This window comes from Rhineura floridana, chromosome 1 (assembly GCF_030035675.1).
Source record: "Rhineura floridana isolate rRhiFlo1 chromosome 1, rRhiFlo1.hap2, whole genome shotgun sequence".
NCBI lineage: Eukaryota > Metazoa > Chordata > Lepidosauria > Squamata > Rhineuridae > Rhineura > Rhineura floridana.
Window position 1 is genome coordinate 107,977,305 of NC_084480.1, and position 288,358 is coordinate 108,265,662.

At 42.2% G+C, this 288,358-nt stretch overlaps 1 protein-coding gene and 1 long non-coding RNA gene across 2 annotated transcripts; one reads left to right on the forward strand and one right to left on the reverse strand.

Moving 5' to 3' along the window:
- Positions 1–94,785: 94,785 nt before the first annotated feature.
- Positions 94,786–221,588, reverse strand: LOC133379159 (uncharacterized). The gene is made up of 3 exons (XR_009761129.1): positions 221,539–221,588; positions 188,124–188,257; positions 94,786–94,874 (listed from the first exon to the last, which is right to left on the reverse strand). It is a non-coding gene; the product is annotated as an uncharacterized LOC133379159 (long non-coding RNA).
- Positions 213,639–218,007, forward strand: LOC133379107 (uncharacterized). The gene is made up of 2 exons (XM_061613751.1): positions 213,639–213,858; positions 217,757–218,007. Exons 1-2 carry the CDS (start codon positions 213,654–213,656, stop codon positions 217,774–217,776), a joined length of 225 nt encoding a protein of 74 aa, XP_061469735.1. The 5' UTR covers positions 213,639–213,653; the 3' UTR covers positions 217,777–218,007.
- Positions 221,589–288,358: the final 66,770 nt, after the last annotated feature.

Here is a 288,358-nt window from a genome sequence, read left to right on the forward strand (position 1 = left end):
AGTTCCCACGGACAGTCCTCCCGCCAAAATAGACCTCACTCCACCTACAGGCGCCCCAACAGAGCCGTTGGGGGATGACCTGGCATGCGCACCAACTCCACCCCCCCAGAACTCCCCACCTGGCACTTCAAACACTTTCCCGCCTACTGAAGCCGAGCCGGCACCTATCGAGCCTGTACTGTCAGAGGAGCAGGTGGAGGCTCACCCCCCCCTTGCGACGCCACGAGAAGCTGGTCGGCCAGGAGGTGGAACTTTGGAGAAGTCAGAGATTACAAGCAAAGACCTTTCCTACTCAAGGCGGCACCCCCCTGATTGGGGTGCTGAGTCAACTTTCTTCACACGCTGCAGAGGATGCCTAGGTAGCTTAGTTAGGGACAGTAGTGAGTTAGCATAGTCAAGTCTATGAAATGCACTGCTTTTGATGTAACCATTACTCTAATAAAACAAGTATTAATTAGAGTCTCATGTCTTTCACTCTGGGCAGGGCAGGGAGTCATCCCACCAAGTTTCAGTTATAGCTATCAAGTCATATTTACTCTCTTGTATTAAGAGTTCAGTTTGTCCTGTTTGTTTCCCATACTCTGGGCATTAGTATACAGACATCGAAGACCATGTGATTTACAGCCTGGCTTCCTTCCTACATTTTTATGTAGACTATTACTGGGCCCCATTAGAGCCATTCTCTTAGTTCCTCTTACCTTGCACAAGACTTTGTTTGTCATTACTGCCAAGTTTACATCTCCCTCCTAGTAGCATAGCGGCAAATTCAGAAGTGCAGGGTCCCTTCGTGATAGTCACAGCACACCGCCTCACAGCTACTCCTCATTCTAAGGTTATACAACCATCTAAAATTGTACAATAAAATGAGCTTTCAGTCTCTTACTTTATTTGGAGTACTTCCTTTAGAAATGCATTGCAACAATCAATGTAGATCTCCATGTGTTGCCTTTCAGCTAGATCTACTATCTACTATTTTCTGTGCACGTACATAAGCAAACATACTAAGATGCTATAAGGTAAGGAACTTCCTTTGCTGAGTTTCACTTTTTGGTTGTCATGCTAAGACTAAAGGGGAGTGTGTTAGTTACTGAGAAGAGTCTTCTCAGTGACTGACTTGCCTCCTTTCACTCTGGCTCCAATCATCAGCAAAGGACACTGAAGACACAGAGACCCTGCTGGGACCCTGATCCCAAAAAAGATAGGAGTCTAAGACACCCTAGGACCCTGAAAGACTATACCCCTGCTCCCTCCCCCTTAGGATTCAGTTTAAAGCTCTCCGGATGAATTTCTCCATGCTGTGGCCAAACACATTCTTCCCAGTCCTTGTGGGGTGCGACCCATCACTTGCCAGCAGTCCATCTTCCAGGAAGTGTAGACTGTGGTCCCAGAATCCAAATCTCTTGCATCAGCACCACCTTCATAGCCAGTCATTCACTCGGAGTGTTTTTCTTTCCTTTTCCACACCTCTTCTAAGTACTGGAAGGATGGACGAGAAAACTATCTGGGCCCCAAAGTCTTTGGGTTTCCTTCTCAGAGCTTCAAAGTCTGACATTATTTCTTCGTAGCTCCACTTGGCAGTATCATTTGTTTCCACATGGACGAGAAGAAAGGGATATCTGTCAGTGGGTTTTATGAGTCATGGCAACGCTTTCATCACATCTCTAATCTGTTCTCCAGGGAGGCAGCATACCTGGTGAGTCCATAGATATTCTTGGCATATGTCGGTTTCAATCCCACGCAGTAGGGAGTCTCCAAACACTACCACTCTTCTCTTCCTCTTGTTGTGGGGCATGGTGCCATTGCCTCTGCTTGACTGAGCTTCAGCCTATTGCTTGCTGTCGCGTGGGGTCTCTTGCAATTATTTCCCTGCAGACTGCCCTCTAGTCTTATCCTCAAGTGCCTGGAAGCAGTTCTGTAGTTCCACCAGCGAAGGGTGTCTTCAAGCTCTTCTGCTCCTAGCTGTCACACTTTTCACAGAGTTGCCTCCACTTCGTTGTTGCTCTCCACAACAGTTTCCTCTTCTGCTTCAACATGCTGTTGTTCTTCCACCTCCTGTAACCTTCTCTTTGCTGTTGTTCCAGCATTCTAAGAACATCTTCTCTTATACTCTTCAGTGTGGCCACCTGTCGTTCCAGGCCCCTCACTTTTTCTTCCAACAGCACTACCAGTTTGCACTTGTTGCACGTGTATGCCATGTTGTTCTCAGGCAAGAAAACAAACTCCTTGCAGGTCACTGCCACTGGAGTGTCCTTCCTATCCATAGTCTCTTTTGCCTTTTGTTTACATTTGAATTGGAATGGCCTGTCCTCCTTCAGGGTAAATAGGAGAGTCCCACTCGTATGTGGTGCTCTATACAATGGATTTTTTTTAGGGACCTCCTCTTTGATCTTCCTTCCCCCCACTCCTGTTAGTTCTCCCTGTTCGTTTGCTCTGTTCACTTGCTCTCTGAGAGATGGCGCACTTGTATCTCCTCTGGACCAGCTGACACAACTCCCTCTGCTCTGCTCAGTTAGGAGTCAGGATACAGAATGAAAACTCCCAGCACATACAGCTGCTCCTAGTTGCACTCAGTAGCTATCAGGCCACACCCCTTCAGCCAGCAGCTATCAGGCTATGCCCCTTCCAATCAAGCTGCTATTGAGCCCTTCAGAGCCCTCTTTGTCTTTGTCTGTCTCTTCCTCCCTACACCTCCTTGGGCTTTCAAAAGGTCTTTGACAAGGAAAGAGCTATAGCACAGTGGTAGAGCATCTACTTTTCATGCAGAAGGTCCCAGATTCAATTCCTGGCATCTTCTGCAGGTAGGACTGGGAAACATTCCCTGCCTGAAACCCTGGAGAGGCACAGCCAGTCAGGGTAGACAATGCTGAGCTAAATGGACCAATGGTGTGGCTCAACATAAGGCAGCTTCCTGTGTTCCTATCTTGCCAAAGCCTCCTTTTGGTAAATTTAGCAGTAATGGCATAACAGGATAGATCCTCTTATATTTGAGTAACTGGTTGAAGAACAAAAGACAGATGATAACAGTAAACAAGCAGTTCTCTTGATGGGGGGTTGCAAACAGAGGGATTCCATAATGGTCTGCATTAGGACAGGGGCTATTTCATCTATTCATAAATGCTCTGAAGGCAGGAGAGAACAATCAGTTGCCCAGGTTTCAGCTGATATCAGATTATTCCAGATGATGAAAACCCAAGAGACTGTGAAGACTTGCAAAATGATTTATCCAAACCCTGTGAATGGGCAACAAAATGAGAAATGAACTTCAATGTGAGTAACTGTAAAGCAATGCACATTGTGCTAGATCTCCTTATTTCATATATACTGATTAGGTCTGAACTGGCAATGACTAATTAGGAAAGAGATCGTGTTGGCTATTTCAATTAAAACTCTACTCAGAACAAAAGGAAGTCCCATTAAACTCAACCAGACTTCCTCCAAGTTGTGTGTATAGGAGGATCACAGCCTTAATATGTGGCAGCAGTGCAGAAGTCAAATACTTTGAGATTATTAGGAGAAGGACTGAAAATAAAACAGCCATTATCATAATACTTTGATCTAAATGAAATAAAATAATAAATTATATAACTTGCCTGTGCATCTCAAAAATAGTACTGCAGACTTAGAAATGGTACAAAAATGGGCAACCAAAATGCTCTAGGGATTACAGCACCTTTTTTTGAAGAACAGCTGAAATGTTTGGAGCTTTTGAATTGTTTGTTTACTATGATATTTACACCCCATTTTTCTGGTATAAATGCATCATTGTAAATGCACTTACAAATTCATAAAACACCACTATCAAGCAAAGCATGGTTGAGGCTTACAAAACAAAGAAACTGGACAGATAGTTATTTCTGTCTTCCCCCCTTGACACTAGAATTTAGTAGTCACCTACTGATTAATTTAGGGAATTTGCTGTCACAAGATGTGGTGATGGACCATGGCTTAGAAAGGGTGGCCACTTAGACATCACCAAAAAAGTGGCCAGAAGAAGACACATCTACATATGCTAATTGGTATGATATAGGTGCAAATATGGAATACAGAAGAAATACAGTACATGTCACCATAGTGGTGACCCACAAGTGTGCCTGCTCAATTTGATATTTAGGTACTATTGATGGGCAACTTCAAGGTCCCTGCTCCCCCTTCTTTTGGTTCTTTAAATCAGACTTGAATCTGGCAGTCATTCACAAAGAGTACTGATCCTCTTTCAAAATGACTACACTAGGTTTAGACAGCATTAAGGTGGATGACAAACACACAGAAGACAGGTCAAGCAACATCTATTCTCCATGATAGCTAAATGGAACCTTCATAGGCAGAATGTATCATGAGCCCCCATGGAGTGTTGCTGGAGTGAACAGGAGGGGGAGGAGCTAGACTGGGACCAAGGGAAGGGGCCCAGTGGCTTGCAACAGGCAACAGAAGGCGTGACAGATAAATCAAAACTTAAAGGCAAAATGTATTCAGCACATTGGATCCATTACATAAATTACTCTCTCACTCTCACACACACATATTTTGCTAGTAAAATATAAACCTCTGTTTTGTTAATCATAATTATGTGTATATATTTTTAAGTGATTAACAGAATCTTTATAGGGATCCAGAACAAGATTGGGTGAAGTTCTGTTTATTGCTTTGTCACCTGGAGAATAGTACTGCATTGCCAGTCACTGGAAGATTATCTAGATGTACATCGAGGAGATTAGGAATGGCACATGAATGGCCTCTGTCCCCTAATTATTGCCCCCAACCCCTGATTTATGGGGGTGCTGATTGCTTTTGTACTCATGTTACTGCTTAGAACTGAAGTCTGGGAAGCTCAAAATGCAGGATCCCTGACACAGTCACAGCATTTGGGAAGTTTCCCTGTGCCTCTGTGCTCAAAACAAACCAGTCTGGGAAGTTTTTGCTCAGTAACCAAAACAATGTAGCTTGTCCCACGCTTGCTTTGTCAGGTGGGATTGTTTGTAGTTTTCCCAAGCTTGAAGAGGAGAAGAACTAATTGGCTTACGAATGTTCTCACTTGGCTAATGTAAACAACTAGCCTGATAATCAAAACAAGCAAGCAACCTTGAGAATGCAGCTGCATTCTCAAACCCAAGATAACACGAGGACAGGATTAGGAGCCATCAACTGAGGGGAAACCAGCTACCTGAATGATGGGAAGATAATGATCTAAGAAGTGTAAGGTGCCCCCTTCCAGGGGGTCTTTGAAGGATAAATACAGGACCCTTAGATCAGGGAGATTAAGCCTCCAGGGGGCTGACATAATCTCGAATAACCATCAAGAAGCAGCATCAATAAGATTGAGGTCTCAACCCCTCCCTGGCAAAATTTACCATTGTGCTTTTAGGAGGTTTCCAGCACACAGGGAGACAGACGTGAGATAAGATCACTTAGAGACAAGGGTGGTGGTGGTAACATGTCAGCTATTTAGTTTCATTTTAGCTGTTTGCAATCCTGCTTTAATAGCTGTTTAGCTTCACTTTGAGCTGTTTGTAAGTCCTGCTGTAATAAAGCCTTCAGTTTCTCCACTGCCAGCTATGTTCATGGTCCTCTTGAAATTTCAAACTCAATAGTCTTGTGCTTGGCAAAGGCTAGGCATTTGGTGTTACAAGTACTAACATCACATAGCTTATACATATAATTTTACTAACCCTCCTTGAATAAAATACATTACTATTACTATTATTATTTATTGCATTAATATATTGCCCCATAGCCGAAGCTCTCTGGGCAGTTTACAACAATTAAAAACATTAAAAACAAATATACAATTTTTAAAAACACGTTTTTTAAAAGCAAATTAAAAACACATGCTAAAATGCCTGGGAAAAGAGGAAAGTCTTGACCTGGCACCGAAAAGATAACAGTGTTGGTGCCAGGTGCACCTCATCAGGAAGATCATTCCATAATTTGGGGACCACTACTGAGAAGGCCCTCTCCCTTGTTGCCAGACTCCCAGCTTCCCTTGGAGTAGGCACCTGGAGGAGGGCCTTTGATGTTGAGCATAGTGTACGGGTGGGTTCGTGTTGGGAGAGGCTTTCCATCAGGTATTGTGGTCCCAAGCCCTGTAAGGCTTTATAGGTTAAAACCAGCACCTTGAACTGAGCTCAGAAACATACAGCCAATGCAAGTGGGCCAGAATTGGTTTTATATGTTCAAAAAATCTGGTCCCTGTTACCAATCTGGCCACTGCATTTTGTACAAGCTGCAGTTTCCAAACCGTCTTCAAAGACAGCCCCACACAGAGCACATTGCAGTAATCTAACTTGGAGGTTACCAGAGCATGGACAACTGAAGTCAGGTTATCCCTGTCCAGATAGGGGCGTAGCTGGGCCGCCAACCAAAGTTGGTAGAAGGCACTCCCCTGAGCCTCAAGTGACAGAGATGGTTCTAGGAGAACCCTCACATTATGAACCTGCTTCTTTAGGGGGAGTGCAACCCCATCCAGGACAGGTTGGACATCCACCATCCGGTCAGAAGAACCACCCACTAACAGCATCTCAGTGTCAGGCCCAGGATGGGACTCAGGAACCAGGCTTGTGGTTGAAAGCAATTCAGTTTTTATTAAGGTAATATCCAAACATAGACTGCGCCTTCTCATGAAGCAACACAAAGTTACAGGTCCTGCGACGTGGAAGAAAGTTGACAGAGCAAGGAACCGCTTTCCCGCCTGTCTCTTAAGAGGGGGGCAAATGGGCGCAAAGCCTTTCGCTCCTCCTTACCGGACCCTCAGTCACCACCCTCCTGCCCCCCTTCCTTTCCTGTCTTTTCAACTGTCTTCGCGTACGTGGCGACGGGGGAAGCACGGGCCCCTCCTCTTCTGAAGTCTCCGACTCTGGTATGGGGGAGAGAGGGGGCTCAAGCTTCAAACTGTCTTGCAATCTCTCGCCGCTTTTCTCTGGCTCAGGAGGCAGCGTGGGAACTTCGAGGGAAGACTCCAGTTCTGTGAGACCGTCAAGGTCTCCGTTGCTATGCAATGCTATCTCTGGAATTTCCTCTCCTTCTCCAGTCCGCTCTAACGAACTGGGCCCCTCCTCCTCCATTTCTGAATCCTCATACCCCCAACCTGGCACCTGTACGTCTGACGCCCTGACATCATCCCCTCTCCCATGCTGTGCCCCCCCCCTCCTGACTGGCTTGGGGCGATGGGGAAACCTTCGGTGAAAAAGTTTTACCAAATCTGGAGCGTGCACATCAGTTTCAGCTTCCCAAGATCTGTCTGCCGGCCCATAGCCCTTCCAGTGAATCAAATACTGCAATTTGTTATGCCTCATTCGGGAGTCCAGGATTTCTTCCACTTCAAACTCAGTTTGCTCATTCACTATTAACGGAGCCCCTGGAGGCTCCTCTGGCCGCAATTCGCTGGGGGGGGCCTGCTTTTGTTAACAAGGATCGATGAAACACAGGGTGTATTTTAAACGTGTCTGGTAGCTTTAGTCGATAAGCCACGGGATTAATTTGAGCCTCTATTTCAAAGGGCCCCACCCTTTTGTCCTGTAATTTCCTACATTTGCCCCAGAATCTGAAGGAAACGAGTGGACAGCCATATCTGATCTCCTGGTTGAAGGGGGGGGGGGCTCCCTCCTGTGCAGATCAGCAGCTCGCTTGTACTCCGTCTTGGCTTCGTTTAGCTGCTGTTTCAATGTCTGTTGAACGGCCTGTAACTCCTTCAGATAGTCTTCTGCGGCCGGCACCAGCACCCCTTCTGAGCTGCTTGGGAAGGCTTTAGGATGAAATCCATAATTAGCGAAGAACGGGGTTTGCTTAGTGCTGGAGTGCAAGGAGTTGTTATAGGCAAACTCTGCAAAGTGCAAATATGACACCCAGTCAGTCTGTTGATAGGACACATAACAACGTAAATATCTTTCCAAAACAGCGTTCAGGCGTTCCGTCTGACCGTCCGTCTGGGGATGATGAGCGGAAGAGAGTTTTAGCTCCGTCTGCAACTGTTTCCACATTGCTCTCCAAAATTTAGCTGTGAACTGAGTTCCTCGATCCGAGACTACACTGTTTGGCAATCCATGCAACCGGTAGATTTCCCTGATGAATAACTTGGCTGTTTCTTTTGCCTCTAAGGCCCCTGAACAAGGGAGAAAATGCGCCATTTTGTTGAGTAAATCGACCACCACCAGGATGGCTGTCATTCCTTGTGACTTTGGTAGATCAGTTATAAAATCCATGGAAAGGTCCTTCCAGGGTTCGTTTGGGACAGGTAGCGACTGTAACAGCCCGGCTGGCTTTCCTGTTTGTGTTTTTGCCCCCACACAGACAGAACAGGATTTTACATAGTTCTCAATGTCTCGACGCATTTTAGGCCACCAAAAGTCCTTGGCCACGTTCTGAATGGTTTTATAAATACCAAAGTGCCCTGCGGTGATGGAGTCATGGCACTGACGTAGGACTCTGAGTCTTAATTCTCCTTCTGGCACATACCTGGCTGCTTTGAACCATAACAGTCCATCTCGCCAGTGGAAACTTACTTCTGGATCTTGATCTTGTCCCGCCTCCTGAATATATCGTTGCAGGTCTGCATCTGCCTGTTGTGCCCTTTTGAGTTCTTCTTCCTATGAAGGCTGACATGATCCCAACGTTAATTTCTCCGGTGGGATCACGTATTGAGGCTGGTCATTGTATTCACTTCCTTGGAATTGTGGCTGTCTGGATAAGGCGTCTGCTCTCTGGTTTTTAGCTTGAGCATGATAAGTAATCTTGAAGTTGAACCTAGTGAAGAACTGGGACCACCTTATCTGTCTCTGGTTCAGCTTCCTGGCTGTTTGCAGGCTTTCCAGGTTCTTGTGGTTGGAGCGCACTTCAATCTGATGAGAGGCCCCCTCCAAGTATTGTCTCCAGTTCTCAAAAGAATCCTTGATGGCTAGTAGTTCCTTCTCCCAAACTGTATAGTTCTTCTCTGCAGGCTTTAACTTTCTAGAGAAGTACGCGCAGGGGTGCAGCTCCTTCCCTTCTTGGTCTAATTGCAGAAGGACCCCCCCGATGGCAAAATCTGAAGCATCGGCTTCCACAACGAAGGGGCGGGTTGGATCGGCGAAGCGCAGAATGGGCTCAGTAGCAAATCTTCTTTTCAGCTCCTCAAAGGCGTTTGTGGCGTTCTCTGTCCATTGGAATTTCTTCTTTCCCCTTAAACAGTCAGTCAGGGGGGCTGTTAATTTGGAAAACCCTGGAATGAACTTTCTGTAGTAATTGGCAAACCCTAGAAAACGTTGTACATCCTTTTTGGTGACAGGTTGACCCCAGTCCAGTATACAACTCACTTTCCCTGGGTCCATCTCCACTCCCCCCGCTGAGATTCGGTACCCAAGGAAGTCCAGAGACTTGAGGTCAAATCCACATTTCTCTAGCTTAGCATACAGATGATTTTCTCTCAGTCTCCTCAACACAGTTTTTACGTGCTGGTCATGGTCTTCTTGATTCTTTGAGAACACTAGGATATCATCCAAGTAACAAATTACATACATGTCCAACAGGTCTCTAAACACGGCGTTCATGAACTTTTGAAACACGCCTGGACTCCCCGAAAGTCCGAACGGCATGACCAAATACTCAAACTGACCGTAAGAAGTCAGAAATCCTGTTTTCCATTCATGTCCCTCCTTCATCCTGACCAGATTGTACGCTCCTCTTAAATCCAGCTTCGTGAAGATTTTTGCTGAGCGCAGGCGGTCTAGTAGCTCTGAAATCAAGGGCAGTGGGTAACTGTTAGGGATGGTGATCTGATTCAATGCACGGTAGTCGTTACAAGGTCTGAGCTCCCCCCCTTCTTCTTCACAAACAACAGGGGCGCTCCAGCAGGGGACTGTGAGGGACGTATGAATCCTCGCTTCAGGTTCTTTTCCAGCAATTCCTTCAGGGCCTCCCTCTCAATCTCTGTGAGAGAGTAAATTCTCCCTGATGGGATGCTGGCTCCTGGCACGAGATCAATCGCACAGTCGTAAGGGCGGTGGGGGGGTAGAGTCTCTGCCTCTTTTTCATCAAACACATCTTTGAATTCCTCATACTTCGAAGGAAGGGTCACTTGCTCGCTCTCGTGTACTGCCCCCGCTAAGGTGTTCTTGATTCCTTCGGGTTGACAGTTCTCCTGACAATACTGAGAGGTGAACCACACCACCGCCTCCTTCCAGCTTATTTTGGGTTCGTGCTTGGCTAGCCAGGGCATTCCCAGAATCACCTCAAAGTTCGAGAGATCTGACACATACAGCGAAATGAGCTCCTCATGCCCAGGAATTTGAAGTTTCAATTCCTCCGTGGCTTGTGTCACCCCTCCTGACTTCAGGGGTCTCCCATCGATAGTCTCCACAGCTAGGGGAGCGTCCAGTTTCCACCGGGAAATTCCATAACGCTTGGCTAACTTTGCATCCATAACATTCGTGGAGGCCCCACTGTCAATTAATGCAGTAGAGTTAAACATCACTCCTTGGGAAGTTGTAATCCGAATAGGTAGAACCAACACTCCTTTGGAGGGGGGTTGGATCATTGGAGGGCCTTTATACAACACTGCCCCCAGTCCACCGGCCTGCACTTGGACTGGGTGTTCTAGTTTCCCGACGGCTCTGCCTTCCCCCCTTTCAGTCCACAATCTCTGGCCACATGGCCCGGTTTCGAACAATAAAAGCATAAACGTTCTCGGCGTCGTCTCTCTTTTTCTTCTTCGGACAGTCTCAGCCTAGCCCCTCCCTGTCCCTCGGGTGCATTACCTGCCATTCCTGAAGTGGAAAGGACCTTGCTGTGGGATGCCGAGGCTGAATATCTCGGGACCTCCTGTTTCTTTTCCAGGTGCCTTCCTTCCAGCCGGTGATTGATCTGTAAACATAGCCGGATTAGCCCTGTCAGGTCAGTGGGGGGAGAGGTCCTGGCCAGCTCATCCAGGAGCTCAGCATTTAGTCCACTCCGGTACATAAACATCAAGGCTGCCTCATTATAACCAGTTTCCTGGGACAAAATTTTAAAAGCATTAGTGTACTCGGAAACAGTTCCTTTGGCTTGTTTCAGTGCGCCTAGCTGCCGCGCTACTGTTTCAGCTCGTTGCGGGTCTTGAAACATCTCAGTCATTTCTTGTATAAATCCTCTGTATCTTCCTAGGAGGGTATCCTTTCTCACCAGGTACGGGGTCACCCATTTTGCAGCTTCTCCCTCCAGGAGGCTGATCACGAAGGCCACTTTAGCCCCATCACTCGGAAATTCTGCATTCCTGACATCCAAGTATAACTCACATTGAGCCACAAAAGTTGCCAACTGATCACTTTGCCCCGCATACTTTGGGGGTAATCCAATGGGAACCTTCACCGCCGCGGCTGGAGGGGCTGCCCGCATCCGATCGACCGTGGCTTGCAAGGCCTGATTATCCGTTTTCAGCGCCTTGACTGCTGCCAGCAAGGTTTGAACATCCGTCTGCAGATCAGCCACATTAGTCCTCAAAAGTCTCACTTCTTCCGTCTCAGAAGTGGGATTTGTTCCCCCCGCCGCTCCCTTTGACATCTTGTCACGGTCAAGTGAAGAGAGCGTAGAGGGTGAATTAGGTGGCTCTGTCAAGCTGTCAGGCCCAGGATGGGACTCAGGAACCAGGCTTGTGGTTGAAAGCAATTCAGTTTTTATTAAGGTAATATCCAAACATAGACTGCGCCTTCTCATGAAGCAACACAAAGTTACAGGTCCTGCGACGTGGAAGAAAGTTGACAGAGCAAGGGACCGCTTTCCCGCCTGTCTCTTAAGAGGGGGGCAAACGGGCGCAAAGCCTTTCGCTCCTCTTTACTGGACCCTCGGTCACCACCCTCCTGCCCCCTTCCTTTCCTGTCTTTTCAACTGTCTTCGCGTACGTGGCGACGGGGGAAGCACGGGCCCCTCCTCTTCTGAAGTCTCCGACTCTGGTATGGGGGAGAGAGGGGGGTCAAGCTTCAAACTGTCTTGCAATCTCTCGCCGCTTTTCTCTGGCTCAGGAGGCAGCGTGGGAACTTCGAGGGAAGACTCCAGTTCTGTGAGACCGTCAAGGTCTCCGTTGCTATGCAACGCTATCTCTGGAATTTCCTCTCCTTCTCCAGTCCGCTCTAACGAAGTGGGCCCCTCCTCCTCCGTTTCTGAATCCTCATACCCCCAACCTGGCACCTGGACGTCTGACGCCCTGACACCCAGTCTTGTCTGGATTGAGCCTCAGTTTATTAGCCCTCATCCAGTCCATTGTCGTAGCCAGGCACTGGTTCAGCACATTGACAGCCTCACCTGAAGAGGATGAAAAGGAGAAATAGAACTGCATGTCACCAGCGTACTGATGGCAACACACTCCAAAACTCTGGATGACCACACCCAATGGTTTCATGTAGATGTTGAACAGCATGGGGAACAGAACTGACCCCTGTGGAACCCCATACTGGAGAATCCAGGGTGCCGAGCAATGTTCCCCAAGCACCACCTTCTGCAGCCAACCCACCAAGAAGAAGCGGAACCACCATCATGCAGTCCCTCCCACTCCCAACTCAGCCAGAAGGATACCATGGTCGATGGTATCAAAAGCTGCTGAGAGATCAAGGAGAATCAACAGAGTCACACTCCCCCTGTCTCTCTCTCGACAGAGGTCATCATATAGGGTGACCAAGGCTGTTTCCGTGCCAAACCAGGCCTGAAACCTGACTGAAATGGATCCAAATAATCAGTCTAATCCAAGAGTGTCTGGAGCTGGCCTGCAGCCACTCGTTCAAGGACCTTGCCCAGAAATGGAACATTTGCCACCAGCCTATAGTTATTAAAGTTTTCTGGGTCCAGGGAGGGTCTTTTCAGGAGTGATCTCACTACCGCCTCTTTCAGGCAGCCAGGGACCACCCCGTCTCCCAGAGAGGCATTAATCACTTCCCTGGTCCAGCCAGCTGTTCCATCCCTGCTAGCTTTTATTAGTCAAGAAGGGCAAGGATCCAGCACAGAAGTGATTGCATGAACCTGTCCAAGCACATGTCAACTTCCTCAAGCTGTACCAACTGAAACTCATCCAAGAAATTGGGACAAGGCTGTGCTCTGGATACCTCGCTTGATTCGCCTGCTATAACACTGGAGACTAAGTCTTGGCAGATGCTAAAGATTTTATCCTGGAAGTGCCTAGCAAATTCATTACAGTGGGCCTCAGATGGTTCTACCATGTCCCTGGGGGCAGTGTGTAACAGCCCCCAGACAATTCTGAAGACCTCTGCTGGGCAGCAGATTGATGACTTGATAGTGGCAGCAAACTATTGTGTTTTTTTGCTGCTCTCACTGCCCCTAAATACAGCTAACCATAGGCACTTACCAGTGTATAATTGCATCCACCAGGAGTTCATCTCCATCTGCACTCAAGCCATCTCCTATATTGTTTCATCGCTCTCAGCTCTTTGGTATACCATGGAGCCGTACAAGCTCTACACAGGAGAGGGCACTCAGGAGCAATCATGTCAACCGCCCGGGTCATTTCTGTATTCCACAGTTCAATCAGAGTTTTGACAGAAGCACCAGCCCTATCAGCCGGAAAACTCCCCATAGCCCTTTGGAAACCATCCGGATCCATTAGTCTCTGGGGCTGGGCCAACTTAATTGGTCCCCCACCCTTGCAGAGGGGAAAAACCACTGTAAGTCTAAACTTCAGCAAGCAGTGATCTGTCCATGACAGAGGGACTGATGTAAGGCCCCTCACATTCAGATCACCATCTCCATGTCCAGTTGCAAAAACCAAGCCTAGAGTATGTCCTGCTACATGTTAATGGCATATTGGGACAGTCCCATGGTTGTCATGGAGACCATGGAATCCTGAGCCGCCCCGGATAAGGTGGCCTTGGCATGGATGTTGACATCCCCCAGAACCAACAGTCTGGGGCATCTCAACGGTACACCCGAGACCACTGTCAGCTCAGCTAGGGAGTCTGTTGGGTAGCAGGGTGGGCAGTACACCAACAGAATCCCCAGTCTGTTCTGCTGACCCAACACAAGGTGCAAACACTCCAGACCAGTAGTCACATGGACAGGGTGCTTGCAGAGGGAGATGGAACTCCTATAGACCACAGCAACCCCCTCCCCGACCCTCAGGTCTACCCTGATGCTGAACCAGGTACCCTGGTGGACATAGCTGGGAGAGATTGACTCCTCCCTGCTCACCTACCCAGGTCTCAGTTATACATGTCAGATAGGTTGCATCATCCACAATTAAATCATGAATGAAGGAGATCTTATTATGCATCAATCTGGCGTTTAGGAGCAGCATCCGGACGTCCGAGAGCTGGCTGATAGGGCAACCAACAAACCTGCAGGTGTGGGGAGGAATGGAACAAGGCACAGTCATTAGCTGCCTGGGCCGCGTTCCCCTTACTTGACAAGTCCTCCTCACGCCATATCTCCCTGTACCCGTCACTACACTAATTGGGGGGCCCTCAAGTCTCCCCACTTGGCTCTGAATCCTCTCTCCCAGGCACATGACTCAAGACCCACAAGTCCCACAAGAAGCCAGGCAGACGGCAGAGAATGGGTTTAAACATTAAACCATGAAACCATCAGCTATCACAATTTTTTCATTAAACTGCACAATTCTGTAGACAAACCAGTTCTTTAGGTTCACCTGTTTCCAAAGGTCCAGAAACTTTGGAAAGCTGTGATGTGCCACAATAGAGAAGGCCCTGCCCTGCACCACTGCACAATGAGCCACAACGGTTGATGGGACCACAAGAAGGGCCTCCCTTGCAGACTGGGCTGGCAGATAATGGGAAAGATGCACCATCAAATACTTGGGTCTAGGGATGGGGGAGGATATCTGCTAAATCAGACTTAGTACTGGATTCTGACTGAATTCGAGTCCATTATCTTTTCAGACCAGCAGATTTCTTGTGGCTATAATTGGCACAGATTTTTTTTAAAAAAATTCCCCCGATTTTATATAATTATCTTCGTAATTTCCTCTAAGTTGATGCATTTGTAAAAGTGTGTAGGTGTGATAAATAGGAAAATATAAACCACGCGGAACACGGTGATCATTTACATAGCTATTTATGTTAAAAATTATGCAATTTTTTTGCAACCAAAACCCCCACAAAACAGTGGATCGAATTGGCAGGTGCCAAAGCAAGCGGGAACAAAAAAAGGGCAGATTTGGATCGAAAGACGGACTATTAGAATACCAGCAGACTGGAACTAGGCAGCAAACCCCATTCCTGCTTGGGTCCCAAGTAGGGATTGAAAGATGTGGTCATTTTGTTTCTCTCTGTCTCTCATTTTTCCATTCTTAAATTCAGTTCTATGCATTTCTGCAGCAATTTGCATTTTTTTAAAAAAAAAATCCTCAGGAAAATTCTTCAGCATGTTAGTGTGAATTTCTCCTAATAAACACACTTTTGTATGCAGTTTTGACTAACATGTACCTTTTTGCAAGCATTTCCCCCTAATATAATGAATTTTGATATGTTATTTTCACTATTCATTTTTATGCACACTAAAATATGCATTTTTGTAAACTTGGGTTGGTTGGAGAACGGTATTGCAAAATTCAGATAATTGCGAATTCTTAAGGATGGCAGTATTTCTGTTCTCATATTGTTTTGGAAAGTATGGATTTGATTGATTTTGCTTTAAATGCAAACTGAATTGAATTTCTCCCCCATCCCTAGTTCCAAGCCGCATAGGGCTTTGTTCACTGGGATCAACACCTTAAATTGGGCCCTGGTAGCAGATAGGCAGCCAGTACAGCTCTTTAAGTCTCAGTAAAATATGATCCAACTTTGTTGCAGCACTCAGACTGCAGCCACTGGACTGTTTTCAAGGGCAGCTCCCTGCAAAATGCATTGCAGTAATGTAAATGTGAGATTACCAGAGCAGGAACCACTGTGACCAGGCTACCCTAGTCTAGAAATGATCATAGCTTCTGAACCAGCTGTACCTGCAGATAGGCATTCCTTTCCACTGTGGCTACCTGGGCTTCAAATGATAATGATGGCTCCAAGAGTACCTGCCAAGCTATGAACTTGTTCCCTCAGGTGGAGTGGAACTCCATTCAGAGCAGGTCTTCCTTCCCATCTCCTAGACATGGTATCTATATATGATCAGAGGGTGGGCACCCCAAAACCAAGAACTATAATTGAATGGAGTGATGAGTAGCAATATGGACTGAAAGTATTACTCACCACTATGTAACATTTGTTTAAGGTAGACTCATGACTTACCAGGCCAAATGCAGTGTAGCAGCAATTTATTCTGGTTGTTAATGCCTTTGCTGGACAAAATCTTTGTTTTTGCAGCACAAACAACAGGTTTCTTGGGCCACTAGTGGGCTGTGTTTGGCTTGATGGGTAGGTAAGAAGATATGCAGAACTGGTTCAGGGCCTACATGGTGCTAGGTGTTATGAGAGGCTGTGGCTCAGTGATAGAGTATCTGCCTTGCATGCAGAAGGTCCCAGGTTCAATCCCTGGCATCTCCAGGCAGGGCTGGGAGAGACTCCTGCCTGAAACCCCGGGTAGCAGCTGCCAGTCAGTGTAGATACTGAGCTAGATGGACCACTGGTCTGACTCAGTATAAGACAATTTCCTATGTTCCTAACAAAGAAATGACTATATCAGACAGACAAGTCAGCAGTGAGGATGGGATTAGGAGAAGAGCGTGATGCGGCTCTGGAGATGCAAGCAAGGCACTTCTAGGAAATGGGATCTATAGAGGGACCAAAGAGTTTGTTGAATATCTGTGGAAGCCTAATAAGCAAGGAGTGGGAAAGATAACTCAGCAGAATGTATCAAAAATTCAAGAAAGAAAATACCAAGCTTTGATGGCTCACAAATACAATCTCTGGTGGTGTCAAGAGTGCTGAAAACTAAGAATCCAGAGCTGTGTCAGTTTGGCCCACATGATGCACCCACATGACTGGTAGGTGTTAAGATCTCATCAAATTAAGTCTTATGCTGCAAGATTCTCTACAGTTACTCAGCATTGCTAAGATACTTTGTTCAAAGAATAAATGCTTGAAATTATTTAGTTGGGTATGCAAGCTTTCTGCCCTCTCATGCAACCACATTTGGAAATACTCCCTTTAGGATATGAGCCTGACCTTTTGCATACATGTGTAGCTTGAGCCCTCTGTGGTGCACTTTCCCCTTTGTTTGCACATACTACTGATTTACTCTCTAGATACATCGTGATAGGTAAAGTAAAACTGGTTTTATACCATAAACAGAGTAAATTATGCAAATATGCTTTGTTTATGCCAGCAGCTTACTTTTAATCTTTCCTAATCTTTCTGGAAAAAACTGCAATGTGAAGCAATAAATTGTGCAATTATTTCTGGGTAAATGTCTGGATTTAGACATCAACATATACGCCACCCAGTCATAGAGATGGTGATAAATGAACCAATGATATCTAATGGATGTCTGGGGTTTTTAATGGCTACAGTCACACTATGAATTGTAAAAGGTGGCAGCAAACACAATATCAGAAATATGGATGGAATGGGGAATTACTGCTCTAATTTTGAAAATATGCTTGCCTTCATGATAAAAATACCCTAATGCATGGGCAGTTTTTGTGAAATGTGAGAAGAGGTGTTGTGGATGGAACTATTTCATTTAGCATTGTTACCAGGGCTGCCCTTCTTAATCCCTTCTCCTTTGCTTTGATATATGTATAAGACCCAGCCTTTCTTCTGTAGCTTGACTTGACTTAACTTCTAACAGCACAGTCCTGTGTTTTCTTGGAAGTAAATTACGCTGGGTTCAGTGGAATTTACTCCAACATTAGTTTGTGCAAGACTGCAACCTAAATATGCAACAATAATTTTAAAAATCTAATATAAAAATGCAAATGGACAAATATTCTTTATTTGCATAACTGATTGCAGAATTAGGGCTTTCCCCTTGGAAATGATTGTCATAGACTTGATCTGTCTATATAATTCATAATCTTATAGGTGCACAGTCCTTCCTATTTATTGTTGGGAGTGCTTGATGAAGAAAATCTACATCGCATTTACCTAATGACAGAAATTTCCTTTCATCTTCATTTTATAGTATGGAGCACCATATCTGAGGGTTTTGAAACCCCTTAATATCAAATGTCTGAATTCTAGGGGAACATCTAGTCATCAACCAATCCAAAGTCATCCTGTTTTTTCTCATCATGAATATCTACCAGCTAGAGATTAGTTTTCTGTTTGACAAATTGTATTTTTATTCCTCTCTCTTTCCAAGCCACTCAAGGTGGTGTACATAACCCCATAGAAAAAATGCTTTATATTAGGGGAAACTGCTTTTGCAAAATTAGGTTTATTAGGCAAAATTGCATACAAAAATGTGTGTATTAGAAGAAATTCTGACTAAAATGCTGATGAATCTTCATGAGTACTTTTTCAAAAAAATTGCAAACTGATGCAGAAACACATACTTAAGATTCGACAGCTCCCATCCTAAGTCATTAAGGCAGAATTTACTGTACAGCCAGTTTTTGAGCATCAGATGCAATTGTTCCTCTGAAAGGGATTTCATACATGAATCCAATATACTGAGTAACCAATTGCTTGAGGGGGTACCGGAGAAGTGTTGTGGGGAGCAATTTTAGAAAAGCTTTCCAGGCAGTACGTACCGATCTTGTGCAACAACAAACCAACACATCTTCAGATCACCTGAACTGCAGTTTAACATTTGATCATGTTACCAACAGATTGCAAAGCAGCATAAAGACACGGGCATAATGTGTGCCATATTCCTGGTTGTCACAAGAAATCTATTATTTCATTCAAGAGAACCAGGAATATTAGGGACATTTTGGTTAAAAGTGAATTCGGGGATCACAAGCCACCGCGTTCTAGTATCTTACCAGGTCCAAAAGAACCTAAAGGCCACCACTTATGTGGTCATTGTGCTTACTGTAGATTCATGTGCAAGATAACAGAGTTCGAAAATCCTGTCAATGGCAAAAGATACATTTTAAAACACTTTTCCACCTGTAACACTGCTTGTGTAGTTTATGCCATTCAATGTAGCTGCCAAAAAATCTACATGGGAAAAACATCCAGAAATGTTAAGAAACACATAGGTGAACATCTCAGCAATATCAGCAATAAGAGATTGGGGGCCCCTTTGGTTCAGCATTTCATAGAATGTAATCATTCTCCTTCAGATCTTAAGTTTTGGATCTTAGAAAAATTAAATATGGATAATAATGTTTTGCCAAGGAAAGAGATGTCATGGATACAGGAATTAAAATCTTTGACCCCTGGTGGACTTAATGGGGAATTGGAATTTCTTCCCTTTTTGTAGTTTTAAATAATTTCAGATTATCCCTATTTTACTCTTTGCTCAGGGTCACATGTAATCCCATGATGGCAAATCAGGAACACCTGAAATTACAGATTTTGCAGTATATACTGTATATATGTATGCATTCAATTTTTTCTCTTATAGTTGCCATTAAAGATTTAAGCATTTTAGCTATTAGAGATCTCAACAGACTATGTATTTATGAAATATTTTTCAATAATTATTTAATGACATATCAAGTACCTATGTTTTAATCCTGCATCTTCTGTTGTGATTTATACTTTTTTTGTATTAATGTAGTGTATTGTCTTCTTTATAGCCTATGACAAAGGCCCAATATACTATAGGCTGAAATGTGTTAGGCTTTTCTAAGAAATAAATTTCCTCTCAGTATTATTGGGATTCTTTCCTTTTTCTTTGTGGTTCTTGGGACGCTGACCATTTTTTGTTTCCAGTATTCATATTTTTAAAGCACTTTTTTTATTTCCATGCAAGGTTTATTTAATAGAAAGATAAGTACAGTGGCTTAAGGCATTTCCTCATTTAAAATGTGTGATCTGGTTGCGCTTTCCCACAGCAGTAAGAAAAGACATTCTGCTTTATTATCAGTTTACATTACTGAAAAGACTCTTAGCACTGAAATTAGGAACTGGGAACATGCCCTAGAAAGCCCTAGCTCAAAATAAAGCCCAGATTACCAGTTTTAATAGTTTTTTTCTAGTAGAGAGTGAGTGACAATTTACTATGCCTTATGATTCAACTAAGGAATTGTGTTGGCTAAAAGGGCTACTATGTAGTTAACAAAATGGATAAGGGCAGGGCCGGCGCCAGAGGGCAGCCAGGTTGGGCCCTGGCTGAGGGCCCCTGAAGGGCCCCTCCTTAGGGTGGGTGTGTAGAACTCCCTTCTGCAATCCATAGCAGCATTGGCTTCTGAGCTTGCCGCAGATCGCAGAGAGGGAGCTCCCAGGCACCCCTCTACTACTGCACAGGTCCAAGATGCCCGCCTCCATGCCCCACCTACTTTTCCCTTGAAGCAAATGCTGGCCGTGCTGCAGGCGCATGCCTGCCATCAACCAAGATGGTGGCTGAGGTTTCCCTAAGGGACTGATGCCCCTGCTGCCATCTTGGTTTGTGGCAGGTATGTGCGCACATAGCACGTGTGCATGCCATCAACCAAGATGGCGGCAGAGGCATCAGCCCCTTAGGGATGCCTTAGCCACCATCTTGGTTGATGGCAGGCATGCATGCATAGTGCGGGCAGCATTCACTTCAAGGGAAAGGTAGGTGGGGCATGCATGCGAGTGCTGGGCCCTGCAGCAGGCTGGTGCCGGCCCTGGTTAAGGGCAGACATATCCCCTGCTGCCACTTGTTGAGAGCTTGTGGGAACGAAGGCATACAAACTGTAAAAATAGTCCTTCTTCCTCCAGGCCAATTATGAGCTGACAGCTGTGTGAAAGATATAGGAAGCAAGTAAAACGCAATGTAGGAAGGCTTCCTTGTACAGCTAGATGCTTTGGGAAAGGTGCAAGCCTCTAATATCAGTAAAAATGAGGCTTTGGAAGGTGTTGATACATGGAAATTAGTGCTGCCCCTTTAGTCTTTTTTAAAATTTACTTAGAATGGCACTGTAAATGGAATATGGTGCCCAATTAACCTGAGAACTTTCCTGGCTAGCAAGAGCACAACATCATTGACCACAGTAACCTGGAAAGCCCCTTCAGCATGACGTAGTATCCAACCTTTTGCAGGTGATATGAGGACATTTTTGTCCATGAATACTGTCTAGGCTCAGGGGCATAAACTACTTGACAATGGTGGGTCGGGGGTGGAGTCCAGAATGTCAGGGAGTGCCCCACGCACATGGCGTAAGAGAAAGTAAGTAACCACTTTCACTGAAGCCCTGTTTAGTCAGTTATCACATACATGATAATGTGGGGTGGGGGGAGAAATCTCTGTATAGAGGAGCCTGTTCTGTGCATCATGTCCCTTATGTTGTGGAACTCTTGGGGAACAGCTGGGGATAAGCCTCAAATTCACGTTATTCTCTTATGAAATATATATATTTCTTACTCCCTCAGCACAGGGCTGGAGTCATCCTTGGGCAGTTACCATGGCCCACCAATTCTGATGCCTACTCTGAATCTACCTGTTCCCCCTTGGCTCACATTTAGCAACAAGTGGATGGGCCCAATCCAGAGAAATGCTACATCCAGGTATTGTGGGAAAATTTAAATGGAGGATCCTTTACGGCAGATCACCACTGTTGCCCGCTGTTAAATTTACAGTGGTGACTGATGTTGGACATTAATGTTGGACAGGAGTCTGACCATATTGAATTTTGAAGGGATCACCTCAAACCTGGAACCACTGCTGTTAATTCTGGCCTATCTTATGTGGCTATTGTAAGGATTTCTGAGGTAATACTTATAGAGTGCTTTTAACAATTGAAATACATTATAGAAATGCTAAGCAGCATGATGATAATGACTATGACATGCAGAGAAGAAAGAAAGCAAACATGGATCCCTGCTGCTGTTTTTAATTTGTTTTCCTTGTAGAAACTGAAGCTACTACTTCTTACAGGCCTCTGAGTTGCTACAGTGGGGACAAGTTCTACAAATTGATATTTAAAACAACTGGCTCTAGAGAAGGGCTGTTTAAACTTTTGCCTGCTTCTGTTTTATTGCCTGATGGATTTGGGCTCTTGGTTTTCCTCTTTAGAGGCCTACCATCCGCACCAAATGTTTCACATTACTCAGTGTGAAAAGCCTCCTATTCTTTCAGATTTTTTACAAGTTTATACATCCACGGAAACCTGATATTTCATATTTCATTCTGCTTTGTGAATGTCATTGTGAGGGATGCTGGTTCACATGCAAAAGGCCTTGCCTGTCTTTGATCAGCTTGACCGCGGCTAATTGTAAATGGAGAACAAATGAAAGAAATATTTATAAATTTCATGGGAATTCAGGCAGGGCCTAAGCCTTTCCTAATGCCTTCATTCACAGTAAATGTTTATTGAATACTTTTAGTCTATTGCGTTCTTCTGTATTTATACTGTGTTAAGTTTAGTTTGTTCTGAGGAGAGACAAAGAATAAGTAAAGAGACCCCTTTTTTCCTTTTTCCTCTCCTTCTTTTCTTCCTTTCTTCCTGTTTTTTTTCTCTATTCCTCTCCCTTCTGCTTTAGAAAAATATGTTGTTCACTGAAAACTGCACCACAGTTGTTAGGCCCCAAGGACTACAGCTGTAAGAAGGGCAAGAGGGCGGAAGGGGGAGGGAACGTCACCGTAAAATCGAAAACAAATTTTGAAGTGCAAAGCCGAGTTGGGAAAAATCAAATAAAAATGTTAAAGATTTGTCCAAAATAAAGTCATAAATGTTTTCAGCCAAAAGAAACAACTGCTGGGTCATGCAGGCTAAGTCCTGAAAGGCAACACACTGAAAAGGTTAATATCATGAAATGAATCAGCACTTCATCATTTAAAACCTCAGCTCTTGGACTGTTGATCTTCTCACATTATGCCTCTTTTATGCCCCCTCCCCAATCTTAACAAACTTTTTTTCCTATAGGATATATAAATGGTGACTCAGCTCCCTATGGATGCAATCTGAGATTCTCCTCAGTTTCTTCCAAGACACTGTTCTGACTGGAGCCAATCCAAGGAAGTGTTGTATTTCTGTGACCGTACATGTAAGGCTGATCCATACTGCCGTTTAATGTGAATAGTAAGCTTCCTGTACACCCATTAATTATCTATTGTCCATATGATGTCCTTCTCCAGTCACTGCTGAGGGCCTTCCTATACTTTCCTCTCTTCTAATCCCATGACTTATTCATTCCAGGGATACTCTGAAAAGGAAAGAAAGAACAATTACAAACGTTTGGTAAGGAGTGGTCCCCGGTTGCTTTGGCTCACTGTTTCCTATGTGGGTAGTTCTAAGTTCACCTCCTTCCATGCTCCTGCTTCTGCTGGGTTCCCGTTGGCTTGGCTCTGTCTTCCCCTTTCTTCCTGAGCCAAAATGCAATGAGATGATATGAGTCCAACCACAAGATGACAAGAAAGCAGTATCTCAAAGCTGGATTTGCAGGCTTTCTTACTTTGCATATGTTGACAAAAGGCTGGGAAAAGGCTGTTTAATTAGCCAAAACAGACAGTGAATGAGCTCATCACATACACTGACAGAGGCTGGGAATGAGCTTACACAGCTGTATTCTCAGCCCTGGCTAGCACAAATCCAAGGCCAATGAGGGATAAACAAAGGGTAGAGGCATGAGATTCAAGAAAACTGGCCACTGGGAAAGATAAAAATCCCATAGGTATAGGTGCCACTTGTGCTCCCTCCCAGAGGGTTTTCTTTGTATAAATAAAGGGCCCTAGATCTCAGAAGATAAGCCTCAACACTGGCCTGAAGAAAAGCATGGCAAGATGTAAATCCAAATAAAGGGATTTCTTTACTGTTGCTGTCTGATGCTTCCAACAGGAAAAAGGAGAAAGATAAGATCTGTGCTAATCAGTAGCTGCTTTAAATGTTTTAGTGGCTGCCTGCCAAAAAACAACAGCTTTGCTTCAATAAAGCACTAAATTTTCTTTCTTCACAAGTGTGTTTCATGGTTTTTAAGATCCTGAACTTTCTTGCCTCTGGCAAAACTACCTTTGGCAAAACACTAATGTGTGTGATGGTTAGCTCTGTGTTTGAGGGGAGGGGGAGAAAGAAGAGAGGAGGAGTTTTTAAGCAATCCAAATACACTTGTAGACTTGATTATGCTCATTTGATCATGGAAGGATGCATAGTGGGTTCAGAGGCAAGCACACAGCAAAAAGAGCAAAGTAAACAAAAAAAGACATACCTACAAGGCTGGATAAGGAAAACGTTAAGCAAGTGCAAAGCGATCAGGTTTGGACTACTAGGGGACAATCCAAATAAAGAAAATGTGGATTTTGAACAATTTTATCTGCTAGTATGGATGAGTTCATAGTCTTTGTATTATACAGCCACAAGAGCGGCTGTACATTATAGCCAGCATGGATTTTTCTCATTCCACCATGCTCAGTTGAAAATACTCTCCTATGCCATTCTGCTGCTTCCCATAAGCTAATTTCAAAACAAAATCTTACAAAACTGATAGTCCTGAACTCAAAAACACTTGTTTAGCAACCCTCTAAGTTTCCATAGCCATACACAAAACACTGAGAGAGAACTGACAGTTTAAAGTCTAAAATAGGAGTAAAAAAATCCAGAAGCCTGGTGGAATTTTTTTTGTCAGTGGTCTCATAATTTGTTGAAATTAATTAAAAATCAGTCATGTTCACAGAGTACCTGTAATCCTATTACTGACTTTGCCCCATTCTCTGAACTTCATCTTTTGCAGTTTAAACATTTTTAAAAATGCATGGCTGATTTTAATTAATTAAAGAAAACTAACATTGGAGTCTATGATAGCGCAGGGCACGCTGAGTTAGAAACCAATTGTCAGTGTTCTAAAAACCAGACTAACAGCTGTATGCCTTGGCTAATCAATGTCAGCTTTGGTTTAAATTTGGGTGGGAGATTACATGTCTCTGCTATAGAATAAAAAGGTGGAGGAAACCCTGAAAGATGTTACTGTTAACAATCTTTTGTTTTCCTTTCGGAAATCAATGTTTTCATTTCGGAAAGGAAAAGGGCCTTTCCCTCTGCCCAGTGCCCACCCACTCAATCTTTCCCCTCCCTGCCCTTCCCCTTTCCCCTCCCGTCTGCCCTCACTTTCACCTATCCTAAGCATGATTGCATGGGAGTAAATCCCACTGAATTTAATAAGCATACAAATGGTCAACCCTGCCCTCCTCCTCCTTCCCCTCCTGCCCTTCCCCTCTCCCCTCCTCCCTCCCTCTCCTCCTCCCTTCCCTTCTTTCCCCCTCCAAACATACCAAACCTGGCATGCCCAAGATGCATGTGTTCAGCCTGCTATGTTTAAACCACTCCTCTTAAAGATAGACATGGTCAATTAAAAATATAGAACACACCTCGCACTGTTTTGTCTTGTGCAAACTGAGACACTTCTCATTTCCATTGGAGACTATTCTGCAGAATTGTCAGGGCCATTATTCCACATTTATTTTTGGAGTTTTAAAAGTGTAAATTATGCAAAGTGTTGCTGTACTTCACATATTCACAGAAAGGTGCAAAAGAAAAGAATTTGCCACAGGAAGCCTCAGTAAAATTGCAAAGTAAATCAAACATATTTAAAGGTAATATCTGAACTATATCAACTGCTTTAATATTGTTGCTTCCTCCTTGCTAAATAAGATTATGTGCTGTCTTGTTTCTGTTATTTGGGCTGACTGCAGGTGTTGCCAGCACTCACCATATGCTCAGAAGCACATGCTAACAAATTCTTCCAAGCTACAAAGGAAGTGGATTTGATTGTGAAAGACCAACCTAAATTGTGTTTGCATTTTTACAGATTTGTAGGGCAGTACAATATCTCAGAAATGAGGTCAGGTCTCTTGCTCCCATGGTGGATTCACTATAGCCGCTCAATTTCCCTGCTTTTTAAAGTTGAACAGAAATATCTGTTGGCTATAGGTACGTTCTAAAACTGCAAGGGTTTTTTGCCTATTAGTGAATCTTATCACCCCACAGGTTGGTTCTGTTGCCAGATAATGACATTCCATTCATTTTAATAGTGCTAAACATTTATTCTTTTTCTTTCTATAGAATAATGCTTTCCCCAACCTCTATTCTTCCCTAGAATAGCTCCATAATTTAACTGTGGGCAATAGTAGAGATTGGTAGAGGGGCTGCAAAGTTGTTGTGGATGATGTGATGGGATTCACACCATTCTTTAAAGACACATGGGTGAGTCAAGGATATTCCAGAGTTACCCCCTTCACTTGGCCAGTACAGGAGATTTCCAGGCAATTCACATATTAATTAATACATTGAAAATATTAATTATTATATATTTGTGAACTAGAATAATAAATTAGCTTCTTTCATCTAGCTAGTAGTATGTAACTAAGTTTTGTAGGCTATTAACTAGGCCTTTTCTTTGACCTATATGTTGATAACAGTTTGCACTGTCATTTTTCACTACCCATAACTAGCTCAAGCCACAATTTGCACACCCATTTCCAAACATGGCTGCAGAAAATTGTAACTTGGACATAATCAGCTGAATGAGCTTAGAATATTGGCCAGTTTGTGCCAATGCAAGTAGTCTTAGCAGACTATAGGATCAGGCTGTTCATCAGTAAAATAGAAAACCTCTTACATAATAGCGGAGGGTGTGTGTGTGTTTTGTTCAGTGTTACAAACCATTTTATGGATTGCGTGGAAGGGGATGCCCTGAAAATAACCAGAAAAAAGTACTTGATGTACAAGCAGCAGTCTCCTTTTTAGCAATTCTTGTGAGATATCTGTGTTACTGAATTAGCTTTAAAGTAATAATACAAGCTTCCCATCCTCTAGAAAACTCCCAATCCTGAACTCTTGTTTCCGTCTACTGTACATCAAATGAAAAGCTAAATAATCAACAAAACTTTCAGTAATTGGTATTAAATTGTATCACAGAGCTTACATTGAGAGTGATGGCAGCTATGGGTATTAGCTACCTGTCTGGACTTCACAAAGATCCTGTCTAAGCCTGTCACGTACAAAGTAAATAACCCAGCTACAATCTCACACCCACTTACCTGGATGTAAGACCCAATGAATTCAATGGGATTCACTTCTGAATAGGCATGTATAAGACTGTGCAGTAAAACTCTTAGATATTATGAAATATGAGATATAAAATTGTGTAACATTTAAATGGCTTTAAAGTCATGTACTTTATGTTATCATTAGGAAAGTGAAAGGGAAAATAGCTTGCACTTTTATGAAAGCTGCTGAGATAAAGGAACCAAACATTAATATAGGATTTTCAAGTGTGTCAGTGTAAGATACTCAAAGTTGGTTTAGATGGTCAGGTTAGCCTCTGAACTGAAAATGTTTACATACTTAAGTGGTGAAGCAGAGCCAATCTTTACCAAGATCCGGAACTGATGATTTTAACATTATTTCTTCCTATAATAACTGATTGTTTTGGGAGGGAGGCAACATAAAAAAGCTGGGTTATGCTCACTAGTGGGTAGAGTTCATTGTTCCAAAGAAAAACACCATAGCTTTTAGTCTTAACTGCCCTTCATCAAGAGGATTCCAGGGTGCTGTACATACTGTAGATATGAACAGAGCTATTCACAACATATAAATACAATATCAAACCAACATAACATTAAACAGCAAAAATAAGAGGCAGACTAAAAATACAAAACCAAAGAGCAGAGTACAGCAAAATTCCAACTTAAATGTCATCTAAAACACCCTTGCAAAGAAGAAGGTCTTACCTGGCACCAAAATGATTTTAATATCAGTACCAGATGCTCCTCCGTGGTCATTCCAAAATCAGGATGCTACCATTAGAGAAAAGGCCCTCTCCTTTGTGAATATGTAACATTTAAATGATCCAAGATTGTGTGTGTCATGTGTAACATCAATGGAATCCTTGTTCAGGCAGCTGGGATCTGTAACTTCCACAATCAATCCTGAGATAATTACCCAGAGGCAATTAGAAGCGGCCCATTCTCTTCCTAAGGCCCATGGATTGGTCCTCACTCATTTTGCCACCTCAGCCACACTGCCTGCTGAGGAAACACCCAGTGCAACCACCTCTTTTGCATAACTATTAAAGATACAGAAGCCCTGTCCTCTTTTTTAAAAAACATCTGACCACCGACCTGACAATGTTGAGGAGGGATGGAGGAATGGAGGGAAAGATAAGAGACCTGAAGCGGGGGCAGAATTCTGAGGGAAGGGAACCAATAATTTTCAATCTTCAGTGGGTTTTTTTTAACCAGTCGTGAATGTAAAAGCTCAAGTCCCATCAAGTTTGACAGGTAGAGATAGGATGGAAGACTCCAGTCCCTCCCCCCAGTCACCTGCTCCTACTGTTCCCAACCCTTCCATTTGTCATGAAGGCCATTGCCTCAGGCAGAACAAGGTCTACATTTTTCAGCCTCATCCTGTCACCTCTTTCCCCAAACATGCATTCCAGGTCCTGAGGAGGAGGTAAGGGATGCCCCACTCACCATAAATTCTTTCCTCCTCTCCCTACAATCCTGCTCCTCATTTGGTGCATACGTATGCATCAGAAGCCTCAGAGCTTCCATCAGAAGGAGGACATTGCTCCTTTGTCCCACCATATGGTAAACATACTGTACTTTCCCTTAAAATAATTAATAATGCTCAAAAGCAGGGATGGGGAACCTGTGGCCCTACCTGGACTACAGCTTCCATCAACGTTGACCATTGGCCATGCTGGATGGGGCTGATGGGAGTTGTAATCCAATAACATCTGGAGGGCCACTGGTTCCCCATCCTTTCTCAAAAGGATTGCTAGCAAAAATGTAATGCAATGAGCAGGGCCAGCACCAGAAGGCAGCCAGGTCAGGCCCTGGGCCCCTGGGTCCCAAGGAACCCCTGAAGGTCCCTTCCTTAGGGTGGGTGGGTAGCGCTCCCTTCTGCAATCCGCCGCAGCATTGGCTCCCGACCCTGCCGCAGATCACAAGAGGGAGCTCCCAGGCACCCTCCCTACTGCCACACAGGCCCACAAAGCCCGCCTGCATGCCCCACCTACCTCTCCCTTGATGTAAATGCTGGTTGTGCTGCAGGCACAAGCCTGCCATCAACCAAGATGGCGGCTGAGGTTTCCCTAAGGGGCTGATGCCCCTGCTGCCATCTTGCTTGATGGCAGGGATGCACGTGTATAGTACGCATGCGTGCCATCAACCAAGATGGTGGTGGAGGCATTAGCCCCCAGGGAAGCCTCGGCCACCATCTTGGTTGATGGCAGGCATGCGCACACAGTGCAGGCAGCATTCAAGGGAAATGTAGGTAGGTGGGTCGTGCGTGCATGCATGCGTGTGCCAGGGCAGGCTGGTGCCAGCCCTGGCAATGGGACTGGACAGGGGAGCACAAATCCTTTAGTTTATGAAGAGGGGAGGGGGAACAATCTCTCTCTGTGTGTGTGACTTGTGTAAGTCTAAGCATTCCTTCTGAGTACTTGCAAAAGCCCTTGAGGCTTTGCATGTGCGCAAATGGAGTGCTTGGAAAAAGTGATAATTTTTTCAAAACAAACGGGGATGTTTGTCTATCCCTACTGCCAAGGCTGTTTATGAAAAGCAGCCCCCTTTACAGTTAGCCTTAGCCAATTTGCAGTGAAATCATATAGGATATTAGTGCAGGTTGAAAACAGGCACTCTGTATGAATCTGGCCTCCACAGAAAGCCCTGTGCAGACATCCCTTTATTGCTGACTGTTAATCCCTGCAGGAACTGGGCTAGTTCTATACATGTATAGATCCTAATTAACTTTCATGCTGACTTTTAAATAAGTGTATTGTTGCGCGCCTCCCCCAATCTCCGAGCGGTGAGATTTTGGGGGTCCCTACACATCTCCAGGGTTTGGTTTCCTTTGGGAAGAAGGTCAGCGGAGACTGTGGTGTCTTTATGAAATATGGTTTATTTATTTACACACATTCCGACCTGAGCTTAAGGATGGAGGGGTTCAATGCAGCAGCAGTCTAATATCCAGCTTTTCCATCTGGGTACAGGGGCATCCTATAGCCATGGTGCAGAGGGATAGCCTCTCTGCGTGCATTCAGCCCCAGCCATTCTAGAACACACTAAAACTACCAGCACACCTCTGCTAGCTGCCAGGAGAGGGGAGGAGGCTCTCCTGCAGAGTTTAAATTGACAAAAGGGGTCTTCCTGGCCCATTCACCGTTGCTAGGCAACTGATCAGCCCATTATCTTACCTGGCCAATCTATTTGGTTAACAAAAGGCTCATTTGACCATCAGAGAGTTCCTCATTCCAAGGCACAGGATTCCAAATCAGAGGCTGGAAAAGTGACCCATAGAAATCTTCCATTCCAACTCCCCCCCATGCCCATAAGAGTATTTTTGCGATTGAAAAAACCTATTGTTTTTTTAAAAACTTATATAACATCAGTTCCAGCTCTCAGGTTGTAGTTCACAAGAGTTTTCTTCAAGAAAGCAATACAAAACCTTCTACAATGTGGAAAACATGCCTTGGGATGATGTTTTAATATATATTCTGGCCTGAATTTTCAAAAAAGAGATCTACAGTCCTAAATCTAAAAGTCTTATTTATTGCAATTGGCAGTTTAAATAAAAATGAAGATGTTTCTGCACTGTTGAAACAGCCACAATGTAACAAAGGTGTTGCATATGGGACTAGAAAGGCAGCAATAGATTTTTTGCTTTACTTGAAAATAAGCAATGATTGAAAATGTGTGGGCCTCCCTCAATCCATTGGAGCAGCAATGTGCGCAAGGAGACAGGTTTCACATGTGGATTGCCACCACCACACATGAACGACAGGCTGCTGGTGGGAAATGAGGAAACTCCGTGATCCACATTTGTCTAAAGATAAAGTCTTCAATTCACAACTTATATAGAGTAATGAGTAGAGAGTAGAGTATAGAGCAGGCATCTGATGCAAGAGATGGTTGCATGTATTAGCTTATGCCATACACAAAATTATCAAACTTTAGGATGCCACACCTTAGTTTATTTACCTCAGAAGCACAGAATATGGTACCTATAAAGGTTGTTTATGAACAAGGAGAGGAGCTAATAGTTTATTAAAATCTGCCTCTCTTGCTCTTGCCTTTGAGTCTGGCGTTCAGACATCATCATCATTTTTTGAGTGGTGGGGTATAAATCCCAGAGATAAAATGTCAATACATTGCTCCCAATACTCACTGTCCAGAGATCAACAGTTTTAAGGTGCACCCACAGTAATAGACTAAATCCCTGGGTAAAACAGGGTTTGCTGTTTTATATCATTGGTTATTGCAACTCTCATCATTAGGGTTGTCTGGTTTGGTAGTTTTAGTTTTTTTGAGTGTGTAATATTTCAGCATATATGACACAGAAATAAAAGACTTTCCCAGCCTTCTCTGTGGTAAACAAAGATAATATCATTAACCTTGGACAAAGGTGAGTCTCTTATTACAAGACTTGTGTAGTGTTTGACATTCCTAATCACCCCAAATATTATTGTTTTAGCCTATTGTAAAGTATATTTTTGCAGACCTACAGCTCAGAAAGAATGTACTGTTGTGTATTATACAGTAGGGAAAATTCTGTTAGGCATGAAAGACAAGTAGCTTTGTACTAATAGTAAAATTCCGGATGCAACAATAATTGAATGAGTATAAGGGACACGATGTGTAGAGAGAGCTCATCACAGTGGGCCAAGAGGAAGGAAGGTATGTCACTAGAAGAACCAGTGGGGTTTTTACAGCTCTGCTAATGCACAGAGCTCCATTAATGAATGTTGGACACATTCATTAATGGACACTTTGAATTGCAAGTTGTTGCCAGACAAGCCTGAAAGAACATAATTGTGGAGAATCAGTTATAAAATGCAACAAAGATTATGAAGTGTGATTCAATCTGTTCACACAATAATCCATGCTCATGGAGAGGGGGTGACGGTTGGAAAGGCATTTGATGAAAAAGTCACTGAATGCCTAGTCTGAACCTGAGTTTCTGTAACAGAGGGCAGAGTCCAGTCAAAGTGAAACTTTATATATATATATATATATATATATATATATATATATATATATAACAATGCATTGAATTGCATCCAAAGTAGTGTCTGTGCAAGGACACACAGAGGAAGGGAAAGCCTTGCCCCCTCCTCCCCTCTGCAGCCCCATGTGAAGGATTCCAGGAGAGAGAGGAAGTAAGGTGAAGATCACCTCAGGGCCTGTTCCAGCTAGCTCAGCCTTTCTCAACCAGTGTGCCTCCAGATGTTGTTGGACCACAACTCCCATCTTCCTGACCATTGGCAATGCTGGCTGAGGCTGATGGGAGTTGTGGTCCAACAACATCTGGAGGCACACTGGTTGGGAAAGGCTGAGCTAGACTGTCTCCTCCCCACTCCCCACTCCATTGTGATCTACCACCAATCATCATGTGGGAACAATCCTGACGTGTTTTTGATATGTTGATATTTATATTGTATTTTTAAAAATATGTAATTGAATATTACTTGTAAGACACCTTGGTAGGGTTTGTCCTGAATGGTGGGATATAAACAAATATAATAAATAATAAATGTGTCCACACAGGCAGGGCCTGGGATGTGGGGCAGGAGGTTGCATTGGAGGGTCAATTGGGGGAATCAGTTGGAGCTAGATCTCACTTATGCAAGCTGTCTCCACCCTATTTCCCCTCCCACTTTAGCAGTATCACCACAATCCAGGCATTTCCTTCAAGCCCCCCTAACCCCAGGAGAGTTTTTTGGGGGTTCAGGAGGCTGCACTGGGGAGAATGAGGCAGAAAATGCTCCTTGCCTGAGTGCTGTTTTGGATGCAACCCACTGATTTCAGAGAAAAAGAATGTACTTAAATGCGCATTGAACTTCTGGCTGGATTGTGCCCAGAGTAAATCACACTATTTCACCATTTAAATAAAATGTATACAGCTAAACTAAATATGTTTCTGATGTGTACAAAATAGTTGTGGGTTATGAAGCCTCTAATTACACTAAAGGAAGAACACAGTTAACAGTGATTACTGTTTATGTAACCTTCAAAGAAAAACACTTGTACTATTTAGTACACAGAAGCTAGCATTCTATTTAGTACAATTCTGAAGACTTCCAGTGTTGGGTCAATGTGTTAGTTGTGTGTGTATGTTTCTGTCTGGGGGCAAGAAGACTGGGGGTTGTGCAGACTTTTAAAATGAAAGAAAAAAGAGACAATTAAGAAATGTTCCTGACCTTGCAAGGTAAAGGCTTATTTGTCTAGTGTGTTCCAAGTACAATGGCCACTTTTTTCTGACAAGGCTGTTCTCCTTTTAACAGCTGGATATCCGCATGCATCAAGTAAGAAAGCAAGCAAATATTCAATGGATGAAGCTTTCTCCAATACTCCTTCTCGATGCAAAGAAGGATAACATTTGTTGAATTTCCATCTGTCAATTCATTGTTAAAGGCACAGGGGTCCTGCCAGAACGCTCAGGTGAAGGCATACCCTGTTCCATGTGGGCCTCATCTCTCAGGAGGCATGAGGCTCAGTTTACACTAGTGCAAGTGAAGACAATCCTAGTAAGAAATGCTTTCAGAGTGCATTTGATGCACATTCCCTCATCTCGGAAGTGGAACTCTTTGGAATGTAGGTAGCGGTGCACTTGGGAAAGGACTTTGGGGCAGACGTCCAGGGCCAGGGACACTTGCCCTGGGAGCAACAGAAGTAAAGTGTCCCATTTTAATCAGGGTGCTGTCACTAGCTTGAGTTGCCATGGATGTTCTGAAATGTTAATCAGATAAATATGTTCAGGAGGCCTTGGCTATTTCTCCGATAGGCCATACTTTTTCCTGTCGCACTGATAAATGACAAAGTGTGGAAATTACCCGTCTCTTCTGCAAGAATAATAGAATCATTTATAATGGCCTAATGCATTAGCACTAGACAGAAGTAAGGAAAAGGTTTATCTGCTGAATGCCTTGACTTGGAAGTATTATGCCTTCAGTCATGCAGTTTAACTGCAAGGCCCAGCACTGTTTACTTAATTGGCAAAGAAAAGGTTATATTTTATCTGTATTGTGCTTTTCACATTAATTCCTTTGGCTAGACAAGCCTCCCAGTTTCTTTCTACCACCATACCACACTTAAACAAGGACCTAACTATATTCCCACTGTAACCAACCTGAAACATATGGCTTGTGACACTTCTAACAAACTGTGAGCTTGAACATGTTGCATTGGCTAAAACAACATGTGTTAACCACTTGTCACAATGTAATGAGTGCAGAAATGCCATCTTGATGTGCATTATTGTATCTACTAGAAGTAGATGCTACTTCTGGTTAAATTACAAAGGGTTCAATACTGTTTAAAACTGGGAAACAAAAATCTTTCCCTTTCTGGAAAACAGATCTTCTTCATATGGGTACAATAAGGGTAACCAACTTTTGAACTCACCCTTTAGCTGTGCCTTCAACCACTGTTTGATCTGCAGTAATTAGAAGGTGATAATGTGGATCTTCATGGTATTAAGAGCTTCAGCAGCTAATTCCTGCATATCAAGTTGCTGTTAAAGATACAAGAACAAATCTGTCCCCCGCCTCACCCCCATCCTGGGCCTAGTCAGTTGGCAACTCTAGTTGCCATAATACTATTCTTTCTGATCAGAATGGTTACCACTTTCCCAGCATCCTGGGCATTTTTACAAGACACACTTAAATTGGATCAAGACTTATTCCCAATTTCCAGGGAACCCTTTTATGTAGTATAGTGGTTAGAGTGTGGGACTGTTCAAATCCTCACTGAGCCATGAAGCTTACTGGGTGACCTTAGGCCAGTCACTGCCTCCCAGTCTAACCTACTGCACAGGGTTGTTGTAAAGATAAAATGGGGAGGGGGAGAACCATGTATGTCACCTTGAGCTCCTTGGAGGAAAGCTGGGTTATAAATGTAAATGTAATCATAAATAAAAATAAATAAACCCTTGGAACTCTAGATTTGTGATGGGGTGGAAATGTTTAGGGATCTCTATCACAAGTTTTCTAAGCAGTTTACCAAATTATCATTCCCAGACTCCTGGGGGTTAAGCCATGACAGTTAAACTTGCATAGATCTATCCCTAGCTATTTGTTCTGTTTCTGGCAAACAATTTGTGTTTGTTTGTTGGCCTATGCTTTATACCTTTAAAAAAAAAAAACACTATAGGCTAAATTGTAAGATTTTCATTTTATAAAAAGGAACATTCCTATTCCAATTAACCTTTATTGCCATGTATTTAATTATTTGCTGTCCTTTGATTTTAGGTGTTGGTTCTCTGATCGCCCTAGGTGGGATTTATGTCAATCATCAATTCTAACACAAGGATCTTCAATTATGATATCCCTCTGATCACTCTAGGTATTGTTGAGATCCATGACACTTGATGGTTACTGTTTGTGAGCCAATGGGGGCAGAGCTTATGCCTGAACACTTTTTGTCACAAAGTTTTTCTGCCAACATTAGAAGCTGCTGACTTAATTCTGAGGACTGAAGTCCCCTCTTGGGGCTAGAGGTCCCAGGTCTAAGAGAGAAAAAACTGTCTCCATGATATAGCTGAAACACTCATTGCAATGGTTTTTCCCACTGGTGCAGAGCTAAGAACATTCTTAAATCTGTAAGTGGAACCTGTGACAAAATGGTGCAGTGTGCAGTGTTCCTGTTCAGGGTTCCAGTCAGTGAGCCATCCCCTTCCCCCCCCCCCGCTACAATCAGTCAGCATTCCATGAGGAGCAAACATGCTCTCAGCTGGCTGCTTTGAGATTCTCCCCCTCCCTCAGGATTTCTCCCCCCCCCAAAAAAAAACATTTTTTGCACTTCTGCAAACCATGGGGTTTTCTCCTGCCTGATGATATCTGCCTCTGGTTCATGGATGGTGCTATTTTGGCTACATGAGGACCAGCCCTCAAACTGAGATCACTATTGGTATATATGTTAATCGAAAGAACTGGGAGCAATATTGTTAGCACGATCCATTCTATTTTTCAGGTGGAACTAAAATGAGACCTGATGAAAGCTAGTGGCATTGCTTAGGGCAGTCAGGGCTGCTCCCCCTGTCACTTTTCTCTAAAGGATCACTACTGCTATGCATAGAAATAATATGGTCAGTATAATGATCATAATGATTACTGTTGCTGTTCAGAAGAAGAAAAATAAAAATATGTTTTCTAAGTTCTTCTTCTGTATAATTTCTCTCCCTAGAAATTCTCTGAAAGGCCAACCTGAAAAGGGATATTTTGGCACTCATAAAGTTATTAAGCCCTCATAAACCTGCCCACTTCCAGAAACTGAATCATAAGTGGCTGTGATTTACATATCAAATGGGCCTGTAATAAATTTCCACATAATTTTTTTCCAGCAGCGTGCAAACCTTTTAGTTCCACACCCATTTACCTCCTGTAATGATCCTCCACCTGGCCGTGGTTCTTTTTATGTGGGAACATTTTACTTGGAATGTGGGATGGTTTCTCAAGATGATGCACCTGATACTAAAAAGCAGTTCACAAGACCTCTTAGGAAGACAGATGGCTCCCCAGAGGTTCCTTCTGCTTTGTATTACAGATTATGGTCTTGTTTCGAGAACCAGCTCATCTTTGACAACCTTCTGCTTCACATTTGCCATCCGTGTGACATCTTACAAAATGAGTGGAGGGTCAAAAAGTCAACTGGCTTCCTCATATGCTTCTGCCATTACTACTGGCATCAGTGGGGCAGAGAGAGGGATGCCGGAGGGGTGTGGGGAACAAAGCTAAGGGATGGTGGATCTGTGTATGTGGATAAAATGTCGGGTTGACAATACAAGGAGAGATCAGGTGTTTTATTTTTAAAAAAATCTTCACTGATTTCAGCTTTATTGAAAATTCTCACCAAACAGAGCCATCCTTTGTTTGACAAAGTGCAGATTCCTGTGGCAGGTTGCTTCTTAGTCCATTCACTGCTTGTAACTTGATAAGGTCCTCCCCCGCCCCCAATAAACAATGGAGACATGTTTTTGCCTTGGCAAAGTCATATACAAGCACCGCTAAAGTATCTAATATTTCCCTGCAAGGCTGGCTCCCAGGGCTTTGCTCCATGGCTTCAGTTGAAGTGCGTTAAGGCATTTTGTCTGTCAGCCGTCAAGTCCCTCTTGGTACAGAAGCCTGAAAAAGGGATGTCTGTGAAATGCGAGCCCAGAGGTAACTTGGCATGAAGCATTTTACTTAAGGAAATATTTTTTTTAAAAAAATAACAACATGGAAGTATTAGGTTCACTATCACAAAAGAAAGTAAAACATCATTTGACATCGTTCTCTTAATTCATTTGAATTCAGCAAGCTTCACCAAATCTAAAGCTGCTACTTATGCCATGCTGAGTGTATCAGACTAAAACAAATGGATGTTATTCTCCTTGCTTATAACGAGGGTGAGTAGGTATACATGAATACAGTGGAGATGAACTGAATAGAGTTGATTACTTATTTATTATTACAGTTATGTCCCACCTTGCCTCCAAGGAGATCAAGGTGGCGTACATGGTTCTCCCTCCTCCCATTTTGTCCTCACAACAACCCTGTAAGGGAGGTTAGGCTAAGAGAGAGAGAGAGAGAGAGAGAGAGAGAGAGAGAGAGAGAGTGACTGGCCCAAGGTCACTCAGTGAGCTTCATAGTTCAGTGGGGAATCGAAATCTGGTTTCCTAGTTCCTAGTCCAACAGTCTAATCCAGATATTGCCCACCTCTTTAGGCCCATAGACACATTTGGATTCTTGAGCAAGTCATGTGTCCTGTGGGCACCATACCTCTGGTCACTTTTTTCCTCCGTTCCTTGTATCAGCCCCCTCCCAGAGAGACAGAAAGAGTGTGTACACACAAACTTCAGTTTTTCAAGGAATCTTAGTAAAAATCATATCCCTCCAGTAGAATTTATCTGAGCCTTGAAAAGCACATAGAACTCTTCTAACTTCTTCCTTTACTTCTACTGACTTTTTAAGGGAGGGAAAAATGTAATGACCCTCCTGTCTCATGACCAAGGGGGCAATGAATGTGCGGAGGGGGGCTCTGAGGCTTTGTGGGCCTCAGGAGAAGACCTCAATGACGCCATTGGTAACTCCTGCTGTAACAGCTGCAACACACTGGCTTTCTTTATAATTTAGGGTTGCCAGGTCAACAGATCCCAAACCCTGAGATTTCAGGGGTGGGCCCTAGTGATGTCATGGGGGCAGGTCACAGCGATGTCGTGGGGTCAGGCTGTAGTCATTAAATATGATACATTAAGCATCAGCCACAGTTGCTTGGAGCATACAATTAATTTCTTTTATTAGAAATTAAGACAGAAATCTTAGCTAAAAGGGAACATTTAATCTAGCCTTCATGCTTCTGGCAAAAGGGGTTTAAGTGCCCTCAGGCAAGGCCAGACACCAGAAGGCCATTGTAGCCAGAAAGTAGCCTAGTGTTGTGGAGATGTTAGATAGGAGCACTCAGGAGTAAAGATGGATGCCCCTGAAGGCTGCAATTCTAAACACATTTACTAAGCCCCATAGAACTCAATACGACTTAGATACGGTTTGGACTGTGCTGTTGGTAAAGCTTGACTAGGGATCCTCTGCAAAGATATCCATATCCAAGCAGGGCTGGCAACCCCCTGCCTGGAATGCCCTGCCTGTACCTTTTAACATGGCTACTCCAAACTTCTTTACAGATTTGACCCTTCACTTCAGAAAGAGGTTTGAGAAATGAGTAAGAGTAAGACAATTCTCTTTTCTGTCTGTCTTGTGGGCTGCTTTAAACCCACTTTGACAGCCAACCCAATTCCAGTGAATAATAATTGACAGAGACAAAACACACATGGTTTGATCAACCTTCACAGACAGCAGCTTGGGAGCAACAGCAATTGCAGCCACACTTCCCAGTATGTGAATTCTCTTTTACCACTATGGGCAAGAAACATGCTGTCATGCAAGCAACAAAGTGCATCATCAGTGGGTTTAAGGGGGTTGAGCTGACTACATGGAACTACTGTTGTTGCTTCTATGGATGTAAGGGAGTGAGGTTCAAGTTAAATGAAATGCAAACAGAAAAACAAAAACAAAAGACAGTGATGATTTCCTAAATGCAATGCCATACCAACCACAACAAAATTCCTATGAGTGAGGCAGAAAACTCAGCATCCCACAGCCAGTCAGGATTCCTAACCAAAAACCAAAACTGAAAAAATCCTGGCAGCCAGTCAGCCAAGGTCACAGAAACCCCCATGCAGCACAACCTGACTTGGGGGCTGCAGTTAGTGCAGAATGCTGTTGCACAATAGCTGACATGAGTGAGACCCTATCAGCACATAACACCTCTGCACTGGTTGCCAATTTGCTACCAAGTCAAGTTCAAAGTGTGCTTTCCATATTATGGGTGCCACATAGTACTTGTTCTGCTCTTGTAAGAAACCAGTCCTTTAGTGTGGCAGTACCCACACTTTGGGACTCCCTGCCTACGGATATTAGGCAGGTGCCTTCATTGTACTCATTTTAGCACCTGCTAAAAACATTTTTGTTTAGGCAAGCCTACCCAGGCATGTAGATTATCTAGATCCATTTCAGTCAGGCTTCAGGCCTGGACAAGGGACTGAAACGGCCTTGGTCACCTTGGTGGACGATATGAGGAGGGCGCTGGATAGGGGCAAATGTACCTTCCTTGTCCTCCTGGATCTCTCAGCGGCTTTTGATACCGTTGAGCACGGTATCTTTCTGGACCTCCTGGAGAGGTTGGGTATAGGGGGCACTGTATTGCAGTGGTTCCGTTCCTTCCTCTCTGGTAGGTGCCAGAGAGTGGAATTGGGGGATGAGGTTTCGGATCCTTGGCCTCTTATCTGTGGGGTGCCACAGGGCTCCATCCTCTCCCCAATGCTGTTTAACATCTATATAAAGCCGCTGGGGGCTATCATCAGGAGATCTGGGCTGCAACATCACCAGTATGTGGATGACATGCAGCTCTATCTCTCATTTAAATATTCACCAAGGTTGGCTGTAGAAACCCTGTCCAAGTGCCTGGAGTCGGTGAGTGGCTGGATGGGAAGGAATAAGCTGAAGTTGAATCCTGACAAAACCGAGGTACTGTTCATGGGAGACAAGAGAAGGCTGGGGGATGTTGACCTGGTGCTCAATGGGGTACAATTGCCCCTGAAAGACCAGGTCCTCAGCCTGGGGGTCATTCTTGACTCCCAGCTGTCCATGGAGGCTCAGGTCTCAGCTGTGAGCCGGGTGGCGCTGTATCAACTCCATCTGATACGAAGTCTGCACCCCTACCTTCCCAACCATCTGCTCCCATTGGTGGTACATGTCCTGGTCTCCTCTCGCCTAGACTACTGTAATGCGCTTACGTGCGGTTATCCCTGAAAATGGTCCGGAACCTGCAACTAGTACAGAATGCGGCGGCTTGCCTGATTAAAGGCAGCTGCCAGCGAGATCACATTACTCCAGTGCAACCACTGGTTATCAGTTGTTTCCTGGGCCCAATTCAAGGTGTTGGTTTTGACCTTTAAAACCCTACATGGTTTTGGCCCAGTCTATCTGAAAGAGCGCCTCCAGCATCATCAGTGATGCCGCTCAACAAGATCAGCCTCAAAAGACCTTCTCTCCATCCCACCAGACTCCTGCACACAAGAGAAAAAAAGACTTTTGGTACTGCTGAAAGCTATATACTTACTCAATTTATGAGATTTTCAGATAAACAGGAAAAACAACCGTTTTCTACATTTGCAATGGGGTCTAGGTACTGCCTGGAGGCCCAGAAATCCCTTGTCAATCACAACCCTGACTTCACTTATTGGCTACAAACCTGAAAGGGTGGGGTTAGAGCAGCCATTTAAGAGATAATTTCACAGAGGTTGCGGGGGGGGAGCAGCTGACGTTTTGGTGTATATCTCGTGAACCAGACCACCTAGAGATTTTTTTTTTAATGAAAGCTGAGAGTCCGGAGATTAAGCTGACTCACCCAGAGACTACCCCAAAAATCTGGAGTCTCCGGGTTTATTATATCACGAATCTTTGCTCCATGGAGAACTTGATGAGCGTTTTTTCAGGATGCTTACAAGCATTGTGTTTTGTAAGTGGCAAAAGCACTTTCACTGCTCTGTAACCAGTCAATACTCTGATAAAAACTGGTTCTGCACATTTGAGTTGGGATAAGGAAACTTCTCTCACTGGGGCTGCTTATTGGCTTGGGCTAGAACCCCCTCTGCCTTAATCCCCAGTGTAGAATTTATATACTTTACACAATTTTTTTGCAGGTTTAAAAAATACCAGGAAATATGGCTGTGTATACAGATATTTTTTTTAAAAAAAACCAAGTAGCTTGCCTATAGTGCAGAGGCAAGAGGCAAGACTGAGAGCTGCCAAGTGAGCATTGAGTTCACTCCTATGTGTGTGTCTGTTATGCAAACTTTGATGGCAGGATGGAGCCTGGTGCACATGGCACGTGAAGAACCTGCCATGACTTCTTTGTACAGTATTCGGAGTTCACTGTGTTCATTAAATTTGTCATTAACAGCTGTCTAATACAATAAATAAGGTATGAAATATTTTGACTCTCCCCACCTCAAAGAATAATTCAGATCATGATTATTGGTATCTTTTAAATACTTGCAGATGATAGCATTAAAAAAATAGCATGTTCACTTTTCATGATTGGGTCTGAATTTGGAAGCAGATTTCTTGCTGATAGATCTCTGCTTTCAGAAGTAAAGTTTGGAAAGAAAGGCAAAAGTTAACATGCATACCAATCTTAAACATTTGTACAGGTGTCTCTCCCTGAAATGTGCAGCTAATCTAATGCACTGTTAAAAGATGGCCAGAAGAAATCTCATGTAAGCACTTGCATTCTAGTGCAGCAAGTAACTTTATAAAGGATTTGTTCAAATTCACAGCATTGCTTCCTGTGCTAAATTTCCACATTAATTTCCCCTCTGTATGTATTGGTCACACTTCTCATACTGGATACTTGAAGTCTGTTATGGATATACTATAACACATAGAAGCTCTATTGTAATTCAGTATGTATTTGTGTTCCATGGTGGACCATGTAATTAAAGAACATATGCAGAGCACGCATAACGAAATCAAATTTGCTGACCATCGTGTTTGCTGAAGTGCCATTTATTCCAGTAATTTCTTTAGAGTTCCTTTGGACTCATGCCCTGCGCACAGGATGATTATAAATAGGGTATCAATATCAGAATTAATGGCCAGCTTGCAGGATTACAGTAATGCCCAGACATCACAGTCAGGACTGAGCCCCACTGTGTTTAACTATATTGACATGTTCCCCACTCCACAGGGGACAAGAACTGCTACTAAACTTCCACAGATGCTAAAAGACAGAAAAAACTGACAGCACATCGCTACAGATTGGAATACCGATAGAAACGTTGGGGGGGGTGATTTTATTTGAATGCTGTCCAAGCTCAGAGCCAAATGTATTAATTACAGACCAGAACCGAAAACTGACCCACAATCTTAATAATACTGCAGACATCTTATTACAATAACTGAACAAACTAAGCAAAATTGAAGAAATGTTTTTTTACCTCTGCCAGCCTGCTGCACACCGTTTGCCACCTCACTCAAAGTTCATCTCATCCCATGCACATCTTTAATGGGCCTCAATAGATGTATTCAGGCATTTGGTACCTATGGATACTGATCAGGTGAAGACAGAGGTTATTGGGAATTCACAGGCTACTGCTGCTTCGTGGATGCTGATGTGTGTGTATGTCACAACTCCCAGGTATCATGTGATCAGCATCAGGGACATATGTGTGCAAGAAGAGCTTCCTCCAGGTGAACAGGAACCCTGATTGATCTGTACTCACATAAGCTCCCTTTAAACTGACATTCTCATTGCTCATAGTCTGGGTGCATGTACTGGCATCTAGGGGGTTGGGCTAGCCCACATATTCTCAAGCCCTTTTTTTAATGCATTTGTTACCAATGGCAGTGAATGCCTGAAAAAGGCTTTTAAGAATTATACATGGGTATACTTGAAATGCTCTTGATGGAAATAGATGGGTGTGTAATATTGACAATGAATGGAAAGATGTAGCTGGGCTGAAGGTATAAAGTTAAGTTTGCTGACATAATTGTCCACATTGAGACATTACCTGAGTCCATAGCATAAAATGGATCTGGAAATCTGATTAGAAATATAGAAAATATTTGGTTTCTGAAATTAGAACTGTTCACATCAAGATATATTACTATAGCTAGCATTTTATCATTTTGAAGGATCTTTATTTACTTTAGGAGTGATACAGAGAAACAAAGTTTTACATGCACACAAAAAATGCAGTGAAACACAAGACCAAACTATATGTCAATATTTATTTATTTATTTATAAATTTATAACCTGCCCTTACTCCCAAAGGAGCCCAGGGCAGTAACATGTAAAACATATTGTTGTACGTTTGGGGGGTGGAGATGGATAATTCCTATGAGTCCCCTTCCAGCCTCTGATTTGGAATCCTGTGCCTGGGGTGAGAAACTCGCTCTGCTGGTCAGGTGAGTTTCTTTGTTAAGCAAATAGAGTGGCCAGGTGGGTTAATGGGTCCATCAGGTGCCCATCAACTGGTGAATGGGCCAGGGAGATCCTTTTGTCATTGAAACTCTTCAGGAGAGCCTCCCCTCCCCTTCTGGGGCTGAGGAGAGGCCGCTTGTGTTTTGAGTGTGTGAGAAAAAGGCTGGAACTGGAGGCAGGCAGAGAGACTGGCTCTCTGCAGCATGGCTTTAGGATGCCTCCTGTAACACTGATGGAAAACTGGATATTGGGCTTCTGATGCCTTGAACCCCCCCATCCTAAGCTCAGGTTGGAATGTGTGTAAATAAATAGACCATATTCCATAAAGACAACACTGTCTCCGCTGACTTTCTTCCCAAGGAAACCAAACCCAGGGCGAGCGCAGGGACCCCTGGAAATATCACCGCTCGGAGATTGGGGTGGCATGCAACAATATAAAATCCAAACAATTTTGCGTTCAAAAAGTGACCATGTGAACCAAGCTGTGAGCCTATGAACACTTCTTTGAGGCTTGCTCAAATTAAATCAATGAGACTTCCATTTATTTCTAAGTGATTGTGTGTTGGGCTGTTGTGCCAGAATATGACCCAGACCCAATTCACATGACCAGTTCCCCAACACCATTTTTCAAAGGCTGATGTTAATGCAGTCTGGCGAATGATTAAGATATGTTCAGATTGTGATACAGAATATGCGGGGGGGGGGGGAGACTTCCAAAATATATTGAAGAATGTGTTCACCTCCATTCTTGATGTATATTGAATTATTTAGGAATAAATATGTTTTGTTTTTATATATATTAAAGTCTGTTTTTAAGATGTTTTAAAATATTTTTAGTGTTTTGTTTGCTGTCCTGGGCTCCTTCTGGGAGGAAGAGCGGGATATAAATTTAATAAAAATAAATAAATAAAAATAAATAATTCAGTATAGTTCACTATTAGAAAATCCAGTGAAAACCATGCTGAATCAGCTTGGGAAAAATATAATTAGTCAGTGCTCAGTACATGAATTAATATAGATTTTAAAAAATATTTTTGAGTACTTATCATATAATATAAACAAGCTGATGCTAATTGTTACAGAAGGACTGTATTTATTTATTTAGAACTTTTGTATGCTGCTCTTCATCACAACAGAATCCAGGGCAGTGTACAACAACATAGGTAACACATTAATTAAAATCTAATACATACAACAATAAAACACTAACATGAGCATTATACAAATTATAATGCTTGGGTAAATAAAAATGTCTTAATGGCGCCAAAAAGATTGTAAAGTGGGCACCGATACCTCTTTAGAGAGAATATTCCAAAGCCAGGGCACCACCACTGAGAAAGTCCTCTCCTTTGTGATGACATAATGCACTTCTAACAAGGAAGGCACTTGGAGTAGGGCCTCTGAAGAAGATCTTAAAGTATAGCCAGACTGGCATGGGGAGAGGTGCTCCTTCAGGTCTCAAGCCAGTTTTAAATGGTAAGTGGCTTACCTCTAAAGTACCAACACCTGAACTGGGCCTGGAAATGAATAGCAACCATTGCAGTTCTTTCAACAACTATATGGGTGCTGCAATGGCTTTGAAAGAAAACGGAAGAGATTATTAATTTCCACTTTTAATGTTTTCAAGAATATTTGGACACTAGTTTTGACAGAGGCCTGCTGTGCAATATGTAGTATATTGGGCCAGTGTTATTATGACTGTGACTGCTTGAATACATCTTTGATCTGTTGTTCTGCCAGTGATTGTTTAGGCCTGGAAAACACATTCAGGCATGTCCCATGTGGGTTTTTCTTCTTGTTCTTTCTTCTTGTTCTAGAATATTCAGTAAGGAAAATGCTGGCAGCAAAAACTGACTCCTGTGACTTTTTTGGCTAAAGGGCAGCAGGAGGACTTAACAGTGACGATGAGGATAAAAACATTAAAGCTCTAGGCCTAACTTCATCTCTGGGGAGAGAGAGAGAAAGAGACTTGGCCCAGTGAGTAAAGAAAATAAAAACCAAGGCCACAACAGGATGGCAAGCTGTATTGGAAATACTGGTATCTTTGATTGTGCGATCAATGATTGGACACTATACACAGAGAGGACTGAACAGTATTTTGAAGCAAATGAGATTGCTGCTGAAAAAAGGGTGCCAACTTTCCCAACTGTTCTGGGAGGCAAAGCAAACAGTTTGCTGAGAAGTTTGACTGCTCCACAAAAACCTTCACTATTCAGCTTTGCAGAATTAGTGAAAATAATGCAGGAGCATTTGGCACCAAAACCATTACTGATTGCAGAGTGTTTCAGATTCCATAAACGAAACCAGAAAGAGGGAGAGTCCATTGCAACATATGCAGCTGAACTTAAAAGATTTTCTGAGTATTGCCAATTTGGTGAGAAGCTAAATGATGCTCTGAGAGACTGGCTGGTCTGTGGAATTCTGAAAGAAAGCATCCAGAAAAGACTGTTAACAGAGGCAGATTTAACATTTAAAAGAGCAATTGAAATTGCTATATCTATGGAACCTGCTGCCAAAGATGCAACAGAGTTGCAGTCAGGAGCGAAAGCAAATGTGAACAAGCTTGCAATAACGTGTAAACAGAGGACAGCAGGTTCAAATGAACTGTGCTATTGTGGCTAGGGTTCACACACACCAGCTTCATGCAGATTTAGAAGTGAAATGTGCAGAAAATGCAATAAAGTGGGACATAATCAGAGAGTCTGTCGCTCTGGTAAAAGGCAACCATTTGCTAACGACAGAGACAAAGATAATTGATCGAGCCACCACTTTAAAAAAGGTGCAGAAGTGCATGCTGTAGAGGAAAAACCTGATAATGGAGGTGAAACAGGGCTAGCTAGCCTGGAAATCTATAAAATAAAGGATGGAATAAGACAAGTAATATGGCTTACACCAGAAGTGAATGGCAAAACAATATCAATGCAACTGGACACTGGTTTGGCTGTATCAATTATATCACAGCATGAATTTGAGCAGCATTTCAGACATGCTAAACTAAAGGCTTCCAAAGTACAGTTGCAAACATATATTGGAGAAAAGATAATTCCCACTGGAATGATACCTGTAACCATGAGATATAATAACCAACAAAAGATACTGGACTTATATGTTCTGAAAACAGGTGGACGAGCACCCTGGGGTCATGACTGGCTGAGAAAGCTGCAGCTGTATTGGAGTGCCATCAACAGTCTGCACACCATGCTCCCCATGTTGGAGTTGACTGAAAGTAAGCTGGAAAAGGTGTTGGATGCTGCTGCACCTGTGTTCCAAGCTGGCATCAGCACACTAAGGTTCATCAAAGGTAAAATAGTGCTTCAGGAGGATGCCACACCCAAGTTTCACAAGGCCCATCCAGTTCCGTATGCCATATACCAAAAGGTGGAAACTGAGCTGGCTTGCATGGCAGTCAAGGGAATTCTTTCTAAAGTTGATTGGAGCCCATGGGCTACACCTGTGGCTCCTGTAGCAAAGAAGACTGGCACTGTCAGAATCTGTAGTGATTTTAAAGTTACTATTAATCCAGTATTATGTGCTGAGCTGTATCCATTGCCCTGAATTGAGGACATTTTTGCTAACCTAGCTTGGGGAAAATGTTTCAGCAAAATAGACCTAGCAGAGACATGTTTACAAATGGAAATGGAAGATGATTCTAAGATGTTTCTCACCATAAATATATTCAAAGGGCTATGCCATTATAACAGACTTGTTTTTGGAATAGCATCAGCACCAACGCTTTGGCGGAGAGCCATGGATCAGGTGCTACAAGGCTGTCCCGGCACTCAGTGCTATTTAGATGACATCACTGACACTGGAGAAAATGTTGAGATGCATCTATAAAACCTCAAGACAGTTCTGCAGAGACTGGCAGGCTACGGACTCAGAGCACGACATGATAAATGTTTTTTAATCCTAGCATTACATACTGTGGTCACACTATTGATGCACAAGGCCTACACAAGTGTACAGACAAAATCCGAGCAGTCATAAATGCTCTAAGGCCAAAAGTTGTGTCCAGCTATGATCCTTCTTAGGATTCATTAATTATTAGATTCCTACACCCCTTGAATACCTTGTTACAAGTGGGGAGAACATGGCAGTGGACGAAACAGCGTGAATAAGCTTTCAATGAAGCGAAGAAAATGGTGACATCACATACTGTGCTCATGCACTATAACCCACAGCTACCAGTGAAACTAGCTTGTGTTGCTTCGCCATATGGCATAGGTGCAGTTATATCACAGATAGACAGGGAAGCACTGAGTTTGGTTTGGGGAGTGAAACGTTTCAATCAGTACCTATATGGGAGAGAATTTACCCTCATCACTGACCACCAGCCCCTACTGTCCATCTTCAATCCACAAAAAGGGATTCCACTGACAGCAACTGCCCAAATACAGCAGTGGACATTGTTTCTGGGAGGGCATCAATACAGAATAGAATTTAAGATGATGCACAGTCATTCAAATGCAGATAGATTGTTTACCTCTAGAGGATGAAAAATCTGAGAAATACGCATCAGATGGAGATTCTTTTGACATGTTTTCTCTCATGGAGATTGAGAGTCTTCCCATCACAGCAGAGATGATACAATGAGAAACTAGGAGAGACCCTACACTGTCAAAAGTCTACACAGCAACCCAAAATGGCTGGAATGAACAGCAGAAATCTGAGTTCATGGAGCTCTATCACCACCGTGAGGAACTTACACTTGACAGTGGTTGCTCCACAGTCACCAGTACCACCAGACACATCAAGTGTTTCTGCCTGTGATGACAGGCGCTATCCCACTCGAATAAGAAAGCCACCACAGTGCCTAAATTTGTAGAGATAATATGGGTTTATATCCAGAGGGGAGGAGTGTAGTGTATTGGGTCAGTGTTATTATGACTGTGATTGTCTGAGCATGTCTTTGATCTGTTGTTCTGCCAGTGATTGTTTAGGGCCTGGAAAACACATTCAGGCCTGTGGGTTTTTCAGGAGGACTTAACAGAATACTCTTCTGGCAGAGATTCAGTGGGCATCCTCAATACCAATTTTCTGTCTTGAAGACCCTTTTTATACTGAGGGGCCTATTCAGTTGTTTAAATGTTTTCAAGATGAACAACTCATTCAACTTGTAATTTTTGTTGTATACCACCCAAATATTTTATAGAAGGGAGTGGTCTATACATATTTTTCTAAATAAATAAAATTACCTGAAGGATAGAATAATATCTTTGGCAGCTAGCCAAGTGATTTATTGGGACTTTCAGTAAGTCCTTGACTGGCTTCCAATTTTAGCTAGCATGTGTAAAAAACTTTGATAAACGTATTCCCCATGAAGCTGTCTAGACTTTTCCTAAAGCCATCATAGTTACTGGCCATCACCAATTCATATGATAATGGATCCTGTTTCAGTTAATTATGTATAGAATCAACACCTTTTATTTCCTTTTGTCTGCTCCGTATGCCTACTGCCAGTCTAATTGATTAAATTGCTTTTCATCCAAGTCCTTTGAGAGAAGGAAATATTAGGAACAGCAAATAGCTGAGAATTTGTTGTTTTGCAACCCATCTATTGTATTGTTTAACTGTACAACAGAACTTACTATTATCTTCATAAGATTTCATAGAAACCGTAACATTGCAAATGGGTGAAAGTGAAAATAAATTAGCAAGAGAATAAATCTACAACATAGTTTTGAATTGCACTACAATCAGGAAACAGGCGTATACTACATGTCAATGTTTTGTTTTTGTTTTTAAACTAGCTACAGTTGAAATGAATGCAATGTTGAGGACGCAGAAACTTTGGATGGTTTTTCTCCATAATACATTTATCCCAAGGTGCACTTGGGCATCTGTTTCATATTTAGGCATGTTTTACTAGTAGCTTTAAAGAAAGTCAAGCTGATTAACATCTACATTTAGGAGACCATATGTTAACAAGGGGTTGTTAGGTGACATGAGAGGCTATGTAAAGCATGCTCACCATATGGATTTTTAGTTTTATTAAAGCACACATACACATACTTAAATGGAAAAGTACCGTTAGGAAATTTTAAATGAAGTTTTGTCATTTGGCTGTTCCATGGCCAATAATAATGTCTTCATAGACAGATTTGATGTTCCATGGCCAATACCAATGTCTTCAGGGACAATTTCACAAGAAAGGAAAATACCTGAATCAGATAAACTCACTACAATGTCACAAATGTGCTGGGATTTACTAAAAAGCCCTAAATGGTTTGGTCCTGGATCAGGATTTTTGAAAGGTGATCTCCTCCTATATGATCCTGCCTGCCCACTGCGTTCTGCACTGGTGGCCTTACTCTGTGTCCCACCTCTGCCTGTGGCAAAGTTTGACTAGAATATAAAATGGACCCTAATGTAGGAATGGGTAAGCTGTGTCCTCAGCCCTATAGCCAGCCTTCCTGGGTAGGTGGGGTAGCCATATTTCTAGGTGGGGTATCTTTTTTGGGGGGAGCAGGCACATACCGCCAGCCAAACCCCCCCCACCCGCTCACTGGTGGAGAAGATGTGAGGCCCAATCCGGGGGAAGGGAAAGGCAGTGACCTTCCCCCTCACTCTTCCTCTATCTAGAGAGTGTCATAATGGGCTATGTAAAGGTCAAGCCAACAGAAAAATTAATATGAACACCAGGAATTAAATGACTGGCATTTTTTTCATACGAAAAAGGATATTAAGGATGCAGTGAACAAGGGCCTACAAAAAGGTGTAAAATAAACAAAAAAGTATCATGGTATAATTATTGAGCCAGTGTGATGTAATGGTTGGAGTGTTGGACTATGACCTGAGAGACCAGGGTTCGAATCCCCACTCAGCCTTCAAGCTCACTGAGTAATCTTGGACCAGTCACCGTCTCTCAGCCTAACCTACCTCACAAGGTTGTTGTGAGGGTAAAATGAGGAGAGGAAAAACCAAGTAAACCACCTTGAGCTCCTGGAAGGAAAAGGTGGTATTTATCACATTTATATGTGATAGTAAAATAAAATAAAAATAACTAAGAAGCTAAAAACTATTGTGGCGCTTGTTTTTAAAAAATTAAGTTTTAATCTTGTGTCATGAAAACACCAATTCAAGGGGAAAAACAGATTTAGAAAGGGTAAGAGCACATTACAATGCAAGCATAGTCAAGCATTTATGGAGAGTGGTGCTGAGATCAATGTGCATAACATTTTGTTGAAGTCAATGAGATCGAGCCCTTAACTTTGTAAAATGTTTACTGCATAACAGACTGCCTTTCCTAAACTTATACAAATGCTTGATAAACATGCAAGAAAGCTTTCTGAATGGTAGGTTTACAATACAAGTCAACAAGTCTGTGTTGGAATTGCTTGTTAATATGTTTTAAAACCTTTTAAAAACGTTTTTAAGATGTTCTGTTTTAATGTATTTTAAAGGCTGTTTGCAGGGCCAGCTCCAGGCATGCCAGGGCCCTTGGGCACCAGCCTGTCCCGGGCCCCTCTGCTCCCTTTCTGCGAGAGCTTCGAAGCCGCCCGCGAGCCACCCACCATGCCCCCGCTTCATCTACCTTTCTCTGCTGTTTTTTGCAGCTGCGCGAACTGTGCACACAGGGTTGCCATCAATCAAGATGGTGGCCGAGGTTTCTGTAAGGGGCTGAAGCCTCTGCCGCCATCTTGGTTGATGGCATGCAGCGCGCACATTTCTGCCATCAACCAAGATGGCGGCAGAGGCTTCAGCCCCTTACGGAAACTTCGGCCGCCATCTTGATTGATGGCAACCCTGCGCGCACTGCAAAAATAATAATAATAATAAATTTAATTTCTTCGTCGCCTATCTGGCCGATGGCCACTCTAGGCGACTTACAAATTTGTTAGAATACAATTGATAAAATATAATAATACAATATAAAAACAATACATCTGCAGCAACAATATTAAAACTGGGCAGGAGGCATTACAGTTATAACAATTAACCCTCCCCGGATACCCCGAAGGCCTGCTGAAAGAGCCAGGTCTTTAAGGCTTTCCAAAACACATTTAGGGAAGAGGCATGCCGGAGATCTTGTGGGAGGGAGTTCCAAAGAGTGGGGGCCGCCACTGAGAATGCCCTCTCTCTAGTACCCGCCAATCTGGCTGTTTTTGTTGGCGGGATTGAGAGAAGGCCCTGTGTGGCCGATCTTGTCGGGCGGCATAATTGGTGGCGTTGAAGGCGCTCCGTGAGATAAACTGGGCCGATAAACAGCAGAGAGAAAGGTAGGTGAAGCGGGGGCATGGGGCGGGGGCGCTTGGAAGCTCCTTCTGTCCTGCAATCCATTGCTTCTGCTGCGGATCACGGAAGGGGAGCAGTGGGCCCCTCAGGGGCCTCTGCAGCTCCAGGGGCCCTCGGGCCAGTGCCCCACCTGGCCGCCCTTTAGAACCGGCCCTGCATCTAGTCCAGCATCCTGTTCTCAAAGTGGCCAACCAGGTGCCTGTGGGAATTGAGAAAAAACTTGGGATCCCTTATGGAGTTCACAACAATTCTCTATAGACACTTCCGATTAATGCTGTTAACTCTAAACTTATAGCAGCATTCCATAATGAATGCTTGTGTGCACAAATGTTTTACATATTTTATTTATTTACTTACTATAATGTAGGCTGTGAACACACTAGTAGCCTACAGCAAAGCTCTAGACACACCTGGAGGGGGAATGGGTTGATGTGCCAATCAGTTGTGAAATCTCTGTGAAGCTACATTATTTTAAAAATGCAATCAGTCTGATCCCACCAGGTTTTACAGTAAAAAGTGGTGGGGTTTGATTAGCATTGTATGACCCCATTTTCAGAAGAGAGAGGTGGAGATGCACTAGAACCGGCAGAACAGTGAGAACCAGAATAAAGAACCAGTCTAACAATGATAATGCAACAGCACAATGCAGAATAAAAAACCTGCATGATTATTAAAAATTTAGATACTGTTTGAAAGGATTAACTCACATGAGAAATTTTTAAAAAATCTTTAAATTACAACAAGGTGTGCACCACACAGGCTTCTTTGGAGAAAGCATTGCACAGGGAGGGGTATCACTGGAAAGTCTCTCCACTTGTCACCATCCACCATATCTCCAATGAGAGGGGCATCCAGAGAAATGCCTCAGATGAAGATCTCAATGTACAGGAGGATGTTCTGCCCTATGCCATCTCCATTATTTTTTCTGGACTCTTCATCCCTTTTTTGTTTTAATTAAATATTCCTGCCCATTCATGTAGAGATCAATCAACATTTGTTTTCTTTGTTTTTTGTTTTTTTTAATGATTGTGCACAATGCTTCTGAGCAACAATGGATTTTCAAAACTGGGTTTCATGTCTGCAAATGGTCCTTCATGGCAAAAAAACCTCCACATCTTACAATGTGGACTACAAATTCACTGGTGCTGGATAAGCTTCACACATCCTTTCCCCCCCCACTCTAGTGTAGTCAACTTTGATGCTAGGAATCATCTCTTTGGACTCTCTGGGAAACTGAATCCAGGCTGCTGCTGCTGTTGCTATCCTCTCTTCCAACATATATTCAAAACATGCTTGCATATACAGTAGTACATGAGGATTAGTGGGTTGGGCCATTGCTTGTAAAAGGAGGACAGAAAGTCACAGAACAATGGTAAGCTATATCTCAACACACTTTGGCATGTTCAAAGCAAAACAAAGCAGAATTCTTGGTAGTGCCATCACATGAAAATATCAGTGTGAATTGCTCCTCCAGATGGTTGCAATAGATTTTCCAATATATTCTTTACCAGAGATAGGCTGTACAGTGCATAATATTTTGGACATTCACTCATTAAAGTTCTGGTCTTTTATAATTAGTTATTTATAAGTGCCACATGATGTCCGTTCTGCTTTTGCAAGTGGTCATTCCTTTAGTGTGACAGCAGCTGTGCTTTGGAACTCCCTACCTATTGCCATTAGGCAAGCATCATCGGTACACCATTTTGAATGCCTGCTGAAAACTTATTTTTGTTTTGGCAAGCCTACCCAGACATATAATTTAGTTACCTATATCTGTTTTAATAGCTTTACTTATTTTACCTGTGTTTTAATGATGATGATTTTATGGATATTTTATGATTTTATGGATTGGTAACAGGACCAGACGGTCCGAACATATAAAATCGATTCTGGCCTGCTTGCACTGGCTGCCTTTATGTTTCCAAGCTCGATTCAAGGTGCTGGGCTTGACCTATAAAGCCTTACACGGCTTGGTACCACAATACCTGATGAAACGCCTCTCCTGATACGAACCCACCCGTACACTACGCTCAACATCTAAGGCACTCCTCCGAGTGCCTACTCCAAGGGAAGCTCGGAGAATGTCAACAAGGGAGAGGGCCTTCTCAGTGGTGGCCCCCAAATTATGGAATGATTTCTCTGACGAGGTGTGCCTGGCGCCAACACTGTTATCTTTTCGGTGCCAGGTCAAGACTTTCCTCTTCTCCCAGGCATTTTAACATGTGTTTTTATATTGTTTTAAATTTTTAAATTGTGTTTTAAATTGTTTCTTAAAAGATGTATTTTAAATTGTATTTGTTTTTCGTTACTGTAAACCACCCAGAGAGCTTCGGCTATGGGGCGGTATACAAGTATAATAAATAAATAAATTGTTTTCTGGATTGTAGCTAAGTTTTAACAGCCATTTTATTTGTTCGCTACTTAGAGAGCTCTTTAATTAAGCAGCTTATAAATCTTATAAATAAATAAACTTAACTAGCCATAGAAGAAAGCTTTCTGCCTACTGTCTTCCGTTCCATAATTTCAATACTATGTAACCTAGAGCAACGGAAAGAAAAAAATTCAACAATCCTCCATTCTCTGAGATTTTTTTCAAACCACACCCAATAGTTCAAATCTGAAATGTTAGATATTTCTATAGTCTGCTCTGGCCATAAAAATATTTTCCTCCTCGTTGTGTCTGCAACTCTTAGTTCTTAAACAATCCTGAAAGTCAAGAGTTTGTTTGGAAATCCTCCAATATGAAATGCAAACGTCTATATTTAAAATACAGAAACTTTTGAAGTTTGAAGGCATTTTTATTTCAGAGCTCAGTTTATAATGACTGTTGTCCATCAACACAGAACTACTTTCTTGCCAGGGAACTTTATTGTTTCTTTCTTATTGCATGGTATAACAGTTTTTTGGTACTCATTTCCTGAAGAAGATTACTTTTCAGTATCAAACTTCACTAAAGGGCCCTTTTCAAGCCAAAGTCTGCAAACCTGTATTGCAGTGGAGCAGGGCAGCTTTCCAGTTTTGCAGACTCCTAAGGAAAAATATGATGTCTGCTGTAGCTTTTCTTTTCATATTTACTGCTGTTCATGATTGCAGGCTGTACTTACCTATGAATCAGGTTGTTTACAATGAAACATAAATCCAAGAAAAACTTGGCTGGTTTGGGGTTTCATTTACAAAATCAAACCCCAGCCAGGATTTTTCTTTTTCCTCCAAAGGTTTGCAACCTCTTTGGAGTAAGCATCAGCCCAATTTTGAGTGAACTTTAGGAGATTTATGGATTTTACAAGGAAACTAGAGATGGCCTAAATAAACACCCAAGTTTTTTAGAAGAATCTGTATACCATAATGGGTTGAGAGAGACTGTTGCAAATTATAAGAAGGGAACTTAACCAGATATTAGCTTCAGATTTGATAGTGTCTCTGTCACATGAGCTATTCTTTGTAACACCTTGATGCAAAAAGACAGAAATCACAGTCAGCCCTGGAAGGGCACAATAGTAGAGGTTTAGCAGACCTAGTTCATGCAAACAGCAGAGGCGGTACTAAAACTAGGATGCAGGTTGCCATTAGGCTGCACGTTGCCCAAGAAGGGAAAGAACTCTGCACAAACAAAACTGGCATATCACAGAGAATGAGGTATGGCCACCATACCTCGTTAGATCCGGTACAGCTGGGTGCAAACATGGACAGGCTGGAAAGGACATGGCAATCTCCAGGAGCAGCCTGAAGACACCAACTCAGCCCCCAAATGCATATAAGGTAGGACAGGGGAAGAGAGGCAAGCAGCAGTAGTAGCAAACACAACAGCAGCAGCAAGCAGTGGAGGGTTAGGGGGGGACATTGCCACAACCTCAGAGGCAACAAGGAAAGCTGACAAGTGGCTGACTTAAGGTGGGGATGGCTGAAATAGAGAACTGTGAGTGGAGCAACTACAGTATACAGTCTGGGACACCAGAGATATCCTGCGGGGAAGGAAAAGTGCCTATAGAACTTTGGAGGGTGGATTAATGCTATACAATGAAGCATCACAGGAACCTTACAATGAGAAGAGTTCTAAACATCCTTAACAAAGGAATAAGGGACTCACTAAGTTGCCTCTGTAAAGCTGAGTAGACTAGGGGCTCTGAAGGAATCCTGTTAAGCTGTTGCAACTTTCAAGGACTATAACTTAGGGCAGTGGTTCTCAAACTTTTTTGGTTTGCAGTGCACTGTAAAACATATAAAAATTTTCTGGCGCACTTCATGTACAAAATTAAAAATATATTAATATATTTTAAACTATGAATAAAAATAAAGTATAGAAAACTATTACTTACCCTATACAAATGGGTTTCTTCTCATTTTTAAAATATACTTTCATAATATTTGAGGTACACCAGACCGCACCAGGTGACACCATCAGAGAGGGGTGACTCTCAGCTTTAATTTTTTTAAAAAATCAAGTTTCTAGGTGGTCTGGTTCTCGAGATATACATAAAAATGTCAGTCGCCCCCAGTGGCGTCACTACGGGGGTGCGGGGGGTGCGGACCACACCAGGTGACACCATCAGAGGGGGTGATTCTCAGCTTTAATTTAAAAAAAATTCTCTTCCTCCATAGCCATTATTGAAATACAACAGCCTTATGGAAGAGAGACCAATTGCTCTGCTTCGCCTCCAACAGTCTGCTTGGTAGAAGTCTTTAAAAAACACCACCCTAGCCTGCTTGGAAGCTGGTAGCCTGCATTTCCATGCTGTCCATTGAGGCGATGGAGGAGGTTTCCCCTCCTCTGTGACCAACATGAAAGTGCATGCCACTAGCATCTTAGCAAATTAGTTTAAAATGTTGCAGGCTAATAACTTTTGGAGGCTTAGTTACAAGGCTAAACAGTTCTGTTTGCTCTGTCTTGAAGACTATTGTATCTAGAGGTACATTTACATCTCAGTTGTTTCATCTACTATTGGCTCAAGACTTTTAGTCCTCTGTAGATATATTCAGCTTCTTACATAGACAGCTGCATCCTAAGTCTGTCTGAGAACCCAATATGACCATGCGGTAATATGTTGCTCAGTCAGTTTTGCAGATTTCCACAGTCCATTTTGATGGATGATAATTGAGTGTCTTACTTGCAAGGGAGGTGAAGGGTTTATACCTTTGCTGTAATAATTTCCTGCTCATCTTGTCTCAATTTCTTTATGTGCCCTTTTATCCATTTAGGTACCCATTAATTCTGAAATAAGCATTATGGTTCTCAAATGTCTCCCCTTAAAAGCTCTGCAGGTGACCCTGTATCTCCTATAGGTGTGGCTTTGAAACCCTGTAGGCTAATAACGTTTGATGATCATTTATGGGATTTGCAAACCACTCTTTTTCCAGGGCTGAAAAATGCAGTGTAGCAATGAAGGAATCTCATGGTATTTCATCTGTTTCTCCCTGTGTAAACATATGTTCCAATCTTTTATTATTGTAATGAGTATATTGTTGCTTTAAATCATCGTTGGGGAAGCTGTGACCTTCCATATGTTGTTAAACTAACTCCCTTCATCCCCAAATGTTGGCCATGCTAGCTGGGGGTGATGGGAGTTGGAGTCAAACAACATCTGGAGGGCCACACAGCCCTGGAGCCATGGTGGAACAAATTGATGCACCATGCCCCCTAGAGCTGTGCTTCCCCTCTCCCTGGATTTTATTGGGAAATTGTGTTTTTTAAATTGCGGCATGACAGACAATGACAGCTTCCATTTAAAGAATGAGAGCTTGTTTTAAGAACACGAGCAATTTAAGAATAGGACCCTCTGAAAAATTCAGTAAATAAGGCAGGGTGAGTGAACCACAAAGGCCTCATCTGGAAGAGCCCTCAAACATCTGCTCACTCAAGACTTTCCCTGACTGAGGGTAGATTTTTCATGATCACAATCACCCTATAATTACTTAAGTGATCTGGAAAAAAAGCCTATATAGTAACATGATCCTTGAAGAGTTAAATATTAGACCTTTGTATTATGTGATAGAGTTAGACTCCACCCCTTGGACCTTTCTTTGCTCTGCTTTTCTGTTTCTATTTCAGTTATGTTCTCTACCCACCCAGCAATAAAGAAGCATATTTGTTTGCCTGCAGTAAGAAGTAAAGGTTTGTTTATTCTGCAGTTATTATGGTGAGTAGAGTAGGATTGGGTGCTTATTGCCAAAGGGTGAAATAAAGAGATAACTTAAAGTGATCTGGAAATAAAAAACTACCATAAGTGACCTATCACTCTTTTAACGCACTCACCATACTCACAATCATAGAGGCTGTTTTTTCTTCCTTTTCTTGAGTACTTGAAAACAGTGCTACAGGAATAGAAACACTGCTGTGCACACTCCAGACAGCAGGCTGGCTGGCCGGCCACGTAGGCTGTAACTCAAGCCTAATTTCTGGTTTTCCCAATGTGTGCTGGCTCAGCATGAGGCCTTTTCAGAGTTTCTGGGCAGAAAAATCAACCGAGCAACCAGTTAAAAAAATCCAGTTGCTTTCCACAATTAGTATCTAATTACTTTGTTAGTCTTTTATATAGCAACGTTAAAAACTTTTCCCTTGATTGTTCAACACAAAGAAAAATCTAAAGGCCAAGAACAAGACTAGAAGAAGGGACCCTAAAGTATTTATTTTCTCTCTGAAAAGTTGTATTTATTTATTTATTATTTGATTTATATCCTGCCCTTCCTCCCAGCAGGAGCCCAGGGCAGCAAATGAAACACTAAAAACACTGTAAAACATCATACAAACAGACATGACCGGTTCTAAAGGGCGGCCAGGTGGGGCACTGCCCCGAGGACCCCTGGAGCTACAGAGGCCCCTGAGGGGCCCACTGCTCCCCTTCTGCGATCCACGGCAGGAGCAGCGGATCGCAGGACAGGAGGAGCTTCCAAGTGGCCCCCCATGCCCGCACTTCACCTACCTTTCTCTCTGCTGTTTCTTGCAGTGCGCGCAGGGTTGCCATCAATCAAGATGGCGGCCGAAGTTTCCGTAAGGGGCTGAAGCCTCTGCTGCCAACTTGGTTGATGGCAGCAATGCGCGCGCTGCATGCCATCAACCAAGATGGCAGCAGAGGCTTCAGCCCCTTACAGAAACCTTGGCTGCCATCTTGATTGATGGCAACCCTGCCTGTGCAGTTCGTGCAGCTGCAAAAAACAGCAGAGAAAGGTAGATGAAGCAGGGGGATGGCTGCTGGCTCGCAGGCAGCTTCAAAGCTCTCGCGGAATGGGAGCAGAGGGGCCCGGGGCAGGCTGGTGCCCAAGGGCCCTGGCATGCCTGGAGCCGGCCCTGACTAGATGGGCCACTGGCCTGATCCAGCAGGCTCTTCTTATGTTCTTAGTGGAGTTCACAACAATTCTCCATCTTTACTAGTAGGCACAACTCAAGTGGCTTTAATTTTTTTATACTGCTGTTAAAAATCTCCTGGATATGCTAAAAACAGAGGTTGACATCTAGTGTAGCACAAACAGGCATCTGCTCACGCAGTAGGGCTCCTCCTCCTCCCTGCAGCACCCTACATGGTGCAGATTTGAGGGCATGCAAGGAGCTAGAGAGAAGAGAAACTGAAGTCCCATTGATTTCCATTGCATAAGTGGGCACACTGCATTGGATGTCACCCATATTAAAGATGCTATCTACCCAAAATTGTTCAATATTTGAGTTCTTAATTAAACTGATTAAAATGTTAAGCTCATTTACTGTCTCCTATACTTTATCTTCTTCTTTACATTTGTACATCAGAAAAAAAGAGTATTGAGACTTGATAGCATGGACACTGTTTCACAAACACATCATCCAGAAGTTAGTATCTTATTTTTCACTCTTTCATATCTACATATTTTGTTTAAAATATATACCTTTAAGCTACTTGTAGACAAACTCCCCTTGGAATTGAGTCAGAACTTAAAAGCTTTCTCCACAATCATTGGGAAGGAGGAAATTGTTTGTAATATTGGCTCAAGTGTGCTGCTGCGGATGGTCCCATGTAGATGGGCCATAGTTCCCATTGCAAACTGTAGTTCCTAAAACCAGCCATGGCAGAGAGATACTTCGAAATTCAACTGCCCACCCCTAAAACCAACACACCTGAAAACAAGAGAAGGTTTAGATTTGGACAGGGGACAACACTTTGGGAGAAAGGCCATAGCTCAGATGTAGAAGATCTGCTTTGCATGTGGATGGTTCCAGGTTCAGTCCCTGATAGCTCCAGGTATTTCTGGGAGAGACCCTTGTCTGAAACCCTAAAGATCTGCTCCCAGCCCATGTGGACAGTTTTGAGCTAGCGGGACCAATCATCTGACTATAATAAGGCAGCGTCCTATGTTCCTAAGATACAATCAAGAGAATTAAACTAAATAGAGAAAATAACAAAAAGATTTCTTGGTTGGGCAATCTGAACAAGCAACAAGAACTTTTATTATTATTATTATTTATTATTATTAAAGTCACTCTTTTCAGAAAAGTGAAACTACTTAAAAAGACATTAAAAACAAGCATGCCAGCATCATTATATTTTTATAAGAAGAATAAGAAAGGAAATACCCGCTATAAACGTTCAGTGTCATGTAACCCTTGCATTCCAAATAATGTCTTGTGGCTGAAAATGTATATCTTACAGACATTATTTTTGCTCATTTCACATGAATATTATAAAGCTGCAGTTGGAAAAAGGTCTTATAGTAAAAGGGGTTATCTCATCAATCAAGTTCTTCCCGGGTGTACATCAAAAAATAATAAACTTATGCCATATGTGTGGCTGGTGAAATAAAACTCTATTGTTATTCACTAAAAATATGGCTAGAGTAAACTCATTCCTTGTTGGCCTATTGGGTTCAGTGATGTGACCATACAATATCCATCAAATCTTATAAATACATATGAAGGGCTTTTATTTGGAAATATGATTATATTTATACTACATTTGATGTACACCTCTTGAACTTTTCCTATGAAGTTCATAGCTGTTGGTGCAAGTTGGTAATTTAAATCCAGTTTCTTTAGGGAAATATGGGATACATCTCTTCAGACATTCTAGACCTATGGGGGAATCAAGACCCTTTATTTAAAAATGCTTTTGAATTGCTTGCCATAATTTATTCTGGCATGGAATTTATGAAGAAGTTCTAAAATATATAATTTGAATGTTCATGGGGACTGATGAAATTTGGCTACAATTGCAGGAACTTTTTTAAAAGGATGAAAAATTTAATTTGATTTAAAACAAAATAAAACAATGGAAGTTGATTCAGAGATCAGTTCATCTTCTCCAGTTGTACATAGAAATGAATGGGAATTACACAAGATTATGGATATTCTCTTGCTTGTGCATGGATGTGTGTGCATACACACATGCACACTAGATGCAGACACCATGAACTCTGTCCAAGGCAGAGCTTAGAGTGCAATTCAAACCCTCACTCCCTGCTGCCAAGGCTTTGCAGAGCAGCAGAGCCATCAAACCACAGTCTAGTCACTCACAGAGGCCACAGCAGAAGGTCGGTCTGTAAGAAAACCATGCTGATCCATGATTTGGTCGTGGATGAATAGGCCAATCTGGCATGTATCACCGAGACCTGGGCAGGGTTGCTCGGCGGCCCAGTTCTGACTCAGATCTGTCCACCTGGGTACTCAGTACAACATCAGTCCAGACTGGAGGGGCAAGCGGAGGTGTTGCTATAGTCCATAGTTCACTCTCTATCACCAGGAAACTCCACTGCTGGAGCAGGACTGGGTGGCCTGAATCTGGTGTTGGGCCAAAGAGACAGATTAGGGATGCTGGTGGTGCAGTGTACACTCTGCTGCCCAGCAGCCTCCCTGACTGAGTTGGCAGAGGTTGTCTTGGGTGTGGTGTTGGAGGAACCCAGAGTGATGGTTTGGGGTGACTTCAACATCCATGCTGAGGCTACCTCAGGTCCAGCTCGGGAGCATGGCCTCCATGGCAACTGTCTGAAATGGTCATCGCTCCAACACACAGAGCAGGGAATACCCCCAATCTAGTATTCATTCCATATGGGAAGGGTGGTGGTCTGGAAATTTGTGGGATGACTATCACCCAAATGTCACAGTCAGACCACTTCCTGGTGAGGTTTGGTCTTGCAGCAGCAATTCTCCCCTGCAGGGGTGGGGGACCAGTTAGGATGGTCTGCCCCTGGAGACTGATAGAATCTGATAAAATCAGATTCCTGAATGCACTGGGGGATTTTTCCAGTGGACAGAGAAGGTGATCTGGTTGCGGTCCTAGTCTCACTATGGAATGCACATGTGATATGATTGCTCCTGAGGGTCCTCTCCATGCCATGGAGCCTGCTTTGCTCCTTGAAACAGACCAGGCATGGACCAGAGTGTAAGTGGCATAGATATTACTCTGGAGCAGCATGTGTTCAGGATCACAATGGGGCCTACCACATGGCAGTGGGGGCAGCAAAGAGATCCTATTTTGCTGCCTCCATTGTGTCCTCGAGGTGCCATCTGGCTGAGTTGTTCCATATGCTCTGGAGATTGGTCACTCTTGACCAGAGGGGTGGACCTCTGGAGCACACAGTGTCCAGCTGTAACCAGCTGGCTAAACACTTCGAGGACAATGTCACTCGGCTTTGCAGTGATTTAGATGCTACTGTTGTCACAGTGCCAGCTGAGGCGTCCAATGTAAGGTCAAACCCAGTGTTGTGGGATCAATTCCAGTTAATGTGGCCTGATGATGTGGGCAAGATGCAGTGATGCGCCCGACCACCTGCTCATTAGATTCTTGTACATCCTGGCTTATTAAAGCTAGCCAGAGTGGGGTGACTAAAAGGGTCGCAGGTGTAGTAAATGCATCTTTGCATGATGGTGTGATGCCCACTGCCCTTAAGAGGCAGTGGTGCATCCTTTTCTTAAAAAGCCCACACTGGTCCCAATGGAGTGTAACAACTATAGACCAGTCACCAACACCCCTTTCTTGGCAAAGATGATAAAGAAGGTGGTTGAGAGCAATTGCAGGTATGTCTGGATGAGACTGATAATCTAGATCCATCACAATCTGGATTCAGACCTGGTTTTGGAACAGAATCAGCCTCGGTCGCCTTGATGGATGACCTTTATTGTGTGAGAGACAGGGGGAGTGCAACCCTATTACTTCTGCTTGATCTTTCAGAGGCATTTTATACCATTGACCATGGTATCATCCTGGATCAACTCAGCATTCATCTACATGGGAGCATTTCTTTGTAGGAAATACACTGCATTTACCTTCATAATAGATTTGCACTGTCCACACTTCCTGCCCAATGTTAGCTGCCAATCACTTTTTCCCATTCACACAAGTAGGTGTTCCTTTGGAAAGGATTAGTCTTACTGTTTCCTTGTGGCCCTGCCTTTTAATTATACATTTCCACTCCCTCTGGTTGCTATGTGACCAGGTATGCTCAGTCTGTTCTACTAGCTGCAGTAGATTTCTTAAAAAACACACAACTGGAAGTGCGAATATCTGTGTTTTCATGCCTATGGTTGGTAGGATACAGCTGAAATCCAAATCTTTGAGCATTGTTATGCTTTTCTGCAGAAGTTAGGGGACAAAGAAAATAAAGGATAGGGGACAAAGAAAATAAAGGAACCATTTGCAGCAACATAAAAAAGGCCAGCAGAATGGAGGAGAGCAACCAAAAGTTGCTTGTCAGCTTACAGGAAACAAAATGAAAGAAGTGAGGAGGAGACAGTTGACATGACACACCCATCTAAAAGCATCAGAGGAAAGCATCTGCAAGCACTAGAGAAACAGAGTGGAGATGTTTTTTCCTCCACTTTTCATATTATCAGTGGATTGGGTTAGTACATATTTACAAGGGGAAAGCTCCATGATAGCTTCAGTTTGCCAGTTAACATCATGTGAATCATGCAAATTTAAAGAAGATGTGAGTAGAACCAATCACACAGTAAACCACTGTGTAGATGAATCCTCTGTGTAGAACTGTGTAGACAGCCAGCCCAATTCCAGTGAATAATAATTGACAGAGAGAAAACACACATGGTTTGGTATACCTTCACAGGCACTAGCTTGGGAACAACAGGAAACTGAAGCCACACTTTCCAGTATATGAATTCAATTTTACGACTACTGGGCAAGAAACAAACCGTCATGCAAACATCAAGGTGCATCATCAGTGGATTTAAGGGGGTTGAGCTGAGTGAATGGAACCACTGTTGTTGCTTCTATAGATATTCACTAATAGGGAAAAAACCTTGCAGTTTAAGAACATACCTATAGCCAAGAGATATTTCTATCAAACTTTACAAAGCAGGGAAATTGTGCAGCTATAGTGAATGCACCAGGGTAGGAGGAGACCTGACCTCCTCTCTGAGATATTGGACTGCCCTACAAATTTGTCAAAATGCAAACACAATTTGCTAAAAAAGAATTTGAGGAGCACATTGCTAAGAACATAAAAACCAACAACAAAAAATTCTATAAATACATTCAAAGCAGGAGACCATCTAGGGAGGCGATTGGACCCTTGGATGATAAGGGAGTCAAAGGTGTACTAAAGAACGATAAGGAGACTGCAGAGAAGCTAAATGAATTCTTTGCATCTGTCTTCACAGTGGAAGATATAGGGCAGATCCCTGAACCTGAACTAACATTTGCAGGAAGGGATTCTGAGGAACTGAGACAAACAGTGGTAACGAGAGAGGAAGTTCTAGGCTTAATGGACAATGTAAAAACTGACAAATCACCAGGCCCGGATGGCATCCACCCGAGAGTTCTCAAAGAACTCAAATGTGAAATTGCTGATCTGCTAACTAAAATATGTAACTTGTCCCTCGGGTCCTCCTCCGTGCCTGAGGACTGGAAAGTGGCAAATGTAACACCAATCTTCAAAAAGGGATCCAGAGGGGATCCTGGAAATTACAGGCCAGTTAGCTTAACTTCTGTCCCTGGAAAACTGGTAGAAAGTATTATTAAAGCTAGATTAACTAAGCACATAGAAGAACAAGCCTTGCTGAAGCAGAGCCAGCATGGCTTCTGCAAGGGAAAGTCCTGTTTCAGTAACCTATTAGAATTCTTTGAGAGTGTCAACAAGCATATAGATAGAGGTGATCCAGTGGACATAGTGTACTTAGACTTTCAAAAAGTGTTTGACAAGGTACCTCACCAAAGGCTTCTGAGGAAGCTTAGCAGTCATGGAATAAGAGGAGAGGTCCTCTTGTGGATAAGGAATTGGTTAAGAAGCAGAAAGCAGAGAGTAGGAATCAACGGACAGTTCTCCCAATGGAGGGCTGTAGAAAGTGGAGTCCCTCAAGGATCGGTATTGGGACCTGTACTTTTCAACTTGTTCATTAATGACCTAGAATTAGGAGTGAGCAGTGAAGTGGCCAAGTTTGCTGACGACACTAAATTGTTCAGGGTTGTTAAAACAAAAAGGGATTGCGAAGAGCTCCAAAAAGATCTCTCCAAACTGAGTGAATGGGCAGAAAAATGGCAAATGCAATTCAATATAAACAAGTGTAAAATTATGCATATTGGAACAAAAAAATCTTAATTTCACATATACGCTCATGGGGTCTGAACTGGCGGTGACCGACCAGGAGAGAGACCTCGGGGTTGTAGTGGACAGCACGATGAAAATGTCGACCCAGTGTGCGGCAGCTGTGAAAAAGGCAAATTCCATGCTAGCGATAATTAGGAAAGGTATTGAAAATAAAACAGCCGATATCATAATGCCGTTGTATAAATCTATGGTGCGGCCGCATTTGGAATACTGTGTACAGTTCTGGTCGCCTCATCTCAAAAAGGATATTATAGAGTTGGAAAAGGTTCAGAAGAGGGCAACCAGAATGATCAAGGGGATGGAGCGACTCCCTTACGAGGAAAGGTTGCAGCATTTGGGGCTTTTTAGTTAGAGAAAAGGCGGGTCAGAGGAGACATGATAGAAGTGTATAAAATTATGCATGGCATTGAGAAAGTGGATAGAGAAAAGTTCTTCTCCCTCTCTCATAATACTAGAACTCGTGGACATTCAAAGAAGCTGAATGTTGGAAGATTCAGGACAGACAAAAGGAAGGACTTCTTTACTCAGCGCATAGTTAAACTATGGAATTTGCTCCCACAAGATGCAGTAATGGCCACCAGCTTGGATGGCTTTAAAAGAAGATTAGACAAATTCATGGAGGACAGGGCTATCAATGGCTACTAGCCATGATGGCTGTGCTCTGCCACCCTAGTCAGAGGCAGCATGCTTCTGAAAACCACTTGCCGGAAGCCTCAGGAGGGGAGAGTGTTCTTGCACTCGGGTCCTGCTTGCGGGCTTCCCCCAGGCACCTGGTTGGCCACTGTGAGAACAGGATGCTGGACTAGATGGGCCACTGGCCTGATCCAGCAGGCTCTTCTTATGTTCTTATGTTCTTATGGTTTGGTCTTTCACAGTCCAATCCACTTCCTGTGTAGCTTGCAAGAATTAGGCATCAGGCACACCTTCCTTAAGAGGGCATTCCACAATTGGGATGCCACCACCACACAGAAGGCCCTTTCTTTTGTACATACACGATGCACTTCTAAAGATGGTATGTGGAAAACTTATAGGATTGTTGTAATGATTATAGGAAGAGTATGTGAGCATTCTAAAGTGCTATATTGTACTAAGTATTACTCTTACATGATATCAGTGTACAAATTTGACATTTGCATTTCATTTCAGTCTGAATCCCAATATCATTTGCTGATTGTATTCTGGGAATATTAATGCATATTAATTCTATCTCCAGCTGCTTGGATATCAAGGGGTCTATGAAGAGAGATGACTGTATGGCTTGTGTTTTCTTGCCAGCCACGGAAAGTCTGCAAAACCCAAGCTTGTATCACCCAGAATTTTTGAGAAATGACATCAGATATGACTGATTGTGGACATACAAGTCAAGTGGCTCATAAGCATTCCCATAGCCTCTGTTAGACAGCTGCAGAATAATTAGCAGCAAGATCAGATCAGCTATGAGTGGGAATTGTGTGTATTTCTGTTGTTCTTCTCTCCTGTGCCAAGTAATATCCTTACAGAGCTGACATCATACTGATCATCTTTCTGTATAGTTCTCTATTTATCAATTTGTTCTCATTTCTTTGGTTACATAGCAAAGCTGTTCTTTTCTCGGCAATTTTCCCAATTGAAATGCCTTTTGGTACAGTCGTGTGGCATCATACTTTGTAGCAAGAGGAAGTATCATGTAGAAGCCTTAAGAATATATTTGCCAGAGTCTTGTTCATTTAATATGCTCAAAACAATCTGCATTGGAAAGAAGCTCCCACTGGAGCGAATGGGAGCTTTCCCCCCCCAATGCAAATTGCAGGTGTCCTTCCTAGCCAGATTGGAGCCACAGTGGGCAGGGAAAGGCCCCTCATCACCATGCCAAGATCAGAATCAGGCTCCCAAACTTGTACCTAGTGCTTAAAGCATTGGACTAGGATCTGGGTTCAAATCCCACTCAGCCATTATGATCACTGAGTGATCTTGGGCCAGTCACTATCTCTTAGCCTAACCTACCTTACAGGGTCGTTGTGAGGATAACATGGGGAGGGAGAAAACCATGTATGCCACCTTGAGCTCCTTGGAGGAAAAGTGGGATATAAAATAAATAAATAAATAAATAAATAAATAAATAAATAAATAAATAAATAAATACAAATTTACTTTTAAACCGCCAATCACAGAATTCCTAATTAAGCAGTTGGTGTCTCATATGATTTGGCCCTAAGCCCCTTCATAGTTTGCTCCTTGGCAAGACATTACATGAAAAGAAGCCTCCCAATGGCTGTAGTGGTTCCTGGTTTTTAAGGCGACTATAGGCAGCCATGCCTCCAGAGGCCTCATTTTGGTCCTTTCCATGTGTGGTGCTTTGTACAAGAAGAAGGGCACAGCTCTTCCCTCAGCCTCACTGCATGAACACAGCCTTTGTAGTCTTGGTGCAGTGAGGCAGAAAGGTCCCAGACTTTCCACAAATTTCATTGATTGGAGCAATGTAACTAAGTGTGTTAGATGACATACACCAGGGCTTTTAACTACCTATAAAAAGGTACCGTTTGGCATTTTATATTAAGCCCTTCTCCTGAGGAGATGTTAAGCTTTCCCTTTTCCTGCACTTGCTGCTGGTGACAGTGGATGTGTGGTGATGGGGGAGTCAGGGTGAGGAGGGAAAGAAAATAAGTCAATTAAATGGAGAAACCAAGGCAGGCAACACTTTCTGCACAGGACATCTGGGTGTCATTACAGTGGCTAATCTGGGCTACCTAGCACTCCATTATTGGTTTCGGCCTCTAGCGGCTTGTTTTGGCTCCTGATGTAGCTGGTCAGTGGCCTCTCCAGTGTCTTTACAGGAGGCAGATGTTAGGCACCCAGGTTGAAGTGCTGGCAAGGTCCAGCCTCCACAATTGGAGGGATAGTAGAGATCGGGAGCAGAGTGGGTAACAGACCAGCAGTTTGGCATTCAGGACCAGCCCAAGACATTTTGCTGCCTGAGACAAAGAACAAGATGATGCCCACTCATTCCATGTACAGTAGCAGTTGAATCTTATGTAAACATTGACAACAGGATGACATCCTCCATTCAGCCCTGTAGCCAGGGGCAAATGGGTGCACCATCCCCCCCATGAGTTGTTGTTGTTGTTGTTATCCCACCCTTCCTTCCAGTAGGAGCCCTCTGTGCTCTCCCCCCCAAAATGTTTGGGGGGGAAATTGGTTTTTTTGGTTACATTACGGACAAGGACGGCAGGCCAGCATTAGTGGGTGACCTGGTTTGGCATGGGTTGAGGTCTTCTGCAGCTGAGAGGGGGCCCTGATGCAGGGGCTGGGCAGGTGTAGCTCCTGCTTCACTTTCCACACTAGCTTGTACTCCATGACCAGATGCTGGCGTGGATTGCAGACTGGGAGGTACCTTCCCAGGCAATACCTCCCCCTGCCATTAGTGCAGGCTGGCCACCTCCCACTTTGCTGTGCCAGTGTGCTAGCACACTGTGCTTGCCTACTTACTATTACCCAAGATGGCGGCAGAAGTATCAACACCTCCTGCCGCCATCTTGGGTTATGGCAGGTGTGCGCAGTGCACTAGCTTGCTGACACAACAGGCCTATTTAAGCCCCCAGTGGTGGCAGTGCCACCGCATCACTGCCACCTTAGAGGGCCTGCTGCAATCTGGTGCTGACCCTGAATGACAGCCTCCATTTAAAGAATAACAGCTTGTTTTAAGTATAGGAGCAATTTAAGAATAGGACCCTCTGAAAAATTCTGTGAATAAGGCAGGGAAGAGCCCCCAAACATCTGCTCACTCAGGACTTTCCCTGACTGACGTTAGATTTTTTTTAATTATCACAGTCGCCCTATAAGTAACTTAAGTGGTTCTGAAAATAAATGCCTATATAGTAACACTGCTGTACACACTCCAGTTAGCTGGCTGGCTGGCCACTTAGACTGTAGCTCAAGCCTAATTTTTTCAATGCATGAAGCATTTTAAGGGTTTTGGGACAGAAAAAAATATATCAACCCAGCACCCATTAAAAAAAATTCCAATTACTTCCCACAAATTAGACTAGTTTCTAATCACTTAGTCCTTTATATAGCAATCCGTTAAAAGGTTTTCCCTTGATTGTCCAACGGGTAAGAAATCTAAAGGTCAGGAACAAGACTAGAAGCCAGGACCCTTGAGGAGGAGTTAATACCTTTTGATATTCCTTTGTTCACTGTATCCTTAACATCATTTTTTTCTTACGAAACAAAAAATATGCCAGTCATTTAATTCCTGGTGTTCATACTAAACTTTCTGTTTACTTGACCGTTACATAGCCCATTATGTAGCACACTCTCTGCATGGAAGGAGAGTGAGCAGGAAGGTCATTGCCTTTCCCTTTCCCTGGCCTGGCCCTCACTTATTCTCCACCAGTGGGGGGGGGCAGGACTGGCTGACAGTTATGTGTCTACCTCCCTTCCAATGCCCTGCTTAGAAATGTGGCTGCTCCACCTAACAAGGAAGGCTAGTTACAGGGCTGCCTCCGCTGCACTTTAGGACAGCAGGGTAGCTAATCGGATGCATGACATGCCTAACAAACAGAGCTTTGCTTACCACCAGAGGGAAATGGCCAGAGGTATCAGGAGGAATGGCTGCATGGGGTGAGTGGGAGGAAAGCTCAGCTTCTGTTGCCTAAGGCAACCAGTTGGCACTGCCAGCTCTGTTGGCATTGCAAAGGGATTGCCTAGTGTCTTCCCTCCACAACAAGTTGCCCAGAGGAAATGCAGCAGAGCATTGTGGTAGCAGGCTCTCAGCAATGGAACTGACTCTCTGGAATTACCTGTTTCCCAGGACTAGAATAATGATGGTTTGTGGTGCTAATGTACAAATTTGAATTGCTTGAAGTTTCCCTTTCCATTCAATGAGTTTGTTGGTTCCATAATTTTTGCTGAGACTAGTGGAACATTTTCCAGGCAGGCAGTTCTGCAAACACTCTTCACATGGTCAGGGAACCTTTAACAGTATTAAATCTTCCAAGTAAAAAAAGGAAAAACATGCAAAAAGTAACCACTAGTGTTCCCCAGAGAAATACAATGTGGGAGCAGGATATTTGTCCTTGACAGGTAACTTGACCATGTCAGGTGATGTGGGAAAAGGGACAAACCATGGAGACTGATATGTGGAAGACAGGAAATGCTGCAGTGCAGTCTTAGTTATTGTGGCACAGCAAAGTCATGAATTATATGACTTGATCATCAGAACATAAGATAAACATTGACTGGAACACATAAATATCAAGTGAACACTATTAACACCATATGTACTTTGACCCTTAGTGGTGCAGGGCAAGGAGCAAAAAATCAGTACCTAATAAACAGGGTTCTAGGTTAGAGCCACATCAAGACTGGCAACAAAAGTGATAATTTCAGCTATTTTGTTTTATTTTATTTGCTCTTTCTAACACATCATGGAAGGGAGTATATGGGACTACTGCCACCTGGCTTTATGACCTCTTTCCTAACGTTTTCTACCCATTAGATTTGGGACCCAATGGCTATGTTCATGTCAGAACAAATCAACATTAACACACATTGCACAGCCATCTCTTAAATAACAACAGACTGGAAATGGTGAAGGTGATGAAGGCAGCTCCTTGGTTTTCCTAATATTTTCCTTTTCACACACAACAAACAGCAGGTGACATATAACATTATCATTGCAGCCAAGTTCCCAGGCTGCTAAAAAAATTAGCATGACGTGACAATTGAGCACCTTCTGGTTGATCTTGTCCTCCAAAAGTGAAAGGACAGGACATAACTATGGCGGGAAATTATGGCCACATTCACACTATACATTTATTCCATTATTATTCCACTTTAAACAGTCATGGCTTTCCTCAAGAATCCTGGAAAGCGTAGTTTCTGAATGGTGCTGAGAGTTGTTAGGAAACCCTTATTCTGCTCACAGAGCTACAATTCCTAGAGTGGTTTAACAGTTCCTCTTCCCAGAGAAGTCTGAGAATTGTAGCTCTGTTAGGGGAATAAGGGTTTCCTAACAACTCTCAGCATACAAAATTGAGAAACCAAAATTGATAGATTTGCCCATCCTTGTCTGAAACACTTGCACCGTTCCCTTCTCCACATATTAAAAGGAATAATGTCAGGCATTTTGTGTCATTTGGAACCTTCACATCACCTTGAGTCCAAAAGCAGCAGGGTGTGTGTGTGTGAGAGAGAGTGTGTGTTTAAAGAGCCTAGTTACCCATGGTATTGTTATCTCCTCCATCTTCAGAACCGGCTTTCTGTTTAGTGTTTAGGCACAACTTAAAACAGACAACTGAGGTCGTAACTTTTAGGTATGTTAAAATATTGACTAAATATTTGAAGGGCTGTATGATCAGAAAAATTACTGTGTGTGCAAACCAGTTTAAAATGCATGTTTTGTAGTTCCATTCTGGCTATTCTACATGAGTTATTGTATTTAGTAAACAGAGCTAAACCCTTCTTTATTACATGATCAGTATCTTCACACTGAGCTGGAGTTAAATGCTTCCTTTCACACGGAGACTGTCACCTCGTGCAGCTAGCACAATGTGTTTGAGGATGATGTAGCTTCAACATTTTGTGTAATAGGAAGAAGCCTGCTACATTTATAATAGCAACATAGCACTACACTGAATTTTTAAGGGTTTGCTTGAAAGGATAGCAGCAGCACAGGTCTTTTGTGAATTGAAATATTTCCTTATAGGCCAGGAAACAGGAATGAACACAGGTGACTATGTAACAACTGTTTTTATTATATGGTAGAATAACTAGCAAATTTAACAATAGGCCTCATCCAGACTCAAACTATATTGTGTTCCCTCCCATTCTCTAGACATATTATTTGAAGCTTTTTGCTAGAGTTAATAAGTTAATCCACTGGATTCCTGAATGCCCTGGAGGATTTCCCAGTAGATAGAGCAGGTGACCCTGATGAAGTCCTTGTCATGCTGTGGAACAGCGAGGTGTGTCAGGCTCTGGACATGGTTGCCCCCAAGCGCCCTCTCCGGCATTGTGGAGCCTGGTTTGCACCTTGGTACACCAGTGAGCTAAGGGCAATGAAACAGGCTGGACAACGGCTAGAGCACAAGTGATGAAAGACGTGCTGTGAGGCTAATCGGGCACGAGAAAAACATCATAACCGTGCCTACTGTGTGGTGGTGAGGGCGGCAAAGAAGGCCCACTTCTCTGCCATCCAGTGGAGCTTTTCCTTATTGTCAGGAGTCTGCTGACATCAACTCCAGGAAATGGAGCTTTATACCCTTCGGAGGCCCACTGTGAATTGTTTGCAAGGCACTTTGAGGGTAAAGTTGCTCGCCTCCATAGCAGTCTTGATGCCCCCTCCACATCTACTGCAGTTCCCAATGAGGTGTCCAGTGCAACTTCTGCTGCAAATCTTGGGAACAGTTTCAGTTGATGCGGCCTGATGACGTAGACAAGGTGCTTGCGATGATGCGGCCAGCAACGTGTCCTCTCGACCCTTGCCCTTCTTGGCTTATTAAAGCTATTAAAGCTTGATGAGGGGGTTTGACCAAGTGGATCCAGAGTGTGGTCAACACATCATTGCGGGAGGGAGTGGTTCCAGCTGCCTTGAAAGAGGCAGTGATCCGACCACTCCTGAAAAAGCCCACCCTGGACCCATTGGTTTGTGACAACTACTGACCGGTTGCAAATACCCCCTTTTTAGGGAAGGTGATTGAGAGGGTTGTGGTGCAGCAATTGCAAGTACTCTCGGATGAAACTAATTATCTTGACCCATCCCAGTCTGGGGTCAGGCCTGGTTATGGGACTGAATCGGCCTTGGTCGCCCTGATGGATGACCTTTATCGGGAGAAGGACAGGGGAAGTGTGAGCCTGTTATTCTTATTTGATCTCTCAGCAGCTTTTGATACCATTGACCATGGTATCCTTCTGGGTCGACTTGGTGAGATGGGTACTGGAGGAACTGTTTTACAGTGGTTCTGATCCTATCTCCAAGGTCACTCTCAGAGAATAGCATTGGGTGACTGTTCTTCGGCCCCCTGGCAGTTGTGCTGTGGGGTGCTTCAGGGTACCATCTTGTCCCCCATGCTGTTTAACATCTATATGAAGCCCTTGGGAGCGGTCATTAGAAGATTTGGGGTGAGGTGTCAGCAGTATGCTGACGATACCCAGCTCTATTTCTCCGTAACATCTGAATCGGGAGAGGCCGTGCAAGGCCTGGACCGCTGCCTGGTCTCGGTGGTGGGTTGGATGGGAGCCAATAAACTGAGTCTGAATCCTAGCAAGATGGAGGCACGGTGGGTTGGTGGTTCCCGAGTTCGGATGATTGGTCGGTTGCGTGCTTTGGATGGGGCCATACTCCCTCTGAAAGAGCAGGTTCATAGTCTAGGGATGTTCCTGGATCCATCTTTGTCACTAGAGGCCCAGGTGACCTCCGTGGCTAGGAGTGCCTTTTACCAGCTTCGGCTGATAAGACAGCTGCGGCCGTTTCTGGACCAGGATAGCCTGACCACTGTTGTCCATGCACTGGTAACCTCCAGGCTGGATTACTATAATGCGCTCTATGTTGGGCTACCCTTGAGATTGGTCCGGAAGCTGCAGCTGGTGCAAAATGCAGCTGCGAGACTGCTCACTGGGGCAGGGTACCACCAATGTGTCACCCCGCTGCTGAAACAATTGCACTGGCTGCCCATTTGCTACCGGGCCAAGTTCAAGGTTCTAGTTCTGGTGTACAAAGCCCTATATAGCTTGGGACCAGGATATCCGAAAAACCATCTTGCCCCTTATATACCCAGTCGATCACTGCGCTCTGCAGGTGAGGGCCTCCTGCAGATACCATCTTATCAGGAGGTCTGTTCTGCACAACATAGGAAACGGACTTTTAGTGTGGTGGCACCTACCCTGTGGAATTCCCTCCTCTTAAACATTAGGCAGGCGTCATCTCTGTTATCTTTTCAGCGCCTATTGAAGGCTTTCCTCTTTCAACAAGCCTTTTAAGTTAAGACCTATCCCAGTCTGCGTCTGTGCTGGAATTGCTTTTAATATGTTTTAAAAAATTTTTTTTTTCTAAACATGTTTTTTTAACCCTTTTTATTTAAGATGTTTTTAAAGCTTTTTTAAAGAATGTTTTTAAAGTTGTTTTGTTTGAATGTATTTTAAGGTCTGTTTTTATGATGTTTTCAAGTGTTTTTACTGCTTTTGTTTACCGCCCTGAGCTCCTGCTGGGAGGAAGGCTGGGATATAAATTAAATAATAAATAGATAAATAGAGTTGACCTTAATGAAAGCAATGCATACAGATGTGATAATATGAGAAGGTGAGTTTTGAATAAAGGGGGAAATGGAGGAGATAAAGCAATTTAGTAGTAACACAACCTACTGTTTGAAGACAGAAGGAATCTCAAAGGATTTTGGTGCGATTTTGTAGGGCACAATCTATGCTATGATCCACTGGCTGAGGGGCTTTAGGATTTGGCAAAAGCCACCCTCCTCCGGATGCCAGACATGCCACCACAGCTGCTTACAAAAGCTGGCAACCATAGAGACTCATCATGTATTCTTCAATGTTAATTTATTGAAAAGTATCATTCAGGACCTTAGTGTTATGTTTCTGCTAGGATTTATAAAGCAGTGTTCAAAACTTTTCATTATATCTGCTAATAATACCTGTGAACGTGGTACTCTGTAAGGTTTTTGTTTTAGCACTGTCTATATTTAGCTGAATATATATTTTTTAGTTTCTTTCTGTATGGTCCTACATAATTGGTTGTTTATGGTCTACAGATCTAAGTAAATGGTGATGATGATGGGGATGGACTGAAAAGACTCAAGGGCTTGCTGATACAGTCCCCTTCCTAAGACAGGATATACACAGAACCTACAGCATCTGGACTCTAAGGACAAAACGTAGACAAGAATTTCCTATTGATCTTTCTATAGCCTTCATTATAGTTACACAGGGGTCCAAAAGGTTTTCCTTGGCCTACTAGCCAAAGTTGTAATTTGTGGTCATCATCACTGACTCCTCCCCTCTTCACAATCCTCTGTGCATGCTAAATAACTTGCAGAACAGGAGAAGGGCTTTGCCATATGCCACACTGCACTTGAGGCAGGGGGAGCTCTTACACTGCTTCTACCTCCTCCAAAGCTCAGCGGCACAAGGCAAGAAAATCCCTAAGATGAAGTATCTCATAACTCTGGAACCAGCAGAAGTGCCTCTGCCAGCTTCAACCCTCAGCAGCCAACATGTGAGATCTCTCCTCTCCAGGGGCTCAGCTGTAAGAGGGACGCTAGAGCACAGGCCAAGACTTTAAATGTGCTGGGCCTGGATGTGTTCAGTAGGAGATACTGGTGGCTGCTGCCATGGCAAAATTTGGCTCCTAGTATCCCTTCCACTGCCAAGGCACATGGCATTGTCACTTAGGGGAGACCCACAAATCAGGTAACACCAACAAGAACATTTTTGTACTTGTCCAAGTGAACTTTGATAAGGACCATGGGATGGAAAGGAGCTCTCTGATAGTCCCTCAAATCTGCTATGCTCAAGCAATATCCATTAAGTTCTTCCCTGTTTCTGCAAAAAGGCAAGGAGTAACCCTCTCTTTGCTGCAGTCAGGGTCAATTGCTTTCTCCAATGCAGGTTCATATGTCTATGAATAAACTAGCTTTGAACAAATAAATGATTTTTTCCCAAAAAACTGAGATTGGAGTATGAATCATTTGGAAACTTCATATAAATTCAATTGACTTCCCCCCCCCTCCTCTGTAATGTGAACATTTTTCAGCATTTTCTCATCTTGGCTGAGAAATAAAGTGCCAAAATACCACAAGAAAGGCTTCTCGTGTGGTTTCACCAACCTGGCTAATAAAAAAGAAATAAATTACATTGGAATAAGCACAACCCTCTCCCTTTAAGCTCATGAGATTTTTCAGCCTTTATAACTAAACCTAAGGAGGTCAGCCATGTTTCATTTTATATCCAAGCAGAAAATCTAAAGGTTTGCCCATTAGGGGCAATGAAAAGGTTAAAATATCAACATGCTCAAAAGAGATATATAATTTAATGGGCTTCTGTAATACAAGGCTCAGAAACTGAACCTGACATGTGGAAGAGATCAGAAACTTATTCACCTGAGTCTATAGCCCTGTGTTTCTCATCCAGTGGGGGTGCCCCCTGGGCGGGGGTGTATAAAGATTTTGGACAGCTTCTTGACAGTTTGGATTAAATCCAGAGTGGATCCACTATCCCACTGACATTGGAACCACCAGCCTCTACAGCCAGAAACAGTACAAAAGACTTCTTGATTGTATGCCTCACCTCTTTCAAGTTAAGAAGGCCTACTGAGGATGTCTTGCTCAAGGATCCCCAAAATCCTGAAGCAGGCAGTGATTGGCTGATGATGTGGTTGATATTTTTGGATGGCCCTGCTCTCTGGCCACCAGTGTAAACATTTAGGTTAATGTGTACCAGAGATCGGGCTTTCCCTGTGGTAGCCTTATATCTATGGAATGCCATCTCTAGGGAAATTAATATGGGATCCTCCTCTTTGTTGTCCTTTAGAAAAACCTAATGAATTTTAGTGTGATATTTTATTTGTTTGTTGTAACCTGCCTTGAGAGGGTAGATATACCTAAAAAGGTAGGCTAGAAAAATCAATTAAATAAATAAATATAGATGGGATATAAATTCTTACACAGACAAACAAATCAATAGTACCACTTTATTCTAGGGATATTCAGAGGTAGATGTGTTAATCTGTTGCAGCAATATCAACAGTGGCTATTGGCACCTTAAATTCTAATGGATTTCTTGTGGCATAAGCTTTCACAGATTATCCATTTCATCAAATATGCCATCATCAAAGAGTCTCAGAGGTCTAGTCATCCAGGGTCTCAGGGGGTCTTAGACCCCTTACTTTTTTTGGCACAGGATTCCAGCAGGGTCCCTATGTCTCCAGCAACCTATGAGGGAATCACCATGAAAGGGGATTCTGTTAGCCACTGAGATGACATGCTTCCTTGTCCTTTCCTGCTGATTGGAGCCAATCAGAGTTAAATGAGGTGAATTAGCCACTGAGAAGACTCTTTTCAGTAGCTAATACTTTCTCCTTTCATGCTGATTGGCTCCTAGGGACATCTGCTGTTGTGGGAGAACAAGGATCTCATTCTCACCCCAACAGCAAAAAAAAGGGGGGGGCTGTGACTGTCATGAAGTGACCTTGCACTTCTGAATTTGCCATTACGTTGCCACTTGTGGCACCGTAAGCACTTACAGACATCAGATGCTTAGGGAGCAATGAAATGCTTTCTAGTTTTTCCTGCTGAGAAAAAGTTATTATAATGTCTGCTATGTCACTACATCCTGTTCACCTTTTAAGACAGACAGCCTACTGATGAGCTTTATCCCTGAGCAGGAACTGAGTCACAGTCCTAGTCAAACCCCAATGCTCTGTCCCAGGGATGGGAAATCTGTGATCCAGCTGAAGATGGACTACACCTATCATCAACCCCAGCCAATGGACAGTAGGTGATGGGAGTCGTACTGTACTAACATCTGGAGGGCCAGAGGTTTCCCATCCCTGTTCTATCCTGAGTTCAAACTGGCTCTTACAATTTTGCTTGTACCAGAGGGATATTAATATATAAAAACCTGCAAACTGAGTGTCATAATTGGATGCTTTTGTTCTCTCATTCTACTCTCTTCTACCCAGTTGCTTTTAGAGCAGGTATTCTTAACCTGTGGTCCATGGATCCCTAGGGGTCTGTGAACAAGGTGCTAAAAAAAAAATCAATTTCCAATGCAGTAAAACAAATTGTATTTATTTATTTATTTATTTATTGGGTCCATAGCTTTATTCAGATTCTCAAAGGTGTCTGTGACCCAAAAAAGCTTAAGAACCATTGTTTCAGAGCATCTTTTGGGCCATACCTTGGTCTAAGAAGACCTGAGACGCCTAATCAGAGAAATTGGTAATCTCCAGCCTGTTGCAGTATGAGATCATCATCATTAATAGGGCCCTCACAAAGCCTTGTTTTTCTGTACCCTCAATTTTTGGTGCATTATATTTCTGTATTTTTTATATCTCTGCAGCTCAATGAACTTTGCAAGAAGTGAGGCTGTTTAAATGCTGCCTGAGATTATTTTTTGGTTAAAACAGAGCTGCAGAGAATTTTTTTTAAAAAAAGTTAAAACCTTCTTTTAACTTCTAAAAAAATTGTCCGCTGCTCCGTTTGAAAAAAATAAAAATAAAAACAATGCAGAGCTCTTCAGCACTCCACAGGCAGGATTAAGGGCAGTTTCACCTTGTAATGCCTATTGGAGGAGGTTCTCTCCGAACCCAAACAAGGGGAAAGTTAATTTGGCCATTGTGAAGCTGCTAAAGTTTTAAAAAATGCACAAGCAAGAATACACACAAAAGGTAAGAAAGAGCAAGATTCAAACCCCCATTTCTCTCCTGAAAATATGAAACTAAAAGGGATTCTGGAGTTTTACAAAAGTGCTAATACTAATAAAAGTATTGCCCTAATAAGGACTATGGCAGAAAGTGAATCCCTTTTATTTTACTTTTCATCAAAGTCCCTGAACCTGCAATTTGGCAAGCTTAATCCAGTCTGGAGGGGCTCCTGTGCCTCCTAGTTTCATCTGCTTCTGGCAAAAAAGAAAAGTTACAGCCATTTTTTAGATTCACCATAAGAGTAAGTGAAGGACATAGAACTTCATCTTATACTGAGTGGCTCAGAACCTGATTCACAGATTGAAGTGGACAGGGTGACTCAGAAACAGGTTGGAATTTAAAAACAACAACACGTATACAGATACAAGGTGGCTCTTGGGGCTCATGCACACCCCTGTTAATCCTCATGTGATTCCAATTGTGTGAGGGGAAAGAACCGGGGAGGGGGCACTTCTTGACTGTGCTTCCTCTCTCATGCCATTGTTGCTGGCTGATTGCCCTCCACACATTTGGGAGCTGGACCTCTGCAACAAGGAGCCTACTGCACTTCTGCAGGGCCTCTGCATCCTTTAGAACCTTCCAAGGTTCCAAATCATGCAGGAAGCTGATGTGAGTAGTGAGGGCTTGCTGCTGAAGAAGTTCAACCAGGTATGGAGGGTGATGAAGCTGGCAGTGGTGAGGGGGCATGAGGGAGAACACCTGAACAAGACTATAGACTCCATCACTATAGGGACAAGAAAACTTGATCAAAATATACTGAAGTTCTCCACGTACATCAGAGACCTATTTAAGGTCAGTGTGTTTTCAAAAAAAGAAATGGTCTCTCCCACCCACACACCCACAAAATATGTATACAACACATATATAAAATATACCCTAATTAACTGACACATATGCTTATCGCAGTAAACTCTACTTGTATAATATGGCATAGTTTCTTCCACCCAGTGTCAGAAAGAAGGGAAATGACCAATGAGGTTACCTTCCAACACATCTGCTTTTTTACAGCACACTATTCTGTACATAGAATTCACATCTCAAATATCAAAAGGACTTCCTCAAACACAATTATGAGGAAAACCTTGCCTGGAAAAAAATATTTCTTTCCTTACCTAAGATTTGAACTACTCCTAGAAAACCACTCTTTCTGTTTGTGAAATTCAAACTGACCACATTCAAAGAGCTGATTAAGTGTTCATTAATTAGTTAGCATTTTATTGCCACAGAATTCGGTTAAAAAAAGATTGAAAAAAAAGGTGTTTTTTGGGAATGCCACATTTTTCAGAATTGAATGAATTAAAATGGCAAAAGTTGCCTAGAAAATAGCATGGTCTTTCCCTCCTGCTCTTTCTTCATTACCATATGTGTGTTTCTGAGATAGTACAGCCTATTTAACCAGCAACATAGAGGGCTGTGTGCTTCAAGTGAAGAAAAAAGTGGTGATGCTAAGTTGTTAGTAAAAACATGTTCCTTGTTCCCACAATTGTGAAGACAGCCCATGACCTTTCTAAAGCATGTTTCATACGTAGTATATTCAATATGCCAGGATTTTTAAAAATCCACATTAAGGAGTGTTTTCTATAGTGCTATGTATAAAATACTAGCAAAATGTCTTACATTATAACGGGTTGCAAAATAAGTGCAGATCAGACTTGTATATTGCAAGGACTTTGAATGGTGGACTGAAGCAGCTTGCCAGGTGGGGCAGAGCTACTGTGCTACCTTCCTAGCAAGTGTATCGCTATTGCTTACTGAGAGGGGCGAGGTCATGGGGAGGTCAACACAGTACTAACACACTGGCAAAGCCAATCCAACACTCCTGCTGGTGCATTTGCACAGCGCCACCTTCCCCACCACCTCACCCTCTATGAGGGCTACTGCTGTTGTCCCCCAGCATCTGGTGCCGGAGGTAGTTATTTCACTTTGCTGAATGGTAGGGCCAACTCTGCCAGTTACATGATCGGCTTTTGCCTCCACTACACGGGTGTCCCTAGGAATGGAATTTTCTGAAAATATCAATGTCAAGCTTATCCACATAGTTTTTATTTCTAATTCCTGTCTTGCTCCTTGATCTCAGCAAGAAGTATTTTTTAACAATTCCACAAAAAATGCAACCAATTTTCACATACTATATGCATTATTACACACATATTATACACATATAAATTCTAGGTTTCCTAAAGTAACTAGCATACATCAATGCATATTATATCAAAATACTTATAAAATTATACTGCAGAAAAATACTGCATCACACAGGCCTTGACTCTTTTATATATTTTATACATATGCATTTTTGCATAGAATTTTGCTTATAATTAATGAGTTTTTTTTAAAAAACAAACAATGCACAAGTACTCATACCTAAGTGAATCCTCAATGCAAAAGGCAGTCTATATGAGCAAAGCTCCATCAGCTCAGAATTGCCAAATTCCATGCATAAATCCATTTAAAACATATTCCTCCTCCATCCCTAGTTGTCCCCAACTGTAGTTCTTTTATGTTTCCCTGTAAGAACCAATGACAGCCAATCACTTATGGAGAAAAGCAGAGACATGCATTCAGGGATGTCATTGGGTGGGGGCTAAATCTGCTTCTTCCTCCTGGTTTGGAGGAGGTTTACTTTGTACCATAAGACTCTGTGGAAGCCAACTGAGAAGCAAGCCAACCTCTGTCTGCAGAGCCCCACCATCTTGGATCATGTTTCTTGCTCATGGCAGAATGTGATGGAACATGAGAACTGGGACAGAAAGGTGGGAAGTGGTTTTTTCTAAAGACAGAAAAACAACAATGTTCTGAGGCCTGAGCTAAATACAACAGCCAAGAAATAACAATTATAGTTTCATATCGAGCCACCCACCTTTTTCCATTTTTAGGCCCCATGTCAAGTGAGTCTGTGGAATATAATGCCATTTGTTTTTTCATTTGTTTCGCTCCATTTATCTTATCTATTTGCTCTGTTAATCTCTCCTAAATATCATGCTCCCTCTTATTTATATTGTGATGATAGTAATTATTATTTTTTAAATTTCTTCAGGAGAGGACTGTATTGTTGACTGGTTTATAGGTTCAAGCCAGTGTTACAAACTGTATCACTGCTCTTCTGAGTACTAGCAACAAGCTGGAATCAGTAACTGCTAATGCAAGCCTCATAAAAAGCTGAATCACAGCAACACCTCAAAAGGAATTTCAGTAGGAATGGGACTCATCTGTAAAATCTTGTCCACACCCAAGCCTGAGGCTGAGTCAGAAGTCCTGGTGTTTCCTTTCTTCATTGTGAAGGTTCACTGCCACCTGTAGGTAACAATAAGCATCAGCATTTGGGAACTTACCAGGCAGTGATATCTGGCAATGCTGAGTAAAGGAAATGCATATTAAGAATTCTGAGAGGTAAGTGGGGAGAGGAGTGGCTTTGAGGTCCAGATCCCACAGGATTTGAAGGGAGCAACTGATTCTTAGCTGAACTGTCCTTATCAAGTTGTTATGAGAAATGAAATATAGCAAAAATGTTTCATTGATGGAAAAGAAACCTGGATGTTTAATTTGATAAAGTGGACTGTAATCTGCAACAGCTATTTGCTGTTGCTGCTGCAACAGAGTAACCCGGCTACCTCTCTGGAAGTTGTAAATGAATATAGTTAGGGCCCAATACTTGCTCCCCTACTGACACACTATAGCCTTTTTGCCCAACAGATACTGCCAATCACTGAATGGTTTCAAGGACATTCAGGCCTCATATATACAGCAGACTGAAATCTATCTTTGTTTGTTTGGCTTGTGAAAGCAAAACCTCCCATGTAGTTGCTTTCTTGGTTGGAAGAGATAACAAATGCAAATGGAAAGGCATCATGCTGGGGAGCTTCCACCCAGCGTGCAATAAACAGCAGGAGCTTTAGCCCAGATCTGGGAAACCACAACACAAATAATTTGGCTAGAAAAAAAACACAAAAATGTGAAATAAAGGGGCTCACTTTGCTTTCTGGAAAAACTGGGATTAAGGGCTGTATCAGCGTTTGCAAGCAAACAATTTTCTTTTGGGGGAGATATCTCTTGAACTTGCGTTTGCTATCTGACTGGCAACTCTTTTAGCACCATTTTACTAAAAACAGGAATTTCATGATGACTATGAGATGACTATGATTACTAAGATGTATCCAGACTCAAAGGAAGGCAATGGTAAACCACCTCTGAATACCTCTTACCATGAAAACCCTATGAACAGAGTATCCAAAATGCAACACGAGATAGTGCTGGAAGATGAGACCCCCAGGTCAGATGGCACTCAACGAGCTACTGGGGAAGAACAACGGACAAGTATGAGTAGTGCTGTGACTAATGATGCCACTGGGTCAAAGCCGAGTGGAAGCCCAGAAGCTGATGCACACAGACGCGAAAGGAGAGTCCGGAGTTGTACGACGCACACAATAGGAACATGGAATGTGAGAAGCATGAACCAGGGAAAGTTAGAAATTGTCAAGCAATTTAGAAATTAGAAGAAGGCTAGGACTGGCAAGGGCAGCTGTGAGAGAACTAGAAAAGGTCCTCAAATGCAGAGATATGCGACTGAACACTAAAGTCAGGATCATTCAGACCATGGTATTTCCAATCTCTATGTATGGATGTGAAAGTTGGACAGTGAAAAAAGTGGATAATAGAAAAATCAACTCATTTAAAATGTGGTGTTGGAGGAGAGCTTTGTGGATACCATGGACTGCGAAAAAGACAAATAATTGGGTGTAAGAACAAATTAAACCAGAACTATCACTAGATGCTAAAATGATGAAACTGAGGTTATCATACTTTGGACACATAATGCAAAGACATGATTCATTAGAAAAGACAATAATGCTGGGAAAAACAAAAGGGAGTAGAAAAAGAGGAAGGCCAAACAAGAGATGGATTGATTCCATAAAGGAAGCCAGAGACCTGAACTTACAAGTTCTGAACAGGGTGGTTTATAACAGATGCTACTGAAGGTCACTGATTCATAGGGTCGCCATAAGTTGAAATTGACTTGAAGGCACATAATAACAAGATATCAGCCAATGCCAACATAACACCACACTGATGCCACATAGGCAGATTTGGCTATGTGACAATGTCATCAAGGCAATCCAGGGTGAGGGCAATGCCTCTTGTCCTCAGTCTCAATAAGACAAAGTTTGTACTCTTGTTTTCATTCCTGTTATTTAATTCACCAGAAGAGAGATGCAAACAGCTTGTGAAAGCTTTCTCAAAGGAACCTTCTACCATTCTGGCTCAGATCGAGATTTCTCAGGAGCTTTGGCAGAAGGCAAAGAAACAAGGGACATTAGCCTTCCCTGTGTGGGCACAACTCCCTGGCTGGTCCCTGATGCATCACAGTGGGACATCAAAATACGAGAGATCTATGCACTTCTGTTGTACAGTCATCCAGTCCTCTATTTCATCCCTAAGGGCTCAGGTCACAGCTAGGAGTTTCCTTTGCAAAAATATTGTTTCCTTTGCAAAAATAGATTAGAGAAAAAATTCCTTCCAGTTCTGGGTTAATGGATATGGGGACTCTATACTGAACTATAGTTTGGACATCAGTTATTCTCTGAATTTCCAGGCTACTTACTATCATATTATCATTTTTGTGATGTAGGTCAAAGTCATCCAAGTGGCTATTTTGAACATCATATGAGACATCCAAATGAATCGCCATGAGCACAGATTGCTGGTAAGCTTGTGCTAAACTGAGCTTTTAGCAAGTGAATTAAATATATGAATGCAGTTAAGAATTTTATGTCCTGATACATGTATACCTGAAGCACATGACACAGTTACAGTAAGCATAATAATTCTTCTCTTAGCAATGGCCAAGCTGCCCATATTTTAATTTTTCCCCTGCAGCTGATCATATATAGTCACTGTTCTCCTATCATATTCAAGGAGCAGCTGTCTTATACTGAACAGAAGACAATTTTATTTTATATAGGGCAACCAAGGCCTACAGCAAAGGGAACACACTCTACAGATGCAATTTTCAGATTGCAAAAGATCCCAAATTCACCATGTCTCTGTTCTTTAGCACTCGTAGCATAATAATAAATCCAGCCCTATGATATTCACAGCAGTTCCAGCCAAACATTCATGGTAGAATCCATGCGAAATCTACTGCCTATCCTTCGGAAAACTTACAAGTCTTTAGATTTAATACAGTTGATATATATAAGTAATGGAGCCCCAGAAAAAAGAAAAGAAAAACTGGCCCAACTCATCTAACCACTGACCCTCCTTCGTTCAGGAGACTGAAAGTGAAATTGGAACCATTAGCTCTGTTTTCTCTCTCCTGGTAATCCTCCATCAAGAAGCTGTCAGTCACTCTCCCCTTTCATGAAAACATCGGCTTTTTTTTGGTTTAATTTGAAGTGTTGACTTGAGAAACAAAACAGCTCTGGTTTGTACTTTAATGGTTACCTAGAAAGTGTTTTAACACTCAGCAAGACAATGCCCACTGGGTCAAAGAAAGCTTAGAAGGTTTTGGCCTCATAGATGCAAGGTTACCGATTTGATACATCTTGTACTGTTTCTCATGAAACAAAAAGTGTGGGGTGAGAAAGACCTGCATGAATAGAAGTGTAAATTAAAATGAATGTGAAGGGCAAGATAAATAATAATAAGGCACCTGCATTAATGCTGGGTTTTTAAAAGAAAGTGTATTGTTGTAGTGAAAGGATGCAATAAAATGATAGGATTGTGTCCAACTAAGTCATACTTAAAGTAGATCCACTGAAATTAATGGACTTAAGATAGTTGGGTCCATTAATTTCAATGGGCTAACTCTTGAGTATCACTTAGTAGGATGCAATCCATACTATGTAAGGTACAAAAGTTGTAAATGAAGGCTAAATCAGTCTCAAATCCATCTGGCTATCATGGCCAACAGACCAAACTGGCATTATTTATTTATTTATTTATTATTTCATTTACATCCCACCCTTCCTCCCAGCAGGAATTTATATCCCGCCCTTTCTCCCAGCATTAATGCAGCATTTTGTTGCTTGACTCTGTCAAATTCAGTTGCTCTTGATTTCTCAGGTTTCAACTCTTAATTTCAGATCTCCACATTCTGGCTCAGTTTGCTAATTTTTTTTTAAGAGTCCTCGTCAAAATTTCTCCACATTTTAGTGCACATTTTTCCTAATATACACATTTTGGCAAGTAATTTCAACTAATGTAGTCCATTTTCCCCTAATATACATGTTTTTGTACAGATTACTCGTTTGGAGAACTGTATCACAAACCAGCAAATTTCAAAGGATAGCTGTGTTTCAGTTCACAGATTCTTTTGGAAAGTGCGAATTAGGTAGTTTGTATTAAAATGCAAACCAAACTAAATTTCTTTCCCATCCCCGTATATAGCCATCACAGTTGAATAAACTGGGCAATCTGGTTGAAGTGTCAGTTGAATTCAGGAACATTTGTAGGGGGTATAGGCGCAATTCAAGGTGCTCACATTTGTGTTTAAAGCCCTAAATGGTATTCTTCCCACTTTCAGATCATTCATTATGATTTAATGGTGTTCTTCCTAGTAGGTGAATGCTCCCAAAGAAAGCAAGGTTATGTGTATTAGTGCCTGTGTACAGATCATAAGATCAAGGTGGTGGTCCAACGTATCTGATACTTTTAATGCCTTCTGGAAGGGTACATGGGGAGGCAAAATAAAATAAATAGTGGGTAGCATTTTGAGAATCTGGATGGGGGAATCTGTCAATTTCTCTTTCTCCCTGTTTCTCATTTCTCCAGTCATAAGTTCTCCACATTTCTACATCAGTTTTTTTTAAAGAAAAAAGTAATAATGACGATTCATCAGCATTTTAGTGTAACTTTCTCATAATATATACATTTTGTACACAATTTTTTGCCGAATATACACATTTTTGGAAATATTTTTCCTAACATATGTCTTTCCTAACATAATACATATTTGTATGTTATTTTCACTGATACACGAATTTGTATGCACACTTCACCTTAGTATATGCATTTTTGTACACAGTATTTAGCTAGAGAACTGCTTTGCAAAATTCAGCAAAGTGCAAATTTCAAAGTATTTTGGTTCACATATTGTTTTGGAAAGTGTGCATTAAGTAGATTCACTTTTCAGTACGAACTGAACCAAATTTCTCTTCATTTCCCTATTTATGTGTGTGTGTGTACTGCCTTCAAGTCAATTCCGACTTATGGTGACCCTATGAATAGGGTTTTCATGAGGCTGAGAGGCAGTGATTGGCCCAAGGTCACCCAGTGAGCTTCATGGCTATGTGGGGATTCGAACCCTGGTCTCCCAGGTCGTAGTCCAACACCTTAATCACTACACCAGGATATCTAGCATCACATAATTTGTGTTTGAAGTACAAACATTGCATTTTCCAGTAAATTGCTTGTCCTAGAATCATAGAATGGTTGAGTTGGAAGGGGCCTATTAGGCCATCGAGTCCAACCCCCTGTTCAATGTAGGAATCCAAATTAAAGCATACTCAACAGGTGGCTGTCCAGCTGCATCTTGAATGCCTCCAGTGTTGGATGCCCATCACCCCCCTAGGTAATTGGTTCTATTGTTGTACTGCTCTAACAGTTAGGACGTTTTTCCTGATGTTCAACTGAAATCAGGTTTCCTGTAAGTTGAGCCCATTATTCCGTGTCCTGCACTCTGGGATGATCGAGAAGAAATCCTGTCCCTCCTCTGTGTGACAACCTTTCAAATACTGGAAGAGTGCTCTCATATCTCCCCTCTTTGGGTTTTGTTTATACATTTTAAAACAGGAAAACTGGCAATAATATCCCTCTCTACAATTCTTTATAATCAAATTAAAATTTACCGTAACCTTTTAACAGGGGAAAAATAAGAATGTAAATATATTGTACAAGTTCAACTATCTCTATTTTTATTTTCTCTGTAATTACTGTAAAAATAAAATAGTATGGTGACTGTTAGGGTTTTTTCCCCCACTCCCAAACTTCTGTGTACTTCTTCATTTGACAACTACCTGTGTTAAATGATGGAAGCAAAATCTATGGATAGTTCATGGTGGGTTAAAAAAAAACACCTTAGAACATTTAGGAAGATGTTGTCATCTAAACAGCTGCTGACAAATACTGGCCAAAGTCAGGAATTGAGAACGGAGAAAAACAAAAGTGGAACTGTTTGATGCTTGAGATGGAAGAGCTGCAATTGAGACAAATGGCTTGTCAGGTTGAAATATGTTCATTTTCTTTTTGGGATGAAGACACAGATAGCCCTGCTAGTTTGTGACATTATATTTTATTGCTCGGCTTTAAAAAATAAGTATTCTACTCATGAACTAGAAAGTATTTTTTGACTTCAAACAGGGTTTAATTTTTGTGTGTGGATTCTGTTCCAAAAATTTAGCATAAGCTTAAAAACTTATGGGAGCAGAAAATTTAAAAGTAGTAAATTGCAGAAATGCACCTGGCATCAGAGAACTCAGCTACAGGAAATGCAAATTTATGCCAGAAATAATAGTAGCACTTATGATGGCTCCCTTGCCTTGCCTTGCTGACACTTTTAATTATCTAGTTTTGGAATAGAGGTGAATTAGAAGCAGTGTGTGTGTGTATCATAGCAGAGGGAGAAAAGTGAATTTGGTAGAGTTGCCTCAAAAGCATCTCTAGATTTCAGACGCGGCCCCTAGTGATGTCATGGGGGCTGGTCCTAGTGATGTCATAGGGGCTGGTCCTAGTGATGCCATTAAGCATGATACATTAAGCATCAACCATAGTTGCTTGGAGCATACCACTCAAACAAAAAAATTCTCTGATTGGAAATTAAGATAAAATCTTAGCTAAATGGGGTGTTTCCAGGTCCAGCTGAAGTGACGGGATCATTCTTTCTCACCTGCTTAGAGAGCAGGTTCCTGGGTAAGGAACATTTAATCTAGCCTACTTGCTTCTGGCAGGCCAGACCAGTCACCAGAAGGCCATTGTAGGAAGAAAGCTTGGTGTTGTGGAGACGTTAGATGGGAGCACTCAGCAGTAAAGATGGATGCCCCTGAAGAATGCACTTCTAAACACACTTACTAAGGGACTATGCCCCGTAGAACTCAACAGGACTTACGTCTGAGTAGATATTGTTAGGATTGTGCTGTTGGTAAGGCTTGACTAGGGATCATCTGCAATGACATCCATATCAAAGCAGGGCTGGCAATCCCCTGCCTGGAATGCCCTACCTGCCTTTTAACGTCGCTGCTCCAAACTTCTTTACAGACTTGACCCTTCACTGCAGAAAGAAGTTTGAGAAATTAGTAAGAGTTAAGAAGATTCTCTACTCTTTCTTGCCTACTTTGTGGGCTGCTATAAACTCACTTTGACAGCCAGCCCAATTCCAGTGAGTTATAATTGACAGAGAAAACACACATGGTTTGGTTTACCTTCACAGGCAGTAGCTTGGGAACAAAAGCAATTGAAGCCACACTTCCCAGTATGTGAATTCTCTTTTACCACTATTGGGCAAGAAACAAACCATCATGTAAATAACATGGTGCATCATTTGTTGCTTCTATGGATGTAAGGGAGCAAGGTCAGAGGAAAATGAAACACAAATAGAAAAAGAAAAGACAGTGATGATTTCCTAAATGCAATACCATACCAACCACAACAAGATTCCTATGAGTAAGGCAGAAAATTCAGCATCTCACAACCAGACAGGGTTCCTAACCAAAACTAAAAGAATCCTGGCAGCCAGTCAGCCAAGGTCACAGAATTCCTCATGCAGCACAACCTGACCCGGGGGCTGCAGTTAGTGCAGAATGCTGCGGTGTGATTGCTGATGTGAGTGTGATGCTATCAGCACATAATACTTCTGCTCTGAAATCTGCACTGGTTGCTGATTTGCTACCAGGCCAAATTCAAGGTGTGATTTCCATGTTATGGGTTCCACATAGTACTTGTTCTGCTATTTTAAGAAATCAGTCCTTTAGTGTGGCAGTACCTACAGTTTGGAACTCCCTGCCTATTTACATTAGGCAGGTGCCTTCATTGTACTGATTTTGGCACCTGCTAAAAACATTTTTGGTTTTTGCAAGCCTACCCAGGCATATAGAAGCTATTATATTTTTCATCTGTTTTTAACTCATGGTTGGTTTTATTATTTTGAATGTTTTTAAATACCTGTCTTTAACTGTTTTTGCCAATAATGTTATTTTAATTCCTTCTATAAACCATTTTGAGGGTGTTTTTTTTACAATACAGCAGTATATAAATGTTGTAAATAAAATACATAAATAAATTTTGGAGTAACTGTGGCCTTTGGGTCTCTTTCCACTTTTATACCGAGTCAGACCATTTGGTACCATCTGGCTCAGTACTGATGACATGGATTAGCATTGGCTGTCCAGGATTCCAGGCAACAGTCTCTTCCAGAGATTGAATTTTGGATCTTTATATGCAAAGCATGTGCCCTACCACTGAGCTACAGCCCTGTTTATCTTTTAAAATGGTTCTTTTCAAATCACTAATGAATGCACAGCATACTAGGGCAGATCCACGCAATGCCTTTATAGCACATTCAACATACATTTCAAGCACATGAATCCCACTACAGAATCCTGGGAACTATAGTTTGTTAAGGGTGGTGGGAACTATAACTGTGAGGGGGAAACTACATTTCCCAGGATTCTTTGGGGGACATCATGTACTTTAAATGCAAGTTGGATGTGCTTTAAATCCATTATGTGGATCTGCATTACTTCATAAACTTTGCCTCCATATAAATCATTTTAATTAAATTTTAAAATGGAAATGTTACCAAATTCTTCCAAGCTACACAGCAAGTGGATTGGACTGTGAAAGACCGACCCAAATTGTGTTTGCATTTTGACAAATTTGTAGGGCAGTACAATATCTCAGAGAGGAGGTCAGGTCTGTGACACAATGACTGTGCTGAGGTATAGTTCAATGTCCTCATTGTCAACTGTAAAGTTACATAAATCTTCTGTTGTCATTACTTTAGTCTTTTTGACATTCAACTATAGTCCTGCTTTTGCGCTTTCCTCTTTAACTTTCATCAGCATTCGTTTCAAATCATTACTGGTTTCTGCATATAGCATGGTATCGTCTGCATATCTTAAATTATTGATATTTCTCCCTCCAATTTTCACACCTCCTTCATCTTGGTCCAGTCCTGCTTTCCGTATAGGCCCCAGCAATATGCCCCAGTTCATTGAACTGCTAGGCCCCAGTTCACATTTACTTAACAAAAGTTTCTTACAGTTCTCTTACAGGAACAGTACACCATAATGGCAGGTAAAGAGAAAGTTCATACATGGGAGTGTGTGACACTTTATTATTATTTGGTCTGAGACTAGAACAAGTCTACATGTGTTTTGACATTGTTTTAAGGTGAAATTTACATTATGGCGTAAGAATACATTATGTTAGGGGAAAGTGTTTGCAAAACTGAGTATATGAGGCAAAATTGCATAAAAATGTGTATATTCGGAGAAATTCACACTAAAATGAATTGCCTGATGAATTTTCTTATGGATCTTTTTTTTATCACAAAGTGATGTGGAAATGTTCTGAACTGAAGACTAGAAACTGAGAAACTGAGAGAAACTGAATGGACAGATTGGCCAATCCCTACTCTTGAGGCAGAGTAGAGTAACTAATTGGTTATCAATTATTTCCCCTCCCGCGTAACGATGAGCATGGCTTAATTGGTCTGATAGGAAGACCAAAAAGGAGTGAATTCTGCTCCTTAAAAAAAGGAGTCGCTGGCACTTTGAGGAGTCTGGGTCTGTCATAAGTTGTGTTGAATATATTGTAAATAAATATATTTTGAGCTTCCAGTCCAGGGGTCTGCACACTACCACACAATCAGTGGCAGCTGCAAGGAGTACTCATACTAGTACTTCTGGTGTACTCATCCATGTTTGCCACTAGGTGGCAAATACTGGTGTAGTCATCCATGTTTACCACTAGGCGGCAGAGTTCAAGAGATCCCAAGCTTGGCCTGGCAGCAGCGTGTACACTACTGTAATGCCCCTGCCCAACATCTTTTAGAAACTAGTACAGATGTGGACTTCCGGGAAGGGTGACTTCGCTTGTGCCTGCTTTTTGAGACGAGCTCTCGTCTCAGAAGAAGATTTTTCAGTTTTAAAATCAGTCAGAACGTTCTTTTTGACTGGTAAAGATTTTCTCCCGGGCAGGGAGAAACGTAGAGATTAACCACAAAAGCCTGTTTTTGTTGGGAGGACTGGATTTCATTAATTTATGAGAGAAGGTTCAGCCAGCAATGCCGGACGGACTTCCAAACAAGCTCTCACTGATTAAGCGACACGTTTATCTTTTCTTCAAAGAAAAACAGACTTTAACAGGCAAGCATCCTTCTTTCTATTTTTTTTCACTTGGTTTAAATTGTTGCAGCAAAAAGAGATTTGTCAATGAATCAGCTATAAAGAATTTCTGGGTGAGTTATAACTCTTCTCTTTTATTCACGAAATTAAGGAGGAAAGAAATTGAAAAAGCTTATCTTTGTTTTTATTGCAAAAAGCTGGCCTGGAAGTGCATTCTAAAGATACAAACGGAAGAGGGATTTCTATTCCGAGGAGGAAAAAAAATAAATAAATTTGATTTATGAACTTTGGAATATTATATGTCCGGGACTATTTTCTTTTTGGTCTATTTCATTTTGACGAATCTGCTTGTTCACGACGCCACTAACTGTTTTGATGCTGGGAACTAAATTTGTTTTGTATTCCTGAACATATAAGAGATAAGGCAGGTTGTACTGTCTACACTGTGATGTCATCAAGCCTGGAATATTAACCCAATTGTTGCTGAAATAAGAAGTGGGTTTTTTCTTTCTTTTTTTTTGTTTTCGTGGTTTTAAGAATGGCAATCAAGAAGGTGGCTGAGAATCTGGAAGTAATTATGTTTCAGAAAATAATGGATGAGATTCAGATAACGAAACAAACCCTGAGACAGGGCAGACAGGAAAGGAAAATTGAATTTGGCAAAAAGACGCAGGAGCTTAAAGAAATAGGGGATCTTATGAGAGAGGAGATTGATGAGATCAGAGATGAGAAAAGAAAAATTAAAGGGAAGATACAAGCCCTGGAGATTGGAACAAATGTGGAACTGGAAAAAGATCTGGAGTTTATGGATATTAGAAACAAAGTTTACTGTTTGGAATTCAACGTTGTCTCTGAAGAAATTAATGAAGATATTAGAGATAAAGTTATCAATGTCTTGGATAAATTTCTGGACTGGAATGATGTGATGGAGCTTGACATAGAAAAAATCTATGGAATTAATTACAGATATGTGACAATGGAAAAACTCTCAAGAGATGAGCCAGTGCATGTTGTAAAAAAGAACAGAGATATGACTTTACAACAATATTTCAGCAACATATTCAGAATTGATGGCAAGGAAATATTTGTGATAAAGGAAATTCCCATCAGACTCTTATTATATGACTATGGCTATGACAGCAAGATTATTATGGGATACTGATAATGGAAGAATGGATACTGAAATTACTGGACTTAACAGGACTATTGAAGATGAAAGATGGAATTAATATTGATAATGGAAGAATGGCTATTGAAATTATTGGACCTAACAGATTTGATGAGATGGATTAATCGATATGTTTATTTGGACTATGGCTATGACAACAAGATTATTATGGGATACTGATAATGGAAGAATGGCTACTGAAATTACTGGACTTAACAGGATTATTGAAGATGGAAGATGGAATTAACATTGATAATGGAAGAATGGCTATTGAAATTATTGGACCTAACAGATTTGAACAAGATGGATTAATCGACATGCTTATTTGGAGAAAAATTGATAGATATATTTCTCAAAGAATTGAAACCTCTCTTTGACTTTTTGTGGAAAGAATAAAGTAATGTTTATGAGATTTGATGATTAATTAAGATAACTACTGGAGGAAAGTGATTTTATAATATAATGTAAGAGACAGGATTGTTATATATTGTAGACCTATAACTGATCTGCGACAAATTGAAAGTCAACATTTTATTTTATTGTTTAATTATTTTTGTTTTGTTTTGTTTTTTGTCTTTGAAAATTTGAATAAAAATTAATGATAAAAAAAAGAAACTAGTACAGATGTGAACTGATGATATCATTCATAGCACTAATTTAATGGATTTGCAATAAAGGATTACGAGTACAAGTTCTAAATGTTCTGTGTCCCTCTCTGTTCTGAACAAGCCTCTACTGCCACAAAATCCTTAGGGTTTTTTTTAAGTCTCTCAAGTCATCTTTATTTCAACCAGCATTTTCTTAATTTTATCACCTGCTGTGTCTCACTGTTGTTTTATGGTTCACTCTAACAACTTCAGTTGTTGTTTAAAACTCTTTTATGGCTTTTGTCTTGTGAGGATGATCTGTCCTGAATGGTAGGTTATAAAAAAAAAACCCAAAAGAAAATTATTAAGAGAGCAAACAGAGTGAAGTGCAGGAGCTGTGCCTGATTATCAATAGATATATAGATATCCTGCCTTATATCACATGCATTATAAAATATGATTCGAATATTATGTATATACTACATTGAATTAACTTCCTCCTTCTGTAGCCAAAGAGAAAAGTCATATGGTGAAGACAGACTCCATCAATGGCTTCAGAGAATGCAGCTGGGGCAGGCCCTCCAACACTTCCTTCCAAGGACCTCCTAGAATATCTCATTATACTGGGAAGGGCTGCCAAAGGGCCCTAGCAATGGCTAATTACTGAGTTTTAATTTGCAGGGGGGTTGTGCTTTCAGATGGTATGATTTTAAATAAACCTCTGTGTTCTGAGCATTATTCCTGTGTGCATGCGATGGGAGCACTGCTCACAGATCAAATGAACATGGCCCTCCCAACACTTTCCCAGGGGCTTGAAATAATTAGAAGATGATGTGCTGGAAGCGATGGGGCTTGGCAGCAGCAGCAGCAGCAGCAACCCCCCCCCCGTCCCTCATGGGATTATCATCACATGAAAAAATGGAATGCCTGAATAGAGCAAATGCGTCGTGCAAATTTGCTTCATTCATGTGGATGAAGTGCTGAGGCTAGATGCCAACAAAGTATCAGAAAATCAACTGTGATTTATTTTCCTGTGTGCTGTACATTTTTAAAAATAATGTTTTCAGTAATTTTCTTTCTAAAAATACCTAAAAACATATTCTAGACCTTGAAGCCAGTGAAAAGCCTTGAAGCCTGGGCTGGAGCTTGATTAGAGTATAGCACATTCCAAGTCATAGAGTGCCTAAAAGGTAAAAAGCAAAGTAGAAATCAATTTGAATTGATATTTGGGTGTGAGGTTACATAAAGAGCACTAATCTGTGTTATGAAATAATTACACACCTGTTTGGGGTCCCCCTCCTTTCTTTCTGCAGAGCTACACTGCACAGTGGGGAGGAGAACCTGGCTGGGAGTCCACAGTCTGTGAGTTCAAATCCCCACTTGTGTCTCCTGGGTGTCAAGGGCCAGCTAAAGATCATCCCCACAGTGAGTGGCTCAAGGGTTATGTGCCCTGCCACCTGTATAGACGTGGGCAAGCTGCATAGTCCCAAGGAGCCCAGTTGCCCCCAGCTGCCAGTTGCGAACAAGGAAGGGGCTGGCTTGTGCAGCTGTGGCAAGCTGAGCAGGCCCTAGCTAGCTGGGGAGGAGTAGCCTCAGAGGGAGGCAATGGTAAATCCCCTCTGAATACCGCTCACCATGAAAACCCTATTCATAGGGTAGCCATAAGTCAGGATCAACTTGAAGGCAGACCATTTCCATTTTTACACTATCCATGCTACAATTAAGACCCTCTGTAAATCGTGGAGATAAGGAACAAATTAGATACATTAGGTTATGGTAAGAGAAAAGAGATTTCATGCCTTGCCACGACTAAAGAGAACAATCATATGATGATTCTATGAATGATTTCTATTTTTGAAATAATTACCTAGATTTGACATCCTGTTATTCCCAAGACAGACTGTGTCTGTGGGGAGAGGGTGTGCAGATCCATTTAAACCATGGATTTATTGGAAGAAACACTCAGCCTTAGAACTCACCATATAAAGAATATTAGACTGAATTCCTCCAGGCGATGCCTTTTATCATTGTGTGCAATTCATAGGAATGCTTAGTCCTTTGTTGTCTATACCAGGGATGAGAAATCTGTGGCCCTCCAGATGCTGTTGGACTCCATTTCCCATCAGCTCCAGATAGCATGGCCAATGGTAAGGGATGATGGAAGTTGTAGTCTAGCAACTTCTGAAGGGCCACAGGTTCTGATCCCTGGTCTACACTGAGTAGAAGCACATTTCGAGCATTTCAGACAGGGATTCCCTCCCCTCCCCTCCCCTCCCCCCAAAAAACATGTTACCTAGAGATAGCAAAGATTGAACATGAGACCTTCTGTGTTCAAAGCATGTAATGAGCTATGACCCCTTTCCAAATGCAGAACACTTTAGAAGTGCAACACTGAGGTGGGAAAAACATCCTCACATGCTCTCTGACCCCTTGCAGAAACTAAAGGCAGAGAGGCTGCTTTCTAAGTCAAGTAATTTTCAGTCTTAAATGTAACAGAGGTACATAGCGTAACCAGGTGCTAAAGTGGGCAGAGCTTTAATATCTGCAGAGAAGGAAGGATTTTGGCAGGTACAGCTTGTCATTCACACATCAGAAAATTTGTGTTTGCTAAAATTCCCTTGTTTGCACAACTGTTTTAAATAAGGTTCACTATGTTAGTTTGATCCTTGTATGTGGATAACTGGATGTGCTTAGCTATATTAGGGTAAACCTCTAAGAGTAAATGATGGTCTGACACTGGTGGAGTTCTGCCTAGATCATTTTTAAGTAACAGGTTTGTTGAGAAATATGGTCTATGGTTCAATACGCTGCTACACAAGCAACTATGGAATACATTCAGAACATCTGATACTCTGAAGATCATTATGTTGTTAAAATTAATCATTTCCACAAGTCATGTTCTATGTCTTAATATTTTATTGTCTGAAGAAAGCCTTTATAGCAGGGGATGGGCAAACTCAGGCATGAACTTCTACTTTTTTAAAATAGAATCTCAAGGTTCACCGACTGGAACCAAGTACAAAATAGTGGATCAAGGGAATGTACATACACTTGGAATTAAGGAACAGGAATTTACTTTCAGTACCAGAACTAAATTTACAGTCCTTCCACACAAAAATCCAATTCTGGTTTTCCCCTAAGTTTTATTGGGGGGCAGGGGAGCTTTTTTGTTGTTTCTGTTGTTAAACACTTGGGAGTCAAAAACCCTTACTGATCTGCTGCAAATCATCCACAGATCTCCCAGTAGATCTTGATCTCTCTTCCTCCCAATAATAGACCAGCCTTCACCACTGCTTCCATCCCTACCTCACAGCAACCATTTTCAAACAAAGCTATTAGTCTGTATAGATGGGAAGTATATCGTTGATATCTGTTGGTAGAAGATTTTGTACATAATGTATTGTATGGAGGTCCCAGAGGTACTTTTTTACCTGGAATCTTCAGAAGGGTTTTATTTATTTATTTTATTTAATATTTCCAAATACATGATACCACTCCACTCAAAATCACACAGTGGTCCACAGATAAAAGTATAAATAGTGAATAATCAGAGCTTGGAAAAGTTACTTTTTGGAACTACAACTCCCATCAGCCCTAACCAGCATGACCACTGGATTGGGCTGATGGGAGTTGTAGTTCAAAAAAGTAACTTTTCCAAGCTCTGTAATAATGCATCATGTCATACATTAAAATATTTTTTTAAAACCTCATAGCTTCAAAACATCAGTGTGTCTTGTGCTGTAGATCACTTTTTTACGATTCTATGAAGATTTCCGATGATGGATGGGCAATGTATTGTTTATTTTAAGTTTTGATGATGTTTGTTGAGTAAATAAACTGAACTGGTAAAAGTACTTATTTATTATTATTCTTAAAGCATTATTACCTCACTCTTTAGCTGAAAAAGGCTCCCAGGATGGCTTACAAAAATAAATATTAATAGTGATAGTTCTTACCCTCAGGCTTACAATCTAAAGCAGGTTTAGGGAGCCTTTGGCTCTCTAGAAGTTGCTGAACTACAGCTCCCATTACCCCTGGTCATTCCCCATGCTTGCTAAGGCTGATGGGAGTTGCAATTCAGCAAATATCTGGCTTGCCAAAGGTTTCCCACTTCTGATCTAAAGAAAAACACCACAAATGGAAAAGGGATTGGGAGTGAGGAAGAAAATTCAGGTACTATTTCTTAGCTAAAAGATGACACCACCACTTTCAGAGCAGATGGGCCTGCTACTGCAGGCTGGTCACAGTTCAAAGACAGGCCTCAGTGAGCTTCAAGGAAATAACCTTGTGTTCAGAGACCATCTCTTCCTCCCAGGGCAGATAGTTCTGATGGCTCCTGGAGGGTGGGAGGCAGCAGACGTTTGAAAGCATCAGTAAGTGGAAATGGCAAAAAAAGGAGAGGGTCTGTATTATAACATCTAGTCAAAAATGCAATTTGATGATCAATCTGAACTTTGTATTCTCTATTCCAGGCTCACATTGCAATTGCAGCTCATTGACAATACATCAACCTCTGGCGTTACAAGACAGTTGAAATGAGAGGGAATAAGATCCCCCTTCATTTCTTAAAACTGGATAGTAGGTCTCATGAAAATGTATATCCATCAACCCTGATATGATTAATGTGTGCTTTTAAGGGCCTCTCCTTAAAGTCAATCGGGTTCTGAGCATCATTTAAAAAGTCGTGCAGCCCTACTGGAAATGAATAAATTAAAAAAGGGAAGTGAAGTACACAGAGGCATATTGTATATAACATAACTGATGTCTTTCCTGCTGCCTCATGAACTGATTCCCCCTTGTCTCCTGCTTTATTCAGCTCACGCCCTGGTTCTCTGTCCTTGCCTAAATTACAACAGTTTGTTGTTATGTGCCTTCAGGTCGACTACGACTTATGGCGACCCTATGGATCAGCAACCTCCAACTGCATCCATTGTGAACCAGCCTGCTCAGATCTTGTAAATTCATGTCTGTGGCTTCATTTATAGAATCATTCCATCTCTTGTTTGGCCTTCCTCTTTTTCTACTCCCTTCTGTTTTTCCCAGCATTATGGTTTTTTCTATTGAATCATGTGTTCTCATTATGTGTCCAAAGTATGATAACCTCAGTTTCATCATTTTAGCTTCTAGTGATAGTTCTGGTTTAATTTGTTCTAACACCCAATTCTTTGTCTTTTTCACAGTCCATGGTATCCACAAAGTTGATTTTTCTCCTATCCGCTTTTTTCACTGTCCAACTTTCACATCCATACATAGATATTGGGACTACCATGGTCTGAATGATCCTGACTTTAGTGTTCAGTGATACATCTTTGCATTTGAGGACCTTTTCTAGTTCTCTCATAGCTGCCCTTGCCACTTCTAGCCTTCTTCTGATTTCTTGACTATTGTTTCCATTTTGGTTAACGAGCGTGCCAAGGTATTGATAATCCTTGACAAGTTCAATGTCCTCATTGTCAACTTTAATGTTACATAAATCTTCTGTTGTCATTACTTTAGTCTTTTTGATGTTCAGCTGTAGTTCTGCTTTTGTGCTTTCCTCTTTAACTTTCATCAGCATTTGTTTCAAATCGTTGCTGGTTTCTGCTAAGAGTATGGTATCGTCTGCATATCTTAAATTATTGATATTTCTCCCTCCAGTTTTCACACCTCCTTCATCTTGGTCCAATCCTGCTTTCCATATGATATGTTCTGCATATAGATTAAACAAATAGGGTGATAAAATACACCCCTGTCTCACACCCTTTCCAATTGGGAACCAATTGGTTTCTCCATATTCTGTCCTTACAGTAGCCTCTTGTCCAGTGTATAGGTTGTACATCAGGACAATCAGATGCTGTGGTACCCCCATTTCTTTTACAGCATTCCATAGTTTTTCATGATCTACCCAGTCAAAGGCTTTGCTGTAATCTGTAAAGCACAGGGTGATTTTCTCCTGAAATTCCTTGCTCCATTCCATTATCCAACTTATGTTTGCGGTACGATCTTTGGTACCCCATCCCTTTCTCAGAGGAAGGCAATGGTAAACCACTCTGAATATCTCTTACCACAAAAACCCTATGAACAGAGTATCCAAAATTACAACAGTAGTAGCCCACTAACTTCTCCTAATCCAGAAGGCTGACAGAATGAAAGTTTAGCTGTGGAGAACGATTTGCTACATGCCTGCCTGACGCTGCTCATGATTGTCCGCACAGAACAGGCACTGAATGAGAAGATGAAATAAGAAGAAAAAAATTACTCATTTATACTTCCTGAAGTCATTCGTCAAGAGCTTTAGCAGCAAAATGTTCCCAAACTTGTGGAGCAGCCTTGTGAAACTGGAGCTGATTTCTTGCTAAATTCCAGTATTAGTCACAGTTCTGTGGTCGCAGCTTTTTTTGTTTTGTCTTCCCACTTTCTCATGTCTAAGAAATGTAATGGGGAGTGCAGGAGTTGGCACAAGCATTAGCCCCACTTTCTTGCAGGTGACCAAGGAACTATGTTGCTGGCAGGGGTGCAGGCGGTGTGATGGATGTAACATTTTTTAAAAGGACAAATACAAGTCCTGCTACAAGCGAAGGACAGCATTTCAACACCCTCAGTGAGGAAAAATATTAAAAACAAAGCCATTGCGCTGTAGGCTGCTTACATAGTCTCACTTGGTCGAAATCAGACAAGTCTGCCTGTATGAGCTTGTTAGCAGGGAAAAACACATCTGATGGTCATGTCATTTAAAGATGATTAATACTAAGTGGTTCTGGCAGGGTAAACTCTACTTCCTTTCACGTATCCTAGACATTAGATAGCAGCTGCTTGGTTAGAAAGGGGTGTTATCTAGAAATCTGTAATGTTCTCCATTGGTAAGCTGTACAACTATTTAGTGTGGCTGCAAAAGAACATAGATTGTGGTGTGATAAGATTGTCTCTATTTAGAAGCAAAAGGTCACCAAAAATGCTTTGTGTGACTTTGTAGCACAATCTTCAGCTTGTGTGCCCAGATCAAAGGAGCAATTACCAACATTCATTACAATGTATTTTTTGTTTTGTTCTGTTGTTGACACAGTGGAATCAGTGCAAGCAATGGTCTAAAGGCCAATGCTTTTAAAAGGAAAAGACAGAATGAAGTCCATATTAACAGACAATGAAACATGCAAAAGAATAAATGCAAATGAAAAAAAGAATAAAAGGCTATTTCTCACTGTATATCTCTTTGGTGAAAATATATACCCAAATCAAAAACAATTTAGGTACTTCAGGTTCTATACTTTTAACCCAAATTATCCTCAATTAAAATTCAAATCCGCACTCAGGGTTCAGTTGTCTTCCCAGGTAGGTCTGGGAGTAACCTCATCTGGAACCGTGGACAGCTGCTGCCTGTCAGTGTTGGCAATACTGAGCTAGATGGACCAACAGTCTGATTCAGTATAAGGCAGTTTCTATGTTCTTATGTTTATAGACCACCATGAGTCAAAACAGGTTGGGGGCATGACTGTTTCCTACATACAAAATCACTCTACAGTACAGTAAATTCCTGCATCACTAAAGGCTGTTTGTGCAACAAAATCATGTATGCCCTCCTTTTAGCCTTTAAAAGGGCTCCCAATGTGGCATTTAAGCTTTGAGAGTTAAAGAGGGGGAACATTCTTCATTGGATGGGTATACATTTTTATAAGAATGATGCCAAATCTGATGCAGTAATAGTTCTGAGTGATTCTGGGTATGTCTCAGGAAGAAGAGTAACAAATCGTTGTGCATGTGAGAATGCGATAGGACCTCCAAGTATTAGGTGAAATGTGAGAAAAGAATCTGTAGATATTTAACTGAATGTGCGCCAGGTCTAGACACTCATCAAGATCTCTGGTACAGCCCTGATCCCTCCATATGTTGATTGGCTGTGTGATTCAGAGCACGAGAAGAGTGCTTGTAGAGATGTTCAGCGCTATAACTGTGTATGTTAATTTTTATTGAAATGTTGGCCATATTAAAAAAAAAGGGATGATTGATGGATTGATTCTGACACCTGAGGTATATATTTTTAAGACCCACCCTATTTTGTCATTTTAGGTTGTTTTAAATTGTTTTTAATGCTGTATTTTAAAATTGGTGTACCCTGCTCTGGAACCTTTCAGGGAAGGGCAGGTAATAAATGTTAATAATAAAATAATAAATGCCAGCCCATAACAAAAGTTCTCTGGGTGGCTAACAAGAAAAAATAAAACAACTGTATACAAAGGTAATGCCGTAAAATCTAAAAATGGCATGAAACCCTGCAGCAAATACAATAAAGCCAATACAGCTTAGCTCATAGTAGCACCAAATGGTTAGCAGATTTTAATAAAACTGCCAAATGTCAAAAAATGAACAACTCACTAACAGGTATTAAGATAAAAATGTGCAGTAAAATTGAAAGGTCTTCCCTTTCCTTCCGTAACCAGGGCACTCCCAGTTTACCACCGAGAAGGCTCTCTCTGACAGGGGCACCTGAAGAAGGGCCTCCAAAGGCGACCTTAAGTCCAGGTAGGTGTATCCGGGAGGAGCAGGTGATCCTTTAGATAATCTGTCTGCAAGCCATTAAAGCCTTAACAGCTTTGGGTCATGTTACATAAAGGAGCGTGCACACGCACACACATATTCCACATGCAGAATCCAGCTAGACTGGATTTCAACACTGGATATAGAACATCCTTCACCATGCCTGAGGGTAGCAGGCTAGCTTAGGTGAAGAACAGAAGAATGGTGGTGAGACTGTTGCTGTCCCTTAGCTTCTGCCACCTGAGGCAGCTCTGCCTAATGATAGGGCTGGCCTTATTAAAAATATTTTTTAAAAATAAATCTATATAGTTCTAGGATTCATAGACTCCAAATGCCATCTTTCTAAAAACAACAGCAGTTAAATGTTTGGAAGTCCAGCTACAACAAATGTTCTTTTAGGAAGTCTGAGGTTGACCAGTCTTGCCCAATAAACAAGATCATGAGACAGAGATTATTTCCACACACCAAGCTCTCAAACTGTAACTAGAGCTGAGCCATGAAGGGGCACACTTTCTGGGAAGGATTGCAGATATATGAAATAGAGCCAGGCCTTTTGGGCTGTTTCCAGACCAGGCCAGCCTAGTTTCCATGAGCAGTTGGAAATGTCCCCATCTATGTCAGCTGTTTTAAGACATCAGGTTACAAAGGAACCAGAGAATCTTGGTTCTTGTGATGCATCAGTCTCTGTATGGCAGTACTAATTAATTCCTCGTATTATAAAGAGGCAATGCAATGACTTGTTCATTTTGAGGTTAAAGTCTGGAAATTTTATTTATTTATTTATTGTATTTATATACCACCCCATAGCCGAAGCTTTCTGGGCGGTTTACAGTGGAAATGTCGGCTGCTTCACAGACTTGCAGTACCAAGAAGATGAGGATAACCAGGTTTGCCTGAAATATGTTTCAATGTCACCCAAGGTGTTTGTGCATATCCAGTGGAAGTCTTCTCTATAATCCAGGTCCAACTGACTTGATTTACAATTCAACATGGAGCATTTGGTGGGAAACATGAATTACTATTACTGTTGAGGCTCCAACGACTTTTTCAGAAGTGAAATATGGTAATAGATATGTCATGTTTCAGGCTCACTGAACAAATCTACCTCTATATGTACCCCACATACATTGGGTTGGATCCAGATTAAGTTAGTTACAATTAGTTCCCACTGAAATCACTGGGATTCAAGTTAAATCATGACTAATTTGTTTAATTGATTCCAGTGGAACCCAAGTTAATGTCTGGATCAACCCATTTAGTTGGATGAATTTTATCAACTTCATCAGCAATGAGCATGTTTTAAGGAGTTCACATAATGTTGCTTTTGTTCACTAGTTTTCATAAGGTTGTCATTGTCTAGAATTTATTTTTCATAGAAACCACATGAATGAGTTAATGTGTATAGGGAAGCTGTGTCTGTGGTGACAGCATGAATGTAGTTCACAAATGTATATCCAGTAAGATTGTATCTTGTTTTGATTGATTTATTGTATTTTTTAAAATTAATATTCTGTTCACCTCTTTGGGGCCTTTGGGCAAAAAAAGTGGTATATAACATAACACAACACAGAACTATGGTAAAAAGAGAAACACAGGGTGCCCACTATCATGTTAATGTGAGGTGGAGGACACTTGCAAGACATTTGAAAGAATGAATTGACAGAGTATGAGAGGTCATAAGCACCCTCCTTCACCCATGAATTCTCCCCTGAAGGACCCTCGAGCATCACATTTGAATTATCTTGGCCAATGTAAATTTGAGAACATGTATTTCCTAAGATAAGATGTAGTTGCATCCTGAGCATCAGCCGAAAACATTTACATTTTAAAAATTTATTTATGTTATAATCTGCAGTTTCATAAGAATAGATGAAGGTGGAATAAAATAAAAAATAAAATCAATAAAAACAACCATAAAAACATCATTAAAAACATCAAATGTCAACAGATACAGACTGGTTAAAAAGAGAAAATTCAAATGGAAAAGGCTGTCTAAACAATATAGTTTTCAAAAGATGTCTGAAAGAGGAGAGAGATTATTCCTGCCAAACCTCTACTAGTAGGGAGTTCCACATGGAAGGGCCTGCCATATGAAAGGCTCGGTCCCTGGTGAAGGCAAACTGAACCTCAGAGGTGTGGGAAATCACCAAAAGTGCCCTATCAGAAGATCTCAGTGATCATGACAGCATGTAAGGAATCAGATATTCCTTAAGGTACTTAGGTTTTGTGAATTAACACAAGTACCTTGAATCTTGCCCAGCAGCAAATTGGCAACTAGTGCAGCTCCTTCAGCAGCGGGGTGACATATTGCCAGTAATCTGCTCCTGTGAGGAGTCTGACCATTGCATTCTGCCTTAGTTGAAGCTGGCAGATACAAGGACAGCCACACATAAAGTGATTACGTTAATCAAGTCTTGAGGTTACCAATGCATGGACCACTGTGACCAGGCTATTAAAGTCCAGGAATGGTCACAGTTGGTGTAGCAGCAGGAGCTGGTAAAAAGCACTACTGGCCTCAAAGCTCACTTGAGCCTCTAGTGACAGAGATGGATCAAGGAGTACGCCTCAGATGGCATACCTGCTCCTTCAGAGCTGCTCCAATGACAGTCTTGGCATGAATGTTGAAGTTACCCAGAATTATTGTCTGGGATTTCTTCAACACTATGCTTGAGACTACATCAGCCAGCTCGGTCAGCTGGGTGGGCGGTACAGCAGCAGCATCCCTAATCTATCTCTAAGACCCTCAGATGCAGGCCCTCTAGTCCCACTCCAAGGTAAAGAGGCTTCATAGTGAGAGAGAACAGACTCTGGTGAACCCTGGCAAACCCACCTCCTTGACCCTCTAGCTTGTGCTGCACCAAGTAACCAGTGGGGCACAGCTGGGTAAGACCAGGCCTATCCATCTCCCCCATCCAGGTATCAGTAATACATGAAAGGTTGGCATCCTTATCCATGATTAAATGATGAATAACTATGGTCTGATTACATACCACCCTGGCATTTAGCAACAGCACCACCATGCTATTGAGCACAGTTGAAGAGCACCCAACAGTATCAATGGGCCATGGGGAATTGGATATAGGTACTAGATGCAAGCATCTGTTGCCTCATCTGTTGTTCTGTCTCTGCCTTCCCCACCCCCTGCCATGCCTATCTCTCCCCTCGATCACAGAGATGTATGATACCAGTATCCCAGCCCTGTGTAGCTCCCCACAAACTTGTTGCAGGCAGTCAACCATCACTTTCAACATCACTTTCAATCAAGGCCGGCGCCAGCAGGCAGCCAGGTTGGGCCCGAGGCCTCTGAGGCCCAGAGGGGCCTCTCCTTAGGATGGGGTGAAGCTCCTACTCACCAATCTACAGAAGCATTGGGTTGCAGGACTCAGTGACACTGCTGTGAATCGCAAAGCAGGAGCTTCCATGGAACCTCACCCCCCGATTCAGGTGGTGCAGGGCTTAAATAAGCCCCCTTACCTGTCACATCAGCATGTCAGTGTGAACACCCTGCACCCTGGTCTGCCATCACCTAAGATGTTGGCAGCCAGGTCTCTAAGGGGTTGGCACCTCCGTTGCCATCTTTGGTGATGGCAGGCATATATGCACAGATGTGCTGATGCGACAGATAGGTGGGGCGGGCAGACTTATTTAAGCCCCGCACTGCCTGTTTTGAATGGGGGTGTTTGGCCTTATGGTGCTGCGGGCCTGGTTCCAAGGGCCCAGTCATGCCTGGCACCAGCCCTGCTTCCAATAGCACTCAGTACATCAAACACTCACAATACAGTGTCCATCCATTCACCTACTCAGTACACACTAAGAAGATGCACAAACAACAGGAAGAAAGGGGAGAGGGGATAGAGGAAGGACCATAGGTGTGAAAGAAAGACAATCTCAGGCAGCCTACCCCACATCTCACCTAGGATATTGTACAATTCACCCACTCCCTAGGGTGCCATCCTCTCTCTAGGGGTGATGACATACTCTCACTCTGTTGATACTAGGGGAAAACATCCATCAACATTTCTCACCACAGAGAGAGAAAGACAGGACAAACGTTCACCCAGCATAGGCATACAACTGTAACAGTATCCCACAGAAAACATTTTTGTTAAGAGTGTCATGAACTTGTTAGAATGGTTCAAAATGGTTCAATGTAACATGGCTCTGATGCAGGGAATTGTGGGGATTTCATCTTGTGCAGAGATGGGCCTCTGAGTGAGTGGAAAAATCCTAGTTTTGTTTCTCAGCTGCAGTTAATTAGGAGGCTTGTGAAGAGGCATCTGTTTATCTGATGAGAGCCTGGTATCAAGGTCAAACTGGTCTGAGAACGGAGGGGAGGATGGGGCCAGTTAGGCGAGAAGACTGGAGAAGGCTTGAGAAGCATTACCTTACAAGAAAGCCCCCTGATTGGCTAAATTAGCATGGTCTGTTACTAGGGTCTTTTCTTTAAGTATGGACTGTGAAACCTATAGCCTTTGTTCCTCTGGGTTCTATCTAGATGGGTGGTTACCTGAGTGGGGTTCAACTGCCTTTCACTACCCAAGCTATGCCTCTCTGGGGAGAGGTGAGACTTTGCAACAACTACCTCTTCAGTAAGTAGAATAGGTTAGTTAGTTTTGTTGTTTTGGTTTGTGTCTGAACTCTCTGTATTTTACCTAGTCCTTGTTTTGGGTATGGGTTTTAAGGAACCATTTTGCTGCTATTAATATTTAATACTTCTTATTTACCCATGTGTGTTCTTTGCAGGAGGGGAACTTTGGCTCTGAATCTTGTACATTGGCCACTGACCACTAACTACCGTGTATTGATTGGGTTTGCTTGGGGCTCCAGGTTACAAGGAGTGCCTGTTTGGCTCTTGTCTTTGGGAATCCCTGTCAGAACTATTTCTGGGCTCTGGGTTTCCCTGACTCAGAGTGGTTACTCAGATTAAGGGGGGGTGGCAGTCTACCTACTACCTTGCAGGGTTGTTGTTGGTTTGCTCAACCTTGGCAAGGGGGGATAGTGTGCCAGGATCAATTGCCCTGGGTTGGGAATTGGGTATTGGGAATGCACCTAGCGCCTGTTGGGTGGCACTAGGGCATGATCAGGGGGATGCTTGTGAGATACCTACTGCTTGTAACTACCTGTTTGATAATGCAAAGAAAGGCTACCCATGACTGAGGGTGATGGTATGACATGGCTGTGACTGAGAAACGTCCAAGTGAAAAATGTGTGTACAGAAGGAAATGGTGCACAAACTTGTTTCCCATTGGTTGGCTGCAGATATTGAAAAATATGAGATTTATGAAATGCTGGAACAATATGGCAGTCAGTTAGTGATTTTCATATAGCTAAGTGCATGCAGTTAAATGGCTATGACCAAAAGTTCTCTCAATATCTCTAAAAATGAGATAGTGGAGTACTTTTCTTACAGTATGAGAGCAGAAGAGTATCAAACTAGGGAAATGAACAGGACAGCACATACTGGAATTTCATTTCCATTAACTGCATATTAGCCATTTTTTTCTCATCAAAGCTACATTTCTTACTGCTAGAAGGCGGAAACCTGTGAACTATCATTTCATTTTACAACATTTTACAATCTGCAACAATGTGAGTATTCCACACACCTGGCAAGTATGAAGCAGTATGGAACATCAGATATCAGGTAGTACAGAAAAGTTGAATAGTCACAACAACTGATTCTCATCAAAAGCCCCTTGCAGAAAATCCTTAAACTAATACACAGATTACCCTCTTGATGACTCAGAAAACACTATAAGATGTAAGGGGAGAGTCTGGTATGTGTCCACCGTGTGTTTACAGTTTATGAAGATAATTTATTAATGTATATACCACTTGATGCCAAAACAGATATGTGCCTTCAATTAATGTGGGGGGAGGGATGTTGGAAGTGGGTCAAGAGCAACTCCTGTTTGGGTTCTTTTGCTTATATTCCAGAAGGAAGATAAAGTTAGGGTCCTCCAGTTGGCTAGGCTTGCTTACCTTTACCTGTGCTCTTCTCTACCTAACTTCCTTCCATTGTAAGCTGAGATGCTCAGGGAAGCTGACCTGCCCAGCCTTCCTTTGTCTTCTTCTTTGACTGTCTGAGAGAGAGGAGACATCTTTGTCTTTGCTCTGTATCCTGAGCCATGAGGGCAAGACCCAAGTCTGGGCATTGTGCCTCCAACTTAGTTAGTTAGAACTAGGTATGCCTTTCCTATCTACTATGTATTTCTATAAATAAAGTAGCTTTTCTTATTTTACTCAGTCTTAAGTCTCAGTGATCTAAATGCAGGGTAAAAGCCTGCTACTCAGGTAAATACATACTGGCACACACGCAGGTCAGACCGCTGAGGATTTCTGCATATATATATACACACACACACACATATTTCCATAACAAAGGGTTATTTATGGCCACCCAGTAAGCTAAATTGAATTGCGAGTTGTGCCTGAAAGCTAAAAAGGTTAAGTACTGTGTGTGATTTAAAAAAAGATCAAAAGGAGGCTAGGTTAGAGAAGGAAAAGCAGAACAAAAGATAGGAAACCATGGCTGAAGAATCAACACTTAAGACAAGCATCCAAATCACAATTATGTGATTTGGAGTCTCCAAACGATGGCACTTCTGGAAAGGGAGAATCTTCATGGAGTCCTGACTGATTCTGTACCCTCAGCAGTGGATGAAACAGTCACTGCCTCCTGGAAGCATAAGCATGCCAAAGTGAAATCTCTTATTTCTGCTTTATCAGATGAGGCACTAAATGTTTGCATGGGCTGTAGGAATGTGAAGGAGATATGGGAAAAACTTGACAAAGTGTATCACAGAAAATCTAAAAATCATGTGATATTTATAAGTCTCTGTACACGCTGAAACAGTCTGACAGAGAGGATCTGAAACTCCTCTTCCAACAAGCCTTTTAAGTTGAGACCTATCCCAGTCTGCGTCTGTGTTAGAATTGCTTTTAATATGTCTTTTAATATCTTTAACCCTTTTTAAAAAGATGTTTTTAAAGTCTTTTTTGGATGTTTTTAATGTTGTTTTGTTTTAATGTATTTTAAGGTCTTTTTATGATGTTTTAAAGTGTTTTTAGTGTTTCTGTTTGCCGCCCTGGGCTCCTGCTGGAAGGAAAGGCGGGGTATAAATAAAATAATAAATAAAATAAATAAAAAATAGGGAGAAGGAGAAATTCAGTTTGGTTTGCATTTTAATGGAAATCTACAGTAAATAAACTGAAACACAACTGGCTTTTGAAATTTATTCCTGTCTAAATTTTTTGTTTTCTAACCAAAAGCTGTGTACAAAAATGTATATATTAGGAGAAAGTGAACACAAAAATGCACATATTCATGAAAAGAACATCAAATTTGTGATATTAGGGGAAATTGCTTGCAAAAATGTGTATGTTGGGAGATATATACTGGTAAATTTTCATGAAGACTTCGTTTAAAAAATCACACAAACTGATGAGGAAATGTGGAAAACTGAACTTAAGATTTGATCAGTGAGAAACTGAGCAAAACTGAAACAGACAGGTTCTTCCATCCCTCCTCCTGTGGAAATATGAATAAGCCACTGAATAACATACTCTTCACAAACATACGTGTCAGGTTCAGACAGAGGAATCATGCCTCGCATGTTGTTGCTTTTGCCCTGGGTAGTGTTAGTTCCCAGTTAGCTGTCTTTGCTCAATTATATCAGCACATAGGCACAATTTCTTTGTTGACTTGCTAGATTTATACACATAATCGGTGCACATATATTTGTTTCTGTCTCCTAAAATGCTGCAAACTCCTGGCAAGTTACTTCAGGCACAACCCCAAAAAAGGGGGGGAAGTGTGTATGTGTGTGTGGGAGTTCTCTCACAAGTGTGTTTGCTATGACGAATGCCATTTAATCTCCCATTTGTAGTATAGTTGCCAGAAACTTTTAACGATGACCTATTATTTGAACAATAATTCTGAGTGAATCAATGTGCTGGGTTAGCTGTCAGCTTTTCACTGCCAATGCTAAAGTGAAAAGAAAAGAATGTCCAAAAAGGAAGAAAGGTGGGGGAGGCCTGTATACTTCCGCATAAGACCAAGAAAACGATTTCCTAGTAAAGAAACGTTTCAGCAACTGTTAAAAGATGGATTTTCATGGAAATGGAACAAAGCGAGAAGTATCAAGTTAATTTAAATCTCAATGAGGCAATGACAAGTCAACTGGTTAAAACAGCATAAGCTCAAAAACTGTAAGAAAAGCTCCAGGTGCAGGGATAAAAGGAAAGGATTTATTTGAAAAAAAGCTCCTCTGTGAAATTATATATATAATCTCAAAACGCTTCTAAATAATAACACCAGTAATTGGCATAGCATATTCACTCTGGATGCTAAAACTGCATGACATTAATTGTTCTGAGGAATGAAAAAAATAAAAACCACACACTGGTTTTGGATCTGCGTGGTGCCCGGTGCTGCCTAAGGATTCCTTTTGTGTGTGTATGGTGGTAATGGAAGTCATTGTAATTTCCTTTGCCCCTCCAGTCCACAACATTTGTCCCATCATATCTGCCTTCGAGATGATTGTAAAGATCCTACAATGTGGGTGCAATTTGATGTTTTGCAGAGTTTTATGACAAGTCATTGCACTCCATGTTTATTGTAATCTGTGCACACACAGAGGCTGCATTCAGACAGCAGTTTTATTTGTTTGTTTGTATCCCGCTCTTCCTCTCAGAAGGAGCCCAGGGCTGCAAACAAAAACTCTAAAAACACTTTAGAAAAGACTTGAAAACATCTTTAAATACATATTAAAACAAAACATCTTAACATCTTTCAAAAACTTTAGCAATTCCCAGAGCTTGGAAAAGTTACTTTTTTGAACTACAACTCCTATCAGCCCCAGCCAACATGGCCACTGGATTGGGCTGGTGGGAGTTGTAGTTCAAAAAAGTAACTTTTCCAAGCTCTGGCAATTCCAGCACAGATGCAGACTGGGATAAAGTCTCTACTTAAAAGGCTTGTTGAAAGAGGAAGGTCTCTAGTAGGCACTGGAAAGATAACAGAGATGGCATCTGTCTAATATTTAAGGGAGGGAATTCCAAAGGGTCAGTGCCACTATACTAAATGTCTGCTTCCTATGTTGCATGGAATGGACCTCCTGATAAGATGGTATCTGCAGGAGACCCTCACCTACAGAGCTCAGTTATCGACTGGGTATATAAGGGATAAGATAATATTTCACGTATCCTGATCCCACGCTGCATAGGGGTTTGTACACCAAAACCAGAACCTTGAACTTGGCCCGGTTGCTAATGGGCAGCCAGTGCAATTCTTTCAACAGCAGGGTAACATGTTGGTGATACCCTGCCGCAGAGCAGTTGTGCCGCCACATTTTGCATCAGCTGCAGCTTCCAGACCAACATTACAGTAATTCAACCTGGAGGTTACCAGTGCATGGACAACAGTGGTCAGGCTATCCCAGTCCAGAAACAAATGCAGCTGTCTTACCAGCCAAAGCTGGTAAAAGGCACTCCAAGCCACTGAGGCTACCTGGGCCTCTAGCAACAAAGATGGATCCAGGAACACCCCCAGACTACGAACCTGCTCTTTCAGAGGGAGTAGCCATCCAAAGCTGGCAATTGACCAGTTATCCGAACTCGGGAACCACCAACCCACAGCGCCTCCGTCTTGCTAGGATTCAGACTTGGTTTATTGGCCTCATATAGATGTTAAACAGCATGGGGGACAAGTGGCACCCCACAGCACAACTACCAGGGGAATGAAAGACAACCACCCAATGCTATTCTCTGAAAACAACCCTGGAGATAGGATCGGAACCACAGTAAAACAGTGCCTCCGATACCCATCTCACCATGTCGGCTCAGAAGGATACCATGGTCGATGGTATCAAAAGCTGCTGAGACATCAAGAAATAATAACAGAGTCGCACTCCCCCTATCCTTTTTCCGATAAAGGTCATCCATCAAGGCAACCACAGCCGATACAGTCCCATAACCAGGCCTGAACCCAGTTTGGAATTGGTCAAAATAATAAGTTTCATCCGAGAGTACTTGCAATTGATGTGCCACAACCTTCTCAATCACCTTCCCTAAAAGGGGGGTATTGGCAACTGGGAGGTGGTTGTCATGAACCAATGGGTACAGGAGCTTTTTCAGGAGCGGTTGGATCAGGGTGGCTGACAGATTCCCTCCCGCAAAGACACATTGACCACACCCTGGATCCACTTGGCCATACCCTTCAGCAAGCTTTAATAAACCAAGAAGGGCAAGGGTTGAGAGAACACGTTGCTGGCCACATTGTCACAAGCATCTTGTCCATGTCATCAGGGTGCATCAACTGAAACTGATCCCAAGAAGTTGCAGCAGACATTGACACTTCACTGAGAACTACAGTAGATGTGAATGAGGCATCAAGATTGCTACGGAGGCAAGCAATTTCACCCTCAAAGTGCCTTGCAAACAATTCACAGTGGGTCTCCAAAGGGTCTTAAACTCAATTTCCTGGAGTTGATGTCAACAGACCCCTGACAATACAATAAAGCTTCACTGGACAGCTACTGGAGGATGTGATAGTGGCAGAGAAATGGGCCTTCTTTGCCTCCCTCCCTGTCACACAGTAGGCACAGTTATGGCGTTTTACTCATGCCCAATCAGCCTCACAGCACGTTTTAAGCTCTAGCCATCATTCAGCCTGTTTAATTTCCATTAGTTCACTGGTCTACCAAGGTGTAAAATGGGCTCCACAATGCCAGAGAGGGCACTCAGGGACAACCACGTTAAGGGCCCAATGCATCTCATAATTCCACAGCGTGACAAGGATTTCAACAGGGTCACCTGCTCTATCCACTAGAAACTCCCCCGGGGCATTCAGGAATCCAGTGGATCCCATTGGTCTCCGGGGGTGGACCATCTTAATCTGTCCACAAACCCCTACAGGAGAGGATTGGAGCTGTAAATCTAAACTTCACCAGGAAGTGGTCTGACTACGACAGTGGACTGACATCTATCCCCCTATCTTCAGACCACCCCTACCTCCATCTGGAAGCCCTAAACAAGTTGGGACCTGGTTATCTGAGAGATCATCTCAGCCATATATCTCTCCCTGACAACTGCACTCCCCAGATGGGGCATTGCTGAGATATGTCCCACAGCTGTGCTTAGTTTGTACTAAAAACTGGGCTTTTGGTGCTATGGCTGCAGCACTCTGGAATCAGTTACTAGCTGAAATTAAACACATGCCTAGCATCTTGATGTTTAGATGGCTACTGAAGACATTATTGTTTAAGAAGGTGTTCCCTGAGTCATTTATGGACAAATTGTACAAATTTTAGAAAGTGTTTTTTTTTTGGAGAGCCTCTATCCTTTGTATTATACCTCATTTTATCTTATTGTACACCACTTCAATAGGTTCTAGCTGTGAAGCAGTTTATAAATCTATAAAATAAATGAATAAGTCATGAAGGCAGCCCTTCTCTGTGGCTGGTATACTATTTAATAGTATAGTGCCCCTGAAAATGCAGCTTCCATATAGCCATTCTGACTAATAACCATTGATAAACCACCTCTTTCATTAATTTGTCTAATTCCCTTTTCACAATGCTAGCCTATTGTCTAGTCAGAAGCCCCCATTGCATTCAGTGGGTCTCCCAGGTAAATGCATTTAGCTTTGTAGCCTAAAGCTAGCTAAGCTAGTGGGCATCAGCAAATCTTGTTGCAGTGAACATCCAAACAGTTTCAGATGTCTCAATATAGACTAAAGCTGTGAGCACACTAGTCGCCTAAAGCATAGCTTTTCCATTGGCCACCCCTGGAGGGGCAACGGGTTGATCTGCTGATCAGTTGTAAAATCTGTCTGAAGTGAATTTAAAAAACAACACTTGAGCTGATCCCACCAAGGGTTTGACTAGCGTCATGTGCCCCCATTTTCAGCAAAGAGAGGAACTGACAGTACAGTAAGTGTGTCTTTACCCTAAGATTTGGAGTCTTCTGGAGTGAGAGTTTATGAGAATGTGAAAGCAACAGAATTCCATGCAAATCAAAAATTTCTCCAAATTTCAGAATTTGTATAGGACTTTGAACAGGACTGTTCAGAGTTTGAATAGGACTTTGAATAGAATTTTGCTTTTGAAATATAACTATTAAGAACACTTTAAACAATCTTAAGATTGTAGGTGTTTTTCAAATGAGAATACAAATTAAGATTTGTAATTTCAAATTAGGAAAAAATTTCCTACCACTGGCATGTCCAGTTTGATTCCATTCCATTGGGAACCACCATCCTCTATTTTATTACAAATCAACTTTATTACTTTGGGATAAATTCCCAAAGGAGGATTTCATGACAAAATATTATTCAGTTCCAATCTGTTCATGCATAACTTATCATGATCATGAGACACATAAGGATACAACAACATCCTCGCTAAAGTTGGGAGGAAACTGCACTACAAACATTGGCAGCAATTAGTGTTATCTATCACTCCTCTGAGCAAGCCAAAAAGCATTTGCAAACTTCAGAATGGGCAGCCACTTGCGTTATTTCTGCCACTTGTTTATGAAATCTCCATAATCAGATGTCTAGGCTCTTCTAATGATAGTTGTAACTCTTGTCATCCATGGTAGAAGAATGTGGTCATATGGACTCAGGTGTTATTTTCACCAGGTTGTTATGTCCGAAGGGACACTTGGCATAGAGGATTTTACAGTGTTATAGGATGGGGGTTGAAAGGTCGACCAATTATATCAAAGAAGGACAATACCCCTTGAGGAACAACTGTTGCCCCATATACAATCTGGGGATAAGCAATGGGTTAGCAGTTCCAAAGACAGCTGTTTTACAGTTTGACTATTTATGCCCTGTTAGGGGCAAACTTCTCATTATGTAGGAGCAGTGGAGGCTGGTCCTTTAAGGCAAACATGGCACTGTCCCACCAACCTCAGTCTGCTCCCACCTGCCTGCCTTCTTACATCCAGTCTAGAGGGTGGCACCACCTGACAGTTTCTTCCTCCTTAGGGCTCATCTACATGATAGTTTACTGTGTGTTTGGTGCTACTCACATCTCCTTTAAATGTGCATGGTTCACATGTTGTTACTGGTAAACAGAAGCTATCACAGTTTCCCCCCTGTAAATCTGTACTAACCCAGACCACTGATAATACAAAAAGGGGAGAAAAATACTTATCGGCTTAGCTTCCCTCCTCCATATAGGCACTTTGCTTCACTGTTTTTAGGTGGGTGTGTCAATCATTCCCCTCTCCATGCCTACTATCTCCTCCTCCCTTCTTTCATTTTGTTTCTTGTGGGTTGTGGGCTGACAAGCAACTTCCAGTTGCTCTCCTCTATTCTGCTGGCCCTTTTTATGTTGTTGCAAATGGTGCCTTTATTTTTATTTTTCTCCTAAGTTGTGCACAAAAGTGTAACACTGCTCAGACAAAGATTTGTATTTCAGCAGTATCCTACCAACCATAGGCATGGAAACAGATATTCGTACTTCCAGGTTTTTTTGAAAAGGAACGTACTGCAGCTGGTAAAACAGACTGAGCATGCATGGTCACTGGCAACCAGAGGGAGTGGAAATGTTAAATTAGAGGGGGAGGCTACAAGGAAACAGCGAAACTAATTCTTCCCAGAGGAACGCTTACTTGTGTGAATCGGAAAAAGTTATTGGCAGTTAACACTGAGCAGGAACTGTGGAAGGTGCAAATCGATAATGAAGGTAAATGCAGTGTACGAAGAAATGCTCCCATGTAGATGAGCCCTTAGTCTCACTGTTGCCCTTTTAGAACTCAGTATGAAGGAGGATGGGGCCTCATTGTTTTCTGTCCCACCAATCTCAAAGGACATCAGCCACCAGTGTGCAGGAGATCCATGATTTTATCCATGACTTTATTTTAAAAATGACCACTGGGCTGTACCTGTTTTAATCCTTTCCCGTATACTGCTTTTCTGAACAAATTCCCTCAAAGTTACTACCGGGGAGAAAAGACACACCTGTCCACGCTGTCTCTCTCTCCCATCACCCCGATGAACTAATAGTAGCTGCAAGGGTCAATTGATTTTGATTTGGAAAACAGCACAGAGGAAAGAATCAAACATCCCCCCCCTTTTCCAGCATCAGTTTCCCAATCTATCCTCAGCCCAGTGGTGACTTTTAAGTTTAAAACAACAACCAAGAACAACAACTGTAAGGAGATCTTATAGCTGATCTCTCATGAAACTTGTAGTTGGCCTTTAGGAGCACATCCCTGAATTAAGGTTGACCTCAGGCAAAATACGGCATTAGCCTCAGGCAGCAGATGAGAGAAGATGCCCCATCACCTCAACCTGTGCCCATTCTCTCTGTGCCAGTACAGTTTTATCTGCAGGCAGACAGCTCATAGCTGTTCTTCACAGATTGGCATGCCACTGCTTCTGGTGTCTGACACCACTTCATCCAATGTATGCTCTGAGGGGTCTGGCAAGCTCATCTCTCCTATCAGCCTTACTAGCGACCTGACACTATCCTGCCCTTCTCCCACAGTGCTTTGTTCAAACGCTGGCAAAGGATGAGCTTACCAGTCATCTGATAGTTGACTGATGGGCCCACTGCCATAGCAGCTACATTACAGCTTGCCCCCACATCATGGCTGCTGAGGTGGATGCAGCAGAAGCAACCTGTCCCTCCTGCAATGCTGGCTGTTTTCTGCGCAGAGGAGAAGAGCAGAGGCAGCCTGACAGGAGCAGCAGTGCACGGAGCAGACACCCACCTGCCACTCACTCAGACACCCTTGGAACAGTGGAGGCTGGTCCATTAGGGTAAGTGGGGCACTCAGTCTGCCCTCAGCCAGCCCCACCCACAACCAGTGCCTGTCATTGGCTCTGGCTCAACCTACCGTTGGCCTCCCTGTTTTCTGCCCTATCAGCCCCAATGGGCATGAACAGCCACTGCCCTGGCGTCTTCCTTTGGAGTCATGGACAGTAAGGGGGGGTGGAGCAAACAAGCACTTGAACTGTGCTAAACTATCCCTTTAAAGCCAACACAGGTTCAGGGGTACTATGCATTGGGGGGCACTATTTCTGCTCTGCTTCAGGCAGCAAAATGTCTTGGGCTGGCCTTGCCTTGAGTGTGCATTTAAATATTCATATGTTTTTACATCTTGAAGGAAAAAAAATATCCTGTAACAGAAAATAGTAGGCTTTTCTTTGTTGGGCCCACCTCTCTGAAGCATTGCGTGAGCATAGAGTTTATGTTCTTGAGTGAGCCCTCCTCTGAAAATAAATCACTGGGTGTGTTGACTCACAGCTTCTCAGACAAAAGATAGGTTTTTGTTTCTGGCCGTTAATTTGATATTCCTCGCTTGAAACTGCAATATGATATGTCACTTCAACTTCTTAACAGTGGCTTCCACAATAACAATGTGGTCTGTCTCAATTTTTGTCTGTCACAAGGGATTTTTTCCCTTCCCACTTGCTACTAGTGAAAGCCAAGCCTCTACATTCTTACAAACAATTGAGACTTGATAAGAGCATTTCCAAGTCCTCCCCCTGCCTTCTCACAGAGCCTGTTGCACTAATACTGTACAGGATTTAAATGTTTGAAAGGTGGTGACCCCCAATTCACTGAACACATTCAAAACCAGTTCTCAGAGTTAGCTGTGAAAGACAAGAATGTGCAAATGGAAGCCACACAATAAGCAAGAATATGAAAACTCTGGGTTTATGGTTGTTGTATTCAGCTGTTGCCATCAAATTACACCCAATATATTTTTAAAATGATTTTAGGTGGAAAGTTTAGCAAAGAAATTACCTGTTGCCTGGGGTCCCCCAACATGGTACCAGTGGGCTCCATGGCATTCACAGACAGCCCCTGTTGTGCCCACCAAGCCCCTGCATCTCCTTTTTGATTTTTTTAAATTAAGATCCCCTGCCCCCACTTTTGTGAGGGCTTCTTTGAATGGGAGGGTTGCTTTTGGAGACAGGGTATTGGCTGCTTTTTTGGCTTGTTTTATTTGTTTTGAGTTGTATGTGCATGCTTTGTTTGAGGTATTTCTTCTGTGGAATGGATATTTTGTGGTGCTCATGACCATTTCTTAAAATGTGCGCTGGATTTTAAAAAGTTGTGGAACCCTGTATGACATTGAGTTGGGAATGCCAGTAAAAGGGCATAAGGAGAACATCTTCAGTCAATATGCATAATTACCAAGCATTCATAGGGCCACTTCACTTACCTCTAAAAAATATACACAATTAAGATACATTTCAGTACGCTTTCAGTGTTATTTGAATCAGCTCTCAGTTTCTAAGGGTGAAGGCAAGCATAACATTCTTACAGCACAATCATAACCATTCTAACTCAGAAGTAAATCCTATTGAATTCCGTGGGGCTTAGTCCCAGGTTAGGATTATGGCTGTTAATGTCTGTTGTAGTTTTTTCACCTATAGAATGAACCTAGCCCTGCACTTGCTTTACACACTTATACACATATATGCAAGTTGAACACTGGATCAGCTCAGTCATGCCTTTGCCTCGTGCTTCTGGCAAACAGTCCACCTTTTTAAAAAACACACATTATAAATCAGTACATATCTATTTATTCATATCTACATCACCTTCAAAAACATGTATTCATGCTTTGGGATTGTGATGGGAGAAGGTATTGGTAATGTCACAGGTGTTAGCCAATAAGTGCCCTCCACAAATAGCTTTTCTGTGACACACTAGAAAGCTGTAGAAATGGTTTTCTTCCAGAGTTTGCTCCAAGACATAAAAATGTACTTCTTACATTTTCAAGACAAGGAAGGCTCTTTTGCCACACTTGAAGATGTGATGACTATCATCATCAGGGTATAGTCATCCAGGGTCTCAGGGGGTAGGGTGTCTTAACCCCTTTACTTCTTTGGGAGCAGGGTCCAAGCAGGGTCCCCGTATTTCCAGCATCCTGTGAGCCAATCAGCATGAAAGGGGAGTGTCTTAGCCACTGCTACCTTGACCTTTCCTGCTGATTGGAGCTAATGAGAGTGAAAGGAGGGAGTCAGTCACTGAGAAGAGTGTTCTCAGAAGCTAACACTCTCCCCTTTCATGCTTATTGGCTCCTAGGGATGTCTATTGTGGGAGAAGCCATTAACAAGGATCTCATTCTCAACCCTGCAGCAAAAAAGGGGGGAGGGGGCGTGGCTATGACTAACATGAAGAGGCCCTGCATTTCTGAATTTGCCACTACACTACAGATATCATCCTGATAATTTACCATGTCCTTACTGACTGCCCCCTTGCAACCAAGGATGCTAAAGGGTGGGCTTAGTCTGTCCTCCAGACTTGCTATGATGATGTGTTTCCACAGAAACTTCTAGGAGCCTAGGTAGGTGCAAACCAATGAATTAAAAATTGTGGATGCAGCACTTTGCAGTATCTGTGGGTTACAACTATGTATGGCTACATTGGCTTGTTGACATGAGATGTTAAAAACATCTGCCAATACATATACTTTTGTTCAATTTGTTTTGGTTTTGAGGTCTCTGAGAGAAAAAAACAACTCACATTATTTAAGACATGGATTTGGCTTTGTGGCACTTTTAGTTTCTACCACATTATTTATAGCAAAAACAGAGCAAGATGTTTTCTTTTTCTTTTCTTTAACCAAACCCAATGCTTTCATTGCCAAAAACATGGCCTACAATGCTAAGAGTTTCAGGCTGGCAAATCAGCAAAGGGACCAAGTAGATATGAGTAGGTGTCACAGACCTTAATTATTTGTCTATAGCTTAACGTCCTTAGTATAGCACTGACATCAATAGCCCCAAACCCCAAGTTGCAGGAATAAAGGGGCAGGGTCAAAAAATGGGACCAATATTTTTCCTCAAAAAACAGGGGGGGGAGGAAAGTGAGAAGTGTGACTGGGGCTATAACTGTGTGATAGAAATATGACTGAATGATTTGGTGTGGAAGAAAAAGTTTGGTATGAGCCGGGGGGGGGGAGAGCAGTTTATTTCTGTTTTGTAAAATAACAGCATTTTCTAGTTTTAAATTTACTTTTGCTAGGAACAGCTGCTTCCAGGTCAGATATCAATGGTATTTGGGAACCAGTCCTAGTGAAGCAAGTATGCAGCTACTATTAACATTAATTTTATTTTCATGCTTTTGGAGCTCAGTGTATAAGGAACTGTTTAAGAGAGTATAGCAGGGTCTGTAAAAATACTCTCAAGCTCCAGCCATAAACATTACCATTTTTAAAATGTCATCTGAATAACATTTATTATTTTATTTTGTATATTTCTACACAGCTTAATAGCAAGAGTCCCTAAACAGTTTAAAAAATAACAAATACAATAGGTTGTATCCAAGGAAGTTGTCCTGTTTGTGCAACAGAACTCCCCCCACCCACATCTCCTCTTCCTGCACCTCCTCTCCAAATCTGCTCCAGAGGCTTAGGCATACCCTTAGAACAGACAGAAAACTACAATACCAAATACAAGAATAAAATCCTCCCAAAAGCAAAACATAGAGGTACATTTTGAAGACATCTTAAGAGTCAGAGATCCCTTCCCATTTCACTCTCCCTCTTGTCAAGACGCATCCCTGCCTTACAATATGCAGCACTCATCTCACTAATACATACAACCAGATTCTCTTACATCTACTCCCAACAGAAATGAACACAAATCATGCAGTGTCCACTACTCATCCAATGTCACTCACCCCACTCTACTCCCACACCTTACACAGAAAACCAACAGTATATATGGCATTGATGGGCACTGATTGTTCACAGTAAAGGTAATTCTTACTTTTTTTGGAAGTAAAAATTTAATCTCATCCATGTTTTAATTTAGTGTGCATCCATCAAAATGACAATTAACACGATTAAGCAGTTGGAGAGTATTGACCATCTTTTACAGCTCAATCCTATGCATGTTTGCTGAGAAGTAAGCCCCACTGAGTTCAATGGAGCTTACTCCCAAGTAAGTCTGCATAGGATCGCAGCCTCAGTTTTTAAACAACTGGCTGGTAGTATCAGGTGCATAAAGAAAATGTCATATTTTACAAACCCATTGATATGGCTTGATGTTGATTCAAGAATCCAAGTCATTTAAAGAGGAACTATATTGTCTCTGATACAATTCATTTGTCTAGACACTTAAATTGCCAGGGCATAGTCAGCCTTCCCTAGTTTTGTCCTGTTCCATAACTATTGCATTCAAGTTATGTTACCTGTCAGCTTAAATTTCAGTGTATTTTTAAGCTTTTTAAAAGTCAGTGGCTTTTAGGGAACAGGCGAAACAAACAGAAAAGGTGTCTCTTTTCTATAATATTATTGAGTCACTTCTGGTGCCTTGCAATGAAGGGTACTGCAAGGTAACACAGTATGCAGTGCCACCTTGTGGTTTTTAACTAGAGTTCTCCATTGTTAACTAAAAGAGGAACTGATGGAAGAACTGGTTTTTGCTCATGCATTTCTACTAATTTGAAATGAATGGTTTTTGGTTGTTTTAGTAACCCACAGACTGGCAGACACTGATAAAAATAGGACAGTTTGCATCTTACCTTAAAGGATTTACCTCATAAAATAAAACTGGCATATTATTAAGAAGTCTGTGTGGCGTTGTGGTTAGAGTGTTGGACTACGACCTGAGAGACCAGGGTTCGAATCATAAAGTCATAAAGCTCGCTGGGTGACCTTGGACCAGTCACTGCCTCTCAGCCTCAGAGGAAGGCAATGGTAAACCATCTCTGAATACCGCTGAGCATGAAAATCCTATTCATAGGGTTGCCATAAGTCGGAATCGACTTGCAGGCAGTCCATTTCCATTTTTTCCAAGATTCTCATAGTTGTTTATGCAGATCTAGGTACACGTTCTGAACACTGTGCGCCACTAAAGAGGAGCTACTTTGCAGCTTGCCATTTGGTCTGCTTGTAGCTTTTGTGTGCTCAGGTGCTGATCCAGGAAAGGTAGTACCCATCCTAGCTCAGCTTCAGTCTTCAGTCTAGGACAGGAGCAGGTAGGGATGGGGAAGAAATGCCACTTTGTTTGCATTTTCATGAGAAACTACCTAATTTGCACTTCTCAAACCAATACACAAATCAAAACACAACTATCCTTCAACATTCACATTTTTTGAATTTTGCCCTACAGTTCTCCAACCAAACAATATGTATAAAATGCATGTTTTAGGGGAAAGTGTACATAAATATGCCCATATATTCATGAAAATAACACACAAACAATGCATTATATTTGGGGAAATTGTTTTAAAAATGTGTATATTAGTCAAAACCTCTTACAAAAAGGTGTTTATTCAGAAAAAGTGCACTAAAATGCTGATGGATTTCATGATTTTTTTGTTTTAAACAATTGCATATTGTGAGGAAATGTGGAGAACTGAATTTAAGATGGGAAAAATGAGATACTGAGAGAACCAAAACTGTCCATTCCTAGGAGCAAGCTTGGCATCTATCATTCTGGCCCCTCACTCTGTTTAACTGCTACTCATTGACTGTATCTTTGCATCCTGATTGGGAAAGAATCATAGTAACAACAAACAGGAGTGCCAAGGGCCACTGTGAAATCTCTGTATTCTTATTCAACATACTTATTAAGATAATTCATCCACACCTTTGACTGAAATGAGTGTAATACATGAACTTCCAGAGGCAATTACCTAGAGTTGGTTAGTTAGATTTGAGAGAAATAATAACATCCTGTGTCACCTTAAAGACTAACTCTTTTGTAATGGTCTAAGCTTTAATGGACTAGAGTCCACATTATCTGATGCATCTAGCAATGACAATCCACTTGAGCAAGCCTTTTCAGGAACCAGAAATGCACAAATGGGTGATGCAGCAATTCGAGATGTTCATGCAGTTCCAACTGCTGGGACAACACTGAATGGGTGGTTGGTTCTGTTGACTTTTATAGTGCCAGTCCTTTGGGAATGGGGAGAATCTGAACCAAAATCTCCTTTCTTCCTTCAGTTATTGCTGTCAGAGCTGACCATCTGTTTGGGTAGTAAGATGCTACACATGAAAGTCTTTGGAACAGTTCAGGCAAACAGCTAATTTTCAAAGGGCTAGATCCAGTCATGCTTACAGGAGACCCATCGGACTCAAAGTTAGTAATAACTTAAGCCCCATTGATTTCAATGGCCCTACTCTAAGAATGACTAACAGCACAATCCTACCCATCTCTGTTCAAAAGTACTGAATTCAATGTGGCTTGTTCCCAGGAAAATGAAGTGAGAATTGTAGCCTAAATTCACAATCCAACTCAGATTTACAGCGGGCTGAGGGGAGTTGGATGTGGTGGACCGCTGCTGAGCCGGCAGAGTCTTGGCTCTGCCAGGCTCCACTGGCAGAAGGCCTTTGCCCCGGCTCAGCCACAGATCCACCAGAGAAGCCCAGCCTGGTGAAAGCTGACATAAGGCCTGAAAAAGGGGTGTTGGAGGAGGGTCAGGGAGGGAGGACTTATGCAAGATCCAACTTGTGTTCAGAGTGCTCCTGTGGGTCAAGATCCAGGTTCAAATTACGCTGAGGAAAATGTTGGTCTACGAAAATAATTCTAGTGGAAGTCAATGGGGAGCGCTTACTTGCAGGTAGGGGTATTCGTGAGAGTCACCTTTTTCTTTTCCATACATGCACACAGCTCCCAGCTGAACCTATGTTCCATCAGCCAGGCACCTCCCAAACAGCAAATGAATGTCCCGGAGCTTCCCACCAGCACCCCTTTTGCCGGCTTCCCCTGAGTTGGATTGCTCTGTAAGTCTGGATTCAACCTAGTATGTGCAAGCTATTCTAAAATCTCTTCTCCCCCAGAACAGTTAACTAGGCACATTATTTATGATGATTAAATATTGTACTCCACAATATCCTTTCTCTTCTTGATTTGAACAGTGTTTAAAATATAATGAAGTTTATTTTTGTGGCAATATGATGAAGCTCTTATACAAACTAAGTAATCTGGAAACCTCAGGAAAAAATGCACACATTCCTTTGCACATTTTCAGATTGCTCTCATGAGACCTGGTGCTAGGCACACTGGGCTTTGAAGATTGAAAACCAGGGAGCCTTATTCCCTGCATCAGTAGGAGAAATTTGCATTTATTGCATAGTCAAAGCAGGGAATGATCGTTAAGACTATTTAACTATTTTATTGTTTATTAAATTGATATCCCACCTTTCCTCCCAAAGGGAGCCAGGTTGGCAAACAGACAGACTACCCCCCTCCATCGTCTGCACTGTTTGAAACTGTTGCTCTCAGCTGATCTGTATATGACCAATAATTGGATATAACTTCCTGATTCTCATCTACTAGCCATGATGGCTATCGTCTGCCTGATCAGAGGCAGTTATGCTTCTGAATACCAGTTGCTGGAAACTGCAGGAAAGAATGCTCTTGCACTTAGGTCCAGAGCTTGGAAAAGTTACTTTTTTTGAACTACAACTCCCATCAGCCCCAGCCAGCATGGCCACTGAATTGGGCTGATGGGAGCTGTAGTTCAAAAAAGTAACTTTTCCAAGCTCTGCTTAGGTCCTGCTTGCAGGCTTCCGGTGAGCATCTGGTTGACCACTGTGGGAACAGGATACTAGACTAGACGGGCCATTGGCCTGATCTAGCAGGCTCTTACATTCTTTTTGTCTGAGCAATTTGCCAGAGACTCCAGCATTCTTTAGATGTTCTCTGCATGTATACTGTTCTTGTAAAGAAGGGAGCAGGGCTACGCTGCTGTCCTCATCCCCAACATTACACACAATATTGGCCACTCTTCAGTCTTGTGCACCTTGCAGGGCCTGCTCCTGGCTTTTGTGTATAGAGCCTGAAGGTCTTAAAAGGGCCGTGTATGATATACATGCAAAGTTGCCCACACAATCAAGAAGCCTGTGCAATTTGGGTTCATGATTCTTGGATCATCTTTGTGCATGCAGGTGCACAGTGCTGCCATCAAGGCAGGACTTTGAGGCAGACATCTGGGGCCCCACTATGCAGAATGACCCCAAACATAGCAGGGCTGGCTTATCAATTCTGAAGTAATACACTTTACCAAGTAGATGACGGTGTGGTAGAGCTGTGGCGCTCACCTGACCTCAGATGCATTGCTGCTGCATATCTTCTCCATACAAACATTGTACACATGGAGAATGCCTGAAGAGGGTTTCTGGTATATGATATACAAAGGATCGGTGACATCTCTGGAAGAAGTAGCAAACTTATTGTTTTGGGGGGAAATAAACAGTCACAAGAGTGGCTGTATACTACAGCCAGCATGGATTTTTCACATTCTACCATGTTAAATTGAAAATATTGCCCATGCCATTCTGCTGTTTCCCATAAGCTAATTTCAAAACAAAATCTTACAAAACTTATAGTCCTGAACTAAAAATTGCTTGCTTAACAACCCTCTAAGTTTCCATGGTGATACACAAAACACTCAAAGAGAATCCAGACTTTAAAGTCAGAAATGTGAGTAAAATATCCAGACCCTTATTGGGCTTTTTTGTGTCAGTGGTTTTCTAACAATTCTTCAAAGCTACACAGGAAGTAAGTTGGACTGTGAAAGACCAACTCAAATTGTGTTTGTATTTTTACGCATTTGTAGGGCACTACAGTATCTCAGAGATATCCCTGGTGCATTCACTATAGCTGCCCAATTTCCCTGCTTTTTAAAGTTTGATAGTGAATATGCATCTACGACCAATGCAGTCCAGTGAATACAATGTTGGCTTTTGCACTAGCAAGAATATGCAAATACCTGCTTAGCTATGGAAAATAAAGAATGGATTTGGACAGTTCCCAGTTTCTCAACCTCAGTTCCATATCATTAGGGAGGGAATTTCATATAGCTGTGAGGGTGAACATGGTAAATTATGGAGATAGACAATAGATTTTAAGAGAGGCATTGCTCCCCCTAGTATATAGATACACAGTTCTTTTTGTTCCACTGCTCCAAACAGGTTTTGGAGGTTTCTGAAACACAAAACCCTGGAAAACCTGTTTAACCAGAGCTGAAAGTGAGATGAATGTTTACGAGGGACTGGAAGGCATTTTTCCACATTAAATGAAGAAAATGCCTCCCTTACTGCTACACATCCTGAAGCTGCAGGATGGCTAGAGAAGCTACCTCTTCTATATGGTAATGACTCAAATGCACTTTCTCACTTAGATCATGACTCCATCTCATTCATTATATTGTGCTTACAGAGCTGGCAGTCTCCAGAAGGTGGCCATGATTTAGATTTATAGCTTCCTTGGACAGTCTGTGCCAGAAGAAAAATGTTCACACTTGTAATGCAGTACTACTGTATTCTCCAAGAAGGGAAATGGCAGGGTCTGGAGAGGAAGATTCTGACATACAAGATGCCTGCCTCCTGTTGCAAATAGACAGATTGAAAGAAACGCTTCTTCTCTAAATAGCATGACCTCAAATATCTGTTTGATGAAAATTAAGTACACATGAAATAATAGAAAACAAAGTGAAAAAGTGGTTTCTACGGGGTTCAGGAGACAACATATCCCCCCCGAAACCTTGAACTCAGCATTTGCTTTCCACTCAAGCCCTCTTCAGACATGAGAATCCCCTACGCAAGTGGCCTCATGAGCACGCTAAGCTCCACTCCCTCTGTTGCCATCCCCGTTGCTTTCCATGAGCCGGAAGGCATATTTCTGGGAAGGGCCATAGCTCAGTGGTGGAGCATCTGTTTTGCATGCAGAAGGTCTGAGGTCCAGTCGCTTCCCTGGTGTCTCCAGATAAGACTGGGAAAGGTCCCAGACCAAAACCCTGGAGAGCCACTGCCAGTCAGTGTTGACAACATTGGTCTAGATGGACCAATGATCTGATTCAGTATAAGGCAGCTTCCTACAGTCCCAGCTTTCTGAAGCAGGGAGTCTCCTGTACTTGTGGTAGATCAGGGCTCTAAATCATGCAGAGAACATCCATAAGTACAGGAGGCTCCCTGTGCCAGAAGTGCACCCTCCAGCTCATGAGGGGTGGTGTGGTGATGGTGACTGGGGAAGGTGGGAGCTTGGTGTGCTTGTTCCCACTCCCCCCCCCATGATGCTAACACCTGAACAGCGGTTTCAAATGGCTGGATTCGGATGACTGAAAACTATGCAACAGCTGCTTATAAGTTCTTGGTATTATAGCATTTTTCATCTCATCCTTGCTTCAAGGAACCCAGGGGGACACGCATGCTTCTTCCCTCATCCCCTTTTATCCCCACAGCACCCCTGTGAGGTACAGCAGATACTGAGAAAGTGTATCTGGCCTAAGTTTACCTAGTGAGCTTTGTGACTCAGCGGGGGTTTGAGCCCCAGGTTTGCCCAGTCCTAGTCAGACATACAAACCACTGTTTCTCATGTTTATCAGTGTGCGTGGGGGCATCATTTATAATTTAACACTGTGCCTTTAAATTCAGTGTCCCACCCTTCAGATTTCCCAGTTTTCTGATCTGCTATTGGTGTAAGGCAACCTTCCACAACCTGGTGCCCTCTAGTTATTCTAAGTGACAATTCCCATCACCCTTAATAAAACCATGCTGGCTGGGGCCCATGGGAGCTCTAGGGCACCAGAGAAGGCTGGTGCAAGAAATTCCGTAGCTGGCATGGCTGGTTTTCTTGTAGTTCTTCCTTCTATTGTCAACTGCACAGGCTGAACCCCCATCTCCCTGTTTTGATAGATGCTACTGAGATTGCAAAGGAGCTAGAAATACTACCAAACGTTGAGACAGAACAGGTTAGAAAAAGGAGAAAGAAATGGCAGTTTGAGTATGAGGTCCAAGAAGAGGCACCACAAGATCCAAAGCAGAAATTCAAAGTAGGTTTCTACTATGCTGTCTTAGACATGGCCATACAATCTGTTGAAGAGAGATTCCAACAGCTGCAACAATATAATTCCCTATTTGGCTTCCTGTATGATATATACAGTATCAACAAAAAATCTACTGAAGATGTACTTAAGGCCTGCAAGAATTTGGAAAAATCATTGATGCACAGTGGAAACAAAGATATTGATGCTGAAGATCTGTGCTGTGAACTTATAGCAATAGCTCGAAGACTTCCAAAGTCTATGCTGCCACAAGGAGTACTTCTCTTCATACTACAACAAAAACTCCTGGATAATGTGCCTAATGTTTCTGTTGCTCTAAGGATCCTTCTCACATTTCCAGTGTCAGTGGCAAGTGGTGAACGCAGTTTCTCGAAACTCAAACTTATAAAAACTTACATACGCTCAACAATGTTGCAAAAGAGCCTAGTTGGCTTGGCAACTATATCAGTTGAACATGCCCAAGCATCAGCACTTGACCTGAAGGAATTGGTGACAAAATTTGCAAAGGAAAAGGCCTGCAAAGTGAGATTTTGATGTGCCTGAAATTGAAACTTTTAAGAGACTTAAATTTTAACATCACAATTCACAAGATTATTCAACATGATTTGTGCGCTAAAACATTTTGTTTTGTATTTGAGAAAGATAATCAAATGTTGTATTACTTATTATTGCAATTTAAAATAAATTTAGCAGTTTCAAGTTTTGTGCTTTTCATTTTTTCTACAAGACATCTGTTTTTGAAAATTGAAGTTAGCAATTTTTTTTTTGAGGGGTGCAAGTAGTTAGCCTTGCCTAGAGGTCAAAATAGCCTGGCACCGGCACTGGATGGGATACACAATTGTCCTATACTTCCTGTTCCCATCAAGTTTTCTTCTCACTTGGATTTAATTTTGCAATGTGTGTGCACTCCTCTGGAGAAAAAACTGTCTTGAGTTTCAAGAAAGTTCACACAACACAAGCTTTTTTTTAAAAGTTCAAAATGCATGTCATGCTTGAGAAAAGTGTATAATGTGATTGGGTGTGGAGATGTAATCATTCATAAAAATCTAGACTCCTAGATCCACTAGCTATTGTGATGCTTATACATCACATGCTACCTTGCAATTATAATGGCATTCAACATATCTAGGAAATGTATGGTATTTCCCTAAGTATAAAATATAAGGCTTTGATTGCTTAGAACAGTGTTTCCCAAACTTTTTATATTTTTTTGTTGCTGGACTACAGTTCCCATAATTCCTGACCATTGGCCATGCTGGCTGAGGCTGATGGGAGTTGTAGTCCAGCAACAAAAAAATAAAAAGAGTTTGGGAAACACTGGCTTAGAACATGTAGCATCCCCAAAATGTGTATTGATTTCTTTGAAGAAAATGTGAGGATAATTTTGTTAAAAACAAAAAATTGATAAATAAGTGGTGTAGTGGTTAGAGTGTTGGACTACGACCTGGGAGACCAGGGTTTGAATCCCCACACAGCCATGAAGCTCACTGGGTGACCTTGGGCCAGTCACTGCCTCTCAGCCTCAGAGGAAGGCAATGGTAAACCCCCTCTGAATACCGCTTACCATGAAAACCCTATTCATAGGGTCGCCATAGGTCGGAATTGACTCGAAGGCAGTACATTTACATTTAAAGAAAAGCCCAGTTCACAACCATAGATGATAGCACAAATGTTTTGCCTATTTAAATAATAGCATAACCATACAATTTCATTGCAGGGAGGAAAAATACAGTTTGATATTCTTAATCTCTTTACTGCTTTGGTACAGGCATACCCCGCTTAACATCGTTTCACTTAATGTCGCCTCTCTATAATGTACATGCTCCATATGCAGAGCTTGGAAAAGTTCCTTTTTTGAACTACAACTCCCATTAGCCCCGGCCAGCATGGCCACTGGATTGGGCTGATGGGAGTTGTAGTTGAAAAAAGGAAGTTTTCCAAGCTCTGTCCATATGCCTGTATTTCTCCAGAAACGCAGCACAGCAGCAGAGGCTTTAGCGCATGGGGGTGGAAATAGATGCGATCATGCCACCGCAAATCAGCTGGGAGGTGCGATCGTGATCAGCTGAGAGGCACGGCAGTGCAGCAGCAGAGGCTTGCGCGTGGGGCTTTGAGGCTCCGCATGAAGGAGACGTAAAAAAAGTTTTAAAAGGTAGTGCTTCACTTTAAGGACATTGTCGGTTTACGTACTCGCTCTGGTCCCATTGAGTACGTTAATGCGAGGTATTACTGTATATTTTTTTGACAGAGCTTGGAATTTATTGCTTTTTTGAGGAACGAGTGGGTAATTCCTTTACATTTTGGTTGTAATAGAACTAGGAGTAATTTTATTACTTTTGAGGAGTAATTGTATTGTTACCAGCATTACTTTGGGGCATTACTTGGGGGAGAGAAGCAGGGGAAATTTTCTGCTCCTCTGATTTGTGGATGAAAATCATGTGCCTCAAACGGCTTCTGCACAGCGTCGCTCTTCCCTCATGCTCTGTGGGTGGGTAGGAGGTGATGAGGGAGGAGGTGGAGAGTGAGACGGGGTGGAGTGGAGAAAACAATTATTTTAAAAAATGGATGGTGGCGGTGAAGAATGGGAGTGGAGGGGAAAAGGAGACGGAGGGCAAGAACATGGATAAAGGAGGAGAAGGAGGCAGCAGCAGAATGGAGATGAAGAACTGTGGAGGTGAAAAAAGATGACAAACTGTGTGTGTGTGTGTGTCTGTACTGTGTTTGCACTTGGCACACAAAGTGGCCTCCACCACCCTCTCTGGCTACTGTGCTGCATTTGCAGTATTTTAACTTTTTTGCATCTCGGGGGAAAATGTTTGCTTGGGTGAATGTCCCATAGTTGGTGGCAGGGCAGGGTCCGGGGGGTGGTTAAGTGAGAGAGATTATGCTTGCTGGCTGAGCGGGGGGTGCACTTGGTTTGACGTGCAAAGATCTGAGTACTGGCCTCTGCCTCCCTCCCTCCCTTACCAGTGGAGAGACCACCATTGCTATCTTATGGATAAAAAGAATTATTCTACTACCTCTGTATGTGTGTTTATTTTTAATGTTGTTTTAGGCTACTTAGCAGAGCTTGGAAAAGTTACTTTTTTGAACTACAACTCCCATCAGCCCAATCCAGTGGCCATGGTGGCTGGGGCTGATGGGAGTTGTAGTTCAAAATAGTAACTTTTCCAAGCTCTGCTACTTAGATGTGCAGCAGCCAAGGCCAGCACCTTGGTGTTTTTTAAAAACAGTAACAAAGGTAATTGTAGTGCTTACTTTTGAGAAAAAGTAATCAGTTACTTTCAGAGCAATTGTAATGGTAATTACTATGTTTTTGGCCATGTAATTGTAACTGTAATTTTTTACTTTTAAAAAGTAATTTTCCAAGCTCTGCTTTTTGACTTCTCCCCATCTTTATAGGTGTAGGAAAGAGTTAGGGCTCATCTACAGAGGTTTTTAGTGTGTGTGTGGTGCTACTTGCATCCCCTTTTAATTCACATGATTGACATGACATTATTGGCAAACAGAAGCTATTACACAGTTTTCCCCCTGTAAATCTGTACTAACCAAATCCTCTGATAATCCGAAAAGGGAAGGAACAATGTCTTCACTCAGTATCTCGAGGGCTTGCAGACGCTGTGCTCCGATGCTTTTAGGTGGGTGTGTCAATCGTTCCCCTCTCCACGCCCACTTCCTCCTCCTCCCTTTGTTCATTTCATTTCCTATGGGTTGAAGAGAAACTTTTGCTTCTCTCTCCCGTTCTGCAAGCTTTTTTTATGTTGCTGCAAATGGTGTCTTTATTTTCTCCCCCCCCCCAACTTGTGCACAACAGCATAACACTGTTCAAACAAAGATTTGTATTTCATCTGTATTGTACTACTGAAAATACAAATAGTTGCACTTCCAGGTTGTTTTTTTAAATGAAACTTACTGGTAGAACAAAGTGAGCATGCTCAGTTGTCAGGTAACGAGAGGGAGTAGAAATGTTAAATTAGAGCGCTTCCCCTCAAGTGTGACTAGAAAACAACATGTTTGCAGCTGGCATTGATCCCTTACTTTAGACGGTGCAAGCAGAAACAGGTAAAAACAGCGTCTTTAGCATGAATTTATGATCCCATGTGGATAAGCCCTTAGAATGGTTTCACCTATTCCAATATCATTAGGGCTGTAGCTTAGTTGCAGAACACTTACTTTTCATGCAAAAGGTCCTGGGTTCAATTCCTGATATCTCCAGACAGGGCTGGGAAAGACTTCTGTCAGAATCTCTTGAGGACCATTGCCCTCAGTGTAGACAATACTGAGCTAGATAGACCGATGGTCTAACTTGGTACAAGACAGCTTCTTTGTACCCAATCCTTCTCAGTGTGGAAAGGAATCCTCATACAACTGTTAAAACTGTGCAAAGTGCAGCAAACTTCAGATTCCTCACAGTGAACTGCATTTGAGTTTTACAAACCAAGACATTCTGCACCTTGCTTGCTTTGATTTATTAAGAGCATATAAGATGATCCAATATTTACCCACCACCTTTAAATCAGTGGGGTTTTCATTCTAAATGACAACCCTTGCATTTTATTAGTATGGCTTAGTCTTTAATAAGCTTTTACTGTGCCAATATATCACATCAACAGTTAGAACAAGCTCTTGTACCAGATATAAATTACCCACTGGCAGTGGCACAACCCAATTTCCTAGAACACTAAGAGAATGTGGAGATGCTGTTGTTTCACTGTAAAATGTAAATAAGCCTGTGTTGTTACATGAAAAAAAGCCTGGATTAATGGCCAGACTAAATTAAAAATGCACCCATTTCCTCTATTTATTTATTATTTTTATTTATTAAATTTATATGCTGCCCTTCTTCCCAGAAGGATGTGTGATACAACAGCTGCCTGTTCTGTGGCAAAATGTGAGGTGATACCAGGTGCATTTTGGAGGGGGGTGTTGGGACTTTGTCCTGCTACTTTTTCCGCAGCTGGGCCCCTGCCGGCCCCCTCCAATCTGCCACCCACTCACACACACACCAGGGTGAAGGAGGAGGCAGGAGGGGAGGGGGCTCCTCAGCCAAACCATACAGCAGTGGCTTGTGCCCCACAGGGTGGCTCTTCCTCTTCTTCCTCCCTGGGCTAGCACTCCTGGGCAGGATATTGCTGTGGCCTCCGCTGTATCATTGTGCAGGGGGGGAAGGAGCGGGAGGGGCTCCTCCCTCCTCCTGCTACCCCTGCCTCCTCCTTCTCCATGGTAGCAGGGGGGGGGTGGCAGATCTGTAGCAGTGCAGTGTGAGTGTGCTTGTATGTGAGGGAGGTGGTGAAGGGACAATGCACAAGTTTACACAGGAGAACGGTGGCGAGGATGACGGAGGGTGAGAGAAGGAGTTTACACAGAGGGAGGGTGGAAGGCAATTGCAGCCCCAGGAATGACTGTTTTGACTTCAAATCATCCAGCCTAGGAAGGAATTGGATGTTCAGCTTGCTTCTTGGGTTTTTTACGCCCTCGTAGAGGTGATGGATCAGTTCAGGTTTCAGAAGAGGAGGGGCACATTAGTTGCAAAGTATTGGAAAGGGATGAAGAACTGTGCCTTTCCCCTCTCTCTCATAAAAAAGAGGCTTTAGAAGTTTGTGAGATCTTCCCCCCTTCCCCCCCCTTCGATTCCCTTCCTCCCCCCCCATGCATCTGAAAGTATTACTTATGTAAAGCATTATAATTTGCAAACGCAGAAGGAAAATGGGTGCTTCTTGCCTCGGTTTGTTATATGAGCAACAGATTATTCAAAGCAATGTCTTCCCTTCTCTGTCAGACACTGCCCAGACAAAACTGGTCTCTCTCTCTCTCATTAACAAACTCAGGCTGCAATCCAATACACATTTACCTGGGAGTAAGTTCCACTGAACCCAATGGAGCTTACTTCTTAGTAGACATGTATTGGATTGCAGCCTTAATCTGCTCCCTGTGGGGAATGGATGCTGCTGCTGTGGGAGGAGCGAATGAGGAAACAATTTTCTCAGCTAGGAAGGCATCAACAACAACACCAGCCTGGACACCAGCCTGCCCTGGGCCCCTGCGCTCCCCTTCCGTGATCCACGGAAGCAGCCACGGCTCACCGGACAGGAGCTTCCGAGCTGCCTGCCATCCCCCCGGTTCCCCCCTGTTCCCCTACCTTTCTCTCTGCTGTTTTTTGCGGTTTGCCATCAATCAAGATGGTGGCTGAGGTTTTCCTAAGGGGCTGAAGCCTCTGCTGCCATCTTGGTTGATGGCAGCAATGCACGCGTGTAGCAAATTGGTCTCCTTTCAATCTTCTTTCTTTTCTTCTTTCAGTACCAGCTTATTTTTAATATAGTAGCTATTTTAACAGGTAAGGCACACATCTGTGGGCTGGAAAACTATCGCTCAAAGTGAAGTCACTCAGTAGCCAAGATCACAGGCTATCAGGATGGAGTCCTTGGTTCTGTCCTTACTGTGGCCTTGCATAAACTTGGTTATCCCATTTGTGAAATGAGGCAGCAACTGAAGCTTGAGTTCTAAATTATGTAAGAATGGCCTTGGTCAAAAGAGTGAAGAGGAACCAAAAATCCTATAGTAAATCAAAGCATTTGGACACAGGGAAACATAATCATAAATGCATTTCAGCAACATACCCCAATTCTTAGCTCATTTCATGTGTTTATGCTTCAATTATCTTAGAGTATCTCATTCATTTTGTGAATCTTTCTATTAAAAATGAATCTAATGGGAAAAGGTCAAATATTTTATTCTACAGTTTCATTAAATTTACTAATTTCTTTAACTCAAACAGATATGGTCTGTCAAAAACTCCCTTTCTACCTAACAATATTCTTCTCCAGATGAGTTTGTGCTTATTTTTTGAGTCCTTGTCATTTTGTTGTCCTTCCTCTTTTCATGATGTCAAACTATTCTGACCTCAATACAGCATTCTGATAAAGTTTGCCACTGGAACAAACAAAGTAAACTATCTTGTCAACTTAAGGGCTTCTAAGGACCATTTATGGCACAGTTCTGCCTTGCCCTAGCCTGTCCTTTTATGATTACCCAGTTCTCTAATCCTTCTTCATGCATAAGCAGAGAGGTCACCTCTCTGTTCTACCAGGCCTGAAAACACAGGATGTAGATTACTGTCTAGCAGGGAAATTAGACCACTCCAGCAGTGGTTAACACTGACAGTCCTCATCTCCCTACCTTTGACACGTGGATCACTTCATCCTCTAACTTCAAAAGAGATGTAATAGCCATTTGCAGCTCCAGTGATTGGCTGCTCAAAGCCACCTGTCAATCAGTGCCCCCCTGGGTCAAGAGCCCCTACAAAGTGGGATGTCACCAACATTCTTGTGTTCCTCATCCATCCTCATCCATCCTCATCCATCTGATCATCCAAGTTGCTATATCACTCATGAAGAGACTAGAAGCATATTTGTAAGCAATTGCATAGGACAGTTAGACGTGAAATGTTCATTTTCTTTCATGCACCCTTCTGCCTTTCCTGCTTTGCTCTCATAAACCTTATTCTTAATAAACTCTCTTAAAATTGATTGCTTGGATCTGCTGTGTATTTGTGACCACTCGTGAGAGATTGTGTTCTTACCACTGTACCTTGATCCTTTCGGTCTCTGTGACACATCCATTTCTACGGAGAATTTGAAGAAAGCAAGCTGTCCTGTTGGCTGAATGCTCTCTCATCTTCCTAACGAATATTAAGCACTCATAGCCTTGAGAACTGCCCTTGTCTCAAGGCTAGAGTGAAAAGGAAGGGCTGGTGGCAGCATACCTCATATTTGGAACTGGGAACTATTCCTCTTCCCAGGAAGAAAGAGACTGAGCCCTTAGGCTCTGTCAATTTCAACAGGAGAAAATTAAGGATTTAGGCCTTGAAAGCTTTGACTGGATTTGGCTCATTATTTGCCCAAAGATGGGGATGTGTATGTTTTATTAGAAGACTTTTAGCTTTAAATTTATTTCTGTATCACCTTGGTGCTGGGTGCACTAAATTATCTCTCAACATAATCAAGGAATACACTTCACTCATAATTTATCACATGCAGAGGACGGTAGTTCAGTGGCAGAGCACAGGCTTCGCATGCAAAAGGTCCCAAGTTCAACCACTTGCATCTCCAGTAGGGTTGCCAGGTTCAGGGCCTGAGATTGATCCTGTATCTTTAGAAGAGAAAGTCAGCGAAGTGCAGGTGTTCTTGCAACACGGTAATGGGAAAAACTACAAGGTGGAATTCTGCCTTCCCCCTGCACAACTTTTAAAGATACAGAAGATCTCTTGGTTGCCAGGCCTGGCCTCCAAGAGGTCTTCTGTATCTTTAAAAGTTGTGCAGGGGGAAGGCAGAATTCCACCTTGTGGTTTTTCCCATTACAGGGTTGCAAGAACACCTGCACTTGGCTGACTTTCTCTTCTCCTAAAGATACAGGATCAGTCTCAGGCCTTGAACCTGCCAACCCTAATCTCCAGATAGGGATGTGAAAGATCCTGGAGAGCTGCTGCCAGTTAACTACTGAACTAGATGGACTGCTGGGTTGACTTGGCATAAGATTTCCTATGAAAACGAGAATGAGTTTTTTGTATGTGCATTTTTGCTAGTTTGAAACATTAAGTATATACTGTAATGTGAGATCATATCAAAATGGAAAGGTTTTGCTAGTTGTCTACAAGGGTCTGGTGTGTAATTTAGACAACTCCTGCAATATGTTGGGTTCTCCAAAAGCTGGTAGACCAATTAGAGTTTTAGTAAATTAGCAGAGTTTAGCACAGCGCTCTGTGCTGCATGGGTGTGATTTTACCTGAGACAAAGTGAGCTTTTACCTTGCTTTAAATCACTCAGACCTGGTTTCAAAATAAGAAAAGACTACTTTATTAATAGAAATACATACTGGCTAGGAAAGGTGCTGCTTTCATCTAGCTAACTAAGGTGGAGGTTGCAATGACCATTGCCCCACATGCTGGAGGAAAGGAGACAAAGAGAACATGGCTCCTTCTCCTCCAGTGGTCAGCAAGAGAGAAACAGGAAGGTGAGTCAGAGGTGTGAATAGTTTCCTGAGACATATCAGTTTACACGGAAGGATGACAGACAGAAAAGATGAGCACAGGTCATTGGCAGCCTAGTGGCAGCTACAAGGACTATCTCTCTCTCTCTCCCCATGCAAAGAGGACCAAATGGGAGTTGCTCTTGTCACACTCCTAACACAACACAGCTTTGCTGTTGTTGTCTTTAAAAAAGAAGGGTCTTTAGTACATTATAATTGGTCAAGTAATTAGGACACTCTTATTCAGATCAATGTCTAGAGTTGTCCAATACTTATTATCTTTTGTCCATTTAATGATATTATAATCCTGTCAAATAGCTATAGAATTACCTCTGAGCTAGTGGTAGATGTTTATGTAAATCTGTTCAAATATTTTTGGTTTGAAAATTTGTTGAGGAGCTGTATTGCCAAGACATTGCCTTCTCTGTTAATATGTGGAATCCATCAATTTCTCTCTTTAATCCCCTATCTGGTATCAATTTTAAGGTCTGATACTGCTTAATACCATGCTTTAACATGCCATAGTAGTTATGCATAATAATGGATGATGAAATACAGTCTAGTTAGAACAGGATGGGAAGAGCTGGGCACTCCAAGTCACCCAGACGGTCTTGGTGGCTCTATTATGTGATTAAGCTTGGGAATTAGGTGACTCGTCTTTAAAGCATCCTTTGAGGCAGGCAAACAGTAAACAACACCTGGTGCTTTATGTTATGACTACAGCAGTAAAGCCATAGGAACAGTGTAGTAAACAAGAGAGTGTCCTTTGATATGGCAGTGCCACCTGTTGGCTTGTTACAGTACTGGAAGTGGCTTGTTACAGTCATTTCTCTGCCTATAAAGGAAACACACAGGCATACAGGGAACAGAGACAGCAGACATCAACTATCACACTTCAATCATACTAACTCTGTAGAGCCCTAGGGAGAGCTGCTGAACTGACCCATAGGAGGCCCCCTTCCCTGTAATATGGGGGTGTTCCCTCATAGCTGAAACTGGTAAAGTATTTTCTGCCATGAAGGATCTTTGTTGTAATGCTGAAGTATAATCTGTTAGCTGATTAAAGTTGCATTACTTAGCACAGCTGGTGTCAAACTTTATTGCTTATCTGGCTGCCCATTTGCTACCAGGCCAAGTTCAAGGTTCTAGTTTTGGTATACAAAGCCCTATACAGCTCGGGACCAGGATACCTGAAAGGCCGTCTTATCCCTTATGTACCCAGTCAATCACTGTGCTCTGCAGACAAGGGCCTCCTGCAGATACCATCTTATCAGGAAGTCCGTTCTGCACAATATAGAAAACCTTTAGTGTGGCAGCACCTACCCTGTGGAATTCCCTTCCTTTGAATATTAGGCAGGCACCATCTCTGCTATCTTTTCGGCGCCTTTTGAAGACTTTCCTCTTTCAACAAGCCTTTTAGGTTGAGACCTATCCCAGTCTGCGTCTGTGTTAGAATTGCTTAATACGTTTTTTAATAATGCTTTTAACCCTTTTTAAATGTTTTTTTAAAATGTTTTTAACGCTGTTTTGTTTTAATGTATTTTAAGATCTGTTTTTATGATGTTTTAACGTGTTTTTAGTGCTTTGTTTGCCGCCCTGGGCTCCTGCTGGCAGGAAGGGCGGGATACAAATTAAATAATAAATAAATAAAATCTGACCTCCTATTAAAAGAAAATCTCCTCCCCCCACCCAAGGTAAACTCAAAGGGGATGACCAAACAGGAACTCACTTCAAGAAGCTTTTACCAGGACATTTTCATTACTTTTTGTTTGTTTGCTTAGAAGAAAAATCAAAACCTGCAACGATACGTTTAGAAAGAAATGTAAACTTCCCAGTTTGTATCAGGCTGAAATAAAACAGGCCAGAATAAAATCCAGTGTTTTACATATTATGGACACCTAATAGTAGGATGGCACTCTATGAATTATTTTTCTAATATATTAATTTGTTAAGCATAAATAGATAGACAGACAGATATTCAAACAAGCACTTAGAATAAACTTGTTGAACTCATGCCTCCCTAGTCTAGGTCAGTCCATTACACCACATTGCCTCTCCCTCTTGTTTGTGTAATATCATCTTTACAGCTTTGTATGCTACAGAAAGGCAAAGATTACACTTAGTAAAACAGTCATCTTGCAGTTATTAATGCTAGCTCCATGATCCTTGTACTGTGAGGCACAGTTTATGGAAACCTGGTAGAGAGTCACAAAATATGAAAGGGAAAGGATTGGGGAGGGGGTGCAGCTCAAAAGCCCCTTTGGTCACATATACGACACAGTTTGATATAGCAACATTCGGGTAGGTTCTGGTTTTGAATAACATTTCCTTCACGTTCGTCTCTATGAAAATGTAAACAGGTGTAGGAGGGCTAGTGTTACATTTCGGGGTGAAAAATATCTATTCAAATAACATGCCCATGCTTGTCACAGTTGGGTGAAAATAGCCTTAGCTGTAATAAAATGAATATAATAAGTCTGGCTCTTCTCCTAAAAGCCATTTGTAGTCTGGATGTGGTTTTGTTTTGTTTTTTAGTTTTGTAGTATTTAATTTACAAATATAACAAAATCACAACAATCCAAGTCCATGGAACAGAAATAAGGCAGGCACAACCCAAAAGAGACAGTGTTTCTGTCCTTTTCGGAGCTCTGAAGCAGGGCAGCGTTCAGCAGTTTTCTCCAACCCTGCAGCACTCCAAACGGCTGGAGAACTTATATCTTCGTCAGAGGTCTTAAAGAGGCAGGACATTTGTCACTTTTGGAATTCTTTCTAAGGGCCGTCGATATCTGGAGAGTCTAACCAGTTGGACTACTTCTTTTGATCTTTGGTCACTTGCTTTACACTAATTTTGCATGCGCTCATAGTATGTCACTCAGTAAGCCAGATGAGTGATCCCATTTTGAAAAAGGCTAAAACAGCTTGATGTTGTTCAGTTGTAAAGGCAAATGCTCAAGTCTCATCCAATGGCAGGTCTCTGGATTCATAGGTTATTTGAGTACACAACATTTTAAACTGTTTCTCTCAAGCAACCCCAAGAACACTGAAGAAAGTCATGTCATGACAGAGTACACTCCCTGGTAGTGATGCGTGTTGAGTACCACCACCACTGCACATTTTCAGCCATATTGCACTCATACAAACCATTGCCTGAAAGCACTGACTGTATCGGCTGAAGTGCTGGTGGGTCAGATGCTAACCTGCTCCACACACCTGCATCTCCTGACTTGACCCCAGGATTGCATAGACTGATTTCTTTTTTATGTGTATGTGGCCATCAGAATATAAAAATACATTTTTATCTCACCCTTATGTGCAAGAAAATGGCATTTCCTTGAAATTTGCTTCCCTTCTCAAATACATCTTCATTTTAAAGTATTACAGTGCTTCTGATAATGATAGAAAAGGTAGTTACGCTTTACCTTAATGCTTCAGATTATGTGTGCTGAATTGCAGTGATCATTTTAGAAATGAGCTTAGTTATAATTTCTCTCATTCACTGCAAAAAGTTTAGGATGATTAATCTTGTTAAAATGCCAGTAGAATCCTTTATGATCAGGCCATCAATTTAACATTTTTCAGCCACCCTGATTGCAAAAATCATTGGTGACAAGCTGTGGCTATATTTTTTTGCAGGGCTTCATTCACAATGCTACAGTTCTCCATAATAATGTTGCCCTCCATGACAATCAGGGTGCATCACATGTAGCCATTTGGAGATCCATGTGATATGACATAGCCATCCATGCTTGGCTAATATACCAAGACATCTTTCATCCTTCTTTTCTAATATATTCCCAATTTATGTATTTTTCTAAAGATTGAATGAGCTTAAGCTCTTGTACCATTTAAATTGATTGCATTTCTATACAGTCCTTAGAAGAGTTTTTATTATCCGTTGAAGAATGTTTGAACACTATTGTGAAAATGTGTTTGTAGGGAGGGGATTTGGAATGAAGCAGCCATGGGCAGGGAAAGGGTAAACATCTTCTGCTTCTGTGCCCCTAAAGCTGCTTATCATTATTCCACATTCTCCTCCCCAGATGCTTCTATTTTTAAAATAATAAAAAAGTGTGTAGGTGGGGGGTGTCTCTTACACATGTTCACATAACATATGTAGTTATTCTCTCAGCCAGCGTTGGGGAACCTTTGTCAGCCAAAGGGCTGCATTCCATTGTAGACAACCTTCTGGAGACTACCTTCCAGGGTGGGAAGCACCAGAAGGAAAATGGATGGAGCCAGGGATGTGACTCTTATCTTTGCACAAAAGGCTGCATTTCAGCCACACAAAAGTCAGAGGTTTCATATACATATAAAACAAGAGATCCTCAAAAAGACCATTAACAAACCACTTTGTATGGTGGTGATATATTGATGACATCTTTATGGTCTGGACAAATGATAGAGAGCTTAGAAAAATTTTAAAATTACATCAACTCCATCCATCTATTAAGTTTACATTTAAAAGTACAAATGATAATCCGCACATCCCTTTTCTTGATGTCCTTCTCACCACAAAATAGCCACTGATCTCTACAGCAAACCCACTGATGCCCACACCTATCTAAACTGGAAATCCTGCCATCCTAAGCATATAAAGAAAAACATTTGTGTGTAACTTAGCTCTGAGAATCAAACTTATTTGCAACAATGAAAATAAATACCAGGGAAGGATCAGTGAACCTAAAGAACACCTGCTTCTGAGAGGATATCCTCCACATATTATTGATTGCAACATCCACTGAGCCTCCATTCTGTCCAGAGAAAACCTCCTCCATCATAATGAGCTTTCAAAGAACAAAGAACAATGGATTCCATTTGTGGTAGATTTTCATCCAGCATCTTCTATCACCTAGCAATCAGGGAGAGCTACCCATCGCTAGCAAACACTGAACATCTTGCTAGAGCCATCAACAAGCCTCCTGTTGCAGCATTTTGCCAGCCTCCTAATTTATGCAGACTATTAGTAAGAGCTATGCTTAAGTCACCTATCAGTAATCCTGGGCCTCATCCTTGTCGCTCCAAAGGCTGTATCACCTGTGTGTACCTCATGGAGACAGCTATTTTCAAAAGCACTAGGACAGGCAGAACATATTACATCAAACAGAACATCACCTGCAGGTCCTGCAATATAATTTATGTCATTGAATGCAAAAAAAACAGGATGACATATCCAATACGTAGGAAAAACTACAACTGACCTACACACATACTTCAGAAACAACAAATCGGCAAACTTGACAAAAAAAGTGGAGCAACTTGTTGCAAAACATTTCAACACTGAGGGCCACAGCCTGTTGGACTTCTCTATAACAGCGATAGAGATGCCAACAGATCCAGCAGCATTGACTAAAAGGGAGAACTTTTGGATATACTCTCTGGACACATTGGCACCACATGGCCTGAACCTGGAGGACAGTACAAACATCACTTAGCTTCTGCAAATGAAGCCCCTCTGAGGATTCCATCCTCAAAGCTCTATAACTGCCAACTTGGTAACAGCATTTGTATGTTAGCAGCTGATGAAGGCAGAAGCCGAAACGTTTTGGTAGTACAATAAAAACCTGTTTGGTTAATCACAATTATGTGTATATATTTTTAGGTGGTTGACGGAATCCTTATAGGAATCCAGAACAAGCTTGGGTGAAGTTCTGTTTGTTGCTTGCAAAACTGTCTGTCTGTTATACCAAAGCAACTTGCATCCAACCAGGAACCAGCCTTCTTCCTTCAAGTATTTGATTGTGTGCAACAACCCAAGGTACACAATGTTTTTACAAGAGAAAATTACAAAATGCCAACTTACTATAAAGCATCTTAAAGTATATAAGACCTTAAACATTATCCCACGAGGCCTTGAGATCTATAAACCAATTTCTATACCGGAAAGAATCCCTCTATGTCTAAATTGGCACAGACAGAAACATCAGCTGAACACATTCCTTATCTCTACGCTTATTAAGCAGAACCTTCTGTACACACACACACAGACACACACCCCTCTCCCAATCCTTCATCCTGGCAAGTGAGAGGCATTATCACAGTTCAAGGACGTGTTCCAGCCAAGCAAAGGCACTTAAGGAGGGTGTGGAGTGGGGTCAGTGAGTGGTGTGGGGAGAGCGGATGTGGCCTGGAGAGAATCCCAAAGGAAGAATAGAAAGACATAGAGGGCTGCATTTTTCCCCAGGGCTGGAAGTTTCCCACCCCCAGTCTCAGCAAACAAATTGAAAAAAAGATGTCAGAGCAGTTTAGGAATTAGTCTGGCAGCATTACATCAACATGTTAATTCATACTTTATTGACAAAAAGCTATTCTTTTGATTAATCAGCTTCCTCTTGCCTATTGATCTTAGCACGCAAACGTTTAAAGTATTGATTATATAAGAAAGGCTACTGAAATGCCGCTGACTGAAAAATGAAAGCTGATCAAGCACTGTTTATTCCAGAAAAGGTATACTATATAACACTATACATTTTAGAATAATGTTGGGAAACTATTGAGAAAGGAACCAAAATGAAATGTTAAAGTAGCAATAGCATTGCATGTCAATGGTCAATAGTATTTTAGGTGAGAATGCAAGAGAAAAAATCCAAAGGAATGGACAGTATTGTCAGCAATTCCCCCTACTGTAGCCCCTTGTGCCCTCTCCCCAAATCTGCTTGGGGAGGGTCATCCAAACCTTCAGAGCACGGTTTGGGCAAGAGCACTAAATACCACCCTATGTTTCAGCACAGTACATCTTTTTTATTGAACTTGAAATGTGGGGGTGTATACAAATGCAGTCACTAGATGGAAAGTCAGCAGTGGCTACACGTCTTTCTGCCCCCCTTCCCTTGGTTGCCCAGCATGAAGGGGAAGAGGCCACTACAGAAAACTCAGAAGCAGGAGGAGTCTCACTTCATGCTGAGTGCCTGTCCCAAATTCTTTCACTTATACATAACAAGAGCTCTGCTGGATCAGGCCAAAGGCCCATCTAGTCCATCACCTGTTCTCACAGTGGCCAACCAGATGCCTATGGGAAGCCCAGAAGCAGATCCTGAGTGCAATAGCACTCTCCCCACTTGTGATTCCCAACAGCTTGTATTCAGAGGTATACTGCCTCCAACAATGGAGACACAATGTAGTCATCATCATGGCTAATAGCCATCGACAGGCTTATCCGCCATGAATTTATCTAATCCTCTTTTAAAGGCATCCAAGCTGGTGGCCATCACTACCTCTTGTGGGAGCAAATTCCATAGTTTAACTATGCATGAAGAATTACTTTCTTTTGTTTCTCCCAAATCTTCCAACATTCAGATTCAACTGATGTCCTAGTATTATGAGGGGGGGGGGGACTTTTCTCTATCCACTTTTTTTCATAATGTTATGCAACTCTGTCATCTCCTCCCTTATATGCCTTTTCTGTAAACTAAAAAGCCCCAAATGTTCTATCCTTTCCTCACAGGGGAGTTGCTCCAATACTTTGATCATTTTTGTTGCTCTTTTCTAAGCCTTTTCCAGCTCTACAACAACCTTGTTGAGGTGAGGCAACCAGAAGTGTACAGTATGCAGTAGCTTGAGTGCAGCAACACAATAAATTTGTATAATGGTTTTATGATATTGGCAGTTTTATTTTCAGTTCCTTTTCTAATGATCCCTAGCATGGAATCTGCCATTTTCTCAGCTGCCACACACTAGGTCGACATCTTCATCGAGTGACCCACTACAGCCCAAAGGTCTCTTTCCTGGTCAGTTACTGCCAGTTCAGACCCCATGAGCATATCTGTGAAATTAAGGTTTTTTTGCCCCAATGTGCATCACTTTATACTTGCTTACATTGAATTGCATTTGCCATTTTACTCCATTTTACCAAGCCTGGAGAACTCTGTTGAGGGTTCCTCACCATCCCTTTTTGTTTTAACCATCCTGAACAATTTGGTATCATCAAAATACTTGGCTACCTCACTCATCATGCCATAGTTCAATCTGGTTTTGGAAATGTTGTAGTTGATGTGTGCAGCAATTTGGGCACAAAATGAACTAGTCAAATGGACACTGTGCATTCAGTGCTTGCTACAAACCCATGTCCTTGCCATTCTTAACCATTAGTGACAACTTTTACTAAGTATTCCACAGTGTCAATCAATTAACCATGAGATCATACCAGCCAATATTTTTGTTGATTTACTCCATCTAAGAATAATTTCCCATGAGCCCTTTTATTTGGTGGATCATCAGAAATGAAGATCCGATAGGTCAAGATAATTCCAAAATTTAACATCTTTTGAAGGGAAGAAAATAAAATCTTGTGCTCACTCTATGAGAATTAAGATGCAAGGTTCAACAGAAGGAGTGGGGAACCTTTGGCCCTCCAGATGTTGCTGAACCCCAACTCTCATCAGTCCTAGCAAGCATGGCCAATGGCCAGGGATTATGGGAGTTGTACTTCAGCAACATCTGGAGGAGCAAAGGTTCCCCACATCTGTTCAAGAGTATATAAAATAGTGTATTATCAGAACCCTTTGGGGATTTTAAAAGTCCACATTAATTTTTTATAGATTTATTAGAGTGAGGACACTAACTTTTGGCCCAATTACTCACATTGTTGATAATTATTAATCACATTTTTATCCTGCTTTTTCCACCAAAGTACTTAAAGTGGATTGCCTGGTTCTCAATCCCAGGTTTTATCCACACACCAACCCTGTAAGATAAGAATGTAGAGAAATGAATTTACACTGCCCAAAACAATACGCGGACGGAAATTAGCTATTCTTTGAAATCTGCACTTCTCTTACTTTTGCAATGTAGTTCTCCAACAAAAGGTGTACAAAAATGGGAAAGAATGCATAAAAATACACATATATTAGTGAAAATAATATAAATGTATTATAGGGGAAATTGCATGCAAAAAAGTGGACATTAAGAAAAATGGCCATTAAAATGGTTATGAATTTTCAGGAGAACTTCTTTAAAAAAATACAAACTATGCAGTAAACTGAACTTAAGAATGGAAACATGAGAAAATGAGAGAAACCAGAACTGACATATTCTTTCATCCCTACTGCAGGATAAGTTATTTTATTTGTATTTAAAACATTTATAGCCTTCTTTTCTCCTCCACGAAGTCGCTCAAAGCAACATACAAATAAAAAGCAACAACAATCCATTCCTTAAAACTTGGTGTGTTTTTTTTAAAAAAGACCCAGTGGCAATAAGCAAAAACACAAAGAGCAGTACTATTAATACATTAAACAGCAACAGAAACCAAACGTTTGTTGAGAAAAGAAAGTTTTCAATTGCCGGTGGAACACAAATAAAGAGAAAGATAACCTAAGCTCTTGGGGCAGGGATTTCCACCTATGAGTAGAGATGGGTGAGAAATTTGATTCAGTTCACATTTCAAGCCAAATCTATCAAATTCACACTTTTTGACAAAGTATGAGAACTGAAACAGAGGCATTCTTCAAAATATGCACTTATTCAAATTTTGCAATGCAGTTTGCCAACCAATGTTTACAAAAATGCATGTGTTAGAGGACAGAATGCATAAAAATGAATATATCAATGAAAATAACATAAAATGCATTATATTAGAAGAAAACTGATTGCAAAGTATACATTAGTAAACACTGCCTACAAAAATGTGTTTATTAGGGAAAATTTGCACTAAAATGCTGGAGAATTTTCATGAGGATTTTTTTTTTTAAAAAAAGGAAATTCCTGCAGAAATGTAGAGAACTGAATTTAAGATTGGAAAAATGATAAACAGAGATCCAAAACCAACACATCTTTCCATCGCTACCTATGAGGCACCACCCCAGAAAAGAAAAATAAACGCCCATGTGTTGCCCTCAACCTCATCTCAGAAGGCACCACATGCAAGAAGGCTACAATAGCTCACCTTAATGAATAGGCAGATTCACATAAGACAATCCTTTATTACGCTTGATCCCAAGCTGCTTAGGGCTTTTTAGTAATAACCAGCACCTTAAAATTGCATTCAGAAACAGACTGGGAGCCAGGGCAGCAGATACGATGAAAGCATCACATGTTCCCAGCACAGTCAAGATTTTAGCAGCAACATTCTGCACCAGCTGAAGTAGTCCAATTTGTTGTAGTCCAATTGAGATGTAACTAATGCATGTAGGACCATGGCCAGATCTGACTGTATTAGGAAAGAGCACAACTGGCACACTAGTTGAAGTTGGGCAAAAGCACTCTTGGCCACAGATGGCACCTGAGCATCTAACAACCTGAGTGCCTAACAAAGCTGGGTCCAGGAATACTCCCAAGCCACAAACTTAATCTTTTAAAGAGTGCAATCCTATCCCTGGGCCAGTAGACCTCCTAACCAAAACCAAATCTGTCTTGCCTGAATTCAGTTTGTTGGTTTAGTCTCATCCAGCCCATTAGTGACTCCCTGATTCAGAAACTCCATCGCCTCTCCAGGATATGATGGCAGGGAGGTTGTGTTGAGAGAGAGTAATTGGCCTCAGGTCACCCAACGAGCTTCATGGCAGACTGGGGATCTGAACCTGGGTCTCTCCACTCTAAGCCCAACCCTAACCAACACAACCATGCTGCCTTATGCTTTGCACTGTTATCAAATGCAGTGTCATAGAATTGTTGAGATAACAAATGTCCTTACTTCTGTTAAACTGGATAAATAAGGATGCTAACATTTCATGTTAAAGTTCCTACTATAACTATGCATCTTGTAACCCTGTCCAATTACTATAAAGCAGCAGTTGGTTCTTCATATAGTTCCCACTGGGTTTCTTTTGTAAAGGATATTGCCATTTATATCTTTGCTGCCTAATTAAAGGGACAAGCTTGATAACCCTTGAACAAGTAATAACTGAAAACTAATGGTTAAGACACATTAAATCCCTGATGACATGGACTGCACACACTGCCTCATAGCTGACAAAATTTGGGTTATGAAATGGTGAGAGGGGGAAAGAATGCATAATTAACACTCAGGTCATGCAGCACTGGAATTTAATGCATAATTGTGTACCATAATCAGGGTTGCCACCCCAGCGACCCTTCAGACATGCTGTCATTTGCTAGGATTTAAATAGGCAGTGGCACACAGAAGCAAGCATAGAGAGGTAAAGGCAGTCACAATGACAGTGTTTCTATTCACATACATTTTATTGCCATCATAGAGCTGAGGAAACTGCTCCATTAGAGCAAATGGGGCACTGCCCCACCAACCTAAGTCTGCCCTCATCCAGCCCACACCTGCCTGCCTTATTATAACCAGTCAGGGAGTGGTTCTTCCTGTCATTGGCTCTGGCTCCAGTACTGTCAGGCTCCTTGCCTTCTGGCCTACCAGTCCCTATGGGCACTAGCCAGTACTGAATAGAGCTTGTAACTTAGGGTGAAGCAGAGCTATATAGCAGAGCCTCATCCCATGTAGCGAATCCAGAACACCAAGAATTTGCTGTGTGTGCAGTAAAGGTGAACGGGAGGGAAAGAGAGAGGAAAGACCTTAAGCACCTGCAGGCAACTACATCTGTCCCCTCATCCTCTTGCTAGCTTTTTACCTATCTGCAGTTGCCATCCATCATCTGGAAAGCCTCTTGCTATCAGGCCACACAGCCCAGCAGCTGAGAACAACAGGATTTGAGGATGCTGCTGTCGGTTTAACTGCTATCAGCAGCAGAGCTATATAGCAGAGCCTCATCCCATGCCATGCGTGGATCCGACCCTGGGGGTTGACCCCAAAGGTGTCATGGCCCCGTCAGAGGACTCCTCAGATGAGGATGACTCAGGAGTAACAGCAGCAGACCCAGGTGCAGCAGACTCAGACTGTCAGCTCTACACTGCAGCAGCAGTGTCAGGGGGGGCTGGAAATTCCTGGGTCTTTGGCAGGGAAGGAAAGTCCTTAGCCAACAGTCGGGTTGTAAATCTGCCAGGCCTATCTGAAGCGTACTTGCCGAGTCAGAAGTCCAGAAGCGAGGTCAGTGGAGGTCCAGGATCAATTGCCAAGGAGGTCAGTCAAAGAGATGCTGCAGGGAAACTAGGTCTACACAAAGCCACGCCTGACGTTGCAGTCAGCAACAAGCTGCAGCCAAGGTGTGCCTTATAAAGAGCAGGATGGACAGCAGGTGTGAGCCCTCAGCATTTGGGCCTTAAGGAGACAGGCCTGCCTCTCTTCTGCCTGACCTTCTGCTGTCTGCGTTCTGCAGGTGAGGGGGGAGTATCCTGTTCACTGTCTGTGTCTGGCTGCAGGGCCTCTGCTGTCCCTGGGGTGCTCTGCAGCTGAGGGGGAGAAGGAGCTGGATTCGCAGGAGGCTCCTCCGTGTCTCCTGTTGCTCCTGGGTCTGCTGCTGTTACTCCCGAGTCGTCCTCATCTGAGGAGTCCTCTGACGGGGCCATGACAGAAGGGTTGAAACAAGGGCGAGGGCACCATCCCATTTTGGTTTCCTGTTTTGTTTTGTTTCCCATCTGTGGGTATTTTATTCTTTTTTATTGTATGTAACATGCAACTGAGGTGTGTGAGAGGCTAAACTGCATGATTGTCCCGTCCAGAGCTGGAACCACGAGACGGAGATGTGGGTGCAATTAAATCTTGCTTTATTAGAGTAATGGATACATCTAGGACATTGCGCTTCATATAGACACCTGCCTTACTCACTAGAAACCCCTAGCTACACTCTAGACATGCTCTGCAGCGCGTGAAGGAAGTTGACTCAGCGACTCCCCTCTTTGAGAGGCCAGCTTATGTAGGGAACGTTTTCGATCGTAATCTCTGACTCCTTCATAAGTCCTGTCTCTGCCCTGTCCGTTTCTCACAGCGGCGGGCACAAGACGAGGGGGGATGTGTTTCCAACTGCTCGTCGGAAGACACCTGCTCTTGGGCTGCAGGCTCGAGGTCAGGAGGTGGTGTCACGCTGGAAGCGTCCTGGGAACTGCATGGCAAGGGAGGAGCTGGTACAACCTCTGGGGCGTCCCCTGATGGGCCCTCGGGAACGACTGGGGGCAGCGCACTCTCCTCTGCGGAGCTCTCGCTACCTGTGGGAATTGGCTGGAGTTCAGGTTCACTGCTCCTTCCTTTTTTTTTTTTTCAATAATTTTTATTCAGATTTTCATAAAACATACAAGACAAAATCATAAAACATTCAAAGACAAAAAACAAAATCAAAAATAGTTAAACAAAAAGAAAAAAAGAAAAAAAAAACAAAAATAAAAAATAAAGAGTAAAATATTGACTTCCCATTTGTCAAAGATCAAATCAGTTATAAGTCTATAATATATAACAATCCTGTCTCTTAAGTCATATTATAAAATCACTTTCCTCCAGTAGTTATCTTACTTAATCATCAAATCTCATAAACATTACTTTATTCTTTCCACAAAAAGTCAAAGAGAGGTTTCAATTCTTTAAGAAATATATCTATCAATTTTTTTTTCCAGATAAGCATATCGATTAATCCATCTCATTACTAATTATGATAATCTTATTGTCATAACCATAGTCAAAATAAACATTTCAATTAATCCATCACATCAGAATCTGTTAGGTTCAATAATTTCAGTAGCCATTGTTCTATTATCTCTATTAGTTCCATTTTCCATCTTCCATCTTCAGTAGTCTTGTTAAGTCCAGTAATTTCAATATCCAATCTTCCATTATCAGTATTCCATAATAATCTTGCTGTCAAAGCCATAGTCATATAGTAAGAGTCTGATGGGGATTACCTCTATCCCAAATATTTTCTTGCCATCCATTCTGAATAGGTTGCTGAAATACTGCTGTAAAATCATATCTCTGTTCTTTTTTTCAAAATACACTGGGTCATCTCTTAAAAGTTTTTCCATTGTCACATGGCTGCAGTTAATTCCATAGATTTTCTCTATATTGGGCTCCATCACATCATTCCAGTCCAGAAGATTATCCATGCCATTGATAACTTTATCTCTAGAATCTTCATTCATTTCTTCAGAGATAACATTGAGTTCCAAACAATAGATTTTATTTCTAAAGTCCATAGACTCCAAATCTTGTTCCTGTTCCACGTTGGTTCCAATCTCCGGGATCTCCTCTCTCACAGGGACCCCTATTCCAGTCTCCAGGGTCACCTCTCTCACAGGGACCCCTGTTCCAATCTCCGGGGTCTCCTCTCTCACAGGGACCCCTTCCAGGGTCACCTCTCTCACAGGGACCCTTATATCTTTAATCTCCTGCTTCATTTTACTCAATTCAATTTTCATTATCTCAATCTCATCCATTATTTTCTGAAACATAGTTATTTCCAGATTTTCAGCCACTTTCTTAATTGCCATTTTAAAAGAAAAATATAGGAAAACCACTTCTTATTTCAGCAACAATTGGGTTAATACTCCAAACTTGGTGACATCACAGTATAAACAGAGCAGACAGCCTTATCTCTCCAATAGTTAAGTAAACAAAATGCAGTTCCCAGGATCGAAACAATTAATGGCAATCGTCAAGAAACAGATTCGTCAAAATAAAATAGACCAAAAAGAGAGTAGTCTCAAAACAGTATAATATTTTTCAAAATAAAAATCTGGAATAGAAATCCCTCTTCTGTGTATATCTTTAGAATGCAAATCCAGGACAGCTTTTTGCAACAAAAACAGAGATAAGCTATTAATTAGTGCGTAGCAGAGAGAAGTTATGGCTCCCCAGTGAGATGTCAAAAACTGATCAATCTGGCAAATCTCTTTTAAACAGCAACAATTTAAGTCAAGTAAAAGAAAAATATAGAAAGAAGGGTGCTTGCCTGTTAGTGCGTTCTCTCTTAGAAGATAAGGTGAACGTTCGCTTTATCAGATAGAGCTTGCTGTTAAAAATCCGTCCCACCTTCGTCGGCTGGACCTCGTCCCATAAATTAATGAGATCTGGTCGTCCCAACAAAAATAGGCTTTGAGGTTAATCTCTTCGTTTCTCCCTACCCGGGAGAAGTTTAATCAGTCAAAAAAAAAAGAAAAAACTGACTGATATATCTGAATAAGCTTCTTTTGAGGCAGGAGCCCGTCTCAAAAGCAGGCACAGGCTAAGTCACCCTTCCCGGAAGTCCAGGTTCACTGCTCCTTCCAAGGCCCCGAGCAGACTCAATAACTCCTTGGTCTTCCGCATCTTCTGGCAGCTGAGGCACCTGAAACTCATGCCTCTCCCCTCCCTGCTTCTTCAGGGAGAGTCAAGGCTCAACAATGATATATATTGGTCTTATGCTTTTTGGGTGTGATACTGGTGCATCCCAGAGAGGTCAAAAACCCCTGGGTGGGAGACAAGGGTAGAGAGGTGGTTGTGTATGCCCCAAGTGAGAGATGGGATGGGATGCCTGCTTATTTGTTTGTTCCTTTTGTTGGAGGGTTGGTATATCTAGGGTGGACTGTATTGTGGTCTACTTGTTGTGTATTATATCTGCATAGCCTGGTTTTTAATTCTAGTACAGTGTTTCTACATATATGATGTGTCTCGGAGAGAGAATACTGGAGGAGGAGACTGTTGTGCAATCTATCTCAGTGACTGAGCGGAGGGGTAGGCATGGTAGAAGGAGATGTCGGAGGGGTGATTATAGGTTCTTGCACCTGATCCTCTCTGGGGTCTCCCCTACACTTGATACTAATGGATGCTCTACCAATGTCCCCAACAGTCTGCTGGTTCTACTGCTGAACACAAGGTTAGTCAGTAATAAAACCATGCTGATCCATGATTTGATCATGGATGAACAGACCGACTTGGCATGTATCACTGAGACCTGGGTGGGGGATCTGGGCAGCCCAGATATGACTCAGATCTGCCCACCTGGGTACTCAATACGACATCAGCCCCGACTGGAGGGGGTGTTGTTGTAGTACACTCTGTATCATTGGGAAACCCCTCTCTCTTGGGACTGGAGGGCCTGCATCTGATGTTGGGCCACAGAGACAGATTAGTGATGCTAGTGGTGTACCACATACCCTGCTGCTCAACAGCCTCCCTGACCGAGCTGGCTGAGGTTGTCTTGGGTGTAGTGTTGGAGAAACTGTGGTTTTGGGTGACTTCAACATCCATGCTGAGGCTGCCTGAGGTCCAGCTCGGGAGTTCATGGCCTCCATGGCAACTATGGGCCTGTCTCAAATGGTCATCGGTCCAACACACAGAGCAGGACATACCCTCGATCTAGTCTTTGCTCCATGTGGGGAGAGTAGTGGTCTGGAAATTGGTGGGATGGCCATCATCCCACTGCCATGGTCAGACCACTTCCTGGTGAAACTTTGTCTTGCAGTGGCAATTCTCCCCTGTAGGGGTGGGGGACCAGTTAGGATGGTCCGCCCTCAGAGACTGATGGAATCTGAAAGATTCCTGAATGCTCTGGGGGATTTTCCAGTGGACAGAGCAGGTGATCCTGTTGAGTCCCTAGTCTCACTATGGAATGGTGAGACTCGTAGGGCCATTGAGACGATTGCTCCTGAGGGCCCTCTCTGGTGCTGTGGAGCCTGCTTTGCTCCTTGATACTGAGGAGCTGCAGTTGATGAAATGGACTAGGTGAGGGTTAGAGTGCAAGTGGGGTAGATCTCGCTCTGGAGCAGACTGAGCACGTTTTCAGGCTCACAACTTGGCCTACAATTTGGCGGTGAGGGCAGCTACTTTGCTGCCTCCATTGTGTCCTCAAGGAACCGCCTGGCTGATTTGTTCTGTGTGGTCTGGAGGTTGGTCACATCTGACCAGGAGGATGGACCAGCTGGCTAAATATTTTGAGGATAAAGTTGCTCTGCTCCACAGTGATTTAGACACTACTATTGTGGCAGTGCCAGCCGAGGTGTCCAATGTAACACCAAACCCAGTATTGTGGAATCAATTCCAGTTAATGCAGCCTGATGATGTGGACAAGATGCTTGCAGTGATGTGTTCGACTACCTGCTCATTAGATCATTGTCCAGAGTGGGGTGACTGAATGCTAGCCAGAGTGGGGTGACTGAATGGGCTGCAGGTGTAGTAAATGCATCTTTACCTCAGCATGGACTACTGTGTGATCCTCACTGCCCTTAAAGAAGCGGTGCTGTATCCAGTTCTTTAAAAGCCCACACTGGACCAATGGAGTGTAACAACTATAGACCATTCGCCATCACCCCTTTCGTGGCAAAGGTAGTGGAGAAGGTGGTTGTGGAGCAATTGCAGGTATTCCTGGATGAGACCGATTATCTAGATTCATCACAATCTGGATTCAGACCTGGTTTCGGAACAGAATCAGTCTTGGATGACCTTTATTGTGAGAGAGACAGGGGGAGTGTGACCCTATTACTTCTGCTCGAACTCTCAGCAGCATTTGATATCATTAACCATGGTATCCTCCTGGACTGACACAGTGGGAAGGGTACTGGAGGCATTCTATTACGGTGGTTTCTCTCTTACCTTCAGGTCGCGTCCAGAGAGTAACACTGGGTGAGTGTTCCTTGGCCCCCTGGCACTTGTGCTATGAGGTTCTGCAAGGTAGTATTCTCTCCCCAGTGCTATTCAACATCTATATGAAGCTGTTAGGAGCGGTCATTAGGAATTTTGGAGCCAGGTGTCAGCAATATACTGATGACACACAGCTTTATTTCTCTGTAACATCTGAATCAGGAAAGGCTGTGAACACTCTGGATCGGTGTCTGAATGTTGTAGTGTACTGGATGAGGGCCAATAAACTGTGCTTGAATCCTGGGAAGACAGAGGCTCTTTGGGGAGGTGGTTCCCATGTCCGGGAGATAAGGCAGGTTACCTGTTCTGGATGGGGTCATGCTTCCTCTGAAGGACCAGGTCCGTAGCCTTGGGGTACTCCTGGATTCATCTTTGTCACTAGAAGCCCAAATATCCTCTGTAGTGCCTTTTACCATGTTTGTCAGCTACGGCCGTTCCTGGACAGGAATAGCCTGACCTCTGTAGTCCATGCATTGGTAACCTTGAGGCTGCATTACTGCAATGCACTTTGTGTGGGACTGCCCTTGGCCCTGGTTCAGAAACTTCATGTGGTACATAATGTGGTGGCCAAATTGCTGATGGGAGCATGTAGTCGACAACATGTGACACCACTCTTAAACATCACTGGTTGCCCATCTGCTACCGAGCCAGGTTCGAGGTCCTTGTATTAATTTACAAAGCCCTAAACAATTTAGGTCCAGGGTATCTTAGGGACAGTCTGAACCCTTACATCCCAGCTCGATCCCTGAGATCTTCTGCAGGAGCTGCTTTGGTCATCCCCCGAGTTGGTGAGGCTCATTTACCATTGACATGAAATCAAGCCTTCAGGGTCATCGGCCCAGTTTTCTGGAATGCTCTGCCAACCGAGATTTAGCAGGTGCCTTCTGTTTTAACGTTTAAGTGCCTTTATATATATATATGGTCCCAATGCCACACATACACATTAGCTGTGAGCTCCACTTCACATCTGTTACATATGTACATACCATAAAGCCACTCTCTAGTTCAGCTACCAGCTCTTCCCCATCCCCTCCTTCCTTTTTTAAAGACAAGATAAAAACATGTTTGAAACCACTGCAGAATTACTCTGGGGATTCAAGTTGGTGATGAAACTTGCTAGCCAATCATTGGTGCCTGCAGCCAGCGGTACATGGAAATAATTTTAGACACTGGACTTAGTGGTGTCTTGGGTTTGTAGTGTTCATTACTTCATTTACTTCAAAATGTGATAACCTGCCTTGATGGGGTTGGGGGCCTTCCTGCTCATTCTGCTTGAGGGAGGCTGTGGACAAAGTCCTGACCTGAGTTCACCCACCACTGTCCACAGACAGCAGTGATGGCTGGTGCCCCCTGGGACTGGTGGGACAGAAGGCAGGGAAGCTAACAGTAGGTGGAACCAGAGCCAATGACAGGTGAAGCCAACTAATTCTAGTTTTTCCCCCATCCTCCTCCCTGCAGAATTCTACAAGGACAATATTAAGGCTAAGTGGGGAGGAAGCTGACAGTCAGTGTCACATCTCTGGACTGGTAGTAAATAAGAAGGCAAAGCAGGTGGGAGCTGGCTGATGGTAGACTGTGGTTGGTTAAGCAGTGCCTTATTCACTCTAATGGACCAGCCTCCACTGAACAGAGAGTGAAACTGAAACATTTCTCAAAGCTGCAAAAGGGGTCCTTTCAGAGCTTGCCCCAGAAAAGATAAAAGAACAAGTAGCGTTAACATAGTGGGGGCAAATAGCTCCTGCTGCTCTACAAATGCAACAGTCCTCTTCCTGTTCTGCTCAGGTAAACCACGTCCTTGGAACCATCCTGAATTACACTAGCTGCAGCTCCATCTCTATTTATCCGAGTCACTCTCTGAGACCATTTTAAGGTATATTAGTTTTAATTGCAACCAGTATCCCAGTGCTATGCAGATGTGTGTTGTATTAAAGTAAATACAATAAAATGCCTGTTTTGTTTCCTAAGCAGAGCACTTAAATGAGATCTCTGTGAATTCAAAGGCAGAATGACAAACAGAAATACATCTCCAGATGGCAGTAAAGTTCATTCAGTGTGAGCACCTTAGGCAGAAAATCAAGCTAAGAAAATTGTAACATTAAAAAGTGTAGCACATGGCTGTGATTATCATGCTGAGAGAAATGCAAAATGGCATTGTCAGAGGTAAAAGAAAACCTGCCAGATTTATAAAACAACTGAGAAATTTAAAGAGTGATTAAAATAAAATTTACTGAGTGTGTAATAATTACAAGGGAATCTTGTTTATTTAAATAATCATATTTATGGGTGAGTTTGTTTCTTACAGTATCTATATGATAAATAAAGATACAGCTTTGAAACATGTCTGGGCAGCCAGCTTTCAAATCAGGAGCTCAGGGTTTGACTCCTTTGGGTTCCCAAACAGCAATCCAGTGGGAGGGGCAAGGAGAGGGTTTAACACTAATAAGATGAGTCCTGACTGGCCATCTGTAAGATATATACAGGCCTGGGGGCAGAATGTGCCCCTCTAGGCTTCTCCATGTAGCCCTTGCAATTCCCCCCAGGCCACACCCCCTCTCCTCCAGACACACTCCTCACTGGCCCCCCTTCACACAGAGGGTGTTTGGCTGGAATGCATCGGATAATGTCTCTTGCTTGCCTGGATGGAGGATAGATGTGTGAGAGTGTGTAGAAACTAGCTGACTGGACAAAAGAAAAATGGACATCTGTTGCTCTGACCACTTTTGCCTGTGGCCCCATCCACCACTGGCATGTGGCCCTCGGAAGGTTGCCAAGAGGAAATCAATCACACACACAGAGGATGTGGATATGGTGTACAGGTACTAACTGTCGATGGGGAGTTTCTAAGTCATGGTCCTCCCTTCTTGTGGTCCTTTAGCTTTAACCTAGACTTGAACTGGACCTTCAGATATAGGACTATCCTCTGTAAAGGAGGACACATGGACATCCTTTGCTGTTTGACAGAGGAAAACAGGCACTCTTGGACAAATTAATGTCCAGAAAATATTAGCCTGGGAAATGTAACACCTCAGTAAATTCACTCACGGTTCCTTCACATATGCTTTATTAGAACAACATGGAAAGAATCCAAAGAGAAACATTTTCCAGGCTTCCATGATGTGTATTTATCAGCCATGTAATAAGTGCATAAAATATTCATATTATGGTAGTGGGGAGGCCCAACTAAGAAGACACTTCATGTGGATAGAAAGCAAAATGTTTCACTAGAAAATTCAAGATAGTGACACTGAAGCAAGGCCCAAATTGAGCAGCTCAATCTTATTCCATTTTAAGTATGCCCAGAGCTTGACTCAAGGAAACACTTTTGTCTGGGAAGGTAAACTAACCTGAGTGAGGTTGAGGAACCAGGAGAATATCACCTTTTGCATCTACAACAGGACTGACTTTCACCAGTTATGAAAAGAGATGTGAAAGCTCTTGAAAATGCAGATGCCTTTTCTCTTTGCAGAGTTCCTGATACAATCAAGCTATCTAAGGTGTGCCCACTCCTTGGCCAGCCCAGTGCCTGGAGAAGAAGAACTTCATGCCTGAGGCACATTAGCACCCATTAGCATCTATCAAAATTAGGAAAAATCAAGTCAAAATTGCTAATGTTTATTATAAAGACATAAGAAGCCTATTTTAGATATTGAAATTATTTGGCAGTAATTCTTTTTAGAGCTCATAAAATAGAAACAGAAACATCTCTAAATTCTATTTAAAAATTGATTATGCAATCTCCAATATGTGCTAATCTGAATTTGTATTATTTCATGTGATTTTGTTTTATTATAATAAAAATGGAGGAGGAGAAAGTTAGGAAACGCCACCCAAAATTTGTACTCAAACTTTTTCCCCCCACGGACTACTTGAAAACTGTTAAATGTCTTGGCAGACCACTTCATGACTTTTCTGCATGTCATGCAGAAACTTTTAATGCCCTGTGCTAGTGTATTTTCTGTATTCCATAGGATTCTGATTGTAATACAATAAAATACAATGTAAGAAATAAAAGAAGCAATTAAAATACAATTAAAAATCAGTATGAACATTTAACGTGATAAACATTTTCCTTCGGTACCTGACTGGTATTGTTAGTGAGCCCCACTTGCAAAGGAATCACCATGAGCCAACTTAAAGCCCAAATTGCTCCTGTGTGCCTATCTGGTAGTTATTGCCCTCCCATTGTCTTATTCAGCATTAGCCTTTTTCTGTCTTCCCACCAACGCACAAGCACATTGTACTTTCTTGTTCTGTCAGTCCCAATCCCCACTATCCTCCATAGATAGTAGCCAGGCCAATATGAATGCTTCCCATGTACGCATTTATTTATTACATTTATACCCCACCTTTCTTTCATCGTACAACTCAAGGCAGCATACCTATGGTTCCCGAGTCGTCTCCCATCCAGGCCCTGACCAGACCCAGACCTGCTTAGCTTCAGCAAGGTGGTAGCCTCATGTTCCTTCAGATCATACCCTGGGCCATTCTTTCTGGAGATAATATTTGTGTTTCTGCAATAAACCACATTTGGTTACTCTGACACTGGCTCCTCATTTCATTGCTAATTCCTCATACTAGAAAGGTCCTGTTGTCCATGTGGCCACAGTGACTCATGGCTCAAGGCCCATATATGAATTCCTCTGTACATGTGTAATCCATCACTGAGATGGGTGGATGAGCAGCACACATGGGATCAGTGGACTACCAAACAGAAGAGTACTTAATGATTATTCCAGCCTTGCTACTATGCCAAATATGATATTCCTTTTGCAGGGTGGGGGAACAGGGAAGTAGTCAGATTATTTGACTGTGCAGGCTATTTGAGTATGACTGACACTTTGCTGACGCCCTTTACAGTTTGACATAACCGCACATCTGATGACTGAAAGGCTCTGCAATCACACTTGCTGGTCATTTTGGAAGGAGTCAAGGACATTATTGTGTGTAGCTTGACAACTAATCAACAATCTAGTCTACCAGTGCCATCCTGTACCAGCACTAGATATCTGACAAAAATTTGCTAAATGCCCACAAGCAATTGTTAAGCAATAACACATGTACAATCCTCACATTTTATGCAGAGATTCAGATTTATCTGACAGTTTTACACCCAGAGGCATGATGCACAGTAATTAAAATTAAAAATGTTCTGACAGCTAAAACAAATGGCTATATAAATTACAAAGTTGGCTTTTTAAAAAAGCCACTGTGCCAAAATAGAGATCTATAGATAAATAAATCAGAACGTTACAAAGGAAACTTTTTTTAAAAAATAAATAAAATACAAACATGTTTATAGGACAGCAGCTCTTAAATACCAGCTTTGGTTCTGTCTGGGGGGAAAACCAAGGAAAATGAAACATTCAGAGCCATAGAGAGGCTCTACCACACCAGAAAAAGGCTCAGCGTGGCTTATTATTACAGTAGGGCACCGCTTTACGGCGTTCCGCTGATGCGGTGGCTTTCGTTTTCCATTTTAAAGGGTTTTTTTTTCCCTTTTGTGATGTTTTGTGCCGTGTTCGCGTCATTTTCGCACAACGCGGCCCATTCAAGTCAATGGGGTTCCACTTTATGGCGTTTTTCGCTTTACGGCGGGGGTCTGGAACGGAACCCGCCGCATAAGTGGGGCCCTACTGTATTTGGAAAATTAAGTTGAGCTGAGCCCCTCTAGACCCTCCACTCCTGATGTTCTTTCATGTGGTTCTGTCTTTGCCAGGAACAGAAACTGATGCAATACTAATAGATAGGAATGGAGGAGAAGTTGGATGTAGCTTGCATTTAAAGCCAAATTTATTAAATTCTCATTTTCCAAAACAAAATGAGAACTGCAACACAGCCATCCTTCAAAATTGCCACTTATCCAAATTTTGAAATGCAGTTCTCCAGCCAAGCAATGTTTTCAAAACATCATATATTAGGGGAAAGTGTGCACAAAAATGAATCTATTGGTGAAAATAACATCCAAAAATTTTAATAGGAGAAATTGCTTGCAAAAATGTGTAAATTAGTCAAACCTATGTACAAAAATGTGTTTACTAGGAGGAATTTGCACTAAAACAAGGAAGAGTTTTCATGGGGATTTTTTTTTTAAATCCACAAATTGCTTCAGAAACACAGAGAACTGAATTTAAGATTGGAAGAATAAGAAACCGAGAGAACCAAAAGTGACATCCTTCCATGTGTTTTAACTGTTGCATCAGGCCAAAGGCCTATCTAGTCTATTCATCAACCTCTTCTCACGGTTGGCAACTAGATGCCCCAATGGGAAGCCTGTAAACAGAACCTGAGCACAACAGCACTCTCCCCACCTGTGATTCCCAGCACATGCCAATCAGAGTCATACTGCCTCCAACAGGGGAGGTAGGCCATAGCCATAGTGGCTAGTAGCCATTGATAACCTTTTCCTGCACTACATGCTGCAATCCTAACCCCACCCTACCTAGGAGTAAGCCCCATTGCATTCAGCAGGACTTTCTTCTGAGTAGCCATGTTTAGGATGGCCCTATAAGTAACTATTCTTACCTTTTGCTCTTGTATCGCCCTTTCCCAAATTTACAGTCCTAACTAAAGGGTGAGATACATGCATTCTGGGAAGAAGCTACAGCAGCCATGTGGCCCGAGGGGGCTTGTTGTCAGACCCAGCATCAGCATCTAGCACCCTTGGGGAAATTCTGGCAAAGCCCAGCACCATGGCAGGGCCTGCTACTGCTGAAGCCTGTCGTCCAGGTGGCTGGGTCTGTAAGCTGACATTTGAAATGTTTCACAATGAGTGAGAGCATTATGGGAAATGTAGTCACCAGTACCCTACAGCCAGGGGCTCACCGAGGGGGCCCCCTCAAACCTGAAGCTAGTCCTCTGGGGGAGACAAATACCAAGTTTATCCTGTGGGTTCAGTCCTAAACTAGAAGAGAGCACCTGCCCCCACAGCAGCAAGCCTGAAACAGCATGTTCAACCAACATAAGTGGTTCAACCAAACCTACCGGTAAATAGCTTTTCCCCGCTCTGTGATTAATTGCAGGCATATTTATCTTCTCATACATATTCGAGTTTCTTCTTCTGTTAATAAAAAATGATTGGTGTAATAATATAGATGCTGCCAGATTGGGTGTTACTGGATAATCACTAATAAGTTTAAAGAACTATTATTTAAAGCACTCTTCAAATCATTTCAAGATTAAATTCCAGGTAGAACATTAAAATGCATAATCCTCCACCTGCGTGATGTTGTTGGAAAAGTCACTGTTCCTGCTTATGAGCTGCTTCTATTTAGCAGAGAACGAGATTGAAAAAAGTCCCCTTTTTTAATTCTCCAGACAGGCGCTGCAGAATCAATGCACATCACAAAAGCAAAAGTAACAGGAGCTGTTGTTGCTTTTTAAAAAGCCTGTGTAAAACTTAATAGCAGCATGCTGATACACTTGACATTAATCAGTGTTTATTTAAAAGCAAGCAAAATGACTGAAAATGTTAAAAGTGTCAAGAGGTAAATTATAGGAAACAGACATACTGAAAAAATGAAATTATATAAACCAGAATGTAATAATACAAATCCAATACACACATACCTCAAGCTGCCTGATTAATATTTCCCGTGGAAGGCTTTCATGTCTTTAAATATAATCAGATTTGCATGATTCTGCAAGTTGACTTTTTGATATAAGAAAATAATAAACAAACACATAATTCTAAGAGCATCTTACTTGTAGGACAATTGAAATCCTACTAATAAACCTAGCCCTGACAATATTACAACACAATTTAGCTTTATCTATGTTCATGTCAGAGCTAGTAATTATGAGAATACTGAAGAACCATGCTGCAACACATGTCTTCTGAGAAGATGATCTTAATACATGCCACAGTACCAGAAAATTCTGAACATCAATATATTATAGCTCCACTTGCAAAATCCAAGTAATGCAGAGCTTCCCAAATGCATTACAGTGTAGGTAAGATGTACCGAAGAGGGCCAGTGTGCCGTAGTGGTTAGAGTGTTGGACTACGACCTGGGAGACCAGGGTTTGAATCCCCACACAGCCATGAAGCTCACTGGGTGACCTTGGGCCAGTCACTGCCTCTCAGCCTCAGAGGAAGGCAATGGTAAACCCCTTCTGAATACCATTTACCATGAAAACCCTCTTCATAGGGTCGCCATAAGTCAGGATCGACTTGACGGCAGTCCATTTCCATTTTAAGATGTACAGATGCGCGTTTACCAAGTGGTAGTTTATCGCAGTATGCATATAGCCCTGTGGGGAACTAATTGTCTACTAACTAATAGGCAAAAAACCTTGTGGCTTAAGAATGTACTTATAGCCAACAGATATTTCTATCAAACTTTATAAAGCAGGGAAATTGGGCAGCTATAGTGTATGCACCAGGGGAGCAGGAGACCTGACCTCCTCTCTGAGATATTGTACTGCCCTACGAATCTGTCAAAATGCAAACACAATTTGGGTTGGTCTTTCACAGTCCAATCCACTTCCTGTGTAGTTTGGAAGAATTTGGTAGCATGTGCCTCTGAATATATGGTGAGTGGTGGCAACACGTGCAGTCAGCCCAAATAACAGAAATAAGATATGTGCTGTGCTGATCTTGTTTTAGCAGGGAGGAAGCAACAATATTAAAACAGTTGATATCGTTCAGATAGTCACTTTAAATATGTTTGAGGAGGGGAAGGGGGGTGAAGGAAGGGAGAGGGGAGGGGATAGCAGGGAGGAGGGGAGGGCAGGTTTGATCATTTGCATGCTTGTTGAGTTCAGTGGGATTTACTTCTGCATAATCATGCTTAGGGTTGGTAAATCTGATCTGGGTGAGGGAAGGAGGAAGGCAGGAAGGGGAGGGGGAGGGGGAAGAGATTGGGTGGATGGGGAGTAGGCAGAGGGGAAGCCCCTTTCCTTTCCAAAAGGAAAACATTGTGAACAGTATCTTTCTTTTTCAGGGTTTCCTCCACCTTTTTATTCTACAGCAGGCACATGTAGCCTCCCACCCAAATTTAAACCAAAGCTGTCCATGGCCACATCCACACCAGACTGTTATTTCACTTTAGGCAGCCATGACTTCTCCCAAAGAATCCTGGGAAGTGTAGTTAGTGAAGGGTTCTGAGAGTTGCTAGGAGATACCCTGTTCCATCCACAGAGCTTCAATCAGAGTGGCTGACTGTTAAATCAGTCTGGCCACTGGAGCTCTGTCAGGCGAATAGGAGGCTCCTCTCAGCACCTTTCACAAACTACACTTCCCAGGATTCTCTGGAGGAAGCCATGACTGTCTCACGTGAAATCAAAATCTGGTGTTGGTGTGACTCCCTGATTAGGCAAGCCCAGCAGCTGTGAGTCTGGCTTTTAGAACACTAACAGTTGGTTCTTACTGAGCATGCCCGACATTATCATTCAGTTCAAGCCAAAATTTCTTAAATTAATTAAAAATCAGCAAGGCATTTTTTTAACTTTTAAACTGCAGAAGATTAAGGTGAGAGTATGGGGCAAGGTCAGTAATAGGATTACAGGTACTCTGTGAACATGGCTGATTTTTAATGAATTTCAACAGATTATGAGAACTCTGAGAGAAAGAAGTCCAAAAGGGGTGTGGGTTCCCCCCCTCTCTTTTTAGACTTTGAGCTCTCAATTCTCTCTTGACTGTTTTGTGTATCGCCATGAAAATTGAGAGTGTTGTTAAGCAAGCGTTTCTGAGTTCAGGACAATAAGTTTTGTGAGGTTTTGTTTTGAAATGAGCTTATGGGAAGCATCAGAATGGCATGGGGGTTATTTTCAATTTAACATTGCGGAATGTGAAAAATCCACACTGGCTATAGTATACAGCCACTCTTGTGGCTTCATAATATAGCACCCACCCAGATGGGGAGGAAGGTTTTATTGTGTATGGCAATCACACTCAGAAATGAAGTGGGGGTATTACCAACTCCCCATATGGTCCCTAGAAATAATTCAAGGTACAAGTCTAATCTCTCAGAACTGTGCTCACCTCTAATTCCCGTTATCTTTAATCCTTACTTTGCAACTTGGTTTACTTTATTCAATCCAGGCCTGGCATCAGCAAATGAAATCTTTGGACACTTGCAGGGGCCTCAGCAAGGCCCACTGCTGCCAACAACTGCCATGATGCCCCCCTTTAAATTTCCCCATAGACAATTTCTCCAAGGAGCCAGGGTCTACCATTTCAATTTCTCACAGTGCGCTGGAGCGATGCCGCATAGGGGCATTGTGAGAAATTGAAATGGCATTTCTATGGGAGTGCTGGTCTCACCATCAGCTAAGCTTGCCTGAGAGTCCACAGATATAAGATCCACCAGTGGGGACACAGCTGAGGGCCCCTCAAGCCTAGAGCTGTACGTATTTCAGCATATGTGTTTATATCTATCCACTACCTTCTTAGTTCACATATTATTTATTTATTTATTTATTATTTAATTTGGTAGTTGCCTCATACCTTGTGGTCACTAGGTGATGTACAACACATTTTAAAAACATACAATATAAAACAAATTTAAAAACATACGCGATATAAAATTTAAAACCCAAACAAAAAGGACTAAGACAGCATACCAAAGGCCTGAGTGAAAAGGAAGGTGCCTAAAGATGGATAGAGACAGTGCCAAGAGTGCCTCTCGTTGGTGAGCATCTGGGGGGCCACCACTGAAGAGGTCCTTTCTCATGTTGCCACCATCTGAGCCTCCTGTGTATGGGCACATGAAGAAGGCCTCAGATGACAAATGCAGGGTTAAGGTCAGTTCATACAGGGAGAGGCAGTCCTTGAGATATTGAGGTCCTGAGCTGCATGAGGCTTTAGGGGTCAAGACCAGCACTTTGAATTTGCATGCAATACAGTAAGCTGTTGTCAAGAAAAAAATTACTGTGCTTTATTAAATTAGCTAGAATAGTGCCACACAGTATTTTTTTTTAGGCTCTGCAGGTGTTTGCTCCCACAAGGATTGAATGAGTGCAGAACAAAATGGTTGTGTCAGGCATGATCCACTCCAAGTACAGTAGGGCCCCCCGCTTACCGGCGCTTCGCTTTCCGGCATTCTGCTAATGTGGTGGCGGGAAATTCCCCATTTTAAAGCCAGTTTTGCGCTTTTGCGGCATTTTGCGGCATTTTCGTGGCATTTTTGCACAACGTGCCCCATTATACTCAATGGGTTCCACTTTATGGTGATTTCCGCTTTACAGCAGCAGTCCAGAACGGAACCTGCCGTATAAGCGGGGCCCGCCTGTACCTACAGTATATCTCACCATAGCAGGGAAGACTGTGACCAGGAGGCCTGTGTGCCTGCTCAATCTGCTGTCCAGTACTAACTGATGAAGGTCAGCCTCAAGGCCCCTGCTCTCCCTTTTTATGGTTCTTTATCATTAAACTAGATTTGGATCAGAAAACCCTTCAAAGAGAGAATACTTTCAAACAGAAGGCTGTCCTAGGGCACGTGGACACTCTAACCTACACTCCAGAAAAATCTGGATCTAATCTGAAATGGATTTGAGGAATCAAACTGTAGAAATGTGGGGCAACACAGTTTTTCTGGGGGAAGATAATACTGTAGCAACATACTGTCTAATTGCCATATGGTATGGAAAGAGCTGGAATTAAGGTAGGGGCAGAGGATGAAATTGTTAGAAAGCACTTTCAAATGCTTGCATTCTAGACATTCAAACTCAGTAGGCTATCTCTTTTTTATATCTCCTGCATCTGTTCTGATTATCTCCCTTTGTGAATGTACACAGTGTTCTGAAACATGGCAGCCTGTTAGTTGTTGATGGTGGAAAATTAAAGGCACAATCTACCCAGCACTATTTCTGTACAATCTCATCCATTTCAAATGAGGCGTTCTGTGGACTGTGCCCCCCTCCCCCCCAAAAAGATAGAGATTTGTTTTGTATTGTATGTATTTATGTTGCAGAGGGCAGCTCATTTTATCTGAAAAATGTTTGCAGAAATGGTCTACAGGAGGAACAAGATTTTTGGCCCTTCAGCAGGCAAAAACTTGTTCCTGCCTGTATGATGGTCGTTAAACACCTCATCTTCAGTTGTCATGCAGGATTTCAGTTTTTTGTTATATAATCTGTCAGCAAATGTTTGCTCAGAAGAAAATACAGATGCAAAGACTTTGAAGGGGAATGTACAACTATTTAGGACTGTATTCAACCAAGTCCTACTCAGAGTAGACCCACTGAAATCAACGAGCCTCAATTGAATTGAATATACCCCTTAGTAAATTATTTGAGTTAATTACTGATTAACTGTGCTCATATTTGAAGGCCTGTCACCCTATTAAAGAAATGTCTATTTCCAGGGAAATTCTATACAGGCGGGCCCCGCTTATATGGCAGGTTCCATTCCAGACCCCCGCCATAAAGCGGAAATCGCCGTAAAGCGGAACCCCATTGAGTATAATGGGGCGCATCACGCAAAAATGCTGCAAAATGCTGCAAAATCAGCTTTGAAATGGGGAATGAAAGCCGCTGCATTAGCGGAACGCTGGGAACCGAAGCACCGGTAATTGGGGCCCTACTGTACATGTTTTCTCAGCAGTAAGACCCATTAAGTTCGGGACTTGCTCCAGGTAAGTGTGTATAGGAGTGTAGTCTAATTATCTAAGTTTTCATTGATTAATCAATGAATTAAATCCACATATTTTAAAACCTGACTTTTCTGTTTTTAGATTATATCCACGTCTCAATAATTCTCTTAGATGAGACATCCAATCCTTTGTGTGAGAGAAGGGGTGGGCATGTCTCTTCTGAGCTCCATCTGCACTACATTTAAGGCAGTATCATACCACTTTAAGCAATCATGGCCTCCCTCAAAGGCTTCTGGGAGCTGCAGTTTGTTAAGGGTGCTGAGAATTATTAGGAGACCTCTAATCTCCTCACAAAGCTACAGTTCTCAGTGTGGTTTAACAGCCAATCCCTCTTCCCAGAGAACTCTGCGGATTGCAGCTCTGTGAGAACAGGAGTCTTCTAACAATTCTGAGCACCCTTAATAAACTACAGTTCTTCCCAGGATTCTTTGGAGGAAGCCACAACTATTTAACATGGTATGCCACTGTTTAAAATGTATAGTGCAGACGGGGCCTAAGATGGTGTCTGCTATTTCCAGTTATTTGTTCTAAAATAGTCGGCCCTTTAAACAAAATTCTGCTGCCTGATTACCCAGGGGCATTTTTTATTTAGTTATCAAAAGATTTTAAATCAATTAATCATCATATAGATAACTCATTCTACAAGTGAAGGATGTATCAGCAGGCTCAGGAGAACACCAAGTGTTACAGAAATATAACAAAAACTAAGGGGAAAAAATCCTAAAATTGGGTGGGAGGGGTAAAACACCTCAATGAGGACTATGCTCAGTGGGCATGGGATATTGACCTGTTGGGGAGGGGATGGAAAACAAAGGGAGAGGGGAATGGATTGGAATTGAGTATCCTGGAAAAGGGCGTGGCTGGTTATTTGGAACACTGAACAGGAGCATTTCGCCATTTTGTTGCAGGTCCGTCTAGTCAAATTGGCACTATTGGCAAAAACAGTTAAAGACAGGTATTTAAAAACATTCAAAATAATAAATCCAACAATGAACTAAAAACAGATAAAAAACATAATAGCTTCTACATGCCTGGATGGGATTGCCTAAACAAAAATGATTTCCGCAGGTGCTGAAAAGAGTACAATGAAGGCACCTGCTAATGTCAGTAGGCAGGGAGCTCCAGAGTGTAGGTGCTGCCACACTAAAGGATTAATGTCTTATAAGAGCAGAACAAGCACTATGTGGAACCCATAATATGGAAAGCACACCTTGAACTTGGCCTCATATCAAATCAGAAACCGCTGCAGATTTCAGAGCAGAGATATTAGGTGCTGATAGGGTCTCACATGTCTCACTCATGCCACAGCATTCTGCACTATCTGCAGCCCCCGGGTCAGGTTGTGCTACATGAGGATTTCTGTGACCTTGGCTGACTGGCAGCCAGGATTTTTTTAGCTTTCGTTTTGGGTTATGAATCCTGACTGGTTGTGGCATTCTGAGTTTTCTGCCTTACTCATAGGAATCTTGTTGTGGTTGGTATGGTATTACATTTAGGAAATCTTCACTGTCTTTTGTTTTTCTTTTCAGTTTGCATTTCATTTATCTTTAACATCACTCCCTTACATCCATAGAAGCAACAATAGTGGTTCCATGCACTCAGCTCAACCCCCTTAAACCTACTGATGATGCACCTTGTTGGTTGCATGATGGTTTGTTTCTTGCCCAATAATGGTAAAAGAGCATTCACATATTTGGAAGTGTGGCTGCAATTGTTGCTCCCAAGCACCGCCTGTGAAGGTAGACCAAACCATGTTAGTTTTCTCTCTGTCGGTTATTACTCACTGGAATTGGGTTGGCTGTCAAAGTGAGTTTATAGCAGCCCACAGGGTAGACAGAAGAGTGTAAAGAATCTTCTTACTTTTACTCATTTCTCAAACCTCTTTCTGAAGTGAAGGGTCAAATCTGTAAAAAGGTTTGGAGCAGCCATGTTAAAAGGTAGGGGCAGGGCATTCCAGGCAGCGGTTTGCCAACCGTGCTTGGATATGGATATCTTTGCAGAGGATCTCTAGTCAAGCTTTACCAACAGCACAATCCAAACTATATCTACACAGAAGTAAGTCCTGTTGAGTTCTATGGGGCTTAGTCTTTTAGTAAGAGTGTTTAGAATTGCAGCCTTCAGGGGAATCCATTTTTACTCCCAAGTGCTCCCATCTAACATCTCCTATCTTCCTACAATGGCCTTCTGGTGACTGGCCTGGCCTGAGGGCACTTAAACCCTTTTTGCCGAAAGCAAGTAGGCTAGATTAAATGTTCCCTACCCAGGCTCCATCTTTTAGCTAACATTTCTATCTTAATTTCCAATCAGATAATTTTTTTTGTTTTAATTGTATGCTCCAAGCAACTGTGGTTGATATTTAATGTATCATGCATAATTACATCACTCAGGCCCACCCCATGACATCACTTGGGCCTGGCCCATGACATCACTTGGGCCCACCCCATGACATCACTCAGGCCTGCCCCATGTCATCACTTGGGCCCGCCCCCAAAATCTCAGGGTTTGGGATGCTTCTGATCTGGCAATCCTAGAAGGGAGTCACTTGTTCCTCTCTAGGCTGAAGTAATTTCCAGTTTCAAGCTATTGGCTAGCTTGATAAGGACTCGATGAAAAAGCTCTGTTTAGGATTCTTTTCAGCTTATTTGGCACTTGGAGAATGTTGGTTCAGCAACTTAGAAGTGCTTCAGAAATCTCAGCCTCTAGAACTTTTTCTTGTCTGTTTCATCAGCTAATTATTTTATGCAGGGGTATAGTCGTTCAGGGTTGCAGGGGGTCACAGACTTGGGACTTTTTGGGGAGCAGAGTCCCAGCCAGGTCCCTATGTGTGAGCCAATCAGCATGAAAAGGGAGCATGTTAGCCATTGAAAAAAGTCTTTGTGCTCTCATGCTGATTGTAGCCAATCAGACTGAAAAAAGATGAATCAGCCAGTGTGAAGTCTCTTCTCAATAGCTAACACAGCCTTCCCTTTCATGGGCTCCTAGAGACATATTTTGTAGTGGAGTGTGGACTTGCAAGATGAAAGAGATATGATGGAAAGGAGGCATGACTGTGAGGAGGTGTGGTGTGACTATCATGAAGGGACCCTGCACTTCAGAATTTGTCACTATGCTACTGATTTTATGACTTTTAATGGTTTGACTTGAATGTGATGCTAAACCATAGTTTAGTGCTATATGACTCTTGTGGTTATGTGCTCCATCTTCCCCTCTCTTCCTCCAGTGTGACTGTGATGAAGAGATTGAAAGCAGTCTCCAACCTGCAAAGGACAAACTGGTTAATTTTAACAATGGTTTAGTGAAACAAGCCAGGCTGTATTATGGTTTATGATCCTGGCTTGTTTCAAGAAACCATAATTTAAACTAACAATAGTTTGGATGTAACAAGAAACTCCAGTTAGGTTAACTGAATGCTTACAATTAGTTTAGTTCAGGTTAAATCTTTGAAATATCTTCATAGTGGCTGCACTGGAGGAGACAGGAGGGGGGGAAATGCAAACCTCAGGCTCATTCACATAGAGCTGGTTTAGTGCAGGGGTAAGCCAATGCTGTGCCCCTCAAATGTTGTGGATTACAACTCCCATCTGCCCCAACCAGCATGGCCAATGTTCAGGCATGATGGGAGTAGTAGTTCACAACATCTGGAGGACACTATGTTGGCTATTAATCACCCCATCCCTCCCATTTTCTGTATTTGCATTAACAAATAATGCAAACAATGTTTACATGTATTTAAACCTTCAACATACTGTATGGATATGTTAAATTTGAACATGGTATTACCTGGGATGCTTTTTGCCCTCTCTGTGGTTATTTGTATGTCTCCAAATTTCTCTATAGCGTGCTCATCAGTTATAGATCTGACTTCACTCATTGGCTAAAATTGCTGAAACAAGGGAGCAGGCTTGTATGTCACAGAACAATTGTTCTGATGGTTCCTCTGCATTTGGTTTCCTAACTTTTGTTGTACAAGACCTAGAGACTTACTTTTTTCCAATGAAAGCTCAGGGTCTGGGTCCCCTGCTGGCTTTGGGCTCAATACCACCGCCATTTTCAATCAGCAGCCCTGGCTGAGAGAGTATGTAAGTCCTGCACATTATCCTACTGGTTAGAATAAATTTTCAGAGGGGATTACAGTTGTGGTTATTTGAAATCTAGTACATTCTAGTTTCATTTTTCAGTTGTAAAACAGTTTTATGATGGTTTGGGGTTTTTGTGTGTGTTTTGTTTTTGTTTTGCATGCCACAGATTTTTGCCTTGAACATACTATATAGATACCTTAAATTTGAACATTATATTACATGGGATGCTTTTTGCCCTCTGTGTGGTTATTTATTACTGTGAATGAAACAGCACAAAACAAAAATTTTCATGTGAGTCAAAGCCATCAAAGTGCATGCAAAGTCACATGAGGTGATTAGTTACTAAAAACCACACAGCCGTCTTTGCTTTTAAAAACCACACAAAAAACACCTTTAGTTTGCAACACGTTGGTCCTATTTGCTTTTAAGGGAAGGTTATAAATAGTGGGGGTTGGGTAGGACAGTGTATATTTAGCAAATGAGTGCAGATGGAAAACCAACAGATGGTCCTTCACTTTATTTTGTGTGCACAGCCCTACATTTAAATTAAAAATTTTCATAATTAAGATGAAGGTCTGTTGTAACACTAGCTAGTTTTCCTATGATGGCATCATATATCACAGGTATCATTATGCAACATTTTCCTAGCATGGTTCATAAGCCTATACAAATTTTGCTACTTACCTAATATAAGCACAGAAAGTGAATAAAATGCATCTGATGGAAGCCAATGGAGGAGAGAAAGATGCAAGTATACTTCATGTCATAAAAATATCTCATCCTGCCATCTGGTTCTTACCTCTGTGTAACAGAATAATCTGCCACTTGAAAATAAAAAAAGGAGAAACTCATTTTAAAGTGTTTGGAATGGATTTCCAAGAGAAAAATCAGTCCATAGGCCACTCCCATTCTATTATACAAATTAGATGGGCTTCACTAACAACTGTCAAATGCCTATTATTATGACAGGTAGGATATGTGTAGAGCAAAGGTCCCTAAACTATGGTCCACGGAACACCAGAGGTGCATGAACTTCATTCAGGTGGCCCATGACATGTCCTCATAAAATATTCCTGTTGATTTTTAGTTTTTTTACTGCTTATTTTATTTCTTACATTGTATTTAATTGTATTACAATTTGAATTCTATGGAATGCAAACATAAAATAACATACAATATAAAAAATAAAAGAAGCAATAAAAATACCATTAAAATCATACAGCATCTAGCACAGCATATTACAATTGGTACAAGAGGCAGAACAATAATCAAGTGGACCACCAAGACCCTCAGCAATTTTCATGTCCATGGGGAAAAAGTTTGGGGAAGCACTGGTGTAGAGAGAGAACTTGTGGGACAGCCCTTACCATTAGGCAGAGTGAGGTGGCCATTTCAGGTGGTGGATGCTGGGGTGTGTGTGTCAGACAATTGCAGCAAAGTGATGGAGGACACAGCTGTGTATGCCATGCCCTATGCCCCCTAAACTTTGAAACCAACTGTAATGGAGGACCCTGTCCTGTCACCAGTCTGGTCAACTTCTGTATGTGGAACCATGGTGGTGGGAGCAACCAGCTTTTCTTTCACCTTAGAGAGCAAAATGAGGAGCTCAATATTGTAAGGACTCCTGTGGGATGCAGGAGGTCTCTGTGCACAGCCACACCTTTACCCCTCTGGGGGATCCCTGTCCAGTGCTGGTTCAAAGATTTAGGAGGAGAGCTCATTTACGGCACCTTTGTGGCTCCTCTTAACATGGCAGAGGTGGAGTGTGCAGACTAAGAAGTGTCTCATGTGGCCTTTCTGGGTCCTCGGTACAAAGTGACCATGGATGCTGTTGGTCATATGGGCCTCTGCCAATCTTGGTGAAGGGACAGTCAGACCACCCTCTGAGAAACTGTTGGGTTCTCTGGATCAGCTCTTTACAGGCCACCCAGTATCAGTGGGTGGAGGGCAGATTTCCCACCCATTGCTTTACTTACTGCTTGATAAGCAGTGACAGTTATATGGGACAAAGAAAAGGAGTGCACTAGGAATATCGTGGCTGGGATGTGGGTGGGAAGGCTGGGCCAGTGGTATGGAGTGAACCAGGAACTAGCCAACCGTCAGGACTGAAGGACAAGAGACAAGGTCAAGTACCAAACCAAGTCAGGACCAAAGAGCAAGTCAAGACCAACGGAGAAGCCAGGAGGCATGACTGAAGTATAACCAAGGAAGCAGGAACATCACAGAGGAGACAAGCAAGGCCTGTAACAGGCAGAAGTGGCTCTCCCTGTGGGGTAGAGGCACAATGCTAGCTTCCCTGCAGGTGTATTACTGCCACTTACTAAGAAGAAGAGAGGAAGAGCAGAGGTGGCAGGGAAGCTGGCTTGGTGCAGGTATATTGGTGGCAGCACTGGATTGGCTCTGGCTGGGGCACCCATACCACGCTGACCTCCCTGCTGCCTTGCCCCTCCTCCTGGCAGTAAGTGGCAGCAACAAGTGACACATCTGCTGAGAAGCTAGCATTGCACCTCCGCCCCACTGGCCGACATGGAAATCTAAGAGCCACACTACACAGGAAGGGCTGTTCACCTCTCTCTCTCTTAATGTAGAGCAGCTGTGAGAGACTGAAGTCATGAGTTGCAGACCAGTGTGTGTGTGTGGCAGGGAGGGAGTCTTTATCTACTCAAAATCCCCCATACGTGAAAAAGCAGCTGGAGGAAGGCAGTTCTGAGCATACAAAAGCATGGTGGGGCAGACAAGAGCATAACGGGACAGACAAATGTTGTGAGAACATACAAATCATATGTAGTTCAATTCTAGGATATAGGAACAATCTCAGAGCTAGAACTGGACAGCTCTTTTGTAAAGAAACCATAGATTTGGGCATTGTATCACAACCCAAGAGGAAGGCTAATGGAAGTCTATATTTGTTCCATAAAATGTGATTCTCTGGTTGTGAGTTACCAGAGTGCACCTTCAGTTTATTTACACATATTTGACATTTAGAGCAGCGTATTTTAAAAGAACTATCCACTTCTTTATAAATCCCACACCTACTTTGGGCTACAGAAACATCTGCTTGGTGCTCTGCGCTCTGAATGTTAAAATCATGAGAAGGAATTCCCAAACATCTAAGCTCACATTTAAATTCTGCCCTGAAGCAGCTACACTTCCAGTACAAATGCAAAATGAGACTCTAAAGGTTTCACTTAACATTTCCTACTTTGAGTTAGTTGGTAAGACAGGAAAAACTTCTTCCTTAATGTTTTAATTTCTTTCTGTTGACACTCAGCCTACTTGGTTCAAAGCATCCAGAACATAGGAAGGGTCATAGTTTTAGACAGATTTCACTTGGGGTTCATATTATGTCTAAGTTTGGGAAAACTATCCTCTTGACAATCCAAAATGTCTCTCAGGACAGATATAGACATGATGTCAATTACATGACTGTCACCATTTCCGGCATCCTTGTATTGAATCCCACCCCCACCTCTGTAATATCAAGTTACAAATATGTCTGGTGCCACCCTGGGCTCCTGCTGGGAGGAAGGGCAGGATATAAATCAAATAATAAATACATAAATAAATTGCAATACAATACCCTACTCTACATTTATTGGTTTCTGCTGGGTGAGTCAGTGGAATGTTGGAGATAAAAACACATGACGATGTCATATCATGTGTTTCCATAACCACATATTATGGGAGTAAAGGGGACATGGTAGAGGCTGCTGGGGTGGTACCATAGCCCAAAAGAGGGTGCCACTGCTGAGTGGTGACTGCAGGAGAGGGGGACTCACATTCTTGCCAACAAATGAGACATTGGTTCAGTCAGAGCATGGCTGCACCATGCAAATGCATGTTGGTTGCACCATACAGCCAACAGGGCCAGGGACTTCAATATACGGCATCCAGCCTGCTGTTAACTCACCAATGCCAGAATGTTTGTGTTACTACCAATTCTGCTTTGTAAATTGCCACTGTAACTATTCTGCTTTTAAGTAATTACCTCTGTCATTTTTATATAATGGTTAACTATTAGTTTTGCACACACACACATATCCAGGTTCAGGGCCTGAGATTGATCCTGTATCTTTAGGAGAAGAGAAAGTCAGCCAAGCGCAGGTGTTCTTGCACACTGTAATGGGAAAAACCACAAGGTGGAATTCTCCCTTCCCCCTGCACAACTTTTAAAGATACAGAAGACCTCTTGGTTGCCAGGCCCAGCCTCCAAGAAGTCTTCTATATCTTTAAAAGTTGTGCAGGGGGAAGAGAGAATTTCACCTTGTGGTTTTTCCCATTACAGAGTTGCAAGAACACCTGCACTTGGCTGACTTTCTCTTCTCCTAAAGATACAGGATCAGTCTCAGGCCTTGAACCTGGCAACCCTAACATATATGCGCCTGGCATTCCAGGATTACATGCCATGCGTCTGATTAAGTGGATTCTGGTTCATGAAAGCTCATGTCCGAGATGTTTGTTAATCTTTAAGGATTTAAGGAGCCATGGGACTCTTTGTTGTTTTTGCTGCAGCAGCCTGACAAGGCTACTCCTTTAGAAATTGTTATATTGGAAATAATCATACTATGAATTTAGAGGCCTGACTTTTTTTCAATTTTCCCTGTCTCTCTGGTTGAAATAAATACTAATCCAGGGCAGGTTACTTTTTTTTAAAAAAATAGAAAGATCATCTTATTCACAGCACCCATTTTTTAGATTTTTACTCTCTCAACACTAAATACGGTTATATTGTCTGTCTTGTTTTTTGTGACAACCTCAATGTCTAATCTTTCTTCGGAAAAGTCCTAAACGTTTGACCTGGGACAACAGCTTCAGCATAATTACAGGTTGTTCAAGAAAAAGAAGAAGGAGGGAGTAAAATGTCAGTCTTACAGCTGCAATATTGGACAGCTGGGTTTCGTTCATTCTTTTTATTATTTTTGGCAAATAATTAATTAACTTTAAAACTAGGAAAACTAGTTAATCTCTCCTTTTTTCCAAAGTTGTTTTTTCTAATGAAAATAACCCACTCAGGGAGAAGTGTGTCTTTATCCTGAAATATATGGTGGACAATCATATGGGTAAATCAGAACTTTGAATCAGTGGATTTGTTAGTGCTTACAAAAGAGCTGACTATAGCTATGCTCAGGCATTCATATGTAATGTGTAAAACTGGGGATTGAGGGCAAGGGGTGCCTGTAAGATGCAAGCCCTGCCCAAACATCCCCTGGCACATAGGTTGCTCTTCAGACCTTCACACAATTAGCATGAAGGTTTAAAGAGGGTTTGTAAGTGTCTTCAACTGAATATGCTTAGCCCACATATGGGTTAGAATCCTGTGTTGTGCTGCAAAGGTCTGAAGCAAACCTGCAGGTCTGGGGATATTGGGGGCGGGGTTTGCAGGTGAGTAAGTGTGGTTAGTTTAAAAAGGAAGCAAACACTTCTGATCTCCTCTTTTCAGACATGTTGGAGGAGGGGAGAGGAGGGGAGAGGAGGGGACAATAATCTGAAGCCTCAGGATAGTTCATGTAATGCTAAACCATAGTTTAATGTTATGACCAATTCAAACAAGACCACAGACTATTTTCTCTCCATCTGCATTTGTTTGCCCTTCACCTGAGAAATGACGCTGCAATTCATACTCATTTTTGCTTAATAATGGAGTGAAAGCTTTCACATAGAGAGAAAAGGGTCATAATACATATGTGCTCATTTTGAAAATGGGCCGCACTCTGTTTCTCATAGATTACTTAGGATTAGGGATGGGGGGGAAATTCAATTCAATTCACATTTAAAGCCGAATTTAACAAATTCATACTTTCCAAAACAATATGAAACCAAAAGACAGCCATCCTTCACAATTTGCACTTATCTGAATTTTGTGATGCAGTTCTCCAACCAAACAATGTTTACAAAAATGCATATATTAGGGAAAAGCATGCACAAAATAAATATATTGGTGGAAATAACATACAGAAATGCATTGTATTAGGATAAATTGCTTGCAAAAAATGTGCACATTAGTCAAAACTGCATACAAAAATGTATCTATTAGGAGAAATTTGCACCAAAATGCTGAAGAATTTTTATGAGGACTTTCTTTTTAATAAACTGCAAGTTGCTGAAGAAATTTAGAGAACCAAATTTAAGATTAGAAAAATGAGAGAACTGAAATTGACAGATCATTCCATCCCTACATAGAATTATATGCAGATTTAGTTGCACTTATTTGTCAATGGGACCTAAATGCGGAAGCAACTGAGAAGTCAGGATCCTATCTCCAGATAAAAGGCAGCATGCCTCTGAGCCAGAGGTTGGGGAACAATAGTAGGAAGGGGCTTTACATGTTAGAAGTGTTGGGGTGCAATTCAGTTTGCACTGAAAGCTGATGTGTCTGCATGGAAAACTGCAGAGAGGAAACCCCATGCTTCCTAGACTGTCCTTTCCCTTCTAACCTGTGTTGATCTACCTTTCAGTGCTAGACTGATATTCTTAGAGTTGCTGACCTCACTTCCTCTTAACCCCTTCTCTCTTCTACTCCACCCTTGGAGAGGAGACTTTTTAGATCTCTCTTCTCTTGGGATGCAGGTACAAGCATGCCTTGTTGCATTTCCACCTTGGCTAGCCAGAACTAGGGATCTTTCCTATCAAACATATGCTTCTTTTAATAAATATTGTTTTCTTAAAGCAAGAGTCTCAGTGTGATTGTATCCAGGGGAAACTGTGCTCCTTCAACAGGGATCATGTTACAGCTCCGCTTCTGCCAGCATTCAGCCCCAATGCTAACATTGCATTTGTGTCCTACTTATGAACTTCCCACAGACATCTGGTTGGCCACTGTAGGAAACAGGATGATGCATTTGGTCTGATTCAGTAGGACTCTTATGTTCTTACGGGACTATATGAATGTTGATAACATTGACTTTTTAAATTATGAATAGACTTCTGTTACAAATATGCAAAACACAGCTGTTTGGTGGGCTGGGAGACAGTGAGATATCCTTGGGGAAAAACAAATATCATCACCATCATCATCATGATCTATTAAATTTCTATCGATCCCTTCCTCCCCGAAGGAGCCCAGGGTGGCAACAAGGGACAAAACACTAAAAACATCTTAAAACAACTTCAAAACAAAATATCTTTATAACATCTTAAAAATAAAACCTTTTAAAAGGTTCTCTTTTTAAAAGATATTTAGAAACATCTTATAAAGCAATTCCAACACAGATGCAGACATGTAGATCCCTGGTGCTTTCTACTGGGAGTAAAGCACCAACACATTTCAAGTGACTTGAACCAATGGTAGGGCGATAAACAGAAAGGCAATCTCTTCTTCCCTCTGCTGACTCTTCCTCTCAAACACTTTTCTTTAACCTTGGGTCCCCAGATGTTATTGTACTCCAACTCCCACCATCCTTGGCCATTGAAGATCGGTGCTCTGAAGTGTTGTTTTTGCAGGCTTCCTCCATTCTCTCTCTGTCTTTGTTCTCATTTAGTTAGTAATGGCTCCCTGAGTGCAGGCTGCATGGCTGCTTCAGCATGTATGACTCTTTGTAATAGTTTCTATATTCTTCCAACTACCCATCTTAGCAGACCAGTTATTTCTGTACTCCGCTGCAATATGTGTGTGTGTGTATGTATACACATATATTCTTCCCCAACATAACCACATTCTCCATAGCCCACCGGGAGAGCACAATTTCCTTGGGCAGTACGGCACATGCAGGTGAAACTCCCCGTGCACCACCTTATCCATCAGAACTGCACACCCCTCAGCCTGCAAAACAGCAATTTGGAGGGCAGAGAAGAGGATATGTACTATCCTGTCCATGGAAATTGAGGACGACTGTCCTCTTCATGGAAATCATGCTTCCCTCCTCGTGCCAAGCAGCTGATGAGACCAGCCAATTGGGGGTAAGGGAATTTGTGGGAATAACTTGGGTATCCATAGCAGGCTGCACTGAACGCCTCTAAGACCTTCATGCCCACATGTGTTGCTCACATGTGTTTTAAAAGGTTCAATACAAGGCCCTTAGAGAATTTCATGATTCCACCGAACAAGTGGTTCAAAAGTGTGCATTCTGTATTGTGTAACATCATCAGCATGATAATCAAAACAGCACTGTCTCTGAGCTTTCATGGTAGGTGAATTTGATTGTAAATCATGGTTTTGCCCAGAGGTTTGTATTTTTGGGTCTTAATTACACCTGTGCAAATCTTCAGTTGTTTACGAATGCCTAATATATAGTGTGGGCTATTTGCATTCCCAGATGGCACATTTCCATGGTAAGCAATGTTGAGAGACAGAAAATGGCTCTGGAATTGAACTGAAACAACAACAAAAGTTTATCCTTAGTGGGAGCTGCCTCATTTGTTCAGCATTTGCTGTAAAAGATTATATTCAAACAAAATGAGGTACCACATGTCCCCATTTCCCACTCCCCACTGGTGGCAGCCAGTGAGGTAATGCAGAGGTGGGTCAGTGTCACACTGTGGCATCATGGCATGAGATAAGATGTACAAGACATTATAGAAAAGCAAAACATACACCAGTTTGGCCTTGAACCTCTTGCGACCTTCCATCTACCTCCTAATACACTGTCTCCTTCACTAGTTTCATCTTCTGAAGGACACTGTTCTCTGACATGCCACGGCAGGAGTGGGGGTGGGGGTAAGTTTTCTTTGTATAATAAAAATGTTGGGAGAGAATCAGTAGTTAGACTGGCATGTTGTTTTTAATGGCTTGAATGGCAGATTTACAAGTCTTCTCTGTGTTGGTATTTTATTGCTGAGAAGTGGGAGGCAACTGAATCATAAACATCTCAGTGATTTTGAATAGAATGCAAAATAAAAATAAAATGTTGAGGTCATTATAACAGCTTGTGTTTGTAGAGAGCAACAGAAGGTGTTCAAAAAGACAAATACCTTCAGCAGACTGCAACAGAAACCTACTCCTTGAAAGTTATTAATTATTATTTTTGACAAGAGAAAGACAGTCAGAGAAAATACTTGTTTTTCATAGAATTGGAAGAATATCAACTTGCTACCCTAAGGGAGGATATAGGGTACCTTTAACACTGGTACCTGGCCAGACCTTTGAAGAGGTTTCATAGCATTTCTGAACAATTGTTGTTAGAATCAGGACTGGTCTGTAGATGAGTAAGCATGCATATGAACCTGACCTCTAGCAGCTATCCCAACCTTTGGGTCCCCAGATGTTGCTGAACTACAGTTTCTATTATTCCTGACCATTGGCCATGCTGGCTGTGGCTGATAGGAGTTATAGACCAGCAACATCTGGGAGCCCAAAGGTGGGAAAGGCTGCGTCTACTGCTAAGCAACAACTGAGGACAGGAGACTGTGAGACGAGATCAGGTAATTTTAGACTCTGGACTTAATGGTAATGTGTAATAGTTCACCTACAACCAAATATGGCATGTCAGCCCATCTGCATTTGGGGTCTTCCTGCGCACTCTGTTGAGTGGGGCTTATGCCCTAAAGTCCTGCCCTGACAACACGACCGAGAAGGGTGTGAGATGCACAGAGATGCTGCCCCTGCACAGAGCTGCAACTACATGTGAAGGCCAACATTGATGTTACTGGCTCACTCCTTACACACACAGTATCACAACACCTTCATCCTGCAAACCACTCCTTATTCTTCCTCCTCACTCTTCCTCCTCACTCACTCCCACTTCGCTGTAGCAGCTGGTCTGTGCACAGGTCCACCTCTCTCTCCTAGGCTTCGACTTGATAGAAGCAACCTAAAAGCACAGAGAGCCCTGGGCACTATGGGCCACCACTATTTGTAGTCATAAAGTATTTCTCATGTTCATCCTAAAGCTACCCTCTCATTACCAGTGGATTGTAGGATAAACTATTGTTATTCCTTCTTGTCTCAAAATGTTTTCAAATATACAAATACAATCTGTCCATAATCTTACTTTTGCTCATGAAACAAACCTGCCAACATCTGTTAACATGTATGTTGTTCTATTGACATTTCTGGGAATGGAGACATTTCTGAAGCATATTATAGAATCCTAGGGATCTCCCTTGCCTCCCACAGTTCAAAGGGGAGGAGCCATCATGCAGCACACATAGAAAAATTGTCCCAGGAATCAAAACATCAATATTTTGCACGTCACAGTTCTTATGCCTTGATTCCAGAGAAGCTGAGCTACAATAAACCAGGCTGATAAAGGGATGATTCTCACTTCAGAAAAACGTAAACATAAGTTTACAAATGAATAAGGAAATATGTAATCACATGTTGAAGGGGGATCTGCAAATGTTAGTTCTCCCTATTATAGTTAACTAGGCTAAACTTGCATGGCGTCACTACAATATGGGTGCATGCATCTCCTTCTTTGTTAGTATACTTATATTTAGGGCAAATGTAATTTCAGCAGTAATCCCGATATATCAAGCCTAAACAGGTACATGTGGTAGTCCCAAAGTTGCTCCATTTAAGTTATCAAAGAAATATATTTACATGCAAGTAAATCCTACTTGATGCTCAAAACAGGCCCAGCTTACAAAAATGGAATAAACCCATTAACAGAAAATATATTATGTTTGGGGGCAGAGACAAGTCTGAGCTCAGCTGTATTTGGAGGTGAGCACTAATAGCCAGTAGCCTTTAACTAGCTCAAAGTCTTCGTTCTAGTTTTGACTCTTTGCTGCCCCAAAGGTCATCTATGCTCTTTAGATGGATATTAGCTTTCTTCCCAGTTTCCAAAATGACCTTCATTCATTTTTCAGTCAAAGTGCCCTTTAGCCTTTCCAAAATTCATTGCTCAGTAATAATAAATGCAATCACCACTCCTGGCATTTGTTTAGGCTTTGGAAAAATGGTATACAAAGGTACATAAGTTATTGATCTCCTATGGCAACTGGAGGTTCTGCAAATCCAAAGCTTTCAAGATTTACAGTCACTGGGTTTTGTGCATGATTTCTAATATGTATTCACAACATCTACTATAATCATTCTGAAGAAGCCCATATGTTGTCAACTATTGTGCAACTGTCATGCCAAACAAAAAAAATGTTAGTGTGAACTTTTTCTATCAGTTCAGAACCAGTCAATCAATATGCTCATACTCCCACCAGTATAAAACAAAAAAGTGTCATCTGTGCTGAGATTGGCTGGTGGAAAGCTAATTTCTTTCTCCTCAGTGGAATCTGCTATGGATATAGTTCCAGGTACACTTCTTCAACAGGGAAGTTTCCCACTATTTCTTACTAGTTTTACAACAATGCATAAGATATGTCAGAACCTCTAGGAAATATCTTAAATCAGGGATAGAAAAATTGTGGCTCTCCAGATCATTGACCATTGCGGCTGGGGTAATGGAATTTGGCGTCCAACAACATCTGAAAAGTTTTATTTTCTTTATTAATAATTTGATTTATATCCCACCCTTCCTCCTAGTAGGAGCCCAGGGCATCAAACAAAAGCACTAAAAACACTTTAAAACATCATAAAAACAGACTTTAAAATATATTAAAGCAAAACATCTTTAAAAACATTTTTTTAAAAAGCTTTAAAAACATCTTCAAAAAAAGAAGAAAAGGTTTAAAAACATATTGAAAAGCAATTCCAACACAGACGCAGACTGGGATAAGGTCTCGATTTAAAAGGCTTGTTGAAAGAGGAAGGTCTTCAGTAAGTGCTGAAAAGATAACGGAAATGGTGCCAGTCTAATATTTAAGGGGAGGGAATTCCAAAGGTTAGGTGCCACTACACTAAAGGTTTGCTTCCTATGTTGTGTGGAATGGACCTTCTGATAAGATGGTATCTGCAGGAGACCCTCACCTGCAGAGTGCAGTGATCAACTGGGTATATAAGGGATAAGATGGTCTTTCAGGTATCCTGGTCTCAAGCTGCATAGGGCTTTGTACACCAAAACTAGAACCTTGAACTTAGTCTGGTAGCTAATAGGTATCCAGTGCAATTGTTTCAACAGAGGAATGACATGTTGGCAATACCCTGCCCCAGTGAGCAGTCTCGCCGCTGCATTTTGCACCAGCTGCAGCTTCCAGACCAATCTCAAGGGTAGCCCCACATAGAGCGCATTACAGTAATCCAGCCTGGAGGTTACCAGTGCATGGACAACAGTGGTCAGGCTATCCTGGTCCAGAAATGGCCACAACTGTCTTACCAGCTGAAGCTGGCAAAAGGCACTCCTAGCCACTGAGGTCACCAGGGCCTCTAGTGACAAAGATGAATCAAGGAGCACCCCCAGACTATGAACCTGCTCTTTCAGAGGGAGTACCACCCTGTCCAAAGCAGGCAACTGACCAATTATCCAAACTCAGGAACCAACAATGCACAAAGTCTTTGCCTTACTAGAATTCAGACTCAGTTTATTGGCCCTCATCCAGCCCACCACTCAGGCCACAGTCTGGGGCTTGCACAGCCTCTCCTGATTCAGATGTTACAGAGAAATAGAGCTGGGTATCGTCAGTGTACTGCTAATGCCTGGCCCAAAATCTCCTGATGACCGCTCCCAAGGGCTTCATATAGATGTTAAACAGCATGGGGGACAAGATGGTACCATACGGCATCCCACAGCACAACTGCCAGGGGGTGGAAAGACAATAATCCAATGCTATGCTCTGAAATCAACCTGGGAGATAGGATCGGAACCACTGTAAAACAGTGCCTCCAATACCCATCCCTGTCCTCCTAATAAAGGTCATCCATCAGGGAAACCAAGGCCAATTCGGTCCCATAACCATGCCTGAACCCAGATTGGAATGGGTCAAGATAACCTACTTCATCCAAGAGTACTTGCAATTGCTGCCCCACAACCCTCTCAATCACCTTCCCTAAGAAGGGAGTATTTGCAACCGGTCTGTAGTTGTCGCAAACCAATGGGTCCAGGGTGGGCTTTTTCAGGAGTGGTTGGATCACTCTCTCTTTCAGGGCAGCTGGAACCACTCCCTCACGCAGCGATGCATTGACCACAGCCTGGATCCACTCAGTTAAACCCCCTTGGCAAGCTTTAATAAACCAAGGAGGGCAAGGGTTGAGAGGACATGTTGCTGGCTGCATCATCACAAGCACCTTGTCCATGTCATCAGGCCCCATTAACTGAAACTGTTCCCAAGAAGTCGCTGCAGACGTTGCACTGGACACCTCACTGGGGACTACAGTAGATGTGGATGGGGCATCAAGACTGCTATGGAGGCAAGCAACTTTACCCTCAAAGTGCCTTGCAAACCATTCACAGTGGGCCTCCGAAGGGTCTAAAACTCAGTTTCCTAGAGTTGATGTCAACAGACCCCTGACCATATGGAAAAGCTCCACTGGATGGCTGCTTGAGGACATGATGGTGGGCCTTCTTTGCTGCCCTCAGCACCACACAGCAGGCACGGTTATGATGTTTTACATGTGTTCGATCAGCCTCACAGCATGTCTTTTGCCATTTGCACTCTAGCTGTTGTCCAGCAGGTTACATTGCCCTTAGGCTTACTGGTGTACCAAGGTGCAAACCAGGCTCCACAATGCCAGAGAGGGTGCTCAAGGGCAACCATGTCAGAGCCTGACGCACCTTGCTGTTCCACCTGGTCTATCTACTGGGAACTCCCGCACAGCATTCAGGAATCCTGTTGATTCCATTTATCTCTGGGGGTGGACCATCTTAATCTGTCCACCACCCCTGTAGGGGAGGATCAGAGCTGTAAGTCTAAACTTCACATAGAAGTGGTCTGACCATGACAATGGAGTGACATCTACCCCTCCTATCTCCAGACTCCACCTTCCTCCAACTGGAACAAAAATCAAGTCAAGGGTGTGCCCTGCCCTATGCGTCGGGCCGGTGACAACTTGAGACAGCCCCATGGTCGTCATGGAGGCCATGAAGTCCCGAGCCAGAACACTAGAGGCAGCCTCAGCATGGACATTGGAATCACCCAGGACCATCATTCTGGGCTCCTCCAATACCACAGCCGAGATAGCCTCCGCCAGCTCGGTCAGAGAAACTGCCAGGCAGCAGTGTAGACGGTACACCAGCAACAACCCGAGTTTACTGTCTCCTTGGCCCAACACCAGATGCAGGGCCTCACAGCCAGATCTAAGACAGAGTTGTTTCCTGGTGACAGAGATAGAAGTTCTGTAGACCTCAGCAACTCCTCTCCCCCATCCCTGCAGCCTGTGCTGGTGTTGCACCAAGTAGTCCGGGTGGGCAAAGCTGGGTCAGATCAACTCCTTCCAGCTCACCCACCCAGGCCTCGGTAGTGCACACCAAATTGCCACCTTCATCCACGATCAAATCATAGATGAGTGGGATCTTATTGTGTACTGATCTGGCGTCAAACCACAACACACACAGGCCAGTGGGCACAGCACATGAGCAATGAGGAACTCTTCCATGAGTGCAGTGGGAGCGAGAAACAATGCATAGATAGCCTTGCCGTTGTCTTCTATGGTAGTTCACCACCTTCCCATGGCTATATCTCCTTCAACCCATAATCACTGAAATTGGGGTGGCATCACCCATGTTCTTCCTTACTGAGACTCATCCTGAACACCTGATATGGACCCAACAAGAGCCCACCAACAAAACCTACCAGAACCAGTTATCCCAGTAGGCCTCTGTGAGAATTGGGAAGAGTCAGACCCACTCAATATCTTTCACACAGGGCACATCTACTCCCGCCGTCTCATACCCAGGGAGGGCCAGCCTTGTGCCAGTTACAGACTCACTATGAAGGCATCTGGCGACTTTCTGCTATCGTTCACTGCACAGGCTTTCACCCTGCACCGGAACTACGCATGTGCCATACACCCTCCCCACTACCAATGCTACCAATTTCCTCTAGATTGGTTTTAAAAAAGCAGGGGGTAGCACCCTCGCCCTCGGGACTCCCTAAGGGGCTCTCTAAGGGCTGTTGGGATTTTATGCCCCCTGACTCAGCCAGGAGCTGATGCAAGCTGCTGGAGTCAGGATCAGGCAGGGGGTCCAAGTCCTTGCAGCACTTACCAGGGACTTCGCTTTCTCAAGAGACAGCAACTCAGAGGAGCGAGCAAAAGTTGCAGGTTCTCTGTCCCTACTATATACCTTTTTGTTTGTTTCAGGGCTAGCACCAGACTTCATGGGCCCTCAGCATGGAGCCACCAATAGGCCCTGACCCCTAGATGCATAGTTCCCTCAAGGAGTCATGCAGCAGCCATACCACTTATCAGTTCCTCCACACCAGGCCAACAGGTAGCATCCTAGCAGTGGGCAGGCAGCGCCATCATTTTTGAATGGGATCCAAGCTTGCCCATAAATCTATAAAATTGATTCCATAGATCTATAGGCTGGGGCATTACATTTTGGGTAAATTAAGATGAGGGGTGTCCATTGCAGATGGTAGCCAAGCTTGGCTCCCATTCCAAAGTGGCACCACCACTCACCCACTGCTAAAACAACCATCTGGGGAGCCTCTTCTCCAAACTGGTGTTCCACTTTAAGTTTCAGCCTCAGTAGCTGCATTGTATGAAACAAAACAAGCCCCTAAAAAGAATCACAGAACTACGCATCGCATGCACTTCTACCCTAAAAGTATTGCAGTGTCTGTAGATTTTCTTCATAATATTTTCCTTTACATAAAGTGGCCTTTCTGGAGAAAAATTCTCCTCCAGGTGTATATTAAGGGTAGGGGAACTAGCTTTATGTAATAAAATTGCAAAACAGACACACAAAAATGAGCAGTGCATTCCTCACCACAACTCAACACACCTGCTCATTCTTCTAGCAGAAATATCTCTCAGGTGGAGGGGCAGAGCAAGGCGGTCAGCATGGGAGACGGGAAGTATAATGTTTGGGGAGTAAAGTACCGTTCCCTCGCAAATTTGCAATGCATTTCTATATAGATACAGGAAAAGGAAAGGCAGCTATCCTGAAATGGGAAACTAAGCTATTATATGCCTATTATATGTTGATTCCTCTGGAATATCTGTTGTTTTAAATTACAATCGCTCCCCTCTTTCTGTCAAAATTCTCCTACACACCAAGGGAGATTTCTCTTGACCTGCAAACAGTAATGTAGTGGCAAATTCAAAAGTGCAGGGTCCCTTCATGACAGGCACAGCCACAGCCCTTCCCCCTTTTTGTCTTTTGCTGCTGGGTTGAGAATGAGATCCTTCATGCCATAACAACACACATTCCTAGGAGCCAATCAGCATGAAAGGGGAGAGTGTTAGCTACTGAAAAGAATCTTCTCAGTACTGACTAACCTCCTTTCACTCTGATTGACTCCAATCAACAGGAAAGGACCAGGAAGACTCTTCTCAGTGGCCAACAGACTCCCATTTCATGCTGATTGTCTCATTGGGTGTTGGGGATATAGGGACCCTGCTGGTCTCTCCCAAAAGTAAAGGGTCTAAGACACCCCCGTGAAACCCTGGATGACTACACTCCTGCCTGCAAACCCTGATGGATGAGAAGACTAAGACAGGGAAATTCAGGCAGGTACAAGAAGCCAGGGCTGTGGCTCAGTAATAGAGCATCTGCTTTGCACACAGAAGTAGGGTTTTCAGGCTCAGGGCCTGAGACTGATCCTGTATCTTTAGGAGAAGAGAAAGTCAGCCGAGTGCAGGTGTTCTTGCAACCCTGTAATGGGAAAAACCACAAGGTGGAATTCTGCCTTCCCCCTGCACAACTTTTAAAGATACAGAAGACCTCTTGGTTGCCAGGCCTGGCCTCCAAGAGGTCTTCTGCATGTTTAAAAGTTGTGCAGGGGGAAGGGAGAATTTCACCTTGTAGTTTTTCTCATTACAGCATTGCAAGAACACCTGTCCTTGGCTGACTTCCTCTTCTCCTAAAGATACAGGATCAGTCTCAGGCCCTGAACCTGGCAACCCTAGGTTCCAGGTTCAATTCCTGGTATCTCCAGATACGGCTGCAAGAGACCCCTGTCTGAAATTCTAGAGAGCCGCTGCCAGTCATTATAGACAACACTGGGCTAGATGGGCCAATGGTCTGACTCAGTATGCAGTAGCTTCCTGTCTTCCCAAGTGATATGTTACAATCTCCTCTTAAAGACACAGATAAATATATAATAATGTGGACTCACAGATCAGGCCGAGATAAAGGAGGTTCTTGGAGGCAAAGGCTCTTTATAAGAAATCCTGCAGCTGTCATCAAAGTGGCTTCCATGAATATTTTGAAGATTAAGGTGAGGAGATGGTCAGGTCCAAATGTGTGATGCTAGAAGAAATGAAGAGCATCTTTTATTTTTTAAGTCTTCAACACTGGTGGATTTAAACAGTTTGCAGGTGTAAGGTATCTTATACTGTAATAGTTTGTTCAGCAGTGTCATTCCACCACCCCCCATATAATCATTATTCACATTAGCTATTCCAGTAATAGTGCATGAAGGACAATGTCTATGTTGCCTGCTAGTAATCATTAACTAGGAAAGTGGAAGCAGAGTAGGACAAAGGGAGAGAGAAAAGAATCAGAAGGATGAAAGAGTTTGCTGTGTGCCCATAGTTTCGCACAGTAGGTCAGATAAAATATGCTGCCTTCGGTTGTCCATGGGACAACTTATTGAACTTGTGTCCTTCAAATGCCCTCTAGTGGCTAAAGTTCTGCATGGGAGCTGTCCCTCCACTCCCACCCCAAAGCACTTATACAACTGAAGCGTTTGAGTGAATGAGCAAAGTATCCTCTGAAAAGTTGTTTTAGATTATTGTTCATGGATGCTGAAAGCCCCCTACCCTTCCTCCTCTTATCTGTGATTTATGTAATGTAATACACAACTGTGCAGCTTAAGTAGAAGTGAGCTGGCATAACAATGAAAGTGGGTGTAAAGTTGGTGCTGTGCTGGATTTCCTCAAGAGAAGATCTTCTGCTTAAAATGGTCATTTAAAGTCTGTCCTACTTTCCATAATACCCCCTTCCTTTTTAATACTCTTGCTATTAAAAGCTACTATGAGTACCTGGTAGGATGAAAATACTAACATGCAGTGAAACAAAGAGATATACAATATGCATTATGTTGACCACACACCCACAAGTAGTTGAGCTGTGGTCCGAGGCTGACTAACACAGACTACAAATTCAACAGCCCTGATGAATTAGCCTGCACCATACAGATTGCAGTAGTGTGCCACAGGGAGCACTTAGCAAGCCACAGCCGCATTAGAGATGCAGGTAGATCAAGCAAATGTTTCATGTAAAATATACAGATGTCTTCAGCAAGCCATCCACGCCACATGGAACAGAGAAAGCAAATAAACTCCAGATGTCACAGTTGTGTGTATCCTGCAGTTTGGGGTAAGTGTACATTTTGGTGTTTGGTGCTGAAGTCAGCATCCTGAGAACTTTCAATCTGTAGCACTTATGACTCCAAAGATGAGTTAAGGAACATGGGAAGTTGCCTTATACCAGGGCAGGCTATTTGTCTATCTAGCCCAGTATTGTCTACGATGAGTAGCAGAATGGCTTCCAGCCACTCTCTAAGGCAGAAGTCTTTCCCATCATCTGATTTTTTTAAATTGAAGATGCCAAGGACTGAACATGGAAAACATGTGGTTTACCACTGAGCTGTGGACTCTTACCTTGGTCTTGAAAATCTGTGGGCAATGTCTCTGTTGAAATCAGAGTGTGATGGGATTGGTATGGGACAGAGGTCACTGAAGCCTGAACATAACTCTGTCCCTGGTAGCTTATTATGTTATGCCCCAGCCTCAGGCTTTGGGTTTCTTGAGAGACCTTGACAGATCCCTGCCTCAACATTCCATTTTGTCTAAGAACTCTGTTTGCCTATCACATGCCTTATTCAGAAAGATCTAAAATCCTGAGGTCTTAGACAACTTAACTAAATTTCCTATGACTCAGTTCTCTGCTTTGTAAACTGGAGATGATTGTACATCTAAAAGAAAGAGTTGAAAATGGTCACTAGATTGTTGTTGTTACGTGTCTTCAAGCTGATTACGACTTATGGCAACCCTATGCATCAGCGACCTCCAATAGCATGTGTTATAAACCACCCTGTTCAGATCGTGTAAGTTCAGGTCTGTGGCTTCCTTTATGGAATCAATCCATCTCTTGTTTGGCCTTCCTCTTTTTCTACTCCCTTCTGTTTTTCCCAGCATTATTGTCTTTTCTAGTGAATCACATCTTCTCATTATGTGTCCAAAGTATGATAACCTCAGTCACTGGATTACTTCCAACTTTATCGCTGCCAAGGTGCCTATTGCATCAAAATGAAAAATAATATTAACTCCTCGATTTCATTGTTATAGAATGCTTCCAGGCAGGAGTTTATTGTGGAATCAGTGTTGCTCTTGCACACTTTTGTTTTTGTATCATCCACATAATGACATTGTCATCAAAATACCAGTCCATACTTTTTAATCATGGAAAATCTAATAAATGAAAATAATGCATTATACGTTCACAGTATGTAGAAGCTCATTAGCATATTTTAAGTGGGCAGTTTGTCACCTGTGTGGTGATATTTCAGTGAGTGGCCTGCCTCTAGTGCCACTTCCATTAGCTCTTCACCATTAGCTCTTCGCCATTTTGCTTCCAGAAGCCCAAATGATACAAGCATGTATATTTCCACCAAATGCCACATTCTGAAGGTACATCCATATTTTATCAACCCAGTTAGAAACACTTTTCTCTCAAGATAACCACAATGTACATGTGGGGGATTACTTTGGATATTTTGATTGCAGTACATCTGGATTTTTTTTAACGTAATATCTATTTATCACTCTTGTCTTGTGCAAGCCTTAGTCACATCAATCTTCCTGTGCAGGTCCACAGTGTTGAAAAGAAGTTTTTTAAAAAAGAAATGGAAATCCCCTCCCCCAAACCAGAACACTCCATTTTGTCTGTTGTGAAATGTGATAACTAAGGCTGGTAATACTTGCTCTTATTCACATTCTGATATTTTTTAAAACAAGTACACACATGCATAGGTATTTCTCCACCCAGAATAGAAGGCGGCAGTGGAGGAAAGAAGAAGAACAGCAGCAGCCACCACCACTACCACTCTGGATACGTCCCATCAAGCTCTGCCCACTGGTGTGGATGGTCAACAGTGGAATAGCAATGACTATCCATGACTGAAAGAATGGTAATGTGTGGAAACTAACATGCCAAACATGTGGTCAGAAAAATCAGGTCTGAATGACCTATTTGTAATGTAAGGACGCTATCTGGGAGTATCCATAGTCAACTGTGAGTTGTAGGGGGTGGGGTTTGGTGTGCAGTGGCAAGCATCAGTGATGTTGTGCGCTGTTTAACAGGTGACAATTACACACACTCCCACAGTATCACCTGTGACAACCATACAGGTTTCAACAATGTCACTAGCAAGAGGAAAATCAGATTTAGCCAGTGACCACAATTTGTTCCTTGAGTGCTGAAGAAATTTTCTTTGCCCCAGAGGATTAACCAGAAGAGAAGATGTCTGGACTTCCAGCAACCAAAGCTTTAGAAGAGCATTTTCATTTTCCATACAATATGAAGTCTGTACACAGTCTGAATTATCTATTTAAGGTTTGAGCGTTTTAGATATGAATGTGTCTCAGGATCCAGTATAGTAACATTAAGCACTTTTGCAGTCTGTGACAGTTACTATTAAGAAGGCAAACTCAAAAGCTTTATTCTGAAGAGGATACAAAGATATGGAAATTAAATCCAACAGTGCCCTTAGCAATTATGTTCCTCACATTTGTAAATAGGAACAACAGCTCCCACACTGCCAGTATGCTTCTTAATTCTTGTAGAATGACTTTTGTGTCATGGAGCAAGCTGGAAGAGGAAATAAAAACTGAGAAAATGAAAAAGAATGGTAGGGTAGGACAAAGAGGCTTCAACTATTTTATGGCCCCCATCTGTAGAATGGCCTCCCCAGGGAGACATGCCTGGAACTATTCTTGACCATTTTTAGGCTCCAGGCTAAGACTCAGGCCTTCAGTTAATGGTCTCTCCTACATTGGCACTCATCTTTTAGTGTGGTGGGCTGGCCCTGGGTCCTTATTAACATATTGATAGATGACCATTTGATGGAATTTGTATTACCACTATTTTCCTTTTGCTGTTGGTGTTTAAAATTGGTTTTATGTATTGTATTTTATCTTGTCAATTTGCTTTGAAACTTTTTATTGTGTAAAGTGACTGATTAACAATCACAACAACGCATAAGCAGACAGGGCATCAGGTAGACCTGAAATTCTTACTAAGCTGAAGGACTTTAGTCTGTTTCCACACCAAGAAGAAGTCCTGTAGCCTGGCGTTTCTGGGACCTGGTTCGCCCATGACAAATTTCTTACGGAACTGTCACTTCAGGGCAGGAAACTGCTTGCTATTCCACATATACATTATCACATGTGATGAATGGAGTTCGGTCCATTTTGCCATGTGCACAGATTGTAGGGACCTGTTGCCAGTTAGGGTTTTCCATCATATATACTTGTGGTAAGCTAGTTGATGGTTGTTATGGTGCACGGTAGTCATCTCTGGAGACAGTCCTGAGTGCTCCGTCATTTGACATGTGGTCACTGCAGAGAAGGCCTTCCCTGTTGTGGCACCTGACCTGTGGAATACTCTCTCAAGTGAGCTCACCTGGTGCCCACACTGTTTTCTTTTAGGTACCAGGTGAAGGAGACTTTTTTTTGGCTTCCCCAGTTTTTATACTTCTGTTCAGATTGTTTCAATGCTGCAACTTTATCTACTTTTTATTGTTGTTTTAGATTTGTTGTTTTCAGAGTACCAGCCACCTAAAAATATTTATACAGAAGGGCAAGATAAAAATCTGTAGCAAATAAAGAAATAAATACATTAACCTACAAAGAATGGTTTTGTGAGAAATTTCTCATATGTGTAGCTCACTCAAATTTTAAGTGGACTTTTCTGAACTCATTTCAGAAGGAATCAGTATGAATTCATGTTGCCTTCTGGCTTCATTGCTGTAGTTAACAAAATATGTTCTCACTATTCTGTGAAACACCATTCAAGTGTTAATCCTATCTACTTCCACCCCCAACCCCCTGCAAAAATTCACACATTTTCTTATATTGTGCTATTCGAAGAAGATCTCACAGTAAATATGCACTTTAAATACTTAATTATATGGAATATAATTGATTACAGCATCCCAACTACAGAAGTGGAATCCTTTCTCTGACCTTCACACACAACACTCATACAGGCATTTAAAATATGCACAAAAATAGCCACACTGAGCAGATCAGATTATGTCAGAAGGACCACGTCAAGGGACAGCAGGGTGCTCATTTCTCTTGTCAAGGGTTTTCATTTAGGCATTCAATATGCCTGTCTCAGGCAACAGCTTATTGCAAGAGACAGTTACAGCCAGGTCACAGTTACCCATACTTTTAGTAATAGCCAGGTTAAATTAGCCAAACAGGTTGTACCTAGGATAGGTTCTGAAGACTATTTGGAAACTTCAGAACATGGCAGTTCACTAGACTGTTATGTAATGGTCTGAACATAATTTTCCAGCATTATATGATCTATACTTACTGCTAGATGGTGTCTGAAAATAATTCAAAGTGCTGGTTTTGGATTTTTACAGTACCATCCAATGCATGCCTGTTCAAAAGTAAGTCCTATTGAGTTCAAAGGGATTTACTCCAAGGTAAATGAAGAAGACTGAAGCCTTAAGGCATGAAACTTCTTGAGATCTGGGTGCTTAAAGGACTAGCTTTTCCCACATGTCCCTGTCCAATCAGCTTCAGAAGCACTTCTCTAGGTGCCTCCTGCCATCAGAGATCAGATAGATGGTGAATGAATACAGACTAGATGCAGCGTTCCCAGCCTTGATGAGAGGCCATTATCCCTTTCTAACCTCAAAATTTTTCACAACCCCCACATGCTAATTGTTATTATAGTCTCTGTTAATTGAAAAATACAAAATGAAGCGTTAAATAATGTCACTTTTTATTCATCACAAAAACAAATGTGGTGGTGGTGGTGACAACATTTATTACCTGCCTTTCATCAGAAGATCCCAGGGCAGGTTACAGCAATATAAACAACGTTTTAACAAATTTTGAAGGAAATGGAAGGAAGGAGATAAAAGTAAACCACCCAGAGTGATGAACAGAGCCTGGTTGTTGCCAGGGCATTTGGACTATGGTTTTAGGTGTTTCATCTATATACAACAATGCCTCATCTTCAGCCCTCGGCTCAGGAAGCTGCACATGACAATAATAATAATATGTCTAACAGACAGAATGTCAAGAGGTGGAGCTTTCCCCATAATTGTATTTCCATACTAGAAAAGGCTTGATTTAATTTGTATTTAATGTCTGCCTGCCACACAGGTATATGTTAAAGGCACAACAGCCCTGCTCTCCCCCAATGCCAACCTTAAACCATGCAAAAAACTCAAGAGTAAAAGCAACCACATTTGGGCAACTTAACATATTTTAAAATAAATAAATTAAAATGAACATATACAACTGTATAAAAACACACTCAAAGCCTTGATAAACAGCAAGAAAAATGCAATTTCACATTTGTAAAACTTATTTTACCCACTTTAGTTTTGCTCACTTACTGCCTTGAGCTAGCCACTAACTCTCAGCCTAACCAACCTCATATGGCTGTTGTGAAGATATAGAAGGTGGAATTAAAACAGCCACAAAAAGGGACTGGCTGCAGTTCTAACCCAACTTACTTTGGAGTAAATGCCATTGAATTCTATAGGACTTACTTCTGAGTAGACCTGGTTAGGATTGCAGCCTAAGTCCTTGTATTATAGACAAAAAATTTTTTACTTTCTTTAACCAGAATGCTGAATCTTATAAAACCCCAATCCCCTCCCCACAAAAGTAGTACCGCTTCAAAGCTTCAACAGAATCTTAATCTGGTCTAATTACCGCAGTTTGATTTGCCTGAGAGTAAGCTCTATTAAATATAAAAAGACTGAATAGACATGTATCCATTTACTATACATTAACTATACAGTGAATTTTTAATGAGTGCCCAGGTGTATATTCATGGGGGGACACTCGGGAACTCCTTCCCATTACTTTTTTGGCAGGCAGCCCCCTCCTGGAGTCCTTCTGTCTCTACAGCCAGAGCCAATCAGCTAGATCAATCTTCCCTCACTGCCACTGACAAAAGGCGGGGAGAGGCTCTGGAACTTAAATAAGCCCAGCTGGCCCCTTCTCTTGTGATGCATTCACACACACAAAGTTTCACTTGCTTGCATGCTATGCTGCTCACTCTCTTTGTTGTGGGAACTGCATGTCAAGTGTTGTGACTATGTATTTGCTTGAGTAGCTTTGTGCCTTTGTGCCTTGTAGTGATTTTAGACCTTGCAAACTGTATCCTGACCTATATTCAAGTTGAGTGCTAATCTGTGGATTAAAGCCGTTGGCAATAACCAAGCTGAGAGTCCTGCATCCGATTCTGTTGGAGGAAGCCAGGACAGATAACAAAATTTATTTATTATTTATTTATATAATTTGTATCCCGCCCTTCCTCCCAGCAGGAGCCCAGAGCTGCAAACAAGGCACTAAAAACACTTTAAAACATCATAAAAACAAATCTTAAAATATATTAAGACAAAACAGCGTTAAAAACATTTTAAAAACTTTTTTTAAAAGGTTTAAAACATTATTAAAAACATATTAAGAGAATCTGACACAGAGACAGACTTAAAAGGCTTGTTGAAAAAGAAAAGTCTTCAAAAGGCGCCGAAAAGATAGCAGAGATGGTGCCTGCCTAATATTCAAAGAGAGGGAGTTCCACAGGGTAGGTGCTGCCACACTAAAGGTCCGTTTCCTATATTGTACAGAATGAACCTCCTGATAAGATGATATCTGCAGGAGGCCCTCACCTGCAGAGCGCAGTGATTGACTGGGTATGTAAAGGATAAGATGGTCTTTCGGGTAACCTGGTCCTGAGCTGTATAGGGCTTTGTACACCAAAACTAGAACCTTGAACTTGGCCCAGTAGCAAATGGGCAACCAGTGCAATTATTTCAGCAGTGGGGTGACATGTTGGAGATACCCTGCTCCAGTGAGCAGTCTCGCCACCTCATTTTGCACCATCAGCAGCATCCGGACCAACCTCAAGGGCAGCCCCACATAGAGCGCATTACAGTAATCCAGCCTGGAAATTACCAGTGTGTGGACAACAGTGGTCAGGCTATCCTGGTCCAGAAACAGCCGCAGCTGTCCCACCAGCCGAAGCTGGTAAAAGGCACTCCTAGCCACTGAGGTCACCTGGGCCTCTAGCAACAAAGGTGCATCCAGGTGCACCCCCAGGCTAAGGACCTGCTCTTTCAGAGGGAGTACCACCCTGTCCAAAGCAGGCAACTGACCAATTATCCAAACTCGGGAACCACCAACCCACAGTGCCTCCGTCTTGCTAAGATTCAGACTCAGTTTATTGGCCCTCATCCAGCCCACCACCGAGACCAGGCAGCGGTCCAAGACTTGCACGGCCTTTCCTGATTCAGATGTTACGGAGAAATAGAGCTGGGTATCATCAGCATACTGGTGACACCTCGCCCCAAATCTCCTGATGACTGCTCCCAAGGGCTTCATATAGATGTTAAACAGCGTGGGGGACAAGACGGTACCCTGCGGCACCCCACAGCACAGGTGCCAGGGGGCCAAAAGATAGTCACCCAATGCTATTCTCTGAGAACAACCCTGGAGATAGGATCGGAACCACTGTAAAACAGTGCCTCCAATACCCATCTCACCAAGTTGGCCCAGAAGGATACCATGGTCAATGGTATCAAAAGCTGCTGAGAGATCAAGTAAGAACAACAGGGTCGCACTCCCCCTGTCCTTCTCCCGATAAAGGTCATCCATCAGGGTGACCAAGGCCGATTCAGTCCCATAACCAGGCCTGACCCCAGACTGGAATGGGTCAAGATAATCTGTTTCATCCAAGAGTACTTGCAGTTGCTGCGCCACAACCCTCTCAATCACCTTCCCTAAAAAGGGGTATTTGCAACCGGTCGGTAGTTGTCACAAACCAATGGGTCCAGGGTGGGATTTTTCAGGAGTGGTCGAATCACCGCCTCTCTCAAGGCAGCTGGAACCACTCCCTCCCACATCCACTCGGTCAGACCCCCTCGGCAAGCTTTAATAAGCCAAGAAGGACAAGAGTCGAGAAGACATGTTGTTGGCCACAACATCGCAAGCACCTTGTCCACAGCATCAGGCAGCATCAATTAAAACCGTTCCCAAGAAATTGCAGCAGACATTGCACTGGACACCTCATTGGGGACTACAGTAGATGTAGATGGGGCATCAAGACTGCTACGGAGGCAAGCAACTTTACCCTCAAAGTGCCTTGCAAACAATTCACAGTGGGCCTCTGAAGGGTCTAAGACTCCATTTCCTGGAGTTGATGTCAACAGACCCCTGACAATACGGAAAAGCTCCACTGGACGGCTACTTGAGGATGTGATGGAGGCAGAGAAGTGGGCTTTCTTTGCCACCCTCACTGCCACACAGTAGGCATGGTTATGATGTTTTACTTGTGCCCAATCAGCCTCACAGGACGTCTTTCGCCACTTGCTCTCTAGCCATCGTCCAGCCTGTTTCATTGCCCTTAGCTCACTGGTGTACCAAGGTGCAAGTCGGGTTCCACAGTGCCGGAGAGGGCGCTCGGGGGCAACCGTGTCAAGAGCCCGACGCGCCTCGCTGTTCCACAGTGTGTGAAGGGCTTCAACAGGGTCACCTGCTCTATCTACTGGGAACTCCCCCAGGGCATTCAGGAATCCAGTGGATTCCATTAGTCTCTGGGGGCGGACCGTCTTAATCTGTCCACCCCCTCTTCATGGAAGGATCGGAGCCATAAGTCTAAACTTCACCAGGAAGTGATCTGTCCATGACAATGGGGTGACATCCACTACCACCCCATCTCCAGACTACCCCTTCCTTCATCTGGAGCAAAAACCAAGTCGAGGGTGTGCCCTGCCCTATGTGTTGGGCCAGTAACAACTTGAGACAGTCGCAAGGTCATAATGGAGGCCATGAAGTCCCGAGCCGGAACACTAGAGGCAGCCTCTGCATGGACATTGAAATCACCCAGCACTATCGTTCTGGGCTCCTCCAATGCCACAGCCGAGACGGCCTCCGCCAGCTCAGTCAGAGAAGCTGCCGGGCAGCAGGGTGGACGGTACACCAGCAGCAACCCTAGTTTACTGTCTCCTCGGCCCAACACCAGGTGCAGGCCCTCACAGCCAGCTCCAAGACAGAGTGGTTTTCCTGGTGACAGAGATGGAAGTTCTGAACCTAAGAAGGTGGTGCTGTAGCACAGAAGGCCTATGCCATTTTTGGTGGTGTGAACATGAATACTTTTTCCAAGACTCAGGAAGTAACAACACTATTCTATTGGGCAATGGCAAGGCAACCACTGGAATAAGTGTTCATTTCTGGGCACCACATTGGAAAGGCTAACCTTTGGACCTCCAGATGTGGACTACACCTTCCATTAATTTTGACCATTGGCCATGATGGCTAGAGCTGACGGGAGTTGCAGTCCAACATCTGAAAGGCTGCAGGTTCCCAACCCCTGTTCTGGAAGAAGACAAATGTCAGTAAAGACTGGATATGATAGACCTAAAGAAAGGGGAATTAAATTAAATTAAATTTCCAATGACCATGGAATGCTAATCCTGTATATGGCAGGATTAAAGGCCCCTTTTAAGATACTTCAGGCATTCACAAGCCCTGCACATTAATAAGCTTTAAAACAGGAAGTGCTGCTTAGCAGTACCATAGCCTGTAAATGGAGGTAGTATAATTTGACCCACATACCCTTCTATCTAGAAAGGATTGAAGCACAGTAATTCAGTGGCTGATGCACTGATTGCAACTGGGCTTCCTGAAGGCACAACCAGTACAGAGTGCACACATCTTATTTATTTATTTATTTAATTTATTTATTTAATTTATTGCATTTGTATACCGCCCCATAGCCAAAGCTCTCTGGGCAGTTTACAACAATTAAAAACATTAAAAACAAACAAATTTAAAAACACATTTTTAAAAAGCAATTTTAAAAATGCATGCTAAATTGGCAGATAATACCTGGCAAATCGGCAATGCAGACAAGCCCCACGACAATCTCATAGCCCAGATCTGTAAAAGTGATGTTGGGCTGGGGAAGAGTAGGAAAGAGGTATGTGCTTTCTGTTCCCTTCCCCACACATTATTCCTCTCCTTGTCCTTGAATGCAAAGTACATTGTGCACTGCACTGAGCGGTAGCCACTGTGAATGGTACTGTGAATTAAAATTGTCTCAGCAAGCACCATGCTGCTATCCTTTTGCTGTCTCAGCCTTGACAGGGTTTCTGTGGAGAGACATAATAGACCATCAGAGAAGAGAAAGCCAGCGCACCAGAGGATTGGAAAAGTTGTTTTAATGTGATTTCCCCTCTTCTGGACAAACCTATTTGCAAATTGCACTTACTTTATCTGGCCTGATTAGTATAATGTTGTGCCTGGTCATTCTGCATGCGTAGTACTAATGGTGGCTTCATCCATTAAATTCATAACATGTATGTTTTTATTGTAAGTATAGATATGCAATGTGTGCATAAAACAAAGCAACTGCCTGGGTCAGAGGACTATGACAGGCCATGGCTTCCTGCCGCATGTAGACAACATGGCAATTGCATGTTTACCACTGCATAACACATGGAGCAGCCTTAAGCAATCTTTTAAAAAGATTGTGTCCACAGGGTCACTTAGGTTGTAATCTGAAACATGCTTACTTGAGGAATAAACTCTATTGAATATAATGGGACTTACAGGATTGCACTGTTAAATGTGAATGCTTATCTTAAATTCCCACTCTTCCTTTTTATTCAAGCCAACAGAACAGTTAAAGAGCATGATTTCCCATGCTTCTAGTAAAAGGCAGTAGTTACTCAACTCCTCCAGCATATTATTGTGATTATAAGTAAATACAAAAGGAATAATTGAACCAAAATAAAAACTAAAGATAAACAGAAGATTGTGGGAATCTCCACATGAATGTGCATTAGAAGAGTGAAAGATCTCCAGTCGCTTTCATCATGATTAGAGCCCCCAGAAAGTATAAATTAAAGAGTAGGGGTGAGGAACCTCAGGCCTGGGGGTGAGGAACCTCAGGCCTGGGGGTGAGGAACCTCAGGCCTGGGGGTGAGGAACCTCAGGCCTGGGGGTGAGGAACCTCAGGCCTGGGGGCCACATGTGGCCCCCCATTCTCAAAATCTGACCCTCAGGAGTCACCCCAGGCCACGCCCCTCTCCAGCCCTGTTCTGTATGTTCCTTGAGTGCTTTTGCCTGGTTGAGATAATGCCCTTGAACTGTAATAAATGACTCTTCTTTGTCTGGAAGAAGGATCAAGAGCTGGGGGTAGCTGTGAAAGTTAGAAACCTCTGGCTTTTGTGTAGCTGGGAATGTCGCCTACTGAACAAAATCAAGCAGGGCTGGTTGACATGTGGCCCACCCAAGGTTTTTGGACTCCATCAGCCCCAGCCAGCATGGTCAATGTTCAGGGATGATGGTAATTGGAGTCTAGCAACATCTGGAAGACCTCAGGTTCTCCATCCCTGGAGTAAACAGTCATACTGATTTCTCTGTCCACTTCTGCTTCTGGCTCTGGCCACCACTGCCATGCAGCCCCTATCCAAGAAGGACTGCAGCATTCACCCCTGCTAAAGAGCAAGTAAAATATATTAATGAAAGGGGTCATTCAGTCAATACCACCCTGGGCTCCTTCAGGAGGAAGGGTGGGATATAAAATAAAATAAATAAATGAAATCAGATTCAGTGATGCCAAGAACACAGCCAAGGGAATTGGTGGGTTAAGTGTGCAGAACTGCATGTAAGAAAAGGAGGTGTGGCATTTATCCCAATCTGCTTTTGTGTTGGAATTGCTTTTTAATATGCTTTTAAACTTTTTTAAAAATATGTTTTTTTAACTTTTTTTAAAAAAAGTCTTGAAAGCTTTTTAAAAAAAATGTTTTTAAAGTTGTTTTGTTTTAATGTATTTTAATGTCTGCTTTTATGATGTTTTAAAGTGTTTTTAGTGCTTTTGTTTGCTGCTCTGGGCTTCTGCTGGGAGGAAGGGCGGGATATACATCAAATTATAAATAAATAAATATATTCTAGATTAATTAATCTAGAATTTGAAAAACTGTGGCTTTGAATGTTCTTTAGATGGCAATTAAACTCTCCAGGAGAGCATCCTGTACACATGTTCATTTGAATCCAACATATGACAAAATAATTTTCATGTGGCATCAGTAAAAGCCTGTACATAAGTGGACTTCGCCTACTTATGCTCAATAAGCATAATGTCATTTAAACCTTTAATGTCACTTCTGTACAGTGCTGAAATTAGGTTATTTGTCTTCTCTTTATTTATGAAAAAGGGCACTGAAAAAGGGAACAAGTCAGGTTTTCAACACAGAAGGAACAATAAGTGTCAAGGTCACCTTGTTTTCTTTTGGTACCTGCCGAATTTGAAGCTAACTAGATTTTTTATTGGGTGGCTTTTATATCTGCTGGGGTCTGTCAATAAAAATCTAAATGCAGCTCTAGTGCCAGAAAATGACCCTATTTAAAAAACATTATTTACACATTTATTTATTTATTGCATTTGTATACTGCCCTATAGCCCAAGCTCTCTGGGCAGTTTACAACAATTAAAAACATTAAAAGCAAATATACAAATTTAAAAACATTTTTAAAAAGCAATTTAAAAACACATGCTAAAATGCCTGGCAGAAGAGGAAAGTCTTGACCTACCACCAAAAAGATAACAGTGTTGGTGCCAGGTGCACCTCATCAGGGAGATCATTCCATAATTTGGGGGCCACCACTGAGAAGGCCCTCTCCCTTGTTGCCATCCTACGAGCTTCCATCTGAGTAGGCACCCGGAAGAGGGCCTTGGATGTTGAGAGTAGTGTACAGGCGGGTTTGTGTCTGGAGAGGCGTTCCATCAGGTATTGTATCCTAAGCCGTGTAAGGCTTTTTAGGTTAAAACCAGCACCTTGAATCAAGTGCGGAAACATATAGGCAGCCAATGCAAGCGGGCCAGAATTGGTTTTATATGTTTGAACCATCTGGTCCCTGTTACCAATCTGGCTGCTGCAGTTTCTGAACCGTCTTCAAAGGCGGCCCCACGTAGAGCGCATTGCAGTAATCTTACTTGGAAATTACCAGAGCATGGACAACTGAAGCCAGGTTATCCCTGTCCAGATAGGGGTGTAGCTGGGCCACCAACTGAAGTTGGTAGAAGGCACTCCGTGCCACCAAGGCTACCTGAGCCTCAAGTGACAGAGATGGTTCTAGGAGAACCCCCAAGCTATGAACCTGCTCCTTCAGGGGAAGTGCAACCCCATCCAGGACAGGTTGGACATCCACCATCTGGTCAGAAGAACCACCCACTAACAACATCTCAGTCTTGTCTGGATTGAGCCTCAGTTTATTAGCCCTCATCCAGTCCATTGTCGCAGCCAGGCACTGGTTCAGCACATTGACAGCCTCACCGGAAGAAAATGAAAAGGAGAAATAGAGCTGCGTGTCATCAGCATACTGATGGCAACACACTCCAAAGCTCCGGATGACTGCACCCAACGGTTTCATGTAGATGTTGAACAGCATAGGGGGCAGAACTGACTCCTGTGGAACCCCATACTGAAGAGTCCAGGGTGCCGAGCAATGTTCCCTAAGCACCACCTTCTGGAGCTGACACACCAGGTAGGAGCGGAACCATTGCCATGCAGTCCCACCCACTCCCAACTCAGCCAGTCTTCCCAGAAGGATACCATGGTCGATGGTATTGAAAGCCGCTGAGAGATTAAGGAGAATCAACAGAGTCACACTCCCCCTGTTTCTCTCCTGACAGAGGTCATCATACAGGGCGACCAAGGCTGTTTCCATGCCAGAATCAGGCCTGAAACTCAACTGAAATGGATCCAGATAATCGGTCTCATCCAAGAGTGTCTGGAGCCGGCCTGCCACCACTCATTCAAGGAACATTTGCTACCAGCCTACAGTTATTAAGTTTTTCTAGGTCCAGGGAGGGTCTCTTCAGGAGTGGTCTCACTACTGCCTCTTTCAGGCAGCCTGGGACCACCCCTTCTCGCAGAGAGGCATTAATCACTTCCCTGGTCCAGTTGGCTGTTCCATCCCTGCTAGCTTTTGTTAGCCAGTACAGAAGTGGTTGCACGAACCTGTCCAAGCACCTTGTCAACATCTTCAAGCTGTACCAACTGAAACTCATCCAAGAAATCGGGACAAGGCTGTGCTCTGGATACCCCACTTGATTCAAGGGTTGCAAAAACGAAGTCTAGAGTATGCCCTGCTACATGTGTTGGGCCAATGGCATATTGGGACAGTCCCATGGTTGCCATGGAGACCATGAAATCCTGAGCCGCCCTGGATAAGGTGGCCTCAGCATGGATGTTGACATCCCCCAGAACCAGCAGTCTGGGGGATCTCAACAGTACACCCGAGATTACCTCCATCCGCTCAGCTAGGGAGTCTGTTGGGCAGCGGGGTAGGTGGTACACCAACAGAATCCCCAGTCTGTCCCGCTAACCCAACACAAGGTGCAAATACTCCAGACCAGTAGTCACATGCACAGGGTGCTTGCAGAGGGAGATGGAGCTCCTATAGACCACAGCAACCCCCTCTCCCCGACCCTCAGGTCTACCCTGATGCCCCAGCACATGGCTGCTTCTAGGAGGAACAGCAGGATATATATTTAATAAATAAAAATAAATATATAAAATGATTATTTTTAGTTGCATTTCTATCCCACCCTTCATTGTAACACTGTCACAACACCATCACATTACACAGAACCAATTCACCACATAAAGTAACTGAAAATAAAATTCAAATTTTAAAAACTAATGCATGTGATACTCCATCTGTCACTATTCTTGTAAATCAATGCTGAACTTCAAAAGCTTTGCGGGAGAGACACGTTTTCACCTTGCATTGTAGCAATCCAACCTTTGGAGGAAGAGTGCTCCATTGTCAGAGGGCCACCACTGAGAAAACCCTATTCCAAGTTTCATCAACAGTGCTTCGTAGAGCAATGGTATAGCCAGAAGGACCTCCCTGGTCAATCTGAAATCATGGGCTGGGGAATACAGGGAAAGATACTCCTTCAGATAGCTGGATCCCAGCTATTGCAGGCTTTATACACCAAAACCAGCACTGTTAATTGGGCTGAGAAGCAAATAGGAAGCCAATGCAGACCTTTCAAGACCTGTATGATATGGTGTCATGTCATGCAGATGAACCAGTGAATACACTCTCACAACTACATTCTGGCTGCAATCTTCAATTTACATTCAAGGGCAGTCCCACATAGAGCACATTATAGTAATCCAACCTAGATGTTACTAGGGCATGGATTACTGTGGCCAGGCTATCTCTGTCCAGGAACAGCCATAGCTGGCAAACCAGCGTCAGTCGGGAAAATGCAATAAATAAAAGCCATTAGAAACAATAATAAAATACCTCACAATGTAACAGATACTTCTCATTTCATCTTTGACGCACAGCTGCAAACAGAATGAATTACCAACCAATTTTTAAAAAAAGATTAGAGCAACAACTACCTCACCTTCCAGACATCAAAAGAACCAATCATGGAAGGTGAAAAAGTAATTGGCTTGGCAGGCATCCTTGGAGAAAGAGTTCTTATTGCAATTCTTAAAGAGCTTAGATTGAATGAGAGCCAATAAACTGAAGCTTAATCCAGAGAAGACTGAGGCACTGTTTGTGGGTGGCTCCTTAGACTGGATGGGTATGGCATGGCTTGCTCTGGATGGGATTATACCTGTGGGTGAGCAAGTGAGGCAAGTGGCTGGGTGTGAAACAAGCAGGCAAGTGGCTGGGGGGGGTTAAATGGCAGCGGCTGTAGCAGTCTGGGCAGAAAGCAAGCAAATGCCCTAGGTGGGGAGGTGACCTAGGCACACTGCACAGGGCAGTAACTCAGCACAAGAACAGGCAAGGAGCATTTGCAGGCCCACAGCAGCTGGCACGCGCCAATGCCTGGAGGCATAGGGGGAATTGCGAGGAGGGTTGGTGAGGGGAGTGGGGTACTTGGGGGAGCATTTATGAGTGTGTGTATTTGAGGGTGCCTGGGGTAGTGGGGTTTTGGGGGGCAGGAGGCTGGCAAGCAAAGTGAGCAGGGGCAGAGCCCCCCTAGTAAATACAGAATTGTTGTTACTGAATGTGCAAGTAACATGTGCCATAATTTAGGATAAGCAAGCATATGTCAGCTTGTGGGCATGGGCACACCCATGCACTTAAAAGAAGCCATCAACTGTGTAGGTGTGTTCGACTTGCTTTTGGCCATAAGATATTACTTGCTATTTACAGACCCTCAGAGCTAATCTTAAAATTTCAGTCTGAGACCCAAGCCTGAGAACTGGCAACCTGAACCATGCCATATGCCCCTCTCTCCCATACAATGCTAATTAGTGCACCCAAAGAACTCTCTCACACAAACACATCACACCTGAGAACTACATCGCCAGCCACTTTCCAACATCTCAGCCCACGAGCCAGCAGAAACTTTCAATCTTCTTCAAGAGCCAGTTCCCCAATTTAAATGTCTACTGACAGTACACAGAAATAACAGATAAATAACGACTTCCGGGAAGGGTGACTTCGCCTGTGCCTGCCTTTGAGACGAGCTCTCGTCTCAGAAGAAGCTTTTTCAGTTTTAAAATCAGTCAGAACGTTTTTTTTGGACTGGTAAAGACTTTCTCCCGGGCAGGGAGAAACCTAGAGATTAACCACAAAAGCTTGTGTTTGTTGGGGGGACTGGATTTCATTAGTTTATGAAAGAAGGTTCAGCCAGCAACGCCGGACGGACTTCCAACCAAGCTCTAACTGATTAAGCGAGACGTTTATCTTTTCTTTAAAGATAAATGGATTTTAACAGGCAAGCATCCTTCTTTCTATTTTTATCATCTGGCTTAAATTGTTGCAACAAAAAGAGATTTGTCAATGAATCAGCTATAAAGAATCCCTGGGTGAGTTATAACTCTTCTCTTTCATTCACGAAATTAAGGAGGAAAGAAATCGTAATAGCTTATCTTTGTTTTTTATTGCAAAAAGCTGGCCTGGAATTGTACATTTTAAAGATACAAATGGATGAGGTATTTCTATTCCGAGGAGAAAAAAAATAATAAATCTGATTTATGAGCTTTTGAGTATTATATGTCTGGGACTATTTTTTCTGGTCTATTTCATTCTGACGAATCTGCTTGTTCTGGATGCCACTAACTGTTTTGATGCTGTGAACTAAATTTGTTTTGCATTCCTGAGCATATAAGAGATAAGGCAGGCTGTGTTGGCTACACTGTGATGTCATCAGGCTTGGAATATTAACCCCTTTGTTGCTGGAATAAGAAGTGGGTTTTTTTCTTCGTGGTTTTAAGAATGGCAATCAAGAACGTGACTGAGAATCTGGAAGTAACTATGTTTCAGAAAATAATGGATGAGATTGAGATAATGAAACAAACCCTGAGACAGGGCAGACAGGAGATGAAAATTGAATTTGGCAAAATGAAGCAGGATCTTAAACAAATAGGGGATTTTGTGAGAGAGGAGGTTGATGAGATCAGAGATACAAATGGTCAAGCATTAGAAGATGAAAAAAGAAAAATTAAAGGGAAAATGCAAGCCCTGGAGATTGGAACAAATGTGGAACTGGAAAAAGACTTGGAGTTTATGGATATTAGAGATAAAGTTTACTGTTTGGAATTCAGCGTTGTCTCCGAAGAAATTAATGAAGATATCAGAGTTAAAGTTATCAATGTCTTGGATAAATTTCTGGACTGGAATGATGTGATGGAATTTGACATAGAAAAAATCTATAGAATTAATTACAGATATGTGACAATGGAAAAACTTTCAAGAGATGTGCCAGTGCATTTCGTAAAAAAGAAGAATAGAGATATGACTTTACAACAATATTTCAGCAACACATTCAGAATTGATGGCAAGGAAATATTTGTGATAAAGGAAATTCATATCAGACTCTTATTATATGACTATGGCTATGACAGCAAGATTATTATGGGACACTGATAATGGAAGAATGGCTACTGAAATTATTGGACCTAACAGGATTATTATGGGTGCAAGGATGGAAGATGGAAGATGGAATTAGCATTGATAATGGAAGAATGGCTATTGAAATTATTGGACCTAACAGATTTGATAAAATGGATTAATTGACATGTTTATTTGGAGAAAAATTGATAGATATATTTCTCAAGGAGTTGAAACCTCTCTTTGACTTTTTGTGGAAAGAATAAGGTGATGTTTATGAGATTTGATGATTAATTAAGATAACTACTGGAGGAAAGTGATTTTGTAATATAATTTAAGAGACAGGTTTGTTATATATTGTAGACCTATAACTGATCTGCGACAAATCGGAAGTCAACATTTTATTTTATTGTTTAATTTGTATTTTTGTTTTGTTTTGTTTTGTTTTTGAAAATTTGAATAAAAATTAATGATAAAAAAAAGAAATAACAGATAAATAACAAATGAGCAAGTATTTTCCCCTTTCTTATCCTCCTTTATACACTAGTCTCTCACCCTGGTGCCCTTAGTTACTACTGCTGTTCTCACCAGGAGGATAGTTAACAAACATCATCAATCACTTGCTCATAATTAATTTCAGCTTCTTCTTTTCTTTTAGCAGCAACAGAAAAGCAACCAAATGGCTGGCAGCTGATCACAAATACTCCACTGACCTAGAAGAAGGCCTTTAGGTGTAAAATGCCCCCAACTATTACCGCTAAGAGTTTTCACACTTTTTAGCCAGTGGCCCTTGTAACCAGAGGGAAGGATTATGTTGCAATACCAAACGCTTACCCCCTTTAGGATGCACACCTTAATGTGGTGAGGGGAGTTGAGACTGTTGAAGAAGCTGAGAGCAATGCCGTCAGGAGTCTAGACCAAGAGGCTAGACTCCAAGCAGGGGCATCCAAGGCGGAATGGTCAAAGCTGAGACACGAGACTAAGATACATCCAAACTTGGAGCAAGGCAATGGTAAACCACCTCTGAATACCTCTTACCACGAAAATCCTATGAACAGAGTATCCAAAAAGCAACATGAGATAGTGCTAGAAGATGAGACCCCCAGTCAGAAGGCACTCACCGAGCTACTGGGGAAGAACAACGGACAAGTACGAGTAGCGCTGTGACTAACGACGCAGCTGGATCAAAGCCAAAAGAAAGCCCAGAGGCTGATGCGCACAGATGCGAAACGAGAGTCCGGAGTTGTACGATGCACACAATAGGAACATGGAATGTGAGAAGCATGAACCAGGGAAAGTTAAGAAATTGTCAAGCAAGAAATTTAATGTCTCAACATTACTTTTTTTATCATTAATTTTTATTCAAATTTCCAAAAACAAAACAAAACAAACAAAACAAATTAATAACTATTACAATAAAAACTATTGACTTCCGATTTGTCATAGATTAGCTATAAGTCTATAATATATAACAAACCTGTCTCTTAATAAAATTATACAATCACCTTCCTCCAGTGGTTATCTTAATTGGTATCAAATCTCATTAACATCATTTTATTCTTTCCACAAAAAGTCAAAGAGAAGTTTCTAATCCTTGAGATACATATCCATCAATTTTTCTCCAAATAGACATGTCAATTAATCCATCTCTTCAGGTCTACTAAGTCCAGTAATTTCAATAGCTCTTCTCCCATTTTCCCATTATCAGTATTGATTCCATCTTCCATCTTTGCACACCCAATAATCTTGGTCTTGCTGCCATAGTCATATAATAAGAGTCTGATAGGGATTTCTTTCATCACAGATATTTTCTTGCCATCATTTCTGAATGTATTACTGAAATGTTGTTGTAAAGTTGTATCTCTGTTCCTCTTTTTTACAGAATGCACTAACACATCTCTTGAGAGTTTTTCCATTGTCACATATCTGGAATTTATTCTATAAACTTTCTCTATTTCAAGTTCCATCAAATCCTTCCAATCCAGGAATTTTTTCAAGTCGTTGATATCTTTATCTCTAATCTCTTCACCAATTCCTTCAGGGACAGCGCTGAATTCCAAACAGTAATATTTGTCTTTAGGATCCATCACAACCATAAAATCCAAATCCTTTTCCAGGTCCATATTTGATAAATCTATTCCAATCTCCAGGGCTTGAACCTTCCCTTTGATCTTTCTTTCATCTTCTTTTTCTTGTCCAGTTATAGAATCCTGAATTTCTTTCAGCTCCTGTCTCATTTTGCCAAATCCAATTTTCATCTTTTGTCTCTTCTGTCCCAGCTCTTGTTTCGTTAGCTTAATCTCATTCATTATTTTCTGAAACATATTTAGAGAGAGAACCCCTTCCTGAACATCCAGGGTCTCAGCCACCTTCTTGATTGTCATTCTTAAAACCAAAAGAACAAAACCCCTTCAATTCCAATATAGTCACTATTCTCAAGCAAATAACAGTTTATTTCTTTTTCCAGTCACAAATGAGTTAATCTTCCAAGCCAGATGACATCACCCTCTAGACAGCACGAACTGCCTTATCTCTTATATGTCCAAAACAAATTTAGTTCACAGCGTCCAAATGATTAGTGGCATAAGGAATAAGCAGATTCGCCAAAAAAAAAAGTAGACCAGAAAAAATATTCCCAGACATATAATGCTCAAATACCAGATAAATCAAATTTTCTCTTCAGATTAGATGCCTCTCATCCGTTTATATCTTTAAAATGCTCAATTCCATGCCAGTTTTTTGCAATAAAAAACAAAGATAGGCTATTTCGATTTTCTTCCTCCTTAATTCCGTATGTAAAAGAGAAAGTTATAACTCACCCAGGGCTTCTTTGTTGCTGACTCTTTGACAAATCTCTTTTGCAGCAACGATAACAAAATGATGATAATAGACAGGAGGATGCTTGCCTGTTAATTTCCGTTTTTCTTTGAAGAAAAAAAAGTCTCGCTTAATCAGTTAGAGCCTGTTTGTAATCCCTGGCTCTGTCCGACACTGTTGGCTACCTTCCTTCATAGGCGATTCCAATGAATTCCAGTCCAACAAACAAAACGATGCTTTCTGTGGATAATCTCTTCGTTTCTCCCTTGCCTGGGAGAAAATTTTTTCCAGTCAAGAAATCTTCTGACTGGTTTTATAACTGAAAAAGCTTCCCCTGAGACGGGAGCTCGTCTCAAAGGCTGCACAGGCGGAGCGATTCCTCCTGGGAAGTCGAACGTCTCAACATTACAATACTTGGCGTGAGTGAATTAAAATGGATGGGAATGGGACATTTTCAATCAGACAACTACAAAATATTTCATGCAGGAAATGAGCAATTAAGAAGAAACGGGTTGCTTTAATAGTGAGAAGTGATGTTATTGTTATATGCCTTCAAATCGATCAGTACCACTCCTAGGCACCGGGAAGCGGGGCAGTTGCCCTGGGCCCCGCGCATAGCGATCTGCATATTATATCCCACTTTGCCCGAGTTCAAGCCTCCGGCCCCTGCTGGAAACCCTGAAGGACACCGCTGCCGCGCCGGGAGTGCTCACCGACGCGCTGCTGACCCTCTCGGCGTTCCCAAATCTGGCACCTGCGCAGTGCTGCCGCAGCTCGGCACCTGTACAGTTGCGGCATCTGGCATTCTGAGGGAAGAGGAGAAGCTGCAGACCCGGGTGTTGTTGTCACCTTCACTGCCATGAGAAGCGCGTCCTGTTCCCTCCCCCTTCCCCCTTTTCCCGGTCTCCCCTCAGAGAGAAGGAAGAAGGAGCAGGCGGCACTGTCCAGTAAGGACCAAGCACGGGCCCTGGTGGGGGAAGGGAAGGGAAACGCCCCCCCGACCTCCCTCCAAGCCAGGCTGAGGCAGAGGGGGGTCGTCGTGTTGCTCACCACCACCCAGGCAGGTGTTCTAACCATTGAGATACAGCTCTTCCCCAAATAAATAACCAAGTAAAAAAGCTGACATGGGAAGCTGCCTTATCCCAAGTCAGACCTCTGGTCTATCTGGCTTATTTTTGTCTACCCTGACTGGCATCGGCTCCTCAGGAGTTCATCCTCAAAGCTGCTGTTGTTGTTGTTGTTGTTGATAATAGGGTAGCTAGGCCAGCCTCCCTGAGCCTGATGCTGATTGCTGCCCTGGCCTCCTGCTGGGAGGAAGGGCGGGATATAAATTAAATTGTACATTAAAATAAAATAAAATAAATGCTTTCCATATATTGTTGGACTCCCGGGAGCCAGTACTGCCAGTGGCTAAGCATGGCGATGGGAGCTGGAGTCCCAAAAAAATCAGGAGGGCACCAGACTGAGAAAGGCAGAGCTAGACTGTAGCATGTTCATGTGTGGTGGTGGTGATTTTATCATGATACCTAATTATTTTATATAGCACACCCTGGGACCATTCTGTGAAAGGTGGGTTATAAGTATAAATAATAAAGAGATGAATAATGAAATAAATCATCATTGTGAAATGCAGTGTAAATAAATAAAAATGTAGTGCAGTGATCAAGCACCTGCTTTGCATGCAGAAGGTCTTGGGTGCAATCCTTCCCATCTCTGGGTAGGGCTGGGGAGACTTCCTGCCTGAATCCTGGACAGCTGTTGCTGATTAGTGTGGATGATACAGAAGAAGATGGACCAATAGTCTGACTTGGTGTAAGCAGACTAACATGGATGGAAATAGTAGAAACCTAAAGCAGATTTGACTCAGCTGTAAGTCCCATTTACCTCAGTGGGGCATATGTGTGTTTAGAACTGCATTGGTGATACGTTTTTACCCTACAACTGCTTTTAAATCTGTTTCAATTTTGAAAAAATGTTTCAGTTCAATGTCTTACTTTAGAAATTTATGAGCTGCTTTTGCACATCCATCTGAAAAAGTGGGATATAAATTATATAAATACTGTTGATACTCCAAACAAAAATATATTGGATCCAATCTGAGCCAGCTCTAGAACTACCCAAAAGGTTAAATAAATAATAGTAAAGGCATTTGCCAGATTCTTCTGATTGTGCTAGAGTAACCTCTTCCTCCTTCACTACTATGTTGTTTTGGGCAGTTTACTATGTTTTTAGAAAGATTATACCTAGCCTTGAGCACCATTTGGCTGAGAAGGTGCTTAAGATATGTTAATAATGATAAAAAGTGCATTGAGCAGGGGGTTGGACTTGATGGCCTTATAGACCCCTTCCAACTCTACTATTCTATTCTATGATTCTATGGAAAATGTATATTGTGGTGTCACTTGGGTGTTCACTTCAAAGTGCTTTATTCATTATATCTCCTTTCATATAGTATTAACAAGGTGATGTACACACAAATATAAGAACAGTAAAATATTAATAAAATTTACTATATATATTCCTTTATGGAATCAATCCATCTCTTGTTTGGCCTTCCTCTTTTTCTACTTCCTTCTGTTTTTCCCAGCATTACTATCTTTTCTAGTGAATCATGTCTTCTCATGATATGTCCAAAGTATGATAACCTCAGTTTCATCATCTTAGCTCCTAGTGATAGTCCAACACCACATTTCAAATGAGTAGATTTTTCTCTTATCCACTTTTTTCACTGTCCAACTTTCACATCTGTACATAGAGATCGGGAATACTATGGTCTGAATGATCCTGACTTTGGTGTTCAGTGATACATCTTTGCATTTGAGGACCTTTTCTAGTTCTCTCATAGCTGCCCTCCCCAGTCCTAGCCTTCTTCTGATTTCTTAACGATTGTCTCCATTTTGGTTAATGACTATGCCAACATATTGATAATCCTTGACTAGTTCAAAATCCTCATTGTCAACTTCAAAGTTACATAAATCTGCTGTTGTCATTACTTTAGTATTCTTGACGTTCAGCTGTTGTCTTGCTTTTGTCCTTCTTTTACTTTCATCAGCATTCATTTCAAATCATTACTGGAATGAGGTTGTTATCTTGGCAGCCCTTGACCAAACATTGCTCAAAGCCTTCAGACTTAAACTGGAAATATTTTCAACTTGAGAATACCTGGGTTTGAGTATTGGCTTTTCTGGTCTGTTTACTTGGTTTTGAATCACTCCATTTTAAGATACTGTATATTCCGGCGTATAAGACGACTTTTTAACCCCGGAAAATCTTCTCCAAAGTCGGGTGTCGTCTTATACGCCGGGTGTTGTCTTATACGCCGGAATATACGGGTACTTCGCCAACTGAGGCATTGCTGTCTTCTACAAGAAACAAAAGTGGGCGGGCCGAGGAAGGGCTCCCAAACTGACCCCGGAGACGCTTGGCGGGCACGTGAGTCTAAAACATTAAGTCTACGGCTGCAAACGCCGCCGGAGTATCGCCGCGCCTTACACCCTACGGGTGGTGCAGTGGTCCAAACACAACTAAGGGAGGAAGAAGCCAGCCAAGGAAGGAAGGAAAGGAAGGAGCGGAAGTGGTTCGCGCGCCTGCGCGTAGGAGGCGGGGGGGGCAGCTTGCGGCTGCCTGTGGTAGGGAGTTAAAAAAAAAAAACCAACCACAAACCGGCTCGCCGCTGTGAGGAAAAAAGCACCGGGTGCCTTGGGCGGCAGTGGCGGAGCCTTCTCCTCCTCCTCCTCTCCGCTTCGGCCATGAGTGTCGCAGCGCTGGTTTCTCCCGCGCCGCCGCCGCCGCCTCCGCCCCCCGCCGCTGCCGCCGCTGCCTCCGCCGCTGCGCTGCCCGCCAGCACGGGCCCCACCGCCGCCGCCGCCGAGAGCTTCGAGGAGGAGGAGCTGGACAGCCCCGCCGATGAAGAGGATGGAGAGCGTAGCGGCCGCGAGCGGGATTCTGACGAAGGTGAGGCTTTCTCCTTGTTTCTTTCCCGCCGATGACCGGTGGCTCCGATCCGGTGTCGCGCCGGCCTTCTCGGGCCAAGTTCTACCGGGCTTGCTGCCCGAGTCAGTGTGCCTGCGGGGGTGCCGTTCGGCCCTGCTTCGTCCTGACTCGAGAGTAGCCCCATGGAAACTAGTAGAGGTAGCTGGCTTAGTTGCACCAATTTCAGTGGGTCTCTTCTGAGTAGCGTCGGATGCAGCCCTAAGCACCGCCCGGTACCATTGGGTTTACTCTTGAGTCAGTGCGCACATAGGATTTTATCCAGTGTTAGTTCTACCCAGAGTAGACCTACTGAAACCAATGGGGCCTGTCTAACTGAGGCCCTTCAGTTGGTTTATGCCAAGTAAGGGCCGAACCCAGGAAAGTCTTCTCAAAAGTTGGGGGTCGTCTTATACGCCCAGTCGTCTTATACGCCGGAATATACGGTAGTTTTGGTGCATCAAGTGACATAAGTTAAGTCACAAATTTGGAAGGAAGACTATCTTATTTATAGACACTAAACTTTCACTAGGTCATCAGCACTGATAAACTGCAGATATCACCTTCTCGTTTTCTCTTCTCATCTCATTCAGCAATGCAGTGCTTTACCTCCTCACCCAAAGCACCATAATCTGCTCCCCATCCCACGCCATAGTTAGAACCCTAACCTATATAAAGTATTTATGGACCATTTTTCAATTATCACTTTCCTCTAGGTGCTTTGCAACATAACATTTTAAAACAATAATACAACCATTCCTTTAAAAAAATTTTTTAGAAAATAAAACAAAATCAAATTGAAACAAAACCCAGCACCAGAATACACCTTTAGCTCCCAGATGCTTGGTAGAACAGAAACAATTCTATTAAAAAGGAGAAATAGGCCTCCTGCAGAAGATCAGCTCAACATTCTGGGGCTAGCACACAAAAGGCCTTATACTCTAATGAATACTAATCTGATATGATTAGCAGGGCTTGGATGGGTGATCAAAAAACTGGGGGAGATATTATATAGAGTTGATGCTTTCTAAGGGCCCATCCATATGACTGTATAATCTGCAATGTTATTGCTTTGTGTCCTCATTAATTCACATTTGTCCATATGACGTTGCAAGCTTGTACGGATTTTTGTGTTCACACATCCGCATTAGAAATACCACTGAAAAACTGATATGCTTTTCTAAACCGATAATCACATCAACCTCCATGCACTCAGATGCAATGCCACTGACTTTCCTGCAATAGGTGGTCCATGGGCATTCCTCAATCATATGCAAAGCCCCTTGTCTCCTTTCCAACCAATAGCACATCCACAAACCTGCACATGTGTGGGAATTTAAAAAAGATATATGCTTCTACGCTCTTCCAAAAAAGCAAATGACTGTTATGGACCAATCACTGAAAAGAGGTGGACTTAGGGGAGTGGCCAATGGTAAAGCAATTTAGACCAAAAAAAGCCTACATATATGGATGCTTGATGATTGGGTTTTCACAATAATCTGACCACAAACAGGAGATGTATGGATCTTGAGGCCACCAACTGAATATGGAAAACATGGATTTTGCGCATAGGTATGGATGAGCCCTAAGATAATCAGAGATAAGAAAGAGATCAGCATTGAGATAATCAGAACCTAGACCATTTATGGTTTTATAGGTCAAGGCCTGACTTGAGCTCCAAATCAAACTGGCAGCCAAAGTAGATGTCTCAGGAATTGATAGATGTAATATGAACATACCAACTCATAAATAAATACAGCCTTAATTGCTGTAAACTGCCCAGAGAGCTCCGGCTATGGGGCGGTATATAAATGTAATAAGTAAATAAATAAAATAATCAGGCACCAGCATTCTGAATCACTTGAAGTCTCTGGACTATCTGTGAGGGGCAGCCTTATGCAGAGATATGGAAGAATACATACAATATATGCCCCAGGTTCAACACCCTGTATCTCTAGGTTGAGCTAAGAAACACTCCTGTCCAAAACCCTGGAGAGCCACTGCTAGTCAGTGTAAACCTGCCATCCCTCAACTTGGTACCCTCCAGGTCTCTTGGACTACAACTTCAGTCATCCCTAACCATTGGCTACACATCTGGAGGACATCACATTGAGGAAAGCTGATGTAGACAATACTGAGCTAGATGGACCAATGGCCTGACTCAGTATAAGACAACTTCCTATGCTGAACACATTACAAGAAATTTTGGGAAGGGATGAATCATGGAAGCCGAATCTCCATATTTTAGGATTGGGCACTTCTGGTGAATCAGCTGAAGTTGGTGACAGGCACTCCAGGCCACAACCATTACCTCAGAATCCAGACACCATGTTTGGTCCAGGACTATCCCCAAGCGACAAAACTACTAGTCAAGGAGGAGTATGATTCTATCTATTAAAGATATGCCTCATCTAGCCGATGCACTGAGTCCTTTACCTCAATTGAATACATGGTAGAAATCCTGTGTAAAGCAACCCAGTGCTTATGCTCCACTTTAAATCATCTCCCACTCCAATCAGCCAAGGTTCTGCTTACCAGGGCTGTGGAGTCAATTTGTCAAACCTCCGACTCCGACTCCTCTATTTTTCTACTGTCCGACTCCGACTCCTTCATAAATGGCAAATGTGTATTAATTTTTCTACTGTCTGACTCCAACTCTGACTCCTTCATAAATGGCAAATGTATATTAATGTATTAATATTAAAATATTGATTTTATTTTGAAGTCGGAGTCAGTACATTTCTACCGACTCCGACTCCACCCAAAATTGCTTCCGACTCCACGACTCCGACTCTGACTCCACAGCCCTGCTACTTACCCCTGTATTAGATAACACAGAGGTGTCCCAAAGGATTGCTGTACACAGACCTCTTTGCTCTGTTCTGTAAAAAAACAAAGTGTTCAGTGGTCTTTATGCTGGTACTCCACATTTATTTAACTTTTGATGTGCTTCACATTGACTATTAGAGACATTTTTATGGCATTAGTTGGAAAATGGTCACCAATGCCAAGAGATCAGCTTCATGCACTCATGTCATCCAGACCATCTAACATCATTAGATTGAAAGCTTGTACACATATGACAATAATGAAAACCTAGTCTTAGCAGATTTTACACTCCTGAACAATACTCAGGAGTGTACAGTTACTAAGTAACCATGCATTCCAGTTTTTTGTTAGTCTTAGAAGCAGTTGTAGAACACATAAGTAAATGTTGAGTGATAAATAGTAGCAAATTACCTCTAAATGGCAATAAATAAATGGGAATCTATCATTCTACACATGGTTGTAAAAAGATGAGCGCTTAAGGGCAAAGGACTATGATAATGAAAGAGGAGGTGGCTGAGATATTCATGTACTAGATATCTCCCCTACCACCCATTTTTGTTCCTCTCACCATAAGTTATTATGTTATACCTTGCCGAGTCACTGAGCAGGAAGTTGGTCTGTGCTGAAAGGTTAAAAGATTCAAAATGTAATACTAAGATATCTCGATGCATCCATCATTGCAAAGAACTGGTGTTCTCTTTACTCATAGTTAGTCAATCAAAAGCCTAACTGTGTGTTTTTTTAAAACCAAATACACAATAGAGTTTGTCTTACAGAGCCTGACTTATTCTCCAACTCTAGATTGAAGCCAGGAAGTGGAGGAGAAAGCTCCTCATATGAAAGGAGATTTGGAGTCATCATCCATGAGAAGTACTATGCTTTCTCTCTGTTACCCCCACCCTACCTCCCTGTGATATGCTAGTACAGTGGTTCCCAAACGTTTTGCTTGAAAACTTGGAGCGTCTTGACAAGCTGCTTGATTATTTTTCTGCCTGTTGTAGCAATTGTTATACACTGTGTTAGTGCTATATGGTTTTTAATTGTATTTTTACAGACATGCTATGGACCACCTGAATGAAGCTTGTGGACCGCAGTTTGGGAACCCCTGTGCTGGTACATTTGAATTAGCAATGGTCACTCAGCACATGATTTGCCACACAGTCACACGTTTGCTTGTAATGGCTTAGTGTGGAGCTTTCCCCTGTTTCTCCTGCTTATTTCACCTGTGTTTTTTCCTGCTGTTATATTTTTAACCTTTCATTTTTATACTTTTAATTAGATTTGTATTAGATTCTTTGTTTATCTTGGGAAATGCGCTTGAAAATTCAGTAGTGGAAAGAAGAAATATAAATATTTTAAACAAATAAATAAAGCATTAGCATGTCAAATCAGTGTGATTGTAACTCCTTGTAAAAGCACATTCCCCATGGAAAAGCCAGCATCTGGAATTACCCTAATAGGTTGTTCTGGACACAAAGTGGAAAGGTGCAGAACTAGCCTTGTGCAGGGAGTGTGTGGGGAAAGAGGGAGAGCAGGGGTGTGTGTATGGAGAGATTTCCAGGGCTGGACTGGAGTATACAGCCTCCCTCCTCAAATATGTAAGAAAAGGGAGGAGGTGGGTGGGAAAGAATTTTGAATTGGTGTCAAGGTACGCAATGATGCCACATACACCAACAGATACCTATGACATTAGCATTTAGCATAGCTACTTTCTCCACTCATATAGGCAATTTAAGCGCTTCAAAATAGTCAAAAACATATTGTTGAGATATACAGACATATATAAACACACATGCATGTATATGATTCAGTCTGCATTTGTAACACTACTTGTGAAATAATACTAATGATAATGAAGCAAATAAATATGTCTGAAAACTGATATTTGCAATGTATATCCAAGTTTGAACATACTGTAGCAGAGACTTGTACATTGCAGCAGTGCATCCATAACCCAGTATTTTGTTCCATATAGAACTGTGTATTTTAATTCAGCTTTGGCAAAGAAAGAAAAACTGTACATCTGTCAAGGATTCTAAGATTCTATGACTGTTCTAAACAGATTGCTCATTATTTGTAGTGAAACACAAATCCGTAAGTCCTAACTGAAGTATTAATAAAGTGCGTGCACCCTGTTTTCAGAGTAATTACCTAAGGCAGGATGATTTTTTGCTCCCCCCACCTCACTTGATGGAATGGCAGAGCAGGAATAGCCAGATAGGTATTTGCATAGCATGTCTCTCTCTGACCTGGAGAAAATGTCAGAAGCTGGATGGATTTCAAGGAGAACAGCCCCACCCCCCCACATAGAGCCTTTTATTACCTATTTTATTTCTAAGGTGAGAAAGAGAGGGGGGATGACACTCACAACTAATCCCATATGTGCTTCATTATTAAATATACTTATCCAAAAACATTCTGTCAGAACCATAATGCAAAAGTGGGGGGAGAATAGGTAAGTTGATACTCAATGGAAATGCTGTTCAGATAGACACATTGCACCAAATGAATACAAAGTGAGGTGCATTAGCAGAGATTTCTGCTGAAATGATGTGGTTGTGTGTGTCAGTCATGCTGGCTCTGGGTTTTTCTGACAGCAGCTCTCTGTCTCTTTCTAGCTGTCACACAGGCAAAAAAGAGTCAGCTGTGTTAATCTTTGCTTCCCTCTTCCCCACAGATTTCAGGGTTGTGCTTCTAAGCTTTTAGGATGCAACATCATGGCACTTCAGGTGCATGACTCTGAACACACCAAACCTTCACCACCATCACCCCAAAACTGTTGAAATGCTTAGGTCCATATCTTTCTGTCAAGGTGGAACAAGTTGTAGATGGGTTGGTTCACATAACCAAGTGGGCAGGTTGCAAGTGTAGGATAAATGGATCGTTGCAGCATTAAAAACAAAGACAACATGATGAACTGGTCATACAACTGTTTGTTTCAGCATGTGCCTGGGTCATAACTCAACCTACATTTCCTGTACCTCTACCCAGTCAACTCTGGCTATTTTTTGTGATGAATTGGTGAATAAATGTTGGGTGATTTCTGAAGCAATCACATGACTGATTCCACACAACACCAAATATTGTATGAATATACTAAGCCACATTTTTAAAAAATGAAAATAAAGCTGTAGACAGATCCAGTCAGTCAGTTATACTCCTTGTCAGTCAGCTAAAGGCCATGTGCTTTTTAAAATAAAAAAATGAGGTAATTGTACTCATATCTTGCCATGGATGGCAGCACTAAATAGCTACCATAGGCAGCAAAAGAGAGAGAGAGAGAGAGAGATGCTAGTACTCTATACTGGTGAGTACAATCACAAAAAAGCACTGGCCATAACAACCATCACAGAATATACAAATATAACGATTGTCCAGAAAAAATAAGCATCACCCGAGAGAAATCTGGCATAATATTTAGAGCTTATTGGTAGGAATATGTTTTTATAAAGAAGCTGGTGGCAAAAAATACTTGGTTAACTCACCATTTCATCTCATACTCAGATTCAAGGGTTGACCTTTAGATTAACATGCCAGAAAAGGAAGATAATAATTTACCCTACTCTTTCAGCTGAAAACATAGTGACTGATAATGCCCGGGTCACATAACCAGATAAACTAATGTAGTTTTCTACTAGGAGGAAAAATAATACCTGAAATCAAGCAAAACTGTGGGGGAGGAATCCATGGTGTGTTACCTGTTGGACGTGTGGTTCATGTATCAGGTTTATTAAACATTTTTATATATAGCTCCAGGTCTCTAAACATTTACAGGAAAGCTCTATGATACAGCAACATCTGTTCAGAGTCAGACCCAATGAACAGATAGTCACAAGTTAAAGATTTACATCAAGCAATTTCTTGGACTACATTGCTCACCCAATAAAGTCAAAAAAGCAGAACAACAAGGCCAGACTGGTACACAGGAGTAATTAACTACAAGACACAGACCTAGAAGAGAGAATTACAGAATACCACTTGTTGTTGCAGATCATTCCCACTTAAAACCACTCTAACGTACCATCAACTGTCTACCACTTTCCTGGATAAGGATCTTTCCATCTCATAGGTCTTGGGTGTCTGGCCTGCTCTTACCTACAGAAAGCCTCCACACAACAGCTACTCACCAACAATAACAGATCACAAAACAAAGGCACAGCAGACACAGGAACTAGACTACAGATGAGGGAGAAGTCGGTTTTGTTTGTATTTTAATGAGATATCTAATTCACACTTTTCAAACCAATATGCAAACTGAACACAGCTGTTAGAAATCTGCACTTCTCTAAATTTTGCAATGCAGTTCTCCAACCAATGTGCACAAAAATACATATACCAAGAAAAAGTATACATAAAAATTCATATGTTGGTGAAAACCACACACGAAGGGGGAAATTAGGGGAACTTGCTTGCACAAATGTGTATATCAGTCCAAACTGGATACAAAATGGTGTTAATAAGGATAAATTCATACTAAAATACTGATTAATTTCACAAATTATTTTTTTTTTAAATCACAAATTGCTGCAGAAATGTGGACACCAAATTTAAGACCGGAAAAATGAGAGAAACCAAAACTGACAGATTTGTCCATCCCTAGACTAGCTCGTGCACGAAATCCAGCTAGCAATTTTCTCCCATATCTACCCAGGCAACACTATTTCTAGACCTAATAATGCCATCCACATCACAGGTTCATTCACCTGCTCATCTTACAATGAAATACATGTGTTCATCTACTAGCTGTGCCCTTCTGAATTATACACAGGACAAACTGGCCACTCTACAAAAGAGAATAATAAACAAGTACAAGTCTGATAACAGAAGTGGTAATACCCAGAAACAGGTAGCAGAGCATTTCAGCATACTAGGTCACTCTGTAACTGACCTGAAGGTGGCTATCCTCAAATAGGGGGGCTTCAAATAGAGACTCTGGTGTTAAACTGTTAAGTTGCATTGCATCACCTGTGGCTGGAACCGAGATTACTGTTGGTTTTTTTTAATCACACTGTATGTGTTAATTAGGTTCCAAAGCCCATATTTTTATGTTATCGCCAACACAGCCTGGTTAATTGCCACTGTAGCTATTTTCTTTTTATGTAATTAGCACTGTTATTTTTGCATTTTGTTTCCCTCTGACCTCTCCATTCCCCACCCCCACCCATGTGAGTAATATATGCCTTGCCTGCCAATTTAGGATGATGCTTCATACATCTGATAAAGTGGACTCTGGTCCACAAAAGCATATGCCATAATAAATTTGTTAGTCTTTAAAGTGCCACAAGAATCTTTGTTGTTTTTTACTAGGTCAAGGGAAGAGGGGGATGGGGGAATCTGGATGCTAGCTTGTTCTCATTAAAGGGGCTGCATATTAAAGGGACAGGCTACAATCCTTTGCCCACTTACCTGGAAGTAAGCCTAACTGAACACAGTGTGATCCTATTCAGAGTACATATACATAGGAATGAACTGTCATTGTGCCTGAAAAAAATACACAAGAGTATTTGAAAAATATTTATGTTGAAATCCAAAAAAAGCCTATGCATTTTTGTCAATATAGACTTTTCTTTGATGAACTACAATTGTTTGGATTTTCTTTTTAATGTAATGAACATATAATGTAACAATTAACTTGAAATAAAAAAATTGTCTTAGTTAACGGTGTGTGTCTCTGAGTTCTCTGTAGAAGAAGAGTCCATACGACTTGAAACTCAATAGACTGAAAAGGATTTGCAATCTACATATTGCATAGCAGCCTTGGATTTCTCCATCCCATTAGAAACCATTCACGGGTGTAGCACATCTGTTAGACTCGGCCAATCAAAGTAAACAGATAAAGCTGGGTTGTAAGACATCACATATTGAAAGAAGGGTTAAAAATGTATTAAAAATCTTCCACAGTGGATGGGTCCTCTGAAAAAAGGGGTAATGACTTGCAACCCTATACCTGCATAATTCAGCATAATCTGAGGAATTTGTTATAGAACTTTTAGAAACCTAAGAATTAAAAATGTAAATTAAAAGAGGTTCTGAGAAGATAAGCAATAACCAGGGAGATCCTGGCTGACCAGAGACATTTCCTGCTTGAAGAGAATGTACCCCCTCCCCGTTTCACATACAGAAAGTGACTGAAGTGTTAGTTGAATCTTACTTCAACTCTGACAGTGAGATAGTGGCTGCATGCACACAGTATTTTATTCTAGAATCAGTGGAGACTTGAGTATTTGTTTTTTCCTACATAGCGACAATGGAGAAAAACTCAGTCTGCTTCCGATCAAACACAGGCTAGAGCCCATTTTCGAGCCTATCATGTGGCAGTGATGGCAGCGAAGAAAGGGCACTTCTCTGCCACCATTGCGTCTGCTCAGTGTCATCCAGCGATGCTTTTCCGGGTGGTCCAGGGTCTTTTGGGCTCTGGCCCTACATAAGACTCTGAGCCCTCAGTCGCTCGCTGTGACATGTTTGCGAGGCCTGTCACAGATAAAATTGCTTGCATTTGGACTGACTTGGACTCCTCATTAACTACAGTTGTGCCAGAAGTCCCCGAAGCTTCCTGTTGTCATTTTTCTATGGATACTTTTCAGCTTGTAAAGCCTGAGGATATGGACAGGATTCTGGGAGAATTGAGGGCCACTACTTGTTCCCTTGACCCTTGCCCATCCTAGTTAATGAAATCTGCCAGAGGGGGAGTGGCCGAGTGGTTGACATGTTTAATTAACATCTCCCTAAGGTAAGGTTCTATGCCAACATTGTTGAAGGAGGCTGTGATAAGACCTTTGTTTAAAAAGCCTTCTTTAGACCCTGCAGATCCTAACAACTTCCGCCCAGTCTCTAATCTCCCCTTTCTGGGCAAGGTGATTGAGAGGGTAGTGGCTGCTCAGCTCCAAGTTTTCCTGGATGAATCGGACCATCTAGACCCTTTTCAGTCAGGCTTCAGGCCTGGTCATGGGACAGAGACTGCCTTGGTCACCCTTCTTGATGACCTACGCTGGGCATCAGACGGGGGAGTGCATCCCTGTTGGTGCTGCTGGACTTCGATATGATCGACCATGGTATCCTTCTGGACCGTCTAACTGGGATGGGATTGGGAGGCACTGTTTTACAGTGGCTCCGGTCCTAACTGACAGACAGGACCCAGAAAGTGGTGCTGGGAGACTACTGCTTGACCCCCTGGCAGTTGGCCTATGGGGTACCGCAAGGTTCCATTCTGTCTCCCATGCTCTTTAACATTTATATGAAACAGCAGGGAGAGGTCATCAGGAGATTTGGAGTACAATGTCATCAATATGCTGATAACACTCAGCTCTATCTCTCCCTACCACCTGATTGCAGGGAGGGAGTGCTCATCCTAAACCGGTGCCTGGAGGCTGTGAAGGGCTGGATGTGGGCTAACAAACTGAAACTTAATCCAGACAAGACGGAAGTACTGCTGGTCAAGGGGAAAACTGCATCAGGGATGGGGTTACAACCTGTTCTGGATGGGGTTGCACTCGCCTTGAAGGAGCAGGTCCGCAGTTTGGGAGTCCTCCTGGATCCTGCCCTGCTGCTTGAATATTAGGTGGCTGTGGTAGCCAGGAGTGCTTTTGGCCAACTCAAACTGGTCTACCAGCTGCATCCATTCCTGGAGGCAGTTGACTTGGCCACAGTGACACATGCATTGGTGACATCGAGGCTTGATTACTGTAACGCACTCTATGTGGGGCTGCCTTTGAAAACAGTTCGGAAATTGCAGTTGGTTCAAAATGTAACAGCCAGAATGTTAACTGGAGCATGGCACAGGGAGCATATTACTCCTGTGCTTTATCGACTCTACTGGCTCCCAATTTGTTTCCGGGCCCAATTCAAAGTGCTGGTTCTGACCTTTAAAACCCTGAATGGCCTTGGACCAGTGTACCTGAGGGACCGCTTACGCCCATATGTACCTGTCCGGGATTTAAGATCATCTGCCTCTGGTCTCCTCTGCGTGCCTGGAGTGAAAGATGTTAGATTGACAGGCATGCGGGAGAGAGCTTTTTCAGCTGTGGCCCCCAAGCTTTGGAATACTCTACCCCAAGAAGTTTGCTCTGCTCCCTCCCTGTTGGTTTTCCGGAGACTTCTGAAAATGATCTTGTTCCGGAGAGCCTTTGGGAGGGACAGAAGGTAGACACTGATTTTATGCCTTCTACTACTTACTGAATTCTGTGACGCCAATAATAACACAATTTTTGAGTAACCAAAAAGATGACTGTACACATGGACATCACCAAATGGTCAATATAGGAATCAAATTTATTACATAATTGGCAGCAGAAGATGGAGAAGTTCCATACTTTCTGCAAAAACAAGACCAGGAGCAGAAAGCGGTACAGATCATGAACTGGTCGTATCGAAAATCAGAGTAAAGCTAAAGAAGACCAACAAAGCAATCATAATGCCAAAATACAATGTAAATAACATCCCAGAAGTATATAAAGATCACATAAGGAACAGGTTTGAGGCTTTAAACTTAGTTGACAGAGAACCACAAGAACTATGGAATGAAGTCAGACATTATCAGGGAAGAATGCAAAAAGACAATACCTCTAGTTAAAAAGAGAGAAAGACCTCAATGGATGACTGAAGAAACTCTTAAAATTGTTAAAGAGAGAAGGAAAGCAAAAGCAAAAGGAGATAGAAACATGGTCAGAACCCTAAATGCAACAATACAGCGACTAGTATGTAGGGACAAAGAGAACTATTACAATAGTTACTGTATAGAAATAGAAGAGGACAACAAAAAGGGAAGAACAAGAGCCCTGTTCCAAAAAAAATAGAGAAATGAAAGGGAAATTTAAGTCAAGAGTAGGGATGTTGAATAATCAACAGGGGAACACACTGACTGACCGAGATGAAACAAAACGAAGATGGAAGCAATACACTGCAGAACTCTATAAAAGAGATGCCAGGATGACAGATTCATTCACGGAGGAACTGTATGATGAAGAACCAGAAATTTTAGAAGGCGAGGTGAACGCTGCTTTTAAAATACTTGGAAGAAACAAATCACCAGGAATAAATGGCATACCAATAGAGTTGCTACAAGCTACTGAGACTGAATCTGTCCAAATTTTGGCAAAAATCTGTCAAGAAATATGGAAAACTAAGTAATGGCCCACAGACTGGAAGCGTTCCATATACATCCCAATTCCAAAGAAAGGGGATCCCAGGGAATGCAGTAATTATCGAACTATTGCCTTAATGTCCCATGCAAGTAAAGTAATGCTCAAGATTCTACCACAAAGGCTCTTACCATATATGGAGCAGGAAATGACAGACGTCCAAGCTGGATTTAGAAAGGAAAGAGGCACCAGAGATCATATTTATTTATTTATTTATTTTTATTTTATTTATTGCACTTTTAGACCGCCCTATAGCAACAGGCTCTCAGGGCGGTGTACAACAGGATAAAAACACATTTAAAACCAGCGAATGTGAATACAACATATAAGTATAAAACACATTAAAAACAGATTAAAACAAAATTAATAAAAATTACAATTAATTAACTATAACATTAAAATTAAAAACTAAGACTAAAATGCCTGGGCAAAGAGGTAGGTCTTTATCTGGCGCCGAAAAGATATCAAAGAAGGTGCCAGGCGTATCTCATCAGGGAGGGCATTCCATAATTCGAGGGCCACCACCGAGAAGGCCCTAGATCTCGTTATTGCTCTCTGGGCCTCCTTGTGAGTTGGAACCCAGAGAAGGGCCTTCGACGTCGAGCGCAGCGAACGGGTAGGTTCATAGTGGGAGAGGCGTTCCATCAGGTATTGCGGTCCAGTGCCGTTAAGGGCTTTATAGGTAAGAACCAACACTTTGAATCTGGCCCGGAAACGTATTGGTAGCCAGTGCAGTTGGGCCAGGACAGGTGTTATATGATCAGATCTTTTAGTCCGAGTGAGAACTCTGGCCGCAGCATTCTGCACCAGCTGAAGTTTCCGAACCGTCTTCAGAGGTAACCCTACGTAGAGTGCATTGCAGTAATCCAATCTAGAGGTTACCAGAGCATGGATAACTGAGGCAAGGTTCTCCTTGTCCAGATAGGGTCGTAGTTGGGCTACCAGCCAAACTCAAACATACATTGGATAATGGAACGGACCAAGGAATTTCAGAAGAAAATCACCCTGTGTTTATAGATTACAGCAAAGCCTTTGACTGGGTAGATCATGAAAAACTATGGAATGCTGTAAAAGAAATAGGGGTGTCTCAGCATCTGATTGTCCTGATGCGCAACCTATACTCTGCACAAGACGATTCTGAAAGGACAGAATATGGAGAAACCAATTGGTTTCCCATCAGAAAGGATGTGAGACGGGTGTATTTTATCACCCTATTTATTTAATCTATACGCAGAACATATCATACGAAAAGCAGGATTGGACCAAGATGAAGGAGGTGTGAAAATTGGAGGGAGAAATATCAATAATTTAAGATATGCAGACGATACCATACTAGTGGCAGAAACCAGTAATGATTTGAAACGAATGCTGATGAAAGTTAAAGAGGAAAGCACAAAAGCAGGACTACAGCTGAACGTCAAAAAGACTAAAGTAATGATAACAGAAGATTTATGTAACTTTACAGTTGACAATGAGGACACTGAACTTGTCAAGGATTATCAATACCTTGGCACAGTGATTAACCAAAATGGAGACAATAGTCAAGAAATCAGAAGAAGACTAGGACTGGGGAGGGCAGCTATGAGAAAACTAGAAAAGGTCCTCAAATGCAAAGATGTATCACTGAACACTAAATTCAGGATCATTCAGACCATGGTATTTCCGATCTCTATGTATGGATGTGAAAGTTGGACAGTGAAAAAAGCAGATAAGAGAAAGATCAACTCATTTGAAATGTGGTGTTGGAGGAGAGCTGTGTGCATACCATGGACTGCGAAAAAGACAACTAATTGGGTGTTAGAACAAATGAAACCAGAACTATCACTAGAAGCTAAAATGATGAAACTGAGGTTATCATACTTTGGACACATAATGAGAAGACATGATTCATTAGAAAAGATAATAATGCTGGGAAAAACAGAAGGGAGTAGAAAAAGAGGAAGGCCAAACAAGAGATGGATTGATTCCATAAAGGAAGCCACAGACCTGAATTTACAAGATCTGAACAGGGTGGTTCATGACAGATGCTCTTGGAGGTCGCTGATTCATAGGGTCGCCATACGTCATAGTCAGCTTGGAGGCTCATAACAACAACAACAAAGTCCCTTTAGTACCAATCCCTATATATATGTAAATATGTGTGTGTGTATATATATATTGTATTTTATGTATTTTAATCGTATTTTAATTTATTTTACTGTTTTTGTGATTTTACTGTTTACAATTTTATTATGTACATGTTTGATTTTATTTTTGTAAGCCACCCTGAGTGCCCTATTATAGGGTAGAAGGGTGGGACAGAAGTATTTCAAATAAATAAATAAATAGTCCACACACAATCTCTAGAACTACAGCATATTTTTGCCCCTGGAAGAACACTTCTTGAGAAACTGGTTTCATTCCAAAAATACAAGCTCATTGCAGATTAATTCTGCATTATGCCTCAGTGTGTCCATGCGAAAACTGATGTAGGCAGTCCTGGCAAGGGGTGTATGTATCCCACACCTCCCCAAATTCATTGGGGTGGGCATATACCAAGATGGCAATTACCATCTTCATTCACCTGGGGCATGTGCAGGAAGGAAAAGGTGTGGATAACCTAATTAAGTGGTGGCTTTTCAAATATATAACAAGTAACCACATCCACCCTTGTCTAGCAGGATCTAGAATCAATCTATACTGAAAGTGCATGTTGAGGAGAAGCATGAACAATTATGGATTGAGAAAAACTATATTTTTTGTGCTACAAATAGCTGAGTGTATATGCAGCCAGTATCTTCTAATGCACCAGCAGTCTAGTTTATGGAGTGAATGACAAGCCTGTGGCACACAGACTGATCTCCCACAGTGTGAAATGGCTTGGGGGTTCAGGAAAAATGACTTGGGGATGGGGGAGCTGTCACAGCTACCTGCCAGTAACTGCCAGCAACTGCTACCGGGGACTCATTAAGAATTCAATGTACAGAGGGATGGAAAGTTCTGTCAATTTCAGGTCTCTGGGTTTCTAATTTTTCCAGTCTTAAATTCAGTTATGCACATTTCTGCAGCAATTTGTGAATATTTTTAAAAAATATTCCCATGAAAATTCTCCAGTATTTCAGTGCAAATTTCTCCTAACATATTTTGTAAGCAGTTTTGACTAACATACACATTTTGCAAACAGTTTCTCCTATGACACATTTTTGTATGCTATTTTCCCTCATATATTCATTTTATGCATACTTTTCCCTAACATCCATTTTTGTAAACATTATTTGGCTGACAAACTGCATTGCAAAATTGGAATCAGTGCAAATTTCAAACGATGGCTGTGTTTCAGTTTTCATTTTGTTTCAAAAAGTGAGAATTTGATAGACTTGGCTTGAAATATGAACTGAATCTAATTTCTTGGCCATCCCTACTAATAGTACAATGGTATGCATGCCTACTCAGAAGTAAGTCTCTTTGTGTTTAATGGGGCTTACTTCCAGGTAAGTGGGTACTGGATGGAAGCCTAGGCTTTGGTTTAGGGTTGGCATTGGGAAAAACAGGGTTCTAGTGCCTTTGACAGCTATATGGCAGGCAGAAATTCATCAGGTCATGCCATTTCTGTATAGAAATACAATTACGGGAAAGCTTCACCATGACTACTCTTTAATTTTGCGTTATGCCATGTTCCTATGGCAGCCATTTTGTGACTGGTGTCCCCAGCACTCTCTCAAAATTTGAAATATGCCCTCTGGTCCAGAAAGGTTGGCAACACTTAAGCTAGAGGTTGCAAGGCAGAAAGTAGCCACCCAGTGCAGCTTTTTCTTATTTTCCAGCCTCTGTTAACATCTGCTCTAGGGACCCTTCAGAAGCCCAGTGTGAATTGTTTGCAAGGTACTTTGAGGGTAAAGCTGCTCACCTCCATAACAATCATGATGCCACATCTACATTCACTGCAATTTCCAGTGGAATGTTCAGTGCAATATCTGCTGCAATTTCTTGGGATCAGTTTCAGTTGATGTGGCCTGATGATGTGGACAAAGTGCTTGTGATGATGCAGCTAGCAACATGTTTCCATGCCCCTTGCTCCTCATGGCTTATTAAAGCTTGCTGAGGGGAGTATGACCAAGAAGATCCAGGGTGCGGTCAATGTGTCCTTACAGGAAGGAGTGGCCCTGGCTGCCTTGAAGGAAGTGTTGATCCAACCACTCCTGAGAAAACCCACCGTGGACCCATTCATTTGTGATAACTACTGCTCAGTCACAAATACCCCCTTTTTAGGAAAGGTGATGAGAGGTTTGTGGCACAACAGTTGCAAGTACTCTTGGATGAAACAAGATTGTCTTAACCCATTTCAAATTAGGTTCAGGCCTGGTTATGGGACTGAATTGGCCTTGGTTTCTCTGATGGATTACCTTTATCAGAAGGACAGGGAGAGTGCAACCCTGTTATTCTTATGTGATCTCTCGGCAGCTTTTGATACCATTGACCTTCTGAGCCAACAGTGAGATAGGTATTAGAGGCACTGTTTCACAGTGTTTCTGATCCTATCTCCAGTTTCAGAGAGTAATATTGTCTTTCAGCCCCCTGGTCACTGTGTTGTGGGGTGCATTAGGGTACTATTCTGTCCCCGTTGCTGTTTAACATCTATATGAAGCCATTGGGAGTAGTCATTAGAAGATTTGGGTGAGATTTCATCAGTATCGTCTTTTCCTCTGTTTCTCTATCCAGCTCTATTTCTCTATAGCATCTGAACTGGGAGATGTCATGCAAGCCCTGGATGGATGCCTGGACTTGGTTGGTGGGCTGGATGAAGACCAATGAACTGACTCTGAATCCTGGCAAGATGGAAGCACTGTAGATGGGTGGTTTCCAAGTCTGGATAATTGGTCAATTACCTACTTTGAATGGAGTTGTACTTCCCCTGAAAGACTAGGTTCATAATCTGGAAGTGCCCCTGGATCCATCCAATATAGGTATTGGGCCTTTAGTATTGTGGCACCTACCCTTTGGAATTCCCTCCCCTTAAATATTAAACTCTCTGTTTTCTTGTCCAGCAAGCCTTTTAAGTAAAGATTTTTTCCAGTCTGCATTTGTATTGGTATTGCATTTAAGATTATCATAATCATCATCAACAACAACATAATGATGATGTTGATGATGATGATGTTTGAGATTAATATGGAGCTAGGGTCCACCTCAAACAGAGATGGTAGAATTCTTCTCTACTCTCCAGATAATCATCTGAGAACCAGAAGAATATCTCACCTCAGAGATTATCAAGCTCCTTAATAAAGTTGGTGCCATATAGCAGTAAGGCAGGGCTGGGGAAGCTGTGGTCCTCCAGATATTGTTGGACTACAACTTCCACCATTTGCTATGCTGTCTTGGGCTAATGGGAAATGAACATCTGGAGGACCACAGCTGCCCCAACCCTGCAGCAAGGACTTCATAGTTAGGTCATAGACCTTTAAATTGTCCTGGAATTGGTCATTTCCTGTACCCTACCAGGGGCAGGAGAAGGCTTTATCCTTTCAGTTTTTTCTTTTGTTTCTTTTATTGTTTCCACTTCTCTGCACCATGCTTGGGATGAATAGCACTCCCTCCCCTACTCACTAGATAGATAATCTATGAGAGAGCAACCTGTATTTTGATCATGGTGCTGGGCTGGATGGAGACACTGAAACATCTCTACCCCTCCAAGCACCATGATTTGGATGAAAATTCATTGGTGCTCTGTACTCCTCTTACCAATGGTGGTGCCAAATTTGGGGAGGAGACAAGCTGGTTGCCATCTGCAAAGATTTGGTGAGATGGATGAGGTCCATGGGCCACCAGTTTGCCACCCATTTTACAATACAATGGTGCTATTTTACTATCAATGAAAAAATAGTAATTCAAGGAGACCAGTAATAACCCCCCTTCCTCCTCCTCCCTGGGAACATAAACTAACTAATTACAGGACAATTCAGGGACAGCTTATCTGTGATTCATCAGGAATGCCAGCCGGGGTGAACATGAAGTGATAAAGGGGGCAGAAGCTGCAAGGGAGAAGATGCTAATTAATACAGTAGACAATCTTTGCTAAAAGGGATTTGCTCTTGAGTAAAGAATTACTGAAGTACCTTGGCCATGAAGATGGGCATTACTGGATAAAATACTGTGTTTGAATTCCACATCCGATTGTTGAAAAACAATGCTTCAGCAACATTAAAGGGTGTTCGTGTGGAAGCAACCTTCAGAACCCATGCATTGTTTACAATCACATTTCTTATAACTAGTGGAAGAATTTAGGAAAGGTGCAGGGTAAGCTACTGACAATATTTACAGGAGTGTCCTTCATTACACCCACAGCATACATTTAAAGTTAATTTAAAGCATATCGCTTCCTTCCAAAGAATCCTGGGAAGTGTAGTTTGTTGTGGAAACTGGGAATTGTAGCTCTGTGAGGGATAAAGTACAGTTCCTCATGATTCTTTGGGGGAAATCATGTCTTTAAATGTATGGTGTGGATGTGATGGCAGGATGTGCAGGAAGTTCTGAAGTTTGACCCACATATTGAGGGAGCAACAAGAAGACTTGCAGCCCACTGCAAAAATGTCCTGTGAGACTCATGACTTAAATGAGCTGGAAAACCTTTCTATAGCTACACTATACACAATTTCAAACGAATATGCTTTAAAACACTTACTTTCCCCCAACCTTAATTCCACAGATAACGCTAATTGACATAAAAATCTTCTGGCTTGCATGAATAAGTTGCAAAATATAATCTGATCTGAGTGCTGGAAGCAGATGGCAAAACCAGCTGATGGTGATAGTAGCAGTAAGTGTAAATAGGCAAGAACAGTGGGGATAACAGGAATTTAGGCAGAGACAAGTGTCACCGAGCCAGTTGAGGAATAGGCGTTATTTGGGAAATGGAGGAGAATGATGAAAGGTGGTGGAGGAAGGCTCTAACACTAACAAAAATCAATGGCAGTAAAATATTCAGGTTTGCTTCCCCGGGGAAGAAATAATATTTAACATCATAGCATTAAACAGACCCAAGAGAAAAAGGACATCAATATGTGCAAGTGCATATTAAATTAAATTAAATTAAATTAAAGCCAAATAAAAGCTCAATAACCAAACTTTGTGCTCTTTTTTCATTATTATATTTCTTCCTTCCTTTAGCAAGCTCAAAGCAGCATATGTGGGCACTGAACAGTGTTAACAAGGCATCTTCTTCTAATACTTCCTTCTGACAATTTGAAGCCATATCCCTACATTATGGCATCACATGGCTCTTTAAGACAGGAGACTTTACAAAAGGCATTTTTATAATGTCCTCCTTGAATCATTCAGTATTTTTTTCTTTTCCTTCCACCTGTCTGTCTGCCATAAAAGAGTTAAAAAATAGCACAAAAATCACAAAAGACTCACTGCATCCTCTCTCTCTCTCTCTCTCTCTCTCTCTCTCTCTCTCTCTCTCTCTAAAAAATAGCATACATCAAAGTAAAAAACTGACATGCAGTGCCCTGAAGCACTCTCCTGCATGCTTTTAGGTTTTGGAAATTTCATTTTCTACCTTATGATGATTACATGAGAGAGGATGAAATGCTTGCTTTGAGGTTCATTTTAGACAGGGATGTAATAAATGTTGTGGCTTTCCACTGAAATAGAACTAGTTCTTTGTAGTCAGGAGAAAAGTGTGTGTGTGTGTGTGTGTGTGTGTGTGTGTGTGTGTGTGTGTGTGTGTGTGTGAGAGAGAGAGAGAGAGAGAGAGAGAGAGAGAGAGAGAGAGAGAGAGAGAGAGAGAGAGAGAGAGAGAGAGAGATGAATATGTATATGGCTTAGTTTGTATTCAAGTAACTTGATGCAGGTGGGAATGTTGTGTGTAAGGGAGGGAGAGTTGCTGGGTACCTTAGCAGAGAAACTACAGACACCACTCTGAATATGGTCCCTCCTAAGTGAAAATGAGTTTCCTGGCCTCAGTCCCTACTGAATGGCAGTCCACACACACACAAAAACCATCATAAATAATTCACTTCAGGTTGACACAGTTTACAGCTTCTCCACAAAGGCCCAGGAGCAAGCCAGCTTGGAGAGTGAATTATCTCTTGCCCCTGAACAAGAAGTCAGTTTCTCCAGGGGGGCAAGACAAGATGGAGATCATTTTAATCATGCCACACTGTGCAGAATTACATGTTTGTTTTTCCGTCTTTGAGGCCTGCACTATTCCCTCAGGACTGGAGTGAGTTGAAAAGCGCAACTTGGTTTTTCGCAACTATAGTGAGGCAAGGAGAATGAGTAGCATCTTGGATTCCTGATGCTTTATTCACACAGTTTATTCAAAAAGGGGAGGGGAATGGGGGGGAATTCAATGAGTAAGTGAACCCCATGGTGCAGCATTGAGGGGAAATTTGTGGGAAACGTTCCACTCATTTCTGACTTGCATAACAATGGGATACTGTGGGGTGAAAGATTTTTCCATTTGGGTGCACAAAGCTTATTGCTGTGGTACTAAATTTATTTTACTGAATATATTTCATATCCATCTTGTACACTTAGCATGATGTATATCTTGGTCCCTTTGACTTCCCTGAAAACACTTTCGCTGGTCATGTGACTCCTTTACCCTTCTTTTGTATCCTGTTAGACAGCATATATTTACACTATAGACTTAACTCCTACACCCTCTCTTCAAGGAATTCTGGGAACTATGGTTCTATGAAGTGAGCTGAGATTTCTAACAGAATTCTCAGCACCCTCAACAAACAGCAATTCCCAGGATTTTTAGGAGAAAACCATTGTATATAATTAATATCAGTTAGTAACATAGATCTACCTTGAGCACACCGTCACCTGGGTTGTGAAAGCACATATTCCTCTATGAGGATCCCAAAGTAGATGAAACTAACATGGATCACAGCAACTGATACAATTTGACGAGTGAGCAGGATCAACTGATGGGAATTTGCCAGCTAGAAGCAGGACTGTAGCCAAAGGAGAGCCTATGAGGGTCTGCTCCCCTCAGCAATATTCCAGGCTTACTCCCTGAACATTTAGTTTTCATTAAATAAAGCAAGCCTCTAGTCCCTTTGTCTGTGGATATAGAAGGGAAAGTGTGTAGACAAACTTCTAGCTGATTGTTCATGAAGAAATAAACTTGCTTCCATCTTTTAGTATTCTGGCCAATGAATGGAAAGGCACTGTGATAACTGAGCAGCACTAGGCATTTATTTTAAAATGTTATAGAGTTGACATACCATATTCTGAATATTTTAATATAATTAAATACTTTTAATCATATTTGGCTACCTGTATTTAAATCCCGACTGTTCTACAATGATTCCTGTCCTTCAATAGCCCCAATCATCACAACATTTCTGGTTACATTCCCAGCCACAAGCAGCACAACTGCAGTCATGTATGGTTGTTGACTTTCTTTGTTGGGATCCTGACAGAACTGAAGGGGGTGTGGACTTTTTTCTCAAGTGGTGTCGATGATATGGTTCTTGACTTGAACAACAAACAAGGGTGCAGAATCCAGGATGGGTCCTCCTATGTATGGGTCAACATCACAGGTCTACAGCAACTCTTGCTGGTTGAGAGCTGTGTGTTACATTATTATTTATTTATTTATTTATTTATTTATTTATTTATTTATTTATTGCACTTTTAGACCGCCCTTTAGCGACAAGCTCTCAGGGCGGTGTACAACAAGATAAAAACAGATTAAAATACAGGTGTGGGTACAATACAATATGAAAACATATTTAAAAACAAAATTAAGACAAAACAATTAAAATTAAAATAGATTAAATTAAATAATGCTACCACCTAACAGAAAAGTGGTGTTTCTCTTCATTTGCAAGATATGTGATTGATTCCTCAGCCAGGGATATTATCATCTTCAAATAAGCTACTCCCTACCCACCCGCCCCAAAGCTGATTAGAGAGTGAGCAATGAAGAATCAGAACACAGTTAGTCAAGCCACAAAACAAAAAAGACAGCTTTATAGTGAGAGTGGCCTTATAGCAAATGATCCTCTGCATTCAGTGCTCTTGCATCTTATATATGCTGAGCAACTACATCAGGAGGACAACTCAGCAGCCTTCCAGGTAAGGGTCTACATTTTCTCACATTATTAATTATGGAGCTCCCAAGTTGGATCTGATGTTAAACAAGTGTCACCGATTTACTCTGGGTTTTCTTTCATTGTGTTATACAGTATATGCTAACAGTCCAGTACTATGCATGCTTATTCAAACTGGGGAAGGGCTCTGAATGCGAGGAGGATCTTGCATAAGTCCGCCCCATGGCTCCTCCCCCACCATGCCCCTGGAACACCCCATTTTTGTGGCTTCTGCCGGCTTCTGCCAGCTCTCTGTCCACCAGGCTGGCCATCCCTGGCGGACACCTGGTGGCGCTGGCAGGCTCCTTGCAGCACCACAGCTCAGCCTGCCAGCACCACTGGGGATCTGCAGCATCCAACTCACCCAGCCCAGTGGAAAGGTGAGTTGGATTGCACCCAAAGAAGGGAAGTAGAGTCGGCAGTATTAGGATAGATCAGCCAAGGCTTCTGACTTAGTATAAGGCAGTTCAATATATGTAAAAGATCATCCTGAAAAATAAAGCATTACATTCTGAAATCTGAAATGGAAAACTAATGGAAATATAGTGGCCATGATCCAGCAAGGTGCTTACTGCAAGTGCACTCTGTAGCATATGCTCATACCCAGGCACTGATTATTTCTTTGAGATGAGCCATTTTTCTATGCAGGGGCTGAGCAACGAATGCTAAAGAAGATTCACTTGAAAGAATTAGTTTATTTATTGCTTGCGCTATGCCAGCATATTTAACACATGAAATGCAATCTTCTTATATTTTCCTCCTGGAAGGGAATATTGCAGAAAGTTTTGTTTAGATGAATTCACTTCAATCATCTTAGCCAGTTTCCATCAGGTGCTTCAAATTAAGTTGTCTCTGTGGCATAATTGTAGGCTGTGAAACAAAAAAAAATGTCTGTAGTGGACCATTAACATTTCCAAGCTTCTTCAGAGCTTCCCACAGCCAAATCAATATTCAAATGCACTGAAATTGCTCAGCTCTACAGTATAGAATCTTAGGGCTTGAAGGAATCTAAAGGTGAGTTTAGACCCTTCAGAGGCCCACTGTGAATTGTTTGCAAGGCACTTTGAGGGTAAAGTTGCTCACCTACATAGCAGTCTTGATGCCCCATCCACATCTACAGTGGTCCCCAACGTCTGCTGCAACTTCTTGGGAACGGTTTCAGTTGATGCGGCCTGATGACGTAGACAAGGTGCTTGTGATGATGTGTCCAGCAATGTGTCCTCTCGACCCTTGCCCTTCTTGGCTTATTAAAGCTTGCCGAGGGGGTCTGACCGAGTGGATCCAGGGTGTGGTCAATGCAACATTGTGGGAGGGAGTGGTTCCAGGGGCCTTGAAAGAGGTGGTGATCCGACCAGTCTTGAAAAAGCCCACCCTGGACCCATTGGTTTGTGACACCTACCAACTGGTTGCAAATACCCCCCTTTTAGGGAAGGTGATTGAGAGGGTTGTGGCGCAGCAATTGCAAGTAATCTTGGATGAAGCAGATTATCTTGACCCATCCCAGTCTGGGTTCAGGCCTGGTTATGGGACTGAATCGGCCTTGGTTGCTCTGATGGATTACCTTTATTGGGAGAAGGACAGGGGGAGTGCGACCCTGCTATTCTGATATCTCAGCGTCTTTTGATACCATTGATCATGGTAACCCTCTGGGCCGACTTGGTGAGATGGGTGTTGGAGGCACTGTTTTACAGATCCTATCTCCAGGGTCTCTCTCAGAGAATAGCATTGGGTGACTGTCTTTTGGCCCCCTGGCAGTTGTGCTGTGGGGTGCTGCAGGGCACCATCTTGTCCCCCATGCTGTTTAACATCTATATGAAGCCCTTGAGAGCAGTCATCAGGAAATTTGGGGCGAGGTGTCAGCAGAAACACTAAAAACACTTTAAAACATCATAAAAAGACCTTAAAATACATTAAAACAAACCAATGTTAAAAACATTTTTTAAAAGCTTTAAAAACATCTTTTTTTAAAAAAAGGCTTAAAAACATATTATTAAAGAAAACACATTAAAAGCAATTCTAACACAGACACAAACTGGGATAGGTCTCAACTTAAAAGGCTTGTTGAAAGAGGAAAATCTTCAAAAAGCGCCAAAAAGATAGCAGAGATGGCGCCTGCGTAATATTTAAGGGGAGGGAATTCCACAGGGTAGGTGCCACCACACTAAAGGTCCATTTCCTATATTGTGCAGAACAAACCTCCTGATAAGATGGTATGTGCAGGAGGCCCTCACCTGCAGAGCGCAGTGATCGACTTGGTATATAAGGAGTAAGACGGTCTTTCAGGTATCCTGGTCCTGAGCTCTATAAGGCTTTGTACACCAAAACTAGAACCTTGAACTTGGCCGGGTAGCAAATGGACAGCTAGTGCAATTCTTTCAGCAATTGGGTGACACGTTCGCAATACCCTGCCCCAATGAACAGTCTCGCCGCTGCATTTTGCACCAGCTGCAGCTTCTGGACCAACCTCAAGGGCAGCCTCAAATGGAAATGGACTGCCTTCAACAGGGTTTTCATGGTAAGCGGTATTCAGAGGGGGTTTACCATTGCCTTCCTCTGAGGCTGAGAGACAGTGACTGGTCCAAGGTCACCCAGTGAGCTTCATGGTTACCAGTGAGTGGACAACAGTGGTCAGGCTATTCCAGTCCAGAAACGGCCACAGCTGTCTTACATGCTGAAGCTGGTAAAAGGCACTCCTAGCCACTGAGGTCACCTGGGCCTCTAGCGACAAAGATTAATCGAGGAGTACACCCAGACTACAGACCTGCTCTTTCAGAGGGAGTACGACCCCATCCAAAGCAGGCAACTGACCAATTATCCGAACTTGGGAACCACCAACCCACAGTGCCTCCGTCTTGCTAGGATTCAGACTCAGTTTATTGGCCCTCATCCAGCCCACCACTGAGTCCAGGCAGCGGTCCAGGGCTTGCACGGCCTCTCCTGATTCAGATGTTACAGTTTGCTGCCCTGTGCTCCTGCTGGGAGGAAGGGCAGTTTATAAATCAAATAATAAATAAATCAAATAAATAATAAACTAATACTTCACGCGATTTGGAAACTATACTTCTGTTAATGCAGCCTAATATAGCATTTGCCTTTTTTGCAGCCACATCACACTGTTGGCTCATATTCAACTTGTGATCAACGGCAATTCCAAGATCCTTCTCACATGTCGTACTGCTGAGCCAAGTATCCCCCATCTTATAACTGTGCATTTGGTTTCTTTTTCCTAAGTGTAGAACTTTGCATTTATCCCTGTTGAATTTCATGCTGTTGTTTTCAGCCCAATGCTCCAGCCTATCAAGGTCCCTTTGAATTTTCTTTCTGTCTTCCATGGTATTAGCTATGCCCCCCAATTTTGTATCATCTGTAAATTTGATAAGCATGCTCTGTACCTCATCATCCAAGTCTTAATAAAAAATCTTGATGAAGAGCACTGGGCCCAGGACCGAGCCCTGTGGTACCCCACTTGTTACTTCCGCCCAGTTTGAAAAGGAACCATTGATAAGCACTCTTGAATACGATTCTGGAGCCAACTGTGGATCCATCCGATAGTTGTTTCATCCAGCCCACATTTAGCTAGCTTGCTAATCAGAGTATCACAGGGCACTTTGTCAAAAGCTTTGCTGAAGTCAAGATATATTATATCCACAGCATTCCCGCAGTCTACAAGGGAGGTTACCCAGTCAAAAAATGAGATAAGATTGGTTTGGCAGGATTTGTTCTTCATAAAACAAATGTGTTAATAAAACAAGTGTTACAATTGCTTTTAATATGTTTTTTAATAATATGTTTTAACCCTTTTTTAAAAGATGTTTTTAAAGCTTTTTTTAAAAATGTTTTTAACATTTTGTTTTAATGTCTTTTAAGGTCTTTTTATGATGTTTTAAAGTGATTTTAGCATTTCTGTTTGCCGCCCTGGGCTCCTGCTGGGAGGAAGGGTGGGATATAAGTCAAATAATAAATAAATAAATAAATAAATCCATGTTGGCTCCTAGTAATCACTGCATTGCTTTCAAGGTGCTTACAGACTGACTGCTTTATAATCTGCTAAAGAGTTTTTCCAAAGATTGATGTTAGGCTGACTGGTCTGTAGTTACCCGGTTCCTCCTTTTTGCCCTTTTTGAAGATAGCTGAAGATAGACAATATTAGCTCTCCTCCAGTCATCTGGCACTTCACCAGTTCTCCATGATTTCACAAAGATAATAGACAGCAATTCTGAGAGTTCTTCAGCCAGTTCCTTCATTACTCTAGGATGCAGTTTATCAGGCCCTGCCAATTTGAAATCATTCAAAGTGATTAGGTATTCCTTGATCGTTTGTCTATTAGTCTCAAGCTCCAATCATGCCCCTTCTACTTCATGTTTCCCGGGAGGGTCATAGACCCTTTTTTGGGAGACGACTGAGCCAAAGTAGGAATTGAGCACTTCTGCCTTTTGTCATCTGTTATCATTTTGCCATCCTCATTGAGTAGCTGTGCCACCGTTTCTTTTCTCTGTCTTTAGTTATGGACATACCTGAAGAAAGCTTTTTTGTTGCTTTTAGCATCCCTCGCTAGCCTCAGCTCATTCTCAGCTTTAGCCTTGATACAGCCGTGATACCTGCCTGTACTCTTCCTTTGTGGCCTGGCCTTCTTTCCACTTCCTGTGTGTGTCCTTTTTTTGTTTTCAGGTCATTTCTAAGCTTTTTGTGAAGCCACATTGGCTTCTTCTGTTGTTTCCCCCCTTTTTTCCTTGTTGGAATTGCTTGCCATTGAGCTTTTAGAATTTCCTTTTTTAGAAACTCCTACCCATCTTTGACTCCTTTTCTCATTAGGGTGGCTTGCCATGGAACTGTACTCACAATTGTTCTGTGTTTATTAAAATCAGCTTTCCTGAAGTCCAGTGCGTGCGTATGGCTACTCTCAGCTTTTGCTTCTGTTAAAATCAAGAATTCAAGTATGGTGTGGTCACTTTCCCCCAGAGTTCCTGTAACTGCCACTTCATCCACCAGTTTTAACATTGAACACTTAAGCTTTGAAACTTCCTGCCAGTTGACATCCAGCTGGCACCTTCGCTGCATTCTTTTTGTGACACCTGCTTAAAACATTTTCGTTTAGGCAACCCTATGACACAGATATTGAAGTATTTCAATCTTTTTGTCTGTTGCTGTTTTAATTGTTTTAAAAATGTTTTTAATTACTTGTTTTTAACTGTTATCAATAATTTTAGTTATTTTAACTGACATTTATTTTATATTTTATTTTACAAAATTTGTATACTGCTTGACTGGAAAAAAACACCCCTAAACAGTTTACGAAAGCTGGTGTGTGTTATGTGCTTGCAAGTCAATTATGACTTATGGCAACCCTATGAATCAGCGACCTCCAATAGCATTTGTTATAACCACCCTGCTTAGATCTTGTGTGTTCAGGTGTGTGGCTTCCTTTATGGACTCAATCCATCTCTTGTTTGGTCTTCCTCTTTTTCTAAATGGGGTGTGTGTGTTATAAAGCAGTATATAAATTTTGTTAAATAAAATAAATGTTAGCGCAAAATGCCTCATATAAATATATGCTAGACATGTCCATAACTGGTGCAGTACCAGGGGATCTGACTTGTAGTAATAAACACCAGTCCAGGCCTAGTTCACTTGTGGATAGTACTGTTATTGCTGGCTCTGCTCTATTTTTGTAGCTAAAATGGTGCCCTCCTGCAGTTGTTGTACCAGGATGCGTACACACCATATATTTAAAGCACATTATTTCACCCAAAGAATCATGGGAAGTGTAGTTTACTCCTCAAAAAGCTATAGTTCCCAGCATCCTTAACAAACTACTATTCCAGGATTATTTGGGAGAAATAATGCGCTTTAAATGAATGGTGTGTTCACAGTCCAATAGTGAAGGACAATGGGAGTTGTAGTCCAGCAATATGTAGAGAGTACCAAGTTGCCTACCTTATTGTGCTTTCAAGTGTTCATGCAGTGTCTTACATGCATTAACTAGCTGTAATCCTTACAACAACCCTTTAAGGTATCAACATTATCACCCCCCATATTGCAGGTGAGGGGACTGAGGCTGACAGTGTGTGTGAGTTTAGTGAGCTTATGTCAGGTGAGATATGAACTGGTTTAATAGCTTGGTGCAACTTTATACACTCAGGTTGCAGAGCCACGCAGATGTCGTTGGGTTCATCCAACAACATCTAGCATGGTCAATAGACAGGAACAATGGGAGCTGTAGTCGAGCAACGTCTGGAGGGATACAGATTTCCCATCCCTGCTATACACATTTACCGTGGCGTAAGTTCCATTGAACTCAGTAGGACTTAGTAGACATAAAATTGTGCTGGTAGTCATCATGCTATACCAGCTCCCAACCATAACCAGCAGTAATATGGAAGCAGCCAACGGCCAGCAGCTCCAACACCACTGCAGGCAATATACAATGTGGAACTGAGTTTCATGTTTGAAGTTGAGCTGAGCTGGTCATAACAGTTTATACCACAGTAGTGATTTACTTCTGTTACAACTACCTGCATAACTGTCATAAGATAGTTAAAAGAATACTCACCTGGAGAAGGTTTTGCTGACAGGATTCTGAAAATGGATTCCTGAATGTGATTATATTATTAATGTTGCATTGCTGTATTTATCTTTGTAATGTATTCTGCTGTAATTTTATACACACCTGATTCTGAATATAGGATGCCCTGACCTCCAGAAGGGATTACAACATCAATATACTACTAGGATGTGGAGGTTTACATTAACTATGATCTCATGTAATATACCGGAATGGAACACTGGTATACAGCCCCGTTTGAAGTTTCATAAAAGTGTGGCAAAATGCACTTCTGCACCATCCTGGAAACTTTAAGCTTTCCCAAGGAATTGTTGAGCCCCAGCTATCCCAAGTGCATCAGGGAGAGTGGGCAAAGGAGGATGAGACTTTTGAGAGCCTTGAGGGAGGGGAGCGTTAGCAACCCTCCAGTTTCCCAGGACAATCCCCTGAGTGACTTAGACCCCGCTCCACCTGAAGGCACCTTGCCACCTGCAAGTGCTCCACCAGAGCCGTTGGGGAGCGATATCACTCATGCACCAACTCCACCCCCCCAGGACTCCCCACCTGGACCTTCAAACGTTTCTCCGCCAACTTGCTCCCCGCCTCCTGAAGTCAAGGTGGCACCTAGCGAGCCTTTACTGTCCGATGAGCAGCCGGAGGCTCGCCCCGCGCGAGACAATGCCAGAAGCAGGACATTCAGAGGGTGGAACCACGCAGGAGTCGGAGATTACGGGCGAAGACCTTTCCTACTTAAGGCGGCGGTGCCCCCCTGGTTGAGGTGCTGAGTCAACTTACTCCAGATGCTGCAGAGAATGCTTCGTTAGCATAGTTAGCATCAGTAGTAAGTCAGCCTAGATAGGTCTATGAAGTGCACTGCTTTTGATGTAACTGTGACTCTAATAAAGCAAGAATTATTGCCAGTCTCGCCTCCGTTTCCTGTGTCAGGCTCTGGGCAGGACAGGAATCATGGATCCAAGGAATTGTGCAACTAGTTCTGCGTAGCCAGTAGGACTTGGGGAAGGGCCACAGCTCGCTGGTAGAGCAAGGGCATTGTATGGAGAAGATCCCAGTTTCAATCCCCATCATCTAAAAACCCTGGAGAGCCATTGCCAATCAGTGTAGATAATCATGAGCTAGATGGAAACTGGTATGACTCAGTAGACGGCAGCTGCCTATGTTCCTCAAGCAACAATCCTGCCCCCATGTCACATCTCTTTTGAGAACAGAAGCCTGCAGCCCAGGGGCTGAGCACAAGGCCACATGTTCAACCCATGACATCTCCAGTTATGGCTGGGAAAGGCTATCTAAAACCCCAGAGAGTCGCTGTCAGCCAGTGTAAACATTCCTGAGATAAGAGGCCCAGTGGTCTGCCTCAGTATAAGGCAGCCGCCTACATTCCTATGAGAGGAACTGGATTATAATTATTATTACTACATTTGTAGCCTGCCCTTCCTCCAAGAAGATCAAGTCCAGCATACATGGGGATTTTCCCCCATGATTCTGAGAGGTACGAATTACTGGCCTAAGGCCATATATTGAACTCCTTGGCTGGGTATCGATGCGAACTGTAGTTAAATCTTGCCATGATGGCTCTGGGCTACCTCCAGGATCAGAAGCAACATAATAATAATAATATATTTTATTTCTGTGTCGCCTATCTGTCCGAGTTAACGGACATTCTAGGCGACGTACAACAATATAAAAACACAATATACATATTAAAACAGCAATCAGAACAGACTAAAACCAACCTTCCATTTAACATCATAAAACTAATCCACCCCAATCCCATAGGCCTGCCTGAATAGCCAGGTCTTTAAGGCTCGGCGGAACCCCATCAGGGAGGGGATGTGCCAAAGGTCAAAGGGAAGGGAATTCCAGAGGGTGGGGGGCACAATCGAGAATGCCCTCTCTCTGGTCCGCACCAGCCTAGCTGTTTTAACCAGTGGGACCGAGAGAAGGTCTTGTGAGGCAGATCTTGTCAGGCGGCATACTTGGTGATTCTGGAGGCGCTCCTTCAGATAAACTGGGCCGAAACCGTATAGGGTTTTAAAGGTCAACACCAACACCTTGAATTGGGCCCGGTAGACAACCGGTAGCCATGCCTCTATATACCAGTTGCAGGGAAAGCCAGTTGTTTGTTTAAACTAATCTTCAACATGAGCATCAATGTGTACTGCCTTCTGACTGGTAGAGGATCTTTTTCTAGATTCTGTCCTAGAGTTGCATGTTCCAAACTCTTTCCTGATTTACTCAATCTATTGATACGGGGGGGGGAATCAGCAGGAGGGGCCTTATGAGCTTACCGTTGGCATCCAGTTGGCTCCTGTAGGAAATAGGATGCCAAAGTCTCAGTTTGGGTCACTTTTCATAAATCTCTGTCCGTCTCCCCCCCTTCTTTCTAACATCACCAGCACACTTCATTTGTTTGCTGCTTTTAAAAGAACACTGGCATCCTCCATCAAGACACACTGCAGAAACTAAAGCATTGTTAAAGCATAAGAACATAAGAACATAAGAAGAGCCTGCTGGATCAGGCCAGTGGCCCATCTAGTCCAGCATCCTGTTCTCACAGTGGCCAACCAGGTGCCTGGGGGAAGCCCGCAAGCAGGACCCGAGTGCAAGAACACTCTCCCCTCCTGAGGCTTCCGGCAACTGGTTTTCAGAAGCATGCTGCCTCTGACTAGGGTGGCAGAGCACAGCCATCACGGCTAGTAGCCATTGATAGCCCTGTCCTCCATGAATTTGTCTAATCTTCTTTTAAAGCTGTCCAAGCTGGTGGCCATTACTGCATCTTGTGGGAGCAAATTCCATAGTTTAACTATGCGCTGAGTAAAGAAGTACTTCCTTTTGTCTGTCCTGAATCTTCCAACATTCAGCTTCTTTGAATGTCCACGAGTTCTAGTATTATGAGAGAGGGAGAAGAACTTTTCTCTATCCACTTTCTCAATGCCATGCATAATTTTATACACTTCTATCATGTCTCCTCTGACCCGCCTTTTCTCTAAACTAAAAAGCCCCAAATGCTGCAACCTTTCCTCGTAAGGTAGTCACTCCATCCCCTTGATCATTCTGGTTGCCCTCTTCTGAACCTTTTCCAACTCTATAATATCCTTTTTGAGATGAGGCGACCAGAACTGTACACAGTATTCCAAATGCGGCCACACCATAGATTTATACAACGGCATTATGATATCAGCTGTTTTATTTTCAATACCTTTTATTTTCAATACCTAATTATCGCTAGCATGGAATTTGCCTTTTTCACAGCTGCCGCACACTGGGTCGACATTTTCATCGTGCTGTCCACTACAACCCCGAGGTCTCTCTCCTGGTCGGTCACCGCCAGTTCAGACCCCATGAGCGTATATGTGAAATTAAGATTTTTTGCTCCAATATGCATAATTTTACACTTGTTTATATTGAATTGCAATGTCATTATATATGGCAGATGCCTCCTAATGACTAGTGATGACTAATAATTTCATTTATTTTGAGGGCATTACAAACAGTATCAGCTCACTGACTGACAAATTTGAGAGGAAAGTAACATTTTGATAAGGCAGTTTGAGCTTCTATACATAAAACAGGTAAAAGTTAGGGGTGTGTTGTGCATTCACTTCAGATTAATTCCAAATCCCAAACCAAATTGGGCTGCTGCAAAGAGATCCAGTACTCATCTAGAGTAAAGTAAGTTCCTTCCGATTGGTCCAAGCTGAAGCAGACCTTCCCAAAGCATCAGAACCAATCTGGAGGAACGAAGAGACACAGAAAGTGAGGGTGCTTCCAAATGACATTTTTATCGAGCTTGGTTAGCAGTTCCTGAGTTCAGATCATTGGTCAGTTGCCTGCTTTGGATGGGGTCGTACTCTCTTGGAAAGAACAGGTCCATAGTCCGGGAATGCTCCTAGATCCATCTTTCTTGCTAGGGGCCCTGGTGACCTCAGTAGCTAGGAGTGCCTTTTACCAGCTACGGCTGACAAGACAGCTGCAGCCATTTCTTGACAGGGATAACCTGACCACTGTTGTCCATGCACTGGTAACCTCCATGCTGGATTACTGTAATGCGGTCCCTGTGGGGCTGCCCTTAAGGTTGGTCTGGAAGCTGCAGCTGGTGCAAAATGCAGTGGCCACACTGCTCACTGGGGCAGGGTATCACCAACATATCACCCTGCTGTTGAAACAATTACACTGGCTACCTATTAGATACTCGGCCAAGTTCAAGGTGCTGGTTTTGGTGTACAAAGCTTGGTGTCATGCCCCCGTCAGAGGACTCATCCGAGGAGGAAGAGGAATGGGAGACCGCAGACCCAGGAGAGGGGACAAGCAGAGAGACAGCCCAGGACTCTTCACCAGACCAGAGACAAGCCCCTGAGGGAGCCTGCCTGCCAGAATCAGGAAGTGACCAGGAGGCTGCCCCTTCCCCAGCAGAGAGAAGACACCAACAAGGTGTTTCAGCAACAAAGGCAATCAGCATGATTAAGAAGCAGGAGAGCTCACAAGAACACAGGATGATTGGAAGCATCTGGGCCAGCATGCAGAGTACAAAAAGCTGGAAAGAAAGGGAGACTCCTTGCTAGAGTCAATGTTAAGCCTTGCTGCAGACATCACTCCAGCTCTCCTGTTAAACCTGTGCCTTGAGCCCTGCCCTGCCTGATCGGATCTCTTGGTTTCTGGACATTTGGACTCCCTTAAGGATTTCTCTGCCTCCACCTTCGGCACTTCCCAAATGGTAAAACACACTGGCTGACCCCCTGGTTCCTCCTGCCTGGCAGATTTATGGTCTGGCCTTATCAATTCATTAGCTGCATGCCTCTGTGAACCCCCACATTTGACATTTGGGACCAGGATTGACTTACTCTTTATATACCCAGTCAATCACTATGCTCTGCAGGTGAGGGCCTCCTGCAGATACCATCTTATCACTCCACACAATTTAGGAAGCGGATCTTTAGTGTAGTGGCACCTACCCTTTGGAATTCCCTCCCCTTAAATATTAGACGGGCACCATCTCTGTTATCTTTTTGGCACCTACTGAAGACCTTCCTCTTTCAACAAGCCTTTTAAATTTCTGTGCTGAAATTGCTATTTAATATGTTTTTAAAGCTTTTTTTTAAAAAAAAGATGTTTTAATATGTTTTTAATGATGTTTTGTTGTAATATATTTTAAAGTTCTGTTTTTATATGTTAGAATGTTTTTAGTGCTTTTGTTTGCCGCCCTGGGCTCCTACTGGGAGGAAGGGCAGGATATCTATATATAAATAAATAAATTGCAGCAAGATTAGATAGCATTTGCTATTTAATGAACATTTATTCTTATTAGTTTGTGGGGAGGTGAGATGATGTTGCATCAGAGCTAGAGTTGTCCATGAGAAATCTTGTTCTATAAACTACATAAAAAAATCAAAGTTTCTAGAGATTTGGAGCACATTTCTGGAATTCTTCACTGAGTAAAACCCTCAACAAGAAGTGGTGGGTACAATACAATGCAGGATGGAAACTTCTCCAAGTTGGTAATCTGGAACCCCAGCAGAACACACTGACACTCATTTATCTTAACCCGTACCTGAGCATGTGAAGCAGAACACTGCATAACATGCCAAACAACTGAACATCAGAAATGAAAATGTTTAACCCTTAAAAAAAGGGTAAGAGGGCAGAGAAGATAGGGGAGCTGGGGGGGTAGGGGTGAGGAGGGAATAAGGTATTGTACTGTTTTAATGTGAAAACTCTAATAAACTATAGATTAAAAACAAGTGTTGTCCTACACTTTCTAGTGCATTTTCCCATCACTTTTCTTATTGCAAAAAGGCCAATAATTGCACAAGCTGAATTTCCCAATGTGTGAGTGAATCCCACCCCAAAATAGTGACAGCCTCTGTGAAAATTAATAATTTCCGTCCAAGCTTTCTGTATAAGGAAAACATCAGGAGAAGGCAAGATGGGCGGGAGAAGAAGGGATGCAATTTCAAGACTGGCAGTTCTAGCTTCTAATCCCAGGGAATTATTGTACCAGGGCTCTCCAGTCAAAATGCTTTTGGGAAGGAAGATGAAGTAATATATCAGAATTGAGCAACCTTTGCAATGTATGCCCTTTTCTACAAATTGCATACAAAAATCATGGGTGAGGGGAAGTAAATAGCTACTACTTCCTCAAATTCAACTTTAAAGACACCTAGGACAAAATTACCCATTCTTATCTTTTGTCTAAAATTTGGCAAACTTGTTCATCCCCTCAGGAAACTGTGCCTGCAAATTTCATCTTAAGTCTGCCAAAAGCCATGTGTTAATGTCCTCATTTTAGTCAAATGGAAAGGGATGCAGTTTCATTCTTGCTGAAACAACATTGTGATTTGGGCCCAAAGTGAAGTGGTCTAAGCTAAAATAACTTGCTTTCTGAAACTGGATCTTGATTCAGTGGACTCCTAGTAAAACATATAATTAATATGTACAGGATGGAACAGAACCAGAAAAGTGGAAGATACCTATTCCTGGCTTTTTGTACAGACTTCTGTAATAGGGCAAACGTTCCCTATTCCTCCAGCATCCTTTGTTGATGTTTGTCCTATCATCACCTTGAAAACTTCCCTTTCTCATAGATTGTTGGGACATTTTCCCTCTAATCTTAATATTTCTTGTAATATAAACTTGTTGCTAGTAGTAATACAAGACCACCTAATGTCAAACAGCTAAGCCCCACCCCTTTTGAGTTTGATGGATGACATCAGCAGAAGTCCTGCCCCGGAAGTCCCACCCCCGCCATTTCCGATTCCCCTGATGACCTCACCAGATATCCTGTCCCCCAGAAGCCCCAGCCCTCATGTCCCACCCCGGAAAAAGTAGCCATGTGACCCCCCCAGGAGCACATGGCCCCCGCTGGACCAATGGGCATATTTTTACTCAAAACGGGGTCCTGGATTGGTCCCTATAGGGGCACGTGACCCCTCTATGAGCATGTGGTCTCCAGGGGACTAATCTGAAGAGGTTTAAAACCCATAGGTGAAATTAGGGTGCCAGAAATGCACCCCAAAGGGGTGCATTTCCACCCCCTCTCCGGACTGCTCCCTATAGGGGCATGTGACCCCTCTATGAGCACGTGGACTCCCTGGGACCAATCTGAAGAGGTTTAAAACCCATAGGTGAAATTAGGGTGCCGGAAATGGACCTCCTCTCCAGAACAGCCCAATAGGGATGGAATGTTTTAAGGATAGGCCCAAGATTTGCCTGCAGGGAGCCATTCATTCACTTTCTGGCTTGTCTTCTTCTGTTTCTTCCCCCCTTTCTTTTTGCAATCCTTGCGCCTATCCTTAAAACATTCCACAGTTTCCCCTGCAAACGCTTGTGCAAAACAATAATTTGGAATGTGAACGCGTGTTGACTGGTGACACTCAAAATCATAAAACACATATTTTACAGACACTTTAGGTTGCTTAATAGCTGCCATGTAACACTGATGATTCTTGTGCTTTGTGATAAACCCCCAACAAACAGTACATTGTCTTCCTTTACATTTTTGGTCATCATGCTCTGGATTCTGGAGAGAAGAGCAGTTTATACAATAGATTCTGTGCTCACATTTTACACCTTTCTTAGAGGCCAACTGTCTATGTCTAAATAAGCAGGCTGCAGATCTGCAAAAAATCTTACAATTATTGCATCTCTGCAGTGTACCAACATTACTAGCACACTCTGTACTCAAACAAAGCCTGCAGCGATACATACAATTATGCATGTGAGTGTATAATGTATTGCAATACTCACAATAGTTTTTAGATCCAAAAACAGCTTTTACATTGTGTACTCCATAATAATGTTCATCATGGAGAAGCATAGTATAGGTTTTGGGGTACTTTGGTCCTACTGTGTGAAGCAGACTCCAACTCTTTTTTTTATTGAAGTGGCCTACTTGGATGTTGACCTTTTAAAGGTCTTCAAAAAAGGAAACATCATTAAGGGCAACTTTCTTTTGATCACTCCACCCTAGTTCCTTATGCAACTCCCCAGCTGCTGTCAACAACTCGGTATCTGTATGGGTCTTCTCAGCCATAACAGCTAAGAGCCCCCCAGCAAAGCAGAATTTAAATCTACCCAGTACTGTCTTTTTTTACTGATGATTGCGCTGTTGGGTATAGAACCTATTGACCTATGGCCTCCACCATTTGGTGGCCTCACAATTGTAACAACCAAATGCAGAGAGACATCTGCAAGTATTTGTGCATTGCTCTGCAAGAGATTGCTCATATGCATTAGAAAGTCCTCAGCATGCAGGGCATCCCTATTCCTTCTGACTGAAAATAGTGGATCTGATAGGCCCCCATCCTCTAACCTTATTTGAACATAATCCTCAGGAGCAATTCTACTATTAATATCTTGTAGAACCATTTGGATGGCATTGTATAATTCAGATACAGCGTGTGCATATGATCTGATACGATCTAGATTAATAAACCGGAATACCTCAGTAATGTGCAAAGACTGGAAGCCCTCAAACTGTCTCTGATATGTGGCAACACGTTCTACACATACCAGCCCCTCATGATCATTGGGTGCACATTCACCTTCACTATCTGGGGATGGTGTAGATGAATGCGTGACAGCCCCTATAGGCTCCACATCCTGAGAAGGTGTAGACGTATGTCAGCCTGAAGACTCAGCATCCTGTGGTGGTTGGAAATGCTTTAGAACTGCTGTGCCTAGAGGTGGAGTATTTTTAGAGCCTTTTTTACCAGAACTCTTTTCGTTTTTAGAGGCTGAGTGTTTTTTTAGCCATGCATAGTATCTTTTTAATTCTCCCTCTCCAGTACATCTGGGACTGGGTTGGTTTGCTTTTCCTGAACCTTTTTTGGGGTTTACCACCACCCCTTTGTACATGCTTAGCAATACTATTAGCACAGCTGTGATACTGCTGGTGTTTTTTAATCTCTTTAAGAAGAGTTGTCAGGGTAGATGAATCAATACATCCCCCACTACAAATCTGCTTTACAGATGTTTGATACTGGTTGGCATTCATCATCATGATGTTAGCATTTTTAACCATCATGTTAGCGTTTTTAACCATATTCTCGATAGCTTCATAAAGCCGGGAAACATATCAGTGTTACAAGCAAGAGACTTTTGCTGAAATTAGAATTTTTTTCATTACATAGTTCCTTTATCTTACCAATAATGTCATCATTATTTGAGATCCTAGAAGGTGTGGCGGTTATCTTTCTCTTCAGTTTAGAAACATGTCGAAAGCTTGGACCTGGAGATTCTGAAGATAAGGAATACATGTTGAGACCTGCTCCTGGAACCAGTACATAGCATAACAAGGGTTTAACAGCACATTCAGAAAAGATGGAGAGTCATACATTCATCATGGTTCAAAGCTCATTGAATTTTGTTTGTGGGAGAACAGTACCTAAGATACAGCAATTCAAACCGGTCCTAGTTTTTGAAAATATTGCCCGCCCAATTCAAGATGAGCTTGAAGAAAAAATAGCCCCATTTTTGAACGCTCTTGAAATTAAATCTACAGAGGTAGCATGCAAAACTTTTGGCAGAGTGGCAGAATCAGTATTTGCTGATGGAAAAACAAATTGGGGGCATCTTTTAACAACCCTGTTGTTTGGTGGTATTATTGCTTTAAATTACAGTTGTGTGGAGTTCCTCTGACACAAAGCAATGAGGATCAGCTTACACATTATATCACAGCATACATCATGAGTACAAAATCAGAATGGATCTTGGAAAATGGAGGATGGGTGAGTATGACAAAAAATATATTGTTCTTAAGTTTGAGAAAATTAGCTGCCTTCAGCCATAACAATAATTGCTCTCTATCTTTATTGCAGGAATACAGCTTTGTTAAGCAATTTGAGAGGCCTTTCCACAATGTGAGGAACAGAATCATGGACTTATTCAAGATTTATTACTCGATGCTGTGGTTAATATTCCCTGCTTAAATTTCTAGCTGAGAAATAAAAGTACAAGCCCCATAACATTCAGAAGGTCTCCTATAATTTATGCAGCTCTCTTTAGGCCATATGCCTTTTGAGGATTTCTTTATATAAACATGCATTAATTACCTTCAAACAGATTAGATAAATTTTGCTGCATTGTCTTCGATGCTTTCCCACCCTGAAGAACAGAATCTGTGGAAAAATGGGGAAAAAATTCTTCACACAGGACCAGAAATAAACTATATGCTGCAAACTTGAAGGGGAAAAAAAAGAGCTTACTTGCAGACATTCTCTTTATGACAATGGGGGCTTTTTCTATACTAAATTTAAAAAAGAAAAGTAATTTTAAACCATGTTTTTGCAGCAGAGCACAAACAGCCCCATGGCCTCAAACTTTTTAAATCACGCTAGGAAAATGTACATACTTGCAAATAATTGCTGAGGACTTTTCTATGCTATGTTTAAACTATGTATCACATTAATGAAAGAAACAAGTACCTTCTAGAAGATTAGAGAGTGTTTGCTGAGAGAAACAGCCTCTGCGGGGGGAAAAGATTTTTAAAAAGGGCTAGAAACAGCCACATGGCCTCAAACTTTTTAAATCATGCTAGGAAAACAGTAGAGGGTACTCACCATTGCCAGGTAAAAGAGAAAGATCCTCAGCTGTGTAGCTCTTTTATATCACCACATCTATTGTATGCAGACCAAGGCTCTGTGATTGGTTTACACTAACATATTCGCCACCCCTGGAGAACTGCTATTTTTGTTTTACCTATAGAACGCGTCCAGTATTGGCCCATCCAATACCATGTGATCTCATCTAGAATCATATGACCATACCAGGTGGTCACAGCCATTTTTTCTCCTGGTCCATGTGGTCACAGCCATTTTCCCCTGGACCTTACACTGTGTGGTTGGCTAATTTCTAGGGTGCATTGCAAAACCATGTGTTTTACAAAAATAACCATGGATAACTGCATCCTGAAGAACACTGCTAAACTGGGTATCTTTGATCTGTGATTGGTTCCAAAATATTACAGATGTGTTGCAAAGGGGCACTTTTTTGTTGTTGGGGGAGGCTGCTTTAGCTGTAGCTCTCTGGTAACCCTGTATTTAACACAGTTCATTCAGATTATACAGTATAAAAACCCTACATTTTACAGGCATGCTGCATGGGGAGGGGCTGCTTTAGCTCTCAGGTAACCCTATATTATAGTTTTCAAAGATTTACCTAATGGGAAATAAAAAACAGATCCTATAAATTTATTCTGAGAATGTTTATAACAATCTTATTTACAGTATACTCTTCAATATAATGGGCGTTATTGGGTACTGGGAACCTATGTATTTTATTTAATGTAAAAGAGCCTGTACATTTATTCTGTTTAAACTGTAATCTCCCCTGATTGAATTAAGGCCTAGGAAGCTGCTCATGGTCAGCAGCCATTATATTTTATTTACTTTTGGCATTAAAGCAGGAATGGTGAGAATGATTAGCTCACACCCCCATAAGACCAGTCCTAATTTAATCATTCGGGTGTTCCATTGGAGGAGTCATGTATTTACATCTTTATTTTAAAAAGAAAAAGAAAGAAAAAGACACTATGTTTTCAAATAGAGCGTTTTATTCAGAAGATTCATTGAGAGATGTAAGAAAAGTTTTGTAACTTCTGTTCTTAATAACACTTAAAATGTGGCTTAGATATGACTGGTCAGTGTCTCTCAGTATCTTTTCAACAACTTTAACAGACTTCTGGGAATGGCCTACTTTGGTAACAAGATTTAATACTTCATCAACAGTTTCTTGTGTTAGAACAAGACAATTCAGACTGTAAGCTGTTAAGATAACAACATGAAGCACACTTTAAAAACAGATTTTTCCACATATAATTCTCAACATTCTAGAAAGAACAGGCTTTGTCCAGTTCAGACATTCATGTGAATTTTGACCTGGGGCTTGAACTATGCAACCCTCACAAGCTTCATACATATTTTGCATTAAACAGTGCTTCAAAATGGCATAAACAGCTGCTCTGACAATGCATTTCATTGCTGCCTTCCGTTTTCTTGGTAAAATATTGTCTGTTTCATCGGTTTGAATGCCTAGAATGCTTCTAAGGATGATATGCTTGGGATGATTTCTTGGCAGATCTACAGAGTCCTAAAAACAGGAAAAAAATAGAAAAAATCAAACACAGACTTCTGTTTGTTTTTATAATACACCATGCAAATAATCACTCTACAAACCTGCATTTGAATGTTTCCTATTGATGCCGTCTTCCACAGGACTGTTGGACATGGCAGGGAGCTAGCTTCAGCAGAGTTTTCAGTTACTGAAGATCCCTAGAAAAGTAAGGACATGTTTTCACATTTTCCCCCCTCCTATATTTTACAGCTCTCCATGCATGTAGTTTACACATAAAATCTTACCAGCATTACAGCATTATCTGTTGCAATGGCCTCCAACATGCTGTTCCACATTTGGCTGGTCTCTTCCTCTTTTAGCAGTTTAGTTGGTGAAAAACATTCATCTTCATTAGAACTTGTACTAATAAAGCGCTTTCGAGGGTTAGGTCTCCTGCAGGTGGCAGTATAGTTAATTCAGTAGGACTCAAAGGGGTGCTGGCTAGTTCCATGTTCAATCCTCAGAGCGTGTCTGGGCATGCAAAATGCACTTCTGTACCAGGTCTCTCCATCCCCTCTCCTGATTGGTTAGGGCTTCAAAACCTCCCCCTATTGGGTGACATAGCTGTAGAGGGGTACTTATCCCTATTGGGCTGTTCTGGAGAGGAGGGGGTGGAAATGGACCCCTTTGGGGTCCATTTCCGGCACCCTAATTTCACCTATGGATTTTAAACCTCTTCAGATTGGTCCCAGGGAGTCCACGTGCTCATAGAGGGGTCACATGCCCCTATAGGGAGCAGTCCAGAGAGAGGGTGGAAATGGACCCCTTTGGGGTGCATTTCCAGCACCCTAATTTCACCTATGGGTTTTAAACCTCTTCAGATTGGTCCCCTGGAAACCACGTGCTCATAGAGGGGTCACATGCCCCTATAGGGACCAATCCAGGACCCCATTTTGAGTAAAAATATGCCCATTGGTCCAGCGGTGGCCATGTGCTCCTGGGGGGGTCACATGGCTACCGTTTCCAGGGTGGGACATGAGGGCTGGGGCTTCTGGGGGACAGGATATCTGGTGAGGTCATCAGGGGAATCGGAAATGGCGGGGGCAGGACTTCTGGGGCAGGACTTCTGCTGATGTCATCCATCAAACTCAAAAGGGGCGGGGCTTAGCTGTTTGACATGAGGTGGTCTTGTATTACTACTGTTGCTTCTTTATACCAATTGATTGTAACGTAAATAGTTCAAACATCCTCTTCAATATTTAAATGTTGTCAAAATATCTATTTCCAGATCTTTGCTACATGTTTCTTCATTGTAGCCCCTTCATTTATCACCTGTTTTCTAGATCCTTTATCACCCTCATTATTTTTTCTGAAGATTTTCCATTTTGTCTACATTCTTCTGAAACACTGGTACCTTCAACTACACAAAATAGTCTAGTTAGTGAGATCTTACCAGTTCACATCTAGTTCTGCATCCGTTTTCTATGAGGACCAGTGCCAAGGTTCATAATTAGCTAGTTTGGAATATGAATTTTAGTATGTAATACTTGCATGTATTACAAATTGAGCATAATTTCCCCCAGAAGTTATTCTCCAGCTCAGAATGTAAAGTGAGATTCTTTACATGTGCCATCATCAGCTTTTAACACACCACATGCCTAAAGCCAGCTGCTTTGCAGGAGTATGCGCAACAATTATTTTAATGCTAGCCCCTGAGAGCCCACCATCCTCCCATGTTGAGTGGTAAGGTCTGAAGGAGGGTTATAAGCACATTCAGCTGAATGAACTTACAGTCCTTCCTGCAATCAGGAGCCCTGCACAATCAGCATGGAGAGGACTGTAAGCGCCTTCAGTCAAATGCACTTAGCATCTTTCTTCACACTCTCCGACTCAATGCAGAAAGATCAGGAGAGGGGAGGGCCAGCATATGTGGCGTCATGGCTCTTCCATGGACCTTCCATGGACACAATTATTAGATCTCATGTGAACAGCTGTTTTGCAGACACATGTGCAGAAACGCTTTAACAAAACTAATTGACTGCTGTGAATCAGGTAACCATCTGACCATCTGACCATCTGACCAAGCAGTCCTTTGTTTAATGAGCATCTTTTCTATTTTGATCAAGCAATTCCTTTGACTATTTCTTGCTAACATTTTCTGTGGCTATCACCCATCCCAATCTGCAACTTTCTCTCATGCCTGAATGTTTGATTGAGGGGGTGGGATGGATGAAATTCCAAGCAGCTCGTACTATGGCTGGTGCTATGAGGTGGATGTAAGGCATGTGAAACCAAATGAAAATTTCCAGGAGGGAAAATGATAATGTCTGTGTGTACTGCATTATCAATGTGCATGTGCCAATATTAAGAACCAGGAGGGGACTTTAAAACCCCCCCAGAGATTAGCTTTTCCTAAATATTCTCCATGAAAACTCAGTTTCAAATCAAGCCTAGGGGAATTTGTCCATCACTACTTTCCTCCCCATGTTGTCAGGTTTCCCCAAAAGGGGAATCTCTATAGAAAGATTTGTGCACTCCTTATATATGCCCGCGTTCCTTTTTCTTTTTTAATGTGACAATATACAGTGGAAAGCAGAACACTTGAAGCCCTTCTGAGAGATGAGTGTCAAGGCCATTGTTTCCTGTTACACTGCCATATCTTTTCTTCTAGCAAATCACCCTGTTTAAGGTGAACGATCACCTAAGCAATTAAGGTGCAGACATTTCCATAAAGATGAATTATATTTAAATGCAGTCTTAGAATGATGATAAAGAATTAATTATAATAAGCATGCACAGCGAAGGAGAGGCTTGTTGCATGTTGCGTTAAGGTCATTAAAAATACACAGCTGTTACTCCAAACATATTTTACCAAGGACTCTTCTTTATCTGTCACAGTCACTGCTTCGTAAATCACAGCTGCTGCCTCCCCTCCTTTTTCTTTTTTTCTGGATTTCACCCTGGCAGACACCATTGATAGACAAGAGCCCTTGGAATAATTGCTGCTATGCTGAAAGATTATGGGCATTGTCACTTTTGTAATTATTCCTCACCTATGCAGTTTCATTATGTCTCTGATGCAATGCCCATCACATTGCTGGTTGTCTGTATTTAGTGGTATTTACAGCTGTTTACAGTTACTGTATAGCCCTGATTAATCCTCTTTTCTCTGTCATACCGATGGTGGCATTCTAATATAGCTTTCATTATTTTGCTGCACATCCCTCTACTGCTGCATGGTGCAATAAATAAATAAATAACGTAAATCATGGAAGTAGTTTGGGAGGTCTATAAAAATGTAAGACACTGAATGTTTCATCACCCTGTATTTTATTTTCCTGTCTACTCTGAATCTCCCAAAATGTTGTTAGTTCATTTATGAGACCACAGTTCATTTGCGATACCTAGATTCTTACATGAGTTTTGGCCCAATTTTCCAGCTTGTTTCCTGGGTCTATCATTACATTTGATTGGTTATTTTAGCTGGCTGTCTCTGATGCAAGTTCATCTCCCACCGCAGTGTCTCGCTGGAAACTTCATCCAGTAGAATATGCTGTTTCTTCTGCATCGTGAAAATTGCTTGTTCATACTGCCTCAGTTCTGTTTCACACTGGCTAAAGGAAAAAGTTGCATACTTGTGTTACAAATTCTTGATACCGTAAATCAGGCAGCACAATTATTTTCACTCTGAACCTTGCAAAGAAAAATGCAAATGAAATTGGTTAAGAGTTAGATTGCAGTAATTACACGTTCATGTTTAGTTGTGTGTTGTTGTTTTGTAATGCAACACAATTCAGACTTGTTAGTACAGCGGTAGCCAAGGTGGTACCCTCCAGATGTTGTTGGACTTCAACTCCAATCAGTTCCAGCCAGCATAGTCAATGCTCAGGGATAATGGGAGTTGGAGTCCAACATCTGGAGGCCACAACATTGACTACCCCTCAGTTAGACAGGAATACGTACGCCAGTTTCAACTAAACTACAGCTTAACTCAGACTGATTTCTCCTTTGGTATTATAGGCTGCTCAATATAAGCTGTGTAACAACATGAGTTGTAAACATGTGTCCTGGTTCTCACTGAGGTGATAAGCACGTGCCTGGGCTGTACCACTGCTGGCTTCTAACAGAAGTTGCAGGGGGCGGCTGATGTTTTGGTGTATATCTCTTGAACCAGACCACCTAGAATTTTTTTTTAAAATGAAAGCTAAAAGTTTGGTGATTAAGGTGACTGACCCGGAGCCCCAGAGAGGACCCAAAAAACCCAGAGTCTCTGGGTCAAAACCAGAGACTTGGCAGCCCTAGGTCTCATGCAGAAGAAACATTGCAACAGCACTAATGATGAAATGAGCACTGCTGTGAAACAAACCATGCTTCCATAGCACTTCAGTACTCTTTTTGGCACCTGCTAAAAACTTTTTTTAAAAAGCAAACTTAACCATGCATGTAGAAGCTATTACATTTTTATCTGTTTTTAACTCATTGTTGGTTTTATTATTTTAAATGTTTTAAAATACCTGTCTTTAACTGTTTTTGCCAATAATTTCATTGTTTAAACTGCTTTTAAGTTTTTACAATAAAATGATATGAAACTGTTGTAAATAAAATACATAAATAAATTTCAGAGTCACTATGGCTCTTGGGTCTCTTTCCTCATTTCATTTAGGAACAAAGGAATCTGTCTTTTACCAACTCAGGCCATTTGGTACTGTCCAGCTCAGTACTGATGCCTGGACTAGCATTGTCTCTTCAGGATTCCAGGCAATAGTCTTTTCCAGATATTAGAGTTTGGACCTTTGCATGCAAAGCATGTGTCCTACCACTGAGCTACAGCCCTTCCTCTGTTTAAAAAAGTATCTTTTAAAATTGTTCTTTTCAGTTCACTAATGAATGCACAGCACACCTAGGGCAGATCCACACCATTCATTTAAAGCACATTCAACACACATTTGAAGTGCATGAATCCCACCACAGAATCATGGGAACTGTAATTTGTTAAGGGTGGTGGGAACTATAACGGTGAGGGGGAAACTACACTTCCCAGAATTCCTAGGGGGAAGTCATACACTTTAAACGCGAGTTGGATGTGCTATGAATGTATTGTGTGAATCTACTTGATAAACTTTGCCTGCATGATGTTGTTGTTGTTATGTGCCTTCAAGTCAATTATGACTTATGCTGACCCTATGAATCAGTGACCTCCAACAGCATCTGCCATGAACCACCCTGCTCAGATCTTGTAAGTCCTGGTGTGTGGCTTCCTTTATGGTCATGTGGCATTAGTTAAATGTTTTTCTACAATAAGCTGTCTAGGCTTTTTTAAAAGTTAAGATTGACTTTAGCATCCTTTTTGTTCATTACATATTTCACAAGTTTTAGGAGTTCATAATGGTGCCTTCTGTTTTCTTTGCACTCCTAAGGTTTCAAAATCCAGAACACCCCATAAATTTTGACGGGGAGAACAGTTGCAATTCCTTATATATATAAAGACAAGACAAGACAAAACACAAAGCATTCCATCCTTAAAGCTCTATAACTGCCACCTTGGTAACAGCATTTGTATGTTGGCAGCTGATGAAGGCGGAAGCTGAAACGTTTTGTTAATATAATAAAAACCTCTGTTTGGTTAATCACAATTACGTACATATATATATATATATAGATGATTAACGGAATCCTTATAGGGATCCAGAGCAAGCTTGAGTGAAGTTCTGTTTGTTGCTTTCAAAACTGTCTTATATATATATATATATATATATATATATATATATATATATATATATATATATATATATATATATATATATTCACACAGAGAGAGAGAGAGAGAGAGAGAAGTGATATTTCTGTATAAATAAACTCAGTAACACTGGATTTTATATCAGAATATTCCTTTTTGATAATGTATTGCTTTGGGTATTATAACAGTTCATGCAGAAAGTACTGGATTAACTCCATCATATCCACAGTGAATACAAATGTGCTCTGAATATTATTATTAGAAATTATGGCGGTATATACAGTGTATTTTTCCTGAGTTATTTCACATAGAGTAAGTTATAAGCAATAGCAATATAAATTGTATGAAGATAGCCCTACATGAGGCATAGCTAATAAGTCTAACCCATATTAGTTAAATTAATTGCTAAAGGCTACAGTGCTATACTCATTTACCTGGGAGTAAGTTCCATTGAATTCAATTTCTGACTAGACTTGCCTAGGATTACACTGCATACCTATTTGAGATAAGCATACTGATTTATTTTTCTGTTGAGACAATTATCATATAACTTTTCTGTTTCTGTCTTTCTATCTCCAATTAAAATTCATTCTGTTCCTCAGAATGACATTATCATCTTCTGTATGATATTTTCTTTCTACTATTGGCATGAGTGATGTAGAATTTTATTTGGATCTACTTTTCAAATGCAAGATATGAACTATGATATTTTTCTTGGCTATCTCAAAATAGAATATCACTTAGGATATGTTATGTATGGATTTGTCTAACTTTTCAAGCGTAGGCCAGTAGAGTCACCTACTGTATGATTTCATTGTTCCTCTAATTTTCTTTTCTGTCTATGACTCCTCAAGAAATATTCTGGGAGCTGTTTAATTATTTCTGTATTTGTGAAGCGTATAGTAAAAAGGGATCTATTAAATACAGAACACAAATTGGGGCTACATCAGCATGAACATTGCACATGCAGAAAGTATAAATCTCGGATGCATTCATTAGTGACACCAGTGAACTCTGGATAAACACCATTAAAAGACCACTTCTGGTTTATGTAACCATACAATTCAGGTTTGTCCTGCATAATAGGCAGGAAGAACCCCAATATTTCAACCATGAAGACCCCAATGCTAAAACATGTTTAAATACCATGAAATCATATATATTCCCATTTCAAACCCGTTCCATTTTCAAAGTGGCGACTGAGCTGTAGGCATATCACTGAAGTAGCCTCTGGAAAGAAATAGCTGAAGTCTTTTCAGGATTAATAAACCTAAACTTGAAGTTTTCTTAGCAATCACAGAAACAAAAGTGTTGCTTTTTTATTTATACAGTTTTTCAGATGCAAGGTAAAACAGTGCTGCAGGTGGCAACGTATGTGTAGGTGCATTCCCAAAGGCAGACTGTGTTGCCTTATCCTCTGTTCATAAAAGAAAGGCCATCTTCAGGATACATGGCATCCATTTTTCCCAGGGGGTAAAGCCCTCAAAGCTACTGCTCCAGGTTTCACATCAGCATAGCTATTTAGCTCAAAGCCATTTGAGAAACAAGTGTGCTTAAAAATACAGCACATTATAACTGAAGCGAGAGGAAGTAAGACATTAAGCAGATGGGACGTGTTTTACACAATTAAAGAGCCAACATTACCAGGAGCAAATACTTAAAAAATGGACTGTGTGAACGTTCATGCATCGCACAAACCGTTCCTTCAGCTTAACAACCTCTTCATAGGTTTCATTATCTTTTCCCAGTGAAAGAGATGCTAAAACGAGGCAGAGCAGGAGTACGGACTTCACTTTGCAGAGGAGCACATACACACCTCTTCTTCTGAAGTGGCTGTTCCTGGAGTGCCCGCAACACTTTTCTAGTGAGAAAAGAGGAAATAAGACTTTGATGTATCATAACATGGCTTAATTGAGCATAGCAAGCGTGCTATGGTATATAAGGAGCGTGAGAACTTTATAGCACTAGGGCATTTTCTCTTGAATAATCCCTCCAAAATTACCCATTTGCCTTTTGGCCATGCAAACCTTGACCTCAACCAGGTTATTTCAGTGTATGTCTTATGAGAAGCAGTAGGTCAAGGACAGGCAACCTTCGGCTCTTGGCCCAATTTCATGCGGGTGGCAGGGACAGGGGAAATGGGGGGAAGCAGTGTGATAGGGAAAGAGTAAAAGGAATGGCAGAAAAAGAGCAGCCCACCCACTTTGGATCTGGACCTACCATTCATGGGCTTCAGGCCACCCCTGGCTCAGGCCCTGCCCACGGATGGCTCCCACACCCCTGCAGTAAGTAACTGGCCCTTGTTCCACCATTTTGAGTTTACCTTGGTTGATAGATATCAGGTTCTAGTTTAAGAAAAAACAAATGCAGGCATTTGCAGCTGCATTTGGGTAAGTAGGTGTTAACATTGGGAAAGAGGGGAAATCGTACAGCTTGGTTTGAGGCTGGTGCCACCTGCCCACCTTAATCAACAATTTTGCAGTGGCAAGAGAGGTTCATTTATAAGGTAAGGAACATTATAAATTATAGTTATTTGTAAATTTGCAGCTATACATATAAGTTGGGGTATGCAAATCTTAGCCCTTTTGGGGGGGGTGCATTTCCTCTTTTTGGCAATGGAGAATTGGCTATCCTACTGCAATTCCCTCCTTTGAGGGAGCAAGAAGTGCATGATCTGCCAGCAGCCTGGTTTGAGCCATTAAATGCCTCACTCTGGAGCATAGGTTTTGTCTTTCTTGTAAGGTACAGTTCACTGCATTTGCTTTGGCCATGTGACATTACTGGATCCACAGATCCCTTACAATGTGGTGCATCTCCTCATTGTGGTGTGCTGTGGTCTGAACTGTGTGGTTTTATTTGTGGAGAGGGAAGAAGAAAATGCTGGTAAATCATTGGCCCTATTTTAAAGCAGGACTTTGGGTCTCTTCCAGGATTTGGGCCTATTCTTAGGATTCTTCCACCCATTGGACTTCATAGCTATGCTTACGTTCTGCCTGGCAAAAGACACACAAAGCCAGGACTCTTTAAAATGACACACTTCTCTGTGCAAGGAGACTTTTGTGTTCTGCTGTGATCAGTATCTGAGGCTCTCACATAAAATGGCGGCCCATGAGTCCTCCCATTCATTTCCCCTATTATATTTTATTATTAATCATTACCCATTTATAACATGCCAGCTTTGGGTTTGTCACTGTAAAGAGAATGGCTGGCTGAAGGATTGTAGATGTGTGGCTTTCTAGTAAATGAGCCAGCTGTGACTACTAAATCATTAGTCATTCTTTTCCCGGTCTATTTTGCCACCAAATTGTATCATGAAAGTCATGCTGCATCTTGTGTGTAATACTACTGCACTCTACTTCTCAGCCATTACAGTCTTCTGAAGTTCCTGGGCTGTTCCTGGGACTTTCTGATGTACGATGACAGCTGTTTCCCCCTCCCCAACATTTCTAACCCACCATACAAAAGTAATCACAGACATTAACAAGGCAATGTTTGCTGCTCTGAAGAGGTACTTCCTGTGGTTAATACTTTGTAGTCAATAGTAAACTATTAATACATTACCTGAAATACATATTTACTGCATTTGTTTCCAAATAATATCTTCAGTCAGGTGGCAATTTCACTACAATACATTAATCCATCAAGCATAAAGCTACAGTGATCTCAAAGCTTCTTCCCCAGGGAGGAAATAGTTAAATTTTGGCATTTGCTCTGATATAGTGCATCCCAGGTAGTGTATTAATGGATAATTTTGTAAACCTAATGTAAGCAGTTACTGGGAAATGTTTCTTATACATTACTTTATTATGGTAACATTGTACTGTATGTAAATTAAATATCCCTGCCTTGCCTCCAGAAATATAGAACATAGCTCAATTAGCATTCATGTTCATCAATAAATTAGAGCTAAAATAAGTCTGAGCTTTGTTTTTGTAGGCTGCTGAGGAGTCTGTCTAGTTTTCCAGAAAGACAGAAATGAAAGACAAGTAAAGGGTTAAGGTGTGCAGCAGCTCAAGGACAGCTCACAGCAGAGGCTGCAGCTGGCACAGAGCAAACCCAGTCTATAAAGCCTTGAAAAAGAAACTACAAGGTGTGAGGGTGTTAGGAGAGTAAAGGAAAGTATTCGTATCTGTATTGTAACCGTTCCTGTACGAAATCCTGTCAGTAAAAGACTCTTAACAATTAACAGCTTGTGTGTGGGTATCCTTTCAACTTGCTCTATCCTGCTGGGCACACGCAATCGATACACCACTGCCAACAGTTTTCTGAACTGCAGTTCTATTGTTCGTTTGTTTGAATTTATATCCCGCCCTTCCTACCAGAAGGAGCCCAGGGCTGCAAACAAAAACACTAAAAGCACTTTAAAACATCTTAAAGGACCTCCCCACTTGCTGAGGGACAGCATAAGAACCCTGAAAACAAGCGGCCCTCGAAGATTGTGATCAATCTTGGCCTGAAGATTAGATTCAAGAAGAAAGGAGTGAAATAAAGTTTCCTTCCTTAGTTCCAGTAGCTTGGGAAATAAATTGGGCAGAGACAATATATGGATTTGTGGGAGCTGTGATTGTGTTCATATTTTTGTATTGCCTTTGTTATAAGCAATTGCCTTAAACAAGCAAGGGTATGTGTGAAGTTCCCCCAAGCCAGCCTCCACAACTATGGTAGAAATGTATAATAAGATGTGGTTGTTGTGGATATGTGAGTTTTTTCTGCTTATAGGAGGAGAAGGATCAGAGAATCCGGAACAACAACCAGAGAATTCAGTTTTCCACTTAATGCGAAAGGTGGTGCAAGAATTCAATTTTTCCAATTGTTGGGTGTGTGCGCATGCAGGAGGAAATAGCATCGATCCCCTCCCTTTTAGGCCTCTTTCCCTAATGGCATATGGACATGTGTATAATGAATCTGTCCTACATGTGCAGTATGGAGATGTAAATGATACATGGAAAACATAATTTCACCACCAGAAGAGATTGGTATTGGGTAAATCCTAAGTGGGGAACATGGTGTTTCCAAAGAGATCCACGTAAGGGTGAGACAAGCATCTCTGTTGGAACATCCAAATGTTCTTTTACTCTCAAATGGCATCCAACTCCATATTGGGACAAAGGCCTTAATTGTACTCAGTACAAAGGTATGTGGAACGTGACCCATATAAATGGAATTAGATCCCTAAAGGGAACGACTGTTTATGATTGTTGGAAATATAATACCAAGGAGATGACATACATATGTGTGTGTAGATATCTCAAGTGTACTACCATGTATATTGATAATACCCAAACTCTCCATTGGGTGTGGTCAAATGGTACATGGGTGGATGGGTTTAAGGACTCATGGTTTGAAGTGGGAGCAGCATATCTATCTCACTCAAGAGAAAGAGTGTCTTGCCAAGGAGAAAAAGACCAACCAGTACTCTGTGTGAGAAATGATGGTACAAAATACATTAGCCCTTTTTATGAAGGATGGTATGATCCAATGAAACATAGAGGATTTCTTGTTTCACATCTTAATGGCTCTCGACCATGGGATAAGGGACCTTTCCCTAAGGGCATCAAAGCTAGTTTGGGACATCATTTTGTTTGTGGTTCACGGGCGTATAAAGAGCTTCCAGCCAATTGGACTGGAACATGCTATGTGGCCCTATTGTTGCCCCCAATTTCAATTCATCATGGGACTGATGTAAGAATCTATGGTCCTGTACATCAAAGAATAGCCAGAAAAGCTGGAACTGTCATCTCTAAAATAGATCATGGGGGCCAACAAAAATGGGGAAAAGAAATATGGACTGCTCAAAGGATAATAGATTGGATTGGGCCTGCAACTTGGGAACCTAATGTTGCTGGTAGAACTGCCCATTATTTGACCAATCGTGTTATTCGTTTGCAAGCAGTAGTGGAAATAGTTGCCAATGAAACTGTATAAGCTTTCAGACTGCTAGCTGAGGATGTTAAAGCCCTGAAGCAAAGCCTTCTTCAAATTAAATTGGGAATGGATTTTTTATTGGCATCGCAAGGTGGACTTTGTGGATTTTTGAATGTTTGAGACTGTTGTGTATTTACAGATAAAAATGGTGAATTACTGGAGAATCATCTCAAGAGAATTGAGGAAGTGGCGTATGTTAAACCCCAAAGGTGGGATGGTTTGAATTTGAATTGGTTGACAAATTGGCTTCCTAATTTTGCTTGGCTTAAGAATGGATTCATGATATTGTGTGTAATCCTGTTGATTTTATTAATTTTGCCTTGCTTTATTCCATGTATTTGTTTGCTTATACAACGCATGGTTGAAAATATAACACATAAACAAATGCTTATGGTGTATTATAGCCTTCCACAAGAGGAAGATAACAGAGTTTCAAACCCCTAAATTGCCTGTTGAGGAGGGATTTGTGATATAAGCCAAGATAGTTTGGAAACTGAGTATGTGATGTTAATTTGATATGGAGAAAATCAATTCAGAAGTAAATGACAATATATTAATTCTCTTCATGCTTTTGAGGGAGGAATTGTTATAGAAATATAGAAATGCTGACAAACACATGTAGAATGATGACAATGACCTTTGATAAGTTGGCAATATTAAGGGAATCAGCAGGACTCAGCAAACTGAAAAGTATCAAACAAATGAACAAGCTAGCAGCTTCATTTCTTATCTGCAGTACAGAGCATGACTAACCCCCACCTTTGGAATGTCCATGTATTGCCAACTGCTTGTAACTCAGAGTATAACTGCCTGTAAGAATTATGAATGCTTCAGACCTCACAGACTGACACGAGTCTACTGTGAGCTCTCCGTTTTGCAAATGTATAGTTAATAAAAGGCCTTGGTTGGCAATTCTGAGTCTCCGTTGTTTGATATTGGACCTCAACCAGCGGGAACGAACCTTAATTCTGGTGTAACATCACCTCGCCCTGAAGCTCCTGATGACTGCTCCCAAGGGCTTCATATAGATGTTAAACAGCATGGGGGACAAGATGGTGTCCTGCAGCACTCCACTGCACAACTGCCAGGGGGCCAAAAGACAATTACCCAATGCTATTCTCTGAAAACAACCTTGGAGATAGGATTGGAACCACTGTAACAACAGTGCCTCCGAAACCCATCTCACCAAGTCGGCCCAGAAGGATACCATAATCAATGGTATCAAAAGCCACTGAGAGATCAAGTAAGAATATATGGGTTGCACTCCCCCTGTCTTTCTCCCAATAAAGGTCATCCATCAGGGCAACCAAGGGTGATTCAGGCCTGAACCCAGACTGGAATAATCTGTTTCATCCAAGAGTACTTTCAATTGCTGCACCACAGCCCTCTTGATCACCTTCCCTAAAAAGGGAATATTTGCAACTAGGTGGTAGTTGTCCCAGACTAATGGGTCCAGGGTAGACTTTTTCAGGAGCAGTCAGATCACCACCTCTTTCAGGGTGGTTGAGACCACTCCCTTCTGCAAAGAAGCATTGACCACACCCTGGATCCAATCAGTCATACCCCTCAGCGAGCTTTAGTAAGCCAAAAAGAGCAAGGGTCAAGAGGACACGTTGCTGGCTGCATTATATCAAGCACCTTGTCCACATCATCAGGCCATATAGGTGTTCTAAGCACACTTACTGCGAAGTAACCACATTGAATTCAGAGGGACTTATTTCTGAGCAAACATGCTTAGGGTTGCTCTGTAAGGAAGGTGGGAGTTGAATTTACCAACAACTCATAATAACAGTAAAATAAAAATAGTGCCCAATATAGTGCTACTCAGACTTTCATAAACTGTTAACAAGAAAGATTGTCCAGATTCCATATTTAGCACCATATTAGCTTTTTCCAACACTCAATTTTAAATCTTTCCCTTCCAAACAAAATGCAGGTGGTATCACTTGGTTTATCCTTTCTGTCTTTCTTTTGCAAATTTCAGGACAGAATCTGCATGCCTGAACTTAAAAATATTACACCAATTGCTCTTTTTGCTTGGCTATGTTAAACTTCTGTCAAGGATGAGCTAGGCTAAGTTCTATCTCTGTTCATTGATCTGTGTGACAGAGTTTTGTCCCAACCAAGTTATTTAATTTTATATTATCATTATTGTAAATTTTGTTATGGTTTTAATTGTTTTCACATGCTACATTATTTTGTCAAGTCACTTTGAGACTTTTTATTATATAAAACGACTGATAAATGAAATAAATAATAACATTAATTTATAGTTGCTTGCAGTTGTTTTGTGGGAAAATGGCAGCAGATTGCAGCCCAAATGTCTTAATCACAAATAAGTAATAAGTAAATTGCTGGCCATATGTGGGCTTCTCAAACTCTTGGAGCCCTTTGGAAATCAGAATAAGCTTATCTATAAACAAATAGTAATGTTGGATGTCCATGAAACTGATATAGCTCCATCAATTAGAATCTTTCTTTTGGTACAATTTTGTTTTCAGCCAGTTGATGGCAGTCTCTTCTAACCCCAATTTAATAGGTTTTCTTGTGGAAAATTCCATATGAGACTAGGTGAAAAGGCATACAGTCCAGCTATATCAAAGTACAGATATTGAAATCTCTTATTTGATTCCTCCTCCAGCATTTGCAAAATATTCAGCAGTTAATACCAGCCACTCCAGCCTCACTAGAAAGGCATGTGATTATGATTATGAGTACAGAGCCAGAATATGGTAGTTACTCTGGATTAATCTGGAATGAAAAGCGAACGTTTGTATGCCCTGCAAGTCCCTATCCCTGGATTTGCCTGTGACTATGCCTATTGGTCACTAGAGGCCACTACCATGCATGCCAAATTGAATTAGAATTTTGTTCAGCTTCTCTCTCCATTCAAATCTAGAGTAGGAACACAGGAACTGTCTACCTGGAAATCCATGTGCCACTGAAGAAAAAGGATTTTACATGAACAAGCAACCCAGAAAATAGGAAAAAGAGGAACAGGGCTCCTCAACTGTTAATAGCTGTGTAGAAAAATGAATGTTGGAAAGTGTAGCTTTTCTCAGGGTGTTCCTAAATTATTTCAGTGCCGCTATTCAGATCAAGTGTGGGAAAACTTTGGTCCTCAATATGTTGCTGGACTATAATTCCCATCAGCTCAAAAAGTATGGCCAATGTCCAGGAATGATGGGAGTTGTAGTTCAGCAACATTTCAAGGCCCAGAGGTTCTTCACACTGCTTTACAGGTACAGTAGTCTTCCTCCTTTGCATTTGTTCACTTCACATGCTTTCAGAAAACATCCCTTATCTAAATCTTCCTGAGTTTGCTAGATGGGTATTTATAATCAGGAAATCGAAATGAAAGCATCTCTCTGTATTGCAAAATACCCTACATTCACAGAGGCCTACTGTCAGATATCCCATTGAGCTTGATGGAATATCCTGGCTGCGGTTTTTCCAGAGACTTCCTCCTTGCATAAAGTCCCACACGCTTAGGGTTGCCATATTGCCCGGTTAGCCAGGTTTTACCCGGATTCTTTGCATGCCACCCGGTGCCCGGTTAGCCCCTTAGGTGGCCCGGATTCTCAGCTTTAATTTAAAATAAAAATTAAGTTTCTAGGTGGTCTGGTTCTCAAGATATACATAAAAACGTCAGCCGCCCCCAACTGTTAAATATTTCTTTAAACAGTACTGTATAGCACTTTGTAGCTTTAACCCCTCCCGTTCAGGATTGCAGCCAATCAGTGAAGCCAGGGTTGTGTTTCAGTTTGATTGACCTGAGGCAGCATCTAGAAAACATCATTGCAATGCCAGAAAATGGTGGTTTCCCCCCTGTTTATCTGAAAAGCTCATAAATTGGGTAAGTATATACATTTCAGGTTTTTTTCCTCTTGTGTGCAGGAGTCAGATCCCAGGCAGTGTTTTGAAAACCTTCCCAATACTTGCTTTTGTGAAAGCAATGTTAATCCCATATGCCTATGAATTCAATAGGACTTACTTTTGAGTAGACATGGTTATGAATGTGCTGAAAATCAATGGGACTTTGGAGTGAATGTAAAAAGGAATTGTGTTTGTGTTCTAACTTTTTCTGTCCCCCCCTCCAGTCCTATTTTAAAGCAAGTAGGCAGGGCTTACTTAGGTATTACAATTTTTATTCTGTAGGAAACTAATACTGATTTTTTAAAAACTAATACTGATTTCTCTGCAATGACCAACTGGTTTGACAATAAGCTATTATATGGGCTGTATGTATTTATACATCTGCAGTGTGTGTGTGTGTGTGTGTGTGTGTGTGTGTGTGTGTGTGCACGCGTGCGTGCATGGAGTCTTTCCAACAACTCTGTGAGGTAGGGTTGGAAACCAAGGCAGTTCACAACAAGAAATAAAGCCATTTAAAATCTGATAACCATAAAAACAAGTACAGTAGGGCCCCGCTTACCGGCGCTCCGCTTACTAGCGTTCCGCTAATGCGGCGGCTTTCCTCCCCTCTTTTAAAGCCGATTTTGCTGCTTTTGCGGTATTTTCGCGCGACACGCCCCATTAAGGTCAATGGGGTTCTGCTTTACAGCGATTTCTGCTTTACGGCAGGGGTCCGGAACGGAACCCGTCATATAAGCGGGGCCCTACTGTATAAACAGTTGCAAAACAGCGTAAAGTGGCATGATTCGGAATTTTGGGTTGTGTGAATGAAGTTGCTTATCACTTGAGATTGCATTTCTGTCCCTTTTTGAGTAAGCCCCACTGAATACACTGGGACTTGCTTCTGAATAAATAAACCTAGGATTGCACTATAAATATCTTTACAGTTTGTGTAAATAATAAATATATTTGACAGTCATGCTTATATAAATATTTCTTCATTTATCATATTTTTGGTTTTTGGTTAGGAATCCTGACTGGTTGTGAGATGCTTAGTTTTCTGCCTTACTCATAGGAATCTTGTTGTGGTTGGCATGGTATTGCATTTAAGAAATCATGGTACGAAATGGCCTGAATCAGTTTAAGGCAGATTCCTTGGTTCCTAAAAGTGGGAAGAGACTCAAGGGCCACAGTGACTCCAACATTTATTTATGTATTTTTATTTACAACATTTATATACTGCTTTATTGTAAAATATCTCAAAGCGGTTTACAGAAAGAATTAAAACAATAAAATTATTGGCAAAAGCATTAAGGACAGATGCTTAAAAACATTCAAAGTAATAAAACCAAAAATGAGTTAAAAACAGATTTAAAAACACAATAGCTTCCACATGCCTGGAGAGGCTTGCCTCAAGAAAACTGATTTTAGCAGGTGCTGAAAAGAGGCGTCTGCCTAATGTCAATAGGCAAAGATTTCCAAAGTGTAGGTGCTGCCACTTTACAGGACTGATTTCTTACAAGAGCAGAACAAGTACTATGTGGCACCCATAACATGGAAAGCACAGCTTGAACTTGGCCTGGTAGCATATCAGCAACCAATGCAGATTTCAGAGCAGAGATATTATGTGCTGATAGGATCTCACTCATGTCAGCAATCGTGCTGCAGCATTCTGCATTAACTGCAGTCCCCAGGTCAGGTTGTGCTGCATGGGGATTTCTGTGACCTTGGCTGACTGGCTGCTAGGATTTTTTTAGTTTGGGTTTTTGGTTATGAATCCTGACTGGTTGTGGGATGCTGAGTTTTCTGCCTTACTCATAGGAATCTTGTTGTGGTTGGTATGGTATTACATTTAGGAAAGTGTTACTGCCTTCTGTGTTTTTTTTTCCTATTTGCATTTCACTTATCTTTAACCTCACTCCGTTACAGCCATAGAAGCAACAACAGCATATGCAAGATAATTAACTCCCATTAGTGATAAGAACAAGAATTTGTAATTATTACTTTAATTAAAACAAGAGGCTTATCAGTACTTTGAAGAGGACCAGATATTTATTTTGTTTCTGAGCCCAGGACCGGGTCTTTCATGATGCCCGGTGTGTGTGGGGGAGCAGGAGAGTAGTCGATAAGGCAGACATCCTGGCATTGGTAATCTAATTAACAAGGTATGTGTGGGGTTGTTGCACACTTCCAGGCCCAGTGGAACCTGTGTAGATGTGGTTGATCAAAGGGAGAAGAAATTTTGAGTTAAGCAAAGTTCTGCTTTTATAAAACCTAAGAAACATACAGATACTTTGAATGTCTGAGTGCCTGCACCAGTGGAATACTGGAGGAACTTGTAAAACTTGCTGTAACAGTATTTAGAACTGAACATGTGGTGTGAAAGACTCCTTTTCCTAACATTTTGGCTTCTTGTTTTTCTCCACCCACCACATCTCTGAAATATATTATATATGTAATGGTTAACCGTACTGCTGCCCAATGTTTGTTGTTATTTTGTGTTTTTATTATATTTTTATATTGATTGTGTATTTTTATTGTTTTTATTATATTTGTAAGCTGTGCTGAGCTCTGTTTTTAACAGCAGAAGGGCAGGATATAAATCCTCTTAATCAATCAATCAATATTCCATAGTGTTGGAAACTAGTCTAGGCATTTAAAAAAAGATTTCTCACATCTTTCCCAAGTTTTTGGTGGTAATTCCTAGGCACAAAAACAAAACAACTGGACAATCCAGATATTAATATGCAAATAATATGCAAATAATATGCATAATATGCAAATTAGCCTGCCCGGATTTGTGGAACTGGAATATGGCAACCCTACACACGCTTCTCTACATAACATTGTAGTGGCCGCTTCCCAATCAGCCCCACTGTTCTAAATAAATACATAACATTAAAATGTTCTTAAGTGCCTGAAAAATTATAAAAATGGTTCCTCAAATGGTTGGGGTCTGGACAGTCTGAGAATAGCACTGCCAACTGACTAGAGCTGGTAAACATAGATGGACAGAGCAATCCAAACTATAGGAAACCAGTGGGATTTACAGTGGGATAAATTATGCCAATGTGATTTACCCGTTTCAAACTCCATTCAGAAGTGGGGCTACTGCCATTTGAGCCGGCCCAAGCTTGGCAGATAGAAATCAAGCCTATAAAATAGAATTAGACTTATGCCACCCTTTTTGCTGGTGTAATTTCCACTGGGTTGCTAAGTCATGTGAGCATGTTGAATGGAGTTTGGAACAGGGGTCAGTCTTCCCCTGCCCCATCCCACCCCCTCCATGTCCCCACTACTCCCTGAGAACATTCCTTTTGGGGGACTTAACTCAGCTTCGGCTGAACCAGGATGGAGGACTTTGGAGAGTGTCCACAGAGGGGTAAAGGAAATGACAGTGAATACTGGGGCAGCAATACAAATGGGGGCTTACTCTATCATAATGTGAAAAACATCATGATGACATTGCAGAACAGTATGAGCTAGTGGGTGGGGGACTATCTTCTTCTGCACTAACTAGAGAGGGTGTGATGATATCTGTAGCAAGAGAAGATACCCAAGGGATACTAAAAATGCTTGAAAATGCACATGTGACTGTTCAGCCCAATTCCTGTGTGGCTTTTAAAAAATTGTATATTTTTAATCATGGATGTGTACGTTTTCATGGAATTCATTTATTTTGTGTTTTAATTATGGTGTGTTTTTAACAGTTCAGTATCTTAACAATGTTGTACAATTAGTTTCTATGTTTTGTAAACCACTTAGAAGCCATCTGGGCATTAAGCACTATTTTAATTGATTGATTGATGATTATGATGATAACTTGGGGCCAAAATGAAACAAGACCATGTGCTAATCCTACATCTCTGGGCAGGCTATTCTACAGCCTGGGTGTCAGCGCTGAGCAGCTCTTCCAGTTAGTTCTGCCGACCTGATCTCTGAAGGCGGGGGCACCCAATCAGAACCTCTGAGGATGATGTCAGTAAGTTGACAGGCTCACCATATGTGCTGGATCAGGGTTGGTGGTCATCTAGTGCTAAGAATAAAACACACTTTTCTCTCATCTGGAAAGATTCAAAAACATATGTGTAATAGTCATGACCATTGGGGCAGCACATCAGAAAGCGACAGCATTTAAGCTGAGCAAATTTATTGACGTCACACAGGGATGTTGTTGTTATTGTAAACTCATATTTACAGTAATACCTCAGTTAACCAATCCTCCAGGAACATAAGGAAGGCTGTTTAAAAAGTGAAACTGATCAGCTTAGCTTTGCTATGGAAAAACATTCAAGCTTGTGCCTTCGCTTTAAGGTAAAACTGCCCAGGCGGTTTCTTTGTTTTGATATCAATAAACTGACTAGCCTGTGCCTTTGCTTTGCTAGGGTGAAACTGACAAGCCTGTGTCTTTGCTTTGCATTAAAGAGATCTCTTGCTTTCTCCCAGGAAGGAAGGATCCAGTAGGATTCAGAGGGGGAGGGGGAGTGTGCTGGATAAGCACCCTTTAAAGCCCCTGTTGAAGCTACTCTCACCATCTATAAGCTGGTGCAGGAACCTATTACTTTTCTTTCCATGTTATTCTGATACCTGCTACCAAAGTTTCTGTTAAAGAAATGATGTCCAGGAACGCATCTACTTTGTTAACTGAGGTATTACTGTGTATATACAGCCTTCCTCCAAGGAGTTCACGACAGCAAACATGGGTTAATCCATTTTATCCTCACGACAGCCCTGTGAGGTTGGTTAGGCTGACAGACAGTGACTGGATCAGGATGCACTCTTTGAGCTTTATGGCAGAGTGGGGATTCAAACAAAGGTCTTCTCAGCTCAAGTTCAACTGCTAACTGCCGCACCAAACTGCTTCTTTTTTATTGACTACACAATACAGATATATAATTCAAATGAAGTAATTCTAGCAGTGGGGTATCTCTGAGGAAAGAAAATGTTAGCCATAAGCTAAAATTTAATTATTTTGCCCTGATCTTTTCTAGTTTAAACCAAAGGAAGTTTAATTTCAGCTGATGAATTTATCTGGCTTTTAAATGTCCATCTGTTGTGATCTTATTCTGTTGTACTGCCATACACATAATTATTAATACTATATTATTGTCAATATTTTGTAACCACTTAGGGAGTTTTGTTGTTGTTATGTGCCTCCAAGTCAACTACGACTTATGGCGACCCTATGAATCAGTGACCTCCAAGAGTATCTGTCATTAACCACCCTGTTCAGATCTTGTAAGTTCAGGTCTGTGGCTTCCTTTATGGAATCAATCCATCTCTTGTTTGGCCTTCCTTTTTTTCTACTCCCTTCTGTTTTTCCAAGCATTATTATCTTTTCTAATGAATTATGTCTTCTCATTATGTGTCCAAAGTATGATAACCTCAGTTTCATCATTTTAGCTTCTAGTGATAGTTCTGGTTTAATTTGTTCTAACACGAAATTATTTGTCTTTTTTGCAGTCCATGGTATGTGCAAAGCTCTTCTCCACTTAGGGAGTTAGTATACCTAAAAAGGGGTATACAAATGCTTAAACTATAACCAACTGACCAACTTCCTAAATATTCTTATTTATGCTGATACATGAGAAAGTCATGTCTACTGTTACCAAGAGGTTAAACCCACCACTATTTAGTTATTTCTCTAGCGTCTTGGCTCCAAAATCTCCATTTTGTCTGAAAGAGATATACTAAGCAGAGTCACAAAGGACAAGAAAGCAGCAAGTGTACACTGGCTGACTTCTGTTATAGACCATAAGTAGATACTTATGTATCTGTCCATCTTATCTACATATATATTTGGTGTATTTTTTCTATTAATAAAATCAGCAATCGCATAGACCAAGGATGTGTTCCTAACCTAACAGTAGGCCTGGGACCTCCGTTGGGCCATGGGGACACTCTATTACGTTCCAAATGCAACAGAACCTTGAGGCACACCTCCTGATTGGTAATCCAGAGCCTGGAGAGGGAAGGTTCTATGTACAAAGCACTGTGTAATCCGCTGATAAGTCCATTGAGGGCTTCTGACCAAAGGATCGACACAAAAAGTCTCTTGCACCCCACACAGGTTTGCACTCACCATCTACTCTACCAGCACTATCATGACCCTTTCCTTCTCTTGTTTTTTGGAGTGGGTGGGAAAGAAGGTTCCTCATGTAACTACTTGCAGTTATTCTGCTTTCAGTGCCTCCCCACCTCTGTATTGTGAATCCGGGGAGACATAGCATCAGTCAAATTCCATCCCTTTTTACTTCAAAATGTAGGATTTTAGAGATCGAATGCATTTTTCCCTTTACGCCAGCTTCACACAGATGTCAAAACTGTTTGGCTAGAGGTGGAGGTGAGCAGCTTCCTCCAAGCTCTGAGGAAAGAAGAAGGTGGAAGGAAAAAAATGCTGGGGCTGGAGATACTTCACGCTTTCCTCACAGCTCCTGCCAAGCAGGAAGCGGGCAAGAGGAGCCATGGGAGCCCTCTTGCCAGCATGCAGCAGCGAGTGTGGAGGCTTCTGTGCAGGGGGCGGGGGACGGCTCCCTTCATACACGTCCTCCCTTGGAGGCACCTGTTTGCCTTCTGGTTCCCCCACAGGCTACAAAACAGCTCCTCAACTGCCACCATGTTTACTGTAAAGAAGAGAGCACCTAGGCACAAGCTATAAAGCAACAGGGCATTGCTCTTCTCCCTTCATCTAGAAGCAAGATCCAGGGACATCCACAAGTGACACAAGGAAAGCGAGCAACTGCGAAGGATGAGAGAACAGGAGCAGGGGGAAGAAACTGGCTGTCTAGATTTCAAAACTGTGTGGCCATCACCATCCTGCACTGCCCACTGGTGTGTACAAGGAGTCAATATCATAAAAATGAATCAAGCAATAAAGATGTGTACAGCTGGGTGCAGGTTCATTTCAAACTGCACCCAAACAAAACACTCTCACCTTTTTTTAAGGACACTAGTGTGTATGTAGCCTCTGATAATGGCATTTTAGCTTGGGTCCTGTCTTGACATGTGGTTTTTCCTCTTTTCTGATCCCTCTCCTGGTTGTGCTTTCCTCTTCCATTTTTGAAAATTTTATACTCTGTTTAGCAAAGGCTCTAAGGGGGCTCATAGCTTGCTAGTGCTGTTATAATTATCACGAAGAAATGGTTTGTCCCCTACAGGGCTCAAGGGTTTAGTCTGCCCTTGATCATAGCCTTGGTCACAGAGGGGTTCAGCCTGCCCTTGATCATAGCCTTTTCCTTGTATTTTTCTTAACAAGCTGCACCTTGTTAACTGAGGGCTCATCTACATGGTGATTTACTGTGTGCTGCTACTCACATCTCCTTTAAATGTGCATGATTAACATGCCATTACCTGCAGGCAGGAGCTACCACGTAGTTCCCCCCCCCCCTGTAAATCTGTACTAACCCAATACGAAAAGGGGAGGAAAAAAGTCTCCACTCCATTTCTCTAGTGCTTGTGGATGCTTTGCTCCTATGCTTTTAGGTGGGTGTGTCAATCGTTCCTCTCTCCATGCCCACTATCTCTCCTCCCTTCTTTAATTTTGTTTCCTGTAGGCTGACAAGCAACTTCTGGTTGCTCTCCTTCATTCTGCTGGCCTTTTTATTGTTGGTGTAAATGGTTCCTTTATTTTCTTTTTCCCCTAACTTGTGCCCAAAAGCATAACACTACTCAAACAAAGATTTGTATTTCACCTGTATTAACCAACCATAGGCACAGAAAACACAGATATTCACATTTCCTGGGGTTTTTTTTTAAAGGAACCTACTGCATCTGGTAGAACAGACCGAGCATGCTCAGTCACCTAGCAGCTAGAGGGAGTGGAAATGTATAATTAGAGGGCAGGGCCACAAAGAAACAGCAAGAGTAATCCTTCCCAGAGGAATACCTACTTGTGTGAATGGGAAAAAGCGACTGGCAGCTAATATCGAGCAGGAACTGTGGACAGTGCAAATCTATTTCAAAGGTAAAAACAGTGCATTTGCTACAAAGGAATGCTCCCGTGTAGATGAGCCCTAACAGCTAGGGTGCCTAGCCTTTTGATAATTCATAAGGATTAACCCAAGCAACTTTGGTGTCTTAGTGGAAGGACAACTACACAATTCATAGCAAACCCCTCAGGAAGAGCCCCCTTCTATTCCCTTCACATTGGGATAGGTAATATTCCTACTCTGTTTCCTTTCCCTATCTAATTATATTTCCTTTCTGGTCTCACTAACTCTCCAAGCAAGGTACTAACTAACCCATGCTGCTGAAGAAAAGTGTTATTTACATTTTTGTAGTAAATTAGGGATGGGGGAGAAATTAGATTCAGTTTGCATTTAAAGCTGAATTTATCAAATTTGCACATTCTGAAACAATATGAGAACTGAAGTATAGCAATCCTTCAAAATTTGCACTTATCTAAATTTTGCAATATAATTCTCCAACCAAGCAATGTTTACAAAAATGCATATATTAGGGAAAAGTGTGCACAAAATGACAAAATATCAAAAATTGCATTACATTAGGATAAATTGCTTGCACAAATGTGTACATCAATCAAAACTGCATACAAAAATATATTTATTAAGAGAAATTCACACTAAAATGCTGGAGAATTTTCATGATTTTTTAAAAAATAACAAATTGCTGCAGAAATGTGGAGAAACAAATTTAAGATTAGAAAAATGTGAAACTAACAGATAATTCCATCCCTACTGTAAATTCTGGTTTGTTGCCTATTCTCGTCAGGAAATCCTGTTTTGACCGTGGTGCACCATTAAAGATCTCAATGTGAGTTCCTTGGGTGTACATACATAGGAGTGTACACATGTAGATAAGGCAGGAGTGACTGGCTGGGGTGGCACTATGGTGCCAGCATCCTAGGAAAAGCATCACTGCCACTTACTGGGATGGGGTAGGGATGGTGTTGCAGCAGTGATTTCTTTTGGTAAAAAAATGAGGTATAGGTACTCATACCTTGATAAAAGTGCTGTGGTTGCCAGCAAGTAATGGTTACCATGGGCAGCCAACAAAGAGGAGCTGGTACTTCATACCAGTAAGTGTCATTACACACACACACAAAAAGGCCTGTCAGCAGGGTCAGAACAACGCAAGTAAGCACACCAGCAGAGCCAGTCCAGTGCTTCGACCTGTGCACCTGTCCTGCTCCACCTGGTAATCCTGGTAAGTGGCAGTGACTGCACTGCCAGAATGACGGTGTCACAGTGCTGCCCCACCTGCACATAATAACAGTACCTAACCAAGAGTTAACATGATAGTGCTCACCTTTGGCCAAGACATTGGGTTAGGATTTTGAACCCTATTAACTTTGAATGTCTCACAAAGCTGAGAGTCCCAGCATGAGATGCACTAAAATAAAAGATTTCACCTTTGCAGGCTGGGCATTTGGAAGTCATCTGGAAAGCATCTTCCTTGCAGATTATTCTTGTAAGAATACCACAATCATTAGCCATTTTTGAAACCTAAGAACTTTCCTGTATCTTCTAAACAAATAACTTTTGTGGTGTGTGTGGTTCTTCCTAACATGCATTCATCACAGTATCTTCCTACAGGGCTGGTTCCAAAGGGCGGCCAGGTTGGGCACTGGCCTGAGGGCCCCGCAGCTCTAGGAGCCCCGGGGGGGGCTAGGGGGCCCTCCGCTCCCCTTCCGTGATCCCGCAGATCGCAAGATGAGCTTCCGAGCCACCCGCCATCCCCCGCCATCCCCAGCGCTTCACCTACCTTTCTCTGCTGTTCGCGCAGGGTTGCAATCAATAAAGATGGTGGCCGAGGTTTCCATAAGGGACTGAAGCCTCTGCTGCCATCTTGGGGGATCGCGGAAGGGAAGCAGAGGGGCCCGGGGCAGGCTAATGCCCAAGGGCCCCCGCATTCCTGGAGCCTGCCCTGTCTTCCTACTACTTCCTTTAATAATAATCTCCTCCACAGCTTGTCTGTGAGTATATTCTTCAAATTACCAGGAAGACTGGAAAGTAGTTAAAATAATTACAGATGCCTGCTTTTCATATTTTTTCTATGGTCTATTCCAATTTGTCCAGTTCTACATAAGACAGGAAAAGAGCCAATCAAAAGTATGGAATGGAGATGGGGGGAGTATCTTTAAATGTGTACTGACTTGGATCTTTTTCCTGTTCTGCGTAAACAACACACATTCCCACAGTGGGATAGCATTGGTTAACTATGTGGTGAGGATGGCTAATGCTGACAGACTAATGGCAATATATGGCAAAAAAAGGTATCTCCTGATTGCCCTTAGTGTACTTAGCCATCTTTTTAAAATGGAACTGTTTTAGAAATTGTTTGTGCCTCATTAGGCTGCCTCAGTCTCTGCAAACGAGAAATTTGCTTTAATGGCATTGTTTTGAATTGCTGAGGGAGGAATCTATCAACCGCAAGGTGCCCTGCTGCTGAACTCAGCCAAAAGGCTGTTAATAACTCCAGCAGATGTTTCAGTTTTTTAGGCCAAGAGAGTCCTCCCTTCCCTTTTTGGAGACTCATTTGCCAAGATGATACAAATCCAGCACTCACTGTTGCTAAAGCATAAAGAAAGATCATCAACCAATCGCTGATAACAGATGCTAGGATGATGACAACAACAAAAATACCCAAATTATTGTTTACGCTCATAAGATTAATGTTTTAGGTGTGAAAACAATATAAAAGGGGGAAAGAAAGCTCCATTATCTCAAGGTATGGTTTTCATATTAATAATGCAGAGTCAATGAATGAGAGGCATTCATATAGAATGTCCCACTGTTAAAAGCCTTTTAAAATCTCACTCTCCCACTTTAAGCCATTCCCAAACCCTCCTTTGTCAACATTTTGCTACCTTCTCCCTCTCTCTTGATGATATGTGTCATATTTTATAGATGGCCCAATTCATGCAAGAATTTCCTTGGTGAATGACTCTGAATACAGTTGAGAGATGGATAGTTGGGTGCATGTCAGCCCCACTGATTTCAGTGGAACTTAAGCACACCCATATTTTTCAGGATTTAAACCCCCCCCCATTAGAATCATGGGGTTACTTGTGAAACAGTGTTGCAAGATAAGATGGGTTTTCATTATAAGATGGGAGCAGTCATCAGGAGCTTTGGGGTGAGGTGTCACCAGTATGCTGATGATACCCAGCTCTATTTCTCCGTAACATCTGAATCAGGAGAGGCCGTGCAATGCCTGGACCACTGCCTGGATTCGGTGGTGGGCTGGATGAGGGCCAATAAACTGTGCCTGAATCCTAGCAAGACTGAGGTGCTGTGGGTTGGTGGTTCCCAAGTTCGGATAATTGGTCAGTTGCCTGCTTTGGATGGAGTTGTACTCCCTCTGAAAGAGCAGGTCCATAGCCTGGGGGTGCTCCTGGATCCATCTTTGTCACTAGAGGCCCAGGTGACCTCGATGGCTAGGACTGCCTTTTACCAGCTTCGGCTGGTGGGACAGCTGCTGCCATTTCTGGACCAGGATAGCCTGACCACTGTTGTCCACGCACTGGTAACCTCTAGGCTGGATTACTGTAATGCGCTCTATGTGGGGCTGCCCTTGAGGTTGGTCTGGAAGCTGCAGCTGGTGCAAAATGTGACGGCGAGACTGCTCACTGGGGCAGGGTATTGCCAACATATCACCCTGCTGCTGAAAGAATTGCACTGGCTGCCCATTTGCTACCCGGCCAAGTTCAAGGTTCTAGTTTTGGTGTACAAAGCCCTATACAGCTCATGACCAGGATACCTGAAAGACCGTCTTACCCATTATATACCCAGTTGATCTCTGCACTCTGCAGGTGAGGGCCTCCTGCAGATACCATCTTATCAGGAGGTTCGTTCTGCACAATATAGGAAATGGACCTTTAGTGTAGCGGCACCTACCCTGTGGAATTCCCTCCCTTTGAATATTAGGCAGGCGCCATCTCTGCTATCTTTTCGGCGCCTTTTGAAGACTTTCCTCTTTCAACAAGCCTTTTAAGTTGAGACCTATCCCAGTCTGCATCTGTGTCAGAATTGTTTAATATGTTTTTTAATAATGTTTTTAACCCTTTTTTAGAGTTGTTTTTTAAAAAAACGTTTTTAATGCTGTTTTGTTTTAATGTATTTTAAGATATGTTTTTATGATGTTTTAAAGTGTTTTAGTGCTTTGTTTGCCGCCCTGGGCTCCTGCTGGATACAAATTAAATAAATAAATAAATAAAATTATCAATGTAGTTTAGCAGCATAAAATTTGCTTTTACCAGCTGAACAAGCAGGAGGCTGATAGCAAAAATTGCTGTCCTAAAATACCATTTATTTTCTATTGTTCAGCAATTGGTTATTCACTCATCTGACACAGAATGGACTCCATTAGATTCCCTGTACAATGTTGCTGTTTTCTTTTATCACTCCATGGTTTTAAGTGGGCTGACTTTCCCAGCTCTGGAATATTAGAGGTACATCTACGGTATCATTGTGTTGTGCATACAGTACCAAAAAAGCCTTGATTTCAGAGTGCCTGAATAGCTTTTTGTTTGTGCTGTTGTGAACTTGAAATCTTAAATTACATCTATATATTGAGCCTTTCCTAATTAGAGTTGTAGAAAAAATATAATAAAGCCTGTATCTTGAAGGAAAGAGCTTACAAGACACTCCTGTGACATGAGGAATGATCGTGAAAGGCCCAGTGTGTCACACCTATTGTGCATGGTATGCACAGACAATAGCAAAGTTCTAAAGAAGTTCACCATTATGCACACGTTGAAACATTTTTAATGCTAGTACAGGCAAGCATAGATAAGATTCTGTAGCCTATAAACAACTTTTCTCTGAGTATCTTTCTTTCTGACATCCCATTTTCTCTTTCTTTCTCTTACACTCCATTCTCTCTCCTCCGCGCTCTCAACTCAGCCTCCTGGTGAAGGAAGGGCAGATCTCTCTTGCAAGAGATTGGCACTGATGGCTTTCTGAGGGCTTTTGAAATAAGTCTGAATGTCACAGGCAGCCTACTGCTGCTCTGTGACATGAAGCCAGGTTTTCCCCAAAAAACTTACTATGATGAGTTCTTATGAAAACGGAGTGATACAACAGGGACTAGAATCCACATCATGGGCTGATTCAGAAGACTAAATTGTTTGTGTTCAGGGATGTCTGGCCTGACTTCAGCAGGAATAAGGCTGAAAACAAAACTGTTCACCCCACAAAAAGAGACCCACAAAGCTACCAAAGAGCAATGTTATAAAGTGGATATATGATGGAGCTATCAAACAATTGCTTCACTAGATAGTGAAATAAACCCATTTCTATTCAGTCCATTTGGTTCTGGGAATTGGCTATTGTTGTTTTGTAGACGAAAATCCCTAATTGTGGAATGCTGTCCTTTATAGCCTTGGCCATTCAGCTATAAAGGCTCATCAACAGCTGACATTTAACTAAAAGTGGTTGTAATGATAAACTAGCCTTAAACTAGGGGCTTGTTTACATGCCCAAAAAATGTGCATCTGCTGCTTTTTGCAGATCCTTTTAATTTGGACCGTTTACTTGACATTTTACGCAACCCCTGTGCATACTACTGCTTTTGCCTTTAACTCCAGATTAAATGGATGTGATAAAAAACAGCATTTGCTTTTAAAATCCGCACCTGCTTCTACTGTGTATTACCTTTTAAGTGTCTTTTCTGGCTGCGCAGTTTCTTCACCATTAGATCCTCCCTTTTTTCCGCCCCTGTCACTCTCTTGGGGCGTCATTTTGTTTCCTGTGGTTGACGAAGCAACTTCCAGTTGTTCTCGCCTTCCTTTCTCCCATTTACTCCTGCTTCCCCCCCAATACATTTCCTCCCCCGCTCCTTTAAACAAAATCACATTCCCCACCCCTTCATCAAGGGTAGCAGGGCTGGAGCTCGTAAAATTCCCTCCTTGGAGCTGTGGTTTTGGTGCTATTGTTTATGTCTAGCGTGTGTGTGTGTGCGAGAGTGTGAGAAAGTGTGTGTGTGGAGGACCTCTTCTGTCTCGTAGCATCCCTCCACTCCCCCCCAAAGCTGGATCTCTCCCCCCCCTCGGGCTGATGCATGTGCCCTTTTCGCAGCCACGGCGAGAGGAGGCTGGCGAAGGTGCCGCTGGGGTAAGGGGAAAGGGGAGCTGCCTTGGCGTCTCATCCCAGCATCTGCTCCACTCACAGAGAGCGATAATATTAAATGGTCAATGCTTCCTTTAGTAGCTGCTTTTAATGTCTCTCTAAAGATAATTGTTTGGGGTTATTTTATGTTTCCCAGAACGCATGCTGAGGCTTGTCCCGGAGTGCCAAAGGGACAGCAATCTTGCGCAGGGACAGTCTAACAGCCACAGGTGGGAGCGATTCCCTTTCTTTCAAGCGCCTATTCCTTCGTTTAGGGAAACACCGCCCCTTCCCCGCCTCCGCAGTTAACATGCTAATGTGTGGGCGCGGCAACAAGGAAACGCTGATAGCAATAAATGCACAAGCGTGTGAATGCTACAAAGAAAAACAGGCAATTTATTTGTAGCGAGGGCGGAAGTATGTGAACTGTCAAAATCAATCGTGATGGGAAAAGCAGCATGTTTAATGTGGATCTGGGGTCCCATGTAAACAGGCCCTAGCTGTCTTTTTTGCCCTGCAAGTCCAAAATGACAAGGAAACAGCACTGTATACAAATGCTTCCATATGTGTCTCAGTTAGAGCAAATTTGTACCCTGGATACATGCGTATAGCACCTGAAATGATATGTGCGTGAACACTCTGATGTATAGAAAAGTACTTGGAGGAAGAGGGTAGTAACGATATGCTGAAGTCAGTCCTTATTCTGTTGCCTTCATTGAAACTATTTTCAAAATGTAATGGGACAGGAAAATGAATTTTCAAAGAGAAAAACAATATAATATAATTTTCATTCATTTGCTCCCCTCAGATGTCTCCAAAATATGGCAGGTAATGTGTGCATCTTTCATAAACTGCTAGTCCTTTCTTCTTCTACACGACTTTCTGAAATTTAAATATATGATATAGTTCTGGAAATCCCAGGGAACAGTTATTTCTCGGTCCTTTAGCTACTACTCATTATTACTAGTTCTTCAGTCCTTCAGTCATTATCATTTACCTGCTTCTGATCTGACCATTGGTGGGATTGTCCACACTGGAGTTTACTGTGTGTTTGCAGCTATTTGCATACCAATTTAATGTGATTTTACTCTCAAACAACATCAATCTCAGTGCCTTTCCTTTGTAAATTTAGGTTTACTCAAAATGGGAACAATTTGATAAACTGGGGGAAACTGGGATCCAAACGCTCCACTCAGGGTCTCTGGGTAGAAATACACTCAACTGTTCTGCCAGTTCCAGTATGTCTCAGATCAACCTGTTCCCTCTCCAGCTATGGCTAATGGAATTGCTTTCGGGTAGGCAACTAGGGTGTTCACAGCCTCAGACTTTTGGTGGTGGGTGGGTAGATCAACTATCACTTTCTGCTACACCTTTTTCCATGGCCACTATTTCCTCCATGCTTTATGTCTTTTCTGGCTATATTTGTAACTACTTCTGGAAACTATTTTTTAAAAGGTTCTTGCGTGCAGATCAAACAAATACCCAGTTCATTCCCAAATGGAGGGAGTGGGAATATCAAATTAGAAGTCGGGGCCACAAAGTAACATTGGGATTAATCCAACACACTGGAATGCCCACTGGTATGGCTGGAAAACACCGGCTTTACAATTCAAATTGTGCCTGCTGGGTGTACCAAATTCTAACCAAATTCAAATGTAAAAGGCCTGCATTTGCAGCGAGATACTGCTCACATGTGGACAAGCCCTACAACTGCAAAAACAGGGAAACAAATGTTAAGCTTACAATACAGCAGACACCGTACAATATCCAATCCAAACATAAAATCAGCTCTAATGTTTACAAAATATCTAGTAATAAAATCATCAGATGATTGGCGATTCTTGTACAGCAGGCCAACCTTTCCAGGCCTGTGGACATATTTGCAAACTGCAGACTGCTGTGGGCACTACACACATCCTGCAGCCAAGCACACACCACAGCCTCTTCTGTTGCCCCTGTGGGCACATGTGCCTGAGGGGGCCACATTGGCCACTCCTGTGTATAGCATTAGATGGCTGTTTGATAACGCCTAGCCATAATTTGAGCAGCATACTTACTTCTAATTTTGGGAGTTGCGAAGAGAGGTACTTTGTGACTCACATATTTGTCCCTATAGGCAAGGAGATATTATATTTTCCACAGCCTCCCCTATGTTAGGCATTTTCCATTTAGAAATTCTGCCAATATCTTTATCTAGGGGAAGCATATAATAGAGACTTCTACAACAGATAATGGCTGTTGGCTCTTCCAGATAATCTGTTTTATTGAGCATTCATCCTGATTTGGTTGCACACATTTTGCATGGAGGTTATAAGGCATCACTGTTTATTGAGAGCATTCATTCTGATTTGTTTGCACGTATGTGTATACTGTTCCCTGACAGCCATCATCCCACACCTTTCAGTGCATTTTCCCGTCACTTTTCTTACCAAAAAAACTGTGAAAAGTGTGTGTGTGTGTGGGGATGTTGGAAGTGTGTTTGTTCCACAAGAGCACCTAAATGTACAACCTAAACTTGCCTGTATATGATTGAATCATACCTGCAAAAAAGTGACAGTCTGGAAGTAGATAAAATCTTCTGAAGGCCACTCATGCAGAGGGTTTTGCTTCCCTCCACACTGCTTTCTTCCAGTTAAGCAGATGGCATTAATTGACACTGGAGAACTATTAATGTCTCCCTTAGAGGAAAACTGCCAGTTAATTCCTTCTTGAATTAAATGCTATGTTCAGGCCTAACATTTTCAGAGTAGCAAGGACAATATTATAGTGTCCTTTTTGCCCATAGTAGGCACATGCATTATTTTCTGTCCTGCTAGGGTTTCTGGTCATACCTGTTTTGCAGGTGAGTTGCACACTTCAGTTCATACCTTGGAAAATCCAAACTGTAACTCTGTGAGGGGAATGGGGTATCCTAAGAACTCAGCATCGTTAACAAGCTTCAGTTCCCTGGATTCTTTGGGGGAAGCCATGACTGCTAAAGTAGTAAATAGTACTTTTAAAGGTATGGTGCCGATGTGGCCAGTGAGCTTACCTGCTCTCATGTAGTAGGGCCTATCATTATTATTTTCTTTGTTAAAGCTCACCTTTATGGAACAGAATGTCCCCCTTTCTGTACTAGAGAATGTTCCCTTGGTTTAATGTTTGTTTTTAGACTTTCTGGAAAAGGCTTTTTCTTTGTATAACAAGCCTATTTCCTCCCTCACACAAGTCCCCTCATCCTTTGTTTGGTCTCTTATAGCCTGGTCCTTTCAGGCAAAGTGCAAACCATGACATTATATTAATAATAAAAAATAATATTTGTATTTCATCAGACAAATATATCTAGAGGACACTAGAAAAGGTAAGGTCCACTTTCTTCTTTGTCATGCTGGTATATTTATTTTGAATCTCAAAACCCTACAAAAGAGATAATTATTATCAGTTAGACCTGAAGAGCATTATGTGTCTTAATAGTCTAATCAAAATACTCTGTATCACAGCATTCATATTCTAAACAGACTACAGTTATAAAGGGGAGAAAGTCGAACTGCTGCTACCATATACAATATGACCTTGGTTCTGCCTAGCTATTTTTCTTTTTAGGAATACATAAAAGGATTTATCCCTGGATCTACATACTTTAGCTTTCAAAGAAATAAACAACAATAGCCTCCCCCTCCCCACCAATATTCTGTGCTTAAATAGGACAGAATAGTCAATATCATATAACAGCAAATTAATTGCATCTTAACTCTCTACTACAGTTGGTAAAACAAGCACAGGAAAAGGGAAAAGGACCTACAAATTAAACATGTTTAATGTTTTAGTTTAATGTGTTCCTCTTTGTTACTGATTTTATTCTATATTGTATTTCAATCTTGTTTTGTACACCGCCCAGAGAGCTATTAGCTATGGGCGGTCTAGAAATGAAAATAAATAAATAAATAAACCTGAACCTCATGATCAGTTTAGTTTTGAATATTAATCCATAAATCTCCTGCATGGAGAGGGCCAATATCACATACAAAAGTTTGTATCACATATGTCTGAAACATTATATGACACTCTGCTGTGGGTGAATTCTGCAGGCAAAGTATTTATGTCTGTTAACAAACGGGAATATACATGTATATGTCCTTCTGAGACTTTCGGTAAAAACTCCCCAACTTCATATATAATAGGGTCGCCAGATGTCTGGTATTCACCTGGAGACTCCGGATATTGGGGGTCCTCTCTGGGTCACTAGATAAGTCACCTTA

Excerpts from the sequence above, each read along its gene's own strand:
- LOC133379107 (XM_061613751.1), top strand. The coding sequence starts at position 213,654 with ATGAGTGTCGCAGCGCTGGTTTCTCCCGCGCCGCCGCCGCCGCCTCCG. Across the intron at positions 213,859-217,756 it reads CGAGCGGGATTCTGACGAAG|ACATGCTATGGACCACCTGA; the intron begins GTGAGGCTTTCT and ends GTATTTTTACAG.